The 285,768-nt window shown below is 43.3% G+C and overlaps 21 protein-coding genes across 22 annotated transcripts; 12 read left to right on the top strand and 9 right to left on the bottom strand.

The window, feature by feature from the left end:
* Positions 1–2,079: 2,079 nt before the first annotated feature.
* LOC128718908 (ubiquitin-conjugating enzyme E2 Q2) lies at positions 2,080–9,148 on the bottom strand. Of its 2 annotated transcripts, XM_053812524.1 has the most exons (8): positions 8,987–9,148; positions 4,488–4,604; positions 4,322–4,396; positions 4,052–4,222; positions 3,516–3,590; positions 3,141–3,432; positions 2,898–3,046; positions 2,080–2,190 (listed from the first exon to the last, which is right to left on the bottom strand). In XM_053812524.1, exons 1-8 carry the CDS (start codon positions 9,146–9,148, stop codon positions 2,080–2,082), a joined length of 1,152 nt encoding a protein of 383 aa, XP_053668499.1. The 2 variants fall into 2 exon arrangements, with proteins under 2 accessions (XP_053668499.1, XP_053668498.1); XM_053812523.1 differs by having other exon boundaries at positions 4,052–4,396.
* Positions 9,149–15,083: 5,935 nt separating this feature from the next.
* LOC128708843 (cryptochrome-1) lies at positions 15,084–18,556 on the top strand. Its single transcript, XM_053803824.1, has 5 exons — positions 15,084–15,234; positions 15,315–15,649; positions 15,731–16,392; positions 17,995–18,243; positions 18,316–18,556. The coding sequence occupies exons 1-5, from the start codon at positions 15,084–15,086 to the stop codon at positions 18,554–18,556; spliced, it is 1,638 nt and encodes a 545-aa protein (XP_053659799.1).
* A 5,587-nt stretch (positions 18,557–24,143) lies between these two features.
* On the bottom strand, positions 24,144–35,927 carry LOC128717843 (phosphatidylinositol transfer protein alpha isoform). Its single transcript, XM_053811516.1, has 8 exons — positions 35,905–35,927; positions 35,810–35,840; positions 28,816–28,927; positions 28,480–28,631; positions 27,013–27,090; positions 24,597–24,706; positions 24,355–24,534; positions 24,144–24,282 (listed from the first exon to the last, which is right to left on the bottom strand). Exons 1-8 carry the CDS (start codon positions 35,925–35,927, stop codon positions 24,144–24,146), a joined length of 825 nt encoding a protein of 274 aa, XP_053667491.1.
* An 11,967-nt stretch (positions 35,928–47,894) lies between these two features.
* LOC128710419 (N-acetylglucosaminyl-phosphatidylinositol de-N-acetylase) lies at positions 47,895–53,160 on the bottom strand. Its single transcript, XM_053805473.1, has 3 exons — positions 52,419–53,160; positions 52,258–52,351; positions 47,895–48,066 (listed from the first exon to the last, which is right to left on the bottom strand). Exons 1-3 carry the CDS (start codon positions 53,158–53,160, stop codon positions 47,895–47,897), a joined length of 1,008 nt encoding a protein of 335 aa, XP_053661448.1.
* On the top strand, positions 48,784–49,352 carry LOC128710420 (uncharacterized). The gene is made up of 2 exons (XM_053805474.1): positions 48,784–48,853; positions 48,964–49,352. Exons 1-2 carry the CDS (start codon positions 48,784–48,786, stop codon positions 49,350–49,352), a joined length of 459 nt encoding a protein of 152 aa, XP_053661449.1.
* LOC128710421 (NPC intracellular cholesterol transporter 2 homolog a-like) lies at positions 51,327–51,953 on the top strand. Its single transcript, XM_053805475.1, has 2 exons — positions 51,327–51,465; positions 51,565–51,953. The coding sequence occupies exons 1-2, from the start codon at positions 51,396–51,398 to the stop codon at positions 51,951–51,953; spliced, it is 459 nt and encodes a 152-aa protein (XP_053661450.1). The 5' UTR covers positions 51,327–51,395.
* A 1,306-nt stretch (positions 53,161–54,466) lies between the features above and the next one.
* Positions 54,467–58,225, top strand: LOC128707082 (phagocyte signaling-impaired protein). Its single transcript, XM_053802029.1, has 8 exons — positions 54,467–54,515; positions 54,887–55,604; positions 55,668–55,788; positions 55,862–56,137; positions 56,216–56,411; positions 56,471–57,636; positions 57,712–57,976; positions 58,047–58,225. Exons 1-8 carry the CDS (start codon positions 54,467–54,469, stop codon positions 58,223–58,225), a joined length of 2,970 nt encoding a protein of 989 aa, XP_053658004.1.
* Positions 58,226–61,523: 3,298 nt separating this feature from the next.
* Positions 61,524–62,835, bottom strand: LOC128707679 (TBC1 domain family member whacked). Its single transcript, XM_053802637.1, has 3 exons — positions 62,545–62,835; positions 62,107–62,471; positions 61,524–62,046 (listed from the first exon to the last, which is right to left on the bottom strand). Exons 1-3 carry the CDS (start codon positions 62,833–62,835, stop codon positions 61,524–61,526), a joined length of 1,179 nt encoding a protein of 392 aa, XP_053658612.1.
* Positions 62,836–70,198: 7,363 nt separating this feature from the next.
* LOC128706946 (cytosol aminopeptidase-like) lies at positions 70,199–71,912 on the top strand. Its single transcript, XM_053801889.1, has 2 exons — positions 70,199–70,408; positions 70,473–71,912. The coding sequence occupies exons 1-2, from the start codon at positions 70,199–70,201 to the stop codon at positions 71,910–71,912; spliced, it is 1,650 nt and encodes a 549-aa protein (XP_053657864.1).
* Positions 71,913–72,217: 305 nt separating this feature from the next.
* Positions 72,218–73,579, top strand: LOC128719375 (short-chain specific acyl-CoA dehydrogenase, mitochondrial). Its single transcript, XM_053812999.1, has 2 exons — positions 72,218–72,248; positions 72,387–73,579. The coding sequence occupies exons 1-2, from the start codon at positions 72,218–72,220 to the stop codon at positions 73,577–73,579; spliced, it is 1,224 nt and encodes a 407-aa protein (XP_053668974.1).
* A 1,385-nt stretch (positions 73,580–74,964) lies between these two features.
* On the bottom strand, positions 74,965–77,151 carry LOC128707695 (serine/threonine-protein kinase Tao). Its single transcript, XM_053802654.1, has 3 exons — positions 77,086–77,151; positions 75,437–76,992; positions 74,965–75,373 (listed from the first exon to the last, which is right to left on the bottom strand). Exons 1-3 carry the CDS (start codon positions 77,149–77,151, stop codon positions 74,965–74,967), a joined length of 2,031 nt encoding a protein of 676 aa, XP_053658629.1.
* Positions 77,152–78,395: 1,244 nt separating this feature from the next.
* Positions 78,396–83,815, top strand: LOC128708751 (uncharacterized). Its single transcript, XM_053803730.1, has 3 exons — positions 78,396–81,539; positions 81,660–81,881; positions 81,956–83,815. Exons 1-3 carry the CDS (start codon positions 78,396–78,398, stop codon positions 83,813–83,815), a joined length of 5,226 nt encoding a protein of 1,741 aa, XP_053659705.1.
* Positions 83,816–84,370: 555 nt separating this feature from the next.
* On the bottom strand, positions 84,371–85,830 carry LOC128707727 (suppressor of fused homolog). Its single transcript, XM_053802686.1, has 2 exons — positions 85,688–85,830; positions 84,371–85,622 (listed from the first exon to the last, which is right to left on the bottom strand). Exons 1-2 carry the CDS (start codon positions 85,828–85,830, stop codon positions 84,371–84,373), a joined length of 1,395 nt encoding a protein of 464 aa, XP_053658661.1.
* A 21,036-nt stretch (positions 85,831–106,866) lies between these two features.
* LOC128709490 (protein disconnected-like) lies at positions 106,867–108,952 on the top strand. Its single transcript, XM_053804495.1, has 3 exons — positions 106,867–108,346; positions 108,424–108,602; positions 108,662–108,952. The coding sequence occupies exons 1-3, from the start codon at positions 106,876–106,878 to the stop codon at positions 108,950–108,952; spliced, it is 1,941 nt and encodes a 646-aa protein (XP_053660470.1). The 5' UTR covers positions 106,867–106,875.
* Positions 108,953–112,679: 3,727 nt separating this feature from the next.
* Positions 112,680–126,474, top strand: LOC128709489 (poly [ADP-ribose] polymerase tankyrase). Its single transcript, XM_053804494.1, has 11 exons — positions 112,680–112,875; positions 122,054–122,836; positions 122,903–123,762; positions 123,855–124,074; positions 124,146–124,378; positions 124,454–124,723; positions 124,798–125,089; positions 125,433–125,590; positions 125,666–125,958; positions 126,040–126,196; positions 126,259–126,474. The coding sequence occupies exons 1-11, from the start codon at positions 112,680–112,682 to the stop codon at positions 126,334–126,336; spliced, it is 3,540 nt and encodes a 1,179-aa protein (XP_053660469.1). The 3' UTR covers positions 126,337–126,474.
* On the top strand, positions 126,336–127,488 carry LOC128717842 (probable GH family 25 lysozyme 3). Its single transcript, XM_053811515.1, has 2 exons — positions 126,336–126,348; positions 126,392–127,488. Exons 1-2 carry the CDS (start codon positions 126,336–126,338, stop codon positions 127,486–127,488), a joined length of 1,110 nt encoding a protein of 369 aa, XP_053667490.1.
* Positions 127,489–130,012: 2,524 nt separating this feature from the next.
* On the top strand, positions 130,013–132,880 carry LOC128708355 (protein spartin). The gene is made up of 2 exons (XM_053803330.1): positions 130,013–130,040; positions 131,034–132,880. The coding sequence occupies exons 1-2, from the start codon at positions 130,013–130,015 to the stop codon at positions 132,878–132,880; spliced, it is 1,875 nt and encodes a 624-aa protein (XP_053659305.1).
* A 3,709-nt stretch (positions 132,881–136,589) lies between these two features.
* On the bottom strand, positions 136,590–167,040 carry LOC128708456 (allatostatin-A receptor). Its single transcript, XM_053803435.1, has 8 exons — positions 166,797–167,040; positions 161,290–161,444; positions 161,082–161,212; positions 160,588–160,735; positions 143,169–143,287; positions 137,353–137,428; positions 137,114–137,269; positions 136,590–136,694 (listed from the first exon to the last, which is right to left on the bottom strand). Exons 1-8 carry the CDS (start codon positions 167,038–167,040, stop codon positions 136,590–136,592), a joined length of 1,134 nt encoding a protein of 377 aa, XP_053659410.1.
* Positions 167,041–178,131: 11,091 nt separating this feature from the next.
* Positions 178,132–179,486, top strand: LOC128707227 (uncharacterized). Its single transcript, XM_053802176.1, has 5 exons — positions 178,132–178,282; positions 178,392–178,516; positions 178,595–178,686; positions 178,774–178,987; positions 179,068–179,486. The coding sequence occupies exons 1-5, from the start codon at positions 178,137–178,139 to the stop codon at positions 179,484–179,486; spliced, it is 996 nt and encodes a 331-aa protein (XP_053658151.1). The 5' UTR covers positions 178,132–178,136.
* A 319-nt stretch (positions 179,487–179,805) lies between these two features.
* LOC128718971 (phenoloxidase-activating factor 2) lies at positions 179,806–181,571 on the bottom strand. The gene is made up of 5 exons (XM_053812588.1): positions 181,399–181,571; positions 181,161–181,238; positions 180,888–181,027; positions 180,473–180,798; positions 179,806–180,400 (listed from the first exon to the last, which is right to left on the bottom strand). The coding sequence occupies exons 1-5, from the start codon at positions 181,520–181,522 to the stop codon at positions 179,806–179,808; spliced, it is 1,263 nt and encodes a 420-aa protein (XP_053668563.1). The 5' UTR covers positions 181,523–181,571.
* Positions 181,572–185,904: 4,333 nt separating this feature from the next.
* On the bottom strand, positions 185,905–279,172 carry LOC128718903 (basement membrane-specific heparan sulfate proteoglycan core protein). Its single transcript, XM_053812518.1, has 55 exons — positions 279,071–279,172; positions 250,436–251,144; positions 250,224–250,368; positions 249,438–249,601; positions 248,744–249,103; positions 247,583–247,687; positions 230,351–230,359; positions 220,490–220,597; positions 220,285–220,410; positions 218,299–218,409; positions 216,778–216,894; positions 216,340–216,488; positions 216,064–216,154; positions 215,367–215,510; positions 214,310–214,442; positions 213,907–213,992; positions 213,446–213,574; positions 212,900–213,036; positions 212,727–212,829; positions 211,625–211,729; positions 211,440–211,550; positions 211,056–211,172; positions 210,675–210,803; positions 209,868–209,942; positions 209,585–209,599; positions 208,671–208,804; positions 208,505–208,598; positions 207,688–208,068; positions 207,204–207,610; positions 206,833–207,117; positions 205,793–206,757; positions 205,606–205,723; positions 204,465–205,535; positions 204,131–204,391; positions 203,877–204,048; positions 203,297–203,479; positions 202,814–202,947; positions 202,570–202,744; positions 201,900–202,500; positions 201,574–201,836; positions 201,193–201,373; positions 200,133–201,121; positions 197,887–198,005; positions 197,633–197,804; positions 195,959–195,973; positions 195,907–195,912; positions 194,344–194,589; positions 191,463–191,617; positions 191,100–191,381; positions 190,079–191,001; positions 189,843–190,003; positions 189,514–189,764; positions 187,529–188,228; positions 187,294–187,444; positions 185,905–185,938 (listed from the first exon to the last, which is right to left on the bottom strand). The coding sequence occupies exons 1-55, from the start codon at positions 279,170–279,172 to the stop codon at positions 185,905–185,907; spliced, it is 13,209 nt and encodes a 4,402-aa protein (XP_053668493.1).
* Positions 279,173–285,768: the final 6,596 nt, after the last annotated feature.

Genomic DNA, 285,768 nt, shown 5'->3' with positions numbered 1-285,768 from the left:
AAACGCACATTCCCAACGCACATTACACTGCACTTTCTTTGCTTCGAGTGCAACATTTTGAGTTATACAGTGTGAATTGATGTGGTTCTTCGATTATTGAGCGGTGAAAAAAGGGTGCACAAAAAAATAAAATTTGTTTTAACATCGTTTACAGGTGATTCGACAGATCCTGTTGAGCTGAATATTCTACTTCCCCAGATGAGGTGGAAAAATAACGTTTCGACATTGAACAGGAAAGGGTAAAACGCAATTCGTATTTCCTTTCTAATGCCAATAGTGCTGCAAAAAATGTATACCGTATACATGCAAAAATACGGTAATGAGGTGCAGCTTTTGCTTTCTGCAAAGCCCAATCAGAGTCCCTTTCAAGATCGATTATCAATCTGTTAGATTGCAAACGATAGGAACAAGGAAAAGTTAAGCAAAAAAACACAAACAAAAACTATCGCTTAACACGTTCAACGCCACATTACCCGACGTCGAGTCGCCTTGAAACGATTTTGCCCAGACGTTTTGCCGGTGGCATGATGGTAGCGATGCCGCTCTTTACACGAACGGACCGGACCAAAATCCCATCCGGGTCATTCCCCCGTACGCAGGACTGACTATCCAGCTACGGGTAAATAAAGTCGTAGGAAGTCAGAAATGGCAGGCCTTAGGCCACGTGAGGTTGTTGTGCCGATAAAGAAGAAGAAAATGTGTTAAACTAAAACCGACAAGAGTTATTAAACCCATATGCATGAAGCGAAATTATGTAATTCCTTTTATCTGTTTCGAGCGTTTCAATGAGAACGGAGCACAACAAAGCATTACCTCGTTCGCAGTCAGTCTAAATATTGTCTTCTAGGACAAAGCCTAACTAAGGGTAAAGGAAAACTTCCCCTCCGAAAGGATGCTATCCGAATTCGACTATACAAACATATGTGAGCATTTAATGCGTCACTAACATTATTGCGGCAGGCTCAAAATGTTCCTTTCTCTACACAATCATTGGGCACATATCTACTGAAACGATTCATTCAAGTAGGAAAGCAGGGGACACACTACCGCTCATTATTGATTGATTCTCGTTGATTTTAGAGAGTGTTAAAACAGCATAACATAAGCATAAACAGGGGAAGAAGTAACAGAAACACATAATTGTTAAAAAGCCCGAATTCTTGCGCACATACACATAAACGCCTAGGCGCACCGATCAATAGATTCGATCGAAATCCTACTCCACATACGTTACTTGCTTACACGATCTTTTACTATGCACGGTTTCAGTGATTCAAGTTTTAGTGTGTTTCATTCAATTAAAAGGTGTGTGAATGTGTGTAATATACAAAAAAAACTTCGCTGAAATGTGCTATTAACACCCTTTTTCCACAATTTCAAACAGTATGCTCATCCGTTATTTCCTAATTTTATTTATAGCTGCATTTCATCATCATTAGTGTGTGCCCCCGTTTGCCGCCGTGTCTCTCTACTACCTTTTGCCTTCCCAAGCCGTTCCATTCATTCAAACTCGCACACATTCTTACGCACATTCACAGATACTCACACATACATTTTAATAGACGCATCGGGACTGAGTGTTCGCGTTTGTGCCGTGCTTTCCATCCGTACTTGCGCACGTTTACACTTAAGCCTATAAACCTAAAAGCTTAAACGAACGAGAGAACGTATTGTTAGTAGTAGAAAAGAGAGGATGCGGTCGCATTCCAGTTTTGTTGTTCTGAATGGATGCTACTACTGTGTTGTTTGCTAACCTTTCGCAAAACACATATTACACTCCTTGTTTACACAAACATACACACACACACACTTCCTTTGCTTGATCGACGATTCGACACTATAATGCCACACAAATCACAATCTATCTTGCGTCCGAATCTAAAGCGCTAGCGAATCATGTTACGGGACACGGTATGGCGCAGCATTAGTGCACATTGTCGTGTGGCGCGCGAGTCACGAGCAGGACCTTTTATAGGGGCGCGACTCCATACGACAAATGGAACAGCCGAGTAGTAGAGTAGTAGCAGTGCATCAGCAACGAACGGTGCGCCATCCTTCTCATCATTGTATTGCCACAGCTTAACCGTCCTCTTTGGGCGGTGTAAACCATCCGTTCTTTTCGTGGATTTGCACGAGCGATTTGAAACTTTGCTGCGCTCTAGCTAAGCTGTACTGACCCTGTGAAAGAGACTGATATTCGATTAGTGGTTGTTTTGAGTGGAAATTTTAATCTAAGGGGAGATGTACACATTGGAAGCTCAAAAATAATGTTATATTGGGGACTTTTTTTCAACGGTGAGTGTTTTTCGTTGAAACACAAACAATTGACGTTTTTATAGATCTTTTCTCCGATTGCCGTTAAAAAACGATTTTCGTGAACTTTTGGGAATTGGTTAAAAACCATTGGAAGACAAAAATAAAACAATAAATAGAGTACCTCGTTTATGAAATTTTGAAACAATGGTGGATAACTCTAACAGACCATAACAACTCCGAGGAGTACGTAGTTTTGAGATAAACGCGTATAAATATTGATAATGTCCACATACGTGGCTCTACGTGTTTACTTTGAAACTACTGGTATTGACCCTACATTTGAAGTTTGTCCGAAATTCCATCGGTTCAAGTCATCTGAATCTGAAATAAAGTCATCTGATTCAGTCCGTCGAATCTGAGTGCCATTCAAACGGTTGGCGTTAGTTTAGTTTTAGAAATTTATCCTTGACTATTAAAAAATCATCATCAAAACCTTTTTGATAGATGCCTACATAATTTAACTTTTTATCTCCCTTTTAAGCAGTAGATTACGTGACCAAACAAACCGTTGTAGGTGGTCTTGCGCTACGGTATATAACGTGTAGTTTACGCTCGACACGCGTGCGTATTAAATTTCTCACCTTCGTAGGGCCGAACTGTATTCGCGCCTTGCCCTTGACTAGTGTGGCCGCTATTTGCATAATGACCGCTTCCACGGTGTAAGCTGAGCTCCAGCCCTGTTTCGTGAGCAGCTCCATGCAGATGGCACCACCTACCAGGACGTAGCCGCCTATTAGAAAAAAGATAATTCCGTGTATAGTGGCAAATAATCACACATTGAACCAAGAAGGAACATGCAGTGCACTCATCTCATCGCGCCTTACCGGATATGATCGGATGCACGACCCGCACGAACGGTGGCTCGAAAGGGTACGTTTCCTTGAACATGATGTTCAGCAGTATGCTGTCCTTGCCTTCGCGCTCCTTTAGCAATACCAGATCGTTGTGCAGCGGACTGTCCGGGTCGACCGACATGAGACGGATGTTCCACTCGTAAATGGAATCGTTTACTAGCTCTATCGAGTACATGTTGTTTTTGAACGAATCGGACCGGTAGATGTCACGCAGCTCCTTCATAAGTCTATCCGTCGCCTGCACCGAACCAGACACGGAACCCTGGAGTGAAAGTTGGTATGAGAACGTCATTAGAATCATATGTTCAAGGAAAATCAATTCCAATACAGGATACACATACTTACCTTCAAATAATCCTGCCGTTGCGTTTGTCGTAATCTTTCCAATGTTGCTAAATGTTCTACTTCCATTTCGTCTTTCTACAATGTAAACAGAGATGCGAAAAAGCGATATAGTAATGATTATTATGCTTCGGTATTTAAATTTCTAAAATTGCAGTGCTGATAGTGCGCAACTAGTGACAACATAGGCATACTCTTATACTCATGATTTACCTCCGATACACTCTATGCAGGTTCCCGCTACCGTTATTGTATATATATATAGGTCATTCTGATAAGAATCGAAATGCAAAACATAAGCTAAATAGCAACAATGCAATGAAATAGGAAGATTTTCCATATACAAGCGAAGCAAGTTTACAGTTCGAATTGCCCCACTGGGGGGTGGTTGGCTCCTACTAAGGCAATATAGCAACGACATTGTGCGTACCACGTAGGCTAACTCTAAGCTACATAAAGCTGACGTACGCACTGATGCTACTGCGTATGTTACAGTTTACAACTGCAACTGTGTGTTTACAATCGTTTATTGCACATACCTTCGCCGTGCTGCGGCCATCGTCCATCTCGAGGGGCAAATCCTCTTCACCTTCACTTTCCTGGTCGCTTTCGCCGACCACATCCTCGATATCATCACAGTCGGAGTCGATCTCATCGATCGCCTGTTGCTGGTGTTGCAGCTGAAGTTGCTGATGTTGCTGCTGCTGTTGCTGGTGCGCCGAAAGTAACTGCTGTGGTGGCATGCCATGCTGGAGATGGGCGGCTGCATGTAGGTGTGCCCCGGCTGCGCCACCATTCGGCTGGAAGGCTTTCTTCAGCGTTTCCAGATCGGGAGGTAGTGGAACCGTGTGCTGCCGGCAGAGTTCGCGTAACAGTATGTGTACCTAAAAATGATGAGATAAGTTTACATTAAACATGCGCACCTTTCGAATTTTTACATGTTTTATTTTAGCATTTTTGTTCTACTTTTCATACCTGATTTACAACATGATTATCTAAACCGTTCGTATTCGTTAGTATTTGTACAGCGTTGCTAATACTTGTGTCCTCGCTTTCGGCGAACCATACTGGAGGCGTGGATGGATACGTTTCCTGGATGGAATAAAAAATTATCGTTATTATGGAATACTTAACCATTAATAAAAACAAAATGTAAGTAAGTAAGTTAGTATAAACAAAATGTACGATAAAAATAATTAGATTTTTGGTGCTGATGACTATGACTTTCGTTATGCTGCCCTAATTTCAATACCCTCCCCTTCCTGGAAACAGAAATGGAAATCACTTCTTCTTGGTGACTCATTTAGTTCGCATCACATGTATGATCATTTATCACACTTAACAGGGTTACTCTTACCAGACTCAATATATGCTTCTTCAATCCAAATCTATTTTTTTTAATCTAATGTTTTTATTCCACGGATTCATAATCTTGTGGTTCTTATCTGGTTCTTTGTGACTAACGTACTCGAATGTGCCTCTATAGTCTGAACGCCCTCAAATCAGCAACGGTTGGACTAACGCTTACCACCGCTGATTCTCCCACACCGTAATACTATACGTCTGCTTTCCTGGCCACCTGACAGTTAAAGCTTATCCTCTGCTGTATGATAATCGTAGCCTGACACAACTAATAATAAAACTTGAGGTTTTGTGGTTTACCGAAATATTTTTCTATTTAATATGCTGAAACTCCTGTCCAACATCTGGTCCCATATGTCCTTTTCATACCAACCAATCAATAATAGTGTTGCCAGACACAAAGAACAACATAAGCTTGTTTTCCTCCTCCTACCCCCCTCTATTTTACCATCCACATCCGCCCAACTAAGCAGCATCCTTGGCTGGAGCATCCCAAAAGGTCAATAACACAACTGGAAACGTGATGCTGGTACTGTTTTCTACAAGTAGCGTGCATGTTTTGTTTTCCACCTCTCTGACGTTTTGACCATATTTAATCTGATTACTTGAACTGTTTCAAGTGCAAGATTGCACGACCCAAACAATTAAAAGCCACCATTTCTTATCCAATGTTAAATTGATTAGAATTATGAGAACCACTAAAACATCAGATATTATTAAATTAATAAATGGAAATAATAATCAAACATTAATTTTAATTACGTTTCTTAAAAATAATAATTCAAAGTTAAAACTGATCAGGTTAATTTACAAATAAAAAGCAATAAAAGTATTTATGGAGAGTTGCTTGCAATTTTTGTTAATGATCATTAATCTAATGTGTGGACAGGAATGTTTATAAAAAAAAACAACTCTGACAACACTGAAATGATTTGAGATTTAGTAAATCGTACAGAAACAGCTGATAGGATGGTAAATAATCGATTCTCGTTTTTACGGTCTAAAAAGCTAAAACATCGCAAAGAAATTGGTTAATTAAGTAGGGAATGAACGCAAACCAGCACGAGAAATATCTTCTCCATATATCGATAAAGCAACAAAGAACATGCAAGATGACAGAACGGGAGAACAGATTAACACGGCACCTGTTCTGTGCATACTTTGATCCGGCAAATAAAACACTAGAACTTAACGATCCAAATCGCCCGGATGTAGAAATAAAAGTATGAGACACGTGAAAGAAACTGCTTAACCCCCATCTGTTATCATTACTAATCACTTAACGAACATGCTTCGTAGAAATGCGACCCATTTCTTCGCTATTTTACACGCTTGGTATGCTTTCAACATGACAAAAACAATGGTATTGCACATTCATCATAAATTGTGCACGTGCGTAATAACGAAACTGCACGCATCATGTGCGACGCAGAATGACATTTCCAATTGTTATTCAGATGTCAGTTGTGCAGCCAAGACGTAATGTAATAAATATGTTTTGAGGAAAACTTTTTTTTTAACCGACATTTGTATACATTCTACCGTCTGTAAATAAATCGGTGTAAAGCTAGAAAGCTTCCCGCTTGCTCCAAAGTTTGTCCTCACTAAATTTGGAAATTCCAAATAAATGTTCTTATTTTCGCTGCTTACCACCCACATCATTGCATCATGACCTCCGGCGGGTTTCTTCTCCGCTTGTGCAACGCAATTGGGAGCGGGGTACTGAAATTGACCTAAATTTGGAAGTACTTTAGCTTCGCAGCACTATTGCATCGATGTTTGCAAGTTTATCTATTTCTCGCAAACATATCGCGCTCGCTCTTTCCCGCGCTGCTGATTTCCTTATCCCATGGGTCCTTATGGGTGAGAAAGGATGAGTTTGAAATTTACATTACGTAGAAGAACGCTATTTAATGGCCAATATGTTTTGAAAATAATGCGAACAACAAGAACATTACAACACGTCACGGCAAATCACGTAAATGAAAGATGTCTATTTATTTTGTTTAAGAAGAATTGAAGATAAACCTTCTTTTAGAAGGAACAAAATCAGACATGAGGACATCTATTATGAGGACAGACAAATGATTGCTGAAATAATTCCCCATGAGTATGTTTTATAAAGTTTTATAGAAAACCTTCATCAAGTGTGGGTTATCAATAGAAAGCATTATAAAAACATTGACTTTACAAGTAATTTTTATGCAATAAAGTATCTTTGTTGTCCCTCTTCTCTTTTGCTCTATGTAAAAGCATTAACGAGTATCTTTAGCAGTCGCAAAACTATTTTGGAATGCGTAACTTTTTTTCTCAGATTATGTGTTCTTGTGTTAGTTTTGATGTATGGAGGCTCTTAGACGCTTAATCTTGCAGGAGGTTAGCTGCAAGGCTTTCCATACAAAATTTACCCAACGAATTTAAGCTTAAATTATTTCCCTTCAATAAAAGTTTCCTTTCAACTGCTAGACGAATGCTAACACAAAGCATCTGTATCTAGCTCGTTTCACTCAGGATAATTTCCAACATAAACTATGTGACAATGTAAAATCATATTTGTGTATTTTAGGGATTGCCTAAAAATTGCTCAAATAAAAACATTTTTTTGTTTCAGTTAACTATGCATGGTTATTAAATTACGGTCCAGTACGGTCGGTAAACATAGCAACTGAACAAAAGATTCGAGGAGAACCATGAAGCAACATGACACAATCCTCACAAAAATATGTGTTCGATAGTTTGACAGATACCGTCCTTAAATATAAACTCGTTAATTTAAGGTATGATCAAAGGTCCTTAGATGGTCCTGAGCGGAATGATAGTTGAGAACTGCCGAGCAGAATTACGTGCAAAACGTACTACAAAACGAATCCAATGTGTTAATATTATCCAATATGTAAATATGTTTACGCACTGCTATTTTCGAGGCAGCCACTGTTAGCACCATTAAGCGAAAGAACAAGAAGTTAACTAACCAGACTAATGTAAACAGTATTAACGATAAGATGACCCATCACTTGCTTCGCTTGCGTACCGCTTGATCTACTCCAAGATATGAAAGATCTCGCTATCGGTCTGAATGTATCTCAGTACACTTTTTTGGCTAAACAGTCGGATATAAACATTAAAACATTGTTAACACTCCGTTATAAAAGTCCACCCAGATTATATACCCACACCTTAACCCTAAAGTAGACTGTCCAGCTGAGATTTTCAGAAACTTTTTCGTTTCTAGATAGATCAGTCAGGCATGGGATAGACTGAGTTTTTTTTTTTCGAGATTAGAACTTAGACTGATTGCACCGGCCAATAGCTAAGAAGGTAAGCTTTCAGTAAGTAACAGATACATGTAAAACAAACTTCCCCGTGCAAAAAAGTTAGTAATGGTGGCCCTGACTTGATTTTTCTTATTAGTAACTGTGTATTCCACTATTCGCTGTCACAAAAACCGGAACCTCCCGAACATTATGTTGCATGTAAGACTATATATTCAGCGTTCTTGTTAATCATTATTCCTGCAAAGCTGGTGGGAACCAGGTAGACTTTTAAGAGAATATTTAGAGTATTCTCGATAGCATCTGTTCCTACCTCAGCAATCTGGTCCTCCCACTCAGGTAAAATTATTTAACAGTGGAAGTAACGATTCCTTGGGGTGGCCAGGTGTTGTACATTATTGTGAATTGTGAACATAGTTTTACCCTTGCCAACCTCATGTGTTCCAATTATACATTTTTACTAGATATCATATTATCTCGCTATGATTATCAATACAACCTATTAAATCAATACGTAATTAGTTTCCAAGTAAGGCACATTGAGGTGGATGCAAAAACTGATGCGTTTCTTTTTCGTAAATATATGTAAAATCTTCCTCATCTCTGCAAGCTTATCACTCGGCACGACTAAAGAATGCAGGTTCCTATACCTTGCTTAATTAATTACCACTGATTTAAGCATCAGATGTCCATTTTACCTCTATTCGTTTCAGGACTGGCAGCTAAATGCCATATGCCCTATTTATCTAGGTTAGTTCATACAATTCGGCCTCATAGACATGGGGCTTCACCTTTCTTCACAATGTACCCCATATTGAACATGACTCTACCCTCACTTACCGTAATGTTGGCATGGATTACGTATTGCTTGCCGTTGCGACCGATGAAGCGGCAGCACAGTTCGTCCACCGTGGCGCTAAGGATTTGGAACCGTTCATGGTTCTTCGGGAAGACCTGCTCGAGCGTTTTGATTTCTAGCTTCAGCGTATTCAGGCACGCCATCGTGCCGGACAACCGGACCGGGGTAGGAAGGTGCAGTGCCTCCTCTCTCACCACACCCCGTATCGGGTAGGAGAGGGGCACACGTCACGCAACAGAGGACGACTGTGAACGCGGACGTGCGGTTTTGCAGGACGAACAGGTGATGGATAAATTGAGGTAAACCACTTTTCCGATTGTTACCGATTTGAGGACACAGCGCGACGTTCCAAATGAGCTGCAAACGTTTGCCTTATGATTGTTAATCCAGGGTTCCGGGGAGGGTCACACACTATCCGAACCCGAACACTCCACTGCAGCGCTGTTGATGTACCCAGCACTATCTCCTACTACACGAAACAAAACACCACATTGGAGAGAGCAGAATATTATAGCACAAATTTTCACTTGGATAGTTATGTAGAGGAAGGTACAACAATATACGAAGTTTGACAGATCTTTCTTGGACACCAACAATACACTTTAGCACACATACGCACACATGGGCGCACACGCAGCGCAGACCGTCGTTAAAGAAGGTGTCGGCTTCTCGTACTGAGGAAAACAAGCCGCCTACTGCGCTTGGCGCTCGTGTGCGAAGGTTGCTCTGTTATTGTTTATTATGCTCACAAAATCGATGCTGAAGAAAAAGCACATACAAACGCGCGCGCACACACACACACAGGCACGCACGGAAACACACGAAAGTAGAGTGGATTTAATTAAAATTTGTTTTAAGCACCCAAAGCAACAATGCAATAACACAATTCTGGCTAAACATATTTTACACTGCACACATAACAAACGCTTTTATACATGGGCGATGTGTAGCCAAAACGATAAATTTATATAATATTTGCAACCACCATTTCCTTTCAATAATTACGGCCTAAAAAAACACACATTAAAACGCACACACTGCACACAGATACGGTTTGTTCGTTCCATGCACCGTATTTCCTTTATCACCACTACGCACTACGCACACTACGATGCGTGTTGTTAATAATGCCTGTATCTTTTGCAGATTTCTTTTTTACTTAGAGTGTGTGTACCTTTTATTGTATGGTCATTTTATTGTACAATTAAGACGATGTAGGGATTTAAATCTATTTCATTCCAACTTCAGGTGCAGAACGATTTTATTCCTGAATGAATGAGTATCGCCGCTATTGTGTGACGGAAGATGTGTCGATGCGTGGTTCGATTAAACCTAAAAACTAAGATGAAACCCACTAGTAGCCTATAAATCGAACGGAGGGTCGTATTTGATGGTCATACTGCGACGAAACCATTTTTGACATTTGTGAGTTCCTCGGCAGTCGTGTGAAACTGACGAACTTATTTTCTTGTTGTTTTTGTAGTTGTAGGGTGCTGTGACGACGTGCTCATTTTTCACACGGCAAACCGAAACCCGGAAAGAACATCGACTGGGGGGTTTCTTTTATTATTTTTTCTTACACCTTGGGAGCCGAGACGTCGAGGATATGTGTTGTACCGTTCAAGATGCACAAACACACACCGAACAGAGAGTCACTCACACAATCAGCAAAATCTTACTCAACGTAACACATCTTTGAGCTCTTTATACTGCTTACACTATAGTGTTCCGCCTTTGGTTCTTTTCTATTGTTTTTGGTACGATGCTTATTGATACATCATCGCCTACTTCCTAATCGCAGCTCCTTGATAACCGGTTGGAGGTTTTTTTTCTTCTTGGTGCAGGTACATCACACAAGGAATCGCCAGACACACATTCCTACAAACAAACAACGCACACATACACACATTGCAAATACGTCACAATGTAGTCTTTTGTGGAGAAAACATTAATGCTCATTTCTGTTGATGCTGTTCCCCAGCACCTGGGCCAGCGTTTTACTGTTTCCCATCACACACCACGCCCTACCCAAGGATTGGACACCCGGAATGGTCATGGACTTTTCTTAGTTGAGACTTGTTCCACCACCGATTCCTGAACGGCTCGCAAGTAGACGAATATCCAAACACAACACAAAAGAAGAGATGTACAAGCGACAGACATCGTCCATCACTAAGTCGTCTAAGTGTCACACACCACAGCGAGCCATTTTCCCATTGCATTTTTCATGCTTTAAACCCACCCGCCACGGGTGCTTGTTGGTTATGCATTTCAAAACTCGAATAAAAAACCGGTGCCCTCGATTTTTCCCGGATTGACAACGATGGCACAAGTTCCAGCCGCGTATTACGCGCGTGTATGTGTTTTTTCCCTTTAATGTGTGGTGTTCTCGCCTTTGCACTACCACACCAGTAATCGCAAATAACAAAAAAATTCAGCACACTCAAAAGAGCCATTGCTCTCCGCAAGAAGCAGGTGTTGTCGGGGTGGTGGTGGCACGGGGAATTTTCGAAAGGAGGCTTTACCGGACCGCACTTGGATTGGACGTATGGGAATTAAAATTTGCGATTGCGATTTTAGAAACGGGAAGTAACAAAAAAAAAAGTGCACATTTGACGAGTTTTTCCTCTCTTTCACTCTCTGCTTCCCTCGTCGCTGCCCATCCTTCCGTGACACAGCCCCCTGAGGAAGGGTGGCCAAGTACAAAACTAACACCACAGCAATAAAAAGGGCTCCCTCCCTTTCTTGGGGAAAAACTTGATACCAGCCACACCACCGCTCGCTGTGTCTGTGGGTAAGTATTCATAATGGTGGAAATGGAAGCATATTTTCGCAGCTCTAGACAAATGGCAATTCCTGGGCAAGAGTGGAAGAGCGGTTCAACCGTATCAACATCTTTGTTGGTTGGTTGGAAATTACCGAATTCGTTGTTTTTACTTCATAATATTAACGCTTTTATCTTTTAGGCACTGTTTTCTACGCGTCTGGTTTCACTATATGAAGAGCAGGCTACGCGAAAATGGATCACCATCGTCAAAAAGTACCGAGCGCTTAATTACGGGTGACGCAGTGCGCCCTGTGTGTGTGTACTTGAGGTAACGAAATTTTCTCTCTATTTTTTCCTCGTAAAACAACGATTCACGAAACACTGTAACTCACACTGCACGAACTAACGGCGGGATTAAAACAGTAGTACAATTTCCGTGAATCACGTAGCAATTCTCGACGAAATATTCGTTTGTTCACGGTACAAGCAGCACAAAGTTCGTACGCATGCACACGCTCCTGTGTGTATGGCAGTGTAGTGTTGGGCTCGTCGGTTCGGAACAACACAGCGATCTATTTCGTTCCGGTCCCGTGTTGCCAAATTGAAATTTTTGACAACTGAGTTTGAGCTTGTGCTTGTATTTTTCATTGGAATCCCTTTTTAAAATATGCTGAAATAACTTATAAAATTTAAAAAACAATTTTGAAATAGTTTATTTATTTAATCTTTGATTCACACGTGTTTTTTTACGTACGATTTATCCGAGCACTGAAGTTCTGACTACACGGTACAGTCATTGCTTGTCAAGTGATGTTGACAGAATATTTGCCCACTGACGATGAATGATTATGAGCTAATGATTGTTTATGTGTTAACGTTTCGTAGTGTTGAAATTTTTAAAACAGCGTGACTTTGTGGATTTAGAAGGACTGTTTTGTGTTGTACTGTAGAATGTGGTATTTCTATCCACTATTCGGATGAACTTATTCGCGCTGGCACTCTCGGCTCTTGGCGGTGACATATTAGCCGCACTGATAGGAGAGTCTAGTCAAGAACTGCAGAAATGCAACGGTTTATCGCTGTACTGTGGAAGCCAAAAAGTTTCTAATCCTAATTTCCGGAAGAATACTTCTCGAAACTAATCAATAAGAAATTTGGATCCAAGCAGCAATTGATTGATCTAATGAATAATTAATGAACTAATGAAGGTATTTTTTTTAAACAAGCTCTTTCTGATGGTATACAGCTCCAAATGATTTAATGCTTATCAAAAGAAACAGCATAAATTTTGGCAAACAAATTGAATGTATCAGAAACTTTAAACCTTACATTGAAGAAGTTCAAGAGCACTAAAAGCTAGGCAAAACTTGTAATGTTGTTTAGCAAATGAGGCACACCAGACTACGATTGATTGATCATGTCGTCAGACCGAATGTCCCAGATTGGTATGCATTGCTACAGACTATCTACAAGGACATATAACCGTGCATCCACACCTAGCGGTCTTCCCAGGTACGATGGTCAACGTACCTGGGAAGACTGCTAGGTGTAGAAGCACGGTAAGATACAGCTAAGTCTCGACTGTAATAGTCTCTAAAACTACGAAGTATTCGTTGTACCAGTTATGTAAGCAGTTTGATTTATTAATAACTATCCTCAGTGTAACAATGAGAATTTTTTATCTTAGCATATTGCATCCAGGGGAAGACCGAATTCAAAAAAAACAAACACTGAAGACCTACGAGTCAGCGAAGCCAATGGGTTAGGCATCCAGACGGGATGGCCAATGGGTTCGGTAATGAGATCTTTCATAAAGTTGATGGAATAATTTGAGGTAACATCCTTTAAAAAGAACATTAACCTCAGTACCTCTTACGCCAGGTAGTTGCTATATCAACAACCTACAAACTAAGAACAAAGTAATGGAATGAAGAAACAAGATAAGCAAGTTCATAATAACCGCGCATGTGCTCAAAGCGCAACATGGAGACGGAAGGTATTTTGTAAGGGCGCACCAGGTTCCTACCAGCAGTAACAACAGTCAGTTGAATTTGTGATTTCTCGTTTAAAGGAGGCAAGTTGTATGTGGTGCAAGCTAGCTAGTGGGAATCATTACAAGTGCTGTTGCCATAACGGAAGGGTACTAAAATATTCGACGTTCAGGAGGTATACATACATTGTTTGGTATGTCAATTCATGTTTTCAATCGATTTCAAACGAACATTAATTGCTTCATCGTTGAGTGTTCAAAAATCAATTCAATCGCTACCGTTTCCACATGTTCCGCACAGTTTCAATGTTTCGACAAGTAATCCGTTCATTGCACGTGAGCATGTGTACTTTGCGATACGCTGCAGGATGGCGCATAAAGAGAGTTGTGTTAGTGGTATGATTCAACGTTCCAATGTGGATGGCATACCCAGCATGAGCTTGCTTTCTAATATTGTTATGGCACCGTTATGCATAAAGATATAATGTAGCATTTACTATGTAGATGAAAGGATTGGCCCAAAAGACTTGTGCCTAACGATCTGATGGAAACCATCTTGCATATGTAACAGGGATATTTCGCCCCTTTATACTGCTTGATTGATGGATAAATTGTCTAAAATATGCATTTTAGCAATGAATTACATACTGTGTTTTACGACATAACGAACGATTTGACACCCACATTCCAACAGGTGTTACGACCAGTCTATTCAGCCTCTACTGTTCGTCCTTCTCCAGCAATGGGAACTCCTGAGAACTAGTGGAAAAAGCTGAGGAATTAAAATGCAAAGCTCATAACTGTTGTGTATAACTTATAGAATAGTAGGACATACACACAATTCATCTAAAAATGTCTATTAGCATTTGAAAAATGTTACACAATAGAACTAGGCATCTTCTGTGAGCAAAGTGCCTTGTTAACGCCTTGTTGTCAATACTGCAGAATCTTTGTCTACTGGGATCTTTACCGCTGTCAATGCCAGCGCACGACGCACGAACAACGACCACAACACTATCAGATGGTGAAAAAAACAACACCAACCATTTGATAAACCTGTTCACGTTGGGCACATTATGTGAGCCGTTTCTCGCAGTGCATTTTCCAAACCTGTTAACAGAAATATCTATCGGCCCGGGGAATCCGATATCCGGTGAATCTCGCCATACATCATTTAATCTCTGCGACAGTGAAGAAAAAGTTGTTTTTTTTTCGGTTTCCAGCTACCCGTTAACATATTCTACCTGTGCAAACAAATACGCAATTGGCTGTGATTCGACAGGGAGCCCGCTAGGAGGCGTAAAGTGCGTGAAGTGCAATAATGACCATCAATAATATATTGTGGTTTCGCCATGGGCTTCGCTTGCACGATAATCCCAGCCTGCTGGAAGCGCTCAAGAGCGATTGCATGAATCAGTCCAGTGAGGCGGTGAAGCTGTTCCCGATCTTCATATTCGATGGCGAAAGTGCAGGTAGGTAATTCAGTAGAACGACCCTTTAAACGATCCATAACACGTATTGATGTGATCATGTACATAATTTGCTACACTAGGCACCCGCATCGTGGGGTACAACCGGATGAAGTTCCTGCTTGAATCGTTGGCTGACCTTGACCGGCAGTTTCGTGATCTTGGCGGACAGTTGCTAGTGTTTCGGGGGGACAGCGTAACCGTGCTTCGCCGTTTGTTCGAGGAGCTGAACATCAAAAAACTGTGCTTCGAGCAGGACTGTGAACCGATCTGGAAGGAACGCGATGATGCCGTCACGCAACTGTGCCAGAAGATGGATATCCGATGCGTGGAGAACGTATCGCATACGCTCTGGAACCCGAATGAGGTGATACAGACAAATGGTGACATTCCACCGTTAACGTATCAAATGTTTTTGGTAAGATGTAGGCACCCTTTACCGGCGACACCAAAAACAACGATCGGAAATAGGATTACTGACTGGATTTCTACTTTGTAGCATACGGTGAACATAATTGGAGATCCACCTCGTCCGGTCGGTGCACCAAATTTCGAATACATTGAGTTTGGCCGCATCCCGGCCATACTTTCTTCCGAGCTGAAGCTTTGCCAGCAAATGCCTACGCCGGAAGATTTTGGCATTTTCTACGAAGGCGATGCGAACATTGCCTTCCAGAAGTGGATTGGCGGCGAATCGCGTGCTCTGGAAGCGCTTGGCGCACGGCTGAAGCAAGAAGAGGAAGCTTTCCGCGAGGGTTACTATCTGCCAACGCAGGCCAAACCGGAAATTCTTGGTCCAGCAACGTCCATGAGTGCGGCTCTCCGTTTCGGCTGTCTTTCCGTACGTATGTTCTACTGGTGTGTGCACGATCTGTTCGAGAAGGTGCAGTCGCACAGCCAGTTTAAGTATCCCGGAGGCCATCACATCACCGGGCAGCTGATTTGGCGCGAATACTTCTACACGATGTCGGTACAAAATCCATACTATGGTGAGATGGAACGCAATCCGATTTGTTTGAACATTCCTTGGTATGCACCGGAGGATGATTCGCTGGTCCGATGGAAGGAGGGCCGGACGGGTTTCCCAATGATTGATGCGGCCATGCGGCAACTGTTGGCTGAAGGTTGGCTGCACCATATATTGCGCAACATTACCGCAACGTAAGTACATGACCTATCGGGACCGGCCGGTAACGCATTTTCGGGTTTTATGGCTAGGTGGTGGTGTCAATTCTGGTTGCAGCTTATCATAGCTTGGAAATCTTAGAAGATGACAAAAAAATAAAAATTGGCTTCGGCATGAAGTATTCACTCGTGCTACGATCGCAAAACAACTTTGGTGCGATAAGAAAATCACTCTTGAGCCTAGGGGCCACAATGGTCGATCGTGTTAAAGAAACAGCAATTTTGTTGGTTACCATTGATAGAACCGACTAATTGGTGTCGGAGCACGGGTGGATTTGGTAACAGTTGAAGAGCAATTCTGTCCTAAATATCCTAAAGGCGGAAATTGTTGCATGTTCACGATTAGCAAGCGTTAATGTTTAAATTGAAGCATTGTTTCGATCGTATTCATCAAGATCAGGATTGAATTAACACAATCAATGTCTCATGCAGAACAAGGGCTAGTGAAGTTCCTTCTTCCTACTTTTCTTCATTATATGCTAACGAGGTATATGATACGATCCGTTGTATAGAACGGACTCCCCGTTCATATCAATGCAGTTGGTGGTTGGTTATTCATGTATGCATCTTTTGTTTTTCTCACATCACAGGCCGTAGTCGCTTTCGAAAACGATTGATTGAAGCCAAAGCACAGAATCGTAGATATAACAGAGAAGAAATTTATTCACCAACGTTAATGCTGGTTTAATCGAACGGTTTAGCACCCTGTCTTGATTCGGTGTTGTGCGGATTGTTCGAGAAAGACACGGTGAAAGAAATCGAACAAAATCGGTTGCCGGAGGTTTACATTAATGTGTTGATTAATGTATGCAAAATGAATGAAACTGACCGCTTTTGTCGTTCAAACTACATATGCGGTATAAGTTTGGTTCAGGAATGTACGAAACTTTTTCTTCTTACGTAGACCCGATTACAGTTCAACTTCTTCTTCTTTATCGGCACAACAACCTCTACAGGTCCAGGCTTGCTATTTATGACTTTATTTATAAGTCAAAGATGAGATCGTCAATCCTGCGTACGGAGGATTGGTCCGGATTGGATTTTGGACCGGTCCTGTCGTGTGAAGACCTAAGAATAGTATGGACGAATCCACAAAACGATGGGTCTTCGAATAGCGTTATTCGCATTTGCATTAATTAATCATTAATCCTCAATCCATTCCTTGAGAGCTAGCGATTCAGTAAAGTATACTCTACGCACACAGTCAGAATGGATAGAAATTGTGTCCCGGATATACGCCACTTTGAATGCCCTATTCCAGAAAATTTTCTTAGACGAGCTTGAGTACGCGGTTTACCTGATACCCGGAGATTGCATTTTTGGAGGATCTACCGTAGAGTTAAAATTTGTGGTAGGTGGTGAAATGTTCTCAACAAACTGTGGTGGTTGTGCGTGAGGTACTGGTACAGGACGATGATTTGGTAGAACGCGGTTTTTCCTTCAACAACCCCTGCTCCTGTGTTGATAGCCTTCAACGAAAGCTGTGTCATCTGTGTCCTTGATAATTCCATTGTCATTGTGCATTATTTTCTAATAAATTTCCTTGTTTTCGCTGTTAATATTTCATCCCTTCGGTAGATTCCTTACACGCGGAGGACTTTGGCTAAGCTGGGAGGAAGGATTGCAACATTTCCTCAAGTACCTGCTGGATGCTGATTGGTCCGTGTGTGCCGGCAACTGGATGTGGGTATCTTCATCCGCTTTCGAGCGATTGCTCGATTCATCTAAATGCACCTGTCCGATTGCACTCGCGCGCCGACTCGATCCGAAGGGTGACTACGTCAAGCGCTATCTACCCGAACTGGCCAACTATCCGGTACAATTTGTGTAAGCAATTGCACGCCCGTTGTTACTGTGGATGGTTATTATTGATATTGGCTTCCGTTATTTTGTTTACAGACACGAACCATGGAAAGCTTCCCGGGAGCAACAGATCGAGTATGGGTGCGTAATTGGCGAACATTATCCGGCACCCATGATCGATTTGGGCGCAGTGTCGAAGCGTAACGCGCACACGATGGCCTCGTTAAGGGACAAGCTGGTGGATGGTGGTTCTACACCGCCCCATTGCCGCCCGTCGGATATTGACGAGATCAGACAGTTCTTCTGGTTGTCAGATGACGCCGCAACAGAAGCGTAAACCCCATTTACCTTTTTCCACAAAGCCATACAGGGAAAGTGGCTGAATCAGTAGATTTGAACATGAGAAGGATTGTATTTAGTTTTTCACTTTGTTACTGTTTGTTAGCTATCCTTTCCGACGGTGTTAATGGGATGACGTTCGTAAAGAACGTTTTCGTGTGGTATATATGTTTATTGTTTGTTTTCAAAGAATGCAAAAAAAAAACAATCGGGAATCCATATTTCGTTTGTTTTTGCATAGCGTCCATTTTCTAGATAAGAACTGTACGTGTATGTAGATCATATAACAGGTTGGCTGATAAGTCCCCGGTCTAACAAAGAAAAACACATTTTTTTGTCAAAATTCGTTTTTATTATTCAACATAGTTCCCTTCAAGAGCGATACAACGATTATAACGACCTTCCAATTTTTTGATACCATTTTGGTAGTACTCCTTCGGTTTTGCCTCAAAATAGGCCTCAGTTTCGGCGACCACCTCTTCATTGCAGCCAATTTTTTTCCCTGCGAGCATCCCTTTGAGGTCTGAGAACAAGAAAAAGTCGCTGGGGGCCAGATCTGGAGAATACGGTGGGTGGGGAAGCAATTCGAAGCCCAATTCATGAATTTTTGCCATCGTTCTCAATGACTTGTGGCACGGTCCGCTGTCTTGGTGGAACAACACTTTTTTTTTCTTCATATGGGGCCGTTTTGCCGCGATTTCGACCTTCAAACGCTCCAATAACGCCATATAATAGTCACTGTTGATGGTTTTTCCCTTCTCAAGATAATCGATAAAAATTATTCCATGCGCATCCCAAAAAACAGAGGCCATTACTTTGGCAGCGGACTTTTGAGTCTTTCCACGCTTCGGAGCCGGTTCACCGGTCGCTGTCCACTGAGCCGACTGTCGATTGGACTCAGGAGTGTAGTGATGGAGCCATGTTTCACCCATTGTCACATATCGATGCAAAAACTCGGGTGTATTACGAGTTAATAGCTGCAAACACCGCTCAGAATCATCAACACGTTGTTGTTTTTGGTCAAATGTGAGCTCGCGCGGCACCCATTTTGCACAGAGCTTCCGCATATCCAAATATTGATGAATGATATGACCAACACGTTCCTTTGATATCTTTAAGGCCTCTGCTATCTCGATCAACTTCATTTTACGGTCATTCAAAATCATTTTGTGGATTTTTTTTATGTTTTCGTCGGTAACCACCTCTTTCGGGCGTCCACTGCGTTCACCGTCCTCCGTGCTCATTTCACCACGCTTGAATTTTGCATACCAATCAATTATTGTTGATTTCCCTGGGGCAAAGTCCGGGAACTCATTATTAAGCCAAGTTTTTGCTTCCACTGTATTTTTTCCCTTCAGAAAACAGTATTTTATCAAAACACGAAATTCCTTTTTTTCCATTTTTTTCACAATAACAAAAGTTGCTTGACAAAAGACGCTCTGTCTCACAAACTAATGTGGTTATTAAGGAAGCCGGACAGGCCCGGCTACCTATTATAACCACATAATTGACATACAGACGTCAAATTTTGACACGAATCATTTGAAGGTTGGTACTATATAAAAATAATATGCATTTAATACTAGCGGCGCCATCTATGGGTCAGACCGGGGACTTATCAGCCAACCTGTTATGCGTTTTCCATACAGCCCGGCCATCCAAGGAAGGGCGAATCAAATTCCTTTTCTGCCGGGCACGGAATGGAACAGACTTAAAAAAGTCAACGATGCCGACCAGAATCGACGAAGCAGATGTGTTCTCAATTGAAAGTCTATACCAAATATATATAAATATATATCCGTAAAAAAAAAAACAATAAAACTGCAAATGCATTTGTTAATGAACATAATGCAAAAAAAAATAACTAGCACACATTTGTTCTAAACCGGAAAAGAAAAAAAAAAACAGTACAAATGAATTTGTTTCTTAACACTTTTTTCAATATTTTTTCTTGTTTTTGTTTTGTTTCGTCAATTGTTTGTTTTTTGGTTGCTTTTAAATATTTTACACACATACTGAACAAGAACATCAGTGTTTTGCTTCATTAATATTGTTGTTGCGTTCAACTTCTATCCCAATCTATTTCTACTATTCTTTTTCTTGCTTTCTTTTTATACGTCACCTTTTTTTCCTTTCTCTCTCGTCTAGTTCTGTTGTCCGCTGTGCTGATGCATTCGATTCTAGAATTTAACAATACACGAGCTATCTCATTGCTATTTTTTGCTCTCGTTAATTATTTAATGTTTGAGTTTTGAGTTTTCGCTTCGTGTTTCTAAAGTTTCGATTTTTATTATGCGGTAAATTTAATTTACCTTTTGAAATTATGTAACGATTTTTCACATTTGTGTTCACCTTTGTTTTCGTTTTGTTTTGTTGTTTTTTGTTGTTGCTCGTTTTAGGGCAGCTAATAACTATACCAGAGGAATAAACACTTCCAATTACTGCTCGTACCATGAATTGCTAAATGTGAATGTTTACATTTGTATAGGAGATGAAGAATGCACATGAGTGTATAATTAGTTTTCTTTTCTTCAATACTTTACGGATGTTTTTTTTTTTCAATGCAGTGACATGAAGACTACAACCGGAGTTTTACCGTACAGTTTTAAATGCTCCAATGATATTTTTGAGCTTTTAATTTAAGTTTCTTTTGGTGATTTGCGATGTGTCTGTCTGTGTGTGGTGTATGATAGAATACTGTCAAAATATCTGCTAGTTACAAACAATATTGCAAAATAGCGTGTTTAGGATAGGACGGCACCGGCAAAAGATTATTACGGTGAACTAAAAAAAAAACGATTAAACATTAGTGGAACAGTGGGCTAGGTATAGATTTTTCGAGCATGTCGTACGAGCCGTAGTATGTCGAGCTGAGCCGTACGATGTCATTTAAAACCCGAATGAACACTACTAGCCGGTATATTTGGTACGTATCTAAAAGTAATGCTTTGTTAGGGAAACTGAACACTTTATACACACGTGGTAGGGCGGTGCTTGTGGAATTCGCTATGGTCGTTTTGTTTGGCTTCGAACTTCGTTTGCACAATTTGCTTCTTTTACATTGTCAGTTACTGTATATATGTTTATCCCAAAAATGAAAAAAGTGGCAAATTCTGGATGTGTGTGTGTGGGCGTTTCTGCGCATTTTTCAAATATTGTCTTAAACATGCGTTTTTTTTGGTAACTGAAAGAGCTCCCCGTTAGTTAGATTTTTTTTGTGTATTTGATCATTTCGTAACACTTGTATTGACATAACTGCTTTGTGATGTTGCTTTGCAAATTTCTTTAGAATTGGTTAAAAACCAAAAGAATATTGACACAACATCATATCGGTTACAGCAACACAGAATCTACAAATCAAAATGATATAAGTAGAACATATAATTAAAAAAACACATGTAAACCAATATGCTACAAACAAAGTAAAACAAACTTACCTGGTATAACAACACTAGAAAAGATAGCAATGAACGGTTTAACGTGTTTAATTAACCAATACTATAAATGGCTTTGCTTACTACATCATAACAAAGGCAGCATTCCTTATCTCAGTTTTCAGACGAAATGAGTCTGGTTTTGGACAATAATTCTTGATCCTTTCTATATCTCCGTAGCTCTTCGTGGTTTTTGTATTTGCAAGGAATTATGGGCATATTCCACAACCTCACGCTTTATTTCTGTTCATTCTCGGGAGTAGGTCTTTAAGGTTGGACCCTGGACCTTAAGGTTGTAGACGTTGTGCTTCGTTGACTTTTTCCTCTGATTTGCTAAGGGCTGCGTGTGTTAATACGCAAAGGTAATCCTTACCTAGCGTGTGATAAGCACAAACGTCACATTCCCCGGCAGCAAACAAAACAAACAAAATTCTATAACATTCTCCACGTGTTCAAACTTCTTTTAATGTATTGCCTTTTCGAAAGGACATCAACTACACTTATCTTGCTTGCTGTGCACCATGATCCATGGTTATGTTGGATGGTTTTGACCAACTGTTTAATTTTTGGATAGTTGCACATACTGGTTCGGGGGGATCAAAATAGAATAATAAAAAACAATGCCTGCATGATGGAGACGCATGGTGCTTTGAATGAGTGTGTGTTTAATCTAGCAGTTCGACTACTTACTATATGTAGCATGTTCTTCATGGAGGGGGTAGACACGAAATGGCTTTGTATCAAGTGCTTCTATTGCAAAACGGTAATTATTGCATTTTCCTTTCCCTTATTCTTGGAATGTTTTTGTTTTCTTTCGCTAAAAGTTGTGTGCCGGTTGCGTCCCAGGCGTCCCGGGGTGGTGGTTTAGTTGTTTTTCAAGTGGTGTTTTATTGAACTTTCGTTTCACCGTTTCCTTTTCATTTCGTATTTTCCTTTCTCAGCTTCAGCACTCTACATTCTCCAATGGCAATTCAACTCGTTGCGTTTTGCTAACGTGTACTTCGCAGATGGATAGGCTTCGAAATAGGCTTCGCATTTTAGGAGGGGGCAAGTATTTAAAGGTAGCTGCTTTTTTGTTTAACTCATTCGCAATGTGTGTTATGCTTTTCTATTTAGTTTATCACTAGCGCAAATTGTTCCCATATTCAAGGGAAGCAGTTTGTAAGACCCAACACACACACGCACCCAGTCTAGTCTGCGGCCGTTGGTCTGCAATGTGTACATGCTACCTGTTGCATAGGAGCTGGAGATGGAGATGATTTCCTTCTGTATATTGCTTAACTGCTGCGATCGCCGCTTTGTTGCGGTGGTACTATTGGATAGATTTGTTGTGGTTGTCTCTTAAATGGATTCATACATCACATTTTCTACACCGCGCACCATCGCCTGTGAACGGATTCGCGCAACACTATCTCCGTGTTCTTGTTATTGCAATTTTATTCGGTTACACTGTTCTATTCGTTATCATTAGGTATAGTTTTGCATTTTGTTATGCGAATGTTATGTCCTGCTGCCTTTCTACCCGGTAGGTGCTCTGCTGCACATATGCGTGAATTCAGTAATTGTCTACTTGGGGTTTTGCTTATGCTATTACAATATGTCTTGCACTAGTTTTCCTGACTCTTTTCTGGCATTCCTACTGCACTTGCACACACACACACATACACATCCACCCACATACTACCCCCACCCTGTTCTGCACTCATCTTACTGTTAGCATTGTTTGTTGTTGTCCCCCGTTTTGCTTATTTCCATTTAACACCACCCATAATTTCTAGTTCCCATTTTCCCTCTCACTATCTCTCCTTCCTTCCTTCCCTCTTTCTCTCTCTGCCTTGCATGGGTTTGCGTTACCGGTTGAGGGAAGGAAAAAAACACAAAAAATTCTCAAAAACAAAAAACTTATAATGAAAACCGAGCAAAAAAATAAACACTCTCCAAAAAACTTCCTTACCCATATTACACCGGTACGATCACCAGGCGCTTGGAAGCGGAATGAAATGGGAAGTGGAGGGTGGGGTAAATGGTGAAAACCCTATACTTTTTCCTCTTCAAAATCCACACCTATACCAACAATGCCCGGTTGGTTTCACTTTTTTCGCTCACCGCTCTCCAGCAGACGGTGATCGGACCGGAATGGACGAATTGGATCTAGTCACTTTCGGCGCGCATACCACGCACCTCACCGACGTGGCGCTGTTTGTCCAGCTCCTCTTTGGTTTTATCCTCCAGCTCACGGATGTCCTGCATGGTTAGCCCGTGCCAGCTGTCCATCCAGCAGAATACTTGCCTACAAGCGGAAGCGATATCAGGGTTAGCGTGCGCATGTTGTGGGTTTTTCATTTAGGTGGTCACTCCTTACCGGTGGAATATGGTGAACAGTCTCCGCTCCGACTTCTGGATGAAGTTCTCTATTCTGGATTGCAGTCCGAACCATTTGAACTCGCAGGTGACCAGCTTGTAGCAGGTCATTACCGGCGACACGCTCTTTCTCCAATCCGGACCGACCAGCGGGCCGCGACCAGTTTTCTTCGACTTGAACCTACGGAAAATAGACGGTAACCGATCAAGCTCAACCGATCAAACCAATCATACCACGCTTACTTCGTAGGATCCTCCGTCTCTTTGTAATCCGTCTGCGAGACAGGATCGTTGGCGATGTCGATGTGGACTACGTCACGTTGCTTTAGCTTTTCTGGCGTCAACTCGTGAGCCTTTTTAACGCGTGAGAAAGGATTATCGGGTTCGAGGCGTATGCGAAGTAAACGTTGTGTTAGGCAGGATGAACGCGAGACATCGCAGTAATAGTGACGGCAAGATACAGATTAATAAAAAATATCATACACGAACAGCACACATTGGTGGCGGGTTCATGGCGCGTATGGCGTCAGCAAATTGCAACATGGTGTTTTGTACACGGGGGGAGAGAGAGAAAAAGTACAATTAGTGTCCGAAAAAGCACTTACAGCTTACAGGAAAAAGAAGCATTATATTAAAACCCATCAAGACACACACACAGGCGAAAACTGTTTTCGCTATTTTTGTTGTTGTTGTTGTTGTTTGTTTTTATAGCATTTTATTTGCTTGCGTCAAAACACACATGCACTTTAAAGCCACACTTTATGCTAATTAGTTCATTTCATTCGAAGAATATTGTTGAATAAACGTTGAAGTGTATTTTTTTTTAGCAATACCCACTAAAGCAAACGATTGCATTTTGAAAAATAGAACATACTGACTTAAAGTGAGTTACGTAACACGTTAAACAATATGATTAAGCCTTGTACCATGTTCATATCGTTGCGCAATTCTAGGAACTATTGAGTTTAACGTATAATGCGTGAAAAATATAAAACATCTTGGAGCTTATTCTATAAAGAAACCCTGGTCATGTTTCAAGTTAGGTACGATAAACATCTGTTTTCCATGACGCACGATGTGAATTAAATTTCATCTGGAACACCGACTTGCCGCATAGCCACGAATCTTTTAACTGTTCAGCTACGTGGTTTAAAATAATTCTATTATGTTATTACCTAACAGGTATATGATCTAGCGACAATCAAGTCAAAAAAATCAATAAAAGGCTGAGATGTATTTCTCGGTGGAGAAATATAAAAAGTACCGAAAATGAGGTTCATACATAGTATTTTTTTCGTCCTCCCTCCCACTATTCTCTTAACTCTTCTCATGATAAAACGTTACGTACTAGACGTGAAAAGCTAATGCAACTCAATTAACGCTGTGGTGTGTGTCGAGATGATGGCCCAAGGGCAAAGAGAGGTTTCTTCAGCTGCACATATCTTTACGCTAATGTGGGTCTACTACTGTGCAAACAAAGCGTACGGACAACACTCACATTAGGCTGATCGCCGGCATCGGCGACGTGTAATGATTCGATACAGATGATGAAATTATCCTTCATGTAGCCAGGATTCTGAAGCCGGGAGATGCCCACGCGTGTAAATGCACAGTCGGTGATGATGGTTGTGGAACAGCAGCAGTGGGTGGTGATAGCGGGGGTGTGATGTTTTTGTGTTTTCGTTGCGAAAGACGTGTTTCGCACACGCAGCATAGGCGCGATCGTTGCAGTGGGGGTGGCAAGCACACCAACGTGAGGTATTACAGGAAGGTGACCGGAGCAACGGGCACATATAGGCCGTGGCGTGAGTGTTTGCACAGGTAGGCGAAGCGTTTCCATCGTGGGTAGATATCAACGGGTGTGTTTTGTGCGTTTGTGTATGAACATATACATTGCGCCCAGGGAAGAAAAGGTTAATCCGATCCATCGGGATGACCCCGTGGGCCAGCCCAGTGATCAGAACGGATCGTACCCAGATATCCGATATTAATATGGGGTGTGTTGAGCGGGGGTTGGGGATATCAGGATGTATTGCATTTTCCATTCGCCAGCAACGTGTTGAGCGTATACAGAGCACAAGGATAGTAGCATGCGAAAGGTAGCAAAATGAACGACAAACCGGACGGGTTGTCATGACGATAGTATGATATGATTGATTCCCAGCAGCAAAAGAAAGGAATAAAAAATGGCAATGGTTTGTTTTACGATATGAATTTTACATTGTCGTACAGATTTGCCACATGCCATGACCGTTTGTATGTTGTTGTTTTTTGTTCGTTGGTAGTAAGTATCACAAAAACGTTATGGTTGCATCCATTTTGCATTCGTCAAACAGCAACAGAATCATTCCAGTGTCAGGTGAGCAGCATGTAACGAGATTTTATAAAAACCGGAAACGAAAAACCAACCGCAAAACGAAACCAAACAAAGAAAAACAAACCATGGAAGACATGCCCCAGTTGGACGGCACAAAAATGTAACCAAACAAATTAACGAAAAACAATTTAAAACAGTAGGAAATGTAATGGATGAGATGGGACCACAGGAAAGATGAGGGTGGGTGTAAGTGGTGAGGAATATAAAAATAAACAAATAAAAAGAGAGCAAAAAGAACATAACATTAGTTCACACCATATCCATTTACATCGCTTCACTTACGTTCTCGAGATCGTCGTCACCATCGATACTGTGCGTGTCGATCGTGATGGTCATCTTTTCCTTCATCCAATTGGGATTCTATGGGGATTTGGTTTGGGAATCATATCATTCGTGATGGAAATTATTTATATCCTACATTCAAATGACTTCTTTTCCAGCTTTAAGTAAATGCTTGAAACTAGCTTTCAAATTGATTTAAAAGAACTACCGTAAAGCTATTCGTTTTTAAAGATAAAAACGTTTTAAAGTTTGATAATTTAAACCGGTAGTTGTCCCCGCATAATTGACACCCAGAGTTCCGAAACAGAATGGATAGAACGAACACATAATGTGTTTTATCAAAAATTCGAATATGATATTTGCAGCATTTGATACTGAAACACACAGAAAAACTTAACTGATTTTGCAAAGTTAGATATTAAGTTTAGTGCACGCCAGATTTTCAAACGTTTGCGTACAAATAAAAAAAATATTTTTTTTCTTGTTTACTTATTATAAAACATAAGTGTTAAATCGGCCGAGTACATCCGGGATAAGGTGCCCTTTCACTATTTGCAGAAAGAAATGTGTTCAAACTATTGTGAACTGTACCGTAGATTAAGTTAACAACAGCTGCCTGTCGGTCTTCTTAGAGAAAACATATAATTAATTGTTAAATCCTATTTTGCATATTACAACGTCATGATCTGTAATTGAATTTCAACTCTTATATATATATATATATATATAACAGTCACTAAACTGCGCACGTGAATCAATATCTAATTTTGCAATGTTTGTGTTTTTTCAGATATTCTATCTATTGCGGAACCCTGTAAGAATGTAGGTAAACAACGGGTGTTAGGTTTTAAAAATAGCTATAACTCAATTGGAAACGTTATCCTTTCCGATTCGCTTAGTTCACTCTCTCTCTTTACACAAACTATTTGATAGTCTCTCCTATTTGCTATCCAAATAAAAGGATAACGTAATGCATGAAGGACAACGACGACGATACGACGACCGACAGGGTAACAAACCGGATGCGTACCGGAGTCGAAATCGAATCGAACCATACATCGTGATCAATTTCCGGACCAAAGTCTATATCCTATCGGACTGAAAACAGCGCCTCATCATCATCAAATTCTCCGCTGTCTCGATTGCACGGGAGTTTGGGTGTGTTGGAAATAAAGAAGAGAATTCGATGATGATAACTTCCATCACTCCATCGATGCACCGCGTTTTGCTACTTGAGTGGGCAGCTATTTAAAATACTTATCGTTTCGTTCTCACTGTCATGTGTGGTTCGATTGATCACGATTCGTTTTGCTACTTGGGGACGACAACTCTATGGGGACGATTTTTCTTCATCCATAACAGGACACTTCTCCAGCCTAATGCTTTATCGACCGTGATCGATGCTAAACCAGAGCCAAGAGTCCGTTTCTTCTTCTTTTTGTGTCTGCTGGTGTACGGCTGACTTACGGTTATGACTGTCCGGCAGTACGGATATGCATTCCAGGCTTCCTCATGCACTTCTAGCGATCCCTTCGGGGCAAGCAGCCGAATAAAGGCCGGGACCTTGGAGGCCAAATGATAGATTTTGTACGTATACTGACCGGAATTGTACTTTCCACCTGGTAAGCGGGTTGAGCAGATATGTTGCAGTATGTGTGTGTGTAGCCCGTTGTGTGTGGGAAATTGTGCAAATAAAAATGGAAGATGAAAGAGAACAAAAAAACATTAATATCAATTCCAACCCATACATATACGAATGGTAATAGTTTAACACAAACGATAACACCATTTTATCAAACTTACCCAGCAGTGGATAGTTGTCGAACGGTTCATTTTTCAGCACCTCAATACCTTCCCCACCGCCGGTTTCATTTTTAGACACTTCCGCCACGCAATACAGTTGTGCTACTTGGTACTGTGTTTAGGGAAAAGAAAAGAGAGATAAAAATGTAAATAAATAATGCTCATCTGTGCAGGAATTCAATCAGTTAACACATTGTGTTCATCAATCATACTGATTGCTACAGTACTGCAATGGCTGCAAACAGTAAAAATAATCACCATACTGGTTAGTATCCCATAACTGGGAGTGAAAATATTCAATTTACTTTGTGTTTCCATATCACATTTCCATATAAATCATACCACCCAGGAAAGGACGTTGTTTTTTCCACCAACCGCATTCCGACCATGCCAAGCAACATCCTCGTAGAAAGCGTGATTTATGAACAATTATCAAATGAACCGTACAAAAAAAAACATCGGCCTCCACCAATGGATCTCCCATTAAAAACCGATTTTACTAAGAGTGGGATCAAACCTGGTGGAACCACAAAACGTTGACGACGCAGGCTGAGATGCGAACGGCAAGAGAAGGGATCATAAAGATCCGCATGCTTCTGCACACAAACAAAAAGATAAGTTCGTGCTAAGTGCAACCTCTCTACAAAATGGATGTTTCTGTGTGCTTGGCGTTTGAATGTTGCTGAATGGAGGAGCAAGTAGTGAACAAGAAGTTTCATTACCATCCACCAATCCACCACAAGGTCAAAATTAATGGTTTCTGTGTAAGGCTCAATTTAAAAGACACTTTTTTGCCGTACTTGGTAAGTCGATTTCTTTAAGGTAAACACCATTACTATCGCCATCCATTTGATGTCTGACTTAGACGAGTTTGTTCTAAATCGGCGTACAAAAAAGGACGCAGTATAACATTATTGGCCGTGCAAATAATATTGTAGATGAGAGAACACTTCACAGCGCTGTTACGAAATGCAGCAAAGGATTGATCACCTTTTTCCTGCACATTGCTGGCAGAAAACAATCAAAAACTTCTTCTATCGGTTTTGCACGGTGGCCTAGTGGTGTACATAACTTTTCGGCAACTCATTGCCACTGTGGGGCCAAAGCAAGTACATACTCACTGGTGGTGACACTAGTTAGCCCACTGATGCTGTTACATTGAAACCTGTGTAAGGTTTGCCGTGGTGAAAATGAGTTTTCACCCCTCGTTTAGCCGTCGTGACATGAGCGTACGACGGATCCTACAATTAATAAACTTGTGGGTTAACTTCTAACTGGGGGTTTTTAGATTTCATGTCGCATGACATCTTTTACTTTATAGTTTTCCGAGCAAGTCCGGTAGAGCTTTTAACGACATGGACATTGTAACTATCGTTGAAATAGTTATTTAAATTACTTCTTCCAAGTGGTGCCTAAGATACGTAACTAACTTGTAAATTCATACCTAAAGATACTGACCTGAGATGTTTGGACACACCGAACAGAATATCCGATGTTTGCAAGGATGCTCAAGGAACGAAGCAACAGCATCATTATCAAGGTCCTTACCCAACAGTATGTACAAAATTGGCCCCATGCGTCATTTCAATCCCATTTTAAATTGGATATTGGAGAAGGCTGGCGCCTAGTGTGTCTTTCCATCTTGTTGTTTTCCGTTTCGCATCGTAGCCGGCATCGATATATTGCCTTCCAAATCCAATATCCTACTTCCGGTTACAGTAGCTTAGCGAAAGGAAGACTTTCACTCAATATCACCTTCATAGGAGATAATGCATTTTCCAATACGATAAGGAAATTGGTTCAAATTATAAATCGCGAAATAAACAGCAACTTGTTTAATAATGTGTTGTTGTTGATAGTAGTTTTTGCACCGGAAATATTATACATAGTGTACAATTGTGTAGACGCACAAAGCTTTCCACACTGTGTTTGCGCTTAATCTGCTCCTTGCCACAGATACGCCTACAGCTTACTCGGGGGCAAGTGTGTGTTCCGAAAGCTAAAAATAACTACATTCATGTTGAGAACTACCATCTTGCATGACGTCTTCTTTTCTTTTTTTTCATCCGCATCCCCAGATACGTTAACAGATACGCAGGATACAATGCAGGCGGCAGAGAAAAAAAAGTTAATTATGTACTACACTAAACGCTAACGATCTTAGGGATCGTTTACCCCACCGAAAGGACCTACTTTTCCACCACCTCGGAAACATGAAAGCGTTCGCAAGTGTTTGTAAGTGGCAAATCAGCACAGCTACCAGGGCACGACGACATCGTTGGTTGGGTTGACGCGTACTTGTATTGTGTACGAGGTTTGATTTTTGCTGCATCCTGTTTCTGTTTCAGCGCAGTGACGTAATCAAACCACCAACCTATAGTTGGGATGCCCGGGAGTAACCCGCAAGGGGAGGGAAAATTAAAAGCCTTCGCCTTTCCTTACCCGGTCCATACAGGGTTCATGTGGTGCAAAGAAAACTTTGCATCTCCCAGCCCAACTAATGCATTCACCCTCCCACTCCCCACTATGACGTGTGATATTTATAGACAAATCACGACAATTCCCTTCAACGACGATTCCGACTCCCCATGACCGAGTCAATATACAGGGTTTTACAATTCAGTTTTCATTGACTGCCCACACTTTTTGACACGCAAGTATTCGGTTTCGTGCCAGAGGGGTGTATTTTTAAGAGCAAGCAATGAATTTCTGATCGAGAGCATTTAATTTGAACAGCCCCGAATTCTGACAGCTTGTAAGCTGCTAGTTTACAACCCCCGAGCTGAAAGATTGTTTGAAATTAACTGTTAAGACAGCGATAATCGCTTGAGCGTAAAAATACGCACGCCTCTACGCACGCTGAGGTGGTAATTGCATAAGCGTAAAACACAGCGTCTTTTAACTGTCAAATTAGAATGGAAGCAGCAAAACTCTATTCTAACTGAAAAATGGTAACCAAAACATATCTTGTATAAAATCATTTACCTGAGAACTTTTTTTAATGCAAAAAAATAACATCAAATCGTTCTCAATGCGAAATTTTTCCATTGTGTTGTTGCCTGTACCGATTCTGTTTTAAGATATTGCAAACGAATCAGTTTGACAGCTGGAAATTGACACATGCAGCGTAGGCGCGTAAAATGTCAAAATCCATACATTTTCAGAATACGCCGCGTTTTGCGCTCGAGCGATTACCGCTACCTAACGGTTTATTAGTGATAATTTTTCTATTATCATTGTTATTGGAAACATTTTTTGCACAATGGAATCGAGTTCAGATCCGAGGCATCGTTTAGAAGGTTTATTAACCATACGATTTTATCATACTTTATCGTTATTATTTTTCGTTAAAATTTCCTCTCAAAAACCAGTCCATTTTTAAAGGCACACGGTAGCTAAAATAGTTAGACGAAATTCGAAAAAAATGTCATGCTTGGCGTTCAGCTTCGCGGTTTTACTATTACGTAAAAACGCTAACAAATTCTTCACATACTTTCGATATGGAGAATTTAAGTTAAGAATTACATTCTGCAAAAAAGGTTTCCCATAATAATTATAACAACAAAATGTGTGTTGCCACTAAAGTGTAAAACCCTGTAAAAACGTTTTTCCCATGCAGTACCCATGCCTTCCAACCAAACAAACCACGCGTGGTGGTTAGGTACGTCTACCAAAAGCGCACACAAACATTCGCAAAGTTTCGTTTGGAAGCAACGAAATGTATCGTTGAGTGAGAAATGTGCACGGTAGTGTAGAGTACGGAGTTTTAGAAGTTGGAAAGAAACGAACAGTGGAATCATGTACCACAGAAGGCAAAGGAATAAAACAAACTAGGCACAAACACATGGAGGAGGGTTTGGTATTAGGCGCAAGAAAAAAAACAAAGACCCAACGAAGGAAATGTGGTGTATTATTGATTAGTTTTACTTTCTCGCCTCACTTTCTCGCAAGTATTCGGGAACCAGAACGAGAAGTAGATGCAGAATAGCGCCCTCGCAAGACCGTAAAGATTAGATCGGTTGTGAATTGTGTTTAACTTATCCACGGAGAAGATAATCGTACACAGCAAAAGCTCCGAGAAAGGTGTCATACCATCGTACCGACGTAAATCGTACATAGTAATCGCACTCTACTGAAAGGGTAGTACTTCAGTACGGAAACCCTGTTTAACGTGTGTATTCATTCTCCTCTTCAGAAATCAACAAATAACAGAACAGAATCACTTCAACCACGACATCCTTTTTTTATCGTGCTGCAACAGTGCCGATTTCTTCAGCGTACTGTGCCGCCGGATAAAGATAAAGCCCTCCCACACGATCCTTCGCCCATCGGGGACCTTGTGCAAACCAGTTGGTACGGGGCTCAATAAAACACATCTTTATTGGGTCCGGTTTTTGGGGTTGGTTGTTTGACTTACGGATGAAATATTATTGCCGGGTACGTTTTTTTTTTTCTTTATTATGATCCTTCGGATCGGCATTTTGCACGACTTGAGCCATTCTTTCTTGCTTCGGTGATACTCTACCATGCTAGTACGAGCTGGTACAGCGGTTGAATATTTCATGGTGCTTTCGTGCATTCGTTTTCGCGGAATCGTTCGCCCTACTTTGAAAGACACTGCTGATACCGACCGGAACCCCCAAAACATAACATCAGTTTGTGAAGGACCGGCGCAACATTCAAGCGGGAAATCATCATCATTCTCTCCTAGAGCTGAGAGACGGGGGTTTCAGACGATGTTTGCATCCTTTTTGCAATCCTGTCTTCACGGTAGATTCACGTGGGAGTTAGATTACAATCGGTGAGATATTTTTTTTGCCGTGCGCAAGAAGGGAATATGGTAAAACAGGTGTGGAAAGACGGAAAGAATTATTACAAGTTCGTTCATTTCCCTACAGCTGCCCCTCTCCGGAGGATTGCTCTCGCATTGGTATCGTACACCGGGAGGCAGTGATATGCTCTGATTTCGGAGTTTTACTATGAGTTTTTGACATAAGAAACCAAGATTGCGTTGCCTATAAATGATTGCACATGTTCCACAGCGCACTTCGTGTGGAATACGGGGACGAAAATTCAACTGAGCATTTTGCTCCTGATTGTAGCTATGAGAGGTGTTGAGTGCAAAGATTATATAAGTTTAATATAACAGTTCGACTTTCGCAACAGGTGTTTTGAGTAGCGAAGTTCCCGCATACTATAGGATGGATTGCCTCTAACATTCTAGTGCATAGCTCAACGAGCTCTGCGGGATTTCCATTCATTCCCATTGTGATTCATTCAAGACTGATGAGTTTTTTGAAGATATCATTGCGTTGCGCAGTGTAGCTATTATTTAACCTTCTTCTCGGGCATCTGACGCATGGGGAAGATGATCAGGGACAGATATCTCCTAAATGATAAATGAGATCTGTTCAGTGGTTTCTTAATTCTCTCTTATGGATCTCCGGATATGACTCTAGATCAGGGGTCGACAAAGTGCGACCCAACAATAGATTTTAAAATTTTTGAATGGCATCACAAAAAACAAGATCTTTTCACCAAGACAATGATACGGATGATACGGATGATAATATTACACATTGTACACACATAGCAAAATCCACACGCAAACACATCGAAGTTTTTCTTCGATTTAGCAAATTTTAAATTAAACACATCTTTAAGTTAAAAAAATGGCCATCATTTCACATAGAACGACGGACAGCTTCCATGGTAAAAATATTCATATGTTTCCCCGTCCCGGTATACATTGGAGCAGGATAATAACATACATACAAACATAAAAAAATGGCATAAATGCAGTGTGGGAGTTTTTCCAGGTGCATGTGTGAATTTCCCATCCATGAAAACGCTACGGTCCTACAATGGTTAGAGCGTTTTATTTCCGTCCCTACGCTCCAAACTCGAACGATTCGGGCAGAGGAAAAATAAAGACCCTACAGGGGAAATACGGTTTTACGGAAAGCGTATATGTTTTTTTCTTATCTTCTGCAGTAGGTACTTCCTTAGTGCACGCATCAGTGCTGTTGCCACTGTAATTTTCAAATGATCAGTTTCGCGATAAATTTCAGCTTAACCCGACATGGTTGTGTGAGATGTGTGTTTTCGAAGGATCAAATAATAAGCAGTAGTGACCGGAGGCGTTGGGGACAAAACAAAAACCATGAATCGCCATTTTTCGCAGCAACTATTCCGTTTCAGCCCGAAAAATGGAAAACAGACTTTGCCAAAGTTGCACCCGTATATTGTTCTTTTGCGAATGGGAAAATTGCCAGTAACCCGTACGCGGCAGCAAGTTCCTGCACAGTTGCCTTCCCTTTGGTGGGCGTAACACAAAAAAAACACACAAAACAGGTACATAATTAATCATTAATGTTTCAACAAACTTTCAACCGCCCGCAACATGTGATTGAAACCGGCCGAGGGCAAAACGGTGCTCGGTGGTGTGTTCATGGGTATCATAATTTGCGCAAACTGTGAGCACCGAAAGCGAAAGGACGCCTTCTGCGTAATGGCAAAAACCAAAACCCACGCTTATACACGGAATATCTTGTTCCAATGCTGCAAAGAAATGCGCACGTGGGAGACAGCCAGACGAAAGATTAAATGGCCACATGTCATCAGCATACCCATCAGATCGCTTCGTGCAATAAACATAGAAAAAGCCGCCATTTCACTGTGTTCTCCCACGTGCGTCCTTTTGCTCGCTTTCGCAACAGGATCGTTGGATCAACGCTACGTCTGCGGGGCACGGTAATGGTATGGATTTCGAATGCCATCGCCTGAAAGCCGACCGGTTTTGCGGCCTGAAGGGAGGAGCTTCGAAACTTTTTAACTGGATACTACCGTAAGAAGTTTCGGTTCGTCGTCGTAGTGGCCTTTATATATGATTGGGCTTGTGCGATAGGTTCTATGTTTAATGGTAGCTTAATTCCGGAACTGGTTGGATGTGTGCCTTAATGTTAATCAACCGGAATAAGTGGCTTCTGCTTACCTCCTCGACCGTCAGTGGTAGCGTAACTCGACTAGAATGAGATTGAAAAGAGAAAAAGACACAAAATTTCACAATTAGTAATTTGGTTGCAATACAAATTCTTAACCCAGTTGTCCATTGTGCCATCATTGTATGATAAGCTCAACAACAACAGTGCTTAATTCTCCCAAACCTGGTATACATACAGTTAGCAGCAAATACAATTTAAGCGTCGAAGAGATAATCGAAAAATTACATTATGAGTTGATGGGTTATCAGAGAACCAAATCTTGAACATCCGCTAAATTGATCCGCCATAATAAAATCAACAACAACAACACACCAATTACATAACACCTACAAACTCTCGGAGTCTTTGCCTCTCACAAAAAAAAAGCAAAACAGTGACGTAGTTGACGGTGGAGTGTCGCGTGTGATGTGAAATGGCAACATGCTTGGACCACAACGGTACGAAATAGTAGAACGAAAGGTCCTGCGCCAGGCAAAACTCCTCACCATCGCTGACGAGAGCGTGAATCAGTGAGTGTGAGATAAAGCACGTGAATACAGTATTGCTCACCCCGAACAGCCCTAGAGTGTGGGTGTGTGTGTGTGCGCGTATGATGTGAGGCAGCGCGAGTCTGACACTTGCCCGTATAAAACGTGTCAACATAGAAAAACGGTCACAACACGTGTTCGCAGCAGTGGCGGGTTTTCAAACAAAAGGCAAAACAAGAATTGAAGATTAAAAACTGCCTGTAATTGTTAATTAATGATCGTTTGTTCCTGCCCAATTGATGCACAGTTAGTTTTAGAATTAAAGCATAATAGCGAGTGCAATATTGTTTATAATCGAAAGTTATAGAACGTTATTTGCTGTTTTTATTTGTAATGATAATTTAAATGTTATTACCTTTATGTTAACTGTATTGTTATGTATTCTGTTGGAAAAGTAATTCTTTTTAAGCAAGTTTCTACCATTGATTGACTCCTCACGACTAAAAACAGGCCTGCCATTCGGTGGTGACAATGAAATTGCGATTATCGATACGACATGCCGGAACAAAAGTATGATTTGCCCCCACACACCCGCATTGGTGGGGGCGGGTAGGGGGAGTTGCCGGCATCAGTGCAATCAAGCGAACAAAACCGAAAAGTCATTCGGGCAGGCATAGCTCTACGGAGATAACATTCTTCACGGCAAAAGTGGGGTTTCTTCTTGTCGGGGAATAAAAAGCCACTAAGGCGGCAAAAGGACAAGAGCAAACAACAACAACCAAAATGAAAATCATCATCACCTCACGTGGTACCTCGTGTCAAATCGATAGTAATAATGCGCTGGCGGCGGTGCGTTTGTATAAGGTGAAACAGATGTATATGTGTGTGTGTGTGTGTTTTTTTTCTTTGCGGCCAGTTTATGATTTTCTGTTATCAATATCCACAACGCTTATCCAACACAGCGTTGCGTAACGTTACATACATGGGCATACAGGATGATGCCCTCTTCCGAACTTCCCGGAACTTGAAAATATTACACTAGCTGATACTCTACGAATTCTTACATTAATTTATTATAAAAGGGTGTAATCTGTCGAATCAAATCTTAAGCAGAAATAAGTTTAGCAATTAAATCAAAATTGAATCTTAAATGAATGCTTCGTCTAGTCATAAGACATAAACAGGCAAATATAAATAAATAAAGCTGTTAGCTTACTTCCACTGATGTAAGCAATAAAACAGCTGCTCAAAATTGAAATGTACCTAAATCTTGATTTTACTATATTGTATGTGTATACAGTCATTTTCTGAGTTACGCGAATAATGCGTGCCAGATAAATTCGCGTAAGTCGAATTTCCTTTATCATGTATCATTTATCTGCAGTATTCAGGGATCCAATACTAATTGTCACGTTATGAACCACATTCATAATTGAATGATACATAATCATTCATTCATGCAGTGTTGCATAACTCGGGCACTGACTGTATTTTATATGTAAATAAGAATTATATTCAAGGGTTTGCTAGTACAGTGGAGTGCCGATTATCCGGGTGTCTGATTATCCGTTCAGCTCAGAAATGAAAGAATTCATTCAGAAAAAGAATGAAGATTTAACTATTAAACTCACTCATCAATATTTTAATAATTTCAAATTAGCGACAGGAGGGGGGTGGAGACCTTCATATCATCATTTAAATCGTGAGTTAAAGGTCGCCGTGAAGAAATAAATCGCGAGTTAACTCCCACAAGAGTGAATTTACGGTCGCCGTGAAGAGTTAAATCTGAATTATTTTGAATGATTTAATTCTTTGTCAATGAGTTGAATCGCAAAGCGTTATAAAAACTCTTCTTGTATCTATCTTTCAATCAACTCGCTTCCTACAAAGATTTAAATCATGACTCGATTCTTAATCATTGTGCACATCACTACATCATACGGTAATATTTATCATTAAAAATTGACTGACGTTCTATGCGGGGTGGAAAACCTTCCACAAATTTGGCGCCATTTTGTTGCAGGTTGTTGCGAAAAGTACATTCGAAAAAGGGACATTAACTTCAATGTAGTAACAATTGTAAGACTCGTTGCACTCTATTCCGTTTCGTAAATGATCTGGAAAATAAAATTAAATTGCCCTTTTAAATTGCCATACCTCGACCAGCTTTGCGTGGTGTGAACAAACTGCAACAATCAATAACCCTAATTAGTTCATTGTGATCCGTTACTTTTTCTACGTCATCGGACAACTTCAAACACATTAAGAACGTGCTCTCGTGCTTGAGTTTCAAAGTTCGATGAGTTGAATCATAATGCAAGAACAAAACTACACCGCGTTAAACTGTAAAACAAGAGCACGTATGCTAATAAAACGCCCGTGGTTGACCGTGGTTTTTAGCAGCAACAGCAACAATAAAAAATCACAAAGTTCCACTTTGTGACGTTTGTGAAATCGTGGTGTCCCGGCGTGGGCCATGTGTGTTAATGCTCGCCCGGCACAGCGCGGTACTACGGCGATGCCATACAAATGTGTTTTCCGTTTCTCTTCCCAGCAACACCTTTGCCGGCCGACCGTCAATCGGTTCATGGACAAAAACGACGTTATCCTCGAGAGCGGCTGTCGTTAAGCTAGCGCGAATTATTACTAGTGCAGAGAAGTGAACTTAGTTAAAGTGGGGAGAGAACAGACCGGCACAAGGTAAAGGTTTTCGCCTTCCAAAAGACTATTCCAAGGGGTATAAAATTTCTACCATTTAATTCAGATTGACACTGACCACTATATGACAGTGACCTCCCGAACCATGCGTTGTCCAGAGCGATCCCCATAAACCACATACGCTGCCACAAAGCAGACAAAAGGGCACGCAAAATATTTCAACATTTTATACTTTACAACCGCCTTGACTAAAAGACCATTGAATATATCTCCAAAACACGGTGTCTTTCATCAAAAGCACACATCTTCTCAAGTAAGCGAGTTGATACTACCAACTCCTGTACTAATTGCTTCCAAAATATTCACCCAACTCGAGCCCAGTGGCAAAATGTTTTTACCTTCAATCGCATAATTAATTGCGCGTTTGTGTGGGGTGCGTAAGTGAGTAAGGTTTCGGTTGCTTATGAGGCGAACCACCGCAAGCTAATACGAAACCGGGCGATTAGCGCAACATTAGACGCACTCCACACAGAAGCGCCACAGTGTGTTGAGACTCAAACGGCATGTAAATATAACCGAGCGGTGAGCCAATTAACCTTCGTCGAAGAAAAACACCAGCACGATTAATCGATCGTGCCCATGTTCCAAGAAATGCGAGATTATATAGTGAAGATATTGCAGCCGGGGGGGAAGGGTGTTGGCAGTAAGTAAAGCTTTATCATTCGAATCAAGTTTACTACCGGCAGCAGGCGCAGTAACTTCTATATCACTCTATCCGAAGGTGATCATAATTGCACTAACGGCCGGAAGTTTCGTACGATCCGGGATGCTGTGCGAGCGCGCGTTGTCGTACAAGGTGCGAATGTTTGCTGTGTGTTCGTGAGCATTCATTAAACACATTCTGTTCGTGTACACAAAGCAGCGTAAAATGTAAATTAACACATCGAAACACAAATCATCGAGCAGGGGGGGGATTGGAATTTGATAGGTGCAGAGCCGTTCCATAACCTGCTGGCATACCCTTCGCTACAGATGATAACGCGAAACAGATAGCCTTATCATATCGGGTGTCGTTATGTACTTCCTCCTTCCAGTTCAATTTTATCACAAAAGCATGCGAACAAATGTTTAATCAAACTGCCGAACTGTTTACGGTCTTGGCGTACAATCGGATTTACTTTCGATTACGATGAACCAACAGCATGTAAGCCTCGTAGTTTGGTTTCTTGAGAAATGTTGCATAAGTTTGTCGTATGATAAGGGACCGTACAAACCCGAAGTACCTTACACTGGAGATTGTGAATTTGGATTCAGGGCCATCCTAAAGGACCTACCCTCACTATTGAGCAACAAACTAAAAAATTGAGGTAATAAGCGTAAAACCAACAGGAACAAGAAGAACAGCATCAGCTACAGCCATAAAACTTTATCGCTTTTCTCAAGATAGTAACATACCTGTTTGGAAGTTATTATTGTTCGATTACTTTGCAGAATTTAAAACCCTAACCGGGGGTGCCCTATGTGGTGTATCGATAATGGTTTTAGTGATCGACTTCCGGCCATTTGGTGTGTTGTCTTTTTGTTTTCTATTTGCAATGTAAAAAGTATATTTAAACCAGCATGCGCATGTTGCAAACATTCCATTTCAATGCGTGATTTTTCCACCGCTGGCACTTGTCCCCTTTCTATACGAAGCTCAAACCCCTTTCCAACCCATCAATTAATCAGTAAATCCACCTCGAACTTATCAGCCACGTCGTCGTTTGTGTGTATGAGTATTACATTAGTAAGCACCGGCCGATAAATGCTTTCGCACCAGGCACAACCTTCACTCTCAATGTTAGCAATATTGATGGCGTTATCGCAAAACACACCATGCCACGTAGAGGATGATGGAGGGACAAAACCGAATTATTACAGTGCCCTCACTATTTCCTGATAAGCCTCTGTCTGGTGCAGGTTTTTATTGGTGCAGTTGACCAAATAGGTGTACCATTACGGGGAGGGTGGGTCGGGTTTGATCTCACATATATATGGCGTGGATAGATTACGAACGACTAATATGTCCAACGGTATTGCCAATTGTTGCAAATCGTTTGTAAAACAAATATTTTCTATCCTGCATGTTGGCATCTTCATGTCAAGCTGACACAAAAAGTCATTGTACATTTACTCTACTGAAGTTGTACATATCAGTATACGGGCAGGGGTCGGCAAACATGTGCGACCAAACATCCAAATATCGTAAAATTTACACATTGAATTAGTCTTGAACAATACCAAAAAATAAAAATAAAAAATTAAGGTTGATACGAAAAACTTCAATTATGAGTATAAAGTTAAGATTTTATATTAAAAAGCTTCTTCTCCACAATTCATTGATTTACAAAATTGATCAATTCCAGTACAGTTCGTAATACACCCCTCAAGCAGCGTATTTGTCCACATAATTGTAATTTTGTTTCATTGCATTTATTACAAAAAAATCGACAGAAGAAAAAAAATTAAATCGTTCATAAAGTAATTATTTAACGTAAAAAAATATTGATAATCCGTCCCAAGCCTTGTGATGTTAAGAAAAAAATAATCTTACAAAAACATACTACACATGTTACTAAACCTCGCATAAGAAATATGACATTTTCGATCATCAATTGATTACGATGTTGAAATGGGTAGCATAAACGATTCTAAACCTTATCATCGGTAGCAGGCATTAGAGCTTAACTAACTCTTAGCTTCTTTTGCTGAAGAAGTCAAAAAATGAAGAATAAAAAATGAAGAATTATTTAGAGGTCTTTTTATTCCCAAATAGAATCATACGAATCTTATAATTTGACACAAACCTAAGCTAACCAATACATCCGATCGTAACGACTTAAAAAGTCTTACAAGTGCTCGCCCTTCGCAACGATTGACTGGTCGCTCATTGCTAAAATTACAATGTTTAAAATCAAATCGACATCAAATCGAAGCATTTTGACGACCACTGGGCAATATCATGGTTATAATAATGTTGCTATCCCAACGATTATGATCATATTCGCGATCGCACCAAAGATATGAAAAATAAAAATCAATAATAGCATACATAACTTTAAATCATAATAAATCCAATGGACACGGCACTTCTTCTTCTAAACATTGCTGTTACACGCCTGTAGATCATGGTACGAAATAAAATTGTGCTCATAAACGGTTTGTCATTATGGAGGATATTATTTAAATTCAATTTAAAATTCTCTTCCGCTGCCAACCGAACAGTGGGTTGGAGCAGCAACAGCAGTGCTTCCTCCAGTCTAAAATTAGGGAACATTTTTGTCTCACTGCCAATACTGCATGTTTATCGGTTCCCTTTTTTTCACAACCGGATGTGTTGCTGCAATGGACGCTGATTGGTTTGGCAATAGTTTCACGTGGTTCAAAGAACAGAAATCAATTCGGTAACAACGAACTACACCACGATCGAAGGTAACGCATCCGGCACCCGGAATTATTATCGAAGGCGAAAATTGCGTTTGGAAACAAAAAAAACCTTGACATCCACCACCAGTGATGAGTCTTGTACGGGGCGGTGCGGCATCTTGAAATGGGACGAATTATTGGAGTTTCCATTATTCGCTTCGCTAATTAATGTCAATTATGGCACGAGCGTACGACCCGGCAATGCTGCAGCATTAAAACGTTGTACGTATAAACGACCCCTGCAACACCGCTAAGCGAATGAAAATTGATCGCTTCTTCTAGAGCAACTATGGGAAAACATGTACACTTGGTGAATATGATTCAGATTCATGAGTCGGAGCATCTATCTTTAAGGTGGATTAATCAATAAGTATACACTCTATCTGCTACAGCATTAGAAATCCGATAAAAGGATCTTCGCAAAAGATTCATTAAACACAATACCACCATATAAGTGTGTATAAGTGTAGTGTAAGTATAAGCACTGTTCGCTTACAGCCTTATCACACGATTTATAGAAGGTTTCGCTGTGACCCAGAAATAAATGCTAATTGTGGCTCGCTTAATAAGCTCATGTAATCGCAGAAATGGGGAGGAAAAATGAAAATTGCACACCGATTGAAGATTGCAAATCGCGACTGAATAATTAATTGCCGCCAAACATTCACCGCACCGCGGAACAGGGAATCTCGCTCGATAGGGGAAGGTGGTAGTTAGTGTTGGTGGTGTCGGCCTATTGGCGTGAGAATCGGCCTTTTTCTTATTGCTACGATCAATTTACGATCGTTGCCGCACATATACACAAGCTCGCACGTGGAGCAGGTGTGACGTGGTGTGACGATGATCGATGAAAAGAAAATATGTTCCCGGGGAAAAACTGCTAATCGTGAGCGATATACATGCACGCAAACACACACTCGCATCTCGGGACATTTTCATGGGGCAGTGAAGGGGAAACTATCATAAAAATCAACCACCGTTTGTGGTTGCGGTCGCTCTGATAAAAGTGCGATTGGTATGTGCTAGCAGCACCGGTCATGAACGCTACAATGCTTTTTGATACAAATTTGGGAGAAAATTAACTAATTTTATGCTAGTAGCAGTATTAAAACTTATTATTTTTTGTAACAAGCTAAAGTAAAGAAGCGGTAGAGTAAATGTGTGGCCAAATTCAGAATTTTGAACCACTTGTAAAATAACAAACAGTCTTTTTCACAGATACAATAAGAAATATGTACACCAATGCAATAGGAATTTGTGTATTCATTCATTCAATGATTGAAATATTCGTTTTACATTGTTTGGCATTTGGCATACAAATCAAATGTTTTGAATACATGTGTTCATTAACTTGTGCCTGGCCATGGTTTAAAATTTGTTACAATAGAAACCTTAAACGACCTAAACGTATCTTTGAAATACGAATGGAATTTAAAGTTAATCAAAGAATGTGTGTTCGAAAACCCATTGCCGGTTTAAGATTTAAAATTCTTTAAAACCTTTACACTCGTTATTCTTTGCAACTATGTTCAACTTACACCATCGTGCTCACCGGTGAGATTAGTGTACTCACTTGGTGAGCTGCTCAAAGCGGTTCTCTCACTACGCTCTCACTTCACTGTTTCCTCATTCTCTCACGCACTCAATGCAAAACCATGTGTCAAAAATTATTGGCGGCGAAAAATCAATTTTTGCCCACCGTTTTTCTTTCGACCCACCTCCCACGCATCCGTTAAACTTATCCGTGTGTGTTTATGTGGTTCTGTGAAACACTACTATGGAAACACTTTGATTGTCGCTGAAACCACTTTTTTTGGTAACGAATGATTACATTGTGACTTTGATGGTCTATTTAGCATAGAACAGTTGCCTGAAACAATAACTTATTGATATATATGTTTAAAAAATTCCCTTGAAAAAGCACCATTATTACGTGTAATTTGGAGAAATGATTCTTCATTCTACGCATACTTACAATTCTTTGATCAACATCTTGCAACCTTTTGCTGGACACGTCGGTCAGAGCCTCTGTAGGAACGGATAATTTTCACCAACAGCGCAGCTTTTTTGTTACTATTACTTTTGCGTTGAAGTAGCGACACACACGCGAAGCACACTGAACGTAGAATCTGCTGATGCTGTTTAACCAAGCAAAAAAAAAACAAAACACATGTAGAGAGCACGTTTATGAAAAAACGGGCTGAGAATCTACGCGAGTATTCAGAAACTAAAACGAAATTTTCACATTCTCTTGCAACGACAATGTGATACCGTAAATAAACACACTACTGATGATGCTATCGCCGTTAAATCTAAACAAGCAACCCACAAACAGTACACCACATTTTCGCGCACGTTTCCATTGAATTGTGTAACTGCCACACGCACCCGAGCGTAATGAGATAATGCTAACCTTAGTGAGAACACAGCCTCACAACTAAGGGGTTGATATCCGTTTACTAAAAACCCTTTTCTTTGAAAACCAAGCAACGTTTTGCTATGCGTTCATTTGTCTTGTTTCGTTAGTAGAAGTCTTGCAGCCTCGCGATACTATGGTAACAAACGCAGTACAACACCATGGGCGCAACCTTAAGCTCCAGCGGTTGCCTCGCCCGAAAGAGCTGACACAGCTGACCTACTGAAGATGTTGCAAAAGATGCGTGTGTGTGCTTGGCTACATCTGTCTTAAATCTTCCTAGATCAAACAAATGGTCACCTCCCTTCCTCGGTGATTGACAACATCCTCGCCTTCACGCCACACCGCATCCATCCAACCACATTCGTTCTTTGTCGTCTTTTTGTTGCCTAAACTCGCGCCCGCACACACAGACACAATTTGCACATCGAACGACGTTTGTCGTGCATTGTTGTTGCGGGTTGTTGGTGTCGTCAGCAGCAGAACCGCACTTCGACACGTAGCCTGCTTCGAATACCTGCCAACAAGGATATACCGGGAACAATGACAACACTGTTCGCCGCTATCGTTACGTGGGCCTTCCGGAACAGAAGTAAGAGGGTCTTGTTTAAAGGTCGTCAAGCAGGCGTTTCCCGACGTTTATCCGGATCGATGACATTAACTTCGGAAAAGTTTATGTGATTCAGCAATCGTTTACTTTCATGCGTGATCACGGACAAGAATCATCATTGTTTCGGAACCACTTGGAACTTAACCTCGAAAACATAAAAACACTCGACCGGTTCAGGTTCCACCACTTCTGCTGGGCCGTGTGGTGTGTGACTCACTCCTCTTTTTTCGCTATCCCTTCCTTCTTTCGCTACTTCACACTTTGATCGGATTCTTTTCGCGCAAATTTATGGAACATTCGGTCCAGTTCCTCAGCGAGGACACCGGAAAGGGGGCAGAGCTACGGTTTCCGTCGAAGGTGAGTTAGGCAAGAATTTGCGAATTTGTCCATCCACCACTCGCAATGCAGTTTCATGCCACCTGAAATGACGCACACTTACTTTAGTTTGTCTTTCGCTTTGTGAAGCGGGAAGACGAACACGAACACGAACTCGAGGATTTCAAACCGCACGGCTCAGTGCAACGAAATTAAATAAGATTTATTTCGGCACTTTTGCTTGATTCCACGGAATAAGCGATTAGGTCCTCTCTTTTCGCAGAGGGATTTTCAAGTGTTGAAGTGTGTAAAGTACTTCAAGGGAAGGTTGTGCCATTTCGTACACGTTGACAACCGATTGTTGAAAAAATGAATAAAAATATTTGACAGCTGAGTTTACAGGGTGTGTTTTTACATGATAGATTTTTGCACGAAAATCAATCCGTTACGATAGCAAATTTCTCGAAACAGTCTGGAAAATCATTTGTTCATCATCAGTCGGCATATCAGTTGTTCAGTATTTGTTCACGTAAATTTAACTCAATACAGTAAATCTTAAACCCCAGTCGAGACCCCGCTCGACAATACGGCAACAGACCGTAATACTTGAAATAAATAAATAAAAATACAGTAAATCTCCCATTTGAAAGGAGAATGAAATCGTTAAACTCATAGATAAATAACAGGCCAATCGTTGCGCTATCAAGATGCTACTAAAAACTGATAATCATCATGAATAATAGATCGATCTATCCAGACTTGCTATAGGTAATGAACTTTTAAGTTCTTTAATGACTTTTTCATTTCTTATTGTAAACTAAATTTAACGTTCTTCTTCTGCTACGATTCAGTATATTCTGTGGATAGAATGTGTTTTTTTTTCTACGTTACAGATGAAATATGTCTTGTAGGTACGCTTTATGATATTAGAAACATCGTACCAGTCTGTAATGCACCTGAGAAACAACATGGAACACTGAGAAAAGTGTTGTACTAGCCTTTCTTTCAGCATGTACATATGTCAACTGGCTGGCATAAATGATTTTAAATTTTTGGTAAATTCCTCGCGATCGTTTATAGTTGAGCATTCAGTTCTAAAAAAGAAGATTTACAGGCAACATGGACCACTTTTGAATGAAGCAGAATTTAACGGCCAATGTGCAAATTATTCGCAGAATACATGTGTATTTATCGATTTATTGAAAAAAATATGTTGTGTGGTGATTGTAGAAAATACACATTTTTTTAGAATTTTCTTTCGCGTTAAAATTGATCCTGTTAAGGGATTCGTTGGCGGAAAAAGTTAATCGTTTAACATATTATTTAATTCAGTTTCTTTACATACTGCTCGTTTTTGTTTGTCAAGGTTTTACTTTGGACTGTCGTTCGTACATAGACAACATACAAAAAGGAAGCGAATTTGTCGCGAAAGAATCAATAGATAGTTTAAATTTTAATAGAACGAAATAATCACAACTAGCTAACAAATTGCTTCCTTAACTCGCAACTACCTGCATCGAAATAAAAACAGGGTAATTAAATTTCCAGTTAGCTTTATTATCTAAAAGTTCATAATTTCCAAGAAATGTTACAAAAACTGTAAGGAAAAGTGTATGCTTTTCAATAAAGAATTCTTTTTACAGAAAACTAACGCTTAACGGAAGTAGGTCGGGTGGCAGATTCTTTCTATACAGCTTGCTGAAACAGCATAAGTTCTACTGATACTTTTCGTGTCCATCTTAAGTAATGTTCAAGAAATTTGAATTCAATGCAACAGAGCTCAACAAATAATTCGATTATAATGCCTATATGGACAATTGCTGCCGTCGCAATTGGTCCTAACATGCTTATCCGCAACATTCGAACGGACACTACTCGCATTCAACTACTTATGGGGTAAAGAACATAAAAACGAAGACTAGCGAAAGCGCTTCTTATTTATCATTTATCATCATTTGCAACTAGGAACGTTCCTGATCCTTTGTTTTGTTTTTTTCCCTTCCCTGCCTATGCATCTAGTATGTTCGTTTCTCTATAAAGACGGTGGCCCCGCTGGTGGAAGAAGCGTGGAAGCTTTGGGGTGCACACACTATACTAATCAGATCCGACCTCCACCGAGTGTTTTGTTGTCCGGTGACAGTCGTTCAGGTGTCCAAGATTTCAAATTCTACATCCGATTTGTTGATTTCGCGCAATGAATTGATCACCATGTAGCGGGAGAAAACTATGTACAGCTTGCGAAACCACACCATCTGGGAGCTGTGTAAACGCATCGCATTTTGAACAGCACGGCGTGCCCTCCAGCTAAGAATTACCCTTAAAGTACAGAAAGAAGGAAACGGTGTTGTTAGTTGAAGAGTATAGCACATGTTCAATATCATTAAAAGTATCTACAATCTTCATAAGACAAGACAGAACCGTTGCAGAATGACGTTAAATGTTGCTGCTGCGTTATCCTGCAACCTTATCAACTGCAACGGCACGACCCTCTGGGTAGTCCTTGGCCGAGAGATTTTTCGAGTACAAATGTTCTCCATCAACAACCAACGCACAGCTGCAGCTGCCGATAAACGGCGAATGGCTTATTGCCGTTCAAACAATAAACCCATAATCGATCGACAATCAAAATTTGCTCCTGCAGAGTCCGATAGGGTGGAAAGAATTAAACGAATCCCCACCAACGAATCATTGAATAATAATTATAAACAATGCGATAAGTGTTCCGTAGGCAAAAACAACACACTAGAATTCTTCGGTAAACTAGGCGGGAAAAGGTAATGCAAACATTTGCCACGCGTTAAGAGGAAGGCTTAGCGCCAGAAGTGCTTCTGGAAGCTTGTCACAAAAGTAAGTTATCTAATGGCGTAGAACGTGTGTACTTTATCGATAATTGGCGTGCGTCTGAGGAAGATAAATGTAGTAAAAGTAATGCGTACGGCGTTGCGTAGGAAAAAAGATATGGAATCTGACTATTTAAGCAATGCCCCACTGGAGTGGGATAGTTCAGTAGTGTCCGCAAGCTCGAAATCGAAAATGTACAAGCTGCTGCTGATTGTCGCCATCCTGCCGGCTCTCGCCTTCGGCCTCACGCCGTTCCGTCCGTGTATGTATCCAGGGTGTAACATAACGAAGGCAGAAGGCGCTGCGAGAAGGGAGACTAATTCTGAAGTGGCTATTGTATTGCAACACGGTAATATACGCCTTTCCTTCCAGGTCGCGACGGAGGTCCCATTCCAGCTACGGTTAATATCGAGGGTTGCACGCAGCTTCCCTGCCGGGTTGTTTCCGGTAGCCCACTGGTTGCACACGCGACCGGTATTCGTTCGCCGGTAGCCACCCCGACGGTGACAGCTCACATTGTTGCCCGCCTGTTAGGATTGGACGTAGGTTTCAGGATTCCGGAGGATTTGGCCGATGCTTGTGCCGTTGGCATTACTGGGGCGTCGTGTCCACTCAGCGTTGGCGAGGAGTTTGAGTACACGCTCAACTATGCTATGACGCTTCCGCTGACCGGTATTACTGCGCAGGTGGAGGTCGGTCTAACTGCCGCTGACGGTACCTTGATCACGTGTATCGAAATTGATGCCCAAATTGTGGCCTAATTTTGCATCTCCAATCACTGTTACAATGAGCTGAACCTGAGTTACAATAAAACCACAATCTAAACCTGGGTTGTACGTTAAGCTAAAAAAGGAGTTTAATTTAATTTCCATCAACACGTGCAATAGCTTTGTAAGATGCTTGGTTGGAAACTAACTTATTATTAGAGCTCCCGTGAGGCTTATTTCAACTGACGTCTATTAATGAATGGGTAAACCAATTTATCAGATTGATATCGAATAATTAAAGATCAAAAGACGGGAAGTGCTGCAGAGATCCTGATTCATTGAAGGATAAAAAAATTACGGTCAAAGACGGTTTTTAGGGAATGGTTTAGAGTGGTTTAACTTCCCTTTCAGATCATACCGTGTTGAAGACGTGGAGTAAGTTTCATATTATTAGCCAATTAGACAAACACCCTATTGCACAACCCTTAAACGACCTCACCTATCTCTCGAAACGTAAATGCCTATCTCCCTGTTTGTCCCTCCCACATATTACATCAGTTTAACTTCGTGCGGATAACACGATCTCTAATACCAATACCAATATCTTATCACAGAAGGTAGAAAATTTAGCCACGTTTAAACCAACAGCAAGCAGTTTAATGCGGGTTTTTTTGTGCCGACCCCCCGGAGGTTATAATGAACCCCGATTGGTGAAAAAGCAAACATTCCGCAAAACGTACCGCCAAATAAACAATGCTGCTTCCAAACAAGGGAAACCAATCGATTATCGATGGAAATTAATAATGACCCCCGGGTGACGTTATTGTGCAAACCGTAATAATCCCACTTTTCCTTAACGTCGAGGGTTCCTTTTGGTAATCTTATCCACCAGGTGATTTACCACACAGTAGGCAAGATACCGCATTATCAACAGTACCAACAGGGAAAGGGAAGAGGGATATGGTATGTAGCGCTTGAATAAAAAACAAATTGAAAGGAAAAAAGAGCATTGATAAGTAAAAAGCAATGCGTACAATTATAGATCATTTAGATATTGACGTAATATTTGTTGTTTTTCTATTATACATATACGCTGTTAATGTTTTACCAACTTGTGAGCAAAAAATGTGCATATTCCTTGAACAGCTTTATACTCGTTAGACAAGCCACAGTTTAACTACTCCAACAGTTCCGTTGAACCGTTCTAAAAAAGAATATTCATAAGAAGGCATAAATAGAAAATGGTTACTAAAAAGTCCTTCAATCTTAAGCAATCAATCTGCAGCCGTCCAAAACTTAAAGTGTGTGATGATGATGCATGGTTCACATGTGCTATATGTAGTCAATTGTCTTGTCTAACGCTGTCCTCTGCATGAAGGGACTAAGTAGAAATTAGTTACTACGAGCTGCTCAATCTAATGTTGCGCTACAACAGCAACCTTAAAAAGAAAAGACCTTAATCATGTATGGTGATAGGGTACGACCAGCTAACTAGTCAAACCTTCAAATAAGAATTGTTTTCGTTCCATTAGAATTTCTCTCTCCCTGAAAAGGAACATCCCCAATTAAAGGTACAAATACGTACGTACATAATCCAAAATTGATGGGTAAATAATGTCAAAGAAAGAAAGTCAGAAATGGTAGGCCTAGACCACTCGGGGTTTTGTTATGCCTCTAAAAAGAAAGTAAACAATTATTCCTTTCTTGTGTAATTACTAGTGTACACATCCCACGGATAGTACACTTTGAACTCGGTGGTAAATTAACTGAATGCCGAAAACGACGTAATTCTGCGTTACCAGTACAGTGTTTTGACCCTTTCCTGTTGATATAGCTTCAAATTTAAACGAAAACAAATATAACAAAAAAAAATCCCTTCTGAGTATTACCCGAATGGCAATGCAACGGCCACATTCTAGTCGTAACATTTTGATAAGAAAGTGTGATACGTGGATAAGAAAGTTTGGCTAATCTATTGCATTGCACGATTGCAAGTATGCGATCGGGCCGACCTTCGGGGAGGCTTGGTATTTAAGCGCGGTTGGCGATTTGCGAAAATGTAGTCAGATCCTTGACGTATTCCGAGAATCACAAACCATGTACAAGTTCCTGCTCATTGCTGCCCTGCTGCCGGCCGTCGTCTTCGGACAGACCCCGTTCCGACCATGTAAGTGATCTGGAGAACAAATCCGCTGTACACTGTTTCCTAAGTGCGTTGACCTTAACCAACCCATTCGATTAATTCCGATGCTTCGGAATAATTTAGGCTCGAACGGTGCACCGACTCCGGCTTCGGTCAACATTGAAGGATGCACATCGCTTCCTTGCACGGTCGTGTCCGGCGGTGGACTGGTTGCCCGTGGTATTGGCATCGTGTCCCCGGTCGCTACCCCAACTCTTGATGCTCATCTGACCGCTCGTTTGCTTGGACTGGATGTTGGATTTGAAATCCCGGAAGATCTGCGTGATGCGTGCGCTGTTGGCATTATCGGTGCTTCGTGTCCGATTGCTGCTGGCCAGTCGTTTGACTACGAGCTGAACTATTCGATGGAATTGCCACTGGTCGGAATTACCGTGCAGGTTGAGGTCGGTCTTACCGCTGCCGACGGTACCGATGTGACTTGCATTGAAATCGATGCTGCCATCGTCGGTTAAACTGTCTCCACGAACATAGCTTTTCCGTAATAAACCATTCTAAATCACCACAACTAAACTCATGTTTGTTATTGGAGCGATCTTAAGATTTGGTTTAGAAATCTCTATGGCCCATTATGGAAGGATTTAGTTACAATCAATGGTAAGGTAAGGTATGTCTTTCATTCAGTACCGTAGCACTTCCGATTGGTGAGCATGCTTTGAAAAATAATCATTTTAATGTACCAAAAGACGATGGTTTTGGTACTTGATGGTTATTCGATTATGGTATAAACATGTGTCCAACTTACTAAATCTTACTTACCAATTGGTAGACAGAAGCAATGTTACCGGAAGATCAAATATTGACAAATACTTTCGGCACAGGTTCACTGTTTCTAACGTTAATACTTTACAATCTGTGAACGAGATAAGAGTTTTTTTATATCACACACAATTGAGCGATCATCATAGCTTAACACTTACTGCTCGGTATCATTCCGGAAAGACAGAGCGAAGCCGTCGCATAGTAAATTGCACTATGATTTGGATGTCCGCTGACACCGTCTTTGTCGAACGTGATCAACAGTTCCGCATCGAGCGATTCAAGTTGACGTAGTAGCTGGTTGGCGATCGTAACCGTCTTCCATTCGGCAGTCGGATCGTCCTGAAGGTGTGTTGCGTTCACCAACGTAATGTCTTCGGGTCGTACGCCCAAACTTTCGCACGCGTCCCACAGTTCCTGACGCCGGACAGCTCCTTTCCGGTCGTGGTTACCTTCCGAAAGGCAGAGGACAAATACGCGACACTGCCGGCGCCGCAACTCCAGTATGGTCGGACCGAAGAACATCACTTCGTCATCGGGATGTGCAGTCACGAGCAGGGCACGACTGCAAGGCGGCAAATGGCTTCGCCGCACAAACCATCGGCCGTATGCTGAACCGGTCGCACGGTGAAACAGCACCCGGTACAGTACGACACATAGTATGCTGTAGGCTAGTAGCACTAGGGCGAGGTGATCCAGCGTTTCGTGTAGGTAAAGCAGTGCGGTACTGTAAATAGCTTCCAGACAGCCGGTATGTCCGAGCTGTTCCTGTTGCTCCCGATATTGGTCCGTGTTTTCGCGTTGAAACCACCACGTGACTGGTGATGGTGGAACTAGTAAAGGAACCGATCGGGTGGTAGTTTCACTTCCGTGCGGATAGACGTTCGGGGAAGCATGAATCATTTCCTCATCGCGTCACCGGACAAATGCGTGCCAATACGCTATCTTGCACAAATTCGCACTATTGGCACGCAATTTCCAGAAAAGCTTCCTTTATTTTAATATTGTACGACCGTAAAACGATAACACTGCTTTTTGCAATCTATGGGACAAATTGTCAGTGCGTATTGTTACCCTTCGGTTTCTGTGGGAAAATCAGGCGAGTAACGATGAGTATTCCCACCGCACTTTCTCAAACAGCAATCTTCAATTTGTGCGTCGGATTTCACACTATTCTATAAGAAAATCGGAGGAAAACAGTTCAATATACTCTGCGAATGATTGTTATTTTAGTGTCTTTTATGGTTACATACGATTTTCGCCGATATGGTTATTTGTTTACCTTTTGTTTTTCTTGCAAATCCCAACCACACTCAACTGGACACACACATACATACATATATATGCCATATATGCACCTGCAGTCTCGCTGCCACAATGTACAGTATTGTCTCATTTTATGCTGCACCATTTTCGTGTCATTTAAACCCGTTTGGAATTTGCCCACTACGAATATTATAAATTTTGATGTACAAATCACAAATCGAATCATCAAGTCAAATCAAATACAAATAGGTATGTTTGTAGTTCACTTTAGCTAGTAAAGGATTTGGTTGCTATCAATGGAGCAATGGAGTTATGTAGCTAGTAATTGGTTTTGGATTCCAACATATGTTTCATTTGCAAAATACTAAGAGTATGAACTTTTGCGTATAAACATTAAAAAAGTATAAACATAAATTACATGTTGCATAATTTTCGAATGTCACTGTACGAATGAAATGAAAATAAACAAACAAACGTGGTTTTCGGTTTGACACAACTGTTCAAAAGGAACCGTGCCAGACTAGGACGATATTTCGTGCCGCCATCTTCCGAAAGGTAATTTTTTTAGTTATTTGTTTTATAAAGAAATAAAGTGTAATAAGGAGAAAATAGTAGAGTTCTGTTGAACAGTTTTTCCTGTTAATTCAGATATCGGCAGTTTTTACTGGGTTTGGGAATAACTTTCCTGTGCAAATAGCTACCCTCCATTGTCAAGCTGAAAGATCCAAAATGGATCTCTGCAACAAGATGTATAAACTTGATCGTTCGAAACATTTCGAAAAAAGGAATTTTCTTTCGATTGTCAAAATACCTACTTGTGTGCATATGTGTGTGCGAAGCGCGAGCCAGATTTAGGGACTTTAGGGAAGTAATTGGTGAACGAAAACATTCACTTACCAACATCAAAGAGCACATTTTGCACCAATAAACAAACTTCGACACTATGCAGCAAGAGGATCTAGCGTACGAAAGGAAATTACGGCCAATCTGGGGTACGTAAAGAATTCTACTAGTTACGCTCAATTCTCCTCATGGCTTCGTCGGTAATCACACAGCAGACAGAGACTACGATAGCCGGTTCAGTGGTTCGGTCCGGCATAAGATTGTTCAGAATGGTCGTAACAGTGAATCTAAAATGCTATTATTTCACTTAATAGTTTCGGTTCCAAATACTAATCGAATTGCGAAATCGGTGCAATAGGTTACAACGAATAGTTACCGGCCGGCATGGTGAATCGCACATCAATATTTTTGTGTCTCTGATTCTTTTGTGTGCTCCTGTTGCTTAATCATTCCATTCTTAGAAACCAGCCGATCCACATACGCAACGCGCGATCAACTAATTGTCCGATACTATTTTTAGAATCGATCGAAATCGGCAACTACAAAAAGGCGTTGCAGGATGTTGACAAGATGCTGAAGAAGAAGCCCACCCTACAATGTGCCCGAGCACTGAAAGCCTGGGCGTATCAACGGCTCGGCCGTACGGAGGACAGTGCTCCGCTTATCGCTGCTCTCGAGGAGGAACAACCGATCGAGGCGACCACGCTGCATGCGCTTACCCTGTGCTATAAGGAAACGCAGCGGCTGGATAAAATCTGCACGTTGTTCAGTAACGCCGTGCGTCAGGTGCCGGGCAGTGAGGAGCTTCTATCGCAACTGTTCATCGCCTACATGCGCATTGACGACTTTAAGGCGCTGCAGGCCGTCGCGCTGCAGTTGTACAAGTTGCGGTCACGCAACTCCTACTATTTTTGGGCCGTCATGAGCGTGGTGCTGCAGGCACTCCGGGGACCGGAATCGCAAAACGCACAGAAGGCGCAACTACTGCTTGCTCTCGCTCAGCGGATGGTGGACAAGTTCATCGCCGAGAACAAGTTAGAGGGAGCCCAGGAGGCCCAACTGTATTTGCAGATCCTACAGGAGCAGCATAAGTACGATGAGGCGTACGAGTTTTTGCAAGGTGCCTTATGCCAAAAACTGTACCCGGGTGCACCCGTCTATCAGAAGATTGATTTGTTAAAGCAGCTTAACAAATGGGGCGAGTTGAACCGCTTGCTGAAAGAGCTACTGCTACAAGAGTAAGATTTGCTCCGGCTTTAAGTTTGGCTATTTATTGATGCTTGTTTTTTCTTTCTTCCTAGGCAAGATCGTTGGGATTATTATCAGGATTACATCAATTCGACGTTCGAGCTTATAAAAGCTGGAGACAAACCAGAAGGTGCGGATTACACGGTCGAGATGTGTCACGAATTCTTATGCGATGTAAGTTTTGTTGATAATCTTAATTGTTTTAAACCAAAATGGGTTCGATTTAGTTGTGTCTGCTTCCTCTTAGGTTATCGAAGCCCAACCGAAAAAGTTCCGTGGCCCATACCTAGCCCGCTTGGAACTTAACCGCCGTATGGTTGAACTTCAGTACGCGGAAGATCAGCTGTTTGGCAAGATGTCTGATATGTTGGCGGAGTACTTCGAACTGTTTGCCGACAAACCGTGCTGTGCACTCGACATGAAGCTGTTTCTCGAGTTTGTCAAACCGGCCGCCGAGCGTAGAGCCCTTGCCACTAAGCTAATGAATGGTCTGGGGCTCAGCTCAGCAACGCTACCAGCTAGTGTGAGTATCAACGCATCCGGCTGTGTGCATGTATATTTGCATAAAAAAGAATTTGTTTATTTTTGTTTCACATTGTAGAAAGAACAAATGCAACGTCACATTTGCACGCTACAGATAGCAAGATACAGTGGAGCGCATGCTATCGTTAGCGAGGAACTGCTGCACGCCATATATACCTCGCTTAGCCTTCACTACGAACACGGATACAATGCGTATGGGCAGGGTCTGCTGGTGACCGACATGGGACCCTCGGATGCGTACGCGTTGTTAGCGGGTATGTCGATGTAAAACTATTACGATTGCTTTAATGGAGTTGGTTATGTTCTGTTCCAGCGCAAATTATGTACGAACGGGCCTGGCGAATGCAACGCTCCGAACCGGCCATCGAAGCCTTGTGCCTGTTGAACCATCTGCTGGCAAACAGCGTGAACAACTTCCACGGCAAACTGTTAGCCCTGCAGCTGTACCATCGACTTGGACTCACGCAAGCAGCCCAAAGTGCCTACGAAGCACTGGACATAAAGCACATTCAGCTCGATTCGCTCGGCTATCTGCACTGTGCCCAGCTGGCAAATGCCGGCTTTCCCGCGCTTGCCAAAATAACCTACGAGTGTACGCTTTACTTTTTCCTAAACGATAATGATGCCAATTCCGAGTTTCCGAAGGCACTGTACAACTTTGGGACGTTCTCGAAGCTGGTCGAAATCGTTGACTTCCGTAGCCGACTGGCCAATAGCTACCACTTTATGCTAGTAACCGTCGAAACGTTGTTACTGATGGTGGTCAGTTCCGGAGGCACACTGTCTCAGTTACTGGCAGCGTACCGACAAACTCGCCGGAAACCGCACGAGGATCGTATTCGGTGGGACAAGCTGCACGACAATCGCGATCTTACGATCTTTGTCTGTTGGGATCCGCCCAGCGATGATGATGAGAGTGTAGAGCAACCGATAAATAATGGTACGTGCGAAGAGAAGGAATCCATACCATTTCGTTCGAAACCGGTCGGTGCTACACTAGAGGCACGTCGGGAGCGATTGCAAAAGCTTAGCTACGAGCAGGACTACGATCTTTTGCGGTTACGTTCTGGACTCTCGAGAATGGTGTTCGCGTTGGTGGAATTATACCTCAGCCGAACGACGATGGAATGTACGATGGCCCAGCAGCTGCGTGATGAATGGGTTGCGGTGACGGCGGACATTCGAAGTAAACAGCACGTACCGATTACCGGTCGGTATCTAGTCAATCTGTTACCCTCGCGCCTACATCTTTACCTGAACCTTCCGTACGAGCGCTTCTTTACACATCTGGCCGACTTTGTGCTTAACCTATGGAAGGGTCACAGCAACGAGGAGCTTACCGAATCAGTTGATGTGTGTCTCAGCGACGTGACAACCGTGTTCGAAATGATGAAACGAATTGTCGAAACGTACCATGCGTCTGCAGATTTGCTGTGGCATTGGAAGATGACACACGAGCTCGTGAATGGTTGTATCGAGGTAAGGGAACCGCAACTTGTAACGCTTATTCTATGCTGATGAGTAACATACACAATGTTTTTATTATTTTTGCAGATGATTTCACTGATGGTGTTCGTGCTGACAGTGTGCTACGATAAGTATCTGCATGCACCTGCGTCACAAACTCAGCCAAACACGGGGAAGAAGGTTAAAAAGGGACAGTCCATCGAGGGCGGCGGGCAGAACACTGCGAATAGTGTCAACAGTGATGCTTCCGGTACGTCAGTAACCCTTGTACCGGAAAGGGAGCGTCTCGTGCTGGTTACGAAGGTGCTCAGAGAATTGAAACAACGAATCAATGATATGGACCTGGTGCTTGGTAACTACACCTTTTAACTCTATTTGCTTATTTTTAACTCATTACTATCAAATATCCCTTTTCTTTAAAGCTTCCTGGAAGCCGCCCGTTGTCGAAGATACGCTATCTGCCGCCATCGAGCGCATGTCACTAAATCCTAAGTATGCCTCGTCCATACAATTGACCATAGTCGAAAATGCTCTGACGGAGGTTAGGGAGTTGCGAAAACTGCTAAAGGACAAGCTAAAATTGATGAGTAAAGCTATTTAAGATACGAAACACGTACGTGCAACGCCTAGCCAATCCACAACAATTCTCTACAAATCAACGGATCTAAGGTGTTACGACCCGCAGGTTTAACCAGGCGGAGTCTTAATAGGTTCATCATTCATCGTGTTCGCTCGTAAGAATATAAGCGTGTCAGTAGAAACCGTTTTGCCTTTTGTGTTTCGATGTATCATTTGTTATCATCCAGTGTATTCCGTTTCCGACGGAATTGACGGAATCGTTTATAAATAAGTAAACTGTCCATTTATTCTATCATTAATTAGAACATTCATAACACTATCATGCCGAATAAATGGACACACATATGTAGCCGTACCTTCGATCCTTTAATGTTTAGAAGGTTAATTCGATTCGTTAAACTTTTCCGTTCCGTTCACACCGGTTGTGTACAATCACTTCTTTCTAGCTTCATACCATGGGCGGCCTACTCAATAGTTATACACGTATTTTGAAAGGAAAAACTACCACAATTGTCGTGTAAAACGAGACATATTAGATAGAGGGTGCATCTGTTGTTGAAAAAAAACACAAAACCGCTATCAAATACGATCGTGCAAGTTTCGGTCAAGATTACAGCAACAGCGCAGCTAGCAATAGCAACGATAGAATCAAAATACAACACAATTTTGCGTACCGATTAATTCTACCACGCGATTTACTTGATTTAACTTGCAAAGAAACGGAAAAAATAGATAAAGCTGGAAGAGATTAATAATATAAGGAAATAAGTATGGAGTTTAAACTTTTGTCTGACAAAAACAAAATATCCGAACCATCAGATATAATTGCTGCCAAATAATAGTTTTATTTGACGTCAAACGTATAAGGTAGATTTAGTATAACATCTGGAAAGCCGCTCCAAGTGTTCAGCATATTGCAGCATTGCCTGGAATGAAAATTGGGACACACACAAATAGTATGTTACAATGTAAATACATTTACAAATAAATGTACTTCGTTTCGAAGTTACGTTACGTACGTTAGAAAACTGAATTCAAAACATAATAAGTTAATAAGGGAATTACACTCTGCAGACATTTAATGTTTTAATAATGTAATCTTGTGGGTAGATCTGCTTTTTCATAAATTTAATTTTGATTGCCTATTTGATAAATTGTAGATTTTGATAAATATAAAGTCAATGAAAGGCACCAAAGGAATGGCACGCCAAGTCATTTGAAAAATAATGGTCCACAAATCAACTCCACAATCAAGGAGAAGAATTATTTTTGCAATAATACGATGAAGAATTTTCTTTTTAGTGCTCGTGTACAGCTCAATAAACTTTTTAAAGTTAATCTTTCGTTTTGATTGAACAGAAATAGTAAGCATTTTGTTTTCCAAATTTCCGTTTTATCTCTCTTTATTGTAAGTTGGGTGAAATGTAGTTTTCTTGCAAATAATGCAATCATGAATTATGCAAATTTACGTAAAAATGATATCAACACAACAACGGCTGATTTGCAAAGCTGTGCCCTATTTTGGATTTGATACTCCATATCTTTCGTACGGTGAAAACACATACTTATCATTAGAACATACGAGCATCCATTAGGAAATATACGAGCTGCCTCTCCATTTGATTATGCAGGTTTGGTTGCGTGTAATAAATAACATGGGAAGGTAATTTATACTATTTTTTAGTTGTAACAAAATTCTTCAAATTGCCACCGAACACACGTTTACAACATTTTTGCTCAACGCGCGGTGAAAACGTTGAACCGGATTGCACGTTTAAACTCACATCAATTGTTAACTATAAATGTGGTATAAGATTTTACAACACTCAGAATCGAACTTCACTACTCCCAACGTGCGCTACAATCTGATAACGATCATTCCGCGTATCTGGATGCGCCAAGTTCACCTTTTAATGCTAATCTGTAAAACCTTGTTTACGCATAGTACACCTGTAAATCAAATTTTTAATTTGAATTGTAGTATTTTTTGCCTCTTTCTAACAAAACCTAATTCACAACGAAAGTATCGGAAAAGAAAAAAAAGCTTATTTATGTTTAACAGAACAATACAACATGATGATGGTTCTTGGTTTGCTATCGGAGTCGATCTTGTGCTATGCATGTGCAAAACCACACATTCGAAGTGTGGCTCGCGAAGAAAAGAAAAGGCACCATAATTGAAACTTTTTGTTACGGCTCAACTGCTTCGGTTCGCTGCCTTTGCATCGGTTTCCTTTCCTGTGATAGGATATTGTTATTCTTTGCTAATCTATAGAGCTTCGTCACTATTGGGAAGGTGTAGAAAAGTATTATTACCTTATTATTTCCTTGCTTTGTGCGATTTACTAAACGGTGCGTATTGTTAAATATGTTACACGTTTACGGAATAGAGAAACAAATACAATCAACATGTACGCACGGTCGCGCAATCTGTTTCTCGTTTATATACTTTACTTCGGCGAGGAAATAGCTGTTGATATAAAGGATGCAGATGTTTGCTGATGCACACATAGCGCTCTAGCATATTTCATTACAAAAAACACCAAAAACAGCACGAACGGTGCGCTCGCCGAAGTATATGAAACATCTGTGCAAAAATTTACGATTCCTTACGATCTTTCGATGGAATGGAAGCAGGAAAAGGACCTTCGGTATCATCACTGAGTGGACAGAGATGTTTGAACTCTTCTTTTCCATGCGTCTTCGTTTCGGTACTAGTGCTAATTAACTAACGCCTAACACTATCTGGACTGTGTTTAGAATACGATTTTGTTACGTAACGTTCCCTTTCTGTTTAAATAGATATAAAATTGTACTATAAATCTGCGTTGCAACAAGTGTGCCGGGGGTTTTTGGCTACATTTTCATTCACGTAGTATCCAATTATTCCATTTCGATTAGAATGAAATCATCTTCGCATTTGGCGATCGTTAGGCGGACGAGTAATGTGTGCAGCAAACGGAGCAAACCACTCTACGCCATCTTTCTCGGTTCGTAGTATCAATCTGTGAAGTTTTTGTTCCGAGACGAAAAGTTCAAATTTGGTGCCGAATTTATCTTATCTACCTAGCATCTTTTTATATAGATTTCTTATACTATTGTTAAACATTTTAATGGTTCCATTTTTATACGCTATGGAAGAAAACAGTGAGACGAATAGCGCCCTTAATTGCAAAAAACCGACAAATTCCGACGGTTAGTATTATAATGCTTCGTATGGGATCTGGGAGTAGAGCTGGTTAAACTGCTGCTTCTGGTTGCCTCAAGTTGAATCCTCCCTGGACTAGCTCCTCATCTCGATTCAGCAGCACTGGGGCAGGCTACGTATTCCTTCCTGGACCATTAGATGATCCACCATTCTGCTGCTGTGCTGCCTTCTGTTGTTCTAGCTTTGCTTTCCGGTGCAGCATCTCCTGCTTCTTGTGCTCCCGATGGAAGTCTTCGATCGTGATGTTCAGCCGAAAGATGTGGTGCATGATGAAATCCTCCTCCAGGAACTTCTTCGGTGGTGATCGAAGAACGGCCAACGTTTCACACAGCCCATTGCACTGCGCGCGTACCTTTTGCGGCCCGAGTGTTGCACCGATAATGACGAGTGCGACCTTGAAAAATATCCGCACACCTTCGCAAAGGAAGCAATCCCAGACGCGCAGCAGCGTGTCCCAGGGTAACGTACGGGTCATAGCGCACAGGAACCAGTCGGTCATGTAGAGCAGCGGATCTACGTTGTGTTTCTGCAGATGGCGATAGGCGGCTGGTGATGTTTTCTTTAGTAACCGATTCAGCATACCGGCATCGCGCTGCAACATCTCCAGCCCGGGTGTAAAGTAGTTTTCTAGATATCTGAAAGATGGTACAAGTGATGAAATGGTGTGGTGCATATTCAATTTATCTCGCACTTACTTGTCACAAATAGCGACGAAGCACCAGAACGCCTGCTCGGATGGTAGCTGCATCAGCAGAAAGGCAGCAATTGGCGCCTGTGCCTGACAGTATCCGACCGTCGGGTTGTTTACCGAGTACGCTTTCAGCACGTTAAACAGCTCCTTCTGGCCCGGTTTGTCGTCGTCGATGAACATTTCGTGGTGTGGAAACTGTCGATGCTGATCCTTGCGAATTTCATCAATAATCTGTGGATTGCCCGGTTCCTCCAGTAGATGCTGGTACCAGCCGGGATACTTGTCCATAAGATGGTTTGCACCCGTCAGCAGAAACCATGCCTTCTGTCGCAGTGCATCCGGGATACCTTTCCTGCAGCGTTCCCTAATCTAAAAGCACGTGTTACACCGGTGTTAGACCCAAGAACAACCGCGTTTGCATACACAATCTATATACAAATACCTTTTTGTAATTAGTGTTCATGTACTCCGCCCAGTGCCCAGTCATGTGGATCCATTTCTTTTCCCGTGCGATAATCTGTTCGCGCGTAAGCGTTTCCTTTTTCGGTTTCTCCGAGAACTGATTGCCACCGTAGAAGCCGTGCCGATCGGGACACGTTGAGAAGGCACTGGTGGTCGAACAAACCGATACGGTGTCAGCGTTTTTGCTTGATTGGCGCTGCAACAGCGACATGGACGTCGTCGAGGCACTGCTGTTTGACGTTGGGGACGCTGCCATTGCGATGGTTGCCATAACCGGCGATTAGTGTTGTTTGCAAAAAATGCTCCACGACGCTGGTGTTTAGAAGTATTCCTAGTTAGGTGAAAATGTCTTCGGTGATATGTTGAGGTATGATAACACAAAATACACACTTTGGGGAAGAAACGGAGAAAAAAAAAACAAGATTGCGTTAACTTAAGTATAGCCACACAAACAAGGTTCATTCACATCGCTTTCACGAGCAACTTGGACGGAATGAAAGTAGATAGCGTAGTGTACAAATTCCATAATTTGCACACTGACAACTACTGTCCGGACGCTCAGGTCACTTGGATTGTATCTTCATATTTCAATCGACCTTTTTCTACTTGCCATAACACACACAATCGCAATCTCTCCGCCGAAACTCACCCTAAACAACAGATCGTTAAGAGGAAAATTCTCACGTATACGAAGTATTATGCATTTTCCAAACTAAGCACAGTTAAAAGTGAAAGTTTTGTGTCTGCAGCCGGGAGGAGCAGAGATCCAAAGATAGTAAAACTAATGTAACCACCCCGGGAACGCGTGTCTCAGTTGATCTTGCCCAGCAAACTAACCACGCCGAGAAGAAGAACGATTTGGAAATGACTGAAACTGAATGCTACTCACTCAACTGCCCGTACTGCTCTGCGTTAGGGGAAATCGTTCAAGAATCGTTCTGATACGTGGACCATTGCAATGCTTTCTGGTTCGGTTTGCGATTGAACTGTCGATCGTTTCTTAAGGTAAGCCCGACTACACATTTCGGAATACCCATCTATTTCGAACAAGAACGATTTATTTTTGGTACATTTGTTAGGGGTTGTGTGTCGTAGGTTGTGGTTTTTTGGGCTGCCGACTAAGATCTCATCCGTGGAATGGAAATATCCGCTTGCAGTAGGATGGAGGAAATAGATCTCCCGATCGGGTAGTTGGCGAAAACTAGGCAGTGCGTTAGGCGGGTACTTGCCCCGTAAAATCGTGTACGTGTTCTAAATATAAAACATCAAATTGAATGCCCGACCAACCACCAGTACTACTCCGGGACCGCGTGTTCTAAAGATGCCTAGGGTCATACGGAGTTTAAAGATGACAGGAGAGCTTAAGCCGGGGAAGTCTTTGGTTCTTCCTCCCTGTCGAAATTCCAAAGGTTTTTGCTGTCCTGGAAATAGAACATTGCTTCGCCCTTGCTGACACACATCCGGTGCAGAACAGGAAAGTTAGCCCCTATTGTTTGAACATTTCCGGTAAGCAAGAGATCTTCTCTTATAGAACTGTAACGTTTTTGTGATTTCTTGGATGGTTTTGCACTGCAAATATCAGAACTCTCACTTTAACTTTAATTTTGTACTGCTTTCTTTAGTTTTGCATGCTTGGCCACGATATTTTGGACGATGTTCTTCATCATTGGAAATTGGTCCGCCTACTAGCAGATGAGTGCGTTTAAGTATCCGGATTAGTTTCGCTTCGTTTAGTCTTCCGGGTAATATACCGTCTGGTGCCATTAAACAAAACAAAAACACTTAAAAGAGCGAAAGAAAACCGTTCAATCATCACGTCATTGCGCATAAAGTTCATTATTTTCAATTGGCGTCCATCTTACCTACCACGGCCACGGGTAAGATCGCCGCTCTAGAGCAGCATCCGTTTTGCAGAGGCGGGGAACCCTTTGGTAGGAAGATCGCAAACGAAATCTGCCCTGCGAAGGGTTTATTCGTTTAGTGTGATTGACTGGAGAGAAATCAAAAGTGGAACCGAGCATCGGAATTGATGCTTTTCGGTTGGAAGTTGCACAGCACAAGGGAAACGATTATGGTGAGCGTATGGAAGAAGATGCTCGTGTGCATTTGCCACAGTGGGGAAAACATTTACCTTCCACCACACTAGCGCACATCAGTGCACTAAATTTGAGACGCAATCCGTCGTAAAATTGGAGCTTAAAGTAGCATGCAACAGTGTGTCTCATGTCGTAAGCGCGATCGCTTACTGATGGAAAAAGGTGTAGTTTTTCTGTTATTCAAAAAATAGGCCCGGTGCAAATTGAGTATTTTTTTTGATACTTTTTAGATTAATTGTCCAATTGTTTAATGTCTTGAATCACTTGAATTACTAAAATCTTGGGGTAAACTTGATCTTGGGGTCTGGGGAAACGGTCCAGATGAAACTAATCCAAACAATATGTAGAATAGCCGCCGTATTGTAATAATAATTTATGCTTTGAGCATTTGGAGCATTCGTGCATTTGAAGATACTTTTAGGATGTTTAAGATGCCCTGTTATTAGGTCATTTAGAACGGTTATAGTTGTTAGCTGAATTTTGCTTTGAAACCAGGAAACGCGCCAATACGGTAGATGGTAAACGAATTTCATTGTTGTAAAACGTTCGGCACTGTATCGGCCTGAAGATGGGTACTTCTTTCATTGCATCGATTTCATATTTATAATAGCTGCTCCCGTTTGTAGTTAGACCAGAGCAAAACGGAACAGAATTTTATCCTCATTCTAGTACTGCAGAGACTTGAACATCGAGACAAAGTGAGTTCATCATTCATCCAAGAGTTAATAGGGCAAAAGATAATGAAATAGAAGGAAACTGTCTTACATGAAGAGGTCTACTTCACTCTGAATAGTACTTCCACCAAGAAAGATAGTAAGCGTTGACGACTCCAAAATCATATTCCCCAAGAAGGTCCTTGCGGGGTTAACAATCTTACGGTGTTTAGGGATAAGGCTCTCTTCCTTTTTCTTCCCTAAGTATCTTCCCGAAGTTGTTACTTTCATCCGGCGAAAGAGTATGCAAGGCGAGAGGGCATGCCCCAAACAACAATCACAGGAAATGGGCGGTTTAGATATAAAATTTTCAGACTGTGCAGTAGGAAGTGGAAGCATTTGTCTAGGTTTCGAACATATAACAATAAATATTGTAGAGCAGAACGTCTATTGCAAACTATGTTATTCAGATAACTAACGTGGGTTGAACAAATCATAAAAAATACCAGACGATTCAAGGTTTAAAGTTCTTAAATGCTATCCACAAGGAAAGAAGAGGCTTAATAAATTTGGATTTGGGATAGCATGCTGGTGTGAATGGTTGAAAGTGTACCTAAAAAGTCTTGGCCTTTGCTATAACATTTCCAAAATGCGAAAATCTCCACCAAAACACTGTGGGCTCACACCGGAATGGAATTGTTCACAATCGATTTAACACACAGAGGCACACAGAGCGTGCCCTAATTATTCGCACAAAATAACGGCCGCTGGGTGGTGGGGCGTTGGCGGCGTTGGCTATACTTATTCCACCAACAACCCAACGGTACGGTGGCACGGTGGTGGACGTTTCTTCTCTTCGGGACCATTTCTAATCGTTCGCCTACCGTCTCCCCGCCCAGCGAAACCCAGGCATCGATGCGCAAATTAAAAGCTTCCCAAGTAACGCCAAATAACGGAACGCAGTCAAGTGGACGAGCTAACATACACACGCCATGCGTTCGTCCCGTTCTTTCCGGTCCAATGAAAGAAGTACCCATCTTCCGGCCGATACAGTGCCGAACGTTTTACAGCAAAGAAATTCGTTTACCAGCTGCCGAAAAGGGTAAAGAGCAGGCAAAGCTGAAATTCGTCTGCCACGTGTACGGTTGAACAACAACTTGCAAGATTGTCTCCCGCGTAAGATCGAGGGTTCCACGGAACAGATCGTAAGGGAAGGCGAGGTACGTGCGAAACAATTGCCGATCGGGTAAAATTAGCATAACTAACCCTCGCTATAAAAAGATCGCCTCAACGAACGTCGCTAATAAACGGGCCAACACCAAACAACTTGCTACACAAGCATCAAATGACAACGGACAAACAAGTGCAAAATTGGAAATACTCGTCGGTATGTAAAAACGCACCCTGCGTTGGACTGTTACTGTGAACATCGGGCGCGTACACACGCCCAGGCCACCCACAAGTGGGATCGCGATCACTCCCATCCGACTCACCCGCGGACGATCGTCGGTTTTGTTCGTGTTGGTAAATTAATTAATTGTACCGTGATCGTGTGTAACGTTCACCAAACCATGCACCGTCGCAGCGGACGAGTCAAGAGGTGAGGTTGCATTCTAATAATTGGAACGGAATACACACAATTTATCCAAACTCGAAGGTTATTTTGATTGCGCGAACACTATTGAACCAAGAAAATCGTCTTAAATCGATTGTTTTTTATGTTCGAATTCCTTATCGAATGTTGATTTTGGTTCTGCAGGGTGCACACCGCAAAATCAATGCATGGAATGAGTTATTTGTTATAGAATTGAGAGCCTTCAGATTTTGGCTCGTCACTTGTTGAAAAAGACATCGGCGAAATATTCCTACTATGATCTTCACATCAAACTTTCTTGTTTACAGGGTTCTGCTTAACTTAACTTAGCTTAACTTTTGTTAGTGTTTTAGGCTAAAAGGATATGATTTCTTGGAAAATTTTAACCTTGAGTTATAACCTTTCCTTTCAGGTACCCCCATAGGAAGACGAGAGGGGTGGACGGAATCTGAAGAAAGTGCTGGCTATAAGATAATCGATTTGGAAATATTGACGGCGACACGGAATATTAGCTGTCCCTTTTATGAAGCCCCTTTTTCCGCATTCAAAACTCAAACAACGAAAAGTGAATATTATAGGGTGTGTGTTTGAGCGATCTTATCTATGCATGTCTCACTATCAACGGAATGCTATCAATGATTCACTAGTGCGATGTTGACCTGCACTGTGCGATTTTCTAGAGTGTTACAAATCACTTAAACGTTGTAATCTGAACGTAAGCAACAATCATGCCGGGCATACAGCGACGTATAACAAGCATATGCATGACATTGCGTGATAGTTAGGTGAACATCCTCAGGGGATTTATGAGCAGAGAGGAAAATGGGTAAGAGTCTTTTCGGCATACCCGGCGGTGTTTTTTAATGATGGATACTATACTAATCACTTTAGCAAATGAAATAACCCCCACTTGCATGAAACCATTGCCTAAAAGAGAAATAAAAAGAAGAACAACACCTAATATGACCTGTTCCGTCAATCAGTGTCGTCGCATTTGCAAATCCCTTTAGCTACAATTTCACCCCACTTTACGTTCCAACAAGTGGTTTGGCATTGTTTTTGGGCTGTTTACATTATGCAAATCAATCTGAATCATGGCGACCGATGACTGCTGACTGTTGAAAGTAAGGAGATTCCATAAACAGAAAGAGAGAGAGAAAGAGTACGAGTTGCTGCTTATATTTGGTCAGTCCGGCACGAATAGCGCGAAACAAAAAGCAAACATGTTGCTGGTATGCGCGCCATCGCCGTGACGGGCCGCAAGCGGGTGAAGAAGGGTGTTCTTCCATTTGGGAATGGTAAGTTTATATTTACATAGTACCGCCTCGCACTGCATCGCTACAGCAGTCAACCGAACCGTTGTCACCGTCCGTTCTCATTTGTTGGTAAGTGTCGCGGTCACAGACACACAGAGACATTCGGTTCCCGTTTTCTCGTACAGTCCCGAGTAAATGAATCCAGCACACGTCTGGGTCGCCGTGTTAAACCGTGTGCATCGTATGACACCACGGACGATCTGGGCACAATAATGCGCACTGTTTATATGTTTTGATAGCATTCAAACGCGATTCCACGGTTCTAGTATTCCAAATGTATTTCCAGTTTTCCTTTCCATCTCCATTGAAGAATGTGTAAAATGGAAAGGCCTTGAATTGTTTTTCGGGGCTCCTTTGGGACGGAAAGCAGTAATCATGCGGTAGGAAAGGGTATCTGTGTGTCTTACTTTAGAAAATTGTTTCCGTTGTTTGTGGCACTAAAGCGCACGGCGTACGATCACGTCACAAAAAGTGTACAACACTGATGTCATCGAAGTGCAACCGAGTGGATGCTCAAAAAGGGAAAGTTTACTTTTGTACTTTCCGCGCTATTAAGCGCACTAGAAATACACATTCTTTGGTCGCGTAGAATTCCGGTGGTTCATTCTGTAGCGGACATTATCTTGGTCGCTTTATCATTTCTGTCTTATCAGCAAATAGTTATGCGTATGTGTGTGAGCTTGTGGTACATTACAACTCATGGTGAACAATGCATATCGTGATCTTCCTGTTACGCCCTACAAATAAATGTAACGTATTTTGTCACGGAAATTTGCAGTATTTATACTTACATTATCATAAACAAACAGGGATCGTCTTCATCAGCTCATCTCCAATCGGTGGACGTTTGACTGGCCGAGGGTTAGGCTTCGTGAAAGTTCCAAGCCCTACCAAAACGGTGTGAAAATAGCATGCACAGCTCTTGGTACACGTTAGCATAAACTTCTAGAGACGACGATGTTGCCGTGCTATCGTAGTGGGTGGTATGCCTTTTTTTTCTTATGCAACTATGGTCGCCTTGTGTTCCTAAACTGATATTATAACATAAATCAGCAAACACCATTTACACAACGACACAAATTTCATTGCACCTTGGAATGCGTGACTTACGGCGCACTTCGAGCACACTATCGTTTTGCTTTCCCAGTAAACGACCGTTCACTATTACACAAATTCTATCAAATTTGTAGGTCGTGATGAGACGCGGGCCATATTTTTATCACACTCGACGGGCTGGTACACTGACCGCGACTAACGACGTTTCTTCGACTATCGATGGGTTGTAAATTTTACGACTTTCCAATGCCAATCACATTCCTCGCGCATAAGCCATTCGTAGGCGGAAGAAAACAAACTTCATCTGTGCTCGACACTTGATTCGATTGCTTTCCACCATGCAGTGGAGTGATTCATATACACGCACCTCTACTCTATCGCTGTAGTTGCACTGTATTTACAAATAAGTTTATCGATTTTTGCTAAACAGATGCACTGTGGGTGGAATGGCAACCAAAACACCTCTCAGAATTGCATTCCTCTTCGTGCGTCGGAGTTTTTCCCGTTTTTCACGCGACCGAACCACTGACATAAGACGGATTCGTTTCACGCGCTTAAACTAGCGAGTTGAAGTGTTACAGCTTCTCCCGTTTTGTCATTCGTGGCTCTTCTGATCGTTGCAGGATGCGGTTGGGCGCATTTAATTGCAGGCCATCAATTGTTTTTGATTATAATCTTGCGTTGTAAACCATTTGTAATGAAAAACATTCCTAATAGAAGGTTGTACTAAGAAATGTTCAGGAAGTGGTTTGCAAATTACATCACAGTACCCTTTGAACAGCTCGATGTTCAGCATGAATTCAGGTACGGTTCGATCATTTGATTTCAGTCATTCGTAGAGGTCGGACCGTAACTTTTTGGAACTACATTTTTCACTAATTGTTTCTCCTGGAATCCAACAAATAGAGAAGAAGAAACAATGTCGTTTGGTGCGTTGAGACAAATTATAAGGCCATCATTTTTAAAATCGCTCCAGTATCAAGCATCTCGGTATATACAGCATAACAGTAAAATTACGGAACAATGTTCGAATCCGGCTTCTCGTGGCCTAGTGCTAGGTGTGTATGCGGACGAAAACGATCGACTAGACATTGGCGTACTAACGCCAACGGCGGCCAAATACAATGAGGTAAGTAGAATGGCAGCAATTTGGATGATGGGTACTACCACTTCACCTTCATTAATATTTGCAGTCATACACCAGTGGACGACTTCTTGAGCTTTTGCGGTTGGCCGGACCTATGCCCAAACGGGGTGAAGTTCGAATTCTGTACAATCTCGAGCCGACATATTCCGCCGTAGCCGTTTGCGGTCTTGGTAGCGAATGTCTTGGTTACGATGATGTAGAGAAAATGGATATATCTAAGGAGGCAATCCGCATAGCAGCTGCTCGTGGTTGCCAGGAGCTACAGCAGCTGGAAACCAGCCGTATCTATGTGGAAGATTTTGGCCATGCTGAGTCAGCTGCCGAAGGAGCCCATATGGGTCTTTGGGTTAATCAGGAACTGCGAAGTCCAGACCTACGAAAATTCATTCCACAACTTCAGCTGTACTACGAACCGGAACTGCCCTGCGATTCTAACGGATGGCGCATCGGATTGGCGAAGGCTGAGGCACAAAATCTCGCCCGCCAGCTGCAGGAAACCCCATCAAACTTGATGACACCCACTACATTTGCTCAAAATGTCGTCCAGATACTGTGTAATTCGGGAGTCAATGTGGAAGTGAAGGTACGCGGATGGGCGGAGAATGAGGAAATGACTTCTTTCCTGACAGTGGCAAAGGGTTCGTGTGAGCCACCGATATTTCTCGAGCTAAGCTACTACGGAACCAACACGAAGGAACCGCCGATTATACTGATCGGCCAGGGCAACACTTTCGACAGTGGTGGCATCTGTTTGAAGCCACTGGAAGCGCTAACAGACATGCGTGCGGATATGACGGGTGCAGCATGTGTCGTGGCAGCCAGTCGGGCCATTGCCGCACTGAAGCTGCCCGTGAACATACGGGCACTGATTCCACTCTGTGAGAACATGATTGGATGTAATGCTATGAAGCCGGGAGATGTCATTACGGTCAAGAACGGCAAAAGCATCGAGATTGTGAAGACGAGCAATGAGGCACCTTTGGCATTGGTGGATGCGTTGCTGTACGCCGAACATTTTGGTCCGAAGTACATCGTGGACGTATCTACCATCTCCAAGGCAACTATCGAAGCGTTCGGTAAGGTGTGTGCTGCTGTTTTCACAAACTCGGAAGATCTTTGGCAGCGAATTCAGAATGCCAGCATTCACACCGGAGATCGTGTGTGGCGTCTACCACTGTGGGATTACTACACGCAACAGATCTGTTCGGCAGAGCATGTGGATGTGCAAAATATGGGATTGGGAGAAGGGGCGAATAGTTGCAAGGCGGCTGCATTCTTGCGTGAGTTCTTGCCGTGTGGTAAATGGATGCACATTGATGCGCTAAACGTGATGAAAACGAAAGGGACAGATTTCCCGTACATTCGACGGGGTATGGCCGGACGACCTACGCGCACGTTGATCGAATTTATAGCCCAGAGCGTTGTGCAATGTTCGGACTGTGGTAACAGCAGCTCTTCCAAGTCAGAGATCCAACAATTGCGATAGGTTTTGAGTGATGTTAAAAATACGTTAAGTTGTAAATACAATCAAATTAGAATAGTTTGTTTCGTTTGTTGTTTGGTTTTTGTTTGATACGCGAAATTTTAAATTTGAAACTGCAGTAAAACGATTGCATTCCAGTTGACAGACGAATCAACATTACTGCAGTGTAGAGAGAATGAAAACAATTGCGGCTTGATCAAAGTCCTTCAGTCCCTCTACATTCAGTTAATTTGCATTTTAACCTCGAACGAATTTCATTTATTAAGCAAAAAATATAAGCCAAAAGCTACCTTAGCACTGCCACCAAGATGTTCGCTTTACGTATCGCTTCTAGAATGGGTAGGTTGTACTGATCTCATCGGGATGCTGCGTGTTAATTTCTCCCCATGCGATCAAAACATCACCTGCGCTACTTGCACTCATGGACCTTGACCTTTGCCCGTACCGGTTAATGTTTTCTTTCTTGGTCTTTTGCAGGCTACCGTGTAACCGGCACCTCTAGTTCACGTTCGATAGCTAGCTTATCAGCGCTCCCGGATACGCATCAGATGCTGCAGAAAACTTGTCGTGATTTTGCCGACAACGAGCTAGTTCCGAATGCGGCCCGGTTCGATCGAGAGCACCTTTATCCGGCAGAACAGATACGCAAGATGGGAGAGCTAGGACTGATGGCGGTGTCGGTGAAGGAAGAGTACGGTGGCACCGGGTTAGATTATCTCGCATATGCTATCGCGATGGAAGAAATATCACGCGGCTGTGCATCGGCGGGTGTTATCATGTCGGTGAACAACTCACTGTATTTGGGGCCTCTGACGCATTATGGAAACGAAAATCAAAAGCAAAAATACGTCGTCGATTACACCGATGGCACGCGCGTAGGTTGTTTTGCCCTGTCCGAACCGGGCAATGGATCGGATGCGGGAGCCGCCTCAACCATGGCAACGCTTAAAGGAGACCACTGGGTGTTGAACGGTACTAAATGCTGGATTACGAATGGGTACGAGGCAGGTGCGGCCGTCGTATTTGCCACCACGGACAAATCACTCAAACACAAGGGCATATCGGCGTTCATAGTGCCGAAGGAGACGCCCGGTTTTTCACTCGGTAAAAAAGAGGACAAGCTGGGCATACGCGGCTCATCGACCTGCTCGCTAATCTTCGAAGACTGTGCCATCCCGAAGGAAAATCTGCTCGGTGAGCCGGGATTCGGGTTTAAGATCGCAATGCAAACGCTCGATGCTGGGCGAATAGGAATTGCTAGCCAAGCGTTAGGCATTGCCCAAGCTTCACTCGAGTGTGCCGTCGATTACGCCAACAAACGCATTGCATTCGGTAAACCGATCTCTAAGCTGCAGGCCATCCAAACCAAGATAGCCGACATGTCCCTAAGGCTCGAATCAGCACGTTTGCTTACGTGGAGGGCCGCTTGGTTGAAGGATAACAAGAAACCGTTTACCAAAGAAGCTGCTCAGGCGAAGTTGGCAGCTTCGGAGGCGGCTACCTATTGTGCACATCAGGCGATTCAAGTGCTCGGCGGTATGGGATACGTATCGGACATGCCGGCCGAGCGACACTACAGGGATGCGAGAATTACCGAAATTTACGAAGGCACCTCTGAGATTCAGAGGCTCGTTATTGCCGGTGCTGTTATAAAAGAGCTAACGGCTTAGTAGGATTAATGGAGTACACAAATCCGGATCAGGGAATGTAATCAGTGTGAATATTTGTTTATTATCTTGAAATGTTTCGTTTTAGTTCATGGTGCTGTTGCGTAAAAAATAAAATAATATTTTAATGATTCATTGGATTAGTTATTATTACTACAGATCAGTACAAATTTGATTTGATTCCACGCGCTGTGGTGTGTTTAGAGGTCGTGCAGTTGCAGTGCCGGCCTGCCCTTCATTGTAAGCCAAGATGCCAAACTGATTACTACATCATTTTTACTACTAATTGATTTTATTGAAAGCTTAATCTCTATTAATCGCTGTATGTCTCGCACACTGTTATTGACTTTGGAACGTATTTTAAAAATATTGACTACTGTAGCTGAGCGATAATGACGGCATACTACCAAGCTAATGGATCTATTCAGTTGAATAACGCTAGATGAAGATATAGATCACAACACGAATACATGCGACATGTGTAGATGGGTCAATTTCATACAAGTACTTTCTTGTACTCCGGCACTATTGTACATTTTTATTGTTTGTCCGCGCAAACTAAACGCTATCTAAACTTCTTGCGTAAATCAGATAAAGCAGGGAGGGAGAGAAAGAAGGAGAGAGGAAAAAAGGAGAGAGAGAGAGAGAGAGAGAGAGAGAGAGCTATTAACATGCAGAAGAGCATTTTGAATGCGTCTGCACGTGTTTTTTTCTTATGTTTTGGTTCATGACAACACCATACAAGCGTGTGATCCTTCCAGAATGTTAAAATCTTCACCGACGGCCAATGTTTTCTGTACATACATTATTGTACACGATATAATCATAGTGTGTACGGGATTAACGAAAAAGAGACACAGGGATCAGTTACACGATTTTTTTACATATGATATCACATTGGTTTTACGCCCAATCGCGTTCTAGTGTGTGCGTGTTGTGTGTTAGTGCAATGCACTCGCGGTGCATTAACGTTTCAATTATGTAAAGCGATATAGCATTTTTAACAATTCTCGTTTGTTATTATTTTACACAGACTTTGACATTATTTGCCCATTAGCTAAAAAAGAAACACTATGTACTCAGAATGACTCGAATGAACTGATTGACGAGAAAAAACGCAAGAGCAAGAGAGAGCTATTTCTTTTGGTTAACGTTTGGTCCCAAAACGCTGAGATCTGTTCAGGATTAGTTGCGTTACGATTGTTTTGTGGATGTTGTTCAATCCACGTCTGTAATGGAATTTGTAAACAAAACATTCTATTAACCTTTGCTCCATATTCGAGCATTTGACATCTTCTACTCACCATACTTTTGTTTGCAATAGACGATTTGTTGATCGTACATTGTTGCCACTGTTGACAGGGTAAGACAGGAGAGAAAAACCAACCTCAGTCGGAATCTTCGTCTTCCTCTGCGTTAAAGCGTAATTTTTTCTTAATAAGAAACGACGAATATCCCGCGGACAATGAGTTATCACAGCCAGATGAAGCGGCAGCAGCTAGACCATTGGCCATGGTGGTGCTTGTTCGCATCGCTTTGAATAAGGAACTGTTTGGGGTGCTCGTAATCGATTGTTCGCTACCACCGATGGATGATGTTGCAGTGACGTTATTGCCTGGCACGTCTTCGCTCTGCCCGGACGACACATTCAGATCGTGTGACGGTGATCCAAGGGGACGAAAATCGTTATCGCTATCATTGAGCGGTGGTGGTGCGATCGATGAGCTAGTGGAAATCACTTTTGAGTTCCTATGCGAATCGTTCAATATTGACAGATCGTTCGCATCGTCCTCGAACCTGGTCGGAGAAGGGTGGATGGTTTAGTAAATCGTTGTAATATTATATTACTCTAGAACATACCATAAATTGCGAAATGGCGAACAGAATACGCGACTCGAATGCCGCGAACCGGAATGGCTGTGCGAATTTGGATGACTGTACTGTAGGTGGTGCTGGTACTTTAGGTGATCATGATTTAGGGGCGTAGAATTAACGATCCGTATTGTCGGTGTGCGGGTCGGTGGCATAGAGTTGTTCAATGTGGGAGTAATTTGTATACTTTCCTTGCCATCTATGCCATCATGCGTACCCGTTGTACGATCACAGTCCGTATCATCGCCAGCAGCCGTCGTACCAGTGCTGCTATCAAAACCCGTTCTGTTCAAATCATCATAACCATTATCATCATAGTCTTGGGTTTCACCCGCCAATAGGCTAGAGCTTTGGTTCTGCAACACGCCCTGGGACATTCCGCTCGGAGTTCGAGAACAATTGCCATTGAATAGATGCGAACGATTGTAACCGTTCGCCGTCTTGGCAGCTTTTGGGTGGACCACTCCCGGTGATTCTTTTCGGTGCTGTAGTCGAATGCACGCCACCAACCACATCACTGCCAGCATGAAAAACCCGCTTAAGCTAGAAAGTTTTCGGTGAACATAGCATTTAATTCGCTCCCAAACACGTCGCCGCCTCCGGGCCTCGTGAACCTTATGCACGATCGGATGCTTCAGTAGCGCATCGACCGTGGGACGTTCGTCCGGTACTGGGTGCATCATGCTGTGGATGATGGTTTTCAGCGCGGGTGAAATATTGCACGCCAAATTTTCGGGCAGTGGTTGACCGCTACGCAAACGCTGCCACAAACGTCCATTGGCCGGAAGCTCCAAATTACAGGCGAGCTCCAGCGTAGCTATCCCGAGGCTGAAAATATCGGCCGCCTTCGTATACCTGCCCTCCATCAGCTCCGGTGCCATGTAGCGCGAATCACCTTCAGTCGCGTAACGTGGATTACTTTTCGTCAGATCAAACACGATCCCAAAATCGGCCAGCTTGCAGGTACCGTCGTCGGTGACGAGGATGTTATCTAGCTTGATATCTAGATGGATGAGATTGCGATCGTGCAGGCTTTTCAAGGCAAGCAGCAGATCTAACATGATCGACCATATCCGCTCGTCCGGTAACTTTTGCTGTTCCCGTGCATAGATTTCCAGATTCTCGCGACACAGCTCCATCTGCATGTAAAGTCGGTCCTCCTGTTCCCATGCCAGATACAGCTTGACGCAGTTCTCATGATCGGAAAATTGCTCGTACCGGCGTACCTCTTCCAGGCACAGCTCCCGACACTGCGTGCTACGAAAGTAGGCTTTGGACTTTTTCACCGCGTAAAGCCTGCCATCGACACGGCTTCGCACTTTGAACACCTCGCCGAACGATCCTTCGCCCACCTTCGTCAACTGTTCGAAGCACTGCTCGTAGTATGTGTCCGGTATGTTCCGGTTGTACATTGTGCTTAACTCCGTTCGACTGTCCTCTATGAACGAGATGGCATTAGCGACGGAAGCATTAATGCTGCGATTAAACGGATGCACTAACTTGGGGGGTCTTCGTCTGTGAAATGCATCGTTTAGTCCGCGAGGCTGCAAAGAGAAGACACAGAGGAATGTTAATTAAATTTGCCCAAAAGTGACACAGCTTCCTAAGCAAACTAGCCCTTGGACTCATACACATACCTTTTTGAAGATGAACGAAAATTCGTCCTCATCGAATAGTTCCGGTAAGGGTAGTGGAGATTTCATGCTTTTTTTTAACCACAAAGTTCTTACGGTTTTGTTCAAAAACAAATCTCCCTATTTTGCACACATCAAAGCAAACGACCTCGTTTTCACTATCCTTTTTTCTCTTTTATACTCTCTCTCTCTCCCTCGTTTTGGGTGAACAGTGAACAATTTCTTATAGTAGGGGAATGTTACTGTACTAAGAATAAAACAAAAACACTATACACTAATTTAATTCACAGCAAATGCTAAATATTTAAGCAAAAAATCCAATTGTAGACGATAAAGTTCGTTACGACGCTTTGCTTCTTAACATCACACTGAGATTGCGTCGACCGCTACTTGTGTTGTTGTGAGGTTAGGTGATCTAGCGCTTCGGTTCGATCGTTTTGCAGCTCACGTTTGGTTGTTTACTATGCACAAAACCGCTCCAATTACTCTTGCGTGATGCGTAAATGCATCGTTTCCACGCAAAATTGCATGTTATCGGTAGGACGATGCACAACCGTTACTCGGTACGCGAAAGGGGTACGTTTACAAAGGTATTTTCTTTGTTTTCGACTCGTTGATATGAAGGCGGTTCGTTTTTCAAAAAGTTGACGTTTACATTAAGCCTTTCCGGGTTGTGCCTTTTCGGCTTGCAGGGTTCGATGCAACAAAGAAACAATACTTTGTGTTCTAAAATCATATTTTTGATAATTTTTCACACACAATAATGCTATGTCTTGTAGTGTTTTATATTTTTATTAATCATTTAAAATGGTTTAATAAAAAACCACTTTAGTTTTTCCAAACAGCAGGCGTGCATTGATCAGTCTCAATTTTAAAATGCCAATTTTGCTTGGTGGTGGTAAACTTTTAACCTGACTGTTTTTGTCATGCACTGTTGTCAATAGTATGCGTGAAAGAGAGAGCAAGTGGCTAGCATTTTGAAGGCGAATTGTTAACTGACAAAAGCAAACGTCGCTGTTTCCTTCGCATAACAACGCTTTTGCTGCAGAATTTTTAATTTTACTAAAGAGTTTACATATTAACCTTTCAAGTTTGTTTTGTGCATATATTATACGCAGAAATCGTTCGTAAATGTTGCAGTAGTATCCACATGAACCAACGATAACTATGTGAGTAAAGCAAACCAATTTTACTGCAAGCGCGCCATTTTGATGCTAAACCGGGAACGCGCAAGCTGTGTTCATTGTCCAAGGCCTACATTTCACTAGCTCTTATTTTCAGAACTGTACCACACACATGAACCTATTGGCACTATGTCTTCCGGAACGGACTTCAAAGGGAAGATTCTAAAAGTGCGTCGAGAGGTGCAACTGTCCAGTGATTCCAAATCATTGCTACGCGTGTTAAAAGAAACAAAGCGCTGCTTGGATGGATTAGCGAACGAACCCAACTACACGGTATGTGTGGCCCATCTCGTGAAAGAGCTAGTGGACTGGGTTGCCATAAAGGAGGATAATGATCTTCAAACCGTTGCCGCAAAGGAATGTCTCGATCTGCTGGAAGAGTTTCTACTGGTTTGCCATCAGGCTGACAGTACGACCAGATCATACCTTGTGGCACGACTGTACAATGCGTTCGTTGCGCTTCTACGAAAGGATGCTAACCGTCAACGTACTAGAACGAAGCTGTATATCGCTCGCCTAATGAATCAGTTTCCAATTGTGAACGATCAGGCAGATCTTTTTGTACGGGTGAAGCAAGTCGTGCTGAAGACAGTACACGAAGCCAAAGAAACGAAGGAACTAACGGAGGAGGGTGCAGATTTGGTAATAGCAATGCAACGCAATTTGCTAATCCACGAGGCCGGTAATGCACGAACAACGATGGATGGAAATCGTCAGCCGGCGTTGACGCATTTCCGTGAAGTGTTCGACAACGGTATGGCCATACTGTGCCGGTTGTATGCCGTCAGCCACACAAAAGCTGAACTACTGTACCAAACCATTATGCAAACGATGCTAACGATCGTTAAACCGGACGAGCGGGAACTAATCAGCTTGCTGGACGATAGCGTTGCTTTTGTCGAAACCATACTCGGGTATGTCGGACGGGAAGATGGAGACTATTATCGGTTTGCCGAATTTTTCATCATATTCGAAGGTATAAGGAGCGAACCGTACGCCAGCTGCTACCGGTTGGTAAGCATGATGGTACAGCTCGTTAAACAAATTCAACCAACGGAACAACAAATCGAAAACATCACCAAATACGTACGGTCAGTTCACGGAACGTTCGCCGACCATCAGCTGGTGGTTAGGGTAACTATATTTATCACTTGTCAAGCTATCCCCTACTTGACCCGATTGTCCCAGGAGTATTTGTTGAACGTATCCCATGCAGCAATTGGACTTTGCAAAGCGCTTATGCGTTTTGTGTACCAGTATCCGACGGACACCGGGCCCGAGTTGTGTCGCACGTGCACAAACTCATGGCGTCATTTGGTCGATAAGCTGCTGAGCATAATGATGCATTTAAACGTCGCTCAAGCTAGGAATGCGACCGAACAGCGACACGATCTCAACAAGTTGACTTATTCGGTAGGACGAAGCTGTGAGTTGATCAAACGGAAACTAGCATTGCTAGAAGAGCTGGGCTGTGAACGAAAGCGATCGTTAATCGACAGTACGATGCGTCACGGTGTCTCCTGGCTAAAGTTTGCCCTAATGCTTCTCCGCGAGGATAACCGAGCGACGACTGAGGAAGCGGTAGAAATCGTACACACCATCAAGTTGCTAATATCCGTACAAAACCGATACCGGTTTGAGTTTTTGTCTGATCTATACCTTGTACGACTGCTGGAGAACAGTTACACCGATCGGCCCGGAGCGGGTGGAGTTGCATCTTGCTGGGCGAATGTTAGCATTCGATTGCTCAAGCTATTGCTAACCCTCCGTGACGCACCGTCAGGTTCGACCGAGGAACATAGGGCAACCATAAGTTCAATCATACGGTCGATTATGTGCTACCAAATGAATGCAGCAGAGACGGATTCGGTCCGTACGTTCACCATTCTACAGCTGTACGATCATCCATCCTTCGATCGGCATGGTTTCACATTCGATTGCTTACCATCGCGTGCGGAAAAGGTTACCATTTTCGCCGAGGAAATGACGCTGGTGATAAAGTACAAGACGTCCAACACACTTCCACCGTGGGATTATATGGTCGAGCTGACGAAGGTGGTCGATATTCGTGAAAATTGTCTCTCCTTTGGCATGGCATTGCACGGATTCAATGAGAACGATGCCGGGAAGTTACCAGAGACGATGATGGACACACTGCTAGATGCTTTAACGGCGTACCAACCGGTGAACACATTGGAACGCATAAAACGTAGCGCAGCACTGGGCATAGTTTGCTATTATACGTTTAGCTCGATTAGCCGAACGATAATAAGTCGTTTACGGGAGCTTCCGTTGAAAACGGGCCTCTGGCGCAACGAGCAAATCGATGAGATACTGATCGAGAACCAGCTTGACCGCGAGACGGCACTTTTCAAGCGAATGGAAGCGATCCGGCAACATTACGGTGAGCTGTTGGCTACATTGGCAGCAGAAGGCTTTCAATCGCTTTGGGTACTGCCCTCCGTTACGCATATATCGAGCATACTGGATAATATTGCTCGCTTGTACCATCTGAACTATCATCCGCATCGAGCGGTTGAGTTACAGAGGTTAAATTTACTTCTCGTCGCTCAACGGCGTGACACACGACCGCTGGATCAATGCGCTTCGTTAGCCTTCCTTCTAGAACAGCACCAGCTAGCGGATGTACAGTTGAGGCAACAGGACGACACCTTGCCACCACATGCTGGAGGTTCACTAGCAACGTTGGAGGATTTAGCAAAACGGGCGAAAAGCTTATTGCCGCCATCAGGCAGCATTGACGACGTGCCGGACAATCGTAAGCTTCAACTGTTAAATCTATACCTTGGACTCGCGGTGTACTATGCCTCTCGGCGTAGACTGGAAGTGGCGCTTCGTTTGATTCAGCGTGCCCTAGACCATCTGGATGGATCGAGCAATGTCGATACAGTCAGACAACTATTGCAGGGACGTACGGCACAGATCATCTTCCGGCTTGCTACAGAGTACGGATTGCCGTGGCCCGATTCTGTCCCTCCGCTAGCGTTCATGAAGCGCATGCTGTCCAGTTTCAGCGAGCTGCAGAAGCTCGCAAACGAACACATATTTACACTGTCGCTTGCCACGATCGACATGACGGTAGATGTACTGCAGTATCTGATCGTACGGTACGATACCGGACCGATGATTGAACCGTACTTGGAGCAGCTGCTTAAGTTTGTGCTGCGTAGAGGGGCTGGTTTAAGGGCGATGCAGTTGTTGCTGCTATGCGGTCAGATGTATGCCGATATGCAGAAGTTGGATCGATGCGAGGTAAGCGTGCTGTGGAATTGTTCATCGTGAAACGATCGTTAATCGATGATGCTTTAACATTATTACCATTTCAGCATAGAGCAAACAATGAATATTCTTTTGAATTGCTTTCTCTTTTAGATCATACTAATGTACCTTGAACGATTACTAATGTTGCTTCCGATCCTGCCGGAAGAAGGAAAGGAAAATGGAAAAGTGATCGATGATCTGTCACTAGCGGGAAGCAATAAAACCGTTCCCTATAAGGGAGTCAATAGCTTACCACAACCGGGTCATACTGTCATTATCGAAGATCTCGTTGACGTTGAAAGAGAAGCGGCACCAAAGCACCGACACGCTCCTGTACGTTTTTAATAAGAGTATAAATAATTTAAAACCCGAATTATAATATTTATTTTGATGTTGTATCTATACAGACATTCCACCCTGGAAGATCTCCTGCGCGCAATGAAATAACAGCAAACGAAACGAATATTCAGCAGTACCTAATGTTCCGGCACTCATCGGGGTGCGACTGTCGCTACTGTAGCTATCCACAATATAAATCGATCGCATTTCAAACCGCTGCCCTTGCTGTCAGATTAACCGTCCTGCAGCAGACTAAATCGACGAAACACATCGAACGTGCGTACCAAACCGTGATCGAACACTGGCGGATGCAAGTGTACCCTCAGATTCTTACCTGGACTGTGCCGGTGTACCGGACGGATCTGTCCGTAGCAGTAACACGAACCCTTGTGCATCGAGGTCAGTTTCTCGTCCGGCAGCAGCTGTTCGAGCGTGCCCGTGAGGTGTATGGTTGGGCCTTGGAGCTTACTGAGCACAGCATCGATCCAGCACTATCCGTTGACATACGGTTTAATATCAAAGCGTTAGATATGTTAGTGCAGCGATCAGTGCAACAATCCAACCTTCCTCGTCCAAAACGTAGCCGATCGATGATTGAGTCCCGTTACGCTGAGCTGCTTGCAAGAAAAGGGGAAGCGAATGGGGAAGCGCCGGATATGGGTCTATTAACTAGCAATCTGAGCAATTTGACAATGAAAACTCCGAAGGCGGATAGGGTAGCTGTTCGTTCACGAACGCCACCCAAAACGGTCAATCGTGTGAATGAGTTGCTACGGCAGGCAATGTCACGGCGCCAGCAACTAAAAACCACCGAACCGGACACGTTTCTTGTGTCGGATGGTATTATCCCCAGGCGTCCATATTCCGCATCCGCTCGTAAACCAAAAACAGTCAACGTTTTTGTGGATTCACCACCGAATCGTACGGTAGTTCCGGCAACAGTTGGTAAAATGTTAAAACCGGCCTCCATATCATCAACACTGACAATGGTTAAATCCAAAGCAAAGCTCCCGAAATCCAACGTGTTTGATGTGATGGGCGCAAGCAATAGCAGTAAGCCGAACGCTCAAAGTGAGTTGGGAATTTCAACGGAAAGCTGTCGTCGCCGCACAGCAAAACGCGGAATGATTAGGGAACCAACAACGGAAAAGCTCGAACCAACAACGCCAATCCATAACTTACAATCGTACAAGGATGCTTTGGTGCAAGAAAGTCCTACGTGTACTCCGCCACCTCGCACGGCTAGTGAAAATGTCACCGGTCGCAAGGTTCGTCGCTTGTTGATAGATGAGTTCCCCAGTCTAAGCGTATCGAGCAACAGCGATGGGCCAACGAAAACAACCCAAACAGCACAGAAACGTACCGATAGTCCGGTACTGAATGGATCGTTCAGGGATGCGCTTGTACTCGGTGGTGCAACAAAAAAGCACGATAGCGGTGACGACGCGGTGATCGTGCTAGATGATTCACATGACTCCAGTTATAAATCAGACGAAGCGATCGATACCAGCATTGTGCAAAGCCGTGCCGTTTCGGCGGACAAACGTAGCGGACTTTCGCTTAAATCTTACTCCGCTCGGAAGCGTCTGCTCGATAGTGGTGGCTATGCGCTGGCATCACCGGCTGTCCGGTCAGTGGTAACGAACCGTAGGACCCCGCTGTTGGTAACTAAAACGAAGCTACAATTTGATGAACCAAGTCCAGAGTCTACCGGCAACGATGGTGCAAAGCAATTGGCAGCGGAAATAAGTAGCAGTAATAAGAGAGCCAATACGAGGCTGGCAGATGGAAAACCGGTACGTTTGAATGGTAAAATAACTGCCAAATCAGCACCGAGCACGGTTGATAAACCGAGCGCCGTTCCAAAGGTAGAACCGCGTATGAGTAGTATTGCTTCGCGCACAAGATTACGTAGGAAACGAATCTGAAATCTGAAGCTCACTTGTTGAATTAGAATATGTGCCACGTGTATGTTTATTTGTAGCTCAAAGACCAACTTTTGTTAACTGTATAAATTTAATTAGTAGCCATTGTATCACTGAACTGAAAAAAAATCTTTAAAGTCTGATTGGAGAGTAGAAATAAAATGGATAAATTGAATTTACATTACAACTCGAAACGAATTCCGCCGCCTGAGATTTTGAATTATTATGGAGAGATGTGTTGCCAGCGATACCAGTCAGCGAAACATGACCACACAGACAGGATCGACAAAACCAACGCAAATTTTCCTTATCCAACAGAAAAAGTGAACCCCTTTTTGATGATCAATCCCAAAAAAAACAAGTGATCATGATTACAATGAAAAAAATATTATGAGATTTATTTTGTTAAAAATGTGAAAAGCAGTAGCGTGTTAAAGTTAAATCTGATCCTAAACCTAAACCTACCACACCCAGTGGTCCCGGGTGTGCAAAAATATCAAGGCACTTGTAAGTAATAATACCCATTCACAAAAAATGCTACCTATCGCGGTGAAGCGTTCACGCCAGTATCGGTCCTTGCTGGTTGAGCAGTTCCGGGGGCGGATTGTCAATAATGAACTTAAGATTCTGTTCCGGCCATTCGTACGTGAGCGGAATCTTAAGACTGTCTGCACTTCGCGTGCTTAACTCACCAAAACTGTCCACCATGCGCGGTATCAAACGATTCGGGATGAGTATCTGGACCCAGCTGCCCAGTACGGCGTATGGCGTTTGGCGATTAACAATCGACCCGGTCACCGATTCGGCGACGAACGTGACAGCCATATGCTGCGCTTTGAACGTAAAGTGTCGTCCGTGCCTAATGCGATCACGCACGGCAAGCATGAGGAACTTGGCGGCGTACGGTGCCAGCGTCAGCTCGATACCGGTCAGCGGAAAGACGCGTGACGGAATGTTTGGATTGTCGAATGGGTTTACCATATCCGACGTGGTAGAGCCGGTCGACCGTTCCAGTGCGTCTTCATTTGATTCCTGCTTTACCGCGATGTTGCAGCAGGAGATGGAACGGGACAGGTCTTCCTCCGGATCGAGCACCTCTTTCTTTATGGCTGCGGCAAGGGTACCCTTTGCCAGCTCCTTGAAGGTGAAATCGGCATTCACACCGGCTAGATCGGATCCTTCCTTCTCCAGGTCCAGTTCGAGCTGTCGAAGTGTTTCCGGAAACTGCTCGAACACACTGCTCGATCTGGCCATATTCGTAATCAACCATTGACCGCCCGTTGCTGGATCCTTCGTCAGCAGATTAAGCATACCCTTACCGTTCCAGCGTGAAGCCTGTTCTAGCTCCTCGCTCGTCACACCCACGATCTGCAGAAAGTCCACCCAACCGAACGGTGTTTCCGTACGGGGAAGCTGTGGATCCTCCGCTATCAGCATATGCTGAATGGCGGTGTTAGTATCTTTACTACCATCGAGCGAACGTCGCCAGGGGATGTTATCACCAGTGCAGAGCCGATTGCCTGATTGAAATACGTATTTGGCCAACGATTGCAGTAAGTTCGCGGGCCATGTTGGAGGTCGTTCGTTGGCCGAGGCGTCCGGAGTTTTTATCAATCGAAAGGTTAGCTCAAATCCCATCCCGGAACGTGGTTCAAGACCGCCCGAAGTGTCCGCAAGATGCACCCGACCATCTCCATGAAGATCGGACAGTCCAAAACTGACATAGTGCCAGTGCGGCGGGATATTTTGCTCCGGGTCGCCCGCATTATGATACATGCTAATGTAATCCAACGGATCTAGACCACCGAGCCTGAAGGCAGAAAGAAAAACACATCCACATGAGTATTTTATCGCTTTGCTTGCCATCCATCTTACCAGTATTTCAGCACGGTCGTCACCTGCAGAGGATTCGTTTGATCGGGGTAGATCTTTAAACATTGTTCAATAAGCTTCTGTAAGCCCCGCGGCAGGATGCGTTTTTTCAGAACAGAATCTTTTTCCGGAACGTTTGCTGCCATTGCAGCGATTACAAAATGGGCTGAAGAAGTAAAACCAAAACTTGAACAAAATTCTGGACAGCGGTGCAACACAAAGCTAAACATAAACAAGCGTCGAAGGAAAAAAAGTACAAACGTCAAATAGCGTTGTCCCACCAAACGTTGCTTCCATCAAATAACGATCAAATAACGATCTAATATGACAAAGCTTTAGAGCGGGAAATTTTCTGGATATTTTGAGGATTTTTCAATTAAAAAAATTTTTGGCTGTATAGTGGAGCACCGATAATCCGGGTGCTATTTAAACGGATGTCTAAGTATCTGTGCAGCTCAGAAATGACAGTTCGAAAGGAAATTTTAAGGTTACACCAACGGCGGAAGAATGAAAGAACGAATTTTATAAGTTAAAATGAGATCAAATTCCAAAAGGAACCAACTAGTTTTTGTTTTGCAACAATGAAACACACAGGAAAATTAAATTAAACACTTAAAAAGCCCTGCCCATGATACATTGTCCGCTAATTTTTACGATCTAAGCGAGATGTGCCTATTATCCGTGTTTTTCGATTATCCGGCCTCCGTCGAGTTTCGATGAGCACAGATAATCGGCGCTCCATATTAACTTTGGATATGTTATCACATATTAAAAATAAAGAATAAAGAGAATACGTGAGAGAGAGAGAGAGATAGAGAAGGAGAGAGAGAGAGAGAGAGAGAGAGAGAGAGAGAGAGAGAGAGAGAGAGACAGAGAAGAAACAGAGTAATAGTAGAAATATAGAAACAGAAAGAAGAACATAATGAAAGTTAAATCATAACTCATGATATGGCGAACTGTGTCGTTCCACTCGATTAATGATTATTTACGCATAGAGGTATATTTTTTTGTAATCATCTTCAATAATATATTTATTTCAGATTTTAAACATTTTCTTTCCGATTTCAACTAACTCAGTTAAAATGTTGTTGGGAACCTTTATTTGAAGAGTTTTTCACCCTACGTGTCTAACCATTTGTCGTACTTCAAGCCTGCACCTACAGCCGAAGGTCGATTTGCAAAACGAGACCAACCCATATACGCTGTGTGGCCATTCGGAGCTGGGGGCCCATTGAGCAGAAGGCAGAGTCGTCGGCTAAACGGCGAAAACAGAACAAAACACAAAAAAGGAAAAAACGCAATGGTGCACGGATCAAAGATGAAAGGCATTCCGGAGGCGAGTCGGGAAATCTATTAACGATTCGACCGAAGCGCGCGAGCACCTTCTCGTCTCGCCTCCTGTTAGGGCCAACCTTCTGTATGGAGGGGACGAACCGCAGCCCATCATCCGTTTCAAAATGGCTATTTAACTTCCTAACCACCCTCTATTCCAGTTCCCTTTTTATATTACAACCTTTTGGCTTCTTTGTGCGTCCCCATTCCAGCGGGATTTATCGTTATGAGATTTTTCGCCAAGCACGGTGAAAAGTGAAATTCCGAAAGGCGGAAATGGGCTTGCGAGGTTTTCTCGGGTGGGATAGACAGGGGTGAAAAAACAGGCCCTCCTGGCAGACCGCGCCGGCAGTGAACCCTCGGTGGTAAATCCCTAGGTCCATCAGCGCGAGTGAGTTTAGCGGGCACCGGAAATACTTTCACTAGTTTGCTTCTCTCTTTCTAATGATCTCCTTTTAACCATAATTTTATCGGTCTTGTTACACGCTCTCGTTAACGTGCACATTGGTGAATAATCGTTGTGTTTAGTATAAGTTCCTTAAAGAATGGAATTAGCTATTTGCTGCACTAATTTGAATAAGTTGTTTAACCTTCAAACTTGTATACTAAACACCAATTATTTTTCAACGCCATCTGACGGAAACTTTGAAGAAAATTGTTTATTGAAAATGGCGACCGTATATCCTCATCGGCATATAAATCTGAAACGAATTTCCAAATTCCAACAGCATCCCGAATGGTGCTTATTTAGCATCAGTGAATTCCACCAGTTGTTTATTGGACAGATTGGATAGAAATGGAATCCTCCAATCCCGGCCACTGTCTTCGGCGCTCATCTCCCAAAAGCTCGCTGCTATTTAAATTTATCTGCCTGCCCTGCTCGTTGATTTATGTAAGCTAATAATGAATAAATGTAGAAATAATTTGTTTCGCAAGCGATGATACCTTTCCTCCAGCTTTAGTCTCTTGTTTTCAAGTTCCGGAGTTACAAAAGGTCTCACGATGTACGAACAAATCTTGAAAGCAATGCTGGCAGAGAAATAAAGCAATAATCGGAAATCTGTCCAGACGATGGGGCATGGTATGCTGTCCGTGGGATGAAGCCTCCTTCAGTACCATCCAGTTTGTTTTTGTTTGTTATTTTGCAAGTGGCCCCCAATTAGCACTTGATGGATGGTGGGATACAATGCGCTATCAACATCTTACGCCAGTAGTGTATTTTACAGTGTGAAGGAGATTTATGCCCTGGGTAAGGAAGCGATAGGATGGTAATCGAGGGCTGATATCAGTAATGTAGCGTTGGAATCATGCCCGGCAGTCAGTTTAGCGATGGTAATGATTATGTACGGTCAATGTAAAGAAGCACATGTAAGAGACACATATAGACAAGTATATCCTCTGTTCACGCCTTTTTGTAGGCAATCCGCTACACTTAAACGTGATACTACTCTTAGTGTTAGAATTAGTTTTAGAACATTTATTGCTATCATTTAACATTAAACAAAAAAGCTAGACTTTTGTACAACAGCATTGTTCGTTAAAGTGCCGGAATCGTCTAAGGCGAAAGAAGGATTTCTTGGGTAAATTCAGAACTATTTGAACGCTTTCGAGCCGAAGAAATAAATTGGTTCTATTTTAAATATAACTATAGTTGAACTAACATGGTTTGAGTAGTACATTTAAAATAAATTGAAAAGGTAAAATACGAACACGTTGAATTTGAGCTACATATGAGTACAAGGTTCACGCTATTGGGTTAAGCCTGAAAGTATGCAATTTCCATGTTCGATTTATCTGAGAAGTATTTTTAACTAATTGCATACTTTACACATTCCACACTTTTGGGAATACGGACCTAACGCATGTCTTGGAGGTGAGAAACAGAAGTTATATGCTCGCACCGAATGAAGTCTTAAGGGGTGAAGCAAACATACTTTTAAGATTTAGATTACTATAAATCTGATTATCCATGTTGAGCCGTGTTTTGCTTGTCTAAGGTCAGTGAAAGCGATTTGGGCAATGTAAATTTAATTTAAACCCATTAAATGATGAGACATGTAAATGACCACGATGATGATGACACTTTTCCCGCCCGCGTTTCCGCATGAAAACGCCCTTGTAATTCACTGATGCTTTCAACGCTGCATGGGACAAAGTCAAAAGGTGGAGAGAAAAAAATCTCCAATGCATATAGACCAGCAAACGATCTAGACAACCGGGCAAATAAATTTAATATAATACTGAAGGGGAGGAAGCTGGATGCATCCCTTGTAGGGCAGCGACGGAAAATATGTGAACCACTATGCGAAGGTCCTGACGTATACCAAGGGAACCTATGCTATTGTCCGGAAATAAAACGCGAAAACATTCCACAGTTTCTGGTCCCGGTTAAAAATGTCCTTCCGATGGGGCGCTACCTTCCCAGAAGGCTCACTAGTCTAGTCATGTTTGTGTGCTTTAAATTCGGATTCGGATGAAAAACGGATGTAAAAAAAAAAACATGGAAAACACGTGCATGGAACCTGTCCCTTTTGTGAAATCTTCACTGTCACCGAAACCAACCGGCCAGCCAACCAGCTGGAACTGAAATCAAGGGTGAAACAATAAAAATAAAGGACGAGGGCAAGTGGCCCCCGGTACGTACATCCCTCGTGCTGCAACCACCGGAAGAGCGAACACGTGTTCCCGGGTGTCTAACGTTCGCGGGCTGTACCGGAAAGGGGCAATAAATTTCCCATTAAACACCCCTGCGCACAGGCACAGATTCCTTCTTTCACACCCGGGCGAGTACGGGCGGCGAAAGCAACCTGACTTTTCGCTCATTTCTTTCACTGCGTAACGCCAACAGTATTCGCGTGCGCGTGCCATCGCTTATCGTGCCCATCGGCGGACACTTGATGGAGCCTGGCCCGTTTGATGTAGGACGGCCCTGTTGCAGGGCGTACCAGCACGAAGGCTGTTTGATTGTCAGCAGATTAGCCGTACCTGTTACTACTTAATGTAGCAGTGCATGCTGTTGTTTTTAATAATGTCACAAATCTGGCTAAAACGAAGCGGAACCACCCATCTGCATCGTCCAAACGGGAGGAAAAATCTGGGAGAAAAAGGGGGAAAATTGCCATTTTTTCCCGAGTGAATCGCGCTGCTAAAGGTCCTTCATGATGCAGCTGATAATAGACAGTGTGTAGGGACAATTACATCGAATTAATAACATTCAATGAGTGGTTTCTAAAAATGTTTAAATTAATTGTAGATCATGCGTTGTACGCCTCGTAAAAATGGAATGTAAAAGCTGAAAAAGAAGTTAAAAAACGTTAAAAATAGCTTCATGAAAGTAAATTTACTTGTTGTTTGCCTTTAAATGTCTTTTATATAAGATACCTTGGCGAAAAAAGTTGGTTAGAAAAGCGAAATCCACGTCAAATTTCACACTATAGAGTCTGGTATATTTTTACACAATTTCCGACCAGGGATTTCGCAATATGATGTTCTAAAAGGGACACGCTTCAAGTCGCATTGTAACTCTCCAACTGTCAACGGGGACTCACTCTGAGGACTCTTGTTTAGTTGAATAGTAATAATTAATAGCTTTTCAATAGCAATCAGTCAGGCGCAGTCGTATATCAATCAAAAATTTGTAGCAAACATATCAACTCCATCGCTTCATGAAGTGCCTACAAGGCCTTCTCTGGCCATGTTTACTATGTAAAAAGGTCTTAACGTGTTAGGTCATCCGGTTTCAACAACGTGACGAGCTCACTCGATACTGGCGAATCTAGCTCGCTGCAGGATAGTAAGATCGTCTAACAAGTCGTATGGCTCGTCATTGTAATGGATCTCCCATTATCCTTCCACACACATGGGGTCATAACCCTTATGACTTTATTCTCCTAGATCACGGCTTAAAGACTGATATTTGTAAGGTTCCGGTATTTGCCGGTAGTTCCGGTAGGTAGGTACTACAGGTGTTTTGATTAAAGAAGCTCCAGACTATAGAATGTTTAACCACTGTTACCACTAGTGCTACTAATTACTGCTACTCATGAGGTTATCTCCACATCGATTTCATTATCAATGATGATCCAACTGACTCTTAACCCAAGATAGGTAGAATTCGAGACGACTTTAAACAGGTGTGATCACCTGTCTGTACATTACCCTGCGTAGAGAATAGCTCGAAATGAACGATTTCTGGTCGATCCTACCAAAAATCTCCTTTTTTATCACAAACACAATCACTTAACAAAAGTTTAATTTATCAAGTTTATCAACAAAAAAGGATAATCGATATCAAATACAAAAATCATTTTTACTCTCAATGTTGTACAATTATGAGAAACGTTTAATAACAAATTGTGCAATAAAAGCAAACATCAACCACGGCTGCCAATTGGTCCTTTCTCGTTTAACAATTCGATTGCATGGGGAACAATCAGGAAAAAGGAATAGCCTAATGAAACATTAGCATTTATTACACCAAATTGTAATCGATTAATCACGGACCTTTTGCGAATATACACCCGGACCATAATGTTAATCATCCACCGACAACCGGGCAACAGCATTCAAATCGATTCTACAGTGTCCGCACGTCACCAATGACAGTCCAGATACGTCTCTGCTAGTGCCATGTCAACCTGACCATTGTTAACTTTCCCTCTACTCCACCCGGCGATCAACGTCTAACCTTTTAATGGCCGTGTTTTATTAGCGCACCGTAGCAAAAATCCCGTATCCATCCCGTACCCGCGGGCAAACCCCTGACCCGACCGATGATCATTTACGATTTACGGCCTATTACGGGCAAATTAGTCGTATCATCATTATTGGATTTGCTACATTCGGTTGACAAAATATTTTAATAACGCACATTCCAACCACCGTTCCGCAGCACATCCGACCGGCCACCCTCTGTAGCTGTTGATACTGGCACGAGGGGAATCATGCTGGCCGTATCAAAAAAGGAAGACGCGTCAAAGGACCCTACATCGGTGCCTTTTGCGGTGGTAGACCATTTCCCCGGGCCGGGGATTCTGATGCTAACCGGAACCGGAGCCTTGTTCTTTGTTGTCCCTGTTTGCGCTAGCGAGTGTTGGCTGTTTTTCTTCAGCATTGACTTGCGTACGGTTGCGCATGCAGGACGAGTGGAGGGGTTTCCCTTTGAATGCACGCTACAAGAATGCTGGTCACGCGGGTACGGGATGTCGTCACGGTGAGCGGAACACGAACGAGGGTTGCGAGACCGAATTCGCTAGACCGGGAGGGTGGACAGAAGGCAAACAATCACGATAAACATATTGCTTCTCGAGCTGGTTCCGGTTGTTCAACGAGTGGTGGATTATTCACCAGGCAATTTATATTGACATTATTAGTTTCGAGTGGGTCGCGTCGGGTCGAACACAACCATCGGGGACAAATTTGCGAAAGGGCATTCGGTGGTGTTGTGTGAAGTTTTGGGAAGAATGCTGTTTATTGTTATTATGCACACGCATGTAAGAGAGTTTAGTCAATCTTGGCAAACAAAGATTTTCGGTTATCTTTTTACAAACAATTGAAAATATGCTAAATGCGTTTGTTAAGATGAAATGTAATTCAATTAAGTAATTTATAAAATTTTAATTACAGTACATTTGCGGTTGGTCTTTAACAATATCCATTAATGTTCAGCAGATATTCTTAGATTTTTCTCATTAAATTTCCTGAGGATCGCCTTAAAGAATATTCTTAAAATCCTGAAAATTGCTGAGATTCGTCTTGATTAATAGATTGATTAATATCCGGGGAATTGCTGTAGATTCTATACTCAATTGTAATAATGGCATAAGTATTATTGCTAAATGTTAAGAACAATAAGTGTTAAGGTCTGTCGTCAGTGTAGTATAATAAATCCTTTAGACGTGCACGCGGGTACGATTAACACAGTAACTTTATTGTTCTATCTTAAAGCGCTGCCGGAGAGAGAGTGATATCTTATCTTCGCACTCTTGATCCTGAACCCCCACAGCATCTCACGGGACGTAGGTACTCACGCTGTGAGAGCCGTGGTGAAGATTCCAGGTTGTATCATTATTATATTCACCATAACAATAAGATGTTAGGCAAAATTCATGTATGTAAAATGCTGATCAGTTAACTTTGCTGAATATTATCTTAAACCCGCTAAAAACCAAACTTAAACCCGCATTAGCAAAGGCTTTCTATTTGTATCTATTTTTAAGGATTCATAATCAAAGATGTTTATTGTCGCATTTCGTTTGGTTAAGGTTAAAACATTCTAGAAGATTCAGCACGATTTGCAACGACGCAAAGCACATTATGCAGTTTCCGTTCAAAGCTTACCATTTGCCTAGCGCAAAACCAAGAGTGATCTAACTGGCGGGGCGGGAAATTATCTATAAAATTTTAATTAAACTCCCGATATTAATTATGGCAAAATAACAACATCCTACCATCCCATTACGGCGACCGTTAGCCGTTTGCCAAAAACCCATCCTGGCCATTTTTCTATCAACAATGGCTACCGGGTGCCGGGCGCAGTGACACGCGAACGACACCCAAAACCGGTGATTATTAGCCACCGCCGGGATCTCCATTTTCTCGATACCGTCCGTCCTGTTCCCGCTCGAGCGGGGAAGGTTTGGTACGGGCCAGATTATCGCCATAACAATAATAATCACCGCACCACCGTTCTCGGAAGCAAATTTTAATTAATGCGTTAATTAATTATCCCACTCATCCCGGGAGTCGCAGGAGCTGCGGCCTATTTATTCGCCCGGAGTCGTAAGGTGCGGTGGAGTCGCCAGGCAAGGAACCATAATGTCACCATCAATGGATAATTTATAACTTTCTCCCGCACACCGCTCGTGGCCGTTCAGTTTCATGCTATTGGAGCATCCGCCCCTAATGGGATGGAGTTATCCGTACGGAACATAATAATAAGCTGTTTGCTGTGTGCGAGCGAGAGCCCGGGAGGTGTCACGTTGTCGGCAGGCATGAAGGATGCTGGCAGCGAGGATTTTATTATATCATAATAAGCGAACGATAATAATGATGCCGGTACGGTACCGGAGCAAACGATGATGCGCACGGTACGATGCCATTGTTGGAGAGCTGGTCGGGGGCATCCACGAAAATGGCGCCGATGTATTTCATTTTTCACTTGCTCGGCGCGAGATTGAGTGAAGGTTATGATACTATTATCCCTGATATTCTGATGAAGTGCTGTGCGAACCGGCTTGCGATCGTTTGGTAGTAGCTGATGGTGTTAGAACGCGTGTTTAAATAATTAAAAAATATTGGTTTCATAAAAGTTCTTCTTTTATGTATTAACTCCCACCAAGATTGATAAGATAGAAGATTGCGATTGGTATATCCAGCTATGTTCATCTGAATATTGTTATAGTTTTCCGTACAGCTCGGAACAAATCAATTGAACAACATCAAATCAAAGCATATCTTTTGGTAAGTGTGCGTATCCCTCAAGCCATATTATTACTTTAAAAAAGATGAAAAAGCTAGTATACAACACAACACTAGTATATAGAACCATATTTGATTCAAATGGTGGTTTTAGATCATGCTAGTGTGAAGGTTTAGTAGCTGAGAAACGATTCCATATTTCTTCTGATTATAAGTTAATCCTGATGTTGCAAAATTATCCTGTTTGCGCCTTTGATTATGCAAAATAAATTTATCATTCGTATTGCCAATTCTATGATAAAATTAGTAACAATCAACTATTTTGACAAAACAAAAGTTATGGCGTTGGGGGTTATAGATTGTAAAGATGGTGTAAAAATATTCGTCTAAGTCTAAAAGGCAATCGATTAAATCGAGCTTTTTTGAGTTGTCGAACATTTGGTCCTTCAAAGCGGATGATGTTTGCGCCTGTTGTTATGCAAGTAGTATCCAATCTAACTTTAAACAATTACGGCAATTGTTAATAATCCATGGTGATGAATTCGTATTGCATAAGCATCGGCGCAAACAGATCAGCACCAATCTGCAATCCGAACTCATGCAAATTTTCGTTTAAATTTATTGATATATTATGAAATAATTAAAAAATTATAAAAAAAAACAAAACTTTCATTTAATACATCCCTCACTTGGGTAGCGCCTTTTATTGCTTTGCGCGAAATTTGTAGAAACAATAACTTATTAAATTTCCATTAGCTTCAATTTACGGTAGCAATTGCACCGTAAAAGTACCAAGCGCAATATCCAAACAGTTGTGTCATAATAATTGGTTTGAAATAAATGCTGTGCATAAATTGAATTCAATTACCAATTAGGACGCTAACCGCCGGTTGCTGCCAGTGCTACCGGTTCCTATTTCATAATCCCAGGTACAGACGAATAACTCTATCCATTCATTCGTTTGCAAACCCACAAAGCTGTCCGCCACGCAGCAGCCCTGCATCCATCGGGGTCACTTCAAAAAACCACTTCAAACAATTGTTTCCCTCTGATGAACAATACGATGCAAAGTGTAGCAGGCAGCAACCGTTTGCAATAATAATAATTTTTCCTTCCATCATCAACATCACCATCATCAGCGTACCCGCCATGACCCCACATCGGTCGGGTGTTGGGTGAGCTTTCTTTTTCCTGGTGCCTTAACGAAATGATAAAAACGGCTCCGTGTTACGTATCACTTCTTCGGCATCGTACATTGTATGGGTGGAAATGGGAGGCCCTCAGTATGAGGCGAGTGGGGACCAACAGGCTCAGTTAAAATATCAAAGAGAAAAATCAACAAATGAATCAAAAGAAGCATTTCCATTCCCATCTCGCTAGGTACCGTAGAAACGGAAGGATTTTCTCCATCGCTTGCTGTGGTAATAATTGCAATAAAACCCTGCCAGACACCCGGCATGTGCAGCACAGTGTGGTGCATAACTGTTGCCCACCGTACGAAAACAATCATCGCCCATTTACGGGAATGGAAATACGTCCCGGATCATCAACTTTTTGGGCTGTCGTGCTTAAATAGTGCAGATTTCTATGCACCATCCTTGCCGAATTGGGGAACACTATTTCTTTCCCTTTTTACGCTCTCTTTCTCTCAATTTTTCTTTCCCTTTCCCGGATAGTACACCATTTAATACCATTTCGATGGATGAAATATCAAAACACACAAATATTCGACCGGATGGGTGCACGTAAATGAAACACCGAATGGGGCGAAAAACAAAATATGATCTTTTCGATGCAGGAGGACCAGGTCGGTACGAGGCTGAGGGAAGATCCTAACAGGGAAAATGGCAATTTTGTGGCTACTCAAACTGGCTTTGAACCGGTGTGGCCGGAACCAGTCAAATAATAATATTGTTTTACTGCAAGTCAGTGAGAGAGAGAGAGAGCGAAAGAGAGAAAAAGGCAGCAAAACCCATGTAAATCCATTCAAAAGCATCCAAATCCAGCGTATGGTAAACGGTCACAAATTGCAATTTTATTATTAATTTTTCGTTGCCCTTGCCAATCATGACGTTCAATTAGCGCGTTGCCGGTGGTAGCCGGGGCTGTGCAAAGTGCCGTAAATTAAAACAAAAACCTATGCTGAACGGGATGGATTCCTTAATTGGATGGCATTTTTGATGCTTTACTGTTGCTGTCTCAGTTCGTGTGGCAATTACACTGCAAATCGAAAGTTTCTACTGAGAAAAATGTTTGTACCCCTTAATGTTGGGTATAATTTGTTAGTTTTACGGTGAATGATGATTTTTTATCATTATTTTATCATTAAATCATTAAAAACCTTCATTAAAAAAAATAAATAAAAATTATCATTAAAAACAACAAAAATAAATAAGAATAATAATAAAGCATCTAGAGAGGATTGAGAGATATTAAAGACGAGTCATAATGAAATAAAAGGAGCTAATTATTAGTGTATTAAAAACGCGGATTTTCAACTACATTCGTGGTGGCGCATTTGCATCATGAAAGTTTGGTTGATTATTTAACAATAAATAAAATAAACTATATGTATGTTTAATTTCCACAAGGATGGTCTAGTATACATAGTAAACAGTATTCAAAATTAAATTTTGATGGATTTTTACACTACTTATAGTTATAAATTTATACTAAAAACGAGTATAATTAAAAAAATGATTTTCATGCAGAATTAAACCTAAAATGAACCGGGACGAAAATGCTGAAAGTTTTTTTTTTGTGCTGTACGATTGCATTCCCTTCATTTGTACTGTTTAAAATGCCATTAAATGGAATGCCTTTCACGCAAAAGGAAAACGAATGCACAGCACAGCATGGGAAAACCCAACTCCAGCTTGGACCTTTCTGGTCCATGAGAAAGGAAAATTCCCCCGGATCACCAATTTCAATTCGTTAGCCACTCAATTGTTTTTCGATTTGCTGTGCAATTCGAACAACGTTGGAAAGCAAAACGGTACGCGCTTGATAAATTCCACCACAAGATGCTGCAATCTTGCCACAAAAATAGCGACATGGAGTCATTTTAGCGGAGGATTAACCCGAGGATAATGAACGGGGACGGTGAGGGAAGGAAATCCCCGTGCCGGACAGATTAAACGCTGTACAGTTTTCCTTCTTAACGAGCACCATAATGAATTCATTAAAAAGGACAAATACTACTCATTAGCAGCTCATGCAGTAGCACTGATGTGGTGATCCGGTCGGGCTTCTGATGATACTTTTGGGACATCCGGTGGACATTGGTCAGCTTTGTTGCCGGAGAGATGCGACTGATAAAGAGGATTATTAGATTTTATCATAATCATGCCTCCACTGGACGGGGCGACCTGGGTGAGGCCCTTAGAAGCATGTCGTTATTCGATGCAGTTCGTGCTGAGCATGTGGAGGTGTTACCATGGAAAATACTGTGAGATTCTACGATGTATGAAATGATATAAAGATCTTGTTAAAAGTGATATAATCCACTAAGGAGAAACTGTTGGACAACCTACATGACACAAAGTTTAGAACATGTTTAGTACATGTTTAGTACATTAGTTTAAAGTGTGCCTTATTCTTTTAATCCAGCTTGATATATTTTAGTGACAAGTGTGATAAAATATTACCATAAATTGTTGTAAATATGGTTGAAAAATACACTTAAAATCATAATTAATTATATCTAGGTAACATCAAATGCCAAAATTAATAAAAGTACAAATTTACCCAACCAACCAACGCCACTGCTCGGTCTAGTCATAGTAACCGTATCGCGACACAATCAGCATGGCACAGGCCAGACCATGTAAAATGATGTAGCCTTTTCTGGCCCTTGCCACCGGCCAAAAAATCCCTTCAACCGCAGCAATAAAAACGTGGGCGGAGCTACTAAATTGTACGCGGGCGGGAGAAAATCGTTCGTGGAAAACCACCCCGCTCGGTTCCGTTGGATACGCTCGGGGAAACATCATCATTAGGCCCATCGTTTGTATGCGCGTTGTTCCGTTTATAAACATGGGGTTTTCCTCTGTAAACCCTTTTTATGAAGAGAGCTTCCTGTGTAAATGGGGGTTTTAGGCTATTGGTATCGCGAAAGTACACCGAGTAGTAGTATTTCAGTATAGCTGCGTTTTTATGACAATCCATTCTACTAACTTTTGACGTGCAAGTGGTCAAACGTAAGTCGGATTCGAAGTAAACTTGATGAAGTTTGAATGCGATTTAGCGGACTTCGTGATTCCCGTCGCTATAAAAAGCTGCCAATAAAGGACAGGAAAGGAACAATCTTGTTCACTTACATAAATCGAGATATTCGATGCTACAAAATGCATGGCTTTAATCGCCTGCCCACACCATTCCACGATAACTGTCTCGATGTGTGAACTCTTAATTAACTCAATTGCAATTGCATCCTAATTGAAGTACACTACTAAACTCCACCGCATATCGATCGAAGAGGTACCACTAAACCCTTACACGCCGTATTTTGGCTGGTGGTTGGTTTCTTGGAAGAGCGCGCATGGAACTTGGCCAAGTATTTAAAGCTTGCCTGCTTAAAACCCGGCCAACAGCGAAAGCTTCAACCGATCCCGCCTAAATAGCCGACGGTAATTATCGGCAGTCGTACGGCATAACCGGTGCTCAAACTCAGCACGCCTAGGAATGTCACCATTTCGGTGGAATGCTTCCGGGAAAATCAGCCCCACTTCACAGCCCTTGCGATCCCCCAAGCCCCAGAGTCCCACTGTCGTTCGTTCGCTCGCGTCAGAAGTGTCGAAGACACGCAATAATGCAATTAACGTTCGTCCATTTCCAGTTCATTTGCTTTCCACTTGGAGACGGACGGTTTTCCCTTCGGCGGCTCTCGTTGCCGACGGGCGGAAAAGCTGCTAATTTGCTCTTCAGCTTCCAGCAAACGTTCCCGTTTTCTTGCTTCGGCACGATGGTCAGATGGTTTCCATTCGTCTGATAACTCAATTAAAGTAACGATTCAATTGCGGGTCATTTACAGATGGAACCGAATTTCTAGACCATTCAAAAGGATTGCTCAGAAATTTCGACCGTGCAGCTTATTTGGTTTGACGTGATTTTTTTAAAATGCTTTTTAAACTTGGCTTTTTTGTATCTGTTACTTTTGCATACATTCTCGTAACTTTCTCTTTGGCCAGATTGAAGTGCTGGCTGTACTTGTTATAAGAGAAGGATTTGATTTTACGGTTGGTTATTTTTATGTCTACATATGTAAATTTGTTTCCAGCCTCTGACAACACGCATTCCACGCTTCGCGCAAGGTCCTTTGATATTTCAGCCAACGGAACGACGATACACGATCATCATCAAACACGAAAAAGAAACGCACCCGAAAGTATTTCAATTAGAATTCCTGCTTTGCTCAACCTTCCTCACTCACTTGCGAAGGTATTGGCCTCGGTTTTGGGGCAGATTTGTGTTTCGTACGGGTAAAAAAAAAAACTTTTCCCGTTGCCAGATGACGTTGGTTCATCTGGCGACTTTTGCGAGAGGAATGTACCCAAGAAGTATGGGGAACAAATTTAATTATACCAGCCAGTGATAGAGTTTACTTGTAATGATCACGGAGAAGCAAAATAGACATTGGCTAAATAAACCCATTAAATAGGGTGGGCGAGGTTAGCTAAATTTAGACCGGGAGAGAAGGATTTTAGGGGCTTGCCCATTACAAAATTAAGCAATCTTTAGTAAAGATCCATCGTGCTATTTAGTGGCAGACTTTTGCTTTCTTGTGCTGCAATTTAGCTTTTGCTCTCCAACCGTTGATTTTTACAACTTTATAACACAGTTTATTGGTGAGTTGAATATTTCGAAGTATACAAATAATTGTTCAGATCGAAACTTTCAAAATGTGTTAAAACTTTCTCCAGCAACTCCTGACTGTAAGAATTTATTTATTTTTATTTTATTTATTGCATAACTGTTGTCTGATGGACTCTAAATAACATGAGTTAATAACTAGGAATTTATCATTACTTTTGGTTTTCATTTATCCTTATCCTGTTCCCGAATAGTTTTTCCCTCTAACTTCTTCCCAACACTTAGTAGTGCTGGTTATAATTAGGCTCCATATTGTTCATCCCATGTTATAAGTATATATTTTTCCCATGTTATTTGTCATCTCTTAAGTCATACTAATGTTAATAAACTAACAATAGTTACAATAAACCACCAAAAATGATGCAATGCATAGTGATTGCATACGAATAGGCGTATTACAAATTCCAGATACAGAACAGTGTTAATCCACCGTGTTGGAGGTAACACACTTATGCTAAATTTCCAAGAAATGTCAGATAGTACCGCTCAATGAAGCGGATTCTATTTTAAGCTCATCTAAACGTGCCTTAGTACACACTTCTTCAGAGAGAAAGAGATAGAAGCTTTTTTTGTAACTGCTTTCTCAAATCCTTTTCTGTACATTTTTTGTTTTGCACGTACACATTTCTTTCTAATTTGAACGATTTCCACCCTTTTTCACATCTTTTCTATCTTTCCCTCAAACAGGAAAAAAACCATCCCCAAAATCCCATCTTCCGCCGCTTTTGAACCCTATCCCACCAATTGGATCTGTGCGGTTCATTTAATTCAAGCTTCCTAATGCTTCCATTTAGGTTCGCCTCATGTTCAGCTACGAACATTCCGTTCATGCACATAGCGCAGTCTTGGAAGCATTATACTCCACCGACCAGGGCACCCAAGCCTCCCCCCTTGTACGTACTTTTTTGCCTACGCTTGCCACCCGTACGAGCTAGACAACCAACCCCGGTACCATCATAGCCCTTCCCAGAGACCCCCTCTCAGCAATCTTGCTGTCAATTAAATTTCCGTTAAGAAAATGAGCCCGAAAATTCACAGCAACTTAATCAGTCCCCCGGGGGCTTTCGGGACCAGCTGGTACGCTGGTTCGTCCTCTCCACCGTGGCGAACATTTGCCACCACAACAATAACGGAAAAGTGCCTAAAACGAGATGAGGTTGCTGGATGCTTTCCGGGCACGTGATGATCGTGATTCGTTCGCTTAAAACTGGCGTGAAAGAGATAGCGCACCGAACGGTGAAGGTGTATGTGTAAGAAAATAGAGGAATTACGACAGTGTGTGCGTGTGTGTGAGAGAGAGAACATTATGGTAATTTACAGTTTTCCTCCCATCCACAGTGGGGTTTAAATCGCTCGCTTTCGAAGAAAAATGGCCGATTCCGCTTTCACCCGCGAATAAATGGCGAGAGAAGAAGAAAGAAGGCGAGCAAATGGGGATAAGGGGGCAAAAAAACGAACCTGCAAAGGGGATAGAGCAAAGCAGTGAATGGAAGTGGAAAAATCACGCATGCGCCTATCTTCCATTTTCGCTAAAAGATGGAAACTCACCCTATGGTTGACTCTTTCTTGCGTGCCACCAAATGCGCCACACACAGCACCATACTGCTCTAACCGAACGGTAGAGGAAAAACGGAACTTTCCACACGTACACATACGCAACAGCACAACAAAATCGTCCGTTTCCGGAGGGAAATTGTGGTGGAAATGTTCGACATTCCCTCGCTAATATTGTTGTCAAGTGTTATGATTTTATTTTAGCCCATCCTTCTCCCCTTCTCGGATGCTTCCTCACCAATTTTCCAGTCACCCGCTCCTACACAACCACCAAAAAAAACTACGCACACATGCCTTTCTCTCGCTGTGTCTCTCTCGCACCCACCGTATGTATCACGTTGGGAAAGCTCGACTGCTTGGATTGTGTATTGTGGGGAAAACAGTGACTGATGACGTAGCGGGGCGAAGGTTTATTCCGAGAATGAACATTTAGGGGACCAGATTTGGTCGGGTTGGTTAGCCTTTTTACTCTGGCAGTATTTCCGGCACACGCCAAACCATCCCTCCGCCCAAAACCCTTCACATTTTATCGTACAGCATCCCGCATGGATCGTATGCGCTGCGTGCGTTTGCCATTCATGATTTTATGGTATTTTTATTAGCCTTACCGTTCCGTCCGCTGTCGGCAGATCCTTGGTGCGATAGTCGGGAAAGGGGACGTAAGCGCTTTGGGGTGGTTTTGATTGTCTGGTCAAATTAACGACGACCTACCACTTGCATCGTTACCTTCCCTATGCACCTGCAAAAATAAACATCATCATTATTGGGTGAGGTGGCATTCTCACCCTCCCGTTAACGGCTGTGCCCGGTTCCTCGGTTCGTTCGGCGAAAGGGCACCAGGGCCGTTCGGGGTCGTCATGCTGCAGGTCCTTGCGGACGTCGGTTGTCCTGTCTGGTCCAGCCTGTTGGCCTCGTCAGTCAGTTGTTGACGTTCGTACGCGCGGTATCGCTGTCCGGGTTCCGTTTACACTTGGCAACGCTTTGCTGGTTGGCTGGAAGTGCTGACGCTTGATCAGACGCTCAAAAGGACGAACTTAATGAGGTGTGAAAATGTGTTAAACGGTGCATTGGCGTCCCGAAGCAGGTTAAAACAATCCTCTCGCAGCGATGTGATTAGCAATCAGCCGTGACAAAATTGAGTGGTAGCACTTGACAAGATTGCTTCGGGATTAACCTTCAAAGCAGTCGGAAAATAGTTGGAATTTCTCTGCGAGAGAACGATGTTGGTTTTAAGTCGGTGTTAATTAAGTTACACGAATTAAGCTTTCATTACGTGCCGATCCTTAAACCCCGTCCCATAATATAACCACAAAACCCGACGGCAAATGCGCCAGGAACTATGATGCATCCCCACCGGCAGTAGCGTGTCCACACTTGGGATGGCACATTCACCACACGCCCATCGGCCATAGCCATCGAACACGGATTATGTTACCAGCCAGCACTTGTTGGCCTCACCGGGGTTGAACGAAAAAAAAGAAGAGTTTGATAGACCGCCCAGTAAGGGCTCGCTTTTCATCGTGGTTAGTTTTGTCACAACACTCAAAGTGGGATCAAAGCAATCATACAGCCGGGCTGTGTGCGGAGTTGCCACGGATACGAGTTTAAATTAAACGTAGCTGGGTGTTTCGCTGTGTATTTCGATGCAAGAAGGATCTGTGCGCTTAAAGTTGACGCAAATTCAATAACAATTCGAATAAATTGTGATAAACGCTAAGTGAGACCAAGCCTGTGAGCGTAACAGTTGCTTTTGCTTTGATTTACCGTTTGTGGTGCTGGTGGTCGGATGAATGAGCTACAAATTGTACATCCGCCGTCCTGTGGTTCAAGTGTTGGTGCCAAAGTGATGGAATTTAATTTAACAATTAATAACGTTTCAAGTGTCTAATTATTCTGTGGCAAACACTTTATAAAATGCACGCTTGTTCTCTGGAATAGTTACTGGTGGAGTAACACGTGTGTGAGGCGCAATCCTGGGATGGGATTCGGTTGTTGAACAGATAAAAGTCAATCCATTTGCGGTTAATTAAGTGTACCGTACGTGATATATTTCATTCGCCGGTGGTAAAGCATATTTGGCTGGGAATCTTTGTCAATTTCGTTGGATTTATGAGCAAGGTAAACATTTGTAGTAAATGTAATAGTTTTTTTATGTTTAAAGGAATATAACTTTAACTATATTTCTCATTTTGTTAATATGTGAAGTAATTATGAATAAATTATTATTTTATTTTTATTACATTTAATTATTTTAGAAACAAAGAGAGCACAAGAACTATATGAAAATGTAAAATAAAATTTTCAAGTAAGCATTACTGCCTTAAAAAGAGTAACATCTTTTTAAAGATGAACAGATTGTAAATTAGAACACTCAAACAGTCGCGTGTTAAACGTGAATTAAAAACAGGATAAAACTATTTGCATCAACCGCAGGGCATGGATACCTCAATAAAAATGTCTTGTATGTAATCAAACAATAACATATCATATTTTCCGTTAGTTGTTACTCATACGGGATGGATTATGCTGCCAAATCGCACCACCCGTCGGTTTATATACACAAACGCAGGTGGTTTTTTGTTATGCTTTCCTTTACGCTTTTGGAAATGCCACCCCATTTAGATGCGTTTGATATCATTTATGACACTAAATTGCAACAATATCCAATGTCAACCGAACTGCAACCATATACCGCACAGCTCACATTGAATCACAAGTGTCGATTTTCCTTCTGCCACAATCGATTGTGAAGATGTTTCGCTCGCTTTCGTCCCGACAGAATGGGCTGCTCCAATAGTGATGGTTTCTACGGCTTCATCCGGAATGCGAAATAAAATGACAAAGAGATCATCCACCCTGCTGGAGGGGTTTGCCACAACGAAGTCACGAGTCGAGAGGGTCTCGGTTTACTAACTGCCTATAAACTGTCCCAAGTCGCTGAACAATGGGCTGGGGTTTACTTAGGGTAGAAGATGATCGGTACTGTACAGCTATGTCACACACCGCAATGTAAAACCATATTCGTGTAGCAAAATCACCATCCATAGCCACAGTTGTGTCGTTTCGGGGGTCCGCTCCGGAAGTTGGACAGTGTACGAACGAACAATAGAGCTGCCGGTTGTTGGATGGAAAAGTGACCTCATAAAAAGCGATATTTGATATGCGTACGACTGGTAGGGCATATTTATGCAAATGCATTAACCTTTTCCGCTGTAAACCACAATCTGCAATCAAAATAACTATTAGGAAGCGAACTGAATGGTAATGGTAGGTTCGTTCTGTCGGGGCTTCATGCGCAACAGAAGCATACCGTTGATTCAGCATGGACAGATTTGGTTTAAGAATTGAAACGTTAAGAAAAGAAACTAAAACCAATTTTTTACACTTACTCCACGCGGTAACTGAGATAGTTCTTCTCCCCGACGTTAGCGGCATCTACTGGAATTATTGGTATTATGGAATTTGTTAGTGTCCATAATTATTTGGACTAGTAAAAATAATTTCTCAACATTCTTGTCCCGATTAACCTCGGAGATCTTCGCCTGCCTGTATTTCAACGCAAGTTTGATCGGTCTGATATGAAATTTGGTACCGGTACCATCATGTTTACTTTGTTGATAAAAATATTCATCGTTCTAGAATGTACTACACGACACGATCCAGGCAAAATCGAAGATTGACCAAAAAAGTCTAGCAAGCCAGGAATGGCAGGCATGAACCGTGTAGTTCGTTACACCAAGAAGAAAAGCATTGAATTCAAATATGCGTTTTTGCATAGCTGAAGCATGAATGTGTGTTGAAAATTTTAAATCATTGTAGCACAAAATAATGAAGCTGTATTCCAAACATTTTGATCATTCGCTGAACGCAATATAAAGATTAGTATTCAAAGGCATTTTTAAACCTTCCCCTTCTTCTTCTTCTTCTTCTTCTTCTTCTTCTTCTTCTTCTTCTTATTCTTCCTGTTTCCAGCTCAATAACTGCTAGTGGTCTAGGCCTGCCATTTCTTGCCTTTTTTTACTTAATTTACCCGTAGCTGGACAGCCAGTCCTGCGATTGGTCCGGATGGGATTTTGGACCGTTCCTATAGGGGGAAAACCGGCGCCGCTACCAATACACCATCAGTTACCTTGTTTGGAAAATAACCATGTTTTATTTTTTAAATTGGCGATTAGAAATTTCTGCAAAGCTTTCAGCTTTGTTCTGTTTTAGACGATATTTGAGTTGTGGTATAAGCCAGTGCTAACCACAAATCGATTTATCGATAGTTCGGCTAAATAGTTCGAAAAAACATGCTGTTAAATTTGGGAGTTTGTTTTTATGTTTTGATCACATACTTTTAAATCTAAATACTTTGCAAAGAAAAACATTTAATGGGCTTTAATAATCGTGAATTCTATAAATACATATTGTTTTAACGAAATCATGAATACTAACTACACGACATTTTCCGATTAACATTTACTTTATGAGTCGCACTGACTAGTCGTAATCTGTCTTGAAGTTACTGATGGAAAACTAATTCAGCAAACTATGACAATTCATAATTCTTCACTTCACCATTCGCTTTTATAACTCTTTCTGGAGTATAAATCTTAATCCTTGACAAGGTGAACTTATTAGAAACACCATTTTGATGTTCCTTTTTTCGTGGTAGTTATTAGCACTTCTCTTGTTCACTTATATCTTCTACGGGATGTTCACGGGAGAAACTTTTTGGCTACAATTTTTTTTGTTTTGGGACAAGAACCTGTTGGTGGTTGACGTACCTGAGTGTGTGGTGTGGTTTTCACCCTGATGGGAGCCTCATGGTTTGAGCACAAGTTTGCTAATTAAGCGTTTAATACCGTCACTGCAAAAGAGATTACCAGAGGATTGGGATCAATCTGCTGTGGTGGCTTAGTGAGAAGGTAGTACATAACTTTCGGTGAACCCTGTCTATAACTATCCGATACCACAGTTTGTCACGCATTTCAACTTCAAACTCTGGAACTTTTCGTTCGCAGGTATTCAAAATGATACATCATCAGCCGACGAAGTATCATCATGCAAACCCACTAACACACTTCCTGAATCTTCACACATCACACGCAACAGCGGCCGCTGCAGCAGCTCTGGCACTGGCTACCGACAGCTTAGGGCATGGGCACGGTCATCATGTTCATCAGCAAATAGGACCGGGAGTGGTCGACCCTCAGCAACATTTGCATTCGGTAGTAAATGCTCCAGCATCTCACCAACCGCTTCAGAACAGTCATCATCAGCCACGACGCACAGAGGGATCTCGAAATAGTCTCAGCAGGGCGGGACATCGTGCCAGATCTTCCCAAGGTTCCCGAACGGACGAGGAGGAGGAACAGGATGAGAGTAGCAATGATAAAAGCTTTCTTGGGGAACTAGGGGCACATGAGCTTAAGAACGAGGCGTTCGATTCAACGGCGGAAATGTGTCAAGTAGAAGGTGGCAGTGAGTCGGAGAACAATATCGACATCGATGTTGACGATCCTGATCCACGTGCGACTGAAGGCCACACGTCTCAGTGTGTTAGAAACGAACGAAATGCGACGGACAGCGTGACGGAATCGGATACGCTAAAGAGGAGGCCGTCTGTCAGTGAGCAGGAAGATAACGAAGACGAGGAAATCGTTATCGATGTCAAGAGTACACGCAAAGAATCTCAGGAAATGGATCCAACGGACCGTAGGGCATGTGCAAGCCCTTGCAACGAATCCGCCACAGCCGTGCTCGATACGGACAGCTTCGTGGGGAAATCATTTACGATCGCGGCCATTTTGGGGTTGCGGAAGAAACAGGATGAGGCGGCGGCAGCTGCAGCAGCAGTTGCCAGTGAGTACAATGACGGTGTAATGAACCTTTCCACCGGTGCTGGATTCCAACAGCAGCAACGCGTTGCTGCAGCGGCCGTAGCAGCTGCTGCAATGGGACGTTTGCCGCTCGTAATGGCGGCGGCAGCTGCCGGCATGGAGAAACGCGACCGTGCCGATAGTGTGGACAGCGTGGATACATGTGGCGGACCACTCGGTTACGGTGCCCAGCAACCACCGGGCAGCGTTGCAGGAAACGGTCCATTAACCGCACTGCAAAACCTTCATCAACTACCCGCATTGCATGGTGCTGTTGGTGGTAGTTTTGCCGGTTTTCATCCATCCGGTGGAGGTGCCGGCAGTGGGCACCCAGCAGTACATCAACAACCGCATCTGCAAGGTCATCATCCGCATCAACACCATCATCATCACCAACATCATCCGCTGCATCATCAGGTCAGTCCACACTTTGCTGCTCATCATCACTTCCATCACCACCAGAGTCAGCAACAGCAGGTAGCCCAACATCAACAGCAGCCGTCGCAACAGCAGCTTCAGCAACATGCAGCAGCACACCAACAACAAATTGCCGCGGGACATCATATGTCGCTTGGACCACATGCGCACCATGGACAGAACCATAATAGGGAAAAGTTTAAAGGTATGTGAAAGGTACGGTCAGTAGGTGTCGTCTCGATCCATGTTAAAAGGTTGCTTCTCTTTTGCTTTTGTGTATAGAATTAGGTAAGAAAACAGCATTGTCCTCATCGGCGGCATCACTCAAAAGTAAACGTGTACGTACGATATTTACGCCCGAGCAGCTGGAACGTCTTGAGGCTGAGTTCGAACGTCAACAGTACATGGTGGGCCCGGAACGTCTATACCTAGCTCACACGCTCCAGCTAACGGAGGCACAGGTTGCATACCGCAGGCGTGCAAGAACGACAGGACAATAATCGTGTTTCCATCTCCACAGGTTAAGGTATGGTTCCAGAACCGGCGAATCAAATGGCGCAAACATCATCTGGAAATAACGCAGCAGCGGTTAGCGTTGATACGCCAGCGACAGATAGCTAGTGGAGTTCCTATTCCTGCGGGCGATGGGCAGCCCCATCACGCACAGCAACAACCGCAGCAACAACTTCAGCAACAGCTGCAGCAAAGTGGAATGAGTGGTGGTCGCATACTGAATACGATCGATTCTCCCGAGCTAACGATATGTACCGATTCGATGGAAGCGCGCAGTATCAGTGATGGAGACGATTAGACGAAAATGGCAAAAACCGGCAATAGTCCAACGCGTCAACAATACACTGTTGTGTCCAGCGGACTGCAACACATCATACAGGGAGAGTTAGTTAAAATGCACATTAACTGTACGCAACTTCATGGTAGTTCCTAAGATTATAGGACGAGCTTTGTAGTGGTTAAGTAACAGTGTTGAACCCGTGTAAATATCACATATACGAATACGGACGGGTAGTGTGGGCAAAGTACGTACCATTGTTGTAAATTGTATGTAAATAGTTTACGTACCAATAAATACCCTTGATTAGTGACTGAAAGCGATACAAGATTATGATAATGGATTTATTTGGAAAATATTCTTTGCAGAATACATAGCACGGACTTAGCCGTTATGAAGATCTAGTACGAAGTCTCTGCCTGGCCGTATCTCCGTAGCGAGGGTAAACCATCTGATTACATGGTCAATTTACATCTTTTAGACCAGAAATATCAGAAATAGTAATCATGATTTTAAGGATCATTACACCAACAACAAGATAGTACCGATTGGAATTACATATATTCACTAGTATATTACCAACAAAAATGATCCACCAAACAATCAACTGAAATGAATTTGAATGTCAACTTGAATGCTTATATTCATAATATAAGTGCAAGTAATCGTTATTATCAATATAGTAATTTGGCATAACCAATTTACATTTCCTATTATACTGGTCGCGGGCAGCCTGGGACGGCCCGGTGACTTGATGGCAGTAGCACCGGTCTGCACACGAACGGACCGGACCAATTCCCCGTACGCAGGACTGACTATCCAGCTAATGCGATACCAAAGGAAGACGTTCGTTGAAGGATCAGCTAAAGTTCAGTTCCAGAAAATATGAAAAGTATAACCTGAAAATTCAAGATGAAGAAGCTAGGAAAGCCGAAAAAACTTCAACCAGAATCCAAAATGTGTCCTTGATTCAGTCATTTTCGCTTACTCCCTCTTCCTAGTCTCGTATCTCGTAACCATTGCAGACTTTCAATCTACTACCATCACCCTTTTTTCCTTTACGCTCCTGGCTTGGGTTCGATCAACTTTTTTTGTGACAGACAAGATACATTTCAAACGGAGGCCAATTATTAAACATGTTCCTAAATTTAATACGCGATAATATAGCACCTGTCGCAATAAAGCGAAGGACTACCGTAGTTCTCTCTTTTCTTAGTTTGGCCATCAACTGATGCTATCTATTCAAGCTGTGTGATCATCTGACAGCATTTTAACTAAATACCGCTACACACCTAGAGTCGGATTTATAAAGCACGTGAAACATATTTTATTTCACTTCTTGCTTTACTTGATTAAAAAGAGGTTCTGAACGATTTGATTGCTATCAGCGTTATCTAGTTCCAATTTAAGTGCTGTGTTTTATCATTTGTTTCTTGGGTGATTTCGTGTTGAACAGCCAGTGGGTATGCTTCTGCTAGCGTCCGCCAAGGCGCTATCGTCGCAAACGTCACCTAGCTGTCAGCTGTCAAGCAGCATAAATGAAAAAGAAAAGAAAAACGTCGGACGTGTTTGTTTTCGCTCCGCACTGCAAAGAATTTCGTGGCGTTGGTCGATTCACTTCGCGAGACGGGAAAAAAGCTAATGGTAACGAAAAGTGAAGGAAAACGGGAACGGTCGTGTGGAAATTGCAACCCTTACCGTAGTGAAAAGTTTCCCAACTGATTTGCCTCAAACTTCCTAGCTCTAAAACCGTGCGATCAAGAATAGTGCGTGGTGCTAGCTTTGTGCACAAAAGAGGAACAAAAAAATCATCTCCTCCACCCTTTGCCAAAAATTGAAGTGAAAAATGATTAGATTTTCCCAGTATCTGTATTAGTGCTTTTAGAAAACAGTTTTTTTCCAGTCGGGGTTGTGTCGTGAGCAAATTGTGAATAAAGACCAGTGAAAAATATTACAGTCTTCAGTTTGCTAATGGAGAATGGATGAAAATTGCATTTAGTTGTTGATGTTGTGTGTGGCCAATGGTGGTTGTGTTGTGTCTTTCGCTAAAACCAAGTGAACGTTCTTGAAATGGCGAAGGGAAAGTTCTCAGGGGGCCCTTCGAATGCTCCACCGTATTCGTACTTGTCCTTCGACCGTAGTGGGCTTACATCGTGTATTTGTGATATGACCGCTGTGGGTTTTTAATTGCTCATATCGTGCGTGTGGGGGCTATATGTACTGTTGTGTGTGTGTATGGGAAAACATCCCTTCTCTAATTATTTCCCCCAATAGCTGCCCTTCAGGAACAACTCTTTGCAAATGAAGCCTGAGTTAACTTTTGCTTGCGATGACGTTTCGGTAAAACGGAACGTGAACAATTTTATTGTTTTTTGCGGTCGACCAAATTGTTCGCCAGCATTTCGGCCAGTTTTCCTATTTTTGCGATGCCATTCCTACCATTTTTCTCTCTCTCGTTCTATCGCTAACACTCTCTAGAGTAACACTGCAACTAGCGAACACATTTAGATTTCCAGAATCACCGTTTACCCACGGAATACCTACTTTCTTTGCTTCCGGTGGTAATGTTGATGCAGTGTTTTGCGATGCACCCAGAATCACAGCATGTTGCTATGCTCCTCTGCGTTGGTAGTGGGTTGCAAAGTAGGCCGCAACAGAAAAAAGGGAACTTTTCCAACAGGGAGAAGGGAGAAAGAAGCTGTCACTTGCAGTGTCGCTCTCGACTCGACTCGGCTATGGCCTACTACCACATCGGTGAGCAGCCGCGAAAAACAACCCACAGCAACAACGCAGAAACCAGCAGATGTTGGGTGTTGCTGCCCGTTTTGTTTTCACAGCCCAGTGTTGAGCACGGATGTGGAATAGTTGTTGGGGCGTTGGATGGTTGTTTTCCTTACAGATCAAACTTGATGAAATTTGTTTCTGACAAAAAAAAATCGTTCAGTCGAGACTATGGACACACCTATGTAAGAATACGCCTTCCTGCAACTTCATTTCATTCGGTGGAAACTCATAATTGTTATTTATAAACAGTCCTTCATCCGCGGATGAAAGTCGTAAAAGTAGCGAAAGAGTAGCGGAAAACACCAACTGGAATAGCACTGACTGCAGCACAACTCTATGCTCGTCATTCGCCCACTGGTAATCATTTAGTAATGCATTTGCTTAGTGCGTTGCATTTGCACCACAGTCAACTCACACATCACAGTGCCAGTAAGGAAAGTCAAGCCATCGGAAGAAGTTGCAGTTACCGTTTTATTCTCTTTCCAACATCGGAGTAAAGTGTTTTGGTACCGTAATATATTATGTGGCAATGTGATTTCTTCACATAATGGTGTCCAAACCAAATGGCAAATCATCAGTTTCATTGAACGTATCAATATCATATTTCTACCTAAGAAAATGAAGTTGATATTGATGTGATATTTAATTATCTTTTTTATTATCTGATGTCATCATAGATTACAAGCACACAAAGTGTGTATATTACGAATTAGAATAGTTCAGTGTGAGTGTGTGCATGTATATTAGTGTACTCCAACGGGTCAGCGTGATAAACTGGCTGATACCGCGCCTCTAGTCACAATCAACGCCAGGCGCACGCAAAACAAACAACACCGTGTGTCCCCGTGAGGAGAAGGTGACACAGGCAAGGGAGCAGTGGTGGTAGTTGTGGTGCTACAGAAAAAAAAACCGACACCGGAAACGCCAACCGAAGCTGGATGCGTCCGAGATTGGGCTGAGGGAAATGTCGGCCAACCGTAGCCGCTCGATGCTATCGGTAAACCTCGAGGCGGCCGCCATGGCCAACGATCCGCTGCGGGAGCTGTTCGAGGCGTGCAAGACCGGCGATCTGGCGAAGGTAAAGAAGCTGATCACGCCGCAGACAGTGAATGCACGCGATACGGCCGGAAGGAAGTCAACCCCTTTGCACTTTGCTGCCGGTAAGTAGTGGTAGCTCGTAAGGGAGAAGCTATGGGTACAGCGCAATAGGGAAGCAGAAAAGAAAAGCACCGTATGGCAACGTATCGCAGCAAACACTTTGCTAAGGTTGCTTTGCTATATTATTGCAATGCTGTGGGAGGATTAGCTGGGCTATTGCAAAGAAGCGATCAAGATGAAGTGTGGAGTGAGTCACAAATTGGACCACTTCATCCAACCACCACACTGCACGAATGTTCGTTTTTGTTTGTTGCATCCTTCAGCGAAGTAGAACGGGATGTCATCTTCCTCGTTCCTAGATCACGATGAAGCGTGATGGGGAAATCTTGCGCCACTGCGCTTTTGCTTCCGTCCCATCCGAGACTGCACAAAACCGTTGTCATTACTATCGTCAGAGATTTTCTCTACGGGGTTGATGGAACCAGCAGATGCAAGGGCATCATTATTGATGTCCTTCGTAACGTTGATAACGGATGCGACACATGTGAATGCAGTCAGTAGGGCTGACTGTCATGGAAGGCACAAAAAGGCCGTTTATCACTCACCGTGGTAGATTAGGTACGGTTGGGGTCAGCCTTAAAAGAAATGCAACACATTTACCACAGTTCAGGGTACATTGCTTGAGTGTCTTTTGTAAGTCGTGTTTCTAATTTTCTTTTCCAAAAGGATAATAGAACAAGGTCATCGTGAGGGAGGGTATCTCTTTTGCTATTTTGCTGTGTTGCACTGTGCAGGATTATGCACTCAAAATCTCATCGTGCTTCTCGATGGAAAAATGCATAATTAACTGCATTAATAAACGCATAACTGGTGGAACATGTAGGAAATAAGTTGTCAATGGATATGTTATACCTTTGAAACCAAAATTAGTTAAATATTCTGTTTGGAGATAACTTTAAATTTTACCTTATTTTGGACTAATTTCACCTTAATCCGGTTGTAAAATCAATTTTAATTTAAGTTGAAAACCAGACCAGTCGGGATCGGATCTCCGTTGATTTGGGATCACAAACAGTCGATTTGGAATCGCTTTCCGCCGAACTTAAAAACGTTGGGTTGATCTAGGATCTTTTTGATATAGAATTGATATACTGTAGACCACTTATCGAATCCCCTGCTCGTAGTAAGTAACTTCTATCCAGGTCCCACCGTCTCATTCACATCCACGAGAAAATACTTCTTGCCATCATTTATGTTTGGAAGTTATAATTAAGGATAACCCCAAACAAATTCCAAACCCAGTCAGCAAGCTCAATCGATATCAAAACATTCACTCTCGGAAAGCCTTGGTCTACATTTGGTGGGATCTGCAGAATGTCATATACTACGAACACAGCTAAATTTGTTTGAGGCGAGCATTAAAGGAAAAGCAACCAATATATGAGACTAACCACGCGTCACTAATTTTCCATCACCTGATGTTGCAACCTATTTGGAGAATAAAAGACGGGAACATCTTCAGAGATGGCATTATTCGATTACGCTTCTGCTAAGTCTAGCGAAACATTAATAGGCTTAATATGCTCCTGGACTCAAAAGACGCGATCTAGTGTTGCTCTGTGATCCATAACTTGGCAGAGAGCCGAGGAAAAGGTTAGGTTTCTAGTGTCATTATCCCTAGAAGTAATTTTCGGAGAATAGACTATTTTGAAACTTTACTTTTTCACCTCATGATCTATCCTTTTGGTTTCATGCGTTTATGTCGTTTGTACCTGTTTTGTTAAATTCTACGCTCAATAAAATGTCACAAGAAACAAACGACCGTACATACTGTTACATGAAACAGTACGTTTTCTTGCGGCTGTCGTCAACACCGCACGTGACATCGCTAACCTTTTTTAATTATTTTTTGCGTGCAGTTGAGAAAGTCTTCCCCGCTATCATCATGAAGCTCTCAAAGGCACTCTTTTAGGGGTTGAACTGTTGTTTGTTTTTGTGTGTATGTGGTTGATTCAGTGCTGCAAATGATGGTACGTGACGGCAATGGCAAAGGACTATCGGAGAAAGTTGTTGCATGGTGAGGTGAGGTTATTGTGTTTCTTTGTGTAGCATTGTAGCATCGAAACTGTTTGCCTGAGGCGATCACTTCCAGATTGATGGATCTGCGCGTGTGTCCCGACAGTGCAGAACAATTAGCATACAAGAAACACAAAGGCAAATACAGGTGTCGCTATAGGAATGGAAGGGTTAGAACTGTCGTTCATCTGAATGAATCTGTAACATGTATGGTTTTAGCTCAACTCAATCATCTGTAACAGGTTCGGCAAAAAATACGGCTTCTCTAGCCATTTACACACTCAGACAAAACCGTGCAATGAAACGCGAAGAACGCATCAGAATCGACATCCAACACCAATACGATCACTTTTTGTGTCCGTCGTGCTTTATACCTATGTCCTTCTGAATTTGTTCCCCATTCGTAACAACCTTCCAAGGAAATGAGAGCGTAGGTTAGGTGAAGTTTTCATTGGAGGCGATCATTTTCCATTGAAGTTAATTTTCATATTGCTATAAATAACCTTCGGCTATACCACTGTTACACCATTCTATGTGTAGCCTTAAGAAGCGTAACTCTTTTACTGTTGGAGAGCTGTTGAAGGTGCTTTATGATGCTGTATTTTATGCGAAATACAAGCAGCCCTCCTGTCTTCACAAAATATATGGTACAAAATTACAAGTATGAAGAGTTAGTTAATTTTCCTGGATATAAAACTTGCCAAACGGTTTGGATGAATCACGTCTCCGCTAGCCATTCGCTTTGTGAAACCATCGATTTTTTTGCATCGATAATTTTTGTTCGGCAGGTATTTTGTCTTCATTGCTTGCACACAGTGAGCCCAATTGCACATACTCACACACACGGGGTGGTACGCATCACAGGTTGTGCGCTACTCTGATGACTTCATGAATCATCCACCGACGCGATGATTGTGTTGTGAAACCACGACACTGGATGCGGTACACGTGATCGGCGCACCATGGGTATGTGCGCACGCAACCGCCATAGCAGCATAAAGCACGTCACGCAGCCATCTTTTGGGCCATTCCAAGCATCCGACAAATGTTTAATGAAGAGTTTACACATGCTTCGGCATAGTCAACATCATCGTAATCGTCTGCGTATTGCGCATCATCATCTTTATCGGTGGTTTGTTAGGTCTAATTTGTTAATTGCCTATACCTTATCGGTTCCTGCTAGCTGTATGTTGGTTGTCTATTCGTTACAGATGTTACAGGTACGAGAATAAAAAGGCATTTAAAAATACCAATGGAACGATCTGACTCCACTTTGGTGCCATGACCAGGATTTGACATTTGTTTATGTGCAGATCATGGCCCACAGTGATCGCCATTATTAAGTGTTATTTTTAGTACAACAATCACAACCAAATGCTGAAACTGTTTTTTTTCCGCACCTTCAATGTATCGCACTAGCTCGTACCCTGGTAATCAATTATTATCTGGCCCATTACGCGATAAGCAATCGTGCGATCTCCGCGTTTAGTTGCAGGCAGCAACATATGTGATACCGATAAGAACACACAGCCGCTGACCAATCCGATCGAGACGATAGCAGCGCATACAGCCCTCAACTGCTTCCCGATCGTTCCTTTATGCGTGATGACAAATCAGCATCTCAATGTCACCGCGGCGCCGCGGGGTTTGTTTGTTTTGCCCGCACAAAACACCATTCCCCGGTGGGTTGTCAAATTTCACTCGAAAGTGAGTTGCGCCTGAAAGCGACCTGTTGTTCGTACAACGTGCAGAGTTTTAAGTCCCATTCGAGCGAAACACACTTTCCCGCTCGTTTTCGTTGTGAATTAGCAATTAACACCCACCTCTGTCTGTTTTGGGCTTTAATGTCTTTGTTCGGAGCAGTTTTTCTTTCGGCTTGTGCGCATTTAACACCGACAGAAGATTCGATTTGCTGGTTTCGTGGTACTTTTTGTTTTTGCAAAATCTAATTAAAATCTAGCAGAGGATGACGGCGCAGTTGATCGGTTTCTGTTGTATTTTGGCGAATGGAGAAAGAAAATGTCCACAGTATGTTAGACGATTTCGCTTCGGATCGAAACGACAAGCTGCAAGATGGAAGAAAAGTTTGTTTCCGTGTCCATGGTATGTTCCACTTTACTTTTCCTGCAATGCCAAATGCATTGCAAAGGCGGAAACGTACGCCTTCTGGCGAAACTGTATTTTATAGTGTGCGTTTTTTTTTTTTGCTATTTTGGCTGCAACATATGGTCCAAACAGAGGCCGAATAACTGCTCATTTCTAAACCTTCTCCGCTAAGCAACTGTTTGAACCGGGATAAGCCGATGTTATTTCAGCTTCGTATCGCAATAGCAGATCATTGCCCAAAAACAGAAAAGAGGAAAAGGGGTAAAAAAAAAAAACTCCAAAGATCATCTTCCCTTATTTTGTTTTTCGTTGATTGAACTTCAAACACGGGAAAGTGTGTGCGCACGGGAAGAACATTTGCTTGCAGGCGTGCTTTTGTGTGCCGGTCGGCTCCAGGGTCTCCATGGATGGTGGAGATTTGCTGCATTTTCTTCGCAACAATCTCCTCCGGTCCGATGTTGTTCCCTTTCTATGGTTAAAAAAAACACAAAAAATGGACCGTTCGAGAAGGGGTTAGTTCCAGTTGTCTATACTTCCAGGGATCATTTTCCGCCCATTCGAAAGCTTTGTAATCGAAGAGATGTTTCGTTCGTGTCTTCCACTACTGGTACGCTAAGAGCTTCCTTTTACAAAAGTCCAGGTGTGCGTGAAGGGGTCAGTGAGGTTAATCAATTTTCCCAATGCCCCCATGGGGAATCAAGCACCGTATTGCGCTTATTATTAGGGGAAGCAAGGAGCAAGTGGTGTGTGTGTATGGAAAGGGAGCGGTTACAAACAGCTGTTGTTGATGTATGAACAATTTCGAAAGGGGGCTGGGAATAGTCACTTCAAGCGCTTTCCATGTGTCTGTTAATATTGCTCCCTGTGTATTTGAGCTTTGTCCGTCTGCTGTTTCTCAAGCTTCCGCCACAATGTTGTACAAAGATATGCGCGGAAGAGGAGAGAGAAGAAAATAAAAGCACATCAATAAAAACTAACCACTATTCTCCGTTGAGAGTAATGAGATGCTCCAGCTAGCAGTGACTGGAGGCTGGTCGGACTGGTGGGTGGTAACGATGCTATTACCATGGATACTAGGCTGTTTGTGTTTTCACTGTCCGTATCGTGTTTGTTTTTCCCCGAACACCTTTCACTATCAAAATCTCATCTCCATGAAGAAAAATCGCAGGAACCCATCGAAGGAGGCAGTGTTAATTTCGAGAAGCAACAAAATGTGCGATGTAAAAGTTGATTGCATTTGTCCCTATTTATCAAAGCTACAAATTTGAGAAAAAAACACTGCAAGCATTTGAGCTCTGAAAGTCTGACAAAGGCAAATGGTATTATTACCAATTTCAATGTTTACCAATATGTTTTCATTGATATTGTTGGTTGAATGGCTAATAGAGACTTTCATCCTTATTTGTTTGAAAGAAGACTTTGATGGTACAGGTACGAGAGTCTTCAGAATTGGACGAGTTACTTCGATACAATATTGAATCTATGCAATGCTCAAGGTTGCCAGAATTTCAAAGATCCATGTCTCCCAAGACAGCCTGCTAGAATGTGCGGGTTTGTTATGGTAACTTCGAGAAATTGGTAAAATCGATCAATTTCTTTGCGTCTTAGACCAAACACAAGGTCTAACAGGGTAATGAGGTCTCGTAATAGCCAATGTTGACATGGACAGACTGGAAATAATTTAGACAATTAGGCGTCCTTGTCTATATGTTGATTATTGTTGTTTTATTAAAAAAAGACTGTTCTATGGATAGGTACTCGTCACATATACGCATATATGAATCATATATCACATATATGTATACGCAAAAGAACAGCAATTTCATGAGGACGGCCAGCCAGGGCCGTTCAGCAATTCAAAATAAACGATTTCTTGGTGATTCCTTCAAGTAGATCAAGTATAATGTAGATCTTTTTGTGTCTTCTGATCTTACCCTCTCTCTTTCTCTATCTATTCTTGCCAAATAACTGCCTCTCAAGTGACAAGGATCATCTGAAGAAGTAAATCCTCAGCAGCAAGTTCATCCGAAGACAAGTTCATGTCGAGATATGAACTCAGGTTGGACGTTTTGTTGAGCCATGCACTACTCCACTCGGCTATTTGAGCAGTTAGCTTCCATTGTTGAAAAATAGCATTAGGAAATTGAACTGTCGCTCTTATGTACTATTGACGATCGTATAATCGATCGTGCAATTGGCAATGCTAACAGTAATCTTTGGATATGGTGTGCAAGTTCTTCCAATCTGCAATGGTACATTAAGTAAAAAAACTCGTTTATGCATTAACTCTTGTCAAAAAAAGAAAAACAACATGCAACATGCATATAATCTGCAACAAGCAACAAAGTAACGTTAATGGATGCAGGAGTCAACCGAATAGGAAAACACGCGTTGCGCTCCGCGTCCACCCATAGTGGACGTTGCGTTGGTAAGACACATAACGAAGGTAACGACCACTGCTGTGCAGACGACTATATTCACGCAGAGAGAAGAGCCGCCCGATCAAAGCCGTTTTACAAAATCACCCTCCCAAAACAAATTGTTACACCAGGCGCAGCCCAGTCAGCCAGCCAGCTTAGGTGTGCTGTTTTTTTTACGCAAAAGACGTCAAACAACTTCGGCCATGGTGTGCCGTGACCTGGTTTCTCGCACGGTAGGCACCGGCGAACGTGCGAGACCGTGGTTTTGAGTTAACAGCGTGCGGACGATGACGAAGAAGAAGAAACATTCAACCAGATTTGCAACCAACGACGGAGGGTTGAGGAGTGTTTTTTCTACTTCTCTCTCTTTCTCCCCACACCGTTACAATTACATGCAACTGTATCAACCGCAACGAACTGCCGATGTAGTTGTAGGTGGTTGTGGTGGCGTTAGTGGTATGAATCACCTCTAATGCAATGGAAGAGACGCTAGCCATGTTTGCAATTAGGTTGGTAACTCGGGATGTTCTTACGCTTAACGAACGTTTTGGAGATTAATTGTAAAATGACAACCTTTATGAAAGAGTCCTTCCTCATTGCTATTGAATGCTGCACAGATCTGTACACACGGACACAGCGACATTTTGTTGAGAGATCCTTATATTCGCCTCTTTGGTCGCATTGGATGACATTTATGCACAAAGGGACACCGTTGCCATGGGGATTCCTGTCAGTTATGCTGAGCATCTTGTATCTCTGTATCATCCGATGTTTACTGAGCATCTTATACTTCACCACAGAATGTTTCACCGTCCGTTACATGCTTTTGCTGGCGATGGAGTTCACTATTGCTAAGTAGTCATATATGCGCACGGATAAATGTACACACAATCCTATCTTCATTTCCTCATTGCATTGGACCTTTGCCAAATGAGCTGTAGCCTTGCATGACCTTGCAATGCAGGCAGCCACCGGCCATTCCACCGTCCACCGACTCCATCGTCGACTACATTCGTTATGATGCTGGAAAAGTGTAGCAAGCCATACGGGTTGTGTACATCTTTCTAGTCGTGTGTGACCTTCATGGTGGTATTTTCTACAGTTGGCCGTTGGTACGTTGGTTGGTAGAAAAAAGCGTTTGCTATTTATAGGCCTCCGAATTGTGTGGATCTCTCTGGGGAGGAAGTCACGTTTATCCCGTGGAGCTTTCGGGTTTTGTGGTTATTTCTGTAGTAGTTATAATGCAAAGAGAAGTCACAGCACCCTGTCTCTCGGCTATAGCATTTTAAGGTATGGAAAACACATGGAACGTTCAGATAACACATAATTTAACAGCGTATTGCCAACCAAAAGGGAGGGTAGCTTTTTGTGCGATGAAGATTACATTCAGATGGTTGGTTGGTGTAAATATGACCGCGACTCATCCACCAAGTCGAAGACACGCGAAGTGGGAGGAACTCGGGCCAATGCTGCGATAAACGGGGCAGCATTACAAATTTCGCTAACCGAACCGAAATCCCATTATGAACAGCGCGCCCAAAGCCTTCAGACGTTATAAAATGCTATGAAAAGTGTCAGTTTTTTTTTATGGCACAGAAGAAAAAAAAGATCCTCCATCAAGAGCGCTCCTCGCCGCCCCGCACGTCTCGAAACGGACACTGCTTTGTCGGTTGCTGCTCGGGGTGCCTTACGTAAGCTTATGCTCTTGTGGCCGCTACGTCAGCCGCGTGTAATGATTGCCACCTTTTGATACCAACCCTCCCCAAGGAGGCCGTTTCAGCTTTTGCAATCCGCAGTGTGTGTGGTTTTGTTCACTTTTGTCTTGTGCATCGGTACGCACTGGTGGGGCATGTAGGGTAGCCCGCGCACACCCGGGGGTTGGTGTACGATATTATATGTTTCGTTCTGTGTAATAATTCTGTGTAACTGCCCCGAGAGTGGCCCCTACTAAGGCAGTAGCGACAGCAGGTGAAATTGACCGTAATAAATCATCGACTGCAGGCAGAGCTGCAGCAGCAACAGCAGTCGGGGTTTAAAGCGTGAACGTGAACGAAACGGACCGTGAAATCGAACGTGCCCCAAACCGTCGTGTGCCGCATAATGGCAAGTGGTCGGCTTCCGGTTTCGTCGCAAAACCATCGCCGAATGGTTGGGCTTTTGTTTGAACCGAACCAAAAAAAAATAAAAATCAAAAAAATTGGGTCAAGAAATGGGACGTTGCAGTTATGGTTGGGTGTACGGGTGCGAAGTATTTATAGCTTATTAAAATGTTCAGCTCGGACTGGCACAATCACTTAGGTCTTAAGTTCTAGACCCTCTAGAGTTGAGAGTGCAAATTTTAATGTGAGTAGGTCAATTCCCAGCATTGAATTGCCTTAAAACGAAGACGAAAATTGTAGAAAAATAGGAACGTAGATCAAAAAGTTGCTCCATTGTTAGTTTTATACGATATTGTCCCTCGATCGTCTGACCTAGAGATTAGATTGGATAATATTGCGATCATTTGATTTGAAAATGCCCCATTTGGTACCTGATTTGACTGTTTGCCTGCTAATTGGGCCAACCGACTAAAGTTCCGTCCATTCACATCGTTTATCCGTTTGCTAAAACTCTTCCTTTGGCTTTTTCTTCATTGCAGGTTACGGTCGACGAGATGTGTTCGAGTTTTTGCTTGCTAATGGCGCTTCCATACAAGCGCGAGACGATGGTGGTCTGCATCCTCTTCACAACGCCTGTTCGTTTGGGCATGCGGACGTTGTTCGCCTGCTGTTGGAAGCGGGCGCCAATCCGAACACGCGCGACAACTGGAACTATACACCGTTGCACGAGGCCGCTAGCAAGGGCAAAATTGATGTTTGCATCGCGCTACTGCAGCACGGTGCCGATCCAAGCATTCGCAATTCGGAGAACAAGATCCCGCTCGATCTGGCCGATCCCTGTACGCGTCCCGTCTTGACCGGCGAGTACCGCAAAGACGAACTGCTTGAAGCGGCCCGTTCCGGCTCGGAGGAACGTTTGCTGGAGCTGCTCACACCGCTGAACGTGAACTGCCACGCGAGTGATGGCCGCAAATCGACGCCACTGCATTTAGCCGCGGGCTACAACCGGATCCGGGTGGTGCAAATACTGCTCCAGCATGGTGCGGACGTACATGCGAAGGATAAGGGTGGCTTGGTGCCGCTACATAATGCCTGTTCCTATGGTCATTTCGAAGTGACCGAACTGCTGATTAAGCACGGTGGTAACGTGAATGCAAGCGATCTGTGGGCGTTCACACCGCTCCACGAAGCCGCGTCGAAGAGCCGGGTCGAGGTGTGCAGCTTGCTGTTGAGCGAGGGTGCCGTCCCTACGCTGCTAAACTGCCATAACAAGTCGGCGATCGATTCGGCACCGACGCGAGAGCTGCAGGAGAAGATTGCCTGTAAGTCTGTCGCTGTAACTTTCCCTTTTTTATAAGAAACTAATTCCTCATGACATTTCTTTTTAGATGAATACAAGGGACACTGCGTGCTCGAGGCATGCCGCCAGGCAGATATTCAACGGTTGAAGAAAAATCTGACCACGGAAACGGTTAACTTTGTGCATCCGTATTCGGGCGATACGCCTGTGCACGCCGTTGCCCAGTCGGTATACCCGAAGCGCAAGCAGGTGCTGGAAGTGTTGATTCGCAAGGGCGCCCTGCTGAACGAGAAAAACAAAGACTTCCTTACGCCGCTGCATATCGCGGCGGATAATTCACACTTCGAGCTGATGGATGTGTTGCTACGACACGGTGCCAAGGTTGATGCACTGGATGGTCTTGGCCAGACCGCACTTCATCGGTGCGCTCGCGAAGATAACATCCAGGCCTGTCGGTTGATGCTGTCATATGGCATCGATACCGGTATCGTATCGCTGCAAGGCTATACGGCTGCCCAACTGGCTACAGAGAACGTGTTGAAGATCCTGCAAGATCCTCCATCGGATACGGTGGATCTCGAGTGCCAGCTGCTGGAAGCGGCTAAGGCGGGCGATCTCGATACGGTCCGTCGCATCGTACTATCCTCGCCGATGACGGTGAACTGTCGTGATTTGGATGGACGTCACTCAACACCGCTACACTTTGCCGCTGGGTTTAACCGGGTACCGGTGGTTGAATTCCTACTCGAGCACGGTGCAGAGGTTCATGCATCGGACAAGGGTGGTTTGGTGCCGTTGCATAACGCGTGCTCGTATGGGCATTACGAGGTAACGGAGCTGCTCGTAAAGCACGGCGCCAATGTTAACGTGGCCGATCTGTGGAAATTCACACCGCTCCATGAAGCGGCTGCCAAGGGAAAGTATGAAATTGTCAAGTTACTGATCAAGGTACGTTGTTTGGCGTTTTGTTTAATGTAGCGAGAAAGATCCCTTGTCGTCGGAAACGAATTGCTAATGTGTTTTTTTTTTGTCATTTGTAGCACGGAGCTGACGTGACAAAGAAGAACCGTGACGGTGCAACACCGCTCGATCTTGTCCGCGAAGGTGATCAGGATGTGGCTGATTTGTTGCGTGGCAATGCGGCTCTACTCGATGCGGCCAAAAAGGGGAACTTGGCACGCGTTCAACGACTCGTTTCGTCAGACAATATCAACTGTCGGGATGCGCAGGGACGTAACTCGACGCCGCTTCATTTGGCTGGTAAGTTTTGAGTGCATGGAAGACAAACGGTTTCAGGAGCGTTTTTAACGTTTTTTTTTCCTTTTCAATAGCCGGATACAACAATCTTGAGGTTGCGGAATATCTTCTGGAGCATGGTGCCGATGTGAATGCACAAGATAAGGGTGGATTGATTCCACTGCACAATGCATCTTCTTACGGGCATCTTGATATTGCCGCACTACTTATTAAACATAACACGGTGGTAAATGCTACCGACAAATGGGGTTATACTCCACTTCATGAAGCCGCCCAAAAAGGCCGCACCCAGCTGTGTTCACTTCTCGTAAGTTATTGTAGCGCCTTGGTGGTAAACGAATCCAAAAATATCTTCCTTTTAAAACGTTTCCTCCTTATGCAGCTCGCACACGGTGCTGATCCGTTCATGAAGAATCAGGAAGGACAAACCAGTCTTGATCTCGCCACAGCCGAGGACGTAAAATGTTTGCTACAGGATGCGATGGTCGCCTCGCAAGGTACCGGTGCGTCCGGTAGTAATTCTGCTGGCACCTCACAGGGAGGCATCCTGACCGGTAATGGTACACTGCTAACTACTAGCTGCTCACCGACAACCGAAACTGTAACGCTACCGACGGGTGCCTCCATGACACTCTCCGTTCCTGTACCACAGGTAGGAAATGAGAAAGACCTTCAAACACGGCATACGGTACTAAATGTATAACAACGTACACAACTCTTCTACAGCTCCCGATACGTAGCTGCCTGAGTCCGGCACAGGGTGCCGAAGCAAACGTAGATGGTATTGTGGTGGACCACGATGACAAGATGCCGTCCGTACCGTCGATTGAGTCGTCTGTTTCGGTGTTCCTCACTAGCTTACAACTGGAACATTTGATAGATTTGTTCGAGCGTGAACAGATTACCATGGATATTCTGGCCGAGATGGGCCACGAAGATTTGAAACAGGTCGGTGTTTCGGCGTACGGTTTTCGGCACAAAATACTCAAGGGCATTGCAACGCTTCGTGCCACGACAGGTAAAACGGATAATTTATTTATATTTTTCCTTCTATTGTTTTGTTTGGGGCGACGCGGTGGTGTATTGATAGCGGCGCCAGTCTTCACACGACAGGACCGTTCCAAAATCCCTTCCGGATAAATCTCCCGTACGCAGAACTGGCTATCCAGCTACGGGTAAACAAAGTAAAAGAAAGTCAGAAATGGCAGACCTCTTGAGGTTGTTGTGCCGATAAAGAAGCAGAATGTTTTGACCTGTTCATCTATTCCTCGAAACTTTGAGCATTAATACAATTCTTGATTATAAATCAGGAATCGAAAACCCCACCTTCTAAAGTTTAATGTGCGATCAAACTGTTCCAGGACTTGGACTTACACCGAACCCAGGCACACTGCTGGTGGATCTTCTTCCCGACGACAAGGAGTTCCTTGCGGTCGAAGAGGAAATGCAGGCCACCATACGGGAGCATCGAGACAACGGCCATTCAGGTGGCTATTTCAATCGTTATAACATTGTTCGGGTAAGTTGTTGTATACGCGAGTCAATCATCTGCTCTGTCGACATACACATCTAACGATCTTCCATCCACTCGCAGATACAGAAAGTGCAAAACCGTAAGCTGTGGGAACGGTACGTCCATCGGCGGCAGGAAATTTCGGAAGAGAACGGACACCAGGCAAGTGAGCGGATGCTGTTCCACGGTTCCCCATTCATCAATGCCATCGTGCAGAAGGGTTTCGACGAGCGGCACGCGTACATTGGGGGAATGTTTGGTGCCGGTATTTACTTTGCGGAGCACAGCTCCAAATCGAACCAATACGTGTACGGTATTGGCGGTGGCATTGGGTGTCCCACGCACAAAGATAAATCCTGCTACCAGTGCCATCGGTAAGTTTCGGCGCTTGCGTTTGAATTTCGACGTTAATTGATAGTAACGTGTCCACGATTCATGCTTTGCTTGGTTTGCAGACAATTGTTGTTGTGTCGTGTAGCGCTCGGAAAGTCCTTCCTACAGTTCAGCGCTATGAAGATGGCGCACGCACCACCCGGCCATCATTCCGTGATTGGGCGACCTTCGGCTGGTGGATTGCATTTTCCCGAGTATGTCGTTTATCGCGGCGAACAGGTACAGTTGTAACTTGGGTGTAGTTATATATGCACGGGTTTAACTCGTTTTCATCGTTCTAGGCATATCCGGAGTATTTAATCACGTACCAGATTGCAAAGCCTGACGACGGCACTAACGGCGAAGAGCCGGCAAGATGATGGACGATTTCTGCCGCTAGTAACATTAGCCAAAACAACAACATTCTCGTTTCAGTCGTCAGCGGTGGCAATGGTACAGGTGGCACCAGTACTACTACTGGAACGATCAGCAATGGCACATTGGGAGGATTACTTACTGGTGGCAATGGAAATGGTGGTGGTGGCAGTAATGGTGGCAGCACGAATGATGGTAACGCTAGTGCGGTAGGATCTAACTTTACTCGCATCCGTTCGACAACGCGCTCTACGATGGCCAAGGCGACGGCGGTACGTGTTTCCACAGGGAAAAAGTTTAGCCAGCTGCTTATCATCACACCGGCGGTTGCAATCGACAGCAACGAGCATGACGACTACCATGGACCGTTTAATTCGTCCTCGCTCGATAGCGGTTGTGGTGGTAGCAGCGAAGGTAGTCTATCGGATGATTTGCTCGATGAGGATGAACAGCGCAGACAGCGCCGTAGGCATGCTGGACCGGGTGATCGTAGAAATAATAATGGCACAACACAGCAACTGCCCCCACTGCTTGGCGGCAGTAGAGATCGTCGCGATGGTGGTGGTTCTTCATCGCAACAGGGAACTTGGCGATGGTGTGGTTTAATTTGCTCGGCAGTTAAATGTTTCCGGGCGGCCGCAGCAACTACTGGAAGCCGTCGCTCACAGCAGGGTCCATCGTCAAGGCAACCGCTTGCAGGCACTGCTGTACGCTATACGACTTCGGAAGGAGCGTGGGGTGAGGATAGGACTGGGCGTCGACAGGCTTCATCTCGTTTCAGCAACAACCACGTGTACGAGTACACTATCAAGAGCTACCACCATCCGCAGCGTGAACGTCGTTCGAATGGTGGAACAGTATCGGTAACACTGCCATCGACAGTAGGTAGTCGTTCCGCTTCAATATCGTCCGACTCGTCCGCACTGTCGGTGCTTGCAGAAGCAGTTACACTGGCCGATCACGATCATATCAACAACAATAGCGCGGTAAACAATAACGGTAACATCCTTACAAATTCATCTGCAGGCGGTACAGCAGCTGGTACGACTTCACTCGTGGTCGCTACCACCTCGTCGGGAGATTCTTCGCCAACGATCGAAACATCAGCGATCGGAGGACGGGTGAACGAACGGCACAATATTATGTATAAATTGTGACCAGCAGGTTGGTTTGTGAAGGAAGCGATCGGGCTTGTTGTTTGGCGATGGATTTACGATTATTGTGCTAATGTAGTATCCAACATATTATCCATTGCTTATTGTACTCTCCTGGAAATTGCTGCCAAAGCACCGGAAGAGAGTATACCGTACCCCATAATTATGTATCGTGTCTTCGCATTATAAAGGACACTATTAATCACCAGTTTTATGATCCTGCCAATATTAACGATCGCTGCATCGGTGTGTATGTCTCTGCCTATCCCTCATCAACTATGAGTAAGCTTTTTAAATCATTCATTCGTATATTTATCCCCATTCGTTGGATTCAACGTTACTGAACGTTAAACATCGCCACCGTTTCTTATTGTTGCAAGGCAAGCTTAGCAGTAAAAGACGAAACAGTTACTTAAGGCGTTAAAACAATGACCAAAAGGTGGAGTATGTCAAAGCGCCATATCGTGCGAGTAACCATAATCTAACTTAACAGTACAGTTCGTTCGCCACCCGTTCCAGCGTGTACTCCCCCGCTATAATTTGTTTAACATGCGTAAACGTAAACCGCCACTAACGACGCGAGTATTTGTATTGTTTTGGTACGATAAGGATAACGAAAACAAAACGAGTTTGGGCAACCGAAAAACGGATTATTACGAAGCTAAATTAAACGAACCATATGTGGTTAATTTTTCGAATTTAAGCGTGATTAACGTGTGTGAGTGTGTAATTGTGGAAACGATTCAAACGTGCTGAGGAATGAGAGATGTGCAGAAACAGACACATTATACAACATACTTTTTTTACTGTAATAAATAAAACCATGCAGAAATATCGAAACCCATCTGGGAACAAACTGATAAAGTATGTAAAACACGAAAGAATTAAATTGCTCCACGCATAAGATTGTCGTCAACTAAAAGCCAGTGACAAACAAATCATGGCAGTACTTGGCTTGAAACATTGATGTAACATTTCGGTAGATAAGTCTTTATCCGAACTAATAAGTAACGAGATTTTTTTTTGTTATTAGTCAAAATAGTTGACTAGTTATAACTGATAACTGCTTATAACTGGCCGGCATTCTGTTCAGCGAACTGTTTGTTGAGAACTGGAGGATACGTTGAAACCAATATTTTGTATTTCATCGTGTTGGTGCACAGTTCAGGTATCATTTATTCAACTCATTGTTTGGTTTGCACAGTATTTTGTAGTTAGTGAAGAATAAATACACCAAATTAATTTCTATTTATCCATTTTTACAATTAAAAAAATGCTTCACGCAGAACACTCCTCATTCTCGCTGCAAGCCCTAATATTGTTAACCACAATACTGTTTTAAAGATTTCTCGTTCATGGATTTTATTCTAGTGGCGTCATCTATGTGCCAGGATAAAGACTTATCGACCGATTGTACTTGATTCCATATGTCATCGAATCTTTCGTGTATCTATTGTCAGAATGGTTTGGATGAAACAGCCTGAACTTTTGAACCAAAACAAATCAAACCACTCGGTGGGGGAAACAGGAACATAAACGCACTGCTTCTAATTCCATCCGCACACCGTTACCACGACGACGGTGCTAGAATCTCGTACTTTGTACATCAGCGTCGGAATCTCACCCAGTTTAGTCATAGTTTTATTTTTTCACCGAGTTCTCATTCAATTAAACGTGTCGTCTGCGTCGGCATAAGGTGTGCTATAATTGGGTGCTAGTCATCCCAACAGTCTGGTGGGGAGCGACCACTAAAATTTTTATTCCGGGAAGCCGAACGTGTAGTGTCGGGTGGTTTATTTGTTTTTTTTTGCTACAACTTCAAGGGCCATGAAGAAAGGTCGCATCGGCTGACGCAACATTCGCAGTTCATTCCTTTGAAAGAGCAACCATTCGTCACGCTAGAACAGAGCTGGCAACCCGTGTGATTGGCGAGTAATTTTGCGTGGTCCTTCCCATTCGCCACAGTGTCCATTTGGTTTTGTGTGGCGAGCTGATAAGCAAGCAAAACTCGTCCCGCAGGTCCAGCAGAAAGATCGTTCCATCGTTTGGAAGGTATTGGTTATAATAATAATGATTTTGATAGTGTTTTTTTGCAGTTTTCTGTGAAAGTGTGCATAAAAAATTAACCGTGTGTAAAGTGTACATTCTCCTTTATTTTTATGTTGCACTTGAAAGGCTTTATGTCGTTCGCTTCGCCACGATTACCTCCGGAACGGAAAAGTGTCGCAGCACGTCAAATTACTAGCGAACCATGATGCAAAAAGGAGGAAAAAACATCCTTCCAGACAGTCAAACCAACACCATTCGTAATTTCTATTAACAATTCTAATCGCATGCGCATCACTTACCTGCAGTTGGCGGAAAAACAACAATTCCAAAAAGTTGTCATTTCAATCCACCTGTTGAGCATTATTCCCTTCCTGTTGCTGAATCGCCTCTAGCCAGATTTACCCATTATCGACGTTTCATACCACCGTTTGGTGTAGCTTCTTATCAGAAGCTTCCTACGGCATCAGTGCTTTCTAGAATGAACATACTTTGGGAATCGCTGGCAGGTTAGTCAGGAGAACCATGATCAACAGCCATTTCTGTCCATGTACACCATTGCATCAAAGCACCACTATAGTTGGCAATGAAAAGTATTGCAAAGCACTCTTTTTGTAGCATCTAGTAGACTGTTGTGTAGAGCTGCTCAAGGTTCGCGATAAGCATGCGAAAGAGAGGTGGTATTTATCACCGTTTTTTTTTCCTTAAATGAGGGCCACAGCTGAAACTGATTGTGTAAGTTAGAGCAATAATATTCTAGCTGAAACTGTTTTCCTGTACATATTTACCTATGTAGTAGTGCTAAGACAAAAATTGGGGAACAGACAAGTTTATATGCCCGCATTGCACCAAGATGAGATGATTACCAGCACACACCATTTAATTTGCTGTTCCACGAAACACTGTTCCACAAAGCTTGCAGCGATGATTTCAGCATATGCTTAAGCAGCTAATAGCATAATACTAATGCTAATACGCTACTAATAATGTGGTCTCTACTAATATTCTCGATTCTGGTTAATTCTTCTGGTTTGATTTTGAAATGTGTTCTACCTTGTCCAATAACTAGAAGGCTAAACCGTGTAGTTAATGAGAATAGGTGTAATGCGATGTGAAAATCTTTGATTTTGCTGCTATTAATAGTACTATAAGTTCAGTAATGGCTTTTAGTTGTTAGGTCATTAAAATAACAAATATAATTGATTCCATAATACTACCATTTGACACACCACCGTTGGCTAGGACATGTAAGGGATTGTTTCATTCGGACGCTAATTTTATATAAAAGTTTCTCATGAGTAATATGGAATTGATTTACTGGTCAACGTAGTATAATTGTATTTAAAAGTATTTAACTGATGAACTGATACCTGAAGGTTTGTAAAAGCTAACACACTAAAAAGAAGTGTTTTGCTAGACTGTATTGGTAATTTTTCTTTCAAGCTTTATCATACTCCAGTTAGCACAAAATGATTAACTCGAATATTTCTTCCCTTTTACAGAGACATCTGGCAGTATTTGGAACATGTTCTTCCCGGCGACTTCCTCCGAGACGGCAAATCGTGAATGGCGCCGAACATTCGAAGCGATTAAAGCTGGTCACGATGAGTCGTACGCAACGGTTGAACGTGCGATCAAGCTGGAAGAACACGAACGGCCCGATCTAGCACTGCAGATGTATAAGGACGGCATACGGCGCATTGATGAAACACTAGCCCTGCCGGTCGAAGTGCCCGACCTACAGGTACAGGGTCCACAAGCGGATGAAAGTTGGCAACAGGCGGTCGCCATGATACACAAGCTAAAGCGCACCAGAGGGGAAGTGTTGCAACGTATCGGACAGCTCGGTGGAAATGGGACGGAAGGTGGCGACAGTGGTTCTTCTGAAAACAGCACAGGACAGCGACCATGGACGTACACGGAACTAGCAATGGCATTGAAGGATATGTCCGAAGAAAGTACGGGTGAAACGAACGTGAGTCAGCTGGAACTGCTGTTCTCGTGTGACGGTGTCCATGTGTACTACATCGAACCGGATGGTGTCGTCAGCAGGACAATGGCCGACTCGACATTGAGAATCGTGCGTATCGAGGGTGATGAAAGCAGGCAGCTGCAGACAACCGTGTTTCTACAGGTGATCGAAACACGATCCGCTATACGTATCGAAAATGCCGAAGAACCGCTGGAACAGGTGGCGGAAGAAGCGACCAATGAGACACGCACACCTGTGGAAGAAATGCCGATGGAAGTCGCACCAGAGCAGGAGCAGGACCCTGATGCAGAGCAACCCGGTTTTCTTATCTACCCACTGATTCCGGGTGTGTCACCGTGCTATCGGACGGAATATGGTGCGTTTATACTTCCCGATTTAGCCGCCGCCAGTGTACAAGGTCGTGCGATTGGTCTCGTAGTACCGTCCGGGGCGGATGAGGTGGTGTTGGAGATACTAGTTGCCTTTCTGCATGGGATTGTCGCTCAGCCGACATCGACGGGCGCACGCGTCAGCAAACGTTCCCTGCTGCCCGACTCGACCACCGTTTCGGCCGGTATCATTAAGGGTGCGTTCTACCTTTCCCAGGGATTGGTACGTGGTGCCGAACGGACCGGTCAGCTGATCGCAACCAGCACACCGTACGTCATTTCGAAGCTGGGTCAGAAACAAAACTCCACAGCGCAAGATTCAACGGAGGCCGCTACCGTACAAGTGCCGAAAAATGTTCGCACTGGCATTGAAATTGCGAAGACTGTCACTGGTACGGCGGCTGGTGTGACGAGCTATGTTGCAGGGAAGGTCGGTTCGGCAACGATGGCACTGGGACGTTTTCTGGCACCGCACATCCAACGGCACGGCAGTGCCCTGCTGGCATACGGCACCGGTATGAGCGAACAGGACGCCTCGCAGCGTATGAATGGTGCGCTTACGATTTGTGCCGGGGCCGTCGAAGGGTTCGGTACCGTGTACGAAGGTCTCGAACGTTCGGCATCAATACTGGGCCAAAGTTTGAGCGCCAGTACGGTGCAGATAGTGGAGCATCGGTACGGTACGGAAGCGAGTCAGTTCGTCGGTAGCTCGCTTGACACGGTCGGGAACGTGATTAACGTGACGCAAAACATGAACTACATCACACCGAAGGGGTTAGCCAAGCGGACGGCAAAGAATGCTGGGAAAGCGCTCGTAGCCGGCTATAGACCACCCGTACCGGAAGTCGACGGTGGAGCCGCATCTACCTCTGGTAGTGCAACAGCTCTTGAAGCTTCGCGCGAGCAACGTTTCGTTCCTGCGGCCGTACTTTATCCCGATTTGGAAGGATTGGCTAAGGAAGTGCGTCAGAAAGAAGGATTTGCTTAAAGAGATGGGTATCAGATCAGACGGTTCAAAAAGGAAATAAGAGAAAAGATGTAAATTGAAATAGCTAAGGAATACGTGGAAGATGTTAATTCTCAACTTTTATCCAAATGTCCATGAAGGGAACATTACCCGTCTATTGGGATTTAGTAGGAGAGTGCGTGTATGAGTGTATGGCAGATATCTGATAGAGTATAAGAATGTTAAGCATTTACATTAAGAATCTCATAAACCAGAGGTGATCATACAGTTGTTGTAGAAGGTTACAGTTGCTTTTTACATATGTGACACGCTTATATTCAATAGGGGGATTAAAAGGAATACGTTTAATATGTTGTTGTGTATGTGTAAGTAGATTAGATCGATCACCATCCGTGCAGGGACCATAGCTTCATCTTCCGAATATCCTCTCATAAATCTAGAAATTCAAGAATCTTATTTTAAATGAATCTCAACTCAACTCACTCAGATTTCAAATAATATTCCACAGTGACATAAGCTAGCACAAGCGAAAAGAAACAATAGTTCGTAACGGCAGGACGAAAATGTTAATGCTGAAAACAGTTTGGTTTAAATGGAAGTAAAAGTCTGAAATAGATAAAGATTATACGGAATGGTACAATAAAGACACATGTTATTCTATCATTAAAGGGAAAAGGCACAGTTTAGATGTTTGAAAGTTCATTTGAAGGAAGTTTTTTTTAATTTCATATATGACGGGCTGGCTGTATTGTTAAATAGAGTAATATGTAGAGAAATGAAATAAAATTTCCGAACAAGACGTAAATTAAACCCTTTCCAAGTCATTTAGATCTCATTTCCCGGTGAACTGATAACAACAGCGACATCTAGACTTATTAAGAAGAACTATGTCATCATATTTGCAATATTTCACTTGCATTGAAATAATTCAAACGCATGTGTTGAAAACCATTGCAATATTTCAATCGTACTAAATTTGTTGATTTGTTGTAATAAATAATAGAAGTTGCTTAAAAAATTATCCCCTATTGTTGTGCTTTTGCATTTATGACGATATTAATATATGATATTAGAAATGTAAAACAATGTACGTAAAAAGGTTTACTGGTATGAAGCAGTTCTGCTCCTTAAACTCTATCGGATACAGCTTGAGTGAGTTGGCGCAAGTGCTCCAACCACTCGTGCGAAGAATTCAATTTCAATTTAGGTATCCCTTTTGGGTTAGCAAAATTCAAATATGAATATATTTCTTTCAAAACAAACGATTTAATATCGTTATCCTTATATCATATTCGGACAGCTTTCAGTTCTCAGTTGAAGAAAACCGCATAACGCTTGGTACGAATGACCGGATACAAAATTGAGTGAATTTTTATTTAAACGTTATATTTAAACATACAATTTGATACACAGCAAAGTTTGGTTTTTCATCGTTTACATTGATAAAATGGCGAGACAGCAATGGTACTGCACAGCATGGGGTAATATTTTACATTCCAGATAAAGTAGAATGTGCACACAGTTATGCTTAGACGTTAGTTACGACATTTGAACATTTGAGTTGGTAGCTTAGTTTAACGTTAATGTTACTATAGTGTTAGATAAAAGTCATCTTCTTACATATAAAAACATACTTATCCAAAGTGAAAAATACTATACGGTTGTAACAAACTGTTTTGTTGGCAATCCAACCGTTTAACAAACCAACCAACAGTAGGAAGTTTCATTGTACAGAGCTTGGAGATGTTTCGTTTCGGAGGATTATGCCTGTTTGGATATTTACATTGTCCGGCTGCGCTACGCGCACCGCTACACGTGAATCTTTTAAACACACGCATCGATTTCTGAGTGTGTGTGCGTTTGTGTTAAATTAATATCTACCTTCCCTTCCATCCTTCCATGGTGCAAATTAGTGGAGTCCAATTCCACATCCAGCATGCCCACCGTACCGTGAGCTGCCGCGCGGTTGCTTCATCGGAACGGAACTTCATCTCTTCACTGACGTCAGCTTGCGCACCACCGCGCGTATTGTGGCAACGCAATGATGAGCGCGAGCTAATGATCTGTGGCACCATAAAATGCGCCATTGCGCCACAGCAGGTTGTCGCGGAAATACAAGCGGGAATGTCCAATCGTTCCCGTCCGAAGACAAAATCTTGGACGCCTGTTTACCGCACGCAAACGCCTCACCTGTCAGGGACCCTCCGCCCGGCAACAGTGAGGATGTTTTACACATCATTTAGCACCAGGGTTTGGTGCGTTCGAACCAGCAGCCGCCAGCAGGGATTAATGGCCGTCAGTTGTTCTCTGCATCGATAGGCAAATCACTTTTTCGGTTCGGGGCCATTTCCGCGAACGCGTTCGCCAATGGTTCGCAGTTCTACCCGCCAACGGGGAACCATACACTAATCATCACAAGCGCAGGAACTTCATCTTGTCTCGATTATCTTGTTAGTTGCTTAGTGCCTGCTGGACAGCAGAGGACAGTGGAAACTTTACTGCTTAATAGCCTTATAATTAGAACCCATCGATCTGCTGCACGGAACCGGCACGATGGCGACGCACTAAATCAAACGTTAGCCGTGCCGTCAAACGTCCCGGGCAGCGTGTTTTTTGGGTGGATGGGACCGTGCTGATTAGAAATCCGCCCGTCCGGCATTAGGTGCGGGGGCCGTTATCACTTCCCATTGTGGACGAAACCCCAAAAACAATGTCATTACATGCTCCCAGTGGGCGGTCGAGGAGCACATAATGAAATCGGGTGAGTCACGGGTCACGCCACCCATCCGCGACGGCTGCCACCGAGTGGATGCCAGGCGCAGATACGCCGGCAGCCGCGTGACCGCAAGCGGTGGCAGTTCCCGTGCGACCACACGCATTGTTTGTTTCGCTACCTTGTAATGCGAGCTCGTTGACCACCTTCAGCGACGATGCGTTCCGTTTGCCTAGAGACAGACCGGTGTGCTCCGTACACCCCGCAACTGTTTGACGCAATCAATCGCCGCTCGGTTGGCCACTGAAATCAATCAGCCAGCAGCGTTGGCCGATTTAGCGTTTGAACGCACATAAACACCGGGGGGATGCTGGCCGGCGCTGGCGGAACGGAATGGACGGATTGGTTTGGATAGCGACAGTCCACGAACACCGCCGGTACCGCACACCGGACATTCGCATCCGAAGAACCCAGGGGGGGCTGATAGCTGGGATCTTCGAAGACTGGCCTGGTGTTTCGTGGAGTGTTCGGGGGGAGGTATCGGCCAGGAAAAAAAACCCGTCCATTTTCTTCAGCAGCGCGCACGGTCCGGAATGATGGCAAAGGTTTGCGTTCTTCTTCCCTTCATCGGGCGGCCATCACTATCGGGCACCAGAGCATTTTTGTAGTGGTACGATGCTGGCAGGAGGCAATTCTAGCCGTGCCGCGCGAGATACTTTAGAACCGTGGGTGTAGTGTGTATTTATCCTAGCCGCTAGTTGTGTTGTGATTACAATTTACCAAACAATTAAAAAAAACACAACAACACAGAACAGAAGAAATTAATATTTACAGTCTCTATGGTCTCTTCTCGTACTCTCTCTCGCTCTCTCCTGCTCCTGCTGTGGTTTAGAAAAAGTTGAAACTCTCCCGTGCGGCGGAAGACGGAGGCGGGCACCGCGCCGCTCAGACGCTCGCGATTTCGATGTACTTCTCCACCATAAATCTGCTCTCGTCGACGGCCGCCGGCTCCTCGGCTCATAACGCGTCCGCGTTCGACGTGCCGTTGCCGGTGGTGCGCGTCGTTTTCGTCTGTGCGGCAGGCGGGATGTTCGGTGGCGGTGGCTTACCGCACCACACGACCTGCAAATGTGTGTGTATGTTTGGGTGTAAAGGAAACGTTTTTTTTTTCTCCGTTAGTAACCATCGTGAAAAGTACGCAAAGTTGTTGTTTATTGCCCGTGGTGTGGTGCCCATGATGTTATATTGGCCATAAATCACGCCCTGGGAACCACGTTTCGGGGTGGGGTGGGATGGTGTGAGTGAAGCAGTTGACTACCGCTGCAAACCCTTATGAGGTTGGTAAGTTTTCGGAACACATTTACAGCACGTTTACCGAAACGCGGCGCAAGCGATCGAGACGATCATTATCCTAGCAGTGGGACAGTGGCACAGAGGCAGTGTGATGCACTGCAACAAACGCGATAAATCATGCCCGACAATTGACGAACTCCACATGGCCAAACCGGGGGGGTGGGAGCCCGTGTTCGGGTGGTACGTACCTTGCGGAACGCTTTCCGGAAGTTGTCCGACAGGAAGGCGTACAGTACCGGGTTGATGCAGGAGTTGGTGTAGGCCAGCACGTGCGACACGATCTGAAAGATGATGCTGGCGTGGGTCAGATCGTACAGCTTCAGCGACTTCAGTAGCAGGATCACCTGGAAAGCACCGTGTGCTTTGTTATTGCTGTTTTTACTCCTCAATTAGTGCTGCATTTACAAATGGCAAACTCCCAACTCACCTGTATGGGGCACCAGCAGAAGGCGAATACCAGCACGACAACGACGACCATCCGCGTTACACGCTTCTTGCCCCGTCTGTACGGAAAACACAACAGAAAAAGCAGCGCATTAAACGTTGGTTGGTGTTGGGCAACGGTGATAACACAAACGGGAAACTCCGGTGGGCGGGGGTGGTAATATGCGTCAAGGTATGTTTTCACATCGATCAAAAACCACGTCGGACGGAGTCGTTCGTGTAGCAGTGGCTTCATTACGGTGACGGTGTTCGGTAGGCATCCCGGTCCCTTTTTCCCGGACCGTCGGCATGACAATGGTTGTGCAAAGTGATTAAGTCAACACGAATGCTTTACACCGCCGTTGGGACATCTTGCCGAGCAGAAGCATACACTAGTGGGCATAATATTGGGTGTATCAAAGAATAAGATTCTAATTTAAATTCGGGGAAAAAACACGATCAATCTCCCGACATCGAGTGCTCTTCGCACAACGAGTGGATGGAATGAAAATACCCCTTTCAACGAGCAAAATCTCACACAACGAGCCAGTTCCTGGAACTTTTGTTGTTGTTGTTGTTGTTGTTATTGCTCAGTTTGAAAGTCGTTTCAAACATTGAAAAAACCTTTCGTTTGATGTGGAATGTTTAGAAGCTGCTCAAATTGATGCTATTAGAAGGCCAATCGTTAATATAATTGCTTGAGGATTGAGAATTGAAGGGCTTCTAACGTGCTCCGTTAGAAGAAGAACCTTCTCGTGTAACAAACGTAGAATTTGGTGGGGAGTTCCTAAGCTCTAAGAAAAAAAAAATGCAGCAATAGACAAAACCTCGACTTCATCTTTCTGACGATACAGTGGCTCTACGAGCGAAAGACGTGTATTAGATTTTATTTCTAATTTCTAAATCTAAATCTCATTTATAAAACTGACTCTAACCCAACATTAAACATTTGACCATGGTCTCCAATATAAAAGATTGACCATGGTACCATCACGAAAAAATATCCTGTTTGATATTTGAATAGCTGTTTGACAGCAGCGCCATGAGGAAAAGAGTTCAACCCCTGTATGTAAACGGGTTGCAAGAATACTAGGAAAAGAAGGTTTTTTTTTAACTAAGCAACAGTTGTAATCGAATTATTGTGGCGATGGGGGTTGAGAAAAGTACAGTGAAGTAACCAGCGGAAGGAGTTTGGATATCTTAAATATCTTTATCTTATCACTTTATAACTTTATCAATCTGACACTATGAAAAAAAAAACAAACGATTCAACGCTTGGAAAAAGCATTTACATTCGGTTGTGGAGCGGATTATTTCACTGTTCCCAGAAACCAACATTCTTTGCACTGTATTTTGCGCCACCGTTTCTTTGCCGCACCCTTTTAGAAGAGCGAACAACAAAAAAAAAACACCGTCTTGCTCTGGGGGGATCAGATGTTAGAGAGTGATATCGGGATGGCTGATGGAATCGGCTGATGACACTGAGCGATTGGCGTAAACCGAACCACATTGACCTAGATCAATTATTGTGCATTTGTGTGGTCTGGCAGTTCTTTTTTTTCTACACAGCTTCTAGCTTGTTATGCAACTGCGGTGTGTTCGAACGGTCCAGCCCAGACCAGACGTGGGTAGTTAGTTTCAGCCGAACAGTGTTGGACACACCGTACAAACATCCAGTGGCCGTGTGGTTAGGGATGAGATTTTATAGAACCATTCGTTTGACAAGTCGGCAATGTTTCGTTAGGCAATGTTTAAATAATTGCTGCATCGAGTACGCTGTGGTACACTGAATTTTGTTCCGAAGCAGCACTTCCCATCTCGGGCGTAAAAATAGGTCGAAAGCATCGGTTTCGGCTTTTCCAGCCAACTGGTCGACCCCCGAAGGGTCATCCGAGCCACATTCGCCCCGGTTTGAAAATAGTTTAGTACTGTGGCTTGTGGTAGTGATAGTTTTACCCGCAAGGCACATATCCAATTGTGTGAAGAGCCCACTCGACGGTGCGAACACGCCCGAACCCACGGTGGTCCATGTTTGATCAGAATTTATTACTGTTTCAAATTGTGCCTGGTGGCCATCCTATCGCCACTCACACACACCTCTTTACGGTTCGATATCACTTTCAATTCTGGTTCAGATTTCTCTTGGGTGCAAAATTGGCCCAAAGCCAAACAGCCGGACGAGAAGCCTGCTTGTGCGGTAGCAGCAGCAGGCGAGAACATTTCAGTATGTCCGGCTGTATGCTGTTCGCACTTCGTAAATACACACACACACACACAACAGGTGACCCGGTACGAACCGGCACATCACTTTCCATGGGTCAGTGGCAGGACTGGGGCTTGGAAATAAATTAGTTTATGACAGAGACAGAGACGACGCGGACACGGAGGGGCTCTCCGGTACACGTGTACGTGATTTGAACGCTAGCTGAGTTTCCTTCAAAACTGGCCGGTATGAAAACAAAGGGAACTGTGGCTGTGGAAAAATAAAATTTGGAATGCGAAAAAATACGAAACGGAACACACACACGTATACTTCACACGTTGAAGCTGAAACATCACTTCCGACCGATGCGTTCCAACAAATGGAGGCGCCTGGTTGTTTGAATGGGACGCAACGATCGTTGCAAGAGTTGCGTTTCGTGCGCTTGCTAATGGAAACTAACAATAAAAAAAACATCCTATTGCATAGCGATCGGAGATCAAAATGAGTGTTGCTCGGTGGACAACATTGCCATTACCAAGAGTTCGATTACGCTTTTTGGCGCACAATGCCGGCGAGAGGACCATTTGTTGTTTCTCAAAACATGCGGAACGTCTGCACTATCTTTAGCAGCACCGTTCGTACCATCACCATCGAATGTTTTCCGTTAACATCGTGCTATCTATAAATTGAATTAATTTTTCCAACCCCCTGCACGGTTGATTGAATGGTGCGCAGCACTCGCAGCACGGTCATGCCAATTAGTTACAATAATGGCATGCGCCTTGCAGCAGCTTGTGCTTTTATTTTCACCCATCAGTCTAGCGCTGAACGCAGGAGGGGAGGGGGGAGGCCACCTTCTTAGGTTGGTTGTGATTTTTCCGTGCTTTTGCCGGCTTGCTGTACACTTTTCCGCGCCTTGTTACAACGAATGTGTAACCGCAGCAATTGGCTCGATAATCAATGTAATGTAATCAGGAAGCACCATAGGTCGCTGATGGACAGATATTGGTTTGGTTTGGAAAAAATGATTTGACAAATTCGTACACAAATTCGTTAAAGGAAGACCATGGTACGTAATTTGATTGCTCAAAATAAAAATATGATTTGGTTTTGCGTCACATTTCTTGTCCTTGAACCGTTAAACATCAAACAAAATACGCTAAATTAACGTTATAAACTACAAGAAAATTGGGAAATGTTTAGTGATTTTTCATTAAATTTTACTACTAAAATACATTTCAAATCACGCAGCCAAATCGATCGATTGTGCCCCAGCAACTAGACAAGATAAAACATTAACGAAGATAGAACTGGGATTCGAACCCATCAACAATTAGGGACAAAACAACAATTGTATGTTTAAAAATAGTTAAATATGAAAATAAACTTAACTAACTAACCGAAAGAATAATTTTTCATAAAAGTTCTCTGTCACCTAGTGAAGAACACAGCATTGATTCGCATTGCGATGCTTTTTGCAACGTTAACAGCTAATGTTTGTTCTGGTGAAGCACTTCGCATTCACCAGCAATGGTCAATCAGTAGTTACTATTCTCTCTTCTTCTATCGGAAGAAAGACCAGAATGCCAAGTGCTGGTGCTGTTCTGGCCACCCGACATCGCCGCAATGTGCAGCAGAATTTAATGATAAAGAACGAGGTCAAATAGTCATCTTATTGATCTCGATGGAAGTTGAAGCAGTCGGCTAAATAGTGAGGAAGTACCTGCACTAGATGGGCTTGGCTATGTTGCAGTCTCAAGCCGCAATCCAGCCGCTCGTGACGATCAGATGCGATTGACAATTTTGTTTTGGGACAAAGTTTAAAAAGAGGATTTAATCCATTAGTTTGGAGGCCAACATGAAGAGTCCGTTCCAAACGCAAACGTTTGGGATGGGCTTTGATATGGTTCTGCTCAGCATATAGCCGATCGATGCATTTTTCCTGATGATTTATTAACAAAAATCAAAGTCACAGGCTTCAGAAAGAACTATAAGAAACCAGCAAATGTTAGCTTCCCCGCCGCGAAGAAGATTGTACAGCCATAATGAACCATTGCTAGGGTTGATGCGTAGTTTTAATGAGTATTATGGACACTTCGACTTCTGCTCTTCTGTGCAAAGTTTTAAAAGCAAACTAAAGCTCCTTTACTTTAGGGTTGGATATGTTTGGATAGGTTTAAGGACCATGTTCAGGCCCAACCATCAGCCATACAACAAAAATTAAATAAATTTAATTACATTCAATTGTCCGTCATGGTGATTTTTCATCCCTCTTCAAAACCAGTCCATGCAAACAATAACATTGCAAACGTTATTAAAAACATTTAGTATACTTCCAAATCATTTCAAATCTAGAATCTTGACACAGAAGAATTTGACTTTCTATTTGTCTGTCAATCAACTACAATAATTAATAATAGTGAAATTGAATTATTACTTAGCAAATAGTAAGTTAAAGTTAAAGTGAAAGTTAATAAAATTAAAGTAAATAGTTAAATGATCGGTCTGCAAAGTATTTTTTTCAGAATGGAAGGATGAATGAAACACAAGCTTAAACTTCAGTTTGCCATATGCAGCAAGAACTGTAAGCAGTACATCATGGGACATAAAATTGTGCCCATGATAGTTTAACAGCAAGAGCTACTCTACTTAACCTCGACCGACCGTTATGCTTCACATCAAACATGAACACGAAGCATCTTGGTAATTTAATGTTTTTTTTCGTGTCTCACCCACTCGTACACCAAAAAGCAACTGAAACCACTCTAATGAAGACTCATAAACATCCACTTCGGTTGAACTTCATTGCAGCCGACCGTCCCGAGCCCGAGTTCTGCCCCAAATGCCGTTGGTACCGTGGTACACGGCTTATAACTTTTTGATGGCACGTAAATCAAATTGGTGCACCTAAATACACACTTCCCAGGGTCGGTAATGTGTTCTAGGTCGAAGAAAACCGACTCTGGGAAGTTGCTTGGTTGCTTCCGTTGATGCACAGTTTCCGAGAGCGGACACCGATAAGCGACGAGCGAATGGGAGGACGGCACAATAAAAGCATGTTGAAAAATTGCAAATTAAACGTTTAAATATTTAAACAGATGATGGCAACGCTATTACTGGTTACTTCGGTGTATCGTGTCCCGGACATATTGAGCATTTGCCTGGCACCGAGCGCTGATAGAAGTAAGTAAATGTATGTTGATCCATCAAGGCGCTGTATCACTCGGCGGACCTCGATCACAACACCGCTGGTAATGCCGTGCAGAGAGCTGAAAATTGAATAACACCCAAATTGGTTGATCAACCAAGCGACGAGTGCTAATTATGCTACAGGTTCCACTGTTTACTGCGCTGAGGAACCCGACAACACCGGTTGGCGGTTGGATTGGTGCGAAAGAGGATGGGAGCATGTTGACAGTCACATTAAATAGGGCTTGGCCGGTGGCTTGCTGACGTTTGCAGCATGTCGGCAGCAGGAGCATTGTGATGATTTCCCAGCATTACCGGGTTAGTCTCGTGGGAAGACAATCATAATGGTTGGCTTGCTTCAAACGATACGGCTTTCAAAACAAAGATAAAAAAAACACACACAGACCCATACAAAACACTATACATACCTGGATTCGGCTGATGCGCGACCTCCGGGGGCACCCTTCCACAGGCGTGCCAGCATCCCCATGTACAGGAACGATATTAGTGACAGTGGTACCACGTACGATGACAGGAAAAATGACACCTGGCGGGTGGCAGAAAGTGGTGCCAAAGGAAGAGAAAACGAGACATGAAAACAAACTACCACAAAAACACGTTCGGGGACGATGCGTACGCGTCCGAGTAGATGGCAGCTGAAGTGATTACACCGGACGGGTGGATTTGACACGAGCAAATACAGGTCCTCGATCCCTCGAGGTGGTAATGTGATGAGCAAGGTGAAATACCACCCAGCACGGTAAGCTAGCATCTATGCATTGGAAACCGGCACCGGTTCCCGAATGTGTGACGAATATTGCGAATGAAGCTAATGATTGAATATTCCCCGTAATGCAGAATGGCACCAATGTACCTTTGTGTGTTGTGTATCACCAATACTACATTGTGTAGGAAGATGGCTCTTGTAAATGAGTGTGATATTTTGTCACCGTGATCAATCTTGATGTGACTGCTACTATAGCTTAGCTAGTTCCCGGTTTGTCATATAGTTAGAAAGTCAATCCGTCCCATTGCTGGAAATATATTACTCAGGAAATTGACTTCATGCTGTGATGTGAGCTGTGAGCATTTATGTTGATTGCATGCAGCAAAAGTTTCGTGAAATAATGAACCGTATCCAGCAAGCCGGATTGTACTGTATTGGGTGTGTACATAAGTTCTCTGCTAGGCTTTCTCAACTTTCTGAATGTTTAATGATTCCTGCACAAATCTCCCACAAATGACTCGTGACTCTTGAGTCCAAAAGGGTAATCGAATAAATTTGTGATTGTTTCGATTAAAATGATGCTCATTTCGTTAAAAGCATTTTCCATTAATCATAACAAGTAGTAGTCGAATAGTAGGACTCTAAGGCGAGTGAGAATCGAATTTTGTATCAACCGTTTTCCAATTTTTTTGTTTTAAAGTAGCAACCTTAGGCTGAACATTTGCCTGAAAGAAAGCTACTGATTCTTGTCTAGGACACTTTTTCTTCAATGTGAGCTTCAGACGAATTGGCTAGGTTTGATACCCAGCAATGGTTGCAACTGCACAGTGCAACAGTGTGCAAGCAGTATGGTCTGGACGGAATTTTTTAAAGATGTTACACTATTATTTAAACGGATGGCAATGTTGAATAAACTTAAAGTATGCATAAAGACAAATTTATATAGGGATTTTCTCTACCCATATTTGAAAAGAATTATTTTCCAAACCACATTTTCAAAAACCACATCTTTTCAAATGTATGGCTTGTGACTTAACATCGACACCAAGTGTGCTATCTGTGAACACCGTTTAATAAGACAATGTTTTGTAAGGTTTTGAAACGAAGGGATATGTATTAAAGTTGTAAGGTTCGTTAGAACAAAAAAACGATTTTATATCGGCTACTTTTAGAATAAATAAATCATTGATTTATTATCCTCATTTTCATAAATGAAGCTTCCAATTTTCATAAATAAAGATGAAATAATTAATGTTCGGAAATTTAATTTAACATGATATTCCGACTACGTATGATATGTTTGTTTCGTGTTTTAAAAACTTTTCTAAAAAACTGAAATTAGACATCTTATATTTTTGGAAACAGTTATTGCCCCAATTTGTTCCCACCGCTTGGGCCCCCGAAATGAATAAATCCGCTTCTGATTATGGCCATTACTCAACATGACTCATTCCCATTGTAAAAGTAAGCTTTCTGGAGTAATCCGTAATTTTCTTTTTGTTAAAGAACAGAAGAAACGTTTTCGGCAGTATGACACACGACTGGCACGTGGCATAAAGAGTTTTAAAAACCTTAGAAACTTTTTGATACACCCACTAATCATCGCTGATACAATATGCGAACCGTAAAGCCAATTCACTCTCTGGGATTATAGAGAACATCAAGATCAAGCTAGCTTTTGTATCCATGCCCAGCGTGTGACTTCTGACCAAACTGAGTGGTGCATTGTGGACACCTGCGGCTACCGTTTTGAAGGTGTGTCGTCCCAAGAAACACTTTGCCATTGATTTGATTTAATACGATTTCAAGCCGCAGTGAGTGCTACAGTGAAGTCGCAATCTTTAGAAGTTAAGTACCTGTCGTGAATACATTTGCTGTTACTACGTAAGTCAGAACGAAGTTGTCGGCAGTAAACTGGATAAAAGAGTACAAAATGTTGCACTGTAAAGGTTCACCTACAGTATGTTTCCCTTTGAACAATTTCTTTCCAAGCATCATGGCTGTTTTCAGATGATGAATTAATGATAAATACGATAACCACTTCTAGTCGATGAAAGAACGTGACATGATTGTGGGCCCTTTCGTTCCTGCATCGAACTATAAATCGGTGTTTTGACATTTTGAAAAGCTCCATCCGATACAAAGTCGTTTGGGTAATAAAAGCCAGATCATTTTATCTCACTCCTTTGAAAACATCAAACAATTGCCATTGCGAGGTTGGAAAATTCACACAGAAGTTTAGTCACCTGCAGCAAATTTTCGCTTTCCAACCTACACGTTTGACGAACGGGAACGTTTGGGTTGCAAAGCATAAGCATAATTGAATGGCAGCAGTGCCTTCAAAGCGTAAAGTTGAGTGGCTTTGCTCGGGGCAGTTGCCAAGAAGACGGTTCCGGGCTGTGTTTCGCCGTGGTCGATGTTTATTCGCCTGTAGCTTAAAGTGTAATCATAATTTCTCAGTAATCGACCGTAAGCGGATCGAGATCGAAATAAGTTTAACGCAGGCGTAACGTTTGCTGTGCAGCAATTCGTTTGATTTCTGGAACCCGGTTTGGTAGAACTCTCACTCGTTTGAAGAGCATTTCTAGTTAATCGTGTTGTGCGGGTTTAATGTTTAATGTTTTGTGTGGTTTGGGAGTGTTGCATTTAAATGTTTAATTCACGCGAAAGCACCGTACCCGCTTGAAAAAGGATTCATAGCATTAAGGACGAAACGATCATTTTTATATGCATAGCAATATAGACTACACCACACATCCTTTTGGATGTTTTGCACAAAATCAATACACAATAAGTGCTCTCTCACATACGAAGGCACGTTATCGGTATGAAATAATATTTTTCCCTCCCTAGTGTAGATAGAAATGGTTTTTACCACCTTCGTTGAATGGAAGTAATCGCACACCGCATAATACAGTCACATTTGATCGGTTCCATATGCACGGTACATGCACGGGCAGCAATTTAGTGCGGCGTGCTAAAGGTGCTACACCGTTTCAGTCGCCGGCAGAAATGTGAAACTCGATTTGATGGTGCTTAGTGTTCAAACACCGATCGCACCCATGACTTGGGTGACAGGTCCGACCGTTCGACTAACTGTGTCTGAAAATGAAAAGATTGTTCTGCCAATTACATGTGATTTAATGATATACTTTTATAGAATTATTTTACATCCTGTATGGATGATGTTAATGCATTGCTTTGGCGAACAAAACACCGATCAAAACAGACGGTTCGATTCCGTACCAATTTCCCAGGTCTGAACCAGAAACTGCACCAAGTGGATGCTATTGTTTTGATGTTACACTGTGAGAAACGATAAAAAAACAACGCACGGTTATAAAACCAAGGTACTAAAACATTTCAAAAATAACGATCAAAAGAACACGAAAACCTCGAAACCACCAGGTGTTGAATGCGGTTTTATGTTTCAATAATAATGCTCTGGAACACTGGAGCCCTGGTTTGGACAAAACAATTAAAATACGCATATCATTAGCTAGCCCTTCGCCGATGGTCTGCTTTGTTTCCGTGAACATGAGTAAAAAAGCCGGTCGAAACAAAATACACCACAAACCGGCATTATTACCGCAATGGTCACGATCCTTGGTTTTCGTCACAGGGTATGTTGTTCGTCAAATTTGTTTGTTGTTTTTCCTCCCGGTTTGTGAAATAATTATGCGGTGGTGTTTCAATCCCTTTTGAAAGTAAAAAAAAACTAAACCGAAAGGAATACAAAGCATTTTGGTGGCAGAGAGCGAAATTTCGTACACTTTTGGTACGTTAAAAACATATCAGTGAAAGGAGGATTGTTAGCTGTTACGTGAAGAAATTTTAAGCTGTTCTGAAAAAAATATCGAGCTAGAAAAAAGTGTATGGAGATTTTTAATGCATGCGATGATGAAAAAACATCATAAAGCTCGATGTAAAACAGTCCCTAGTCTCATCGATAATATTTCAAAGATACTGACGGTACCGCACACTGCAAAAGGTCCATTTTAGTTTGGACCGAAGCTATTGAACGTTAAGCTGATTATTGACCTAACTATGGGTATGTTAATAAGTTACAGGAATTGATAGCGATAAGAATTCCTTCCGTAACTTAACTGTACGAACAGTTTGTTAAAGATGAACAATCGAACGGAAGATAAAGAGCCTAAACCCCAACAACGATTGGTTTTAGAATAAATTTGGGTTTGTTTCCGTATCTGGGTCAGATTTGGTACTGGTCCTGTCGTGTGAGAAACTGTTTTATCCCGCAATAGAAACTCGATACGTACTACATACATGATCAAAACTCGTGTAAAGATGAAAAGATCTCAACATCAGTAAATTCTGAAACTTTGATTTGATTGTAGTTAAGCTTTTAATAAAGTATTTCACTAATGTGTTTATATATTTTTACATCGTAATGAAATTTATTTAAGTTATCTAGCATAGATTGCCTACATAAAAATAAAACACATAAGTAAGTCATAGAGATCGTCAAAAAACTTGTCTTAAACAATTCCTAACTTGGCTAACCTTGGTGGATCTAAAATCTGGCCATAAAAATTGTCTTGAGAGTGGAATTGATAAATTTGTAATACACGAATTGGCCACAATCGTTCTAATATTTGAATATATTTCGCCGTGTTCTAGCGACGGTACACACAATCATTAGTAGTGATTCAATAAATCGATGAGGAATTTCTACATTTTTCTCTCTAGTCGAAAAATTTCACCATTATTTACTAACAACATCCCATCGTACCGAAAGGCGGCTACACATCATGCCTTCTGATATGGCCATTTACGGAAATGCAGGATCATAGCGAAAACAGAAAGCGAAACGAATGATGCAAACTCATTCTGTTTTCCACGAAATACATCCCAAGGCCGAAAATTGACATGATAATACCGTTGTAGAAGCAGGAATGAATGGTGGCGGTTATCCTATTCTGGCTTGGGGCTTCAGTATGGACTTTATTTTTTTATTTTTTTGGGGGGAAATTTGAAAATTCGGCTCATAACATCACACCATACATGCACCCGGGCTCTCTTTCTTGCACAGGTTTTCATACAGACGTTGCGCAAGTGTGTAGCAATGTGGAAAATTCGTTTCCATGGACGGATGGAATTTGCGCTAATCCGGTAAAATGTGGTGTTTGCCTGTCCGTATACGCCCCCTTCCGTACGTCCTTGCACCCGACCACAGAGCTCGTGGGTTTCATAATAGATGCATTTAACTTTAGCTCCGTCCAGCTTTAAAATAGCCAGTACAGCTTTATCCAATTGGGGCCCAAAAAAAGCCACCGGGGAGCAGCAATCCAGAATCAAAGTTAACCACATAGTCGATAAGAATTATTCAACCACTGCGGAGTGGGTGATTTGAGGCGAAAAAAAGCAGCAAAAAACGAAATGATTTGCGTACGGACTTCCACGTACGGGCGTGAGCGGCAAACTTTTTACCACACAGTGTATGGAAAGCACAAAACCAACCTAAACGAGGTTTAACATGGAACGAATAGAACATGGGTTCCAATTTACATACATTTTACCAACCGAAAAATATTGATGGAAGTGATCGTCATGTATAGGAAAAAAAACCGATGTTATCTGAGCAAGGGAATGTATATCTGTGTTCATCTCACACTTTGCCGGAAGATGTTTACTGGCAAGACGAAACCCTTTTCCATGCAACAAATTTCACGCCTTCGTTCACTTGCAATCACGAAGACGTGTACAATGCAGGTTTTTTTTCTGTTTGATTAGATTGGGGAAAAGTAAGCACGCAAGATGTGCCTGATACGGCGAATCAATTAATCTTCACACAGCTAAGGCACCGCGTGGGTTAGTGAAAAGGCTTGTTTTGTGTAATGATGTAATAAGCAAGCGATAAGTGAAGCGTGATTATCTTCGTCGATTGATTTTGTGGAATTTTTCGTGCAAAGAACAGCGAGTTTTTCGCTCTATTTCGAAACATTGTTGCAAAGTGCACTAAAGTTGGGTAGCATCCGTCCTTGGCTGCTTCGCAGGAGGTTGTTTTGTAATTCTTCCCAATGTGTACATGCTTATGATGAAGGTATTGCACTAACATAGTGTTATAAAGGTTTTCTTGTTGCGAGTAATGATTTTAATAACTAACCAATTAGTTCGGGTATTGCAACAACTTAAGGATCTGTTATTAAATTTGCTGCAGGAGTGTTAAGATGCTACACAGTGCTTACCATAACTATATGGGAACTTATTTTTTGTAATGTACCTTAAATATCTTATATCATAAGAGATAACTCTAAAAAAATCGTTGTGTTTTTTTTTAACTAACATCTAATTAACGCCTATTAGTTCTCTACGATGATGGTCTTTTGTGCTTACTTTATGCACGTATATTTTGCACGGATTTTATACAAAATGTAATACATAATTTATGTAGCGTTAAAAACATTTAAAAATTACAAAACAAGTTTTAGTTAAAATAAATTAAAAAAAAACTTCTGTACCTATTGGCGTTTTCAAACTAATTGTCTAGTGTTAAATACTGGGGTTTGAATCGAAGTGTCATTGTATTTTGGAAAAATCGTTTTTTCGAAATATCTCGTGCAATATTGGTTGGAAAATACGAAAAGACTTGATATTGGATTTTGAATATGTTATTCTAAAGCTGTTTTTATCTATCTGTAATAAGTGTTCATATAGTTATGACATGCACTGTATTGGAAATATAGGGTTAACATTGTCGTTATTTAGCATTTTTATTTCATATTCGAAATCAAATTGAACACATGTGAACACACACAATCACGAATCTGAACAGCAAAATCCACGCAATTAAACTTCCAATCAGTAAATCCCTTTTCAAGGATGGTTTATTTAAGGAACCAGACCAACAAAAAAAAAAGAAACAATCAAACTTTCCCAAGAAACCATGGGCAAACTTTGAATGAAACTAATTTTGTGGAAAATCTTAAAAGCAAAGATGACGTTTGGCCCGTATGCGCTGTAAAAAGGAAGAGTTGCGAAGAGCAAAACCCCGGTTGTCCCAATTTGTTCTCCCAAGGACGAACAAAATTACCGTGGTGCGCAATTCATCCCACTGCGTTGATTACTGGTTCGAAACTGGAGCAACACTCATGTCTGCGACCACCGTTATCATTTCACCATCTTCGGGACAAAGATAATTTGACACTTTGGAATGCGTGATGAAAGAACGAAAGTTTCGTCAGAACTCTAAACCAGTTCCAGCTAATCATCGAGCGTCATCTCATCCGGTCGGTCAGAGGGAAGGGGCAAAACTTTCAGCAGGATCTTCGCCAAAATAGAAAGTTTAGATTTGAACTTTTACCGAGCAAAACAAAAAAACAACCTCCGCACGCAAGTGTCCGGTGCGGTGAGGAGTTGGAGCTTTGCTGCGAGCACCAGCCCCAGACGTCAGTTTCTTTGGGATTTGTTTATTGCACTGACACGTAAAACAATCCACGCAGCAATATCCTCAAAGGAGAATTTCCCATTACCGACAACGGGGAAAGTCATGTTGGTAAAATGTTGAGTAGTAAAGATTTGTGCACCGAAGCAAGTTTTTTGTGTGTGACCGCTGATAAAGTTCCGAGTCGTTTGGATGTGATGGGTGAAGCAGTTCCAGCGCGGGGTACTGTGGTTTTTTTTTGTCGACACGGAAACACGAACATCCGAAACAATGGAAAAAGAATTCAAACAGACACGCAGCAGGAAGGTTTTGACAAAAGCAAAGCCAGCAATTAATATCGTATGCTATACGATACGTCAATCAAGTCGTGCAAGTGTCCCGTCTCTCGAGTTCTTTTCGTGTTGCTTTGTTTAACAAATTCACTTCCACAGACACACACTTTGGCGTCACCGAGATGCGTCGTTCTTTCTCGTACCATTAAATTAACTTTAAAACTTTTGACAGTTGAATGTTTTCGTTTTTGTTTTTGTTCTGTACGAACCACTAGTCCCACCCGTTGCCATGGAAATGTTGTGACATGTTGCCTGTTTAGATGCGAATTGGAAACTTTTAAATGATTTGTGGCAAGATGCCGTTGAACAATTCTCATTCTTGGAACATGGTGCCTACTGTTGTCCTTGAGAATTCGTTTCATTCCAGTTGCCATTCATACGCTACCGCTCAAAGGGGTTGTGTTCTGTTTTAGCGTCCGTACACCAGACCCAACAATGGAGGATAATAATCATTCCACGTGGTGCCGGAATTCATTCCCGGAACGGAGCAATAGCACAACCATCCAATGGTTTACCGGTGACCTTCCCGGTAGGTCAGGATGGGTTTCTGTTTGCACTCAATTCATTACCGGAAACGCGCACCGATGAATGGATTATAATGTACCAACGTTCCAACGCAGCACAGGAAGTGCGAGATGCACCGGTAGAACGGACGGTAAGAATATCCCGGTGGTCACATTCTAAACCATTTCCGTGTGGGGAATTTTCAATGCCGGTTTTTTGTTTGACTGTTTGCAGTCAAAATGAATTTAATTTACATTCGTTTGTTCGCTTTCGCAGTTGTCGATTCACTAAACGCAACGAGCTAGAACATTAGTTTCCATAATTATAAGTTGACCTTAGATCCTGTGGATGTTGCGAGAAGCATCGGCATAAGGGAGCAACCGAGAAGCCACTTTACTCATGGGTAACCGTTGTGATGCACTTTAATTTAATTAAAACGTGCGATGATTAAAATGAATAAAGAACGTAACACAGCAAAAAAAAAAAAATGTTGCACAACTTGTCCATAATGGTTCGATACGTTTGTACACAAAGTCTGTCTGCTTGTGCTTTATATTAATTAATGCATATATCACTTTGCATCGTGGTACTTCAAATTCCACTTCAAAAGAGTTCCCCATATGGCACTTCAGCCACTGATGAACTTACTGATTACTAATGAATTGTGAAGCATTCGGGAAGAAGCTTTATCGTTTACCAACTTTGAGTTCGAACGAATGAAAAAGGAAAATGAATTAAAAATCTCTAAACTGTACGAACCAATAAACAAATTGTAAAACTTTGTGCTAGAAAATCATGCAACTGTCTCCCAGAATGTGCGGAAAAACGATAACACATTTCCCGAAACTTAAGGAGCAAACGGTCAACAGGTTCTATCCGCTTTGAAAATAGCACTGAGTTCATCAAGTACGGTCTGGGGCTTTTGGTCCTGCACTTGTGAAGTTTTGTGTTCATGCACTTGAAAGTCATCAAGCACTTTGCTATCAGGTATTGTATTTGTATGAGATATCGTTTCGAGTTTTCATTTCTAGTTAAGTACGCTTTTACCAATCTCAGTCCCACTCATACAATATCATAAGCAATACATACATCACAATGGTTAAAAAAAGGTCTGTACCTTTAGAAGAAAAAAAAAACATGAACCTCGTTTTTTTGTGATACTTGACCGTTAAGAACAAGCGGAAGTTCCTTAAATTTGAGTAGAGATAGAACAAAGAAAATGATTCATTTGAACTGGGGAGAGCTTATTTATAAGAATTGTAGTTACTACAACCGGATTTTTTTGTATAATTTTAATTGTTATTAGCGTAAGTTAGAGTTCATGTTTTACATTTTTAAAGTAACAAAATAAATATGCTTACAATATGCTTAAATTGAGTGTATTATAATTGCATTACTTTGTTACAATTCTATTGGCACGTTAGCGACATGATGCAACTCCACGCCCAAAGAAAAACTAAATAAAAACAACCCCAAGAAGTGTCAAAGTGAGTGCTAATTGCAAAAAAAGAAACAACTTTTTGGCAAATGACATTTGTCAATTTCTTCACAGTACAAACAAGTAGCATGATTGCACGTTGCAATGACCCATCAGTCCTGAGAGGGTTCAGGGCGTGGGTCATGCAATATCTCTGTGGCTCTGGTCCGTTCTATTCTATGGACACATTTCGGGCTAATCCTTCCCAAGAATGGTCGTCCCTGTTGCAGAACTCTCCCCGGTAACCGCTACCACACTCGACGAAATTCCACAAGCAACACAAGCGAACACTTGTCGCACCGTCTTTGTGTCGCACTGTGTGTCGGGCAAGCAGCACCAAGCTTGTCCGAAATTTTGTACCATCGTCTAAACATCGGACGATCGAGTATTTTATGGTGCAATTTTCAACCCACCGTTGGAAGAATGCCGGAGGTTTTTGGGGAATTGACCTTCTTCATCCAGCCAATGGATTGCATCTTTAAGCAGGAATTTTGTTTGCCGGACATCGAGTGAGTGTTACGCTCACCCTGGAGAAAGTAGTTGGAGAACTGGGGTGGTGGTTGAGCATGAACCACAGTGAAGCGTTTTGTAACTTTATAACGAGCAAAGTGGTTTGTTCATGGCCATTAAACATGTGAGCTTTCATAATTATATATTTATACATACAGAGATAAAATGTAAGCTGACGGACCATAAACGTGCAATAACTTTATGACACAGATCAAACATGTATTAAAACGACGCAGGAAAAAATGTCCATTCAACGTAGATGAGTAGAAAGTAAAGTCAAGCAGCTAAACGACACATCATTAAGCTCAGGAGACATTCGCACCATGGGATGGGGTTCTGTCTGTAATTAGTGCTAGTGCGCACGGTACGGAAATTAAAGCTGGTTCGTAGGGGACGGTTGGCGGGCCCAATCCAAGAAGAAGGAAGCGTTTATGATAAAATCCCCAGATAACGTGAATTAGACCCTCGTTGGTTCGCTTACCTGCTGCCCTTATTAGTGGTTTCCGATGCGAAGACCAAACAGGGCTGGGATATTTGTAGGTTGACCTTAATTAGCACAACATACAGATTTGATGCAGACCAGACGGTTCAGACATTTTGTTAGCAGTCCAGGTTATCACCCACTCATTTCGAGCCAGAACATATCTGTCCGATTACCAATCCATCCATCAACCGTCATCCCACCATTGGATATATTAATTGATTAGCTGTACGGTCATAACCATGCAAGGATTGTTACGGGTCACTACACACTGTGTTACCTTCACTTGCATAATGATTAATTAACTAATAGTAGCACCGCATACAGTCGGTGGTGAAATAACAACAAAAAATCCTGTCTCATATTTTACGCTTCGCTTGCATCATCTGCTGATAAAGCTACCAACCAATTCAAAGATCAAATTGCGCCGTTTTTTTTTCAAATTTTGGGCCTTCCGGTGTTTCGGAAAGGTTCAGGTGAAACATTTACCCAGGACAAAGGCTTTTCCCACGCTAAGCTGGGATTTGAAATGACCGGATGGAGGCACGCATAAATTCCGCGTTAAATTCTGGCAAAGTAAAACAACGACAAACAAACAAAAAACCGTTAAAATTCTCGGTGCGAATCGTGGCTGGTCAATGGAAAGAAGATTATGCGCAACCCTTCGTCTAAGTATGAAAAAGTGTGCTCCAACATGTCCGATTGCCTAACGAAGTGAGCCCGTAACCCTTTGCACGATGGTTTACGAGCGATGCTTTATATTGTTTGTATGTGTGTGTGTGTGTAAGAGAGAGAACGAGTGTGTGTGTGTGTGAGTTTTTTTTTCATCCCATGATACGGAAGATGCACGGAGGAATTTTATTTACGATACAAAGTTTTTCCGCTTGATAACAATTTTTCCACATCGGTGGCGAGGTTAAAGTTCGATAAATTCTTGTTAAAGTTTAATGAACATCAGCATGTGGTATGTTGCGGGCATGTGGCTAGATTTATCATGCACAAATTGAACGATGACGGCTGCGGTTATGCTGTTGATTCAGTTATGTATCGGGTGGCAGTTTGATAAATCCGTTACGGTTCAGTGCACTGCGTAAACATAATTTAATACTGCATTTGGGAACCATAATGGTCAATTTCGCACTGGAAATTGCACTCATAAGCAATCGTTGTGTTTGTCAACAGCGTATTCCTTGGGCGTGCATTCGTTCCAGATTGCTTTCAGAGTAGGGTCTCGCTTCGTCAAAACACCGATTTCTTATGAATAAAGAGTAGTTCAAAGTGTGTTCAGCTGTAGCCATTCGACCCATTCTCAAGTGTACCGTTGAAAGCCCTTTTTTGTTTTGGAAAAACAAAAAAATCATAATGGAATGTACAATGTAATGCTTCCACTTTTCTATTCATTTCATCATTTCGCTTTCGCTTACTTACACACCGAGCATTGGCCTGGGCACGCAATAAAGGTTTTGGCAAGGACTGCGGTTTGCCAACCAGAAAAGCTACTGGAGACAAGTTTCCCTTTGAAACTTCGCATTGACAAAACTCCAAATGAAGGGAGGATGAATAAATTTACAGCTCAATGCACTTTTTGGACACAGTAGAGGTGTTGTCCCGAGTGTTGAAGAGATCAAGTGATGCTACTTCGTGACAGGTTTTGGTACGAAAAGCAAGTAATAGAAGACAAAAAAAAAACACTCCACCATCACCTCTGTTCATGCTCACGAACTACAAACAAGATCTTTCGGAATTATTTTTCAATCTTATGCCTGAAACGTGAGCGAAACTTTCGCATAAAAAAAAATGCGGAAGCTAAGCAAAAACAGTACAGCTAAGCCGTTCGTTGTTCGAAACCGCATGCCTCAACGTGGTGGCGGGATACGCTTCGTAAAATAGCATCTTTTGCGCGTAGATAAAAATATTCTTCAGCCAAAGTTCCGGTGAAACGTGTGTAGGAGTCGTGTTTCTTTTCCCTCTCCTGTTCGTTCTAGGCTTTAGTTTGTTCTCGTCGCATGTCGGCATGGTTCTTTGCAAGGTTTCTGGTCCCCCCCCCCATTTAAATGCACTGCGCAACGTTCATAATGGGCTTGGAAATATGTGTTATGGTGGAATCTACAAGTGAGTGGGTTTCACTCCCTTCGCCTTTTGGGCAATACATTCTGCCCAAGTATTGCCCAATCTAAGAGAGTGTGGATGTTTTATTGGTACCGAAATTTCACGCACCAATTGTCGTAATGTGTGCGCTGCTGTACGATGTAATTTTATTGCCCGTTGTTTGTTTCGTTTTATTTTTTTCGCGCCCTCATCATCATCATCTTCGTTCGATGATGGCGGTTGAAACCCGATTTGATGATTACTGTTGAATGGGTGACGCAAATTGCTTTTTCTGGCGAATTTTGCGCGTTCCGTGCATAATTCAATAATTTGCAAATAAAATTAGGAATTCCTGCACTTGCGGGTACTTGGGCGTGTGCCAAATAGAGTTAAATACTGTTTGTATGATGAATTTTTCCTTGAGTGGATTGGTAAAAACTCTAAATTTCCTATTCAATTTGCCATGCGTGCTGTAGAATCATCGCGATACAAGCAATGTCTAACGCACCTGAGCAGCCGACGAACCCTTATTGCATGGTTCTGGCCGGTTTAATAGCTCACAGCGTGCGTGTGGTACGGATTGGAGAACCCACTTTCCCATAAAATCAAACAACAGTACAATCAATCGGAAATGCATCGAAGTGTGGTAACGATGATTACATCTTCCCGTAGGGCCGCTCTTTGTGCTTCCGGCTACCGTTTAGCACCGCACTACAGCCAAGAAGTATGACGGTTCGTTCTATGTGCCCATCGTTAGCCGTTGTGGTCAAATCCCACTGCCGTAGCCATAGTAATGGATGAAAAACGGTCCAAAAACGCAAAAGATTCGAACCAATTTCATTTTATGGGTTGGAGAAAAGGAATCCCCCATGCCCAGGCCCATCATCGAATTGCGATGCAGTGCTGGTTTTAATGAGCAACCGGTATCGAAAGATGAGGATACCTTTGCTGTAGCATAATGAAATAACGATAACTCCTGCCACGCTCGTTACACGAGCAACGCAACATGTACATCGAATGGATTGCGTTGCTGTGCCTGCAAGTGTGCGCTCACACACCCACACACACACGCTCAACGAGCAGGCAAGTTTGTTTCCAATAAATAAGACCACATCGTCTAGAAGACGACCTCTCCGGTCGATCACGGTATCCCCGGGAAAACTATGTTGGCTGGGTGCGAAACAGCAACCAGTGTGTATCGGTGGTGGAAACATAGTGGATTTATTTCTTGTACCCATGTTTTTTAGTCGTTGTATCATATGAGCAGCATCAAAAAAAAAAAAAAAAGGATGACGTTCAAACAGTGAGACAGATATCCGTCCTCGTTGGGAATGTGTTGCGTATTTGCAACAGCTCGTTATATCAAAGAAATGCTGATCAAAGGACTGCCTCTCGGGTGAGTGGTGATGTAGAAATGGGTTTCGCTCGCATCACGAACATGAATGACGTATTTCAACATACGAAAGAACTGGCTTTGAGTATTCTTGAAAACATTGTCCTTGACAGGTTCACAATTTGAAGGAAAATTTATTTAAGCAAGTTATATGGTTTAGTGGACTTGAGCAAAGAGAGCTATTGGATGCACTAAACCCGTTACACCCGTTTACTTAACCCGTTTTTACTTTTTAGATCTCCTTAGACTTCTTATCATGTCTAGATGAACACAATGTCCCTTCATCCAATTTTGGGATATTTCTAGATAGAATATAAAGCATCGTTACATTTGGATTAAGATTACGGGTTATAATGGGCTAAATTAAACAGTACTATTTTTAACTTTATTTGTAGTTAGCTTAACAGGTTATGCAAAACAAAGGAGGTTTGTACATAACCAGAACAAATTTTAACCACTTATGGAAGTACAATGGATGAACCGTTACAATGGCTAACGTAACTAGAAGAGCTATACGATGATCTTATGGTTATTGACCACCGACTCAAATTACGCAGTAGATGGTTTAACCGTTGGTTGTCTACTTGAAAACCGACCGTGTGGGAGTTCCAAATTGTTATGAAATTGGGTCGCTACAATTCTGCTGCTTTGGACGCAATGCGAACAAGAGCTAACAAGCTTACCCTGGTAAATGTAAAATGAGGTATTCGAAGCTTGATGCAAAAATTAACCTTAAAACACTAGAACATCACTAGAATTGTAAAGCTATGGTAAAGTCCAAGATTTTGTATAGCAAAAAGTAAGCTCAAATGTAACGTTGCAGTGTTCATATGATATTTCGCAAGAAATAGGAGATAATCTTCGTGAGATTTACACTGCAGGTGGCTGCTTTTCCATTAAAAGGTTTTTTGTAAACATTATGTTAGCATTATATCTTAACGTTCATCTATCATTCAACTTTAAATTCTCCAGTTCAGACAATTCTTGTTTGTTTTCAAATCTAAAATTGCTAATAACTCAACGAGAACTCGCCTTTACACACATAATGAAGATAAACGAGCCGTACTATGAACCGTGAACAATCCCTGTTCCAGCACGGCAGCATTGCAATCGACATGTGCGAACTGAACCATGAAACCGCTCGCCCGGCATTGGTTTCTCGCTACATTCCGAAACTGTGTAGCACGATGTAAACTAAGCATGTCCCGGAGCTTAATGTCCGTCTCGGGTTGAAGTTCAACCACACAAGCCGGGAAAGCTGTGAAGCAGTTTTTATTTTGTCCACTGCACCCCTGCACCCCTTCCCCCCGGCGTGCATCACTATGCGAACCCGGGGCACGCTATTTTTGTGGCGATTTCTCCGGCTCCGGCGTCACGGGTACGTCTATATGAAACTGTAAAGCGTGTTTATCCTGTCGCAGCGTGTTGAAATAGAAGCACTTTACAGCGGACGGCGCCACCACACGCCACGGCAAGGGGAAGCATGTACTGCCATATTTGCTTCGTATGTATTTGTTCACATGCAGTGTTTGTTTTGCAACGCGAGGTGCACAAACATACACACACGCCCGGGATGGAGCGGCAATGCAGGCCGTGAACTACACCTCGGGCGCCCTGTCCAATGATAGACAGTCGTACGAAGCGGCCAAAGCCTAACCGAGCAAACCCGTAGGAGGAATTGTTTATTTTCTCATTTTCTCCAAGGTGTACTTATTCGGCGACCTAGTGGTGCTGTGGTGCAGCATCCCTGAAGGTCAATTTTGGTCCAAGATCACACTTGCGCTTGTGCCGTTTGCGAAGCGAGCAAATGGGCTTCTCGAGTAAATGGAGCCCATTCACAATGTTGTGTTCGGAATTTCTATCGTTTGCGTTTTTGCTTTTTGTTTTGTTTTGTTTTGTTTCCGCTTATGCCTTTCGCATTGCTTCTATTCTTTGCACAATGCGATATTGCGATGGTTTCTTCGTGGTTTGTGAGCTTCCTCCCGGCACTGCCGGTCATGGAGTAACGTTTTATGAATATTTTGCTTGACCTAAGCAGGAAATATGCTACCTCCGTTGCGAATGGTACGGAGGCGCATTATTGTGGATACTATTTGTTCATTAAACTGTTACAGCGGACTAGTACGAACCACGCCAAGATTCAGCCGGGGGCGGTTTAGCCACTGTTAAGGGAGTGTAATGGATGCAGGGAACGAAAAAAATGCGAACAAAACGTGTGGAAAATTAAGCTATAGAAATAAATTGGGATCATAATTTCCCATTTATGCACTAGAGATAGCTGCATAAAACATTTATTCAGCTTTGTGCTTGCTCATTAAAGTTCCAACTGCAGTGAAATAATCGTATCTGAGTGAATGAATAATATGTTGCACTGGTGAAGCAAGAACTACAATTAACATTTGTTTCTTTTTGAATTACTATTTTTGGGCAGTAATTTTGATAACACTATTATATATTTAGAAAGACGTGAAATACCTGTTGAAAGTCTTATTCTCATATTTTAACATGACATAAGGTAAAGAATGAAATAAGTTTTACTGATATGTACAATTGACACTTTTAATTTTACTTTAAAATTTGATCCAAATTAAGTAACATAAAGTTTGAATGATTTTTCTACATAAATAAAATATAAATATTTAATTTAGTTGTAAAGAAAATTTTCTAAAATTATGTTATGGTTCAGGAATTCTAGATTGAATATTCTGATTATAGGAAATTCAATGCATTAAGTTATCGAGCATCAATTGATTTATTGAATGAGTTTTTTTATTTAAATTAATGAAATAATGTATTAATATACAATACGTAAGTAGCATGCAAAAGAGCTACCTTAAATAGGCACGTTAAAAGAAAATAAATCGCATTATGAGCTGTAAATGACTATAATGAAAGCAATTGACACAAGTGAAGCCAAAGAAACTACTTACATGGAACGCAACTAAGCTGTAGCCCTCATTGTGCAGGAAAAGGCATGCCGTGTAGTAGCCGCCCTGGCGTGGATAGAACAGCACACCGTGCGAAATGGCCACCGGTATGGCGGTCGTTAGGATGACAAACCACGTCAAACAGATGGCGCTGCGAGTAAAAGAAGCAAAAATTCGATTCAATCAAGCATCGATCGCTACAGGGAGGTGGATCAAAACCGGACTGTCATCATACGATTGGTGTAACGTCGCTTAGTACCGTTCGGTGTTCAATTAGCGATGACGAGCATTATTCATAATGCTAAGCTACAACAAAGCAAGTGGCATTTATCAGCTTCGAGTGGACAGGAAAATCAATTGCGATACCGCCACTGGGCAGCGGAAGAACTTATTATGTTTCACCATTCGACTCAAGTACGAGCACGTGCTGGGAAGGCAGGCAAGGGGTTCCAATTCGAGCGCAAAAGGCAGAGCACGCGAGCAAGTTGAATACTTACATCGAAGCATTTCGTTCCGTCCGAATCGACATGCTGGTAATGGGATGTACCACGGCCAGGAATCGATCCAGCGACATCAGGACGAGCGTGTACGCGCTGGCATGTGCCGTGACAACGATCATGTACTGGACCTGGTGAAAGGAATCGTCCGTCATTGGTCAGGTTGGACTTACAGTAGCATCAACCAGCGAGGGTATACGTTACGTACAAATTTGCACCAATATTCTCCGAACGGCCATTCCGGCAAAACGTAGTCGACGGCGGTGAAAGGCACGCAAAATACGACGAACAGCAGATCCGCGGCGGCTAGGTTGATGATCAGCAAGTTGGTGGTCGATCGCATACTTTGGTTCGCGGCTACCACTGCTCAAGAAATGGGGCAAGGAAAGGGAATGTAAGAAACATGTTAAAATACTTCGAAACACTATAATTTCATGGAAGAGATCTTGAGATCTGTGCATTAATATTTTTACTTAATTAACCTTGTGTTCTGTTGAAAATTGAGTTACGTAAATGTTTTCGATCGAAAAATATAATAATGTAAAGCAGAAGAAGGTCCACTTTATAACTTTAAAATATAAACGATACTACACCCGTATTAGAGCGGATTATAATGCATTACAACTTCCAAACTTCGAAGCTCTTAGGTTACTTCATACATAAATCCATATAGCATTAGGTTTATTATGTATCAATTTTGCAACAGAAGTGGGATCATTTATTTCAAAGCTAAAAAAGGCGCAACACGTTTCCAATAAGTAATATCTTGTTTTTTAAATGTGCAACTTTGCTTGGTGGTCAATACATACGCATGAATGAAGCTATCATTCTCTTCAACGTGGATGAACGCCTCAAAGATATCGGCGATAGGTATTAAACCAACGAAAGGTGATGTTTCGACCGCTCTTGGCCCGGCGCTACTTAACGTGCAGATCAATCATTTTTTTATTAATCTTTTCCCTTCGGCGACATTGAGATAAATTGAAAAACGTACTTTCATCCCAGCTGGCCCCGCACGCCCCGGTGCACGCGTTCCGGAGCGTTCATTTTCTAAAACATTCGAGCGCGCGCGGGGAATTCAACACGATGCGAATATTATCCTGCCCCTGCTTGGGACACCGCGTACTTGTAGCAAATGTTCGTAAGACGAGAAGCGACATCGTTTTCAATTTGCATGATCTCCATGGCGGTGTTCCGACCGCGCGGCAGGTGGAAAAGTTTTGATCCTATGTCAATGCAATAAAGTCGAGCAAGTTAAATGCAGATTACATCACGGTGTCCCTTTCGTTCGATGGTGTGTCAAATGGAAATGAATATTTTTTCGCGCTTATACGGAAGGACGTTGGTGTTGAACAAAAAAAAATGCAGGACGAGCATTAAATAGAGATAGAGAGAGAGAGAGAGAGAGAAAGCGAGAGATGGTAAACTAACAGAAAGTAAACCAATCAAGTGTCTGTGGGTGTGGTAGCAGCACGAGCAAGATGAAAGGTGGAAAGTTTTTGTGGGTGTTGCTGACATACAGAGGAAATTCATCAATGCCTAATCGATCTGCTGAGACTAAACCTTGACATTCGTTAAACAAACATTATACCAAGGATAGTTTGAGACATGTTTTACAAGTACAAGAAGAGAGAACGAGTGAGAGAAACGTTTAAAACCAGCATTAAACGACTTTGCAAAACATTGCTTTCTATGCGATTTTAACGAACATTTATTTCATCACTTACTCTGAAAGTGAAGTTATTACTTTTTGATAGAAGGCATTGAACGAGTTTTTTATAGCTTCAACCCTTTGCAACAACACATGATAATGTTTCCGAGCAAAACACACATTGTTATTATATTATGTTTATTAAAAACAAGTTCTTCCTCGGTTTACACTGACGAATGTTTCGGCTCTCGTCGAACTTCCAACATTCAGAGGCTTACGTTCTCTATTGCGACTTCGACTATCTACGGTCATATGTCTGTCGGATTACAAGTCGACAGAGATATCAGATTATTTTTCCGAAAATAATCTGATCTTATTTTTCGGTTCGGGATTACACGTTGACAGAAACATCAGATTCACAGCAACAAGATGACAGAAACATAAGATTATTTTTACTTCCACCTTCATCGTACAGAGTTTCAGTATCTGCTATTGCGTGTTTCAAATTTGCCTCGAATAGGTTGTGTCCCCTCGGGGATTGTTGCACGTACATGAAAAAGCAGCAATGGAGACGCCCAGTCATTCTTTATAACCACATTGCCTAGTCACTTCGCGCTGCTGATAGTGCTAGTGCCTCATTCTAAAACAAACCATGGATAGGTTTATACAATTTGTAAATCTTTTAAAAGAATCTTATTGTGTTTAATAACTATGCGCAGCAGTCCTAGCGTGTTCACATGGTTTAGTACCTCCAAGATTTAGTAAACCAGTTGTCGCAGATTTAATCCCAACTGCTCAGACCCCGTGAGTAAGGCAAGATAAGACTTTATACTCCTATATTATAGGAATCTACTATATTATACACACAATTATCCAAACTACACTAGAATCACTACACTAGAAAAAAAAACTAGTTCAAACCATTGCAAACAACGCATCATAATGGTGTTTCGGAGCAAATATTTATTAAAAACAAGTTCACAGGAATTTTAGTTTATTATTACTGACAACTACATTCGCCATAGTTTCCGTAGCTCCTGTTATTTGTTTCGCATGTGTTTGCTTCGATTTAGTTTGGTCTCCCCGGGGATTGCTGCACATACATTAAAAAAGCTGCAGCACTAATGGAGACGCCCAGTCATTCTTGCATGCATACATTCCCTAGTCAGCTAATGTTCGGAGCATGCCAGCTAGGATAAGGGTGAAGTCTGCCTTGCTGTTCGAATCGTGGGTAGCAAGCATACGGAACGTTGTAAACATGTTGAAGTATTGAGCCCGTGTTTTAAATCCAACCTTATGACTGTGCACTAGTACGAAATGAAGTTCGTTTGGTGCGGGAAATTTCTTTGCGCTTGTGTGAAGTAGCATAGACAAGTGTGCACACACTCTGAATAATACGATGGAAACGATTCGACATACTTTGCTTTCATTTCGCCCGCGGTATAAAACACGTAGCAGTAGATATTTAGCAGTGCAAGGATGGAGAAGATTGTCCACAAAGCTTTCTTCACCAGCCCTTGGTAGTATTAGGTTCTATTTGTATGATTTAAATGCAACTTCAATTACGTTCAAGAGTAAGTTACTTGTTTGGATGCTTTGCTATGAGATGAACGAAAATACACTCTTTGCTATTTGGAGCGTTCAGTACGAAAAAAGGTACATGTGTTTTATTGGCGATCTCGATTAAATCATACCAACATCCTACGCTATCGTACACTCGGTGGAAGATTGACCTTCCGTTGTTGTTGGCCGGAAGATAATCTCCAAAGGAGGGAGCAAATCCTTTCCCATTTGATAACGGGTTTTGCCGTAAGTGGCAAAGGTCCTCTTGCTCGGGGCATTTTCCGTTCGCCATCCCTCATCCAACGACTAGGGACCGAGGAGACAACTTCATTCATCACCCAGGGCTGTGCGTCAATGGGCTCGGGATGAGATCGGCAAGGTGCCAAAGATACTCACTGCCGGTCATCATTCATGCGCTCACGTACGGATGCTTACACCGAAAGGAAACCAGCCAATAGAAGCGCCTGGAACGGAGAAGGAAAGCAGCAATAATGCTCCACAGTGCGTTCGTGCCGGGTTAACTCAACGATGTTGCTGCGCATTCGAACAAGATTAATTACCCTTATCATAACGCTCCACGTTCTTCACACCAGCGGCAGCTGAACGAATGCGAGCGTCTCTAATGGTGTGGCGAGGAAAATTGGACGGGTACGGTCGTATGCAAAGGAAAATGGCGAAAAAACAACCATGTAAGGCTCGTCAGAAGGAGGGTTTTGAAGATTGATAGGGTACGAAGATGTGTGTTGTTTGGTATCGAGTTATCGGTTTCCCTTGAAGTGTAAGTTACACGAAGTGAGCTTAGCAACACATTCACCACGATGACGAGGATGTTTTCTTAACAAACCGTGTATGCGGGAACGATAGAAGTGCTAGTGCTGTGCGATACAGTGCTGAGTACAAAGCACAAGCTAAAGTGCTTATAAAGAAACACAGAATTGGTCTCCGTACAACGAATTGCATGCTTAGTACAATAACCAGTATCGTTTGCACTTGGTTATGGTTTATAAAACGATCTCACAATGTATCGATTATGAACCGAAATTTAATCTTTAACCAAATACCGGATAGCGCACCGATGATGAATCTAAGCTTTCTCGCTTCAACATTTGTTATTAACCAATCGCGCTCCAAGCCAACCAGCACGGATCCATACCCATCACGAGTGCAAAAGATTTATGTTTGCCCCAGGAATGGGGTGTGTTTTTAGCTGGTTCGGCAAAAAATCAACAAGTCCATCAATTGCCCGGCCCGAGATTTTGGCCCGGCTGGCTGAGTGGGTTTTTGAAGTAGGCAATGAATTTCATTCTGCTTGAAGGGTCGATTTTATAGTTCCGTTCTATCGGTGCCAAAGTCGAAAACCTCCCGTGTTTGTGCTGCGGTAACGTCAGTGAGATTGATTTTTAGTATATGGTGTCGGGTTGCTCTTCGGCTCATGGTGGAGCCTGACGGTAGGCACTTGCGGCATCGACATTGATACGCCCCATCCTGCAGACAAGATGGATCGGTTTCACGGTCCACCCAACGGTAAAGCTTTATGGAGTAGTGGAGAATATGAGTATATACACAGGATTTTTCCACCCCCGCCCTTAAAACTCTGGCACCGATTTTTAAAGCTACCAGAGCAAAGGTATTGAATTTCATTACTGGAAGTCAGTCCACGGGTGGTACCATACGCGCCAGTATCGGTTGAGGTATTTTTTTTTCCTTTCGCTCTATTTCACCACGTCTTCGGAGAAATGTTTTCCACGTTTGGGAGTGTTTTTGATGGCACCCAAAATTAACATTTCAACCAAATAAGTTCGGGGGCGTTTTGTGATAAGGTTGTCGAAGTCGTTCCAACGTGTACTAACCGTCAAAACAGCTTGATGTCATACTGGTTTCGTCCTTTGCCTGTTGTCAGTTGTTGGATTGCTTGTGTATGAATCACAGCACGTTCGAGAGCCATTTTGGGGGTGATTCGGGGTAGAGTTTTGTTTATTGTACGCTAAGGCTTGTTTTGGATTTTTTTGCAGGACAGTCAGTGTGTCAGAGATTTAATAAACCTGAGGTGAGGCAATTTAATCTCAACTGGGTTTCGTCAGCCGTGACAAATTATTTTATACATGACTTCCTATAAAGCTAACTGAACTAAATTTCAATTACCGGATGCAAAATATAGTGATTTACAACACAATGTTTAATTTGCACCACCTTTCTTTAGTCTGATGTTGAACCGTAAACGTCACGGTATGCGGAAAAATAAATAAACTCTACCCGAAGGATATATTTAAACCCATTTCTGACAGTGATGAAGTCAACGTATCAAATTGCTGGGTGTAGATGACCCTTGAAATTTGTAGAATTATACAAAATTATGTTTAAACACACCTAAATAAATACTTCGTCAGCTAGGTTGCGTACCCACCGAGAGCTCCTACTTCTCCGTAACAAATTGAAGACAAACAATGTGCATTGTTACAAAGAATGAAACCTCGGTTTAATTAGCGAAATGGTTCACTTACCTAGCACAACTAATCCATTGCCGAGCAACCCAGCGAGGCCAATGAAGCCGAAGAACACCGGCACCATCATGGAGACGATCCGCTCGATGGTCGATGTGTTGACGTGGTAGAGAGCCTCATTTTCGAAGGTGTAGTTCAACAGATCCGTCCAAGAGCTGTTACGCATCGTTCCGTCCGGCATCAGCATCGGCAGCTGATGATGCAGCCCGGGTGGCTCGGCGGATATAATTTTAGATTCATTCATGTTCATAACGAACGGGTTATGATCGGCACGGCAACAATTCGAAGATTACTTTCCAGCAGTGCAGGGTGTATTTATGTTGACGATCTTTCACTTTTTTATGCACACTTATCCTGCTGGGGGATATCACTTTATTCTGTATCGAAACAGAAGGATGTCTTATTTACCATCACACATCACGGCACTGCGTCCTACTGTGTGTTCGATTCAATCACAGTCATTTTATCGAGGCAACGAAAAAAAAGGCAGCACCTGTGTTGCAGCATTTTCACTTTGCACGGCAAATAATGGCTTAACTGAGTTCGCATTGCATACGTGCTACGTGAACGTTGTGTTGGGGTGTTTTATCCCACTTTTGGTGTGCAGCCATGTTGTTGGTTCAATGTATTAACGAAAATAAATATAGGAAACACTCGCGATACGCGCTGGTGGATGATGTGAAGAACTGCTGTCGACAATGCCAAAAATATGCCCCGCGGCCTACAAAACAAGAGAGAAACAGTAGTTAAGCCTTTTGGTAACATTGTGCGAGCATCACAGCTGAACAATTGCAATGTTGTTGACTATTTTGAAAGAGCCCAATTCCGATGTGGCGCTATTAAGCATAAGATTTGATGTCAAATATGTGTGTAGTTTTACTCTTTGCTTTGGTCTCGTATGGGATACTTTGTTTGCCTCGTATGGGAATGCTGTAAATTTAAACTTTTTGTGGTCTTTCTCTTTACGTTATGATTAATATTTATGTTGAACGCTTAGTAAAGGTTTTTTTTATATCCCTGTGACATAACGCAGATTCATATAAATGAAAGAGAACAAAATATATTCATCTGGTACTATAGAAAACGATTAGCAATTGATCCCATAAACTGTGCTGAATCAAATCATATGATTAAATGCACAAACTCTGTAATATCTTCTGTTAGTTAATGAATGAAAGGTATGGTAGAAGGTTAGTAGCTGGAATAGGGATCACTTTTTAAAGCATAACATCGACAATAATCAGTTATTTGACCTATTAGCGATTTGCATACATGTTAGCATTATCTTATGTCACTTCATGATTAATGACTATTAAAGGTGAATTGTTAAGGTTTAATTATATTGCATGCTGTATATAGCTGATTTACATCGCCCGGGTATGTTTGATTTCTAACAGTGGATAATATTTTTGGAATGTTGGATGCAAAAAATAAAATTCAATGCTGACATGTTACAATGAGATTAAAATTAATTTAGAGCAAATTAATAATTATGTAATAGTTCTCAATTATTTATCTTTTATGACATATTATTGCATTGCGTATCTACTTGCTGTCGTCAGAAATATAAACCATCTTTAGAAAGGTTAGTTATTGTATTTAACTAATTTGGAAATGTATATTAATAAACCGATAAGGATATTCGTTCTTCATTTTAATTTGTGATGGTCGTTACGTTACTCAGTTTCTTTAGAACTTGGATACAATTTTCTCAACATCACCAGCATAACCACCTTTCAATTTTAAAAGAATGGAAGTATACAGTGTGTTACATAACTAGAAGGCCACTGTTTTTGTTTAGTAAAAGAAATATATAAAGCAAAATAGTTAATAACGATGTTCTGCGAAGTTATACTGATCACAAAATACATTCTCCTTATGAAACATATTAAAAAATATATGAGCAGCGCTCAATATTGAGAATAACTAAAAGAACATATGCTTAAATACTCATATGAATTGGGAATCGGAAAATTGTATAGCTATTGTATGATGGTTAAGTAATTTAAAAAATAAGTTTCAACAATATTTTTAATTAGTGGAAATATCTTCAAACCACTCGTATTTTTACCGTATTTTGGGGGCAATAACCTAGCATGCATTTTTGATTCAGTGAAAAAATTGTCTAGATTTATAGTTATGTTGCGAACTGTAAAGAAAATAGGTACTGTGCAAGATGCTGTGCCTCCAACGGCACTTTCGTAGAAGGCTATTACAAGAAGGTTTTTCAAGCTTATGAGACTTAAATAGATGCACTACCAGGAATGTCTGCATATTGTTCACTGAAAACTATTACCCGAGCGTTCGGGCAAATTTAACCCACCAGCAACGATCACCGACACGGTAACTTTCCTAACAAACTCGCTTTACCATCCACGGTCGGGAGCAAAATGTAAATGAATGTAATTGTACTTGTTGAGCAGTTTTCGCACACGAACGCCATAAATTGCAACCCTCATCAATCAAACGTGTTCCGTCCGTGGTGTGGCTTCTCGCCTCGCGCTCGCATAACATATGGAGCGTGATGATTGTGATTGGTACTGGGTTCGTGTATCGGATTTCATTTCGTCGTCTCGTGTGCTACCCGTACGGGCGAACTGCCGGCCCGGGTGGTACGCAGCGTTCAACGATTTGGCCCCAGCCGCTCAAAACAGTTGTATCGCATCAGTTTCCGTGTTGGATGGTGTGCTGCATAATGGGGATTTGCTTATCCTGCTTCCGTTGCTCACAAAATCCCCGCCCGTTCGCGCACAAACTAACTGCCAACTTCGGCAAATGCGAAGAAAATTGGCCGGCATCAAAGTGACGCCATAGTTGCGTGGTTGATTGAATATTCTAATGTTGGTTCCGGGCGTTCATTTAGCGTCTGCGGTGCGGTTTAGCGGGCGCTAGAGCTTCGGCTTGGGCTAGGGATAAAAGTAATTGAGCAAAACCGGTAAGCTGCGAATGCTTCCGTTTGCCCGGGCTGACACTTGAGCAGCGAGTGAAAAGTTAAAGCGTGTTTACTTCGTACACCGGCCGCCAATCCGGTTGATCTTGGGCGAACACGCATCCTTAAGCGCTTGTGGTCTCGTTTGGTGTGTGGTTCATATTTTTCGGCGGCTTAACCGGATTAGATCGAATAACCTCCCCCTGCCGATGGAGGCGCCTGGTGATTTACCGATGAAGTTTCCTTTAGGTTAAGGTTCAGTTCGACACTATTACCGAAACATGCTTCGCACGCTTGTTTTCGTAACAATGTTCCCCATCGCCAAGGTGCCCATGGAAATGCACGTGGGAAGCAAATTCTATTAAATAAATAGTCGGTGGGAAACTGTGGAAAATGGCTCTGGGGGTTGGGAATATTGGAGAATGAGGTGCAAGCTTATGTCATTTAAATTGAGTGCAAACGAACTCTATAAAATGTGTAGCATGTGTAGCGAAATGGCTGGCAAGAACCCAACCCACAGCCGTGAAAAAACATCCCGAGGGTTGTTTGAACGGCCACGCCAAGGGATGGAAATGCAAATTGTGTCCTTTTACGTCGAACGTTTTACGCTTGGCAACACACACGCAACTTTGAAAAATAAGTTTTGCCCAGGAAGGTCTTGCTATTGTGCGTATAGTGGAGGAAATTTTAGAAATGATATTTGGCTGGCCAAATACTTCGTATTTGCCTGGGGCAAAATAAAATGGCGGAAGAAGAAGAAGTCTCCTATGGCGATAGTTGTTAGTGGTGTTTTGTAAAAAAAATATAAAAATAGACAAATTTTATTATCTCCTCACACCGATGTTTAAATTTCATAAGTAAATTGAAGGGTAAAGTGGTGCGTGACGTTGATTAAGGCTGATTCGTGGCGATGAATCTTCAGACCGAATGGATGGCTCTGAAAATCTGTTATGAACATGCATGAATTTTCAAATATTCATTTAAGATTTATGAATACATGAGGATGAAATATTACAAGGAATTGTTGGTCCCATATTTCGGTGGACAAGCCGCAGCATTCCTCAGATATTAGTAAGTCTTTTTATAACCGACCCATGAGTCGAAGGCTCGTCACAGATAATTCAAACAAATGGCTTCTCGCAAAAGATTGATCAAGCACCGGTCTCCAGTCTCCACACTCATGAACCTAATCCATTACCGTTTATTTTAAATAGCAGTTTTTAACCGATCGATAAAATAACACTTCATTCACGTTGCAAAAGACGCAATATACTAATACACGTCTCCTCCATTACCGAAAAAACGCCCCCCTTTATTTTTATTGTGCCCGTACCAATAAAGCTGAAGCTACATTTTTGTGCAGAAAAGGATTAACGTTGCTGCGTCCTTCGGCAGCCGCCACCAACCGAGACCGCTGTTTATGTATATTTATGTAAATCACGTTTCACGCCAGCAACAATCTGCGATTCGGTTCGGTCGTGGAAGAAGATGACATAGACTAAATAGGCAGGAAAGCAACGCAGAAGGCGCGACGTCTAGGATTAATCCTTTCAAGGGTGAAGCCGTGCAGCAGGGAGGACAAAATTTCTTCATTACGGTTATGTCACCTATTGTCGTACGAATCCCACCTCCGCTCCCAGCTTCACAAGATGTTACACCGAATTTGCCAACCGCTGCAAACTATGGCAACAACATACCGGCACGTACCGCTGGCATACATCCGTAATGGCGTAACCCGTTACGTGAGCATGTGTGACGGTGCTATCCTTGAATGCTTCACTGTCGGTTTGGTTTGCACAAATGAAGGTAGAGCCATGCAAGCGGGTCTCATATCAACGACAAGGAAAGCGGTCTCGCGAGCTCGAATGGAAGCGTATAGTAGTAAAGGAAATAATTAGACGCAGCTGCTAATCGGGCCAGGTTGGCAAACACCCACCCGACCACCGTCTCGTCAAAGTCTATCTGCTACCTGGGCAGTGAATTCTTTTTCCCTTGCGGGAGGTGACGCTCGACGCTAAGCGCACATTAGCAGCCACCGGCAGAAGTTTTCCAGATCAACCAGATAAGGTATCTCTCCGGTTGTACAGGGCAGAAAGATGAGAAATTATAGGTCGCAGCCCATTTTTCGACGGTGGTGCTGATGCTTATACTGATACTTACAGAAGAAAAATAATGCCGCATCCCAGCCAACCCAGTTTAGAGCGAAATGGACTGGTCGGAACTTTTCGCGAACGTGGCACACCGGTTCGAAAATATTTCATCCACAGAGCTAACTAATAAATGAAGATAAATATTTGTTATGGTAGCTTTCGGAGTGGGAGAGCGCAATGTCACTTTCGTGTACGGTTGCCTTGGCAACGGCACGCCACGCTTGCAGCTTTAAGGGGTTTTTGTTGTACAAGCTGCTGGGATAGCGATAGTGAAGGAAATGCGCGAGTCGGGCCGGTGAGCCGTGAGACGAATTAAATGATGTATCGTCTTCCGATATTGCGACGGTGACATCCTCCCGGTGGCGGAATAATGCCCGACAGCCTGTCCATCATCATTAATCGGTGGTCTTTGCCAACCTTTTTTTTATCCACTGGAAAGGAAACAAACATCCACCAGCGTACCTGCTGCAAGATCTTAGATGAAAGCCGATTCTCCGCCACTTCCGGCTGCAGCAAAAGCGAACGTGTGTTTTTGTATCATTTTGGAAGCATTTGGCACAACACTGGCGAGCATCGGGGGTTGGGCAATGGAATACCATCCTCTTGATTGGGGACGATTTTTATTCCAGTGAAATTGGGGCAAAAGGCTCGCAGCAGGAAATCTATGCAGGTTTCAAACCCACTTGACAAACAGTCGCATTCTAGTGGGGCTTAGGTTGATTGAAAATTGGAAAGCATTGGATTGTGTCCGTGTTGTCGCCTGATACGCACTCACACCCTTCCAATAGACATTAAATCCATCAACGGGGGTGTGTTTTCTAGGAGCAGATTTCTAAATCCCGACCTACGCATCAGTGAGGGGGAGGTTTCGTGATCAGCAAACCATGATCCTGCGTTGCGATGCGTCCCGTAAATGGGATGTGCACAAATTAAATCGGTTCGTTTGGGGGGAGGCGGTTGGGCAAAAAGGTGGGCGACCAAATCTCGAAACCATGCGACAACCATGAGCCGTAAATCATTCGGTATCCATTACGGTTGATAAGTTGAACCGGTAATAGAATTTGTCACATCCTGAGTGAGTGTCTTCCGATAGCTGGAGCTTTCGCTGGCGTTCAATAATAAATGTTTTCCTAGTGGCTCCGGCTGGCACGGGCACGGGAAGATGGCCACCGGATGGCGAGGGGAAGTGTCTGGAGCACAGCAGAAAAAAATGGGTGGGCGAGAAAATAAACAAACGACAAACGAAGAAAAAAAAACCAACCCTCTCAACACACCGAAGCAAAACAACCGGGAAATGACCCAATCGATGGTGATAAGGGCGTGTGTGAGATAGGAGGCAAAAATAGAACTGCAATCGGAAGGATCGGAAACGCGATGAAAGGAAGTTGGTGGAACGGGAAATGGGAGAAAGCTTGTGTACACATATTCCACCCCACACCCGAACACATATTGTCGTCGGGCAAAAAGAAAAGCCGTGCCCGGGGCCGGGTGCTGGGTTGTGATTTTTCGCCACGTGTTACCACTTTTTTTTTGGCGTGTGTGTTATCTTACACACCGTCCGAATTCACCGACTGAGATTCGACTGGTAGCTGGTCCACCGTTCCTGTTGCACTGTGTACTGTGTTCTACCGGGTCGACGTAATATATTGTTCCAACCGTGTAACGCAGGCCGAAACCGTGCTTCCTAAATCACGGAAAAAACCGGTACGGAGTTTCGGTTTGATTGTTTACAAAACACTTCACACACACACACTTTTGCCATCCATTTTCACGCACTTCGAACGGCCTTCACTAATCTTAGGCATTTTTGGCTTTCGCGTGTTGTTCCCGCTGTTCCTGGCAAGAAAATCCATCTTCTGGTGGGTGTATTGTTATTGCATTGTTTACACGATGAATTGAACATTTGCAATCACTCACATGGAAAAAGTGTGTGTGTGGGTGCGTGTTTTTTCTCCACTCAAATTTCTTGTTTTCTTTTCACATTCACTTGGTCGGTGGGACGTAAACAAGCGCCTACACTCACAAAAATATATTTCCCCGCCCGACACTTGCGCAAGTTTATTTATACACCAAAATGCGTTTTCTATGTTTAAGAAAAAAAAAAGAACAAAAGGTGTGTTTTCAATAAACAAAATCACGCACCAACCGACAAACAAAAGTTCTACCATTTTTAAATCGGAGCAACCAACCGGGGCAGCGTTTGGTGGTGTTTCACCCGCAGCTGGAGTTGTTAAATCGAGTTGCTTCTGCGGTGTACTTAGAGACGCTAAGCAAATCTGCATGCAACTGGTGTGTTTGTGCGGATGTACATTGGGGCAGGGGTGGGGTGGTAGTTTTGTCGACGATTATCCGGCACTGTGACTAACGCCGTGCCCTTAAAAGCTTACCAGCGCCGTTGCGTGTGTGGCCGCCACCTGCTACTGGTTTGGTGAGTGGGAAACGTCCGTTTTTCCTACTTTGCTCCCGACTGATACGGCAGGCACACGAAAACTGACACTTGGCCGTTGGTTGTGACCGATCCGTAGCGTGCTATCATGGGAGTTCGTTTGCTAGCCGAATGAACGAAACGAAGTGTGTGTTGGACGGAGAGCGATCTGGAGAGTCTGTTGTCTGTGTTTGTCTCGCCGGATCTGACGGTGGAACCATGCGGCCTTGCGTTCGGTTTCGTACCGGATGCTGGCAAGATGTTAGAATTTTCGTCTACAGTGTGAGAAGCGAGAGATAAATAGCTTGTTCGTGTTGTGAGTTAGCTGATTAATATTGTAGAAGTGCACTGACAATACATTAACGAACAGGGCACCGAAAGAAGGAGACAATTCAGCAGTCTTCAGCAGGATAACGAAGATGGCAAGGGAAAGCAGCACCGAACAGTAGAGGAGTTGCTTTTTTACCCTCCTCATAAGTTGTAGAATCACGTGAACAGTTCACAAAATATAAGGACTGCAGGAAGAGAAAGTCATTCGGATAACAAGATAAGATACGAACTGCGGGGCTCAACTTTCTCTTTCAGCTTTACCGAGGCAGTATCAACAGGTGAGAGAGTGACGAAAGCTCTCACCAATTGCGCACTGCAACCGGCAGCAAATTTTGAATGTTCTTCACTAAATCATTGAAAATGAACGTTTTTAGCTTATTTACGATAAACTTTTATAGTTAAAGCGATAAATATTTCATTGAGATTCATTAAGTAGTACAATGCTTTGCAATTGATTATTGCGAAGGTCTGATTGCTATGGGCTACTTTAAATCTTCGGCGATCCGATGGTGTTCCAGTAGTGAGGCAGGTCTTTCACACGGCAAGACTAACATCAACTCTCACTCGCTGAACCGTTTACTCGTACGCATCTAGCTACGTGTTATGAAAAGTCAACGATCGCTAACAGTGACTGGGCCCAAAACCTTCGAGGTTGGAGTGCCACAATGCAGCTTCAACTAGATTATTTAAATTAATTTAATTTAATTTTTTAGAACTAGAATATATGTATATTTGATTCAGTTCCAAAATTAAGCCTTAAATGTATGTTATTTAACAACCATTCAGGGTACTGCTCTTAAATCCCTGCAACGAAACTGCTCAGTAGTGTTTTTAGTGCCATATATCATGTTTCCATACTACTAAATCAAAGCCCAATTTCCGTCTAAAGTATCAATAAATATAATTAAATAAAACCACTGTTACCACGTATCTTGTTACATAAAAAAACCCTCATCATCAAACTCAATCTAAACCCTTTCATCCTTGGCAAGCGTGTCTCGTTGCAAATATTCCAATTGCATACGTAATGAATGTTGCAGAACGACATGTTTTTTTTTTGTTTAAGTGTAATTTTGCATCAAGTTCGCTCGGTCAGATAAAATACAGCCTACATGCAGCACCCGTGGGCACAGTACGAAGAACGACCTAATGTTATTAACGTACATCGTGTTTATCGAACGAATTCAATTCATCTTCTAATTGCACACCCAAAAGCTCACGTTCTAATTGCACCTGTGTAGTGCACTGAATGGCAGGTAAATGCAGCAAATAACGTGCGGTATCCTCATTAGTTTCAAGCATCGATTGAAAGTGCTGTGGAAATTTTGATTTCTGCGCCTCGCAGAATTAACAACCATTTTCGGCACGACCATTTAATTGGTCATTATGAAACCAGTGATTAAATTAAAAACTGTTGTACGAAATACATCCTGCGTAAAATGCCCTGGCCATCCAGAAGGGAATGTGTTGAATCAGTATGGAGCATTATAAAGCATGTATAAAATATATGAAGCACGTCTGGAACAGCTTGTTTGGACAGAAACATCAGGATAACAAGTAACACGCAGTTGATGAGTAGTATTGCTTTTCGGTACAGCGTCTTAGGTTCAGGGAAAAATAGCTAACTAAGCTATTGACGAATAGTTTACAGCGAGAGAGAGAGCTGTAGTAATATTGCGTACAGAAATGCAATGGAATTTTCGTTAAATAAGCCACTCTTTGATATGAGATGTTGAACCGTGTATTGAGGATACATGTTTAATTGAACGCGTGCAGAACTGAAACGCATCTCGTGCTGGAGACAATGCTGTACCGAGAACATATTGTATGTGCGTGCGATTCTTCTCATTCCGACTATCATCTATGTAGTGCAAATAGTGGAGAGGATTGTGGAGAATTGTAATCATATTCTACTTGCAGCCAGATAGCATTACCAGCCTCGAACGATATTAAATGTTAGATGTTTCCCATGGGATAACACGAGGTAATGGCAGTTCAAAGGATTCATAGCAAGATGTTGAAAATGTACATTACTGCAACTGACACTGGTGGAGAATTTACACATGCCTCGTTTGGGTTCCGAAAAAACTTTTAAAGAGTCGCTATTTACTCTAAAGCTAGATTGGTTGAACCAAAGCTTACATGCCTTAAAAATACTTGCGGGTGATATACATTTTAGTTCCTCGTTGTTCAAGCCTGGATCGGATCGGATCAACCGATCCACCTTCAACTTCTTATCACTAATGAGCAGGTTTGTGATCCTAACCACGCTCGCTCAACAAGAGCACCAACACTCATAAATAAAACAAAATTTATTGTTTCATATCCTTAATCATCCTATACTTTAAACTCCGAGCATTAAGATTAATGTCGAAGTGGTCTGCTTACTTACTTACTGCTGTTAAAACTTACTGTTTATTACCGTTATGGGACATTTTTCAAGGAGTTTAATATGGAACAACTCTTTATTCAAAACTCTCCAGTCCCGCAATTTTTTGGTAATATTTTTGGTTGTTTCCGATGCACACTTGTAGTCGATTTTTCGATTTTACCGGCCTATTTGCTATTTATGATTTTACTTTTATTCACACGATCTGCGTAAACTAAATCCGTTACAAATAAAGCGCACTGTATTCGATCTTGCGGTCAAACTTGGTGACTTCTAGAAGCAATTTAAAATAAATCAAATAATCTTTTGGAAAACTGCTTTCCAAGTGCATTTTAAGAGGCGTTTTATGTTGAGTAATTTTTAATATTTAGTGCGTGTTATATTCACACATTTCGTAACGTAATTTGACGTTTCATAACGTTTTTTTTTCAAATTTGGTGCGTATGATGTTCAAGGTTTATATAGCTGAGGTAAAACACGAAACGGCACAGATTTCAATTACAATTGGCAAGCACTTTTCCGGCCCACAACATTCGCTTTGCATGGTTGCGAAATACTCACCCTTTTATTGCTGGCCATTCGGTAGAAAAAAAAAGTGCTGCCATTTCAATGCGGTGATCAATTGTTTGTGACGATGGTACGAAGATAAACAGAGCGGCAGTGTGTGCATTTGTGAGCGGCTGTGTGCGTACGTGTTTGTGTGTGTGTGGGTGTGGATTCTAATCAAAATACTCGCGAAACAATGGACCAATTGTTACGCCGCACAGCCTTGTGACTTGCGACGGAGAGCATTGTTTGGCCGGAAGCGATCTGGTTTGATTGGTGGTGACAACGAGTGCATCTTCTATTTGTTCGTCGCCATACCATATGTGTGGTCATTCCACACGGACGTGAGGTGTAGTGCATTTTTTTTTCTTTATTTTTCCATCGATATTCCTACTGGGAAACGTAATGTTTCGTTCGGCAGCGGTCAAAAGTGTCGCATGAACGGATTCAGTGCGCTGGAGAATCGAAACAGTTTGTGCGTACGGCTGTGCGTAGACCCCGTAGATAACTGTCCACAGTGCTTTCTCCCCCCGTGTGTTCCAGCAGTACACACTTGTGGCCCGGTCGCTAAATGAGTAGAGCGCTTTTTGTCATTCCGCAACGCTTGCTATCAGTTGTCCGATGTAACCAGGTTTCATTGATAACGCGCCATTCGAGCAAAATGAGCGAACAAACGGAGAGTAACATTGTAAAGGGTGCTGATAGTTGGTTCAACAAGTAAGCTGACACGGTTTTGCAAGCACCGTAAACCTTGCCACGGCCGCACGGTCTAATAATATCCCCATGGTCGTGTGTTGTTTACTGTGTCTTATTTTCCCCATTGCAGATACACAACCGTCGAGAGTTCTCCCGAGGGCACGTTTAAAGGGGTGAAGGATCGGTTCAATGGCATCACGGTTGACTCGAGCATGGAAACCTGCAGCCCCGAAAGTTTTCCAACCGTGTTGAAGCGTAAGTCGCTGTTCTGTCCGAAATAATGGTGATCTATTCTTCTAGCATGATTGTTCCATGTAATGTTTTACACTACAGGATCCCTCGAACATTGGATTCAAAGCAAACACAGGGGCATTTGGTTCAAGGTCCATTTGACCGCAGCCAGTTGGATACCGGAACTAGTTAATGTAAGTATGGTTATCTCTCTCCCCTTTGAATGGATGTGATGCATCACTGACTTTTGACCGTTTGTCACCGGTCGGTGGTTCCGATAGAGTGGATTTCAATTCCATCATGCCAAAAATTCGTTCGTAATGCTGTACCGCTGGCTTCCGACGGACGAAACGGCCAACATTCCACCGTACTCGCATACGATGGTAGGTGTCGGAGCGCTTGTGATAAACGACCGAAATCAGGTGCTGGTGGTTAGCGAAAACAATGCCCTAATCGTCGGCTCATGGAAACTACCGGGAGGCTATGTGGAACCAAGTGAGTGGATGGCTGCACCCACCCCTTGCTGTTATACAGACACGCAAAACCAGTAACGTATTATTTTGTTGTATCCGTAGATGAGAATTTTATTGACGCCGCTATACGGGAAGTGGCCGAAGAAACCAACATTCGCACCAAGTTCGAATCGGTCATCTCGATACGGCACGCACACGGGGCCGGTTTTGGCTGTTCCGATCTGTACATCGTGATGGCATTGACGCCACTGTCGGAAGAAATCACGAAGTGCAACCGGGAGATTGCCCAATGCGAATGGATGGATGTGAACAAGTACTTGGCCCATCCCAAGGTACATGAAACGAATCGTAATTTCGTGCGAACGTACCTGGAGTATAAGCGGCACGGTTTACGCATCGACTGTACGGAAGAAATGCACCAAGTGCTGAGAAAGCGGTACAATATCTACTCAATTGCCAAGGTACCCGAGGGTGGTAATGTTACCAGTAGTGCTAGTAGCACCGGCACGTTCAAGTTATAGCAAATGGACAAAGGATAGACCGACGCAAAGCCTCGAACGTGAGGGCGGGTAAGTTGTTACGCGGTGGCATATTGCCGGACGGGACGAAGTTGTTGTTTTTCCTGCTGTTTTACCAAAATTATATCTGCTCTTTGTGGATACGACTTACCTTCTACTTTCTTTTTGTTCCATTGCGTGAATATCACTGTTAAGTCCTATTTATCTTATCCTGGATCCATTTATTTGGTAGCAGACACAAAACGGATCTCGAATTTAGGTTAATAACAGGAACGGGATAAGCTCCGCGGTGCGTAAATTACAGCTTGATCAATGTGCAGATTTAAACGGTCGCGATCGTGCTCGTGATCCATGTGATGTAGGACGCTACGTTAACGTACACGCCCGGTATGCCATTCGCACCACAACCGATACCCCACGCCACCAAACCCACCACATACCAGCGTCCGTTGAGCGCACACACCAACGGCGATCCACCGTCTCCGGTGCACGCATCCTTGCCCAGCTCACCACCGGCACAGATGAAGCTGGTCGCATCGAGCACAAAATTGCCACCGAGACGCGTAGTGCGTAGTGCCGTTTGACAGCTATCCGAGCTTACGATCGGTACGTCCACCTCTTTCTGGATCGATTGAAAAGCGCCACTGACGAAATCATTTTTACCCCAACCGGATACCCAGCACCGGCTACCCACGAACGACGTAACGGGCAGACAGGCGGTTGCAATTGTTGGCGTAGTGCCGAGCGCTACTGTCCCGGACAGCCGTAGAATGGCAATGTCGTTGCGAAGGTTGGCCGAATTGAAGCTCGGATGTACAAAGTACCGGGCTACGTTGAACTCCTGGACGGGTAACGGTTCGGACGTGGTTGCTGCATCCCATTCGCCAAGACGCACCTTCAGCGTTCGGCCGCCGGAACTGTGGGAAGGTCGGAAGGGGCCATTAATCTGTGACACGTTGGCCGTTTTACGCACTAGTATCCACACTTACGTGTAGTCCGAAATTTTGTGAGCCGCTGTCAAAACGTGCAGATTATCAATGAGCACACCGGAACCAACGTAAACGTCTCCCGGTCCAAGCAGTACCACCTGCCAAGGATATTCCCCGTAGCTAGCCTGGTTGGCAGAAACGGCCGGGGAATTTGCAACTGGCGGATACTGCAAACCGCACTGGTAACTGCCCGCCAGACAGCAACGCTCCAGCCCCGACTGGCAGCTGGCCGGTGAGACGATATTAACCGCAATGACAGACGCGATGTTATTTGCGGTAATTGTTGTGGTTGTTGCGCCAATCGTAACCCCTGTGTTGGCACTTGGCTGTAAATGTAGGTTAAAGGACACGTTAAAGTAAATGGAAAGGGATTCCGTGTGCTCGTTTAAAACCACTCCACATTGCGGACACTTACGTTGGAAACAATCCTGACATCTAACTGGCCAGCACCATCCGATGTACCACCGATGACGGTTGTATTACACCGGCCCGTTGGTACACAAATGCACGTCTGTCCTGTAGGTACGGCGTTGTTAACAATGTTCGGTAGAATACCTGGCGTTGCGTGCGACGTGTGGTGAAGCGTTTTGGCGCGAAAAATAATACCACAAGCGTTAAAATTAAAGCTGCATTTAACGAAGGAGGAAGGCCATTTTTTACCATGCAATTGGCCACAATCTTTACTAACCTGTTGGCAACGGTACGACACCGGTAAGGACACCGCTGGTAATGCCATTACTCACATTAGTGGCCTGTCGTGTGAGGTCTTTTCAATTGGGTGTTTGGGAAACCATCGTGGGTAAATTATTTAAAGCATAAATGTGAAAAGAAAAAAACAAACAGTTCATAATGATAGTGATGCGGTGCTAGCGATTGGAGCCGTGTGTGTTTGAAAAAGAGTTGGAGCATGCTCAATTCTATATTACCATTTGCTGGGGAAGCACCATCCTGAGGGAAATTGAACGCTGGACTGTGTTGGATGGTGGACAGTGCAGCAACGCTGTAGACACCGCTGGCCACAAGGACCAGCGCTACGAGAATGCAAACCATGACACGTTCAGGGGTTTGCTTTCAACAATACGCTTCTTGTGCTTTTACGATTATGTCCATCCACTCGCTCTCTTCTGACGCATGTATCGCGTGCTAACGTGTTATTAAATAATCACGCGGATGGAAGCAAATGAAGGTACAGTTTACTTCCAGCCGATGAATGATGGAGTTGCACAAATCAATGAATAAACTGGCAAGGCACTTAAGATCGGTTATATTTGAAGCAATAATTCTACTCGTAACGATTTGAAACCGTCACGGAGAGAATGGTACGGAATTTCAGCTACTTTCACTGTACTTGTCTGTTTGCTCCTCAACTATGTCCTTTTGAGCGCACTCGACTAGAACAAAGCTTGATCAAATAGTATCCACTATTTGATCAGTATCTGTATTAGTTCTAAACGCATGAACCAATATGCTACGAAGTTTTAAAATCGTATTCACTGAACATACGAAATCTTTTTGTTACGTTTGTCGATGATCACGGACACTTTCTTCGTGCGTTCTAGCCAAACCTTAAACCGGCTTCTGGTTGGTACAGCGTATCGAATCCCACTGAAACGTACCATGGCTCGCATGCCTTCCATTTATAGTAAACCGCGGTGGACACAGTTTTTTGGATTTGGAAAATCCCATCGGACCTTACAGTGGCTGATCGGCACTGCTGCAATTACGCCTGCATGCAGTTGCGTGGAACAGTCGTTTGTTTGCATGCGGTAGAGTAGTCATCGGGTTGGCCAGACATGGCTGGGTGTCCAATTATCCGGCTGGTGGTGGTGAACACATCCCCAGAAGGTAAGGTGCAAACAATGGTACCAGTTTTTTCCATTCGGAATCCATTTTTGCACCTAGACTGATTTGTTTTTTACGATTTTACTAATGTCGTTTGATTGCAAGCAGTGATAAAAATACGAATCAAACCTTTCTACCGAGCACTCAACACCCCATTCAAATGGATGGGATATGGACCGAGCGGATTTATTGAACTTTGTTTTGAGGATGGTACCGCTGCTCTGTTGACGCTTTTTTGTTTGTTTGTGTGTTCGGTGAGTTTGCAAGGTCCCAGCGAAGGGACAAAAAATGACACGAATCATCGAGGGTTTTTTTTTGTTAAAAGTATGCATTCGAACACTTCTTAATTTCTAGTTACATTTGAGCGACTTTAGAACTTGTTTACTTACACACTACGGCTGTATGTTTTTTTTTATCGCACGCATTAATTTCTAATTTGCTAATTTCGTATCCTTGGGGGACCCCGCGACGTTGACGACCAGTTTCCAGCCAAATCGGTGTCCGTGGCGTAAATCTCTCGTCCCAATTGTGATCCAAGCGGGGTTTTTGTTTTCTTTGTGTGAACTTGATTTTTTGCTAGAAAACTGGACGCATCCCGGTGCCCAAGGTCAATCTCATGCAAGTTTCGATACGATAAGTTCTATTTTACAATGTATATTTTACCCTCATGTACGCTCGCGCGTAAGCGTACAATTTGATCAAGTGAAAAAAATTAAAGAAAGTAGACAAAGCTTGTACATCATACAGGCGGCCAATTCCATTATCTATCCGGGGCGAAGCTTAGGAAACGCTTCTTTCGGCAGTACTCGTCCCACTGTTTTCGCTCCCGTGCGATGCCGTATCTGCGCCCGTCGCCTTCGAGATTTCCCACAGCACGTTTGCCACCCGCTCCTGGTACTGCAGCATGTCCTCGTCCGCGAACACGGTTGCCATTTGTTCGAAGGTTTCGCGTAGAAAATCGTCTCGCTTCTGGCGTGTGCGCAGCATGCGATCAATTTCGCGCTTTATTCGCTGCCGCAGCCGGTTCTTCGTTTTCTCGATGGTTACGCGAATGTCCTCCTTATTTTGGCGGCGTCTTCGATTCAGCTCTGCGTTCCGCAGCCTCCGGGCGGCCTTCTGTTCGGGTGTTTCGTTCTGGCGCTTTATACGCTGCTGCAGCGTATGTTTCGCACGGATCAGCTGTTTGACGGAAAGGTTCTTGATCGAATCCTCGGGCACGGTAGGTGAGTGTTTCAGCTTGGACGACGGTTCGGCACTAGCCACTTGGGCAGTTGGTGGTCCTTGGGCCGATTCCTTGCTGAATGCATCGGATTTTTCTTCCTTCGGCATACGTGGGTTGTTGTGGACTTGCGGGGGGTGTGCTGGTGCAGGGGAAGGTTGCTGCGGTTGTTGCGGTGGATGCGGTTGTTGTTGTTGCTGCTGCTGCTGGTGTGGTTGCTGATGCTGTGGATGCTGATGTTGCTGGTGGTGGTGCTGTTGCGGGTGTTGCGACTGATGCTGTTGCGGGTGTTGCTGCTGCTGCTGCGACTGCTGTTGCTGCTGCTGCTGATGCTTGGTGTTGTGGCCTTTGGACTTGTGGGTGCTTCGGGAAGCACCGTTCGGGAACATGGTGCCGGACAGTGACAGATGGTTCATGTACAAGGCATTCTTATCGTAATTCATGTGCGGCGGATAACCGTGATGGTGGTACAGGTTGAACTCTTCTATGCTGAACGGTGGCGGAAACTCAATCGGCGTCGGATGTTCCTGAATGTCCACTTGTAGATAGCTGTACGGGGGCTCCATCACAAGAAGCTGACGGTATGAATTAAACTTTGCACTTTGCCGCTGTACCACCTGATTCTATCGCATAACGGCACTAGAAGTACACAACGCGGATGCGGTAATTGCTTTCGATTCCACTGCAAGGGGTTTATTTATCGGAAAATGAAAACATAGTTTCCGAGGTGTAATCAATGTTATTATTGTTGCCAAGTATTGCGTTTGACAACTTTACGAAGCGACGGAGCACTACAAAGTGGACGTTTCGCCCGGAGCTCTACGAATGCGCTTTTTCGCCCGCATGATGCCCAAGGTGTAGAAAACATAGATGTACAGTGCGTGCTGCATGTGGAGGAATACTTATGCTTTTGAAATTTAATGCTTATCATCAATGTTGATGATTCCGTTGCATAATTTACATCTGTTAACTAGTCCAAGTTTAAATGATGATTGTTTCGTTTTTATTTATCTATTTTTTAAGGAAAGCAAAATAACCACAGCTGGGATAAAAATCGGTATGTTTACTATTGTCAAATAAATACAAACCACGGGAAGGCTGTTGGTAGACCGTAGAGTTAAAGCATGTTACGATTGCCTTCATTGACTCCTGCACCAACCACTAGATGGCGCTAAATGCATTTGCAAGCACACGTTTTCTTTCCTCGTTTATTGTTAATAAATGCACAGACGTGCGCGATTTAATTGAAACCCCACGCGATCGTAGTATCGTTTTACATTGACTAATCATTTTATTGTCATAATTGATACGAAAGTAAACGAGTGACAAATTATAGTTTAGTTATTTTTGTTCCTTTGCCTTTGCTGTATATTGTTTGTTTTTTAGTTTCTATCTGTTCATCATAGTTTCGTAACATCTTTCCTAACTGTTTTACTCGCCTTGTTCGAACGTATCGAACGTACTTAGTAGTAGGAATTGAAGACCATCGTAATGGGCAGTTAGTAGAAAGAAAACATCCCTACCTCTGTCTTACGAACAGAGCGTTTACAGGCATTAAATACAAGAACAAAGTAAAAGCTGTGCTGAATTACCGTGTGTGCGTATAACAACAATTTGAGATTATAATATCGAAACGAAATTGGTATGTGCTTTGAGCCCTTTGAGCTAGGGACACTTTTCTTCCCCTAAGCGAATGAACACAATCATTTTGTTGCGCAGTTTCTTTTGCTGACTGGTACGCCGTATGCTGCGGGTCGTTACCCATTGCTCGCGGTCGCGCAGCAATTATATTAGAGACAAAATAATATCGTACGTGAAACGAAAGTTTGGCAGTGGTTGAAAAAGATAGTGCACGTCGCGCTGGGAATTTTTCCTGCCCGTGCACACAGGAGGAGCGGAAGAATGCAAAATTTTGTTTTAAACAAACATATGGCGGTATGCTGGTCGAAATCTTAACGCCGGTCCGACGGCGTGACTGTACGCCTTTCGTTAGTATTTCCTCTCGTTCATTTTGTTTTTGTTTTTCTTTTACATAAATACTACAATTATTTGGCACATTCGTTGTTCGTTACTGTACGCGGTTTTGTTTTATGTTTTTCGTCGTGCGATATTGCTGCATTTCTATATAGGTATACGATACAGTTTTAGTATGCATGGGTTTTATATGTTATTTTACTCTGCTCACTGTTGTCCTTCTTTTTTTTTTTGTAACTGCGCGCTCCACATTAAGCATCGTTGATTATGTTGCCACCCGAGAGCGGGCCAGTTCCGGGACCATTGCTAATCGTGCCGGGAAGCGAAAACGTTGTACCGCTGTGGTGCCCGATTAGAAGCCGCCGGTTGCCTTGTGGAAGAACAGAGGGGGAGGATTTTACACAACGGGTGGTTCCGTTCCTAGGTTGGGTCTGCAAATGGGTAGAGTTTTGTTTACAGTAGTTAGGTGCCGTCCCTTCGTCAGATTGGTGTTTCTGTAGCGTTTCCTTTCGTTTTGATTTTATATTAAGTTAGAGCGATCCCTTCGTTTTAGTACGTTAAAGCTAAAGATTGAGCTAGTGCTTTACAGCTAAAAGAACAGAAAACCATTGTTTCCAGCTCGATATGTAGTGGTCGTATATCGTTGGTGCGTTATTTACATTCGTTTGCTTACGGTACTAGCCGGGTACTGGATGGAGACGAAACTTTGGGTTAGGAAGGACGATGAAGGAAATGATACAGTGGATAATATCAACTAACAATAGCAACTGCTGGATCAAACTAATACGTTTGATAATTGACTGTCCTAAGCCACATAATTATGTCTGCAATAGTTTAGTTACAAAAAACAAAACCAAAAAAATTCCATCGTAATTGTCACGTGCACTTATGGCAGCGCTAAATCACGCTGAAATCTCAAATGATATAACAAGAACAATATCATGAGATGCATATGAAGCACTCGCTATTGGTCTATGTACAGTATTACCATAACGTTCACCGTCCATTTCAGTCTGGTTGTGTGTTTTGCGAGCCCATGGACCCACGCTCGCAATAACGTATGAGTAAAATATTAGTACGTATGTAACTATTTCTGCTATAGCGCCATCTACCGTATTTTTTGATAAACTACACCCAAAACTGTCGCCCTGCCCATCGGAACAAACGTGCGACAATGAGAAAAAACACAACAAAACGATACGATCCACAGCACCGCTGGACAATAATGGCACATGAAGGTTCTGTACATGATGTTTGCCATCCTGTGTGTTGGTGCCGCATTCGTAATGGCATTGAAACTAGCTAGCAAAGCAACACAAAACCCTTTGGCCGTTGCCGTCAGAAAACAGGTATTTAAACGTTTCATAACGTATGGCTTTGCGTTAGATTGTGGGTCAGCAAGAGCATCATGAGCGGTATGGCAAGCATGTTGAGCCAGCGGGTAGACGATGCGCCTTGCCGTGCGCCATTGTACGGGCGGGGATAGATGATGTGCACTGGCGGTGGTTCCTCAATTTTATCAAACTCATACGGGCCCAGCGAATCGTCCAGATCATCGAAATCGGTGTAAAGTAGCGAGGAAGGTATCCAGGACGGGCTGTTTAAGGTCGGTTAGGTTCATTGATAGTTACCACAAGTTCCATACGGTGGCGTGTGCGTTAAAATGGATGCTTGTTAGTTAGTGTTTGACATTTGGCTCGATGTAAAATTTGCTACTTAAAACCAAAACGATAAAAGAAACCCAAGGTTTAAACAGGGAGAAGAAGGTCGCTGCATAGGTACTTACTCATCGCACACATCTACGTTCACGGTGCGAATGGCGTAGTCGCGCAGCTCGATCGGTTGGTTCTCGTCCACCTGCTCTACGCTGAACACGCACCCGTCGAAGCTTTCGTTGTACCGATTACCGGTGACACGTTCAACATCCGGCACACCACCTGCAAATAGTCGTTCAACGCCAGTTAAGTACACGCGGCACATTGTGGTTCGATACCGAGATTCCCGATCTGCCTCGTACGTACCGACATAGATGCTGCCAGGTATGTCCATTGTCTGCTTTCCGGTAGGACGCGTTTCACCGTGCACCGTCAGCCCGTCCACCTGCAGATGGAACTGGTTGCGCTCGCGGCGGATCAGCGCGACGTGCCGTTCGTCATCGGCGACGTACACGTCACCGTTGCGGACGTACGATTCCTGCCCATCCATTCGTATCGTCAGCTCGGCAAACCCACCCTGAATGGCCAGCGCGATATAGTCGTGGCCGAGGAACTCTTCGTCATTGCGCTGCCCGTACCAGATGAGCAGCCCGTTCTGTTCGCTCGTGCTGAACATGATCGCGATCTCGGTGGTGAGCTGGTTTTCGCCGTACTTGAACGCCAACGGATTGATCTCGATGAAACCGTTGCCGGTGAAGCGGGATGCAACGAGCGTGTTGTACTGCACCTCGCACCTCAAACCCAGATAGCCCGGCTGGCAGGTGCAGGTGTAGTTGAGCCCACCGTGGTACGTCTGGCAGAGGGCACCATTCTCACAGGGCCGCTGGTCGACACAGATGTCGGTGATGGTTTCACAGTTGTAGCCACCGCGTCCCGGCCGGCATGTGACGGGACTTTCGACGTCGGACGGGTACGGTTGGGGTGCACCCGCGTGTCCACAGTGGTAAACGTTTGCCGAGTCCCGGATGTCATCAATCATGTTCAGCTTGTTGCCAGACGTTTCGAGCTATCGCGAGTTAAAGGTGAAATAATGTAAGAAATGATCAGTTGACAAAGGGGTACGGTACATCTGAATCAGATCCAGGAATTTGGATGCATCTTTGTACTGAATGAATGAATTTGATTTTCTATTCCAAAGATTCATGAACCATTAAGGATTTATAAGATCTTTAATTAAAGACATAAGACCTCCCAGGAGTTTGACCGCAATGGACCTCACCTCCTGCGGCCATCGGTACTACTACCAATCTACTAATTTCGCTGTAAACCTCTAATGCAGGGGTCTCCAAACTGCGGCCCTCGAGAGTCTCCAGTGCGGCCCGCGACGCTATTGATAATGTTACCATTTTAATGACAATGTCTAATTTAGGAAAGTTGTAATGTTTTATACTGCTAAAATATTAATTACTGTAATAAAATGTGAAAATCATCTCGAGCGCAATATCTGTGTAAATTACCCGCAAGGTACAGGGTTTTACAACAGATTGAATGTAACCCAACTCAATGAATCGCGTAAGCTTATAAGATAAATGGGGAGATTGATAGTGAAACACAACGCATTTTACGGAATCGCAAACGCTGTATATGGAGTCACGGGCACAATTTCTTCTTCTTCTTCTTTTTCGATACAACAATCTCAAGAGGTCTAGGTCTGCCATTTTTGGCTTTCTGTGACTTTATTTACCCGGGGCTGGATTGTCAGTCCAACGTACGGGACAATTCACAATTGTAGTGCACAGTTTAGTGAATGTCAAATCCGGCCGGGCTGTTTACGTACCTGGCGGATTCAAGAGTTGAGATTAAATATACATATTTAATGTACGAATTTTTAAACGAAGGTTGTGCATAATATCGATTTAAATTTGTGTTCAACGGTGATAAATAATTGTGAATAATTTCCAATTTAATTTTGTAGTTTAACGCTTGAATCCGCTAGTACGTAAACAGTCCGACCGCATTTGACTTTCACTAAAATGTGCACGCGATTCCATATCCAGTTTTTGCGATTCAATAAACTATGTTACTTGTTTTACTTGTTGCTTGTGTTAGTGTAAACCTGTTTTAGAATATCGATGTTCGTGTCTGAAATATTCGGCAGACTGAAAAGTTTGGAGACCCCTGCTCTAATGCATTTGATCTCCCACTGTTCTGAGGGCCCATTAATCTTTTTACAAGTGGATTCCCGGTTTTAATGACTCCTCACTAAAGATTCATATGAATTAATCTTCTCGAAGGGTTCATGAAGTACTAACAGTAATGCACATCATCACCAGACGACTGTACTAACTTACCTCAGCTATGCAGCCCTCAAAGCCACGCCGGACACCAACCTCTTGGCTGAGCAGCAGCCGCTTGTCATACCCACCAGCGTACACCTTCGTCTTGAGCAGTATAGGAGTGTTGCTGTTGGCCACCTCGTTGTGCGTATTCTCGTCATCTACCTGCAAGAATCCGGCCCCGGCCTTGCTACGTCCTGCCGACACCGTATGCCACTGGCCAGCCTCAATCGGTACGGTCGAGCGTATAATTAGTGGTTTCATCTCTGTGGAAGAAACGATCGAGAATGGGTTCGGTAATGCATTGTTCGCATCCCCAAAAAGGCATCTGGTTCGTTACGTACTTCCGGCCACACTGTAGCGCAGCTCAACGTAGCCGTTGTTAAGGATGATCGCCATAAAGTCCCCATAGGCCTGCTCGTGTTCCGCCGCATAGAACATAATGCCGTTCTCCAACGAGTCCGGTTTGAAGCGGAAGCGAATGCTACGCCTTGATTGGAATTTGCTACACAAAACAACAGAATCACGTATTAAAGGTCAGTATACACTGGGTCAGGTATGTTGGAGATGGGACACTTACTCGTAAGCAGCATAACTTCCATCCTTGAAGGCAAGCGTCGCGTCCGTGTAGTGTTCCGTGTACTGGCACCGATCGCCGGTCTTGTGTATCGGACAGTAGCATTCCGTTCCGCTGTCCGTTTCCTCACAACGTCCTACGCCGCACGTATCCGCACCACATCCGTCACCCTCATGCTGGCAGTTCCGGCCCGTGTACCCGTCCCGACACAGACAGCTAAAGCCCTGGGCAGTTTGCGCCTCGACGCAAGTGCCCGCGTTGTTGCACGGATCTTCGGCGCACGGTTCGCACGTCGTAATGCCGACCGTTTCCAGCGCGTCCTGGTACAGCTGCACCTCCCGGACGTTCAGCTTCAACCGGCTGATGCACCCGACAAAGCCCTCCTTGAACTCCATCGCCGATGCCGGCACCTGGTCGAAGTGTGGCACACCGCCAACGAACAGATGGTCGTCCAGGTTGAGTCCGTAGAATTTAAGCTTGTCCGGGAAGCTGACCGGCGTTTGGTCGTCCACGAGCAGGAACCCGTTGTTGCGCACACGGTTCACCTTCACCGTGTGCCACTTGCCCATGTGCACGGGTTTCTCCGGCTGCAGCACCACCTGCTGGCCGTCAAAGTTGAAGCGGAACTGTGGGTAACCGTTGCGGAGCGATAGCGCAATGTAGTCCTGGTTCGGGCGACGCTGCGACGCGTACAGTATGAGCCCGTTCAGCTTCTCGGGCTTGAACGAAATCTCGAAATAGAACTTGGAGTACACGTTGTCGAATGATTTGAACTCCATGTAGCTCAGCGGTGACTGCGGGAAGAACGGAATGACGTTGTTCACCACCAGCGTTATGACGACGTTCACCGCCTGGCCGCCGTGTTTCGCGGCGCAGACATACTTTCCGGCATCGGAAGCCTGCACATTCGGGAGCAGCAGTACGGACTGCGAGCGCGAGTGCGTGTTGGAGAACGAGATTCAGAAGAGAGGGTAATGTTAATGATTGAATGTCCTTAAATAGTGCCATCGCATCCTGTACGTACTCCGCGCGTATCTCGATCGGATGGTAGTTCACCGTCCTCACGGGTCCAGTGGTAGGAATTGGCGTACTGGTCTGCGTTGCACTGCAGCTTCACCGTCGTGCCACGCTCGGCAAACTCTAGCCGGGTCGTGCTGCGGGGCAACACATCCGGGATCGTGTTTTCCTCCACCTCCAGCTGGAAGTCGGAAATGTAGCGCAAACCATCCTCGGTGTAGCAAACGCACGTGTACGTGCCGGAGTCATCTTCGCGCGCATTCTGGATGTAGAGCCGATTGCCTTCTTGCTGTGCTCGGGAACAAACGCGTGCAGAATTACCATGAAATCCCTGGCCATACCCAACACGTGCTACGTGCGGCATACTTACACGAATGTTGTACGGCAGTGTCGTTCCGTCGGATTTTTCCCACCGGATCGGTACACCGGTACCGGCGGACGAGCTACAGTCGACTACCAGCGATTCGCCAGGCCGTACCATGGAGTGCGATGGTTCCAGCTGCAGAATTGGTAGCGACTCTGGTGCTGTTCCGGAGCGAAAGTGTGACAATACGAGAGCTCATTAATGCAATCGTCTGCTGAATGGGGGTGCTACGGTTTCGACGGTTCGGTTTAGACCAAAACACCCTCCATTCGACAATGGATGTTACTAGGCTGTTCGATACATATCGGTTTTTTTTTATAACATTCAACTACTACTGGCTTGTTGCAAAATTTCCGGAAATGATTTGGCTGCATTGCGCTTGGTACGCGAATTGATTCCTTTAGCCACTACCACCTAGTTATTGTTCTACCAGCTCATATTAGACTAGCAAGTTCCACCTTCCCGGCTAAGATGTTAGCACATCGTTCCCAGCTGTTAGTACCACAACCGCGCTATTAGTAAATGTTCTTTCCCATGGCGATAGAGCTACGTGTTAGAAACGAGGCACCCCGTACGGACAGACCAGCTACTGATGGGTGTTAGCAGTCACACAGTTCTACCAGGCGGTTAGCGATAATGCAAGTACGGAAAACATTACGTCCATTAAGCTCAATCGGTGAGCCGAATTGCTCGGTTTGCTGCATTTGTTCGCGGCGGTACACGAAGAACCGGCGAGATGGCGGAGTTTGGTGATACTAAATGGTTGGAGTGTGTACTAAGCACGCAGACAAACAACGGCGAAAAGCGTAATATACCACACAAAGAATTCAAAAGCCACAAAGAGGCTACAGATTTTTACAGTACAGAATGAAAAGAAAGCCAAACACTTTTCACAAACTCAAAAAGAAACGAAAAACGTAGGGGAAAGAAACGAAAGAATACAAAACATATAGTAACAGAGAACAGATCGAACAAGACAACGGATATAGATGGTAAGCATTTTTGTAAGCAACATTCAATGTCGCAACAAACACATAAGCGCCCACTCAGGTCACAGAAGACACACACACACACACACACACACACACACAGGAAAAGGACATTTTAAGTATGAAAATAGTACCTCTTTCCAAAGACAGTGCCAGTTCGTACTGGTGAAATACAAGAAAAGCACACGAAATGGAAAAATTTTAAATTGTTCTACATACCGTTGGCCATTTGGCTGTGTTTGGTGTGGATCGACTTTAGAGGAAGGAATTAACTAACTTGGTTTTTTTTTCTTATTATTTTCTGGCGCCATTACACAGACGCATTGCTTTCTGGATCCAGTTATGTTTTTAGTCGACTTCCAAAGTCGACTAAAAAGCTAATTTTTGATGCTTTAACTTCTTGACGGGATTTCGGAAGATCAGATGTTTCTTTTGTGTGTGCGAAATAACTTCATAAAGAGAGGCAAATGAATATTGAACCTTTACTCCAAAGGAACTCCATTCCTTTCCTATCATTGGCCGGAATCATACTCTAAGCCAGTTTTTTTTGTATGCATTTAGACGTTTCCAGGCTTATCCGCTTACAGCTCGCCATACAAATGGCAAGCCAAGGTAAGCCAAGGAAAGAAGTATTATATTGGCTTCCAAATGAAAGTAGCTAACTCGAGTTAGACAAATGTCAAAACAAAAAAGTTTGCTAGCTGGTCATGAGTCAGGTAAGGTCATATTTCCCGTGTGCAAAAAATGTGGACAATTTTTTTTATCGAAAACAACTAAAAAAGAAATTTTAATAATCAGACTTATATAAAATTTTAACTAAGTTGAAATTAAAATAAAATTTCTAAACTTTAATCGAATTTTCTCAAATTGTAGTTTCACAAAAATTATCCCTTGTGTCATTCTTTATGTCAAAATGCTATGTCCTTTACGAATCTGTACAGAATGATACAGCCCGGTACCTGGATTATTTGGCAGATACAGGCTAAAAGGTAAGATTTCTAACTTAGAGTATGATCTGCCCCATTCATAGCAAACTCGAGTGTAAATATTCTCACAACTTATAGCTTTGCAGAAAGTGAACTTACACAGCGGTCACAAAGCGTAAGACGCTAGCAGCATAAGTTCACGAATATTTAAATTAACACATTTAAACAACATGGCGACAAATTAACAAACGCACTGGCTATTAGTACACGTGGCTAGGTGTATAAAGATTGGGACAAATTCCAAAAAGTTACTCATACAAAAACAGCTTTCGAGTAAAGACATTGAGCGTAACGTTTAGACGATGAAGAGGAAAAAACAAATCAGATGACTAGAACAGTAACACAATCTCTACTTTGGTAGACACACATACACACACACACACATACAAAACACACAAATGGTGGAACACATGGATGCTAAACACAAGAAATGGCGTAGATACTCCACTGAACTGCTCAACGTCTCCGAGGTACTCCGCGCTTTGTAAAGAGGATAAGTGACGGTGATTCGAATCAGCTTGCATTGGACCGATCGGTGTAGTGGGTCAGGAATTTAGAATTTGGAATTTCGACAATGTGTTTGATTACCAAGAACACTGGCAAGAAACAGGGGCGGAGTAGCTGGCACGAGCGGAATCGACGGTAGGTTTGGTTGTAAGGACGAATCTGTAGTGACATTGACAACGAGACTGGCTACGACTACGACGTCAACTACCAATTGCTAGTTGGGTGTGCTAGATAGCGACGAACAAACATTATTTATATATAAATATGGATCGGATAAGTAAAGGCACTAAGGGGTACTGTTGGAGGGGGTGAGGAGGGGAAGGGGCGGTGGGGTGGAACATATGAGAACTAAGGGACAGAGACAGACAGTGAAGAAAACATAAGAAATCATAGTTTATAACAAACCGAACTGGTACGTTGGTGGGCGTTTCGGACGATCGACACGGACATCCACCTCCGCCAACGCAGCATCCTTTACCGTGGACCGGGACCGGTTACCGGACTGTCCCACCCGGGATACGTTCCGCTTTCGGGCGCGATGCATCCGCGGCGTGTAATTCCGCACGCAGCTGATGTAGATAATGTGGATAACGTTTGGAGCGGAAGGATGCGCATCGATACAGTGTTCTATTCTGAAGATCGCTGCACCGTCTGCATCAGCGGTTGGTGGCACCCGGGACACACACGCGGCAACACACCGCACGCGTGGGCAAAGATTGAGTTTGACATTTAGGGGAGCATTTTTGTGGCTAGTAATAACGTGCGTGTGCACGTGCTACGGTTTTGCGCTAGACGCTCTAGACGATGTTAATGGAATTGCGCTCGGAAGCCAGCAAAAACAAACAATAAAATAAAAACAAAAATAAAAAAAACAACCCCCGCGCACAGGACACATGTATGAGCATGTAGATGCATTGCAGCGCGAATAGTGCAAACCCGTTGGTAAAACAAAACGATTTTTGTTCGGTACAAAATTTGATTGCGGGTACACATGGGTACGATCGAATTCGGAACAGCCAAATTTCTTGTTTCGATGGGGCAAGTTGCGCAAATGCAGCTGCATGGATGTTCCTCACGGTGACGTTTTGCATCTCGCTTGTAAGTTCCCGATGCGCTCAGGGGATTTGCGCAAGGAAACTTTCAACAAATCGGCGGCATATGAATCGGAATGATGCAGTTCGTGCAGATGTGTGCATTAGTGTGTACGTGTGGGTTTGTGTGTTTGTGTGTGGGTTTACGCCGTCGTTATGTTGCCACAGGGTGTTCACTACAAGCAGATGATGTGGATGTGATGTGACACTGGCAAAATACACACACACAGGTAGCTCTACACACAAACAAATCGCTATGTAAAATACACACATCAACTCACATGTAGCATGGGCATGGAGTAATGGGGTAAAATGTCAAGTCACAAGACACTTGCAACCGTTCCGTGTGCTGCTGTAATCTGTCGTGGGTAATGGGTTTGTTTTTTTCTTTTTTTGTAGCATGTTTCGATGATGATCACGTAGCACGAAGGGTGAAGAAGCAACTAGGGCAATTAGGGCTACAACAGGGTAGGGTAGTGACAAATTAAAAAAAAAAAAACAGAACAACACACAGCTCATAGTGTAACCCTGCCTTGATCGTTCGGTAAGCTAAGACTGCGGGCGTGTAGTGGATGTGATCGCGAGATGAAGGGGAATGAAGTGTTGTGTCGTTGTTTGGAATTTCGAGGTTCGTTTTTTTTTCAGGTTGTTTGGAATTTCGAGGTCGGGACCATCGGGACGGAATCCTTGCAGCAGCTACCAAGCCGTGGGCAGCGAGGTGAAAGTGAACGCTCGGTTGGAATGGTTTTTGGCGCAAAACGCGGGCAGGCAAGTTCATCCAGGTAGTCCACTCGCAGCAAAAATCGGTATCCCCCCCCACCCCGGGGTTGATCAAGCAAATGAGAGAAAGATCATGAATGATTTGACATTAGTACACTGGGTCCTGTGGTTATTTTATTGTCCCATTTTCTCGTTCATAATCGCTCCACTGCTCGTGTTACCATCTCCATTTCCCAGCTGGTACCGTGCCTACCCTCCCCCCATGTGTTTGTCAGCTGTCCCTGGTACAGCTGCGGTTTCTAATAGTAGCTGGCGGTACGCAAACAATTGGTCTGATTTGTGGCGGTTAGTCATTCGTTACATAATGGATATAGGCGCATATTGAAACAAGTACATGTAAGTATGTATGCTCTTTCGCTAGTGTGTGGCTGTGTGGGTGTGCGTGTGTGTGGGTGTGCATGAAAGGGGGTGTGGAGTACAAGGATGCAGGTTGCAGGTACTCGCTTGTTGCTAGTGACAGGTGTTCTATATTAGGCATTATGAAAAGGTACACTCTTGTTTGTGCCAAGACGCAAGGATACGCCGAGGATGGAAACGTCGTTAAACACTACAACTGTGGTAACAAATGGCTACGTGCAGGGGTGTATCAATTCCAAAAAACCTATCAAACAATGCTACACTATGATCCTTGGTGTGGTAGAACATGCGGTGGCTAGCCATTACATACTACTGTTAATCACCTCTAGTACCACTACTATGGACGGCTGGACACCGCACGTGCGTGTTGACGCGGACGTGTTCTAATGCTACGACAGTAGTGTCACTAACGTTGTGACAAACTATGCTCACAGCATAAATTTGCGATTGATTGGGTTGATAATATTGTGTGTCGAAAAGACCGTGACCGTGTACTATACATTCGCTTGGGTGGCAGTATTTTGGTGTTGTGTTTGTGTGTTTGTTTGTGCTATTTTTGTTTTTTCGTTTACTCTAAGTATCATACACCGTAGTACGGTTAACTGTTTCGTTCCGACCAAACCCCCAAGCAACACATCTCACCGTTCTACACTGTACGCGATCGTAACACTACGAATGGCAGTTAGAGAGTTATTCGATTCGTTTGTTTGTTTTTCCTTCTCCCACTGTCAACGTATGGTCTCCTGTGCCATGGTTTTAACAGCTAACTGGTAACTTAGCATGTAACAGTATGCCGTATGGTAGCGGTTTAGAATACAGTTTGGTTGGTTTGTTTGGGCTTACGTATTTACACGTCAACACAGTCGTCTCATTTCGAGCAGTGAAACATGAACCTTCGCAGAAGTAGCTAACGCCTGTTACTGTTCTATGTACAAAACGCTGGGGAATAAGGATCTTGGCTACTTGGATCTTTTACCTAAAACAATTTTGCTAGCTCGTCAAAGAACCGATCTTATCGTCTGAGACATTGTTTTAATTCTGCACTGTAGCAAGCGTTAAATATTCATTCCATACTAACTGTACCTTGCCAAGGAGTCACATAAAACTAAGGGCCAACCGTTAATGGCATTTCGATGGGTTGTATACTTGGTTTTAATTTTACCACCATTATTTACTACGAGCTGGAATAAATTGGTGTTGGCCCCCAATTGTAAATTACCGAAAGTTAAAGTTTTTTGTTTTAAACTTACAAAATGTAATTTAGTCGAAAGATGCTAACCTGTTGGCTAATTTACGGCTCCATACGTTTCCCTTGCTGCGACCGCAGTCAAGACACGGTTTGCTTAATTAATTTTGTTTTGTCTAAAGCTCCCGCCACCGTTTGCTTTCTATAGCTTGAACTCAGTCCCGCCCTGCTTCTGTTTCCATTGCTCAAATGCGACGCGGTCAACGGTTGGTTTACTTACCCAAGATAGTTAGTACTACGGAATCATACACGACAGTGCCGTTCGGGTAGGTCATTCTGCACTCGTATGTACCAGCGTCATCCTTGGCCACATTGGTAAGTTGCATCTGTTTGCCCTTCATTGCAAGTCTAGCGTTCGGGGGTAGATGTTGTTCCCGGCGATTCCAGTGATACTGCGTATATGGGGACAAGCGTACAGGAACATGTGGAACGATAGTTTTGCCAAAAAAAAAAATCGTTATAACAACGACTTACCTCAACCTTAACGTAAGGTGCTCCGGGCGGTAGCTTACAATCCAACCGTATCGACGAACCCTGCACCACATTGTAGTACCGCTGGCCGGATACCGGGAGCTCTGGCATAAGTTCGTTTTCTAGCGATGTGAAGCGATTTTTCATGTGATTAGTGATGGGATTTTCAACTCACCAAGCTGATATGATGCAGAGTGAGTGAGGTGCGTTAAAGATTTTACTCTTAAGCTGACTCTGCGAAGAGTTATTCTTCGGAATTGAAACTGAAAACTAATGCATGGGTTATTGAACTCATGAGTATCAACTCATTCATGAGTGACAATGATCATCACTTTCTGTGAGTGAGTTGAATGAGTTTGACAAATCATTAGTGATCTCTGAGAGTGAGCAGTGATCGCAGATCAGCAGTGGCGGATCTAATGGTGGGCGGAGTAGGCGGCCGCCTAGAGCTTCGCCGTGTGGGGGGTTCCAAAAAAAAACCCTCCCGTTCAACAGTTAAGAAAAATGTCCAGGGCAGCCCGTTAAGGATGTTATCGGGCAGCCCGATAAGGATGTTATCGGGCAGCCCGATAAGGATGTTATCGGGCAGCCCGATAAGGATGTTATCGGGCAGCCCGATAAGGATGTTATCGGGCAGCCCGATAAGGATGTTATCGGGCAGCCCGATAAGGATGTTATCGGGCAGCCCGATAAGGATGTTATCGGGTAGCCCGATAAGGATGTTATCGGGCAGCCCGATAAGGATGTTATCGGGCAGCCCGATAAGGATGTTATCGGGCAGCCCGATAAGGATGTTATCGGGCAGCCCGATAAGGATGTTATCGGGCAGCCCGATAAGGATGTTATCGGGCAGCCCGATAAGGATGTTATCGGGCAGCCCGATAAGGATGTTATCGGGCAGCCCGATAAGGATGTTATCGGGCAGCCCGATAAGGATGTTATCGGGCAGCCCGATAAGGATGTTATCGGGCAGCCCGATAAGGATGTTATCGGGCAGCCCGATAAGGATGTTATCGGGCAGCCCGATAAGGATGTTATCGGGCAGCCCGATAAGGATGTTATCGGGCAGCCCGATAAGGATGTTATCGGGCAGCCCGATAAGGATGTTATCGGGCAGCCCGATAAGGATGTTATCGGGCAGCCCGATAAGGATGTTATCGGGCAGCCCGATAAGGATGTTATCGGGCAGCCCGATAAGGATGTTATCGGGCAGCCCGATAAGGATGTTATCGGGCAGCCCGATAAGGATGTTATCGGGCAGCCCGATAAGGATGTTATCGGGCAGCCCGATAAGGATGTTATCGGGCAGCCCGATAAGGATGTTATCGGGCAGCCCGATAAGGATGTTATCGGGCAGCCCGATAAGGATGTTATCGGGCAGCCCGATAAGGATGTTATCGGGCAGCCCGATAAGGATGTTATCGGGCAGCCCGATAAGGATGTTATCGGGCAGCCCGATAAGGATGTTATCGGGCAGCCCGATAAGGATGTTATCGGGCAGCCCGATAAGGATGTTATCGGGCAGCCCGATAAGGATGTTATCGGGCAGCCCGATAAGGATGTTATCGGGCAGCCCGATAAGGATGTTATCGGGCAGCCCGATAAGGATGTTATCGGGCAGCCCGATAAGGATGTTATCGGGCAGCCCGATAAGGATGTTATCGGGCAGCCCGATAAGGATGTTATCGGGCAGCCCGATAAGGATGTTATCGGGCAGCCCGATAAGGATGTTATCGGGCAGCCCGATAAGGATGTTATCGGGCAGCCCGATAAGGATGTTATCGGGCAGCCCGATAAGGATGTTATCGGGCAGCCCGATTAGGATGTTATCGGGCAGCCCGATAAGGATGTTATCGGGCAGCCCGATAAGGATGTTATCGGGCAGCCCGATTAGGATGTTATCGGGCAGCCCGATAAGGATGTTATCGGGCAGCCCGATAAGGATGTTATCGGGCAGCCCGATAAGGATGTTATCGGGCAGCCCGATTATGGGTCTCGTACCAACCACCTTTCTCCTCCCTCCCAGAACTGTAGTTTATGAAAACAGATCATTACCCCTGGAAGAGGTAATTAGGGGCCACAAGTGTCATTCCGCCCAGAGCCTCCAAGGGGTTTAATGCACCACTGCAGATAAGTTATATCAGCGCTTTGTGGAGTTTCGCACGAGTTTAGCTTACTCAGTATTGACCTCAACAAGCATCACCAAACATCAATTCAACATGCTTACAACAAATAAAAACCATGCTTACTGTTCACGATCACTTCCGCAACCTTCGTGGTGTTGCCGTGTACGTTCGATGCGGTGCAGTAGTACCGACCGGCATCCTCCAGCGCGATGCTGGAGAATCGCAAATAGTTTCCGTACACCTGTACCGTGCGGGGCAGCGGATAACCCTGTTCGCCGTGCCAGCGCGACTGGATCGGTTGCTCGCCCGTTATGTTGCAGTAGATGTCCACCTTATCGCCCGGTCGCACCGTCATCGGCATCGTCGGGCTGAAGGTGATCTTTGGCGGTGCAACAACATCGACCATGATGCGCACTATCGTCACCGGTTGGGAGGATACGCTCGTGTACGTGACACAATCGTACATACCGTTCGCATCGTAGCCGGTGTTTTCAATCGTCAGATTGCCACCCCGCACGATGGAACCGTACGGAAGCGGACGCCCATCGCTTCGGCGCCATTCGGTCATGGCGTTCCGGTACTCCTCGTGGCACAGCAGATGCGATTCCTCGCCGAGCACCGCCTTGTACGTGTGGAAGATCGGATACTGCGGGGAGTTTGGGCGCGGTGGTTGCGCTGGTACGCGTGACGGCGTATCGTAATCATCGTCGTACCCACCAACATCACCGCGTTTCGTGTCGACCTGCAGCGTCAGGTATTGCGAATCTTCACCGGCCGCATTCTTGGCCGTACACTCGTACGTTCCAGCATCGGTCAGCTCCGCACGGTGCAGGTTGAGCGTTACCTCACGCAACCCTTCCGTCTGTTGGCCAAAGTGGGATCGCACCGCACCGCGTGGCGGTGTTAGGGTGACCATTGGAGCCGGTTTGCCCGTTGCCGCGCAGTGAATGGTGAAGTCATCGTTCTCCGTGATCTTGTGGTATTCGTTTGGCTGCAGTGTGATGATGGGTGGCTGCAATACCTCGACAGTGGTGGAAATGACGGTCGTACCGGCAACGTTCTCCGCGCGGCACTCATACTCGCCCGCATCTTCCAGGGTGGCTTCGCGCAAACTATTTGGGGGGTGAATTGGCAAGATGCTCCATTATGGTGGCTAGTGCCGTGGATAGTAAAGCATACTTACGTTATAACACCCTCCGCGTCGTTGGTGAAGCGAGACGATAATGGCATACGATCCTTCCGGACCCAGGTGATCGTTGGGTACGGTACACCGGCGGATGCACGACAGCTAAGACGTACCGATTCTCCCACCTTGATCGATTGGGGTTCGCTCGGATAGATTTCCAGGATTGGCTTCTCTCGACCTGAAAGTATTGAGGAAGAATTGATTGGTATGCATTTTTTGTATGTTGGAACTCGATGGAATCTATTTTTTTTTTTGGGGGAACTAATCATTGTTACCGGTTATCGCTTCGAGCGCTTGTAATGAGAATAGTCACAAAATGTAAGCGTTGTTAATGCTGATAGTTCGATGAATAGCCATCACGCAATGCTTGGTACTTACGATCGATTTCTACCACGGTGTAGGCCCGATCCATGCCCTCCTCATTGTTGGCGACACAGATGTACACGCCACCGTTGCTCGGCTGCGCGTTGAAGATACGCAGCACGTTGCCACTCTGCTGGACGTTACTTTCGAACGTTTTGCCACTCAGTGTCCACTTGACGGTGGGGAACGGAGTGCCCGTCGCTTCGCAGGAAAGCGAAAAATCGGCCCCCTGCATAACGACGTAGTTCTTGTTCAGTGGATTTACCCGTGGTGCAACCCTGCGAAGATGGACGGAAGCGTTAGTATTTGTGTGTTGCGCGTTCTTTCCGGTTCGCACGTACCGGTTCGGTTCCGGAGGCAAATTATTATCGGTTATCATGACATCGACGGTCGAAGTCTTGACGCGTCCGTTCGGGAAGTACGCGGTACAGCTGTACCGACCCGTATTCTCCTGCGAGGCATGCTCGATGATAAGTATCTCATTGTTCACGTTCACATTGTACGGCAGTTGCGGTTCGCCCAGCTTGGTCCAGACGATCTGCGCGGTCGGAGAGCACCGGCAGACGAGTTGGATCTTTTCACCCGGCTGTCCGTCGAAGCTGCTGGGCGTGATTTCAATGCGTTCCAGCTCCTGCGGAGGGGATGGCGGTAGCGTCGGACCGGCGGCCGGACGTACATACACCGTCAAGATTTTGTACTCCTCGCCGACATTATTGCTGGCGCGGCAGCTGTACGTTCCGGCATCCTGCAACCGTAGCGAGTTGAACCGCAGCAGACCATCCTCGTTGACAATGTTGTACGGTAGCGGTTGGTCGACACGTTCCCACCGGATCATGGGTGTAGGATAACCGGTCGCCGTACAGCGTACCTCTGCCGGTTGGTATTCGTCCTGATCGACGAACTGTGACGATATTGTCAACGTCGGCTTGACCGGTTCTTGTTCTGTGTGTTGGGGGAAACGGAATGTCCGGGTGAATGGGATGTCTTCGGGAAGCTCAATTCGCCACTTACCGCTGACGTTGATCGTGATCTGCTTGTACACCACCTCGGCACCACTGCCCGCCTTGCACACGTACAAACCTCCATCGGTGATTTGAATGTTGGTAATCACCAGCGTTCCACGGTCTGTGTAGGCACTGTCCGGCATGCGTCCATTCATTCTGGTCCAGTGTACGTCGATTGGGTTCTACAGTAGCGCAGGCAGTGTAAGTAACATGAGCGTTACAGCAACAAATTTTAGAACCTTCGTGCTTACCTTCGTAACGATGTGATGTGCCTTACAGTCCGCACGGAAATCTTCACCAATCTCGACGATCTTAATGGAGGGTACGTTGATGATCACTTCGATCACGGGATTTCGTGGTGGTACAGTCGGACGAGTGTCGATTTCTGTACAGTGGACGAACGAGGAGATAGTCCCAAAGGTGTAGAGAAGATTAATATAGCATATAGATACATAAATGAGAACACATGTTTATTATCGTCCGTACTGGGGTTAACATTGTGCCTACTGGTGCTGGGGTTAGTCACTTGAGCAACTTAATGTAGCGTCACATTAGTAGCATCAACACATCAAACAACAGTTTGAAGACTACTTTAACTAAGTCTAACAGCTTTAGTTAGTTAGCTGATGTGTATTTTATACCTTACTGCGTAAGAAGCGATTAATATAGCGTAGAGTTAACCCAACAAGCACTTAATAAAACATAGAAAGCTCGATAAAAAACAATGGCAAAACCTTCATTCGATCGCTTGCTCTTGTAAAACACACCAATCTCGGCACCGTCATTATCACACTTGTGGTAAAGGTCGTAAAGATTGTTCTTGAGCGTGTGTGCAAAGCCATTGTTCGTGCATTTAACTGTGGTAGGAACCCTACTGTTAGCCGGTCTGCGAAACGCTGGACGGTGTGTAGATAATTCTATGCGAACGAGTGTGTTATAGATGGAGAATAAATGTTTATTATGTCGTATATTAGGATAGAGTCATGAGGTGTCAAATCAAAACGAAATAGATTGGTAAACCCAGGCACTTTCCTTACCGCCATGCAAATAACTCGTCTAGTCTATATGGTGAAGTGTCAAACTACAACAGAGTTTGTTCTTGAAATGATGCATGCGAGGCATTGATTGCATAACGCTGCTGTTTGTTTGTTTTTGTTGCGTTATAAGGGTGTGTAAAAGTGTGAAAACAGTTAAATGTGTCCCGATGTTAGGTATTATATGAGCGTAAGAAAATGTGACAGCAGGGATACCGGGGATGTCAGTTCGTTTTCCACAAACACCATTGCCAAGGGTAGAGGGGTTTCCGTTACTTACGATTGTCACAATTATCTCCACTGTATCCTTCCCGACAGTTGCACACCACAACACCGCGGTTGTCCATCTGACAGGAGTCAGAATTATCACGGTTGCATGGGCAGGGTTTACATGCGCCCAGAAGTCCGGCCGAACGATCGTAAATGTCACGATAGTGCAGGTCCTCGCATTGCTGCAAATTGCATGTTTTAAATTAAATTATATCTACTGCCAGCTCGATTGTAAGACAGAAATGTTCATGCTAGCTTTCCTACCTCACAACTTGTTCCACGGTAACCCTTTGGACAGCGGCACATTTCGACCTCACTGGCACGTGTGCCGGTTGGCGTGGGAATTGCCGTGCCGAGTGTAATATCACTCAACTTGGATACCCTGGTCGATTCCTTAGTGGTTGCCCGTATCAGTATGTGATCCAGGTTGGCTAACACCGTCAGCAGATCGCCTCTGGACGCGGGGTACGAATTTCTCCGGTTGGTCACAGTCCATTTACGCTCCAGCAGCGGCACGGTGACGGTCTGAAACAAATTCCCAACCAACGTTACGTGCTGCACATTTTATGTCGCTTTTGCACCCATTCCCAGTACTTACACCGTCCTCGTGGTAATCGCGTTGAGACGACCAGGACAGTTTCATACCACTGCCGATCAGTATCACGTCCTGGTCGGGCTGTGGTCGGCCACCGTCGACGTATTGCGTGAAGGTAAGGTTGGCACCGTACGATAGAACCTGATTGCCAAGCACTATGTGGGGTAAGCTCCAGTAGTAAGTCTCACGATCACGGAACGTGTAACTGATCTCGTTGATGCTCTGGTTGATTTTGAAGTTTTTGCTCACCATCAGCTTGCCATCGCGATCGGTCAGCGTGATCGTGTTATCGAACATGTCCACCAGCACTGGCAGCTCCTCGCGGTACATATTCGAGCTGCCGCACGCTTTCGTTACACCGGAACAGAAACACTCCAAGCACCCGGTGTCGTGCTGTTCGCTCAGACCGAACGAACCCTCGCGACACTGATCGCATCGGCGTCCCTCGACCAGCCGCTTGCACTCGCAGCCACGCTGACAACTGCCAGTGAAACCGCGCACGTCACACTCCCGACAGTCGAACGCTTGGTCGGGTCTGCTGAGCGTACAGTCGTACGGTGTACCGACGGTCGCGTTGCCCGTGTACGGTGGACGACACAACTCGCAGTTGTTACCGTACGTGTTATCGCGACAGTTCATACAGACGCCGGTCTGCGCGTCGCACTCTTCCGAATGCCCGTTGCACGAGCATGGCTCGCACAGTCCGAGATAAATTCCCTGCTCGCCCTTGAAGTAGCCGGGCGCACAGTCTTCACACGACAGCCCGATGAAACCGACCGGGCACTGACACTGCTCGACAGGCCAGGCGCGAACGCCACTGCCGTACGGTGTGTCCCGCGCAATGTCGAGGCTTACGTGCGAAAGGGCCGCTTCGTTGGAAACCGTGTTGTACGTTGCCTTGATGAAGATATCACTAACGTTCGCTAGTGCCATAAGCAGATACTCCCGGTTGACGGTGTTGCCGTCCTCATAGTTTTGCCACTCATCCTCTACGATCGCAACCGAATGTGTGCTCGAGCCGTACGGTGAGATGCCGTTGCTGGTTCGATAGTGATGTAGCTTAATTTTGTTACCCTGTAGCGACCCGATCGGATAAAAAATTAATTAGCGACATAAAATGAGATAAACAGCCCCGAACACTTACGCTGTGCAGTACGACGTCCGGAGAGTTGTTACGCGAAACACCACCAGACGAGTGGGGAGTGTAGCGCAGGGTGTAATTCAGTGTGCCACCGAACGAGGTAAGCTTATTTCCCAAGAACCTGTAAGGAGGAGTTAAAACAACAAGAAGGTTACCACGGGAGGTTGTAATATGTCTACTTGATACGTACTGGGTTGGGAGCCTCCAGTAGAAGGTATCATCGCTGGCACCGAAGCTACGGTACACGATCTCTCTGTTTGAAATTGGCAGGGCGTGCGCAACAACCGACGGTTTGTTATAGTCCGATATCAGCGAGAACCCTGACCGACCGTCAGCGAACGACGCTTGGATGGTGTCGCGCGTCCAGGTCGTACTGCTGCACTGGTTCACCACGCCCATGCAGAAGCAATCAATGCAGCCCTTATCGTACATGTGAAAGTAGTGGTTTTCGCACCGATCGCAGTACGCACCCTCAACGCCCGACTTGCAATAACACCGACCATCCGAGCCGACGGTTTCCGTACCGAGGGCATTGCAGTTCGAGACGGGCCTGGGGAAACATCCTTCGCCGAGCGGATTGCCGACGTAACCCACGTCACACTCCATGCACCGTTCGCCTGCATACCCACGGTCACACTTGCATACCACATTGTCCCGGCTGTCCAGATAGCAGGAGCGGGCCCTTGACTTTTCACCCGCAACCGGACAGGGGCACGGTGAGCAGGGAATGCCACGATTTGGATCCCCATAGTATCCGGGACGACATTCTTCCGCGCGCGGCACACAGCGTCCCAGCCACGGTCCGCTGCTCTGTCGCACATAGCCGTGCTCACAGCTTTCGCACGACAGCCCACGGTATCCCGGTGGACAGCGGCACTCTTCCACCAGCGAAGCTGAGCCAAGTCCGCGGTCGTCATGGGCGGCTGAATCCATCATGACGTTCACCAGCTCAATGTTACGCTCGATTCCGTCCACGTACTGCATACGTATCAGAATGCTTTCGATGCTGGCCAGCACCATCATAATATCCTCGCGGGTAGCTTGCGTACGATCCGCACGCTCCCAGTTGCTAGGAAGCAAACTGACCGAAACGTGGTTTTTAATATCCGGATAGAACGTGCCACTATGCCAGTGTACCAGAGTCATTCCATTGCCCTGAAAAAAAGGAATTTGTATGTAAAAAAGCACTTCAACGAAGTTGGGGCGAATTCGTATTGTTGCCGTTCGTACCTTAAGTATCACATCTGGAGCATTCACGGGACGGCCAGTGCCATCGTACTCGACATCATAGCGAATGGAGCCACCGTACGATTTAAGCTGATTGCCCTTGTACTCCTCCGGTAGCGAATAGTACGGGACGCGACGCCCTGGGACAAGATTAGTGAGGCGCAGTTGTACACCGTGGCGCTGTGCGGTGAGGTTGTGATTTTCGAACTCGCCCACTACCAACTCTCTGCGACCACTCCACGGTCCTTCCACACCGACGATCGTCAGCGATGATACTGGTGGTTTTAGCTGCGAACAAACAAAAAAATGTCAAATTATCAAACCGGGTCGAATTCGTGCCAAACGGAAGCTCGCCAGGTCGCCGGGTTACTTACGGCGTACGTGTACAGATCGGCACTGCTGCAAGTGGTGGACACACCGAAGCAGAAGCAGTTGATACAGTCAGTCGGATTGCGCGCCTTGTTGTTGAAGGTGCCCTGCTGGCAAACAGGACCACTGCCCGTTACGATGACGATTGTGTCGGGTGACACGAAGTGCGTGCCCATCGTGTTGATGATCTCGCACGAGTACGCCCCGGAGTCGATCGGTTGCATATCCTCGCAGGTCAACCGGCCCAAACCTTGATCACTGCGCGATTTGCACTTCTGCGGCACGTGTCCCCAGTTCAGTCGCCACACGATCAACGGTACCGGAACGCCGGTAGCGCGGCACGTAATGTTCAGTATACCGCCGGCCGGAATGGTGAGTGACGGTGGCGGTGGCAGAATCACCGACGGTGCCACTGTAGGGTTGAACAATGGGGTGGGGTTAAAATGGTTAAAACAGTTCTCCCGTCAAGGCACGCAATCCAGTACTTACTGCAACCAACTTCGTCCGATTTGTCCGGACAGTCTGGGTGCGTGTCGCACTGGAATGACTTCGGAATGCATTGGCCGGAACGGCACTGGAACTCGTCGTATCGGCAGGGTGCATCGGGCGCTAGTGTGGCGCAGTTTTCTTCGTCCGAACCGTCACCACAGTCCTGCTCACCGTCGCACAACCATGTCTTGAGTACGCACTTACTGTTGCGGCATTTGAACTGGTTCGGTTCGCACTGCTGGTACGGGCTGCAGCCCGTCTCATCGGAACCATCGTTGCAGTCACGATTACCGTCGCAAATCTGGGTCTTTAGAATGCAGTCACCGTTCATGCAGGTCGCTTCGTGAACCGCGCACGCTGTCGGTGGTCGTTGGTAGTTGTCTGATTGCAAAGAAATGGTTCACAAATGTTAGCGCAATTGAAACAACCGTGCAATCCGCGTGTATCTTTTTTCTTTGCCATCTAAAACGGAGCATCTTATTGTGGATGTGAATATTCGTACTAACCGGGTTTCAACAAATCACGAACGTAAGATCGTGATAGGAAGCATGAAATGGACGGATATTGGTTTAGAAACTCGCAAGATAGCACCTTTCAGACACTTTCAGTTTACCTGTTCCATAAAATTTGAAGCCTATATGTGGCACTGGCCCATACTTTAAGGCGCTGTACCAAAGCTTACTATACTTCACATTCCATGCTGATGCTCCAATCGGCATAAGGTGAGAAATGATGTACAGTTTCATAAAGAATTTTATAAAAAATGCAGCTTTTTCCTGGTTGTAAATCAGTTCGCATAATGTTTGAGCTTACTTACATCGTTCGACAGTGAGATGTACCGTCTTGCTGCTTCCGGGTGTTGATTTCGAATAGCCGACGGCCTCACACACGTATTCCCCATTGTGATCGATCTAATCAAAGGTGATTGGAAGTATTGTATAGTATCATTCGAGATAGAAACTTTTTTGAGGATGACAACTAACCCGAATGTTCGGTATTTCCAGACGGCCGTTCATGTCTCGCGTGCCGGGCGGCAACGGTTGGCCATTTCCGCGCACCCATCTAACCTTGGCGTGCATTGGGCCTTCATCGCGACATTGGAATACGACTTCGTTGCCTGCAATGGCGTGAAAGATGCATCAGTGGCTGAAGAACCGAAACCACTCTAACCAGATTATGGTGCATTATTTCATGAAAATGTTTTACAATGTTTGTTTGTTTTTCTAATCATATGAACAAATAAGATGTTTTTATTAAAGTATCGAATAACTTTGATTACAAATTCATGGTTTCACAAACTTTTATGATTTTTTTTATGTAATGTGAGCATATATACAAGATCTAATGGAGATATCAAACACAAAACTAAATTTGTTTGAAAATTTTATGAAAACAGTGATTAAGATTCATGGGAATGTGTGTAATATTTTACGAAGCAATTTAGTTATCAAAATCATCAGTTTAGTATCAACTATTTTTTAACAAATTAATTCGTTTAAACACGGATAAAGACCCGTGAAGCGCACTAAAAAAAAATAAAAACAACATTGCGAAGATGGAAAGAAATTATTACAACTTTCCTTTATTTTAAGAGAAATATTGTGAACAAGTAATTGTGTTTTTAAAACAATAAAATACGTACGCTTTTGTTTTAAACATATTTTTTCTTAACTTATTCACACAAAAAAGTAAAAGAAGCAACTTTATTTCATTAAAACGTTAATTTTGCAAAGAATATAATAGAGCTAACTTTGCAACATAACTAAAACTAATAAGCGTGCTATTTAAAACGATACAGTTACTGTGAAACTAACGCCATGCAGAGATCATGCAAAAAGAAAGGTAGAATAAAAACATGCTCTCGGTTTACGACTTTACCGTCGGTAGTGAAACTTACCCTCCACAATTTCCTCTTTTCATTGCAAGCAAGTGATTAGAAAGCGTATAAAAATGGAAGAAGATAGCGTTATAGTAAAGCACAGGTAGACAACAGGCTTTAAAAAGGGATAGTTTTTGGGAGCTAGGAAGTGTACAGCACAGCAAAAAACACGGGAATGGTAAATTTGAAGCACACATAAATACAGTAAGAAAATCCCATCGCTCTGAACCGATGGAGCTTTCAGGCCACACTGCTACTTTCCGTTTCCGGCTTTCGGTTGCGCGAGCGCTTCACTACTTACTTTCTTTGATCGTTTGTTCATCGGGGTAGGTCCTAAGGGTTAGCCTTGGTTGATCGAACGGCGGTGGTGGGACGTCTAGGTAGAAGTTGGGCAGTGGAAGGAACAAGAACAAACAAATGGCAATTAGCATCGCTACATTAACAACTGTTCAACACTACTCCTTCCGGTGGTTGACATCTGTGCCGAATTGCAGTTTAACGTACGTAGGTAGAAAGCGATCAGTGTGATACTGCTATTAGACAAACTCACACATCATTCACTAATTGGTTGTTTGTTTTAGTTCGAATTTTGTAACGCAGAACAAAACGCAGACAATATCATTTGGTTAATGAAATCCGGCTGTAACTCCAGGAACGCTGTTTAAATGTGTTGTTTTGGGTTGAGTGAATCAAAAAGCTACTGTTTTCGTAAATTAGCGTATGGTACGGATACAAACCAGTGAAGTGTGTCGAATATAACTACCAGAATAGCGTGAATCTTGTTTTGATTTTCAAGCATTTAATGTACTGTTTTGGTAAGAAATTGATTAAGTATGTTTATTAGAAAAACTAAGAGTATACTGATAAGTCATAATTTAAAAATGTTGTCCATTATCATCAGTAACATTCAGTGAAGCTCCATTTGCAGCTTCCCATTGTCACTCAGGCACTCACACAAACTCATTTTAGTAGTGGTTTAAAAAGTATGTAAAGTTTCATTACCAATCAAAATTAGTGAAACGCTGTTAGGTGGTGGTGAACAACAACCCAAAGCATATAAGCATCAAGAAGCCGCGGGTACCGCGCGGCTCACAGCCACGGCACTTACATTGGAATTCATCGGTACAATCAAGCTCATCGCTTGTATCGTATGGACAGTCTACCCTTCCGTTACATTTCAACGCCATTGCGATGCAAGGACCGTTCTCGCATCGGAATTTGTTCGGACCGCAGCTGTCTGTATGGGTGATGATGGATGCGTATGATGGGGACGTAGTTCGAGTGGAACCGAATGTCGGAGTGATGTCGTAGAAGATAGATAGGCAGATATCAGCGCTCGGTTTAGATTTTTACCAAACAAAGTAAGATCAAAACGATCCAAGATACACCCAATCAAGGTGCCAACAGAAGAGTCAAGCATAGTGATAGAGGGAAATTGGGTATGTCAGTACACATAGAAACACTCCGGGAATGTAATGGAATAACTTACAGCAGCTCAACTCATCACTACGATCCGCACAATCGTACCGACGATCGCATCGTTGTTCGAGCCGGATGCACTGCCCATCGTGGCATTTCCATTCGTTGGACCTGCAGCCAACCGGCCCTATAATGCCCATTTCGACGACGTGTGGAAGTGTGAGGATATGCGTCAAAAAAGATTGACCGAATGAAATGAGGTTTTTGGCGTGTGGTGTATGTGGTGTATGAAAAGAAAATGATAATTAAAGATTAAACGAAATTAAATGAACATAAAATAAAAACAATCATACACGGCAACAGTATAACAGTCCGGCAGATAGTGAATCATTGTACCATTGTTTCAATGAAGCCTACGTCAAATGTGTATCACCCATCGCCGTACGATACTTACTGCAGTCTCTCTCATCTGATCCATCGGCACAATCGATGCGCTGATCGCAACGACGACTGTTGTCGATACATTGGCCAGTACCACAACGGAACTCGTCCCTTGCGCACGAACCTGCCGGGCGATATGAAACGATATGGTCAACTGATTGCAAATAAAAAAGACGCAAAGGTTTTGCGATCACGTACAGTTTCGCTCATCGGATCCATCCGCACAGTCGGTGCGTCTGTTGCACACTTGGTGGCTGGGTATGCAAAGACCATCGCCGCATGTGAATTCATTCGATCGGCAGGCTAAAAATTGAAGAACATGGATTTGTATTACCGCACAATGGTGCTGTTTGCTTCAATCATTGACTAGCATAAGGATTAAACTAACAATCAAAAGTATAAGCAAGGTAACCTTTTTTTTTAATTGAATTTAGAGAGATGCTAACACCTTGAAGAGCATGCTTATATAAATAAGAGTGTTTGAAATAGGTAGTACATGCATACAATATAAAAATCACCTAACCACTAAGACAAAAAGAGGAGATATTTTTGATAACTCAAAGCAAGTCTATTCAGAGTCCTTTCCTTTCCTTCTCTCGTTTTTAAACTTAGATAAGTGTAATTAAAAAAATCGAACCGTACAACTACTACTATTGAATGTACTTAAAGCAAAACAAATACGAATAATCTTCGACGGATTGGACAGATGAAGTTAGCATTAACAAAAAAACAACCCAAAAAAAAGGTCTAAAGACGAAACAGAGAGGAGGTTAAGTAACGTGTAGGTACTATTATTAACCGAAACAGTTCTGCTCGTCCGAGAAATCTTTGCAGTCGTAGAAACTGTCACACCGCAGCGAGATGTCAATGCAATAGTGCCCATCTAAGCAGGTGAACTCAGTATCATTGCAGGTGCCTGCACGGGTGCATTTGGTGCCGGTGCGTTGGGTGTGGTGGCGATAGTGCGGATAGTGCCCACGTACGCGAAGGTTTACGTGGCATATAGATACAATAGGTTAGTGGTAGAGTTGGTGTGGTTGGTGCGGGGCGGGAGAAAGAAAAAAACCCAAATGGCAGAGAAAGATAGAAAGAAAAAATAGATTAAAGCTGTTTTGTCTACACTATGCGGAGTGTAGTAGTGTTTCCGCACACTAGGGCTAGTTGGTTTTCTGATCAACGTTTCTACGTTAAAACTACGCAGTGTGCCAAGGCTTTATAGTGCTGGACGTATAGTGTATCGGTTAATGCACAGTGAACACATGATCCGATATTTGCATCGGTAAAATAAAAAAATACGTACGACAGTTCTGCTCGTCGTACGCGTCGGCACAGTCGCGTACTCCATCACACCGCTGCGAATGTCTGTAGCAACTACCATCCGGACACTGAAGCTCGTCGCAACGCTGCGAAACCGGAATACAAGTGAAGCATTAGTTCCCAGTTCATAGTTCCACCGTTCGACGGCAACATTACCTGCTGGGGCAAACTTGGACAGTCCAGCTCGTCCGTACCGTCCGAGCAATCTTCATGGCCGTCGCATCTGCGATATTCTTCGAGGCATCTGTTATCACAGTACACCTCGTCCTCGCGGCATGGATCGTTGTTGTTTCCTTTGAAGGGAAAAGGTGTAACACCAGAAATATAGGTTACGTTTTTCATATCGCCTGTTTGGCCCCCAAGGCCACCCCACAAACGATACGCCCCCGTTTGGACTGGTGTCGTTCGACTGTTTGTTTCGGATCGGAGATAATAAATTCGTTTTTCCGGAGATTCAATCGTTTCAGCGTGTTCAAACAATTATTAAAACAAACATTTATAATGTTAGCAACGGGTGGATTGTACTGAGCGGTTATTCACTACAAGATCATAGAAGCTGGACGTGAATAAAAAAGAGCGGTAGCTGAAACGCATGTGTACGCACTATCGCGCGTTTAGCATGAGTGAATATGTGCTCTGCGGCTATTTTTCGATCACTTCAGTGCTGTGGAGTGTGGTTAGTGCTAACGAATCGCCACCTACCTTGGTGCTCGCAGTCGTGCTCGTCAGAGCCATCGGTACAATCGTATGCCTGATCGCAGCGGAAATCCTTGTTTATGCATAAGCCATTTCTACACTGCCACTCGTACTGATTGCAGTTCGTATTGTTGTCTGCAGATGTGAGGTGTGTCAAAAAAAAAAGAGGAAGAAGCAAATGGCAAATGGGCATTGATCGAAGGTAAATATGTGGCAGAGCAAATACAAAATCTAGTGCGCGTGTTGAAGAATTAAATAAGCGCACCCCAAAACCACGTTGACGAATAGATTGGTGGTGCTATTAGCGTACGTGAAGATTACCCATGTACTACCTACGTTTTACTTGCCGTACCATGGCGAAGGGGGAAACATTTCACTACTAAATGCGTGTAAATTCAAGCGAAGTTAGTTGATGCTACATACACACGTTAGTGAAGAACACACATAAATCCCATATAGACACTTACTACAGTCAAGCTCGTCACTACCGTCGCTACAGTGCGGTTCCCCATCACAATAGTGTTCCGACAGAATGCATTGCTTGTTCTTGCAACTGTTTAGTGCGTGCAGGTGTAATGTGGACGATTGTACAAATGATAGAAGAGGTGTGCACACATATACAGACAGATATATACACCGTGACGGTCGCCATCATCAGCGGACCCCAGAGTTCGACAGAGAATGGCGGAGGAAGTTGAAGATTCAGAAAAAAAAGAAGAGAACAGAACGTCAGCAAATTATGTACAGTGGCGGATGGGTGCGCACTGGGTCGCCACACATCCTAATGCTGGGGTTGTTTAAACGCATCCGTTGGCGGTTGGAACCATTTCCTCACACAACCCAAAACGGAAAAGACGGGCACACACTTACTGGAACGTATCGCCATTGCAGACGATACAGTTTTGCTCATCGCTGCCATCCATACAATCGGGTATACCGTTGCAGAAGGCCTGCATCTCGTAACACTGGCCATCGCACGAGAACTCGTCGGAGCTACACGCATCTGTGATTTGGTTTGGGTGTTTTTTTTTTCAAGAATGGCAGAACAGTGATTAGATTCAGAAAGTGGTGACGGATAAGGATAGTTTATACTTTCAAGTTGATTAGGGAAACAAACAATTTTGTTGGCATCACTGCAAACTGAAAGCTTTCACAAATGCTGTGGCTTGTTGGTGCTTTTTTATTGTTATAATGCAACAAAGCTTTCCATTTTCGCAAGGTACGTGTTAGTTTCTTGGGAAATCACAAAACAAAAATGGAAGTTAAACAGTGAAAAGTTCATTGGTACACGTTTCAGTACCGGTGGTCATCAATAGCAAAAAGCAAAGGATTTGGTTATATCGCATTGAAGCTCAACGCTACCGTAAGACACAAACCTGCAGTTAAGGGTGAACGTTATGCCATTAGGTTATTTTAAATTTGATAAGTAAGAAGCGTTCTATACATTTTAGCACTTTATTGTTTAATTTACAAGTTGGTTATCACAGCGCAAATAGGAACGGAACAGAGTGCAAGCTGTTTGATTAAAATTCTAAACAAAGGTTCATTTTATCAATCAACAACCAGTTTGAAGACAGTTGGATTTTACTACCAATATGGTATTAAAGTGGCACTAATGTGTGTGAGCATGCGATAGGGCAATAAACCAATCAAAACTACCAAATTGTGTTGATTTGTTGATCCTAAACATCGTACTGCAGCTAGGATACAGTCGGCTACCTAATCGTTACCCAACGCAACCGAACACCTCTGTTACCAATACGCTAATCACCCGGTAAGTAAGGCATTCGCAGATGAAATTAATAGCGCTCAAACGTTAATCGTTTGCAGCGACGATACGATTGGTTGGCACTACGGTTAAACTAGGTTGGAACGAGGTAAATGAAGTGAAAAAAAAAAGAAAGAAAAGAAAAGCATTCTTTTATACCAGGATTGCAGCCAGTTTCGTCGGATTCATCGTGGCAGTCAACGATACCGTTGCAGTGTTTGTAATCCGCAATACATATGCCGTCGTTACATTCAAACTGGCCTTGGCCACAGCGGCTCAGTGATTTGATCTCTGGAGTATGGTCTATGGAAAAATGGGGCGATGAGTAATCGTTGCGTAGTTTCGCGTCCGCGGGGATGGGAAAAAATTAACCCGACACAGTTGAAGGAGAACAGCATGTCTTTTTGCTCGTTCCAGTGCAGAAATGTGGGTGATGGAATAATTTTACATCCTCATTTTCTTTTACGGGGACTAGTATTTGTACTTTTTGCATTCGTGAAGTTCAATGTCGGATTTAAAATGGTTGGAATGATATGAAAATTCGCTTAACGTAATTCAACATACAGGCGACACGGAAAAGCCAATACACATGTAAGCATGTAGGAAACGGGCACAACACACGAACACACTGGTTGGGGGAAATGTTGAACTTTTTTACGAATAGCAATTCAAACAGCAAATCAGCCTAATGATAAAAACGTTACAATGGGACGCACAAGGGACGAACGTACAACGCACGTGCTAGGGAGGCTCAATGGTGGGTTTCATGTTTGCAGTTGCTGCACATTGCACTGAAAAATGCATCATTCCTGCCAATTTCGGTCAAGGTTAAGGCGCATCCCTTATCACCACTTACCACAGTCCATTTCGTCGGTACCATCCTCGCAATTACGGTGCCCATCACATACGACCGATCTTGGAACACAGCCTCCATCGTAGCACGTGAACTGATAAAAACGAGGAAAGTGGATTGGCAAAATAGAAACAAAAACGTGTAAAAAAAAGAGAAAACATAATGGAACGGTGGGTACAGCAAAGCATGACAAATAATAAATAAAACAGACCATACGGCCTTATAATGAAACCAATAAATAAATAAAACAAATCAACTAAACTAGCTGCGTCGTCCTACCTCTTCCGGCTGACAGGTACTATAATCGTCACACATTGCCTGGTCCTCGTCAGAATTGTCACCACATTCGTCGACATTGTTACAAGTGTAATGCTTCGGAATGCAATGGCCATTATTACAAAGGAACTCCTCATCGCTGCAACGACTGTCTGGGGTGTGAAAGGGATGGGAAAAAGTAGGGAAAAGCTTACAAATGAATACATTTTGCAAACAGAAATATGGCTGCTTATCAAATTAAAGAAATAAACAAATAATAAACAACGAAACAGTACACATGAATAAATTAAGAAAAGAATAAAACACGCTGCGAATGCACTTCTGGTCCTGCGTTTCGGATTAGTTGCACCAGGCAACCGTGTTCTTCACTTTGCTTGCAATCCAATGGTGGATCAAACGGGTAGAAAAAACCAACCAGCATCCATTTGCCCTGAAACGTACTTGTAAGGTTGCATCCTCGTTCATCGGACATGTCGTTACAATGGTTTACGCGATCGCAACGCTGATAATTGGGAATGCAATGTCCGTTATCGCATCGGAACTCGCGCACGGTGCAGTCTGCGACGTATGTATTTTTGTTGTTGTGAGGAGTTGGATTTGTCAGGAACAGATATGGTTAATGTTTCGTTAGAGCATGCGTCCCGCAAATATCCGCCCGTTTCGTTGGCGAATGATTGGTTGGTTGTTTGGTGTTGTATGCGACGATTGTTCGAAGAAGCGATTTTACGTAACGAAATCATGCGGCATGCAAATAAGTAGTTAGCATATATACCAGTGAAAGGAGAAGAGAAAGATAATTCATCGCTGTGATTAGTGATCAAGAATCGATAGTATTTTTTTTTCTTTATACCAATACCAATAATGATCGGGTATCGGTTGTATAGTTGTGTTAATAAGAACAAAGCGGACGTGTGTTAGTCACATAAGTAATTAAGAAAACAATGGCGAAAAATGTTGTTTGTACAAGTGAAGACACTTGAAGTAAAACCATAATCATTTCGATCATTTTGACTGCCAGAAGTTTAAACTTAGTGGATAAAGAATATAATTGATATGATGAAAAATTTAAAAAAAATAGTTATTTAAACTAATCTAACTAACTAATTTAATTATTTAAACTAATCCTTTATAACTATGGAACATAATTGATGGTTGGTCGTCTATTAAGCAGGGTTTGTTTATTATCGTAAGAACGGCCAATTAATCTGATTTCTAAGCAGGTCCTTAAGCACGCTTTTTAAAGCAAAAAGCTTCATAATTAAAATTCTACACTAAATGATCCTACATGTTCCCAAAACCTTCTTCTGCTAAACATCCACCACAATGGTAAAGCTCCTATTATTCTTCGTTAGCTACCTTCACCGTATCTTTAGGAACAATTACCAACGTAAAATGTGTATGTAATGTGGAACAACACGAAACAAAACAAAGTCAACGATAAAACATTTCACACTCGCACAAATGTTGCACAGTAAACAATAGTTTTGGAAGAATCAGATTATGATTAATTAATCGGAATGAATCTTTTGGATAGGTTGAATGATTATGAACCTTTACTCTGTAAATTGTCAATTTCTCAAAGATTGATGAATCCTCAATGAAGAAATAATTCTAAATAATGAATCTACATAGATTGAGGAATGATTTCAAAGATTCATAAACAGGCAAAGATCCATGAATCATGAAAGATTCATCAAGATCGCAGAAGATTCATGGATGTTTGAGATGGATTTTTTACAGTTGATACAATAAATTAATGAAGTTTCATAACAATGATCAATCTCAAACGATTCATTAGACAGATTCCCTAGTAAACAATCACTTATAGCGCAGAAACACAAACACACAAAGGGACACAAGACACGAGCAAGGACGAACGATCGGTACCGATCGGGCAGGGAATATGGAGTGACAAATGGAAATAGGAACGAAGAGGGGGTGGAGAACGAAGGCACCACTTACCACAAACTTGCTCATCGGTCTTATCGTAGCAATCATACACTCTGTCGCATTTCTTCTCTATCGGAATGCATTGTTTATCCCACCGACACTGAAACTCGTAGGGTGAGCACCCTAAAACGCGTGATGGGAGAGGGATTAGTGATGGGGTATGCGATCAGCGAAAGCCGAAAAATCGTTCCAAAGACGATACAGTCGATTTGATAGGTTTAGTTTTCTTTTGTTTCCCGTTTCGGTTGGTGTGTTTTAATGTCGGAGTAAAATGGAATGTTCCTTCGGGGTAATATAACGCACGAAACCTAAAGTTCCACCGGTCGCGGAAGATGTGCAACGGAAACTCATTAAACAATGCGTATCAAACGTCGCATTTCAATCAACCTATCTGCCATCGCGAGTCATCAATCGTCCGAGCGCGATCCGATACCAGTTTTGCCAATGTCACGCAGCGGCGCGCAAAACCTATTAGCCCCGACACGAAAGTCAATTAATTGTTTCTGTTTCGTCCGTGCTTGGCTTGGGGTGCAATTTTTTTTTCGTGCGTTGTTTTGTTTCTCAGCAATGCAAATATGAATTTATTTGGGAGCAGGGATATAAATAAAAAAACCATTGATGGGCAGTACAAATTCACAACGAACACACAGCTAATCATATCGCGTGGAAAACAAATCAAAATGGGAATCCCCTAACCCTGAGGTCCTAAAGCCATTCAATTCAATCATGCAACATGGCCCCGAGTGGCTGGCATTAAATATTGATCGCAAAGCAAAAGTGAACGTATGAGGGGAAGCGATGGGCGGTAAGGGGTGGTGGCGAAGGAGCCGTGGGCACCTTGTCTGGAGCATGGCTCGAGGATATTATGGCCGCCACTACCGTTTGGGGCATTTTAGATAAGTGTGCGGCAGCGACGATGCAGGGCCATGGGTTGGGTGTTGTATCGTACTCGGCCGGATGGCGGATTGGTTTACCTGTTGTACTGCTTCGGTTCCGGTCACCAGTTTGAAAAATCAAATGCATGCATACAAGAACAAGGGAGCAATCAAATGCTACACAGCGGGAGCAGGGCGTGGAAGTGATGGGATGTGAAAGTGTACGCAGGACATCGTTCCTCTCCGTGGGGCATGCTACTGATACTACGTGCAACGCGGTTAATGCAAATGCTAATGATAGTACATCCCACAGGCAATCCACCCCCCAGTTCCCCGACCTTAACCCTCCCTCCATCACTTGCTAACAAATTCTCTTCCCCCGGTTGCTTACTGGGACAGTTGCGTTCGTCGGATATGTCGTCCGGACAGTCGATATTGCCGTCACACTTTTGTTCGAGCGGTATACACTGTCCGTAGTCACACTGCCAGGTGTTTCTGGGACACGCTGAAAAACATCGAATGGGGGGATGCGTTCACCCCATTAACATCGGAAAGCATGAGCGCGAGGATAAAGAAAGAGAGAGAGAGAGTGCATACACGGATTTATAAACACTTTTACTAGCAAGTTAGTAACTCGCACTCGCACAAAGTGATGGAATGGCGCATAAAAAAAAAAACATATGGCAGTCAAACGGACCGAACGACACCTACGACATTCATCCTCGTCGGCGTGATCCCTTGGACAGTCGACCTTGCCATCGCAGCGACCCAATATCGATACGCACGAACGGTCACCGCAGGTGAACTTTCCCAACGGACAGAAGCTGGCTTTTCCGCCCTTTCCTTGGAAGCAATCCCGTTCGGTTTTCCGGTCAGAGCGCGGCATGCAAATTGGGGGAAAAGGTTAGCGGACGTTATGTACCGTGTGCGTGTACGTGAATGTTGGTCAGTCGATTATGTCGATTATAGTGCGCCTTTCGCATACGCTCTGGTACAATCAGGCGCTGCAGTTGCATTGATTTCAACGGTCTGTTTGGGTGTTTACGTGTGTGTGTGTGTGTTACGGGAACACCTGTAATGGTGGTATGTACCTTTCGAAATAGAGAATAAGATTTGCCCTTACCATCACAGTGCTCTTCATCCGAGCCATCGGTACAGTCCGGTCTACGGTCGCACACAGAATCCTTCGGGATGCAGGTATTATCCGAACGGCACAAGAATTCACTCGACTCATCGCACTCCGTAACGTCTGCCGGGCGAAAAAGCGCGATATTTTAGTTTCGGTTTTTTACGTATTGTTGCTTAAATTAATACATCGTTAAACTTACCACAGTCCTGTTCATCTTCACCTCGTGCACAGTCTGGCACATCGTCACACTGCCTTGCGACATCGATGCAAGTACCATCCTGGCAAACGAATTCGTTCGGTCCACAATCTGTAACGGGGCAAGAAGCGAAAAGTAGTCGCACGGTTAGCAAACCAAATGCAATGCTAAACATTATTGGTACCGAAACCAAAAGAACGGGCCAACCGAACGTTATCCGCTCGTAGCACGTGCCAAGGGTTCGTATCATGTCGCGCTAGTCTTTAGCTAGCTTATGGTTGATATTCGTTGGTTGCCGTCCGTTCGTTCGTCGCTGTATACCAAGGAAACCGTTTAAATCGACCGGAAAAGCTACAATCAACACCAGCGCAAACATAACCGATTATAAATTCAGTTCAGCGTAATCCGGTGTACGGTTCGGTACGGAGCTTGATTTGGGCGAGTTGATCTCATCGTTTTGTATGTTTTTTTTTTGGTGTGTGTGGTTTCTGCACAATTTTACTCCCTTCCGGTATATGCGAGGAGTAAAGCAAAGGATTTTCAAAGCATATGAGCGTGGAATAGTAATAAGAAGCGCCAGCGTGTGAACTGTGTAGTGGCGTGCCCATTTGTCTGGATGGTTGTTGATAAATAAGACACAAGTTGCTGAAGCTGGCACCACATCAAGGACTGTACATTTCATTGTTGAAGTAATAACATAACACAAAAGCACAACATAACATAATATTGGTGCCGATTAAAAAAAATATATGATAGATATTTTGTATGTGTTTTGGTAATTTCTTTTGGAAAATTAGTACAATATTTTTGAAAAATTGTTTGTGTGTTACGTTACCGAGTTTACACGCCATGAGTGTTATAAGTCACTAACATGAATGAGTTTTTATCCACCGCAAAGAGTTTATTAATTTATAATTTGTAAAACTCATTCATGGGTGTATTGCTTAACAAAATCAACTTATCTGTAGGGGTAAATTGGAAGGACAAGCAAAATAGTAATAGCGCGGTGAGTATAAATTACAACGCAGATGCTTTCATTAGAACTCTTTTTGTGGAGATTTGCATTAACTCACTCACTGAGATTGAACTCACTCATTCACTACTCCTCATGGCTAGCTCATAGCGGTACTCTTTACCGACGAACACCATTGCATCATCGACAGCTGGTCAATTTATTTTACAACGAGGGATGCAAAGCTCCCATTATGCTGCTATTGATGCACCCCTGACCCAATATTTATCGAAGGGCAAGTTCACGCAAACCAACGGTACGCTAATTGTTGCTAATTGAAGATACTATCGTTGTGATTGTGATCGCTTTCTAGATGAGTTCAAATGCGTTCAATTAGACACTGGCACAGTACTGTTACCGTGCATGCTAATGTGAATCTTAAAAAGCGCTCGAACAAATCTAATTGAATAATAAAAGCATTAAAAATCAAAAATGGTTTCAATCATAATGTCGTAGTTTTAAAATAAAAAATACATCATTAAATATTCGCTAGCTTTGCCAAATTAATCTCGTTTGGGAACAGCTATTTCCCATAATCAATATAATTAAAGACTCTTTTGATGTTGGTATCGCACTTTAATGCAACTGCACACGGCCATCAAAGCAGCCGACCATCGGTCACACCTTAATTCATCAAATCTAATCTACGTTTCGTCTATTCTAACACCGTTTGACACTCGATCAATCGAATCCAATCGCGAAACCGTTGTCCAGCACCATCCGGATCAGATGACAGTTACTCGACAGGTGACACACTAGCCGACCAGCTGGTAGCACGAGCACGTAGACGGTGCTTTGTAAAGTGTTTTGCTGGTACAAACAACAGCGAGAGTGCGAAAAATCCTCCTACCTTCCGGCCACAACGTTCGAGTGGTGCGGCACACGTTTTCCACACGTGAAGTGGAAACCGGTGTTGGGTCCCACTTTGGTAGCAATTCGATCCCTGTTTCAGGAGATCGTTCCGTTACGCAGCGCACAACGGCTGAAGTTTTGGGGTTTGTTGCTTATTCACCTTAGCAGCACCGTGTTGTTACCATTGATATCTGATCCGCGCATTATCTTTCACTATTTCCGTACCGTACATTTTTTTTGTGTTGTTGTTTTTTTTTTGCCATGAAGACATGAAAAAGAAAGCATTGGCACATACACACACACACGCATGCACTCTTTCGCTGGAAAGCTCTCGAAGGCAGGGGAACGAATTTTGGAACATTCCAGCAATGGAGCTGTGGAGGTACCCTCATGGATGTGCTTCATGTCTCGAGTGGTCCTAAAGCGTGTATGGCAGTGAGGATATACTTTCGTTCACCGGTTGCTCTCAATCCGTCTCGGTGTTGCAGAATATTCTAAAGCCCTTTTTCGCATCGTCCCCATATCCTTCTCGCCAGTCAGTGCTACCCAAATCGCCAAACTTCACATCAATACTACCGAGCAGCCGGCGCTGATGGTAGCTTTGGTTCTGGACTCGGTACGGAAACCTTGCAAGCGATGCAACGAAGCAACATATCAACGTGTCTTCCAATTTCGAATCATGAAGCTGATGCAGGTACGAGGAATCGGACACCAGGTGAAAAGTTGTTTTGCTTTGCTCGGAAGCAGACAACGCGTTTATTTTTGGTACATAAACAACAGCATCGGCAGGGTTGCCAAAGCTTGCCTTTATGCTTTAAAGCGAGGAATGTTGGAAGAAGCGCTAGAATACGCGAGGGCCAATATACGCCAGAATACGTACGTTCGCCAAAGGTTTCGATACCCGTCTCCGAAAGGGCTACCCGTTGTGGTGGTCAGGAAGCAAGCGATGCCGTGTTTAAAATGCGGCTCTGGCCTACAAAAGGCTGCCTTTTTTTAACATCAGCCCCGTAATAATTGGCGGATTGGAGATGGGTGTGCAATGAAAATCAGCTCATATCCACCTGTTGTTGCCGGTTTTCACATTGTTTTGGTGTAACATGACCTTCTAAATACGGTACCGTCAGCCAAACCGGGAAGTTCCTGGAAAGTTTAGCCTATTTTCGCATTCGTCATGTAGATTGTGAAACTTGTACCGTGGCAAAACTTCCCGCCATACCGGGTGATGGGCATGTAGCTGGCAACCAAACTCCGGTCAGTATCCGCTTTCAGGAGCAGCAAAAGTCAACTCGCATCCATTGTGAACTGCAAACTACATGGGGGCTTTCGGCTTTCTTGTATTTCTGCGCCGAGAGGATCCCCGGCCCGGTGCTCCAGTATCCGATCCATCAGTAACGTTCACATTAGATAAATACAGAGAAAAGGGCAATTCTAGAGACGATGTAATCCAATCAAGCCAAAAACGAAGGCAAAAAACTGTACTCCCTCCTCGGTTGGGTTCAATGTTGCTGGCGCACGGTTTGGATAGGCACGAGCTTTAGCCAGCATTAAGAGTGCAACCCCTTTTGGTGCGCACATTTTTCGAACCAACCTGCCCATGCTGCAGTCGCAGCTGTATGTCCATTTGCAGACAGATTGGTACTCCGGTTGCCAAACATGCGAGCAGTAATGCGATATTATTCGAGTCGAGCAGTGGTAAATCGTTGTTGCGCTCTCTAAACTTTTGATCAATTAGAGCGAAATTCGGTGGGATTCGTGTTACTGTCGTTGTAACAGTTTGGTGTTACAAAATGGATGTATTGTCTGGTTATACGTCAGCATTCGAGCAACCGAAAAATCCCAGTAACTGAGGTCCACAGTTGCTGCTGAGTTTTTACCACAGAAATAAAACTAAAAACAATCCAGGGATAATAGAAAATATATTTTTCACCTTAGCCTTGGCAGCAAGAATATATTTTCGAAACTACGCGAAACGCGAAATGAATACAGACTGGGAGCAAAGCGCATCCATTAGGCATTCAGGAAACTTGACAGGATATTGAAAAATGAAGTGGTAACCATTGTTGCTGACTACGGCGGTTTTAGCCTAATGAAGGTGGCCAGTGTATTGTGCGCATATTTGAAGCATGCAGCCAGAATGATTTTCCGAATCAGGCAAAACACTATTGTTGGTGTTTACACAGCCGATTGGAGCGGTGGACATATTGGTGTTCTATAATAATATGTTGAATAACAATAATGATACGTTTTGTTTTCGCCATTGTCATGCACGATGCAACATCATTGTTGAGCAGGTTCGCTGATGTTTGCTCGTTTTGTTCGAAACCGAACCGTCTCGATGCTAAGAAATGCAAGAAGTTTTCGATCGACACTTCACGATAGACGTGTAGTGCAATGTCAAAATTTATCGTTATGCATCAACGAGTGAGACACGAAGCGACGAATATTAATATCATAATCGATCGTAGATAAGCCTCGCCCAACCCCAAGTAGCTTCGCTTACGGTTCATTTCTTATCGTTCGATTCGATGGAAACATCGCTTAAAGTAAAACCTTTCCCAGGAAAGAATCGTTTGATATGCTTCCTTGTAACCAATCGATCGCTATCCAACTGATTGGTATGCACAGCTTCGAGTGCAAACAAACTTTCGGCCGTGCAGTATCTCGCGAGCATCTCCACCACGGTAAGGAGACTCGAATGCGTCACTTTGTTTTTCTCCGACTCATCATCTTTTGCTGCACCGGTATGAAAAATAACTTCGCTGCGATTACGCCAACATTCCTGGACGCTCCTTAATGCTAAATTTACACGCTAGAACCATAAACAAAGAAGATGCATACGAAATGGTGGGTGAAGGGGAAATCATGTGTTGGAAGCGGTTTTGCGGGCGGTGGTGGTAAGTGTATACAAAAAAATCGTTGAAAAGGCAGATTCCTTCCAGGCCGTCGAAAGCGTACCAAAGCGGCAAAGGAATAATTATCGCATTTGCTCGACCGCTTTGATTTAATTTCTTCCCGCGAAGTCGCGAGTGTGTCGTGGCAGAGGGCAACCAAGTTTGCTGACATTTGCATATCCATGCCATGGAGTGTATCCACCTTCGTGAGAGTGATGCACCACCGTTGCCAGGGATGGTAAACGCTGTTGCAGTTAGGTATTGAGTGGACGTGTTAGTACCGTGCATATTACGATTAATTTGCTTGGCGTTTCTGGTTAAATTTTCCTCACAAACACCCAACAAAAGAAGTAATTAAATAGGTTAATAATTTACTCACAATAAAGGCTGATGGAATTCGGCCACAAGCTTCACGTTTATGAAAATGAAGCCAAAGCTACACCACTTAAAGCCGAATAATTCTTTATTGTAACCGGAATTCCGCTTAATCAATTGCTAGGGAAATCTCTTGATTGAAGACAGGATCAATTTATGAATAATTGTGGTGCAAATTCCACCCACTGTCGTTACATTCATAACGAGCAGCACACTGATATTTGGAAGGAAGAAGCGAAAAAAAAGCCTAGCCACCCACCAAGCCAACTCAATGGAAAAAACCTCCTTTATACTGCTAAGTGCTTCCGCGGCTGTAGCTTAAATGTCTACATTTATAAATCACATTACGGTACAGTGGCCCAAGGCCCGAAACTGAATTTAGCTCCAGCGATGATTCGTAGCCGAGGACAAAGGACACATAAGTGAATGCTCTTAGTTTAATGTTACGCGAGCGAGAGAGCAAAAGAGTCAAACGGTTCACTGATGCACGGGCTTTACATTCCACGATTTGCGTGCGTCCATCCCGGGGATGGTTAGTAATGAACAGGCTGTTCCATGCCAGGCGGAACCACGAGCGAACAGACCACACGAATGCCCCAGAACAGGAACGATGGTACCCTGGGTTTACGGTTTACGTGACTGTAAACAATTTTAGAGAATATCAAATACATTTGTTTATTGACGACTAAATGCAAATCAAAACTCCGTGGTCGGTTGTTTTTTGCCTGATTTGCCCCCGCTCTCCATACGCTTCCCGCCAATCGGTATCGGTCACATTAAATCGACCAGCTCTATTAATCGACGAACGATTGTATGTATCCTGGGAGTGTGGGAGTGTGTCACAATCGAACGAAAGCCTGCCACAAATCATCAACGACGAGCGAAGGATTATGAGCCGAAGGATTGGTAGGGCGAACGGCAAGTACTTTTTTATCTGGCAAGAATGATGAATGCTGGTGGATGGTTCGTCCTTTTGGGGGCAGGGAATGGTAAACCGTAGGAACTGTTTACTATTCGGCGCGGTAATGGTGACTTCCCGTGTCTAGACACCGGGGTGGGCGCTTGTCAGGGAAAACGTTTTAATGAGTTTAATGTGGAGTTGAGAAGTTTGGGTAGCATTATTTTTCAAGCGTCAAGAATTTGGTAGTGAGAAAGAAGGAGTGATGTTGTACGATGAAACTGAAACTGATTGTAATCAAACTCAACCAATATGGTTTTCATAAATAAACGAACCATTCGGGCCCATCATTTAGACAATTGGATGATACGAAACCGAGTCGAAAGGAATCGCTCCTGCTCGCTAGGAGAGAAAGTAATTGGATAAAGTTTTTTTTTCCAACATATTTGTTTCGCTGTTGTTTCCATTAGCAACATGGCCGACAAACGAAACACCCAGCACACCTTCTCGTCAGTGCGGATGCATTCGCTTTTAGACAACCATTGGAACAAATATTAGATCATTATTTGCTAGATGCACGGAAACCCGCCCGAACAGAAACCCAGGTGCCGAGACTTCAGTTTCGATGAAGCAACTAAACAAAAAAAAAACTGAAAGCAACAACATCCAAACACACGGATTTCTTTTAAACCGTTCTGCCGTGCCGCCCAGCATAATGGGAGTTAGAACTGCATTTTCTATTAAATACGTGACCGAGTTTGGTCACAAGTCCTCGTGGCTGCATTCGTCCTATGTCCGATCCGTACAGCGGGAGGTGTACAGTGTCAGTTGGACAGGTTGTCTATTATTCCGCCCTTTTGGGAAAGGGTGAACATCATTTGTATCACCTTCATCATCATCTTCATCATCATCCACACGCTCCTCGTTGAAACGTTTATCTCGTGTTGCTTTCCGTAGATGTTTCTGTCTGCTGGGTCTGTCCCTCGTTCGTTCACGCCGCCCGTCGTGTGGATATGTATTCTACTCATCTTCACTATTCATTAGGTTGGAAAATTGATTCACACAATGTAGGGTGGATGTGATTCCGCTTACAAAAGAGAATTAGATTTGTTTGCACCAAGATTTGCTAGTTAAAACTGGGTAAAAGTACTAGCTTCGAAATATTTATTCTAACCAAAGTCAGCGCTGATTTGGCTACAACGCTTCATGTCGTACTTTAAACGATTGGCAGTATCTTGAAGATGTCTATTGGGTTCTATTTTCGACTTCTTTGTCTTTTATTTTCTAACGAAACCCCCAAAAACAGCATTTATTTGTTCATCGAATCCGGTGCAACCTTTCCCTGACGTTCGTTAGGATGAGGGGATATTTACAGTAATCTGATACAATATTTTGATTCGATTCATTAAGGGTTGCTTATAATCATTATTCTCGGCAACCCTTTCATTTTATTTAGAAATCAAACAGGAGACATAAACAGTACAATTCACAACACATCTGATGAAAAAAAAAGAAAGGGAAGCGAAATGAAGGCTTTTTCCTGGAAGATGAATGCTCATTAGAATGTAAGTAAAAACTGAAACAAAAATATAATTTATTTCAGAATATAAACAAAATCGGTTGGAACACGGTTTTTGTGATTTTAAACTATAACTAGCAATGGAGAATCAAAATCAAAATTGATCATTACCCAAAAAAATAAACCATTCAATTTCTGACAAATCAAAATGAATGTCGTAATCAATCCATCAGCAAACACAGATGCGGTTTTAATTATTCTCACTTCGCTTTCCAACAACCATTCCACACCAAGACGGTGTGAAGTCATGATCTATAACTAATGAAGAATTATTAAGCATATACCGAATCACTTTCCGCGATGTGACAAAGTTCAGCTGCTGCCGTGGGTGTCGATTCGGAATCCATTAGCGGTTTTTGACCAACTCCACAAACACAAGAAGAAGAATAAAAAAAAACACCAACTGATGATGGTTCTGCCCTCATCCTACTGGCCATTTCTTCGATTCTTCAACCACACCTGTCGCCCCAATACCGAACGTTGGCGATGTGAAGTTTTTGCCCCGCTGAGTAGTGGCGAAGTGAGAAGTTCGAAATTAGATCACGATGCACATTTTACCCCCCGGCCCACACACACACACACACACCCAAAATCCAATCCTATCAGCTAAAAACTCTGTTCACCCACTACTGAGCCTGACGGTTGCCAGCGGAACAATCTCCAGAACACCGGGTGACGGGGGAAAATGGGGAAAATTTTTCCTGCTCCAACTTATTCGTGTGAAAATAAATATTTTCTCCACGTCCGGCCCTTTTCCGCGCGGAAAACAAGGGAAAAATTCCAACGAACCAGAACGGTGATGAAGACGTTGATGATGACGATGTCGTCGGATGGCGGGAAAGTTAATCATTTACCTCGACACGAGCCGTGTGTGTGTGTGTGGTACAGGTTTTTGCCCGTGGTCGTTGTTTTGGGATGACGGCATGGTGCATCCTACATATGTTTGTTACAAACGCTCCGGTCGGGTTTCGCCGTTAGACCACCGAACCGAAATAGAAAATGTCAATTAGTTCCAAAAACGCTACCGGACCGACTCGTGTGCGCCTGATGTTTTCGCGGTGGAATTCAAATGTTCATGTAACGGGAGAAGTTCGTTCGGTCTTTTATTCGCTGTACTGGCCTAATCGAAAGTTATGCTCCTGTGTGCATGTTGGCGCCACGCCGTGATGGGATTGATTTTTACGGTAAAAAAAAAGAAACGGAAAACATGTGGCAACATCCAAAGCAGTCAGCAGAAGAAATACGCTACAGCACTAGAACAACAAATCTCTCCCGCTTGGTGGCGGGGATGGGGCGAGAGCAGTCCAACTTTACAAATATGTTGCTCGGTCATATACGTTTTTAATGAAATGCGACAAATGGCGCGTTGAATCGGTATCGTTAGGTCATCAAATTGGCCAGCCTCATATACACCCCCACACAGCATTCCACCGTGCAATAACACATTCCGTTTCCAAATGGGTTGCTCGTGTGAAACGACACACATTAAATCTCAACTAAATCGCTACCAGAGAGAGAGCAAGGAAGCAAAATCATTGAAGTTCAAAAATTTCCATGTAAGGAAAACTGTCATTTTGGGGGACAAAAGCAGATCGAAACCAATAATGGAACACGCTTACACGCGCGTCGCGTCCACGGGCATTGCACGAAACCCAGACCCGCGTCTGACGGGCACAACTTAATCTGGGTAATGGAAGAAAAACAATAGTCAGCCGTGTGTAAGCCGAGGTATTTTGGACGGCATCGAGCATCGAGCAGCAAGCGGATGGTGCGTGAAACGGTTACAACATGGTGCTCGACGGTACACGCCGGTATGATGCACGTGCACCGACTGTATGCGTCACCGAGGGAATAGAATTTCGGAAGGATCACATCACAGCAACGACGAAAAAAAGGCCAAACCTTCCTGCCCGGGACGATTTAATAAAGCGTGGCACATTTTTAATTGAAAACAGAGCGTTTTTGTGCTAACCGGCACGTTTGTCATCCATGCGTGGATTTGTTGCTTCCTGGAAAGTGATTTTCTTTTGATCTACAAGCTGCTAGGTGTGACATCAATGATTGTCCTTTGTTTTGCGATTCGTTTTGGGGCGGAAAGCAAATGCGCACTGTTTAATTGACAGATTAATGTACATTTTTTGTTTCTAATAGTCGATCAGGTAACAGCACCGATAGCGATCGTTTAAATTTGCAATTATCTTACACTGCTCAACGTTATTTGTCCTCGGCAACATTTTAAGCTCGATCGATGATGCACTTCTCGCACCTCCAAGGTACTGATGCATTGAATTATGCATCGTACGCACGTACGCGAGTGAATGAATCACGTGGAACACAACCATGGGGTCAAGTCTTTTGTTATTTTTTGGCCTTTCTTTCGGCTTTACTGACATATTGCATCTGGAAACCGAAAGGGGGAATCCCTAGAAACTCCGGGTGCGTTGGCAGTGTCCAGTTGCTGCAACCCCTGCACACCTACCAGCGCTGCTGGATGCAGTGCATGTGAACGCAGCGTGTGCATGGGAAGGTGCTGAGATTAGTGCAATAAAAATTGAACGCAACACAAGCGTTGGCAGATGTTGGCTGGGATGAGAGTGTTCCGGCTGGTTCGGGAAAATTCCTCGCCCCGTACACAATCGAGGTGAAAGGCTGAAATCCTTAAAATAACTCGACCAACGCTAGGCCGGCGAAGTCTGTTGCTTGTTGGCTGGGGTTTGGTTTTTTGGATGCTGTTCGAACGTATTTGGGGTGTTTTTACCTTGCAACATGCAAAAATCAAAGCGACAGCAAAAATAAAGTAGGGCAAAAATCGATCATTCGATTAAAATCGATTGAGAGATGCAACAATTCATTTCTTACAAGTCGTTAAATCTTTAAAGTTCATTAGGAGACGAGATACAGTCAGCATTTCCGCTAGTTCGAAATTTAAATAATTTAAAAGTTAAAATGCTTCTTAAAACAACGTTTTGGAACTCGTTACCCTGAATTTTTGGAAGAGCGGTTACTCTACTAGTTAGCAATTATCACCTTAATTCTTTTTAGGTGTCATATGCCATGGGGTTTTTTTTTTTAAATGATTCCTTTTTATTTAATGGGCGAGCTAGTGACAAAAATGTTGGTAAAAAAAATCCATTTTTCACGTCATAAATGAAAAACAAAATGTCCTCTATGAGAAGTACTAGGTTTAAGTGTTTCATTGCTAACTATGTTTCAGTTTTTAAACTCGGATTGTTTGTGCCGTGAAATGTCTACCGAACAATTGGATTTTTTGACAGCACTGCGAAGAAACCCACGTTAAAATGAAAATTTAATAGTTTTTCTAAACATTATTTTTTCGTATTTTTGATGGTTTTTGCTTTTCAAAGGTTACACTACCACTTCACTATACCAACTATGTTATTTTTCTTGTAAGGTTTCTAAAAAAATAAATACCAAAAAGTCCCTCCTTTTCAATTTGTGAGTGTTTTTCACTCATTACGATAAAGATTCTAAACCTAAACCTAAATAAGAAAGATGTTTATGGGTAAGGGTTTTTTTCATTGTTGTATTTGACCAAATATTGATAATTAAACTTTCATAAACTATTGAATAATGTGGAATAAACAGAATTTTAAAGATTTTTGTGAACTAGTGGTTCTAAAATTCGATTTCTTCGAACTTTTTCCTATTGCATTAACCAGTGTTCTTCTTGCACTTCGTGTTCAAAGTTAAGACCTTCACAAATCCATCTTACCTTGTCCATGGGCACATCCTGTGAGTATTAATAAAACTGCCAGCCCTATGGCAGGTCGCGAATGCACGCCAAACATTTTGCATTCACCGCCCCCGTCGCACTCCACGCTCAGATTATCCGGTTATGTATTTAGTTTTCGTTGATTCACGGGCACTGATTGCGATGTTATGTAGGTGTAGCAAACACTTATCCCAACAGGGTAACTTGTGCCGTTGTGCTCCTACCGCAGGAGTAACGGCCACAACACCACAGCCCTTAGTGACTGGTAGCGTTCACTCTGCTTCGCCACCTGTATTCTTTAACCACGCCAACTAAAATTCACCAACACACACACTCACACACACATAGACACACGGGGGTGTTTTTCTTGTTTTTGTTTTGGGCCACTGGCTCACACCTTCCGGTACATTGTTGCCAGTGTTACAAGATTTCAAACGCTCCTAAAATAAACGAATGCACATGATGAACACGCTTGACCACAAACCGTACCGTCGATGGGCAAAAGGGTGGTTTGAAATGATTTGACCTAGCCCATCGAGCAAACGGCGCACGATGATGAGGTAATGGTTTAGTTCGCCCGATTTGCTCACAGCTCCCCTGTGTGTCCTCTGTCCTTTCGGCTTGGATGTTGCTAGTGATGCCGGGATGCCACCGGTCAATTAATATTAATAGTTTTCATTATTTACACAATTTTTAAGCGCACCAGCAACCCCCTCCCGGATGTGTCTAAACCCATGCTGCTATCGTTATGACTTGATGACGTCTGTGCGAAGACGAAGCCCTTGGTCGGTGAGGGTAAGGAAAGAAATTAAAGGGACTGGTTAAGACTTGCCTAATCCAGCCTTGCTAACCAAACCAATCATCCACGGACAGGGAAAACGCTGGTCGAAACATTCCCGATGGCTGGTGGTAAAGAATTAAACGTACACAGTTTCCGCTACGGGTGTGTGCGGACATCCGTCAACGCGTCACAACCAGCTGTCAGAAGTGTGGCCGGCCCGGAAGATACGGGAGCATACCCGGGAAAGCAGGAGCGCAGGCACGCGCGCCATTCTAGATAATCTGTATTAATTTATCAACAGGCTTTCGCTACGTCAGCGGGTAGATGAACAAGCGGGTTCTATTCATTCGCTTTCCAACAATTTTGCCGAGCGGCGTGTTTGGGAAGATATGAGTCCGCCCTGTCACCCAGCTAAGCTTCCTAGGTTCGCTCAGCTTCTATGCAAAGCAGGGTGGCAAATTGAAATGTATTTGTTGAAAGTTTACATCGCTTCTTAATTGAGTAATTTACGATCGGAAAACCGTGTGCTGGTGGGTACGCACGATCCTCGTTGCTATCCGAACGATCGTTTACGAGGGTCGTCGGTTCTATTCCGGCCATTGACATTCGCCTACCATCACCCATCACCGGGTCCACACTCGAGGAAGTTTATGATCTCACCCAGTACCGATGGCGCCCAGTACAGTGTGCACATTTATGCACATTGCGAGTGCAGCATCCGCCCGCAAAGCTGCCCCCGCCCCACCGACAAGTGCGTGATGCATTTCTACGGCAGTACATGTCTGAAGCACTAAACAGCACTCAACACTGGTGGCGCCCGATCTCGAGCTCAAGTACGCGCGGGACGAATGATCGGCACAAAATAACGCAGACGCCACAGATCTATCTGTCTAGGAAGCCGCCTTCTGCCGGAAGAGACAGCGTTACGACCGTTTACAGCTCCATTCGCACGATGCTGAAACGAGTCCCATTTTGCTAGCGCTGCGATGCGCCCCTAGTGCGTTTGCTAATATTTTCCACGCCAACTTTCGAACAGCATCCGATTTAAAGGCAGCGCAAAAATCTTTGTTTACTCCTGAACACCCCGACCAACTGCCACGCGGCACCATTCAAGTCAATTAGTGTCCGCACGGCCATTAACTTTTTAATGTCATTAGTTCTTGCCCGAAGGATACTGATGCGCGACAGTTTTTCAAGGATGTGTACGCCACACTTTACGCGCTATTTTAGGGTCTCGTACCTTGCTTTGCCTGGCTGTTTACGTTGGCCCTTTTTTGCCATATCCTTTTTACAGGATCCCATCAGATAATGTGGGTGTGGGAGGGTTTGGTGTGCTGAAGACAAATTTTTACAAACAGCTTTCTGAGTTTATGTTTTTAAAATGGATGGATGGATGGATATCCACGCCCTTGTTTGAACGATTGCAAAAGAACAATTTCTATAGTAAATTATACAAATAAAATATATATATTTGAAAAATAATTACAGAAAATCTTACAGGAAGAGCATTGTCTAACTGCAAAAAAAGGGCACGAAAGGGAAGTAGTGGAGCTTTTGATTTTATATTTATTGTCATGATGCATTAAGCACAACACATCTTTTCCATTACAACATTCGCAAGCAAGAGCGGTGACACATGCATCGTGATGTGAGTTAATAATACTCTTGTGTAAAGATCGATGATTGATGGAAGTGACATGGTGCAACGGTTGCACAAACAAACTTTTTCGCACATCCTTTTCATTGAATGACTCACCTTAATTAAACACTTCAAGCAATGATGTGTTAAATGAATCAATGTCCTTACAGTTTCGATACACTGTTAATGCTTTCACGGCATTTTTTTTTCGCACGAGCACCATTGTTCGGAATCATTCTGCGAAGTTGTCAATGTTTTGTAAGGATTTAATTTTGAATACTCGAATACGTTTCCGACCCGTTGGAAACGAAGAGCTGGAAGGTTAATCTATGTGGTTGGTCTTTTTTTTTTAGCAGTAGGAAACGGGCCACAACATAGCCCCTGCCAGCTTGACCCTGCCGGTCGGTAAAGAAAAGGGCTCGCTATCAGCTGTCCGGAGCGTCGCAAGTACATACATCATTTCCAGCACATCAATGGTCACCGGGTTGACTGGTTGTATTGATTTTAATAGGGCACACACGGGCAATGATTTGGCATGGTGCTACGGCCACGGAGTGTATATGCGACCATAATCATCGGTTATGTGGCGTGAAAATAAAAATAATAATATTACCATGCCGATAACCATGGCGGCACTATCAACTGGCCGCACTCGTTGTTCGTTCATTGAGATTTACAGTTCGAAAACGGATAGTAGGTTACTTTTTTTTACCGCTTTGCGTTCCTCTATTCAACAGCTTAATCCGTAATCGGACCGAGATGCTGATCGGGCCTATTTCTTCGAATGACCTTATCGAGCCGCGTGTTGTTTTAAAAATTTCTCATGTTTTACGACCATGTCCGGCATAAGCCGCAAAACAAACTCCCGACAACCCTGTGGGTTATCGGCGATCGGGAAGTAAGGACAGCGAGTGTCTTTTCATCTAAGACTTGCTACTATTACAGCTCTACCGTGGTTCAAGTGCCGTCCCTTATTATGAATACGTACCCATTGACCGTATTACATCGTTTTACACCGTTTTCTCAGAAGTAATCTATTTTACAATTGTAATGTTCATACCGACAAATTGGTTGCCCCATGTTTGGATGATTTATATTACGAATGCCGTTGTGCTAACCTTGAGTGTGATTCATTCGTTTCCGGCGATAGTTACTAGGCAATTTATTATCTTTAAACTCTAGAGTCTAGACAAACAGTTCCATTTGCTTATATTTTTCCATTCAAAAAGCCATCATCACCGACATAATAATGCAGGCAATAGCACATCTTGCTTACACGCATATGTTGTGGTTGTATACTTTTTGCTCTGTTGGTAGACAGTCAATCACAACCAAACGAAGCAACCATTAGCGTTGGCAAAGAAGCAGGCTAAAAAAATATGGCGGGAAAAATCAAATTTCTTTCCCCAATTTTCCCACCCACCGGGTCGGCATGCAGCAGAGTAAAAGCTTTCAGTGCTGGCATGTTGTGTTTCCTTATGTTTCGATGATATGCTTCCTGCTTGTTTGACTTTTCGCTTCCTATCTCTTTTCTTCTTCTAGCGATTCATCACACGGAATGTAAAGCAAAAAAAAAAGAGAACATCCCTCAGCCAAAACATTCTACTCAAAGACATTCTCCTTGCCACTAGGTCGTGTTGTTATTGCTGCAATTTCACCCTCATAATGCGGTGCATGCATACTTACGCTTCGGCACACGCATACACACACACACAGCGAAATCAGCAGCGCAAACAAATTGACGGAAAATTTAATAATTTTTTATCCAATTTTTTGTTACTACCTCGAAGTGTGCCAAGCCTGACGGATGATCATTCGTCGCTTACGATGGTCTGCACTAGGATCAAAATGTGCTAACATTTACGGGCACACAGGAGGGGGCGAATCAGAACCAACGTAAGAGACTGCTGGCCAAAGAGCTTTTCGAGTGCAACGATAATAAAGTTTAACTTTTATCCACCGGCTGACGAACGGGCGATGCTATGGGAAGGCTCTTTTGGTCTTCGCGATCAACCAGGCATTCTCGGCTGTTTATTCACGCTTTTGTTTGCGATAGTTTTTCCCTGTCGTGCGATACGGTGGGAAGGAAACATTAAACGACAGATTTCCGTCACGACAGGAAACCATCAACACCTTGGCTTGGCTAATGAACGAATATGATGACACTGCACGATAATCGTCCGACGACACAGCCCCAGGGTAGGTGAGCGTAAGAGTAAACAGTGGCCGTTGCGATAATGCAGCGGCAACGGCTTTCGCTACTAACGCACGCTCGGTGAATAATCGAGCGTAGTGGAAGTGCATGGCGATATTTTTCACATTATTAAAATTAGCACCATAATCTTACACGTAGCTTAATGCGAGTGTTATTTTCACCACTCGTAATGTGCGATAAGAATTTGGAAGGCGATCATCCAACTCGCGGTTGCTGTATTTTTACCATTTTTACCGACACCCATTTTTAATGCACTGATTGACCGGACAGGCCTGACGACAGAAATAACCTTGAAATATTTCTTGTTGTAAACGCACACGCATAGCACAGCACGCCGATCTGTTCGCTATGGTCTAATTTCACAATCGCAACTATGTTACTCTGTATTATCATCAGCGGTAAAAGGTCACTGGTGGCGATCAGTCCTAGGTCCATTCTTCAGCTTGGCCGTCATAACACAGGTTGGCTTTTCGACATTCACATTCAAATAACGCTGATAACGGATCCTAAGCACACCGCACAGATGGAGCAATTTCGTCAATTTAAACTCCAAGTGGTACGTGGATCCTTTCGCGCAAAGAAGTAATAAAATAATCACTTTCCTGAACTTGAGTGGAGTGAGTGTGGAAGAAAAGAGTGGAGTTGTATGATCCACAAGAATGATCTTCTAATGAGAATGAGAATTTTTAAATTAGATTTCAATATGCAACTCATTCATTATGGAATCTTTCCCCAGCTCAAAATTCTTCAAGGATTTCTTTAATCTTGTGCCCCAGCAGGAAATTATTTGCTTTTCTGGCTCCTTAAGCCCAAGAAAAGAGTTGGAATTCTAAATTTCTCACGGCACCAACAAAAACCAAATGATCCAACGAGTTAGAAAAAAAAACCGTCGGTGTAAGCGCAACACGATCATTTCGGTATGTGGAATTGTCCGAACGCAAATACACACGGGAGATTTCCAAGAAGGAAAGCGATCCGCATTGCTGTCTCCGGATTTGGAACAAGGTTTACTTTTCGCAGATGAAAATGTGAATCGAAAGTGAATTGTCCTCCGCACCATTGGCCTCCATCCACCGAAGCGATGAGCTAAGCGCCGAGAAAATCCGCCGAGTTCTCAGTTCGGCGCCATAAATATCGCTTGACAAATGAAGTGTCAGCGAAACACACACCCGCGATCGAAGGTACGCACGGAGCGTTTCAGTCAGCATGAACTATGGCACCATGGTACAAGTCCACCCGGGCATTACTAGCAACACGATCAGCAAAACACGCACACCAGTGGGAATTACGGGCAAAATGTAACCTCCCCAACAACCTCCCCTCCCCTCCAGCTGGACAGGATAATTAACTAAAACATAAACTTGAACTAATAGAAACCACAATTATTTTCAGACATACGATCACTCCACATGCACACACACACACACCTAGCCGAGGTGTGCACAATGGAACGCGGCACAATGGAAAAGCCGTCCTCAAGAACTCGAGATGCGTCCGCACTGTTCCGTTTTCCGGCAGCAACTAACGTACCAGGCAGCGAACGACTTGCCGACTCGGCTTACTACAGCGAGTAAGTGCGGGTTTGTGAGCAGAAATGCTCGCGAGAGCGCCCGAGCGAAGAAAATGCGTTGCCAGCGCTGGGTGGAGCACAGTTTGCTCGTCAGCAGCCAAAACAAGTTGGAGCGGGATGGCCGAACACCCGAGCGGAAATGAACCCTTCTGGGTGGGGTGGGTTGGGTTTTGAGATTGTTACAAGCTTTTGTTGTTGTTTGGTGTAATGCTTGAGGTGCGTTATTAGCATTAAATGTTGCCCCCTCGACAGGCGTGCAGAATTATTCACTGGGCGATGATTTGTTTTGTTGTGCCGAGGAAATTGTCATACATGTATCTCGTGTGAACAGGTGATGTGTGACGGAATGACGAATCCTTGGAAGAAGATTCCAACACTTTCTAGCTGCGAGCAATGTGACCACCGTGCGTGATAGGAACAACAATACAGCCAGCTACTGTAGACCATCGAAATGATCACAAACGATCAGCAAAACTGCTGCCAGTCGGTTGATTCATTGATTTATGTTTACATTCCCGCATGCAAACGGTGGAAACCCGATTGCAGATGTACGGTTTTATAGTCCAAACACAGATTGCACGTGTATCGGTGCACTTCTTTTCCTAGGCAAACACACGAAGATGCACACAATTCGCGCAAAACAAGAATGTCAAGTGATCCAATCATGCTTCCATCATCTCAACTCTCCCCGGTACCGTTGGAAACCTTGAACCAGCGCCATCCGAGTGTTTCTGTTTTTGTGTTGTTGCATTCTCGCGTTGATCGAAATCGAAAACGTTCATGGTAGCATAGCAAAGAACAAACAAAAAAAAAGTGCTAGGAATGTATAAACAATACCAATAAAACAGTGCCCTCTAACGCTGGGATGAGTGGGGCATTAATCATGTGTGTAGTGCATCAAGCAGATGCAGCTGAATGCAAATATCTCTGCCACAGTTCTCAATTTGTAGCTGTAATTTATTCTGTTGTCATAAATTAAGCATTCTGGATATTTATTCTTAATGGGCATGGGTGATTTTTTCTTCCCCCTCTTTCTATCTCTCTCTCTCCCTCGCGCGCGCTCAGGTAAGGACATTAGAGCACTCCTTGAACTGAGCATCCCCATTTATTGCTGCATTACTTTACAAGTGTTTTAATTGATTCGCGGTAGTTTTTCTGCGAGTTGTTAAACGTCATCCAAGTGACTTCAAATACTGTGCAGAACTGCATACAACAAGTAGATCGCTGGTCACATTGGATTGTTTCGAACCTGGCTGGGGTAGGAGTTCTTCGATGTTCCCTTGTTTCGATGCATTACTGCACTTATTGCACGACCCGGGAAGGCAGCGGAACATGGTGATTGAGTAAGTTATAAAAATCAAACCCTTCAACGGTGTGTAACGCGGTGAGAATGTCTAGTGGGACCAATACCGATGGGATAGGTATTTGCCCTGCGGGACGAAGAAGCAGCGCAATCATGGATGGCAGAAGGTCATGCCCAAAGTTCGGCGATCTAATTTCTGAAATCAAACCCCTCGGTGGACCGTGCAGCAGACGGTATCGGTATTTAGTGTAGGTTAATATTTTTGTTCCACCTTTGCTTGCGTCTCTTGGTAGACCACACGGCACGAAGCGCCTACAGGGTGAGTTTTAATGTAATTATCGATTTAATAAAAGTCCTTCCACCATGGCGTGGAGACAATTCGTTTCGCCAAAACCGGTGACATTCTTGACGTGGGTTAATGGGGAGGCGTGGGGTGAACGGACGGCTGATATAGCTTGGTGGGTCAAATTTTTCATCCAGCACCGTGTGCCGGTTCGTTTATCAGTTGAACAAATGAACCAAAAACCGCACTCCGAACGCGGGGAACGAAATGAATCTCGCCACAAATGTGTTTGTGTAAGCGCGTTGTCAACGGACGATCGTGCCGACCGGGCAAAGACGTGTCCTTAAGCAAGGGGGCTCATAATGAACGGTGCCAAATGGTGCTGTGCGGAGGGCACAGCAGACCGGCACACGATTGGGAAGGAATTGATCAAACTCCCATTCGGGTTCTCCGTTGTTTAGTATCAACTTCGGAGTCAAGAAATATGTACTGTGGTGGGCTGGGATGTCGTAGCAAATTTGCACCATCATAAATTATCACGCAACATGAAGCAATCAGCGGGTCCCGCCGTTGCTCGAGGCGGAGACTCCATTCTGGGAGCGATTTCGTTTTAAGTACTGTTTTAAAAACGCTTAACACCAATTTGATCCCACCCTCCTCCGCCTATAGGGGTCTAATTCAATGTTGGCATTTTTCAATTTTTATTTTCTTTTCGCAATCAATGCCAAAGAAAGTATCACGAACTGCTCGTACGGATTTTTTTTATGGCGTTGTCAGGTCACGCATTGACCCGAACGAACGGGCACGCCGTATGCGTAAGCTTGGGGCCGCCTCCGAGACTAGATTGATGTTAGATCCGTGTAGCCGGAGCGTGCAATGCGCCAAATCGAACCCAATTGAACCAATCAGTTGCCAATCGAGAGGTGTTAGAGCGGCAGCGCCTATGATAGCCGTCGGTCGGCGCGATTCGGACCCCGGCAACGCGCCATATCAATCATGCGTCAGGAACGCACGAAAACCCGCACCTAGTGGATTGTGCTGTCCCTCGACCCGTCCTCCGTTTTGCACCGTTAGTGAGCTGAACTGGATGAACTCGCAACACCATCGGGAAACATTCCAGAGCGGTACAGTAAGCGGCACTAAAAATAATACTTCATCCCGCACGCCCGCTCACGGCTATTCGCTATTCCGAACGCGCCCCGTTGTGATCCGTTTGCGAGATCTGCTAGATCGTGTCGTTTAATGTAAATAATATGCATTGGCAACAGTGGAACGATGATATCAACATATGACTCGATGCAACAAGCTGGGGTAGGTGTTCGTTAAGCTGAATAGACACAGCTGCATTGAGCGCCACGGGCAAAAACTTGGTTGCTCCGTTGCTGTGATTGTCGTCAGAATGTGAGTCGATTAGATTGGTCTGTGTCGATCGGGTGTACTTATAATGTATAAAGTAAACAAAACTGTACTGAAATTCCAACATGATTCCACAGAAGAAAAACGAATGGAATTTTATACAGGTCTTAAAACCATATTTCATCATCGACCCCACACTGTGGTAGGGTTTTCCCGTGTATTCTGCTCTTTTACCACGGATCACGTTTAGGTTTTAGTCATGCATAATTGTTTTCTAAACGAGGATGTTGAAATTATGCTCGAGAAATGGGTAATGCTATTAAAAACGATGGTATTCCATACCAATTTATGATCAAAAGAATCAGTTGTGTTGCAAATTGTTGCTAAACTGTCGAACTCTGCACTAATGTCAGCTCCGGAATTAAGTATCCGCCGATTTGAAATCGAAACATTAAGCAGGGGCATATTACTTTTGTTTTACCATCAATATGGCTGATTTGGAGCAGAGTAATTGGCAAATACGGCAGATATTACCTTTTGGTTTTAAAAGCTGATGCTGTTGGTGTTGGTTAATGTACACTCAGAAGCTGCGTGTACTAACGTCTATTTTAAAGCAGTGAATTCAGCGCTGGCGAATGTTTCATTGAGAAAGGTGGCCAAAATCCCGTACGAAGACGATTTCGATGGGGATGTATTAGAACTGGTGGGACCAGATCGGTAGTCGCTACTGTGAGTCGTTGGAATAAGACGTAACTATCCCAAATTTATTGATACTAATTAAAGAATTTAAGAATTAGCACTGCATGAAAAACGAAAGGCTTAGGATGACAAAATGATTCCAGGACCTCGGATCAGAAGATCATTCCCTAAACATTCAACCATTAGACTATTAGATGTTTCACTCAATGGCGAATTTCTCATTACGATCGGTGGACAATATTCAAAGTGACTGATCCATTACAGGTTTTCCAAGCATCTTTTGTGTGTTTTTATTCGGCTTGTTTAATTTTATTCATGTAAATTATTTACTTTGAACTAATTTGAAATGATGTTCTATTACGAACGCTACCCAACAATGGCAATATGGTGTGCCGCACAAACTACACCGTGTCCCAATAAATCACGATTCTGTTTAATCAAGCGATTTAAAATGTTCCGTTGTAAGTACCATAAACATATTCAACGTGAGTAAACGGAATGGCGTGCAAATCGTTACAAAAAAACGTACCAAATGGAGTTGCAGGTCGTAATGAGAAAACTGCCTCCCTGCTGCCGGTTCGTTGAAGGCTTCCTTTTTCGGCCTACCGGTTGATTTTGTCAATCCGGGTGCCATAAAAATGAGCACTAGTTTTTCGTTTATCTTGTGCTAAAACTTAGTGAAACTTAGTGGTTTTATTTTTTTGTCAATGAGTTTTGCTACCGATCCAATGGAACGCGAACGCGGGGTTGTTTCTAAGTTTTCCGTACCCGTACCGACCCCCAGAAGCGCCAACCTCGCGACATGGCAAGGCACACAACGGTTCGTTAGAAGTTTGTGTGCGGTTCGTAATAAATATTTGAAGTCACGCAATCGAATCGGTTCGGCTGACGAACGAAACAAAAACACACGGCCAAAATTCCTCCTGGCCACCGACTGCTAACTGTGCTATCTGTTTATGTGGGGTAGTTTTTAAAAAGCGATTGCCACTGTCCAATTTGTGTGTGCTTCGGCTGACAAACTTGCCGAACGGGATTGGACTGGGAGTAAATTTTCCACACAAAATAAACCCTATCGTGATTGCAGCTGATTGCCATTTTGTCCGCATTGGTCTGGCCAACCGGGGGAGAAAAAAAAGAAATGAAGACGAAAGGCGACCAACAAGGTCCGATCTTTGGTGTACGATACGGCTAGGTTTACATTTTACATGATGACATTTTTATAGTCTTCCCCGCCAAAGCATATTTGTCGACAATCTTATCTGCTTAAAGTCATGCCATGGCAATAGCCCCAATGCTGCCAGCATTTAATTACGCGAGAGATAACTTTTTACCTGCTCTTCTGCGCGCGAGCAGGAGAAAGCATCGCAGGAGTTAAGCGTTGGAAACCCGAAATGGTCTGACCAGCAGTAAATAAAATAGACAAACAATCCCTCATGCTACGCCATAACAATTCATCGGCGAAAACAATACGATAACGAAATGGATGAAGCCTCTGTGGAGGAAACTTCTTCACTCTAGGGCCAGGAATCAATTTGAACGCTAGTGAGCACCGAGATATTACTTGATGTAACTCAAAACACACCCCAACGGGTCAGCTGGAGCTAATTGCATGCCGAGATTATGTTCACTATATCTGCTGTGCTGTGCTGTACTAAAGCACCGTACAGAAATTCTAGTACCTACAGTATGGTTTGTGGAAATTTAATCATGTTTCGCAGTTTTAGAGCTGCCTAACTTTTGCGAACAAATAGTACGACCGCAAACATATTTAAGACGAGCACATGGTAATTGAAAACGTGGAAACGATTTAAAAGAGGCAGTGGAATCACAAATAGTAGAAAAGCTATGAGCTAGTAATTTTAATAACCTTAACGTTGTTATTATGTCATGTTTCATTTGGGAGCCTTTATTATATTTATTTATTTTATTTATTATATTGCCTTTTAAGTGTTATTGGTTTATTACAACACTTTCCAAATCTTGTAGTGTTTCATTATTTGTCAAATAAAGATTGTGTCCAACTCATTACGTTGTATAACTTTGTAGAAATTAATGAGAATCTATATTATCTTCACCTGGAAAATAACTTCCTAGTTTTCTTCGAAACAACAGGTTATTTAATATTTTGCAATATTTTACTCGATTATTGTTCATTTCTTGACATTAAAATTGTGGTTTATGAGATAAACAATCTTCCCAACACGTCGAAAAATAATTTACACCCATCGTTGAAGAACGAGGGGTCTGAATAGAAAAGTATCCTCCTTGCCGTAATGAAAAACAAACGAAGCTTATGTTTTGTAGCACCTGTTCAAGTGAAACCCTGGGTCACAATTTTTGGGCCCAATAACACATAGAATAATATTCAAGGGTATGTTATTTTATTAACCGTTGTCCATCCATTTGTGGGTACTGTTTTTGTTCCTTTTTTGCTACATTGTGAAAGAAGATGTAACCTACAACTACTTTATTATCAGTTGTTTTCTAACGCTTATTTGCATGGCAAATTTATGGAGGATAAAAAAATGTTGTTTAAATGTCGCATATCATATTTCTCCCAATAGAATTGGAACCCATTCTTGGAAATCATCATCGAATGGTTATTTATTGTTAACTTTTGCGATAGAAAAAGGGAACGAATTAATTGGGGCATATCTTCAGCGGCTTCACAGAGCATTGGATTAAAGACACCGCTAACGCATAGATTTCTATCTACTTCCCTGTCCCCGCACAGAGCGCAAACAGTTCACATCTTCGGGTGTACTGCTTCTCGCTGGCGTTTAAACTGCTTTGAAGCGCTGTTCGGTGTAGTGCGATTTTTTTAGCTGCAAGAATCTAATACCCTGCTCGGTAGCTGGACTTGAAATAGTTTCGCTTTTATGCTTTTCGTTGATGCTATCGTGGCGCAGAACTGGGCTTTAAGTAGTTCTTCTCACGACTTACAAGTTTTGACCCGAGATCCGATACCCCGAATGGTGTACGAGTCACCGTGCCCTACATCATCTCGCTGCAAAGAGTGCTAAAAGGCACCGACGGCAGCATTCGTCTAGTAATTAGATTCGACCAATTAGCGATATGCATATTGCACTGTGCATTTGCATATATCCATGTTGGGCGATGGGGTCGCGAAGAAACATTCTAAGAAAAGTGACCTGCATTCATCAGCGCCAGAGGAAGAGTACTCGAGTGGAGTGGATTCTGTGAGGTGCTGAAAATGGCCTATGGAAAGTAAAAATCTCTTCGCGTACTTCACAACTTCATTTCGTTTCTAAGCAATTGCGATCGTTATCACACTTCCGGCGGTGCATTTGCATGAAAACTCCGAGAGTGTTTGTGTGTTTTGGCGTCTACACATGTCCGTTGGTAATGAAACATGTTTGATCTATAAATCTACTGGGCAGAGTGGTGATGGTTTTTTTTTAGGTTTTATTTTGTATTTCGTTTCGTTGCACTTTTTTACACACCACCACACCAGGAAGCATCACTGGAAAAGGTGGATTTTTACACATTTGATGACATGCAGGCTGTGCATGGCGCCATTACTCATTCGCTTCCTTTGGCGGCTGCTCGTCCTGACCTTCCGCAATCGTTTGGGGAACGTGGCACGTGTGTCTCGTTCGGTCGCATAGCGCATCAGGAGAAATCAGTGAAACGAGCCGAATTCTCACGTCGTACCAAACATTTTTCAAACCGGCATCGAATCCCTTGATGCCTTCATTCGCGTATCAAATGACTTCGTGCCGGGGTGTACCGAAGGATTTATGCCCCACTGTGCAGCATCGAACGTCAGGAGCGCGGATAGCGCCACCTTCAGCCGATGTTCACCTGAGAGACTGTTCAAGGGGAATTTTAAATTACCACTCTTTTTGCGCTGTAGGTTACGTGCTCTGCACCGCGTGTGTTTTTCTCGCTGCATTTTTTTTCTGCCCCCTGTCCTCGCTTACTCCGCGTGACAAACCGGCCGTGACCGTTTGTGGGTGAGGGGCCGGAAAAATGAGATCCAGAAAATCCCCATTTCTACTTACGCCAATCACCAGATACATCCGATAGTGTTGATAGCGAATTGATAGAGTGAAGCACAGCCATATGCGTGGACGTAGAATTAGATTGCTGTAACACTCTAATCTCATCATCTAAAAATCAATACTTTCATTCGCTGGGTTTTGAATTTCTCTGGCGTATTTCAATAAAACATTCCGACACCACCTTCGAGTTGGGATAGCATTTCTAGTGTGCTTTTAGTGGCGTTACAACGTATGCAAACCACAATAACCCGTTCCCGGTGCGTAATCTGATCATCTTTCATGCGGGTGTCAGTTTTAGTTCAATATTCAAATCTGTTTTTTTTCTGTTTACTAAGCAAAAACATCCTTTCGAAAGCTTTTCATCACGCACTCGATAAGGTCAAACTTTCAATTTAGCGAATCAACATTTGGACCGGAAATATGGTTTATGTACAGGAAAGGATATTGTGGGTACGATGATTCCAACAAAAGGATATCAATTTTTAAAGATTTCTTTATTAAATTCACTCCAACAATATCTTTATTTTCATGCTTTTGTTAGCTTGGAAAGAAAATTATTACATATATCCTCTTCTTCAACGGCACAATAACTTCTTGGGGCCGAGGTCTGCCATGTCTGGCTCCCTTTGAATTTGTTTACCTGAAGTTGGATAGTCAGTCCTGCGTGCGGAAGATTGGTCCGGATGGGATTTTGGACCGGTCCTATCGCATGAAGCCCAGTGCCGCTAAACATACACCAACGGTCCGCCCATAATTAATTAAATGGTGAGCTTAAATACTCTTACTATCATTAGTACACTATCACTTCCAAAAGTGTAACAGTGTGCAGAAGTTAAGTAACGCCTGTAAACACTATTCGCGGGGTACAGAGGTAGGCAAGTACCGACCCATTGCGGTAGTAATCCTAATTCGCTCCACGATTCGTTTTTTCGAGCGATTGTGATTTACGACGTCCGAAAGTAAATAAATTCAACCCCTAAACCCGGGTGTAATATTTGTTTTCGTTGCGGGTTTCGATTTAAACCGAATGAAAACCCGCCTTGAAGTAGGGCGTTGCACGTGGTGTCACAATATCATAACTAACCGCTACAACTTCGGTAGATCTGGAAGGAATTTAAAGAAGGAAAAAAACACACACTGAGGCACATTGACTAAAGCCACGATGGAAAAGTCATTCCCCGGCAGTGGTGAATCCCGAAACGAGAGCATACATTAGTCGCACGACGGGTGTTCTGCTATGAGTTTGTCTTGAATGGGTGTCCAAGCATTCCGGTACGGATAAACATCGATGCTAACCGTACCGGGAGTGCGTTCTGAGTACAAGCAACAACAAAAAACGCACCCAGAACCGGAGACGAATTAATCGACCACAGCACAGACGGAGGAAAACCCTCCACGAGTGACTTCGACTCTCACGGGCGGAAGGATGCTGGTCGTAGAGCTGTGCTGTGCGTTGGCGGTTCGCCTTTCGTAACGAACGTAAATGATAACGAGCGCAAACGAAAAAAAAGCATTATTCGCTCACGTTGGCCAGCATCGACGGTACCACAAAATGGGGCGTAAACTTTTGCGCACTCGAGCATGAATCTCGTGAACCACCGTGGGGGATGTGTGTTTCGCTTGGTGTGGGCCACATGAAACCTGAATGCTTGCCTTGACCGGGTGTTCATTCCATTGCCTGCTGTCTCACGTGTAAACACCATGGAAAATTGTCCACCAAGGGAAAATGTGCTTGATTTTCCTCGCTGTGTAACACAAGTCACAAGGCGAAGCGAATTTGACGAGGAAGTGCGTTTTTTACGTGAATTCTCTATTAAAACATTTGTTCTGAATACTTGTGGCAGAAACTTATTGATATAGATAATTTACTTACTCGGTAAAGCACAATCCGCTTCATCCTGCCCATCGCTACAGTCACGACGGCCGTCACATTTCTTCTCTAGCGGTATGCATCTGGTGCCATCGCAAGAAAATTCGTCCTTTTCGCACTCTGACACGGTTGCAGCAAATATGTGAAAAAGAAGGTGAACGAAATTACAGTTAAAACTAATGTTAATGCGCAAGTATGGACAAGCACGAAAACGCCAGTGAAAAGCAAATGTAATGTAATGTTGTTAAACCCCGCTGAGCTGGCTTGATTTTTATTTTGACACACTAACCGTAAGTGATGGTATGGTGTTACTTATGTGTACGTATTAGCTGGTGTCAACACGCTAACACAACTTCCGAACGCTTAGAGCTCCAACATGTTTCTGTAGCAGACAATCACACAACACGAAAAGGACGAAACGAAACGTAGATCATTGCTATGCAAACAAACACATTGAACAAATACGTATGAATGTAACAAAGTAGTAGCGTAAAAAAGTGTGTAAACAAAGAGAGAAACATTACAATAATGCTCTGATGTATAAAATATAAAGTTACTAATGAGATGTGCTTATGTAGATGAAAATGGGGAAAATAAGTCATCCATTTTTCAAGTTTACTTGCAAATTGAGTAATCGAAGATGATGTGGTCGTAAGATGAAATGCATCAAGTTATGTTTTTTTCATATCGAATAAAAGAATAATATAAACCAATTTTGTTTAAAAGTCTAAAACATAGATCGTGTGACAGTAAAGTGAACATAAAACCGATTCCTTTGAAAAAAAAATAACACACTTTAAAATGAACGTTAGTGACCAAAGCTTGTAGTAAAATATCGCGCATTAAGGAACAGCACAGCTTATGGAATGAATGAAAAACATATTAATTTTGAACAATAAATCAGCTATAAATGAATGAATGAAGCGAAAACCAATTAAACTTAACACAAAAGCCATAACAAAAGACAAGAAAATAATGTAATTTGATCAGATAAAACCCAACAATAATAGCAAAAACGGAAAAAATCACCCCGCCAAACAGAACAAACGAACAACAAACAAACACCCTTGAGAACATCGACATGAGACCCCCGCAGAAGCCAACAGGATGAAACAAACAAAACTTAGCAAGCAAAGTGTGTGGACAAATGAAAATGTTAAATAAAATAAAACCAACTTTGGCACTCGTTCGCGTTTTCATCTTCGCCGTTCGGGCAGTCCGGGTTACCGTCGCACCATTGGATGGCACAAATGTACACGGACGTTTTGCCGCACCGCACTTTGTCGTCACCACGGCACAAATCCGTCGTTTCCGCCGTGTAGTCGTGTTCGCTATCGAAACGATGTGTGGGGGTGGTTGATTCCACATCATTCTCGTTGGGCTCCGTTCCGTCAATCGGTTGATCGGTGGCGAAGTCCTCCTCCTCATCCTCCTCATCGTCTTCATCTTCATCACCATCGTTACTACCGCGGCCAGGGAATGGTGTGTCCCGGACAGGATTGAGAATGGTCGGAACCTTACCGTCCAGATCGAAATCTGCGATGTGCCGGGGACCGGGGATGTCGTGGGATGAACAGGCAGGACAAGGGAAAGCGTTAAACAGTATGCCGTAACAAGGAAAAGAACAATGTGTGGAATACTGTTTGAAAGGTTCACACGAAACAGGTTGCCACATTTGTCAAGTATGTTGGAAATCATGAATCGTGATAGACCGTTCAGTGTCGCGGAGGTTGCAGATATTGTGCTAAAACAAACCGCGAGGTAAGGTAACACACACGTCAACGAAACCATTCATTACGAGGGAACCACTCTGTGATCTGGAAAGGCCTTGTACTTGTGAATACCGGAAAACGAGTCACCCTATATTTACCAGTATCATCGGCAAGCACCAGCGAAAGTCCGTCGGAGCTCAGCTCATAGACGCCACTCTCCAGCTGCGAACGTATTCTGTCCTCCATGTCATCCAGGTTCAAGTCCTTCGGTGCATTCAGCTCGAGTGTTACCACTGTTTGGTCTTCGTTCAACGGGTATGGACTGTAATATGCACACAAGTTTTATTAGTATAAATGGCTGATTTATCAATAAAATAACATAAATAATGTATAATAATTAAAACGAAGAAAAAAAATCGTTCATCAAATTACTGTTCAACCACGTGGTCGTGACGCACTGACAGACATTAAAATTGGCGCCAAATGACTGGTCACTCACGCACTAATGAACGAGAAAGCGTGAGAGCAATGCAACACCCGGTGAGCACATCAATCCGTGCTCAGCAAACTCCTCAGCTCAGCCACAGAGTGAGCTGTGTACAAATCCCACGGATGAACCGGCTTGCGATACAATCTCACGGATGAACCGAAAGCTTAACGGGTTTATGCATGCAACATTGCGTGCAAAGAAGTAGTTTGGTTCATCTGCTGCACTTCGGGTGTTTTGACGATGAGTTTTCTTTCGGGTGGGTTTATTTTTTTATCATGGTCCGGAAAACCCGGTATAATCCCAATGTGAATAATTCGCTGCTAAAGACCTGAGAGTCTAGTTTTCACAGTTGTACATAAATGTAGTCATAAAATCACGTCAACAGTCATACAAAAAAACAGTCATAATTAATAAGTCGACAAGGGATACATAAAAAGCATGTGTTATGACTTACTCAAACTGTCTCGTGTTCACTACAAATTCCATTCGTAGCGCTTCTTCGATCAGGTTCTTCACCAGCTTGGTGACATGCTCCTTCTTTTCGGTATCTTGACGCATACTGTGATGGAACCGTTCATTGAGCGTGATCGTCATTTTGTCTGCAAAGGTAAATATAAAGTCAACCATCTATCACACGACCGGGACATCCAGAACGTCGTCACTTACAGAATGTCCAGCTCTCTTCGCCGGCACCGTTCTCACCGGAACCTTCAAACCCGCTGCCTTCAGTATCGACGAACGTGTCGAACTGACGTTTGGGGCGAACACCAATAAACTTTGTCGATTTTCCGTCGATCGTTGGTATCGCGTTGTGAGTTAGCTGATGTTGGTGAGTCAGTCCGGAACTGGATCGCCGAGTAGTTGTCGTTTGCGATACCGTTTCAGCAGCAGCATCTTTCTGCTCGCGTCTCTTTTGGCGCTCTTCCTTCGTAAGCTGCTTCTTTTTGTTCTTCGATTTTCGTGGCTTTTCCAGCGTGCTGGCTTTTTTCTTGTGCTTACCATGCTTCGTACCGTTGTGTTCGCCTTCAGCGTTCGCATCGCTTGGCTTTGTGCCGCTCCACAAACTGTCCAGGCTACGCTTGATACGCTTCACGTTGCGCATCAGCCAGCTCTGGTTCTGTTCGTCCTTTTCGTCCGGCAGGGCCACCTCATTGTCGGTTTCCTCCTCATCCTCATTGAACTCCTCGACGTCGTCCGCCACGTAGGACAGTTCTTCGCTGCCGTCCACCGGCTCATCGGAATGTTCAAATGTGGGGTTGGAGTGATCGGCAAATAATCGGAGGTTTTCTTGGTTCTCAATATCCATTAGCCTGTCAAAGTTTGATGAGTCCGATGGTTTTTCATCTTCAAACACCAAATCGCTGTCCCGTGCATTCTGCGGAAGAGTACAATAACCAAAAAAAAAGGACGCATTCAAAAGTTTATAATTATACAAAACAAGCATAACGGGAGTAAGGTTGTGAGCATGTTGCGCTCCAAATGGTTCATCGCTGTTACATTAAAGCCACAAGTTTCGTAAGTGTAAAAGTTTGATTTTTCAAATCATGAAGTATCGATCGACAGAACATCGCCTACAATCCCACCAATCGAGGCATGTCTTTGGAATTGCATCCCGACACAAGGTGCTTCTTCCATGAACTGCCCCAGAAACCCAACGCTCCATTCCCAACCCATCGAATGGAGAAAAGTTGAAGAACCTATTTTGACTGATACTTGAGCGGTCACTTTCGCTGTACATTCGTTCCTCCTTTGTCGTCCGGGGGAACAGTATGAAAACGGGTGCCCAAAATCGCGTTTAATCAAATATTCCAAGCACGCGACAGCAATTTTAACCACCGGCATCACGGCGCGCTCATTTTTCGCTCGTTTATTAGGTGTTCTGGTGGCCTGCCGCCTGGCCGCTCGGTGCCAAACCGAACCGTAAGGGCAACCAAAGTAATGTGAAACAACGTGAGCACGAGCGCAATCCATGCACCGGGCCGGGGTATGCTCCGAAGATTGCCGCGTGGCAATGAACGAGATATTTCCTGTCCAGAAGAAGGTTCATTGGCTGGCCGTATTTGGTTTGCAGGATTGTGTGCAGGCTGGTACGGCTTACTGTACAACGAAGCCCTGGCACCACGAACTGGAACTGTGCGGAGATGATGAACAACTCTATTATGTTTTCAACCCTCAACATTGGAAGAATTTTTCGTTCGCCCAACAAACTGAACTGAAACAAACGGAGTTCTGAATTCTTTCGTTTTTGAATGGTGGATTTGAACAAATTCTCATAAAAGTAATAATTTATACACATTATTTAAAATCGCGTCAACTTTACATCGCGTCGTACGCAATCTCAATTTAAAACAATCTCATCAACCATAATGTCCCATTGTTACTATCCTCCTGTTGCATCGCGCTGTTGTTTCTGTCGAACAAACGATCAACATAAAGTGTACGAAGCATAAACACGTGTTCGATCATTGGAATTGGAGTGATAGTGCCAAGTGCTCCTACATTTGTTCTACCCCATTGGAAGCGAAAGCAGAAGAGGAAGCGTCGACCGTTGATGAGTTTTTCATTGCCTTCCTGCTGCCTAGCTTTGGCTTGCATCAATTTATGTTAGTAGACGGACATGTCGGACAAAAAAACATTAAACGAACAAAAACGATGAAAAGCATCTTGAGCGGGTCGTTTTCGGATCATTAATACACATTTGTGGAGCCATTCCTCTCATTGTTCGTATCTCGTTATAACACAAACTGCCCAGAGCAATAATGAAGCTTATGGAGTTATTGTTTTGTGGATGTTAGAGTGTACTAAATATGACATTATCTTATCTAAATTATCTTTAATGTAATTTATCAAAACTATAAACTTTGTAATTGTTATCAAATGTTTGATGTTGCTAATTATTCAACAATTTCAAATAATGAAAAAAAATATTCGAGATTTTAACTTTTATTGTCTAATGACTGGTTATCCTTGACTTAAGTTTCCAAGACTATTTTTACACAATTTTAGTTTCTTTTCGTAATTCATACGACCGACAGAACATATGGTCAAAACAGGTCAAATATGGCATTTATGGATCGCCACTGGATCGATTGCGAAACTAAAAACCTTTCTGGCGTCCATAAGAGCAATGGTGTCCTAGAGTCAACGGTTTACTTCTTGCGCCTCAACACCAACCCATGTAATGACTGCAAATGGCGATGTTTATAGGGTTAATTCCGAAACCCGAACCCAACCCATCCCGACGGCCATCCGATCGTTCCATCGTCGTTCTTGTCGATCTCGCGCGCATAAAGTAATCTCACATCACCGGCGCTGAAAACGGTCGTACTTTTTACGATTAGCATTTCTCGGTCCATTACGTTCCGAGTTGCACAACCGCAAAAAGCTTTTCCGTGCACTGCATGTATCGCGTAAAGCACCACCAGATTAGCGTGGAGCGGTGGTACTTGGTGCGCGATGCACGGGTACGCCCATACAGTGCGTCGCGAAGAAAAGCAATTGAGAGAGTAATCCAATCAGCGGTCCCGATCGTAATTGTTACAGCGATGCAATGGGCAATGTTACAATGTAAGTAAAAAAGCAGGAAGAAAGTTGTTTTTGTGGGTTCTTGTACGGTAATCGTTAACGAGGAAAAATTGTTAAGTAATTGGACCAATTGATCTCCGCCATGATCGATAGAACTGTACATTAGAACATTAGAACTGTACATTATAGTGCAACAATTTACTCATAGGTGCCAGTTTACAAGTTAGAACGATCCTCCCTTCTTTCTCTTTTATGATTTGCAAGTATTATTCAGCTATTTTTTGTAGTTTTTGTGTTGTTTGCAATAAATAAACGAATGAATAAAACGTAATTTTAATTGATCTATCTAGTTATGACGTGTTTTAGGTTCTTAAGAACTTAATTTTCTACTACTGTTCACTTGTCATAAATAACGAAACCACTTATGTAATTAAATATTTCCATCACATAAGCTGTACATTCTTTCTGTTCCGCACTGTGTAAGACGATCCGGATCATCTCTCTGTAACCGGCAGGAATGGCTAAAATGAAGTCGATGCACAAACCGGCGGACACATGATCATCATCACTATCGCCCTGTGTTAGAATGATATGTAAATGAAAAACGCAAACACAACGCCACCGTGCCGGACGCGCCGGACGGTGTCGCTGCTAAGAAAGCTGCGTGGTCTGCAAGTAAATTGACACGTACACAAGTTCCCACCACCATTCCCCATTCGAATGGCGAATCTTGCCCAGTTTGTGATCATTGAAGTTTGTGCACCACCGTCCGCGATGCTAATTAAATCGTATGGCAACAGTTTTGACAACGCAAAGTGGTATGATATCATCCTGTGGAATAAGGAACCTTCCTTCCACCATCTTTTCCCACCGGGGTATCTTGTCGCCCTGTCTCTCCAAACGAGGTCCGGCACGGGTACCGGAAGCGAACACTTTGTCAGCGTGAAATGGAGATAAAGTGCTTCAAAGTGATCGTGTGCGAGATGCGATTGCGTCAAAAGAATCGGGAATGGTGCAACCAAATTGGTCTCGTGTGGGCATCACGTGTAACGCCGACAGCCTAGTGCGCCCCAGTCAAGCATCTCCGGAATCTCCGGACTCATCTATTCCAAATATGTGCGGAGTCGTTGAATAGGGCCCATCAAACTGGGACCCTAGTGCCGGGGCATCGTTGCCCGGTGGGTGCATATTTCTCGCGTACTGCACACCCTCCGTATCCAGAAACAGTGCCAATCGTACAACACCATGGTCAAAACATTAGCCAGAGTCTTTCGACGGTAACACCGGCGACGCATTTTTTCGGCATCTTTGAGTGTATATAGGGCGCATGGATCGGAGCTATTATTAGCCCGGTCCATTCATTTGCTATTTTAAACAGTCCGGGAAATCATGTGTGACCGCATAGACAACGCGCATGAGAGCTGCAGGAAGGCGCGCACCAAACAAAACCGTAAAAAATACTCAAACCCGGAAAGGTTGAAACCATCCGGTAGCGGGCTGACGGTTGTGCTAACTTGTCTGTTGACTTATGGGGAGCATCAGATGTTCCGCCTTCCGGAACGTTTTCTTAGGCGTATATACACAGATGAAGCAATTGTTTTTTTTTTTTTGCTTTTGTGTATGTTCTCTTTCTCACTCTTTTCCTTTTCGCTACGCAGATATAAACAATCGATATTATTCAATGGAACTGCGGATGTAAGTGGTTATCTTTTGTGGACATTCCTGTGTCAATCGTGATGGTGGGAATTGTGTCATTAGTAGAAGATGCGTTTTTTAAGTCAACATCAATTAGTCACTTATATCAAGGTTTTTTTTCCAAACCTTATCAATCTGCTGTCTGTTTCAATGAGCTGTTAGTTTACTAATTTATGTTAATGACTTTTTTCCATAGAATGAAATATATCCATCTGATGCAACTGATCAAGACTGAGTCGATTCATCTGTATCAATTGGTACTACTTTTAGTTAATAAGGTGATGTCATGGGTGGCTTGCCTTGTTCATCCGGACCGACACTTGATATTCGTAATTTATTGCCATTGACTTCTGTCATCCGTGGTCTCAAACACGATACTCCCGTGTTACTATGCTCGGTGCTGCTCTAGCAAACAGCAAACACCTCCCCACATCAGGCTGGTTCAACATTTAAACGAGCCATAATTAAGACCCAAAACCGCTCTACACCCCGACCGGCATGTGAATATCACCAAAGAGCAATGATCCACGCATCGTCTCGAGCCGTTATTACCGGCATTAATTCTCACAGTGCGTGAGTTCATTTATAGTGCGTGAAATGGATACAATCTCGCGGGTGAAAATGCAACAATTCGGCAGAAGAAAGGAACTCGCCCAAAGTTTAACGATCATCCGCTCATATTTTATTTCACACTGCTTGCCGTATTGATGAGCGCTTTTTGGTAAGCGTTTATTCTCTGGCACCGATGTCAGTTAGCGTTACAGCTATCAGTATGACACCAGCCATGTACTATATTAGTTTTAACTAGAAGCTTTTCATTTATCATTTCGATGATGATTTTGATTTGATTTGATGATTGAAATGACGGCAACGTTTTTTTTTGTGAAAGATTAACTCTTTTTGCATTTCCGTTACTGAACCTATTCGTTAAGAAACACGATAGAATATGAAATTATGCTACTGGTTTGACTTCAAAGTACTCACGGAGTGATTGCAACACGTTCTAACCCTTGTAACACAAGGCAAGTAGCGCGATCGTATAACTCAAGTGGTGGTTTTATGAACTGTTATACCATGCCCTCTTCCATCAGGCGGCCCAGATTTTAAACATCTGTTTCAACTGGAGAGCTACCCGAACTTCACACCACCATGCGATAACGGTTTCAATGTACTTGAGCTGGGTTGCGAGTGATATCCACCGATACTTATTTCGTGAAGAGCCGATTATTTGTGCTATGTTGAAGGACGATGATTAGTAAACATAAAGCCATATGTGTGGATGTTGTTACTGAAATGCTCTGCCTTATATCTAACCACTTAGTACTGACGATGAACATACTATTCCTAATTAGTGTTTCTTGTTAGCTACGTGCTAGTTAGCTACGTAATTAGAAGAACTTCTCAAAGAATTCTCAAAATCAAATCCATCCAAATTTTGGTCTTCAGTTAACATTCCAAGATCAGAAGCAGCTTATACAAATTATTAAACGAGTTTTGCCACTTTTTTGGATCTACATTAACCAAGTAATCATGCAAAACCGGTGGTTCTTAGTATAATGGTAATGGATTACTGACCAAAAGAATAATGTGAATTCGTTTTTTTTTCTACATGCAAAGTGTCTGAAGGTTAAAGAACTTTGCTGTAAGCTCGGCATTGACAGGATTTATGTTGACTGTTATTTAAAAGACGAACCAGACACCAGATCGCAAAGGAATAAACAAATGACCACCGTTCCTAATACTTATCTCATCAATTTTCAGCCTGTTCATAAACCTGTTCTTCGAACCCGAAATAACAAAACGGTGGTTTTATTTTTTTCAAGGTTAGATGACTAAATTTGGGACATCTTCCGAGCCTACGATCGGTCGTTCCACCGCGTACAACCTGTCGCAGAGATTAACCACCACCGTGGCCACTCTCGGTTAGTTCAAACGACTATCGTTGGTGGGGCGAAGCAATTCAAGTTGGAACTATGTAAATCAGCAATTTTATGGTAATTTTCTCGCATTCGGTGTATCAAGCAAAACATCCACACTCTTCATCTGTTCTTCTTCGATAAACAATTTGTAGGCTAACACACCCTCCAATCAAGTGAATCATTCATTCCGATGATCAACCATTAGTACTATCACGGAATGTCAAAGTGCACTGCTCCAAGTGCCAAGGAAACATGACCTCCCAATGTGAGGTATATTTTTGGAGGATGATTTTTATTCAAACTGATTCTAAACAATAATTCTAAACATTTAACTCATCTCGTTCAACATCTTCTACTGCTCGATGGATGTTGGTGTACCGAGAAATACTTCAACTATTCCTCAACGTTTGGGTTTTCCAAACGTCTTGTACGTCTAATGTTGTGCCTTTACCAATCAGAAACGATACACTACAGCAGGCATTCACAACGTGAGCTCATCCCGACGGGTGCTTAAGCTATCTCTTGGTGCATTTTATGGCCATGAGGTCAACCGAGTTTAAGTAGCTCCTCCGCGTCTCGTTTTCACGTTCACGTTTGCCCCAGACGGAAAAACTGCCATTCTGAAACCCGTCAAACACGAATGCTGGCGACGTGCAAAAGAGCATGATGCTGCAGCGGCGCGCGAACAGATTACAACGCCGCTCCATCAGTCAGCAAAGATCCGAGGCAAACAGTGAATCGGTAAATATTTGCACCATCAAAACACCACACCAGCGTGTCGTATCGTTGTCGGTGCGAAATAAAAAAATACATCATTTCCCTGCGCGACAACCAGCGACAGTCATTCACGGTTGACTCCACTAATTAGGATCACCTCCCGGGGTAGAACGTCCACTGAATGCGTGGTGTGGGTTGGTTGGGCACCGGGATGCATTAAACTCACCCCAAACCACCGGAGGGATCATATGTTGTTGATAGTGAAACATACAGCACGTCGTGAACACCCTCTGCTAGGTTGGGACACTGTTTATCTACCAGTTGCTAAAAGAGAGCGCTTGAACCGTTCAGCACAGGTTAACGGCTAAGGCTGACGACCATCAATCTATTGATTGGTCGTAAAATTGACGGTCGATGGGGATGGTGTTTATTTTCGGCACGGCGATATGTTGGTTTTGTCTTCTTCCATCCAGTACAATCTCTTCACTCAAGGCAGCAGCGAAAGATCGAAGATCAAATTTGCCAAGCCATCGTAAAGCGTTGGCCGGCAATCGTATCATAATTCCGATGAACGATACGAACACTTTGAGAGCTTGAATTGCAAATCTGTGCTTGCTTTGAATACTGCCCTCGCTAGATATGATGACGGATAGGTGCAAATAAAGAAGCCTGGCATGGTCAATATTTTCTGTTTTCGTGCACGGTAACATCACCGCTTTAATGGTGTTGGTTTAGTAAAAATATATTTTACGGTTGGAATCAAATTACCCATAAAATTGCGATAGTCGTCCATGTTTACCAATCGGTTATGTTATCGGTAATACCAATGAAAGGTTTCATATGACTATCTTGTATGTAGTTGATACAAACGATGGATTTAAGCTCGAATCAACTAACATATTATGTAATTTGTTAAATTTAATAATTAATTATAATAGAATTGCTTGACACAATCATACAAAACGAAGATACTAGAATCTTATACAGCCTTCATTGGTCTTATATTTATTACCATATAATACATTTGTTCTCCAGCAACCACTATTTTGATAAGAAACTATAGTGTGCTTTTGTTTTCAAGCCATAGCTACTAGGCGTCTCCATAACGGTTGACATAAACATATGTGTAAAACATCGTTGTACAGCACGAAAAACATACTTTTATCCAGTGATTTAAATTTTTATTTATTCGAAATACTCAGTTATATAGATATATAGAAATATAGATATAGAGATATATAGAGAATAGTGTAAGCATTCGGTATGTATTTAATGTTTTTCTATTACATCAAAACTTTTTGGTGCGCAAGTTTCCGGCTGATATGGCATAACTATAAAACATTCAAGCTTATAAAATGGAACGAAATAGTCTCGAAATAGTATCGGGCACACATTATGGATAGCATAAGTGGTCGAATTATTACACAAATTTGTGGCAATACTTAAGTGCAAATCAAACGCACTGCACTTCGGTCCTTTGAAAACTACTTTCAATCCAACCCTGCAATAAACGATGACGAAACCATCGTTCCCCACTTAATGATGCAATGAAGTTGTCAAAAAGAGCTTAGAACTTAATTTTTCTTCCCCTTACTACCCTACACTGAGGAACTGCTAAACGAGATCATGCATTCGTCGCCACTTTCTTCGCCCATTCTGCAGTACTCTATCGTTCCATTTTCTTGTGGTTGTATTAAACATCGCACGAAGCCAGTCTGGTACCAACTGGTAACTCCGTTTCCAAGCAGACTCAAGTTCAAGTTGGTTGAAATAAAAATTTATTACCCTGCTGGTGGTATCGACCACAAATGGGAAGGCGACTTCGCACTTGCACCTAACCATGGTACGAGTAGCCTTAAACAGATTTTGGCTTTTGAGATCTTTTGTCTATAGCTCAATCGGGAAGTCTTCAAATTTTAACTTTCTTTTCTGTTGTTAGCGTGAACATATTTTCCAAATTTTATACATTTAGCTGACAATCAAATCTCAATCGATAGTTGGGAAATAAATTTTAAAATAGGATCTTTTGGAAATATCCAGAATTTTGGAGGTAGATATTTCGTTTCATTCACTCATGTTTTAACAACATGGATTCAGCGATATTATCATCACTTTTACAGAACCATCTGAAACGGCCGCCCGCTAAGACATAGCAGAACTGAGTAAACCTCAAACGTTCGATCGTTCGCATGCATTATGCATTGTTATGGTACAGGATAGCACTGATACGGCAATACCGTTTGGTTAAAGACTGGCGCTGGGACGCTGTGATGATGGCTTTTCTTCAATATATTCTCACCGTGGCGCACCATTTTGCCCCGGTCTACCAACGGTGAATAATGATTGCTAACAGCAGAAAAAAAAACTCCCGAACCAGACCCACAACTCGTGGCAAGGTCCCAATATTTCTTAACACCACATTTTGGCCAATAGACCTTTTGCAATCTTTTAGGCACTTGAGATTGCACAGGGCAACGCAATTCGCCTACCAATGCGCCGTAATGGTAGGAGAGTATGAAATAACACTCGCCACTCAGGCAGCCAGGCGAACACCAGAAGGAAGATACGGAAAGGACGCAAGAAAGCACGGAAACGCCAACACTCAGAACCGTTGCGTCAACCCCAAAATGGTAAGCTTAAGAACTTAACAAGAGAAACGTGACCAAAATTGCGATGCTACCGCAAACCCCGATGGTACGTTCACGCTGGTGGCGAAATTGAGTAAAGTTGGCAAACGCAGAACAACAAAAAAAAGAGACTGTGCTTTGAAGTACAAGTACGGTCATCAAGAATCTGTCACCAAGCGGGCCATTACACGCGTGCTAGACTCCATACCCGGACTTCATGGAAAACGTGAAAATGGTTACTCTATAGCTTCGAAAGCGCAATGCCCCTTCATTCTTGCTCCCATTGTAAAACTAACAGGCTGTCACCAAAACAAAAAAAAAAACAAACAAAAAAATAAATAAAAGAATTCAAGACGAGCCTTCAATTTGTATCCAATGAATTTTGTTTTCTCACATTTTCCACTACCACAAGCCACGGGGTATTGGAAACGCCACCGTTCGGTTCTTGATCCACTATTCATGAGGGTGCACGACAGAATAACAACAAGCAAATTACATTGCGCCCGGGCCTAATGGCACACAGCGCGATGGCGTTTGATGGGAGCAGGTCTTTTACATATAAATTTACTCCCACCGTCACGAAGAACCACTGGTGAAGGAAGTGCCAACCGCACGTGTTTTCACGCGTCAACGGTTGCATTATAAGTGTTCGCTGTAACCCTCGTCTTGCCGCAATGTTGTCAGCATTGCTCATTAGGTGAGATTGATTAATGTGTTTTGTATGTCGCTGGCAGGAACGCACCCGAGAACAAAACTTTATTATGGAATGTTCGTTGCAAATTTAGTTGTGCTATTGGGTGCATGTTTGAACGATTATTTCAATTGATTAAGGAAATGCATTTTTATGAAATAAATTCCGTACACTTCCGAGTGATTATACAGCATCGGAAAAATAAAGGAAAAGCGAACCAGAAATGGCAAGTCTTGAGAGCTCTTGCGGTACAAATTTATCAAGTAGAACCCTAAACCAAAACCCAAGAAATGACTATCATGACGATATAAAAAAAAGAACAAAAAACGATTAGAATGCAAAGTTGTTTGTTGAAATAAACGGGGTCTTTATTTCATCGCATTCGAGAATGTATTACGCACGGGTATTTTGAAGAAAACGTTTAAAATAAAACGATTGATTAGCAACTGACTGACAATAAATGCTGTCCGATATTCAATGCCATTTGCAGATCAGTATGCAGCTCTTTCCTTCGCAAAACACCAGCAAAACCAATCAGCACGAATCAACTCAACTTCTTTCCGGAGCCTAGTGTCATGAGGCCCGGGCGCGGTCACAGATAAGTCATGCAATTGCTAGCGAACGCGTTTTACGAGTTGTTACCGTTCCATCTTGAAGGAATCTGGCGAATGAAAAACTCATTACAGTTTCATTTAATGCTCGTTAAACCGCTCATAAATGTAGCTTCCTAAAATGATTCTTAATGGTTGCGTCTATCAACGAATCAAGTTTTACATGCCAATGCGCTTGACCCTAATGATGATCAGGCTATGCATAACTTATTGAAATGATTGAACAACAGTTTGTGGGCTGCCTTTAATTTGTCGAACGAAATATTCATACTCTTATTTATATCTAAAGTGCGTAATAATAACTAAACACAAATTAAAATCTATACGCTATACGCAAGAGTACGCTAACTAATCATCCTATTACTCAATACAGGAATCATTCTTCGCATAAAGAAAACTGTCGTGACTTGCGATCTGTTAAGAAATCGTTCGCGTTGACTCCGGTAGCTTTGCATTGAAATACAAGGCAACGTTCTGAGGTTGTCGTGAAAAAAGTTGAATCGGTACAATAAGCACTTTCGAAAGATATATCACGATCAGTTGCAACGAATCATGGTTCAAACTCAACCCGCAAAGCAACGAAATAGAAATCGTAGTAAAAATCACACAAAAACCGGAAACCAAATCCAAGTTTCGTAAATGCAGATTGTATTAAGATTCAGTTCTCCCGACTGGAATTGGAAATCTGCACGAAACTGTCTGTTTTTCTTGATTTTGCGAGATAAACAAATGGACATCGTAATCGACATCGGGGGGGCAAACAAAAAACCCCGTCCCGATGATGCAATCAATATTCGCCGCATGTGCAAAAAATGATATCACACAACAGCCTGTTCACGTATCGGGCGAGGGAAAGGGTATAAGAATAACAAATTGATACATAACATTGGCAGAGAACGAAGCTAAATTTGATGATTTATTGATCCACCAATTACTAGCGGTCAAGATTCGGGGCTAGCAAATCACCAACACCGCCGATTCTGGTCTTGCTCTGGAACGGGGGAGATGAAATAATATCCACGTGCAGAAAAAAAAACAGTGCGAACACAGGAACAACATCCACGGCAACCACATAAAGTGAGGCATAACACATTCAAACGCGAAAAAGAAACCAAAACCTCGCCATTCCTGGCCCTCCACGACATGAGTTCTAAAAATAACATGACCACAATCGCCAGAAAACTTCTGCAGCGGGGGTTTCGAAGGGTGGGGCGCGTATCGTCGGGGCGCGTGGGTGCACTGGACAGGCGAAGAGTGAAAGAAATTAATACTCCCCCAAAATGCCGGTACCAGGTGAGGCGATGAGACGAGCTCAAACCCATCGAGCTCAAACCCGTTCGCCTTGTTTGCCCGAGCCGCGATTAGCAATCACGCGAAGCAGACGCAAAGCAGACGCAAGACACGGTGGTCGGTCGGTTCCATGAATTCCACCAATTCCCGCTCGAATGTTCCGAAGCGAAGGATCGTCGGCGGAGCAACGGGGGCTCTTGGACTGGAATCGCGTACAGGACGACGTGTAGAGAAAATGAAATAAACATCTCACACACTTCCACTCGCCGATCCCTGTCGATCAGTGTGGAAAAGGGCTCCGATGTTCTGTGCACTCGTTCTTTGTCAGCATCACAGGCTTGTTTTGACTTGGGCTGACCTTTGTGCAACCGGTGTGGTGCTGAAAGGTAAAGGATTACAGACTGCCGACTTGATGCATCCACAAGCGATGAACACACCGGGAAGGATAGGTTTATATCGCCGCAAAGTGCAGTATTAAGTTGAAATTTAGATGCGTTGCGTATAAAATCAAGCAAACAGAAATTGAATGTTCATATTTTTACTGACTGACTTATATATGACAATACAAAAAAATAATCCGTTCACTCGGATTCCATGCTCCTGAATCATTTAAAGACTGTCCTCATTCTGTTTCAGCTCTAACATTATCATATCTTTCAGTTTCATTCGATGTGCTACTTAGGTATTTACATTTTTACAGCTATATATTGATTTTTATGGAAAGTTTTATTTTGAATAAACATTATTTTACTGTGGAATGATTTATAACTCTCTCTCTCTTTTTGGCGTAACGATCTAGTAAGTCATGCTTGCCATTTCTAGCTTACTAGATTTATTTTACTATGTAGCTGGATAGTCAGTCCTTGCTACGGGTGATTGGTCCGGATGGGATTTTGGCCCGGTCTGTTCGTGTGAAGACCGGTGCCGTTACCATCCAGCCACCGGGCCGAATGATTTGTATGCTTCCCTTATTTTGTTTTTTTTTATCTCACCAGTAAATCTTATCATTTTTCCCGAGATACTATAAGTTAGATATCCTTCTTCCACCAATATTTATCAAACCAAAAAAAGCAATCTTTTTGCTCTTAGTAGGACAGCAAAGGTTTTTTTTTTTAATTGAACCACGACCAGTGAATGTCCACAAAACCGGTTCTACGGGTACAAGCTCCTTGACGGGGTTTCCGACTGCATATAACAGTAAAACCGTCCTTCGCCGCCTACGCGTAATAGACGGACGGTCTGCACTGTGGCATAATATTGTTCACCAGTCGTAGGGAAGAAGTATCGCGAACCATCCCGTTCCCTCATTCATCCAACGCTGACATCGGTGCTCTTTAGGTAAATTAAGCGGAAAAAATCCGCAGCCAGCATGTATCTGTACAGTTGTTGTTGCTGCTGCTTCTACAAGCTGCACCACAGAAGTGGTCTCTGCGGTATGACACAGATATCAAGAAAGTGATTGAGGATGCTTATAGCGCTGTGGTGCCGCTTCTTGAGCAGAACCATAAACACACCCATGTCCTTCCCCCTTTTATTACTTTAGTTTTGTATCTGCCATTTCTTTGAGCCGTAACGCGTGAGTCAGTGAGCGAAGTCAGAAGGGCGATGGTTTTTAAAAGCGTTTTACTTTGTTGTCTCGTTTGCCACGATTTTCTTACTCGCGGCAGAAACGCAATGCATTTTTGTTTGCATGCGAATGTGTACAAATAAATGGCTGGCTGGCAGGGTGTCTAGAATACAGTCAGTAACCAACAATAGAGCATGTGGTTGTATAAAGCTAATCTATTTTTTTATTTTAATTCAGAATACTTAACACTTATCTTTTGTTAATGCAAATTTTCATCCACCATGTCTAAAATCCTATACTAAAACTGTCTTAAGTATGATGATAATCGTCAATTATTTCTGAATTCTCCTTGCATATTCTATATCTGAATCAGTCTGCAATGTCCCGAAACTCATTAATCTTCCTTTAGGGTTTCTTCTGCCTTCGATAATATCGTTCCAGATGTATCTGTGACGTGGTAAAAAAAGAAGTGCATTAATGCACATACCAACACGGTGCCGTGTCAGCAGCGCGAATCTTCCCCTTTTGCCTGTTTGCCTAAAGAGATACGTTTTTGCTCTTTCTTTCATTTACGACCGGCTCCGAGCCGTACGTCATGTCTCCAAGATTTGCTGCCGGTTCCGCATTTGCAGTAGTATTTGCGAGCGTACCGTTCTTCCAAACACTTTCATAAATATCAGCTTTTTACTCAAGATGCACTCTCCGTTTGCACTTCAATTCTTCAGCAGTTTTTTTTTTCTCTCTGTAGCGCACGTCTCAAGCGAACGACCAACGATCCAAAAGGGCGCGACTAATGAATCGTACGATCCGGTGCGTTCTCGTTTTTTCTTCGCGATGTCGTCCCACTGTTTGGCTCTGAGTGTTCCGCGTATTCAAGGCCAGTGTGTGCGCGGTGGCTCTTTCCTTCCATTGATCATTCCTATACTCGTTGCCTCCTCCATGAGAGAGGTAAAACATCGAAACATACTACTGCCCATCGGTAACAATTCAATGACCACCGATGGCAAACAGGCGCATAATGCTTGGATCGGATAAATCCTGCTGATTAAACAAAAGTCACAAACAATACAAACACGCGATCGCACACATTGCCGGGTCTCGCTCGATCGTATGCCGCCTCACTGCCCCATTCATGTACCATCGAAGGGCGTATGCCCGGTGGATCCTGTTGCCTAAACTCCTAATCGTCACCCGGTACCGCGTATAGGCGCGTCACCAAGGGCACCGCAAGTGACAAGTGCGCGTACAAATTACAAGCGAAACGTGCCATACCGTGTCAGACGACAGTGTTGCACGCCCTTCCGTTGCCTGTGAACAAATTTGTTCGTGCGAACCAGAAACCAAATCAAGTTTGCGGCGGAAAAAAGACAACCAAAGCCAGAGAAACAAAACATAAATCCATCGAGCATTGGTACGAAGCGTGTTTCAATCGGTGTGTCGCAGCCAATGACATCATGTCTGCGTATGCATGTGTGTACTTAAGCTTGTTGCTTGGAGTTTCGATGGATGGGTTGTATTGAAAAACTGCAAACATAGCACCGATCGGCAAACAAGACGATTTCACGTACGATTAAAAAGCAAGCAGTGGCCAATCGATGATCGCCGAAGTTTAAAGCCGATAAAGCATGCCCATTGACAATTAATCTGCTGGAGAACACGCGAAAGAATATTGTTTGTCATTCGTCATTTGCAGAGTACCTCGGAGATTGCTATCCGGTTGTTAACTGGAGATAATTTTGTTGAATTTTGACATTTCCAATTGACATTCACAAGTGGACACGAGTGGAGGTACTGCATACCAATACAAATAAAGTGAAAAAACAACAATTCTACTATTCACCAACAATTCTACTCATTCATTAATTCTTGCACACATTCATTGAACATCACCTGATGCAAGAACGGCAGATTTATTTGTTACCTTTTTTGTACTGTACGCGCACATAATCTTACTGCGTCAACGAAATGTTGTTTGCAGTTACTTTGCCTGCACTTGCACACCTTACCATTTGAATAATTATTTTGGCCAAGTTTGCTGTTTTGTCTAGAATTCTTCTTGCTTGTTCACTGTTGTCGCCTGTTCTTGACGCTCAAACATTCGCCGTTTCGTACACATCGTTCGGTAATGGTGTGCGCATGATGTGCACGGTGTATATTTTTTTTTTCGGCGCATGTTGCACAAATGTTGCAAGTGTTTTGCATCTGTTGGGAATGTTACACAAACACAGCGACACGCTGATCGTACGGTCGTGCACGGTGTGCAGCACTTTTAACGACCCCCACATGCTTTACACATTGTGTGATGTGTAATAAATTAAACAAAAAACTTGGCCCCCAGTAGAGCCACTTCTTATCCATTCCGTCCGTTGAACATGAAGTTCTCTGGCAATGCTTATACTGACGAATGTCTTGATTGTCTTGTGTCGTTGCGTGTCGTTCAGTGTAAAACAAATCGCTCTCGGGTTAAGATATATTGGATGTTCATTTTTTGACAAGCACTGCAAATGCTTTTTGTTTATAAAAAAAGGACATGCGAGAATGTAAAGCAAATTAATCAATTCTGACATCGGATGTAACACTACACTTACGTGGTTTTCCCATTTTTTCTTTAATGGAAGATTTTATGAAATCCATAAGATGACATATTAGATGCTATAAAACTAAAAGGATATTTTTCACACGCTGCTAGAAAGTGTAAGTTGTCCCAGTTTTGTGACCCGCTTAGAACATGTGTATCATTCTGCTCATTGTTGTTCCGCGCACCGCTCAAGAGTAAAACGAAAATAAACGAATGTTCTTTCAAACTTCGCTCCGCCAATGCCGCGCTCTCAACTCGCGGAACCCTCAAGAAGTATTATCCTGTCCCAACATAAATTAAAATAAGACAACCACAAACACATATGCTAAAAGCATTTGCCGAGCACCACCGTTTGAAACCTTTGCCATCGGCACCGATGCGCATCAGGCGACATTCTACTCGGATTCGTGAATCACATTTCTGCTGGTGCCTTACTGCCTGGGACTAGCGTAGCGTTCGCAATGTTCACAGCATTTCACAACGGCATTCCTTCAAACGCGAACGGCGGCCCAGACAGGCTGTAATCGATCGTCGATCCCAACACGTAGAAGTGTTGCCAAAACTAAACTGAGCACGTTAGACGACGACTACTGAACACCTCCGCACAATTTCAAGCGATCTGTTGGTGTTTACATTAGCGCATTTTAATAACGGCATGTCAAGCTATGGCGAACCTAGCATAGTCGGAATATCAAACAAATTTTCCATAAACCAACACAAAAACCATACGCGAAAGACGGAGAAAATAAAAACTCGTCTAATTTCCACGAATAATCCACTTCGCCAGCTTAGAAGTAAACCGTCGGATTATCCTATTTTTCATTTCTCTCACAACAACCTCCCTGCGTTCGCAAACTCGCCCGGCCTCCCAGGGTGTGGTGTTTGCAAGCAGCTTTCGATCCGAGCCGGAAAAATAGTAGAAAAAACAAGCAAAATAAAACATTGCACCACAACCACAACGGAATCGCTGTGTTCTGGAACACGTTCTTCCCGGTCCACCTATGGTAACCGGTGATGGTTTAAGTTTTTATTTTACTCCCCACCACAAAGCACGATCATAAAACTGATCAGGCGCGGTTTCGTCAGGGAAAAACTATATTACGAAATCGACCATGAAGCGGGAACATGGCTGTCGGTTTTAAGCGTTCCATATCTACCGTTTGCCCTGCTGGATCACGATTAACCGGCGTGATATGCTGTCATATAAATGACCATTAGCATCAGCCTCGTGCATCCATGGGCGATTCATAGCACGAAATAAATCTATTCCAATACATCACCGTCATATGCGTTGGTACAACGGGGCAAGGTAAATGAGACCTAGGAGGTAAACTATTTACGGGTTGGTGCGTGTTACCGTGTGCATGATTTATGCGCCAAGAAATAACATTTCCCTCATCTTAGTTTGTTGTTTCCATACAGCATCAAGAATAGCCATTGGTCACTACCGAACGCTGCTACTTAAAAGCACATCCACACTCATCACATAATTAGTAAAAGTATGCTAACAGCTCCTTATTCAGGTTTGGCTGTGATCGTCGATCGAGTAGTGCCCCGGTGGTGCCCCCGAGTGTCCAAAGAAAGCCGAAGCTAATTAGCGCTCGCTTAGTACCCGGGCAACATCATTTAAATCGGTTTTATCTTCATCCACTCTAGATGACCTCCCGACCATTTTCGGGTGACGCATCCGATTCCCATGCTACATACTTTTTCACGATCACTTGTCATGATCTCGTAGTTGAAATCCATCGGGCAGTCCGGCGTTCGGTCGCTGGGAACGATGGCCGACCGCTCACATAAATAATGTGACTGACGAGAGCATCTCGCTTTGGTGCACGCGTGTGAAACTGTGCCAGTCGGCAAAGGGGAAACCCTCCCCGAATGCCGGACTTGGGTTCTTTTCCGTCCTTTGAGCGCGTCGCGGAAAAGCGCCACATGTGTGCATTAATGTTCACAAGACACACATTCTTAGGGATGAACGGAGGGAGTGAAAGAACTAACAAACAAAACGGAAAACCCATGTCGCAAACTCTATATGGCGCTTCGGCGAATATGAATGTCGAATAACTCTTATGACATCATCGTGAAATGCGCTGCGCTCGCTCGGGTAGCTGATCGCAAAAGAGGGAAAATGTGTTGGTTTTAAATGCCGATGTTATTTCAGCAAACTGTTTGAAGCTAGAAACGTCAGTCGTCATTCTGTATATATTTTTATAATCAATTTATTTAAACATACAATTTTTTTAAAAAAATGTGATACCAGAAGAAGTTTGTACTGGACATTTATTTGCTATAGAAGAATTCTAAATTGAAGGGTTAGTGGAAATCTTTTTAACAAAAAATGAAAAATGTAATCAAATCAAATATCAAATTTAAAAATTTTCGTTAAACCATATGAATGTGAATTCAGCTTTCTTTTCACCCGTTCCACAATTTCACTGATTCTGACGAAAGCAACGATTTGCAGTCAGTAACATCACCATCTGTTCCGAGCGCTTTATATTGCACCGACCGTATTATCAACCATGTGTACAACTCCATTCGACCTCTAAATCCGTAGCCGGTTGTTGCGATCGATCGATCGTCCTGCGGGATGGTCCCCATAAACAATGTAGCGCACGTTGACGATTCGGTTGCGCTTGCGATGATTTTAGCCATTAGGTCATCGGCGAAAAGGCCGACTGCAGCCTTAAATCAATATTTCCTTATCCCGCACCGATGGGCATTGGAAAATCCGGCACCCAGCATCACGCTCAGCTGAGATAGAGGCGACTGAACGATTTTGCCGCTAGAACTAATAAACAAATGGGTGTGCAATGCTTTCGGGCGAACGAGGGCGTGCATTCGGTTTTAATGCGCTTGGTGCTCGTTGGATCTGAAGGGATCAGCATATTTTTCTGCCTACTAGCGTAACGCTGTTGTGGCATTATCCACCACACGCAACGCATTCCTTCCGAAACACCTTTAGAACGGTGGGAGGTTTTGGGACATTTGAATAGAGGTTTTGGGATGATTTATGTTGGTCTGAATATGAATTTGGCTCTATATATTCGCTCTCTTTCTCTCTCTTTATCTCTCTCTAACTCTATCTTTAAGACAATTGCTTAACAATTAGTGTCTTGATTCACTTGTCTGAAGTGATTAAATATTCCAATAAAAATAAATGTTTGTTTATAGCGTCGGGATTAAACTGAGATCTAGTTGCATAAACTTGTATGAAACCATCAAATAATTAAATAAAAATGCATATTTCTTTATCATGACAGGATTAAACAGGGATTTACTATAAGTAAAATCCATTTGGATAAAAAGATTTCTGAAGAACTGAATCTCAATTAATTATTTTTTTCTCTTTAAATTTTGAATTTTCGATGAGGTTTAAGCCTTACTTTTTAGCTTGTTTTAATTATTTTTCCTTACGTTAATCAAACAAATGACTCTTTTCATCTCAGTTATCGTAAGGCAAAGGTATATAAGCACAGCGATGCTTGCATGGATCGCAAGAGACCGAATAACTGCAACAGGACCCTACTGCAGCATGGAAACGCTGTTGATTTACGCACTGTTGTTAATATCCCCTTTTTTGGAGCAAGTCAACACCGCCGTGCAAACTTCGCTTAGCTCAACCCGTATGCTGCCCATGTTGCAACGGTTAGCAGACGACCGAACTAAATTATTGTCATTAATTTTATCGTTCCGCGCATTGTGTCGTCGCCTTACCATCGACGCGACGCGATCGTTAATAAACGATTCGAACTCGGCGGCGTTTCGCCGCTCCCGTCCTCTTTTTTTTTCATGCATGGTCTCCATATGCGCCCAATGTGGCAGCAGCAGCCCTGCATCAGACGCACTCGGAAGCACTGCAGTTTTGCTCGGTGACGTAAACCATGACTCATGTGTCTGCCAGATCTTTCTTCTTCGGGGTGTAAGTTGGCGGAGGAAAAAAAACACACACTCACAAAAAGTGCACAATAAAACATCGTACCGTACCGTTCTGGGTGACGGTTCGTGGAACCGTATTGTCTTTGGCCATTGGCAAAATGTAGCATAAACAAAATGCATGCGCATATTGTGGCGTACATCTTGCGCGACCATACGACGCCGATACGGATGAACAGGAGGAGAAAGCAAAACCGGTTTAGTGTGTGGTGGGACTGCATATTCAACGATCCACGAGCAAAGAGGTGCAGCATTTGGTGCGCTAATCCATCGGTGAACTGGCGTATTAATTTTTGCTTGATGGTACATTTAAATTTGCATAGAAAACAATCATATGCTTTGATTTGTCAAAGCAGGCAATACGTATGCGCAAGCGATCGTTGTATTGATGGCGTTGATTTATGTTTCAGTTTGCCTATATGGAATCGTGATCCATCAATTGTAGAATTTAAAGGCTAAATTACAAATACGAAGAAACTGGCCGTAGGATGGCAATCGTCGGTATCTTCAATATCCGATGCTAATAATAGAACTTAAATGCGGAATTTATGCTAAATCGGAGTGCAGTTCTGAAGTGTACTTATGTCATCTCTCTGAAGCTACCCTCATGGGAAGAAACCCTTCATTGTGACGTAAACCGGGTATTGAATAATATTGTTTTATGTGCTAGTAAACAACACATAATAAATACCAATAATACTGATAACAATCTAATTGACCCAGGTCAATTGTGCACGCATTGAACCAATCAGCTGAACGACAGTATTCGTTCAACACCCTATTGCCCTATACCGTGCTGCAGGAAAACAATTTTCCGACCGATTTTTCCCGAATCACAAACTGACGATAAAAGTAGCACTCGCCCCCCTGCCTCCCTCCGCCCCTTCCACTTTCTTCTCACCTTCTAAACCCGAAACTCCAATTGGCGGCATCGATTGTATCAATCTAAAAGGCACCCGTGTCAGGTCTTGCTTCTAAAGAGGGATCGGTCGCAACGCAGCCCTTCACTCGAACGATTGGCTCTAGAGTATCGCTGAACAGCAGACAACAACAGCCACGATAAAAAACACAGAGTTTCATCTATAAACGATCTCATGTTACTGGTGGCAGGATGCATACTCGGTTGGGAGACTCAAAACCTGCCAGTTTGAGTGGTGGATACCCTGTTTGCTGTGGAAGGCTGATGCACCGATGCCCGACCCTTGATGCTGCAATGCTTCCATCCCAACCCATCGATTCAGTACGTTCGTTCCACACGATAATCTACTTTATCAGCGGCCCGAAACCAGAAAATTAATTGATTCTCACCGCCACGGAGAACCCGGCAAGACGAGAACTTGCCGACACAAATATGGTCCACACGCTGGTGTGAAGGGAAGGTGACCGGGTGAGATTCATTCCGCTTGTCTTCGGTGGGACGGCCGACTGACACACCGACACCTAACCTAAGCACCTTTTTCCTGTTACTCGGTCTCCGGTGCTGGAGCTGCGTCAAAACACAAATCGCTGTGCATGTTCCAATGCTCATGGCAGATGATCCGAGAAGGGGAGCATAAAACAGTGGAACCCACATATAGATACATTCACGGCCACTCACACACACGCGCGATAGGAAGGGGTGGTAACGATGGAAGCGATTGGTTCCCTTACTAATCCATCTTCAGGGAAAAAAGGCGCAGAGCTACAAAAAAAAAAAAAGGTTCATCTATCACCCTAAAGCCACCAGTGCGGTAGCTACAATTATTAAGAAAACAATCTGCCAGTAACTTCTGTAGGCGCTCGGTCCCATCTCGATGCTCCCGTGGCATGATTAATGATGCTCGTACGGAAGATGAGAAACAAAGTTGTCAAAGCCCTGGTAGAGTGTTAAACCAACAGTCATGAGTGCCCACATTCATGACGATTTCGTAACAGTGAAGTAATAAGGAAATGAAACGTATTTATCGGCTTTGCCACTGTGATTAGTTATGTCAAAAATCTCACATTTCAGTGCAAACGGCCTAAGCCTTTTCTATTATTTGATTTTTTTTGTAAGACACATTAAAACTAATTTAAAATTAAGCCAAAAAGCATGTTTTAATATTGCAATGTTGTGTTTCCAATAAATGGACTGCTTCAAATATCTATTTCTTCGTCGGTATGAAACCTCATAGTCCAACTCGAAAGATTGATGATCAGGCGAAACCTTTTTCAATTTTTATAAAGATGACGTCAGGCACAAGAAATATCTCTCGCTCGCCACACTAATCCTTCGCTACGTGTGGTCTACGGTCAATTTAAAGATACAGGTCATGCCATATACACACGGTTAAGTAAACAATTCTCGTCTTATTTTGTCTGCACTGGTTTCCTTTGCTCATAAAATCGTTCGCAAAATACTATCGTCCGACAATGGTGGATCTATGGCCAACCGTTTCCTTCTATAAACAGTGACTTAGTTTCGGAACGTTTTATTTAGCGTCTATTCTGCATGCCGAGTGTATTTAATGGGATATTCGAAACGACTTTCAAATAGATTCTTAGCGCAATGTTGCTTATGAATAGAATTAATTCATATCGATTGGGAATAGCTAGATGTATCATGAATAAAAATAGTAATAAATTTTGACCCAGTCTAGCGACAGCGACAAAAAAACCCTTAAAAAAGGAGTGAAACACAGAGAAAACTAATCGTGCCTAATGATGTCGTCTAATTTATCGTTATGCTGTTAATAAATTAGAACCCTCACATACCTTACTAGCGCATCCAGGAAAAAAGCAGGGGTGCTCGAAGAAACGGCCAACCAGTCGAATGTTCTCAAAAACGCATTACTTTTCATCGTTGATTTGCTTGCAAGATTATGTCGACGAGCATCTAGCGTTGTAATAAATTCGAATTAAATCCCGTAATCGAAACAGACGCCGAATGAGCGATGGTTAGTAAGGTTCTAGATGGAATTCGGAGCTAAATTCATAAATTGTAACTTTTATAAAACCTTTCTGAGTGTTTCGTGAGTAGGAACATTAATAATTTAAAAACATCTTTCACTCATTCTCACTCCTACTTCACTCGATTTGCTGGACGGTTCGCTATGACTATACACATGCCAGATTTGTTCTATCTTCACGAGAACTCGTACAGAAAACGTACCGACAGCAGAAACAATTAAGCTCGTAAAACAAGCGCCATCCTGACGTACATTTTGGCCCAACATTTCAAAGGTAACAAGTGATTCATAAACGCAAATTGTGCGGGGCAATGAAACAGCAATCTAACCCGACACATCTCACGGCTGTTGAAGTTCTAAATTCACCACCAACACCACCAATAAGTTCCGACCATTTCAACACCGTGTGCTGCTGGGTAAAACAGCCGTACACAGCCGGCCAGTAAAACAGAAATCCGGCAAGAGGCTAATCCGGCTAAATGGGCGGGCAAATAAGACATAACCTACCATAAAAGAAAACTTATGGAAAAAAAGTCTGACTTACCGCCAACCTGAACCGGTTCCACGGGTGGCGTAATTTGGGAGTGATTATAAAAAAATTCATCATAATACAGCCGGCCCATGGTGAGAGTTGAGCGTTCGTTCCAGGCTTGTGAGGACGAGCAAAGGAATTTAATACGTACGCAATGTGAATCTTCCCCGAATGCAATGTCGGCGAGAAGGAGCAAACATAGGCGGGCAAATTAGGAAAAATTAGGCGCAGAATAAAAAGCTAATTATGGCTGAGAATTATTCATCAGCCAGGCTAAAAATTATAACTACTAGCCTCAAACGAGAGACAGAATGTACCTGAAATTTTAACGCCAGAGTAAATATATTTGTTACGATTTAGATACATAATTCTCACAAACTGCGCGAGTATGTATCAAATCATTTCCATCCGAAGGTATTGGTTTTTTGTGTGCGAATATTGAAAACAAAAACCATTCATTCACTGGCAAGTGAATGCTTTGGTCTGTCGAAACGGATCACCATTCAGCCACAGCCACTCTCGTTCAAAAGGCCAAATCAGTGGTCAAATCTATCACATGCCACCTACGCACGACAATGGCATCATCGCACCTTCCTCCAGCCTATTTTGGCAGTGGGAGAAGTTTGTTTTGAAATGCATTCCATAAATTTTTCAGTCCTTTCTTTATGGATGCTTATGGATGTAAAAGTCTGTGTTGTGACATCATCGATGGTGTTAAAAAGAAATAATTTATAGAACCACTGTTCCGACGCATCAAAGACCCACACACCACGGAACGAATTTAAATATTAAAATATTGTTCGCATACTTCTAATCTAACAATCAGATAAAAAGCAAATTTGTGTTTTAAGTTAAAGGTAAAATTAATTGAAACATCACACGGATTAAACATGCCTATAAAATTAACTTTTTTATTATCATTTAAGCATAAAACAGACGGATGCTAATAATATATTAATCTTCTTTTTTTCATAAAAATACACACAGTGCCAACAATGTGCACCATTCTTAAATGCTACCGTACCATTCTTCCGTAGCCAAAATCCAGCGCACCACATCGCCACTTGCCGGACCCGTGGCGGTGGTGGCAACAACCTTCCTAAAGCGGATCAACGAAGTTTCATAAATTATCAAAGTGTGAAAGATGTTAATTATTGCTGGTCCGTTTTTAGCTGCCGACCGGTGGCTAACATTGTTCGCGGCATACGTCTAATTTCACTAATCTCTTCCCTATGATGCTTACTCGCTTATTTGAGCGGAGGGGCAGGGAGAGCAGCGGGCAGGAGGCAGGAGCAAGTAGTAAACTAAATCTGCAACCTTTACCAAAAACCAACAGAAACCAAAACAAACCCTAAAAAAAAGAAGAGATACTAAACGACAGCTTACCGTGATTCATGCTGGGCAGGCTTGTACGTTAAAACTTATCTGGTTGGGTTTTATGGATGTTTAAATTAATCATCACCCCCAAGCATAAGATAACATCTTCAATGTGGCCACAGTAGCGCAACATCGAGGTGTATCTTGAAGTATCGGATCGTTTTTAAATTAATGTTTTGATCATTTGAACCGTAATTTCGAATATGAATATTTTTTGTTTTTCAGCTCCAGAAATTCCAAAATATAAAAAAAACTACTCATGCATGTGTTGTAGATTCAGAAGGGTTAATACAAGAAATGCAACGATTTCAAACCCAAAAAAATCAAGGCAAATAAAAAATGTCTATAATAAATCAGAAACATGGTAAAAAATTGTGTGATAATCATCATAAATTATGGTGTAATTATGGTAATTACCACAAAAAATGCCCGCCATACCATTGCAATTGAAATGACTTATGACCGCAATGCTCCTATACAATCACATCATAGCCTGACGCAGTCTTCTCGGAAATCTTACAAACTGTTATCCATTTCCGCCCTCATACATCAACTTCTCATACACTTGGACACTTGGAGATGACATAACTTCAACATGTGCTATCACAACATGGTGTCACTTCGATTGAATCAGCACGGTACAACAATGATCCCGAAAAAAATGGTGACATCAGTCCTAACGTATCATTTTCAAGTGTATTTGATAGGAGTATCGAGCAGGAAGAGTGCATTCCAAGAACTATACCGTAGTGTCACGATGTAATACACGACCCGTGCCTGCTCACCCACGAATAGAAGGCGTGAAAAACTGTCACTTTTTCTGTGTGTAAAAAACGAACAAATTGATTGGAAACCAGTCCCCTGCCACTGTCATCTTCGTGCGTCGTACCTAATCAAGAAGCTTAACCGCGTACGGTTGTCCCACCGGCGGCGGTGGCAATAATATGATAATTAAGCAATCGGCTGCGGTACGAAATGAAAGACACCGGTATCGCATCAATTCCGAAAGGCCAATGCCAACAGGGGAAAAAAGCGAAGAAAATCAAAAGCCCATGACGAGTGCGAACAGCACGAGCGCTGGAACTCACGATCGCCCTCGGCAATGCCACCAAAACCCTAGCACAAGTCTACGGTACCACTTTTGGTCCTATGCGCCATGCCCATATACGGCACATAAAATGACCGGTTAGCGTTTTTGTTTTGTGGGTTTTGTCTGCCGACCTTATCCACGAAGCACGCAGTTGCTCGAGTTTCGCCTTCACTCAATCGCACCGAAGAGGAGACCACTGCGAAACGCACCAAATAAGGAACTTCCCTGTAGACCTACCGTGGTCAGTCCCACACGTTCCATCTCACCGGCCCATCTCGCGGGCCGATAAACTGTATCGAGTAGCTTCTTGCTTTCAACCTACATCTTCCGAGCCGGGTACGAATCATAACAGTCCCAAAGAAATAACCACAAATCGATGTGTGTATCTAATGCTCTGCTTCAACCTCTTCGCAGTCTCGTGACTAAGATTGATCTTGCAGCCTATATCATGCAAATAGCAGCATTGGGTACGAAAATAGCTCGCCCCGATGGAGGAAAGGCAACTGCCCTGAAGGAAAGATCTAAAAACGGTGGAACACTTCCCGTCTTCCTATGGTCTCGATCTGGATGCGATGACCTCGGGCCTCGAGAGAAGAAATCTTATCCTGGAAACATCTCGAATTCTGTTCCTCCAACCACAATACCACAATTTCTCTCTACCGCGAAAAGGTTTTATTTTGTTTTGCTGGCACGGATCTCCCTTACATGGTGAAGGAACCCACAAATACATGTAGTATCCTAATGGGAGGGCGCGTCTGTCTGGAGCAAAACCGAGCCCGAGATCCACTTCGCTGGGCGCAGTGTTAATTGAAAACAGGTTCTCTAGCTGTTCGCAAACTGTACGAGGATTTTTTTTTGTTAGCAAAATAAAATCGACCACAAAACGAGGTAACGCTTGATGATTTACGCTTAGCGAAAGTGGCAGCAATGGGAAGGTCTTTTAAAGAGGAGTTCTTGAAGCATCCATCGGTGCAGTAAAAAATCTTCGTTATGAAATATCGTAACCAAATGCATACAAAGCACATATCGGGTAAGAATGATGCATCAAATTCATCATGATGTGGAATATTTTCCTAAAGCAAGGTTCTTCGCAAGTTAATTGACGTTGGAAGAGCTATCTCAAGGGGTCTTAACGAATTCCAAAGATCCACAGTTTACTTACATTAGCTGTTATTTTTAAACATTTATCGTATGATCATATCATAAGACACTGCACAATCATTGTCACACTTTTTAAGCGGTACGTTCGACATGGAACAATTGCAAACCATAAGATAAAAATACAAATACAATGCTTTGCATGTGTAATCCGGAAGAATGCACCAAAACCCCACCACGCGTGGTATGGTTGAACCGCATATCGCAAAGCACTTACACCGGGCGCAAAGCCTCAATAAGCCCATCTTAGCATGCACGAGTTAGTCAAAGCTCGCGGCACAGCAAACACGGTCCAACCTTTTGGAAACTCCCGCCCGTTTGCTTTATCTTCGACTACAGCACTGCCTCTTATCGTGACCGTTGCGTGTGCGATACGGTGATGCGCCTCGCGTCTTCGAGTTACATCATGCACAAAAATATGCACCAACGCCAGCGCTTCAAACACTCTTATCAAGAACCTCGTCGTCAGCAGTGCTTCGGTGGACAATCTGTGGTATTTTTTAATCAAGATCGTAACACTCGTGGACGGTGTGGGTTTGTGGACAGGGGTGGATGGTAGAGGGGGGGTCAGCAAATTGGATCACCGCACCGTAAACGATCGCGATGGAGAGCGCTGCCGGATACATTGTGGCAGAGCAATGCTACTCCAGGGTTAAAATACTTGAGCCCGATATAACTTGTGCGAGACAACGGTACGTGGAGCAACACTAGCAACAGGTGGGGTACGATGTTTCTGATAACCTTTTTTCCCGCTTGCACAAAGATTCTTTTTCTATTCAGTGCATCCAGTGGCGAGAATTCAGGTGGAACAAGTGGAATGCAGGAAGAACTGATAGCACACAATTGAAGACGAAAAGTAGTCCTCCAAATCCGACGCCAGCATGCATTTCGATGGACACTTGGCCCTCGCGCACACATCGTCTGCAGACGACCCACTTCAACTCCCGAGCAAGTTGCCTTCGTTTGTCAACACTCAGTACATTGTTTGTTCTACCGGTGTGTCGCGACACGCACTGTGCGTACACCCATACCAAAGTGTGTTCTACACACGCGCTTACCTCACTTTCCACGATGGCTGGCTGTTGCCTGGCTGCATCCGTTCCGATGGCGGCTAGAAGTAGCAGCAGCAATGCCGCTACCCCGCACCTTACGGCCGCCATTGCCGAGGCGGCGATGCGATCACTTCCGCTGATGTGTCAGCTCCGGAAACGGGACGATCCGGCGAGGATGGTCTATGTGAAGTTTAACACTAAAGTTGTCCTGCTTAACACACCACACAACACTATCACTAAACGTATCCAAATTCGTCACTAGAGGATGAAAACCCGAAAGTGCAGTAGAAGTACCTCGAAATGTATATAACTGATGACAAATATTTCAAGATATTATAACGTCAAAATATGGAATTAGAAATAATAACAAAATCACACAGTATATCAGTTCGAACATGGTTAATGTGCTGACTTTAAATATCTCTTCCTTATCACTAAACTAAATACATTCCAACAATACTCCACTTCTCGATCTACTTCAAGATTTCTTGTGGCATCCCTAACACGAACTTCAATCTTCACCGCAGCACAGCGCAAGAAAACTAGTTGCGCCACGAAAGATCACAGGAACGATTCAGACGCAAAGGTGGTCTGTGCCTGGAATAAAGGCCACAAACCATAAGGTAAATATTAGCAATAGCTCAAACAATGCAACACCAACTAGATGATGACGATAGCGGGCGCGATAGAGCCACGGCCTACACAGCACAACATCTTGTTTTTATTTTATCGCGCCAGCAGTGTGGTCTCTCGGTTTTCGTGCTCGGTTTTCGATCACCACTGTTCGAAACTATGGGCCTGGTTTTTTGTTCTCCCTCTTCTTACCGAAAGGGGAAGATGAGATCCGGCCCCGTGTACGTTCGATCCGTGCGATAAGAAGGGGAGTAGGCATTCGAATTGATTTTGATTCAGCGCGGTTACCAGCTCGATAGCGCTCTTTATTATTACCGGCTTCCAAGAGGGTTTGAATGAAAATGTTCACATACGCACACAACAACACACACACACTGCTTTATATTTATAAACACTCACGCACGTAGGGTAAATAGAGAAAGAGAGAGTGACAAGTAGAATCATGCATCTGTTGTCATCTAATTTTGGACTACATCACGTTTCACTGTTTCGTTTGCATTGTGCTCCCTTCCCGTGGCGAGTTGTCAAGAGGAACCATACACTATTGACACGATACGTCCTTAGGTATTCCGAACCGAACAATGTGCCGTGACGTCAAGCGACCGTGATCGAGAAAAGTTCAACTTTTCGATTGGCGATAAAAGCCGGGCACGATCGGTCGGTCACCGTAACATGTGTGATCTTTCGTACTGTCTCGTTCCTGGTGCAACATGCTGACAATTCAACACCTTATGCCAGCGAACATGATCTGTGCCGTCGGAGCTGTCAGATTCCGACGTCCCTGTTTCTGCTGACGAGTGCGTCGAAGCCGGTGCCACAGCACAGGAACACATCAGTCCAGCCAGAACCGATACGGGGGAGGGGGAAAGAAGTCGACCGAAAGAAGCGACGGGACAGGAATTGGACACTGGTGCACACTGGCAGTAACACCGCGGTTGATACACCCGCACACACACCCGTGGTTATTCAAACTTCAACACCATGCCCCGCACCGATCTATAAAAATACACTCTCGCGCACGCACAGCCAAACGTACGCGCGCGCGTACACTCACACCCATACAGAGCCAGACGCGCAGACTTCTTCAACCTACCGTCTACGATTGGGCGAAGGGGGAGGGGAGGGGCGGTGGACCCCAACACAACAGACCAAAAGCAACGGATACGAGGACAGATAGTGTGCGGGAATCGGAAGGAAGCAAGCACTTGCCGAAATGCCGAACCACACTGGCTGAGCCGCGGCCACGAACTGAGCCGCGATACGCAACAGTCTGCTGCGCGAGCCGAAAACCTTGCGTACCGACCGTCTGTGAGACGAACGAAAAATGAACCATTGCCGTTGATCACGTCACTAAAGCACGGCGTGACCTCGAGACCCCAGCATCGAGTGTGTTATCCACGGCCGGTCGCCTGGATGAACGCAAAGCCGAAATGGACGAGCGCCCAGCTCATCTTAGATACGCTCACCGCTCATCTCACGGGGTTTTGCGTTTGCTCCACACGGCAGTAAGCAAATCGCTGGCCTGATTGGTCTACACGTGGCCTGCCTCTAGCCGGCGAGAAGGTGGAGTTCTGAGATAAATCCCGAAACCCCTGCACGGAGGAAAACCGAGGCCAGGTGATAACGCTCCGTGCGACACTCTAATGCGCGGACTCGTGCCTTCGACGTCTCTCCACGTGGTGTGGCTTTTCTCCAGCAGCCGTTCATTTCCGCCGGTCAATATGCCGGTTGTATGCTACACCAGCTGTTTTCTTGCAATGTGTTCATTCACAGCTTCGTTCATTCTGGAAGGGGGCCCCCATCCGAAAGCTCGTCGGAAACAAAAATGGGGACGCTTTTCGCCATCGACCGTTGATTTCGCCGACGGGTGTTTTCATCAAAATTTGACAAGGTGTCTTTGAGGGAAATCCGTTGAGTTACGTGATTGCTGATTTTTTTAAATCATAAATTATTTTAATTAGTTGAATTTCAACAATCAAATGTAGGATAAATTATGACCCGAAGCCATATTAACAATACTTCCAGTCATTTTTTCTTATCAACCTTCGTCATCTGCTTATGTTTACTGAGAATAAAAGTAAACGTCAGTTCAATTTTACCTAAAAAAACAGAACCTGCATTTGTAAGAGCCAGTAAAAGCTTTCTGTTTCGCTTGGTGTTTTACTTCGCCAGAACATAAGCTTTCATTGTCTAGGAGCGTTCATTCACCGTATAGATGGCGGCACTGAATTCAATGGCGTTTGAAAATGTAACGGTTTTTGAACAGTTAGCGCTGATTATTTTAGCATTATTAAAAAAAAGATTAAAAGTAAGTGACTATGATTGAAAAGTATTATAATAATTCCACTACATAAGCAGGGAAAAGACTCGTAAAAAACAAAACAACAACTACTACATATGCATAAGCAAATAATTTGCTTTTTTTTAATCGCATTATCGTCATCCACTTATATGAATTGTACTTACAGTAGCTCTCCGCTTTACGCTAATGTTTGAGAAAGAACGCTTTAGCGTACATCGAATTTTTGCGTATACCGAATATCCTTAGAAAAATCGTTTATACTTCATGCCGAAGAGTTGAAATATAGACATGTATAAGGGGTCACAGAAAATTTCGCAAGCTTTTGATAAATTACGTGGAACTAAGAAGAATTCGCATGTTTAACATATTGTTTACAAAAATAATTTGGAAACTTTCCATTGGTTCTATATTTTCACCGCGTATCCAAGTTTTTAGAACTGCCGTTTGCGGAATTTCTTAGATTATCTTCGCGTATTGCGAAATCGCGTATAGCGAGTATGGCGTACTGCGGGGATTTGCTGTACATGAATCTACTACTACTGCTCTCTGCTTATATTAATTTACCATTGTTAATAAGTCTTGATCTGTCTTGTCTTCTCTTAGTAGCCTTGAGTCTCGTTGGCAATGGTCTGAGCTCCAACACATAGTAAGGGTATTTCACCCTGTGGGATATCACCCTACAGAGTATGAGTACAGGTCGATGACATCAACCAATGACCGGTGAAGGACTAATTCCCCGTATGTACGAATGTCTATACGGAAATAGAGATCATTGTTCAGGATAGTCCATGAAATCGACATGAGATCTAAACTAGATGGTTTGATTTGTTTAGATTTTAAGACAAATCTAGAGTGTAGTGCGACAACATTAGACTGTAGTTAGAGTTTGAATGCAAAAATGTCTCATCGAATTTGTTTACGAATTATCCTCATTATGGTAGTTGTTTATACATTTTCCATTCCCACTGCGTAAATCCCAGACCATTGTGCGTACTGTGCGATTATTCGGTATAGAAGTCCCTACAGTATGCCTTGTTGTCTTTAAAATTCTCGTGCAATAAATTGAAAACTTTTCAAACCGTCATTTTTCTTTCCATCGGTGGGCTTCTCCCCTAACGCAGATGGGGCGCCAAAAAAAAAAAACAATAACTTACTAAACTTACGCTCCACGAATCCCTGCAAGGCCCGTTTTGTCGCAGGAAATGTCGTACGCCACCTCGAAAGTGGAAAGCACTGCCGGACGGAGGAGCTGCTACCTGCTACCGAACATACATTTTCAATGGAGCATTATGCCCATGGCTCGCGTGAGTATCTGGTCACCTTGCACCGATTGCCAGCCCCGGGTGCCCTACCGTACCCATCCCATTCACGTTACACACCGTTTTGTTTTTCACTCCATCCTCCGTTGCAGTTCCGGTCGCATTATGCGAATGGTTCCTGAACCGGAAGCCTTCTTCGTTGTGAGGCAAAGGGAGAAAATTGAAGCACCGGTCGGCGGAGAAGTTCTCGCATACTGCCAGTTGAAAGTTTGGGTACTCTCAGATGGCACGTGACGGTACCGAAGGATGGGAAGCTGGGTAGAATTTGGTCGCTTTGTCTCCTGTACGGTTACCTTCTTCTACGCATTACACGTGACTGCTTGACGTGAACGGATCGACGGTGGCTGGGTGTAGGTGATAGGTATGGTTAAACCTTCCCGCAGGGGTCTATAGCAATACAGAACGGAAACGGATAGAAGAGCGCCCAGAATGGTTTACACGTCTGCGCTCGTCACATTGCAACTGTTTGCCATTCGTCTGTAAATTCAGTTACTATTCCTTGTCAAAGCGGTGAGACATGTATTCACGTGTAGAGAAAATGTTCTGTTCCTGGTTTTCACCAGGTTCATACCTAAATTAAAGACAATCACTCCATCAGTTACAATTAATTCTTCGCCAAAACGATACATTTGAAGAATTTGATCTATTTTAATGATAGCAAGTTTGAATTAGTTGACCAACTTTTGTTTTCTGAACTTCGTTAATAGATGGTACATTTAACTGCAAAGCTTGCAACCCTATGCAATGGCAATGTTTCTACGAAGTTTGTTTAAATGCTGGCCATAATTCACATCTTGCAGTTTGCCCGCTTGCTTCCTGCAATGTTGACTGCTCCCAAAATGTGTTTTCTTTTTCGCGGCGTAATATGAATTTCTTGCCCCTTTTTTCGATTTGGTAAGCTATCAAACCACCTGCTGCGATTCGCTGTAACGTGTTTTTTCGCCCTCCGGTTTTCTTTAAATACCACATTCCACAGCGTCCACCGCTGGTGCTTGTGTAACGCACATGCTAGCCAAGTATGCTAGCTAGCAGGGGGAAAAAAAGCGTGTAATACCATCGGAAACTCTCGCCTGCCATTCCAGCTATAATGGCAAATTAAATGACCATAAAACAATTCGAAGCATGTCAGCAACAGGCCGTCAGTACACCGACGCATGCCGATAAAGCTTTCGTGTACACATTTATTAGACCGTTAGCCTCCGTCGAACTGGTTAGGGGGGCCACCCGTCTTTACTGGCGCTGCGCCAAACAACCCAAAACCACCACTGGTTTGCGAAAAAACACGTAGCGCTTTCGGATAGTGAAAAGTTTCCGCTCGTAAAAATGCAAAGAAATCGTTTGCACACACCGCAAACCATTACGCCGCTGTGCTACACATACACCAAAATAGCTTCACGATGGATAGCTTGCTTGCAGCGTTGCAGTGAGGACCTCCCGGTATTTCCTAAAGGTCCTTAAAATTGAAATGGATAAATGACAGCTCGTCCAAGTGGAAATTGTAGCGATGAAAACATCTCAATCACATCCTCCGCCAATCGAACGATTGGTCAGTGTTTGTTTTAAAATGGCATAGTCCCCCACAATTCCCACACCCCGTATACGACGTCGGTCTTATCCTTGCGGTGCGAGTGTAACTGACGATTAGCCACATGTCATGTTGATCGATCATGTGCAAAAAATGTTAATTATTGCGAAACACACGCCTCGTGGCACTTTCCAATTACACTGATTGCAAAACCGAAGGATGGGGAATAAAATTACCTCTCGAAAGGCACTCGGTATCCACACTCCAATCTATTCCCTTTCCCTGTTAGCTTAACATTTGCTCACGTGTTACCATCGTTTTCGTTGAAAAGATTTCGTATAATACTTGGAATTGTCGGGCCCTGCAGTTGGAGACGAACGGCGGTAGGCACATATCCTGCCACACAAACTTGTTGCCACCGGTGTGTACCGTGTAGGGGAAGTAAAAGTTGCTAAACAAGCTTAACTATTGCTTCCTCGGCATCCGAGAGTAGTGAAACATTCACAAACAGTTTCGTCACAGTTGGTGAAAAGTCATTAGCAATCGTTTATTCATGCTTATTTTAGCTTGGAAAAGGTTACGTCTTCATTAAATATCCAATCAAATGTTTGTCTAGGTTATAAATGTCTACAGCATATTATAACACCGAGAACTTTGAAAATACAACTCCATCCGTACCTAATTATCGTTCCATACATATCTGATTCAGATATGACATAATTTAAAATAGCAACCCATACCTGTAGTTATTAGAATATATCTAATGTATGTGAGTTTTAATAAAGATGTTATATATATATATGTGGATATTTGTTCCGTAGAATGAAAGTTTCAACAAAGATGAATATTTTAATGAATGCTTCTTTATTTTCACGGCAGTTCCAATGATCGTACCATAGTAACATAAAAAAGAGTATTTAATATG

This window comes from Anopheles marshallii, chromosome 2 (genome assembly GCF_943734725.1).
Source record: "Anopheles marshallii chromosome 2, idAnoMarsDA_429_01, whole genome shotgun sequence".
Lineage (NCBI taxonomy): Eukaryota > Metazoa > Arthropoda > Insecta > Diptera > Culicidae > Anopheles > Anopheles marshallii.
This window is presented reverse-complemented; position numbering and strand designations above follow the sequence as displayed.

Bases quoted from the DNA above. Each gene is read 5' to 3' on its own strand.
- LOC128718908 (XM_053812523.1), bottom strand. From the start codon at position 9,148: ATGGCGTGCCTGAATACGCTGAAGCTAGAAATCAAAACGCTCGAGCAG. The intron at 4,605-8,986 runs GTAAGTGAGGGT...TATTCCATCCAG, and splicing joins TAATCCATGCCAACATTACG to GAAACGTATCCATCCACGCC. The intron at 2,191-2,897 runs GTGAGAAATTTA...ATCGAATATCAG, and splicing joins TACAGTTCGGCCCTACGAAG to TCTCTTTCACAGGGTCAGTA.
- LOC128708843 (XM_053803824.1), top strand. From the start codon at position 15,084: ATGACCATCAATAATATATTGTGGTTTCGCCATGGGCTTCGCTTGCAC. The intron at 15,650-15,730 runs GTAAGATGTAGG...TCTACTTTGTAG, and splicing joins TAACGTATCAAATGTTTTTG to CATACGGTGAACATAATTGG. The intron at 16,393-17,994 runs GTAAGTACATGA...TCCCTTCGGTAG, and splicing joins TTGCGCAACATTACCGCAAC to ATTCCTTACACGCGGAGGAC.
- LOC128717843 (XM_053811516.1), bottom strand. From the start codon at position 35,927: ATGGACAACTGGGTTAAGAATTT. The intron at 28,928-35,809 runs GTAAGCAGAAGC...CCCTAAACACAG, and splicing joins TACCACTGACGGTCGAGGAG to TACCAAGTAGCACAACTGTA. The intron at 27,091-28,479 runs GTAAGTCAGCCG...AAATCCCCATAG, and splicing joins ACTGCCGGACAGTCATAACC to AATCCCAATTGGATGAAGGA.
- LOC128710420 (XM_053805474.1), top strand. From the start codon at position 48,784: ATGTACAAGCTGCTGCTGATTGTCGCCATCCTGCCGGCTCTCGCCTTC. The intron at 48,854-48,963 runs GTATGTATCCAG...CTTTCCTTCCAG, and splicing joins CCTCACGCCGTTCCGTCCGT to GTCGCGACGGAGGTCCCATT.
- LOC128710421 (XM_053805475.1), top strand. From the start codon at position 51,396: ATGTACAAGTTCCTGCTCATTGCTGCCCTGCTGCCGGCCGTCGTCTTC. The intron at 51,466-51,564 runs GTAAGTGATCTG...GGAATAATTTAG, and splicing joins ACAGACCCCGTTCCGACCAT to GCTCGAACGGTGCACCGACT.
- LOC128710419 (XM_053805473.1), bottom strand. From the start codon at position 53,160: ATGATTCATGCTTCCCCGAACGTCTATCCGCACGGAAGTGAAACTACC. The intron at 52,352-52,418 runs GTAAGTGTTAAG...TCTCGTTCACAG, and splicing joins TTCCGGAATGATACCGAGCA to ATTGTAAAGTATTAACGTTA. The intron at 48,067-52,257 runs GTAAGTAAGATT...CTGTACTTTAAG, and splicing joins TTGCTTCTGTCTACCAATTG to GGTAATTCTTAGCTGGAGGG.
- LOC128707082 (XM_053802029.1), top strand. From the start codon at position 54,467: ATGCAGCAAGAGGATCTAGCGTACGAAAGGAAATTACGGCCAATCTGG. The intron at 57,637-57,711 runs GTAAGGGAACCG...TTATTTTTGCAG, and splicing joins TCGTGAATGGTTGTATCGAG to ATGATTTCACTGATGGTGTT. The intron at 57,977-58,046 runs GTAACTACACCT...TTTTCTTTAAAG, and splicing joins TGATATGGACCTGGTGCTTG to CTTCCTGGAAGCCGCCCGTT.
- LOC128707679 (XM_053802637.1), bottom strand. From the start codon at position 62,835: ATGGCAACCATCGCAATGGCAGCGTCCCCAACGTCAAACAGCAGTGCC. The intron at 62,472-62,544 runs GTATTTGTATAT...ACGTGCTTTTAG, and splicing joins TGAACACTAATTACAAAAAG to ATTAGGGAACGCTGCAGGAA. The intron at 62,047-62,106 runs GTAAGTGCGAGA...ACCATCTTTCAG, and splicing joins TTCGTCGCTATTTGTGACAA to ATATCTAGAAAACTACTTTA.
- LOC128706946 (XM_053801889.1), top strand. From the start codon at position 70,199: ATGTCGTTTGGTGCGTTGAGACAAATTATAAGGCCATCATTTTTAAAA. The intron at 70,409-70,472 runs GTAAGTAGAATG...TAATATTTGCAG, and splicing joins CGGCGGCCAAATACAATGAG to TCATACACCAGTGGACGACT.
- LOC128719375 (XM_053812999.1), top strand. From the start codon at position 72,218: ATGTTCGCTTTACGTATCGCTTCTAGAATGG. The intron at 72,249-72,386 runs GTAGGTTGTACT...GGTCTTTTGCAG, and splicing joins ACGTATCGCTTCTAGAATGG to GCTACCGTGTAACCGGCACC.
- LOC128707695 (XM_053802654.1), bottom strand. From the start codon at position 77,151: ATGAAATCTCCACTACCCTTACCGGAACTATTCGATGAGGACGAATTT. The intron at 76,993-77,085 runs GTATGTGTATGA...TTCTCTTTGCAG, and splicing joins TTTCGTTCATCTTCAAAAAG to CCTCGCGGACTAAACGATGC. The intron at 75,374-75,436 runs GTATGTTCTAGA...TTCTCCGACCAG, and splicing joins TCGCCATTTCGCAATTTATG to GTTCGAGGACGATGCGAACG.
- LOC128708751 (XM_053803730.1), top strand. From the start codon at position 78,396: ATGTCTTCCGGAACGGACTTCAAAGGGAAGATTCTAAAAGTGCGTCGA. The intron at 81,540-81,659 runs GTAAGCGTGCTG...TTTCTCTTTTAG, and splicing joins AGAAGTTGGATCGATGCGAG to ATCATACTAATGTACCTTGA. The intron at 81,882-81,955 runs GTACGTTTTTAA...GTATCTATACAG, and splicing joins CAAAGCACCGACACGCTCCT to ACATTCCACCCTGGAAGATC.
- LOC128707727 (XM_053802686.1), bottom strand. From the start codon at position 85,830: ATGGCAGCAAACGTTCCGGAAAAAGATTCTGTTCTGAAAAAACGCATC. The intron at 85,623-85,687 runs GTAAGATGGATG...TTCTGCCTTCAG, and splicing joins ACGACCGTGCTGAAATACTG to GCTCGGTGGTCTAGATCCGT.
- LOC128709490 (XM_053804495.1), top strand. From the start codon at position 106,876: ATGATACATCATCAGCCGACGAAGTATCATCATGCAAACCCACTAACA. The intron at 108,347-108,423 runs GTATGTGAAAGG...TTTTGTGTATAG, and splicing joins TAATAGGGAAAAGTTTAAAG to AATTAGGTAAGAAAACAGCA. The intron at 108,603-108,661 runs GTTGCATACCGC...CCATCTCCACAG, and splicing joins TCCAGCTAACGGAGGCACAG to GTTAAGGTATGGTTCCAGAA.
- LOC128709489 (XM_053804494.1), top strand. From the start codon at position 112,680: ATGTCGGCCAACCGTAGCCGCTCGATGCTATCGGTAAACCTCGAGGCG. The intron at 124,075-124,145 runs GTAAGTTTTGAG...CCTTTTCAATAG, and splicing joins GACGCCGCTTCATTTGGCTG to CCGGATACAACAATCTTGAG. The intron at 125,959-126,039 runs GTAAGTTTCGGC...CTTGGTTTGCAG, and splicing joins TCCTGCTACCAGTGCCATCG to ACAATTGTTGTTGTGTCGTG.
- LOC128708355 (XM_053803330.1), top strand. From the start codon at position 130,013: ATGAACATACTTTGGGAATCGCTGGCAG. The intron at 130,041-131,033 runs GTTAGTCAGGAG...TCCCTTTTACAG, and splicing joins ACTTTGGGAATCGCTGGCAG to AGACATCTGGCAGTATTTGG.
- LOC128708456 (XM_053803435.1), bottom strand. From the start codon at position 167,040: ATGAATGAATCTAAAATTATATCCGCCGAGCCACCCGGGCTGCATCAT. The intron at 161,445-166,796 runs GTAAGTGAACCA...TTTCTTGAGCAG, and splicing joins CAATGGATTAGTTGTGCTAG to TGGTAGCCGCGAACCAAAGT. The intron at 137,429-143,168 runs GTATGTATAGTG...TTTTCCGTACAG, and splicing joins CGCGCATCAGCCGAATCCAG to ACGGGGCAAGAAGCGTGTAA.
- LOC128707227 (XM_053802176.1), top strand. From the start codon at position 178,137: ATGAGTAGAGCGCTTTTTGTCATTCCGCAACGCTTGCTATCAGTTGTC. The intron at 178,283-178,391 runs GTAAGCTGACAC...TCCCCATTGCAG, and splicing joins GCTGATAGTTGGTTCAACAA to ATACACAACCGTCGAGAGTT. The intron at 178,517-178,594 runs GTAAGTCGCTGT...TTTACACTACAG, and splicing joins TTTTCCAACCGTGTTGAAGC to GATCCCTCGAACATTGGATT.
- LOC128718971 (XM_053812588.1), bottom strand. From the start codon at position 181,522: ATGGTTTGCATTCTCGTAGCGCTGGTCCTTGTGGCCAGCGGTGTCTAC. The intron at 181,239-181,398 runs GTAATATAGAAT...CCAATTGAAAAG, and splicing joins TGGTGCTTCCCCAGCAAATG to ACCTCACACGACAGGCCACT. The intron at 181,028-181,160 runs GTTAGTAAAGAT...ACGCAACGCCAG, and splicing joins TGTCGTACCGTTGCCAACAG to GTATTCTACCGAACATTGTT.
- LOC128718903 (XM_053812518.1), bottom strand. From the start codon at position 279,172: ATGGCGGCCGTAAGGTGCGGGGTAGCGGCATTGCTGCTGCTACTTCTA. The intron at 250,369-250,435 runs GTAAGTGACGAC...TTACCTTTGCAG, and splicing joins CGAAGAGAGCTGGACATTCT to ACAAAATGACGATCACGCTC. The intron at 208,599-208,670 runs GTTAGTTGTCAT...ACCTTTGATTAG, and splicing joins TGGAAATACCGAACATTCGG to ATCGATCACAATGGGGAATA.